The following is a 288358-nucleotide window of genomic DNA, read 5'->3' on the forward strand; positions in this document are numbered from 1 at the left end:
AAGATATACAGATGGCCACTGTGGAAAGGTGCTCAACATCACTTACCATCAGAGAAATGCAAATTAAAAACCACAGCAATGGTGGCGCCTGGGTGGCTCAGTGGGTTAAGCCGCTACCTTTGGCTCAGGTCATGAACTCAGAGTCCTGGGATCGAGCCCCACATTGGGCTCTCTGCTCAGCAGGGAGCCTGCTTTCTCCTCTCTCTCTCCCTGCCTCTCTGCCTGCTTGTGATCTCTCTCTGTCAAATAAATAAATAAAATCTTTAAAAAAAATAAAATAAATAAATAAAAATAAAAACCACAGCAAGATGTCACCCCACAGCAGCCAGAATGACCACTATGAGGAGGACAAGAAACAAGTGTTGGCAAGAATGTGGAGAAAAGAGAACATTGAGCACTCTTGGTAGGAATATAAATTGGTGTATCCACTATAGAAAACAGTATGAGGATCCTCAAAAAATTAAAAATAGAACTACCCTATGAGCCAGTAATTCATTTGCTGATTGTATGGCCCTTTAGGGTTTCAACTTTTTGAGGAGGAGTCTTGCATTTGACTTTGTCTACTGAGTGTACATTAGCTTTTGTCTTCGGTGCTTCCTGCATGCCCATGAAATCCCATTTTTTTCTTCCCTTTTTAGCAAAAGCCCTTAGGATGAGATTTGCCTTTAGATGTTAGTACCACTTCTCATAGCTCCTACTTTCAACTAGTTTTGCTTTCTGGACATGTCTTACCTTATCGCCAGTTCACAAAGATGTTTTAAAATATTTCATCCAGTCCTCTAATTAATTTATTTTATTGAACTTCTCTCAATCTCCAGCCCCCATCAGAAAAATTTTGACATTTCCCAGAGGGGAGAATGATGTGGATGGAAGAGACCTTCCCATTGTCTCATAAACTTCACTATGCAGGTAATGCTTTCTCTGCACACAAAACCCATCCTATCAACTTCTCATAAGTACCTCGTTTCTATACTCATTGGAGTCAGGATTATCCCTTTTCTTAAAAGTGGCTTCTCTATGATGCTAAACATTCACAAAGTTTTTTCCTGCATATCTTATATTCTTTGTTCTTTATAATACTCCAATACTCCTGGAGAAGTATGCAAGATATAACCCTAAGGAAGCTGAAGCGTGGAGAATAAAGTGTCCAGCATCACACAATGCTGGCCTTGCATATAAATTCTCAAGCTCTGGGCGCCTGGGTGGCTCAGTTGTTAATCATCTGCCTTAGGCTCAGGTCATGATCTGAGGGTCCTGGAATCAAGTTCCGCATCAGGCTCCTTGCTCAGCAGGGAGCCTGCCGCTCCCCCTGCTTGTGTTCTCTCTCTGAGAAATAAATAAATGAAATATTTACAAAAAATAAAATTAAAAAAATAAATTCTCAAGCCCTGGCAACGTGAGATGTGAGTTTTTTCCTTACAGGAAGAAACTTCTTCATGTCCACCTCCAGTTTATTTATTTATTTTTAGTTTAAACACATTCAATGGTTGATAAGATTAAAGGGTTTATGATTGAAACTGTAGCCCAGAATGATCACACTCATTGCTTCTCGATCTTTATTGTGCATACACACCAGTGGTACATCCTGTTAAAATGCAGATTATGATTTGAGAGGTCCCATCTGCCTAGGGTTGGGCCTGAGGCGTCCCCAGGTGAGATGCAGCTGTGGGTCTACAAAGGACAGACCACGCAGAGTAGCAGGGGCTCGGCAATGTTTGCAAGAGAACAAGACATTATACAGTGCAAGAGGCAGGAGAGTGTGGTTTAAAGTGTCCTGGACTAGCGACCAGGTAACATCGCTTCTGATCTTAAAAGAAACATTTGTCTGGTGCGCCTGCATGGCTCAGTCAGTTAAGCATCAGCTTTTGGCTCAGGTCATGATCCCAGGTCCTGGGATCAAGTCCTGCCTTGGCTTCCTGCTCAGTGGGGAGTCTGCTTCTCTTTCTGCCCCTCCCCCTGCTTGTGTGCTCGCGCTCTCTCTCTCTCTCTCTCTCGCTCTCTCTCTGTTTCTCTCTTCAAATAAATAAATAACATCTTTAAAATAAAATAAAATACTAAAAAAATAAAATAAAATACTAAACCAATAAAACTAATCAACCCACAAAGGAGTACCTGCAGCATGCTAGAGTTTGAAGTGACCAGAGACTTTATAACCCAGCCTTTTCATTTTCTGTATGTATTGAAATCTAGCTCTGAGAGGTAACTCAAGCTGCCCAAGGCCTTATCGCTGAACGGACCTTAGGTCAGCCTGATCTAATACAAGCTTTTTCCTGCCACAGCCCCCTGCCTCTCCAGACCACAGTGATGGTTAGAACAGGGGCAGGCCTCTGAATCTTTCAGCCTCAGTATCCTTATCTGTGAAGCATGCGAGCTAGACATGATCTCCAGATTCCACTGTCTCTGATACTCTCAAAGCTGTATCTCCTTTACTTCCTATATTGCAAGAGAAGGAGAAGAAGCAGGTCCCCTCCTCCTGCAGAACTTTAGACCGAAGGTAGTTAAGCCAAGCACAAAGTGGTGCTAAAAATAAAACTTCAAGTGGAAATGTACTCTTCCTGCTCTTGGAAGCGAGTTTCTGATTCTAAGACTCCGTCGAGTGAGGAAATTGCATTGCCTTTAGCCTCATAATGTTGTCTTATTGTCAGCTGAGTAGCCTTAAGGAGTACATTACAGGGGGGACTCAGAACTTGGCTTACTTTCAGTGACGGAAAAAACAACAGAAACTCATCCTCCTATCCCTTATTATACCCTAGTCTCCTGGGATGAACCTTTAATAGCTCCTCAGTTGTGGTCTTCCTACATCTCCTCTGCTGTTGACTTTTAATTTTGTTCAGACTCTCAGGCGCCATTATGAGGGATCAAGAAAGAGGCACAGTGTAATGGGTTTTTAAAAAGATGCACTGAAGATTTCTTTTTGCTAAAGGAAGTAAAAATTCCTAGGGATATTATGATTTTTCCAGAAAGCAAGCATATTTGTATGAATGCTCCAAAAGAAGAAACCACGTTGCTCAGCACCATATACACAATACAGAAAAAGACAAAAGAAGAGGAAAATTTCAGGCTTTCTGCCAGAGAGACAACAAGTCTTTTGGTATGTTCAGTAGACTCATATATCCTGATGAAATTCAAACTAACAGTAACTATTCTGAATCTCTGCTAATGAAAGTTGGTCCTACCAATAGGCTTTGTCCTGATCATGGAACCTCACCTAGGCCAACACGCTCGAGCAGGACATTATCCATAAGCTACCCGTGCCAAAGTGATGCTTCTCAAATCTTCTTTCCTTGGATCTCTCTCCTGTGCTCCAGATCACAGGTTGGCTCTGACTTTTGGACATGAGAAAATGACCTCACCATGTTCTCCCCTCCTTCACCAGACCCACTACTGCTCTTCCTCTGTGGTCTCGTGAGCTAGTGCACGCACCACTGACCAAGTCAGGGACCAAGAGGAAGCCTACATTCCTCTCTTCCTCTGCCTCTGTAGAATCCATGAAAATATCTTCTGCTTTCCAAATGTCTTCAAGAGCCATCCCGATTGTCACTGTCTTAGCCACCATATCCTTTGTTGCTGGAATGATCTTTCTAACATGGTGATCCAATGACAAGCCCCTGAGTAAGTTCTCTGGTAGCTTCTCCTGACTGAGAGAACAAATCTTCATTGTGCAGCATGGTATAGAAGGCTCCTCTTCAGTTTTGCACCAGCTCATGGGCCCACATAACCCATCCTGCCACCTGACATTAGACGCTCATGCTCAGGGCTCTCTGGCAGGCCTCTCTGCCTTTGCAAGTGTTCCTTCTTCCTAAACACCAACCTCAGCTTCTGTGCCTGGGAAACTCCTGCTTACCTTTCACATCTCAGGTCAACCCCTACCTCCGAAAAGTCAGCCTTGTCTCACCTGAGCAGACTAGAGTCCTGTCTTCCTCTACACCAACACATTTGTACATATTTCCATTACAGCTTTTGAATTATTTGCTGTAGCCCTTCACTTGGATGATACTCTCCCCTTTAGTCTGTGAGCTCCTTGGAAGACAGACATTTGCTTTCTTCTTGATGTCACCAGCACCTACTATGGTCCATGGTCCTTGGTACTTAGGACATGCTCAAAAAAAATTTGCTCAGTAAAGATGTGAATTTTTTTTTTTTACCTACATTGTCCAAATTGTTTGGCTAAGGTAGAGCCAACTCAGAGATAATTATAGAAATTCTTCTCTTGTTATACTGGAGAATTCCTAAATTGCAGTGGCCCACGGAGCTGAGACATTCAGGAACAGGAGTTGAACCTACTTTCCCAACCGCATGTTTGGTAAATTCTTTGGTCTTGCATTTCCTTATGCTCTCTTGGGGAGAATCACTAGACTAAATTCAATAATTGTATCAGAGGATATTTGATTAACCTGGATCAGAATTAACCAGCTAAAATGGGATAGACTGAGAGAAGACTCTGATAGAAGCAGTAAAACACAGTGGCTAAGAAGTTTGACATCAGAGAACCTGGTTCAGTCAGTTAAGCATTGGCCTTCTGTTCAGGTCATGACCCCTGAGTCCTGGGATTGAGTCCCACATTGGGCCCTCTGCTCAGCAGGGAGTCTGTTTCTCCCTCTGCCCTTCACCCCATTTATGGTCTTTCTTGTTCTCTCTCTTTCTCACAAATAAATAAAATCTTCAAAAAAAAATGTTTGAAATCAGATGGATATAGGTTGAATCCTAACTTCAGTATTTACTACTTGTGGGCTGATTTACTCATTGATTTGACAATAGATCTTTTTAATGGTCTACTATGTGCCAGAGACTGTTCTACATTCCAGGAATAATGAGCTCTGGTATTAGCGATACACTTTGCACATGCCTAGTACATGCCTACATCTACATTCTGCATGCCCTCGACATGCGGTAGAAGTTATTGTTAGAATCCATCTCAGTTCTGGCATCTAAAATTCAAACATTGACACCCTAAGGGGCCAAAAATATGTCAATATGGTATTTAATGTAGCATGAAAGAGTTTTTGAGGAATTATTCCAGCCACCACCCAAGTTCCCTCAATATTACAAAATATGGAAAAGTCTTGGCCTACCTCTCTTGCTTCCTCCTCATTCCCTGCTAAGACTGTGCTCTGCCCTTTATCTAACATCCTACATCCCACCCACCTGAGTGTTTTCATTATACAAATTCAAATTACATCAAACTCCCTAGAACCAAAACTCAAATTCACCAAGTCCATCTTGAACATTGCCTGAATAAAATAATTGGCACAAATGGATGTTTGTGAATGGTCAATCAACCCTCCCAACCCCCATGAGTGTTCGAGAATGCTCTCCTGGGGCTAACCTGGATTGAATGGATCCTGAAGGGCAAGTCTGGCAGGGAGAAGGTCTTTCTCCTAGAGATCTGAATTTGTCAAAATGGACAATAGGGAGAGTGGAGTCAGATGGAAGATAGGGAGTTCAAAGCATCGCCCAAATAAGGGCAAGGGACTGAGGCAGATTGCTAAGAGATAGAGTAACAGTCTAGGTTGGGGGGTAGGTAGCCATGAACTTGAGACGAGAACCTGGTGTACTGAGAGAACAGGAGGAGACCTCCAGGAGCACTTGAGACAGGGTTGCCGCTGCCCAGGTGCATTCTGGGCTGTGATGTGAAGGTAATCTCTAGAAAAAAATCTACATCCTACATGAAGAGTCTATCCATCTAAATGGCCTCCCAGTTAGGGGAGTATTTGGGACATACATTTTTGAGCAGATGGACTTCCAGTATTCCTTGCCCTCTGAAATTCCAGGAGGGCATATATCCTTCTCCTCTCTACCCTTTCCACATACACACAAAGACTAATGAGGTTAAATAAACATCGAGACAGTACTGCCTTTAGGAAGAATGATCTACATGAAAAACATAGGAAGATATGCAAGATCCGGTGTTAATGGTCTTAACAAAAAAGAAGTTGCATATCAGTTTATGTAGCTTAAAAAAGAATACTCATGTGAATATCATACAGAACTCTGAAAGGATCCACAACAATCTGTCGACACCAATTTTCTGTAGGGTTAGGGAAAAGCATTACATTTATAAATGTACATTTATAAAAAACAAACAAATTGAAGTACCCTGAGGCCTTATGAATATCTGTATCCGCACACCACCCACGAGTCCTTGTTCAGTTCCCTGAGGGACTCTGAACCTTGGGCAACTCAAGAACACTGTAAACACCATCCATAGAAAAAGAGGATGTGGGTTGGTGCACGAACCAATGTTGAACATGGCAAGGTTTCCTGTTGTCTTAATTCTGTTCTTAACAATAAATAACAATAAATGGAATGGATTTTTATCTCTTGCAATTTTACCCACACCGCTTTCGGGTTCTGTGAAAAAGACCTAGGTGTCTTAACTGACGGCAAGTTCAATAGAAACCCACTGTAGGCGGACAAAACATCAAACGCAAAGTTAAGCAGGACTAATGGATGTGCTGTTCCCTTCTTGGTGATGTATTATCCTCTGAGCTGGTGAGAGTACAGTTGGAGTAATAAAAGCTATCATTTATTATAAATGTAACATCTACTCATTGTAAAAAAAAAACAGTACAAAACTATGAGAAATTAATAGTTGAAGTACCAGCAACTTTCCACCTCCCCTTACCTGTTCCCTGTGGTTCACTAATGGGAACAGTTTGGAGTGTTTTCTTCTAAACGCAAAACATTTTATAGACGTGTAATTTTCTTCCACAAAGAAATCACTTTTGAAAATCGCTTTTCAGTTCTAAATCACAGACATCAAAATTTAGAGTTCCTTTATCTGCTGCCTACACGGGGACATTTGTCCATGTCTTTAGGGTCAGTCCACAAAAACACAATTTCTGGGTCAAAGGGTACATTTACAATTTTTGATAAGTAGTAACAAATCCTTTCCAAAAAGGTGGCACGGAAGCCCATAGGCTTTCGAAGCCTATACCTGCATACAGGCACATACAGGCAGGGGTGTGTTCAGAAAAAAATGAAGAACCTAATATGAAATAGCTGTTGAATACATGGGTTTTGTAATAATCTGCTTCATGTTTGTTGTGTGACCTTGGACGTGTTATTCATCCTCTTCAAATCTCACTCTCTTCATTCGTAAAATGGGAATCGTAGCTCTTCCCTCCTGGGAAGATGTACAGATTTAAATGAGATAGTTTACGTAACAAGATTGCTGCAGAGTTTATCTTATAAAGAGCCCTTAATAGATACTACTAATCAGGAAAAATCTGGAAAACAATCTATAATCATGAGATAATAGAAACAAATTTTCTGTGTATTGCTGATTGTCTTAAAATATTTGGAAGCTGATTGTGTGGGATCAGATTAAATGTCTTCTCTGGAGCTCCAGAAGACAGATTGAGTTACTGATGGGTAGAGGCTACCTCACTTTTTCAAAAAATAAGGTGAGTTCAGGGGCTAACAGATTATTTGGTTTGGTGAGACTTACTTAAGAAAAAAAGAACACAAAACTGAACTTAAAATTCTGTACAACATTTTCGAAAGGGTCATATAAGCGAAGATCTCTGAAATGTAGGATTCAGTGAATCTACCTCCAAGCAAGTCACTTTTGAGGTAATATTTCATTTAGGAGTCGAAAATTATCTTCTGGGTCATCCCAGCCATCCCACAGCTCTAGAAATAATGCAAGTAAGCAAGTTAATAAACAGTTTTTATGATGTTCTTCAGTTGATTCCTATACTAGGAATACTAGGAATTCCTATACTAGGAAGGTAGACTAGCTGATACCTAATAGATCTGAAATTCCTCAGTTTCCATGAATCTAAAAGTTGTTAAGACATTTCAAAATGGGGGCGCCTGGGTGGCTCAGTGGATTAAAGCCTCTGCCTTCAGCTCAGGTCATGATCCCAGGGTCCTGGGATCGAGCCCCACATCGGGCTCTCTGCTCTGCAGGGAGCCTGCTTCCTCCTCTCTCCTCTCTCTCTCTGCCTGCCTCTCTGCCTACTTGTGATCTCTGTCTGTCAAATTAAAAAATAAAAATCTTTAAAAAAAAAAAGAAAGACATATCAAAATGTCCTCAATATACATATTCAGAGAAAGAACAAGTAATTCACAGTGTTAGTTATTATCTTACACAATCAATATAAAATCAATTTAAGGATGTCTGGGTGGTTCAGTCAGTTGAGGATCCACCTCTTGGTTTTGGCTCAGGTCATGATCTCAAGGTCATGGGATTGAGCTCCATGTTGGGCTCCATGCTCAGTGGGGAGTCTTGCGATTTTCTCTCTCCCTCTGCCCCTCTGGCTCCTACTCTCTCTCTCTCTCTATGTCTCTCTGTCTCAAATAAATAAATAAATAAATAAATAAATAAATAAATAAATCTTTTAAAATAATTTAAGTTTCTTTGGGGAGCATGGATTGTGTGATTATAGTGCAGCAGGAAAATGGAAAGGCGGCTAGAAGAGCCCAAGAAAAGATGATAGGATGGCTATAATATTAATACAGTGGAAGGAGGAAGCCAGCAGGGAAGCAAACAGTCAAGGTCTGAATATCTTTGGCAAGGTTATATGGATTCTTTCGCATGTCAAGGACATTTGGAGATGGGAGAGAAACTGACACTTGAGCCATGGGATTTTTCTTTAGCTTGAGGTGAGAGAAAGGCTGGGTGTGGGTTCGGGCAGTTGACCTCAAAGAAGGCCTGAGCAGGGGCCAGTGAGAATGGAACCAGGCCCTCTAAATGGGGCTCTGTCACTGTTTAGTTGATATCAAAAGGTCCCCTAATCGCCTAGTAATGCTTAGCAACAGTCCTGGGTTCAACTTCTGGTTTTACCAACTATTCATCATACCATCCTGGGCAAATCACTTAATTTCTCTAAGCCACGGTTTTCTCTTGTGTGAATGAGGATGATTACACTTACTTCAGACATACGGTCTTTGTGAAATTTAATTAGTTAGCACTCAAAACATTCTCTGTAGTTTCTGGTACAAAGCAATTAAATGTGTTGACTCTATTTTTAGGTTTCTTAAACATTATGGATACCTACCAGTTACTTTTTTTTATCGTATCAGGTGGAATTGGTATTCCAAACTATATAAGATAAGACTTCTGAGAGTATATAATCCAGTAAAATTATATATTATTATTTATGATTCAAGGCGGTATTTGTTAGTTATATATCTAACAGTTACCTAGAATGCAGAAGTGAGTCATTTTGGGCTGTAGTTAGCAGGAGTTGTTTTAGAGGAAAGGCATTTTATTTTATTTTTTTTTTAAGATTGTATTAATTTGAGAGAAAAGAAGAAGAGTATGAGCAGGGGGAGAGGCAAAAGGAGAAGCAGACTCCCTGTTGAGTGGGGAGCCTGACCCAGGGCTCAATCCCAGGACCCTGACTTCACGACCTGAGCCAAAGTCAGATGTTTAACTGACTCAGCCACCCAGGGGACCCTGGAGGAAAAGGCACATTAGATGGGCCTCCAAACACAGGCCAGTATTAAATTCAAAACTTGTAAGGTATTGAAAGAACTACCATCAACAGATACCAAACCATTACAGACTGTTGAGGCAACAGAGAAACACACAGTTAGGTTTTAAAGCAAGTTTATTGAAATATAATTGGCATTAGATGAACTATGCATATTTAAAATACACAATTTGTTACATTTTGATATATGTGTACACCCATGACACAATCATTGCAGTCTAGGTGATGAACACGTTGAGCACTCAGAAAGTGTTCTTATACCCCTTGGTAATCTTCCTTCCCACCCTAGTTTGTGTTTTCTAGAAGTTTATATAAATAGGCAAAGACTCTTTTATAGGCTCTTTTGTGTCCGCTTTTTACATTCAGCATAATCATTTTAAGAGAGTTCTTTTCTTTTTATGGCTGAATAGTATTCTATGTACAAATTTACCACAATGTTTATCCATTTTCCCATGGATGCACATTGGGGCTAGTTCCAGTTTGGGGTTACTGCAAATAAAGCTGCTATGAACATTTGTGTCCAAGCATTGGAATGGACACATGCTTTCCCTTCTCTTGGAAAAAGAAAAACACCTTCAGTGGAATGGCTGAGTCATATGTAGGCATATGGTTAACTTTTTAAGAAACTGCCAAACTGTTTTCCAAAGTGGTTGTAACATTTGATATTCCCACCAACAGTGTATGAGAATTCAAATTTCTTCATGTCCCTGCCAGCACTTGACATGTTCAGACTTCTTAATTTTGGATAATTTTATAGGTGGGTAGTGGTATCTCATCATGGTTTTAATTTTCATCTTTCTAATGACCACTGAAGCTGGGCATCTGTCCATGCCCTTAGTTGCCATTAATCTATCCTAGTCGACGAATTATCTGCTCAAGGCTTTTGTCTGTCTTTCCACTGATTTGCTCATTTTCTTACTTTTGCACAGAATTTTTAATATACTTTTGGATATAAGCTTGTGGTTGGATATGTGATTTGTAAATGCTTTTGCTATTTTTCCACAATCCTGAGTTCAATTTGCTAATATTTTGTTGAGGAGTTTTGCATCTGTGTTAACTAGGAAAATTGGTCTGTAATTTTCTTTCTATCTTTTTTCTTTTCTTGTTTTGTTTTGCCTGGATTTGGTACTGAGGTAATGCTGGCTTCATAAGATGAACTGGGTAATGTTCCTTCCTCTTCCATTTTCTGGAAGAGATTGTGAAGGATTGGAGCTATTTCTTTTTTAAATCTTGTTAGAATTTTCTAAAAAAGTCAGTTGGGCCTGGAGATTTCTGAATACAATATATTGTATTGCATCTTATATCCCATGATACAAGATCTTGTATCCCATGACACTGATTAATTCAGTTCTTAGTCTAATAGCTTTTTTGAAAAACCCACTGAATTTTCTACATAAATGATCATTGGGAATAAACAGTCTATTTTACCTCTTCTTTTCCAATCTGGATGAGTATGTTGTTTCCTGACTGATTGCCCTGGTTGGATTACCAGTGCAATGTTGAATAGAAGTTGTGATAGCAGGCATAATTGTTTTGTTCTTGATTTGTTTCTGATTTTAGGGTGGAAAACATTCAATTTTTTTAACAGTAAGTATGATGTTAGCTATGGTTGTTTTGATTTTTTGTTTTTGGCTTTCGATGCCCTTTATTGGGTTCAGGAGGCTCCTTTATAATTCATTTTACTAAGAGTTTTATTGGTAATGGATGTTGGACTTTGTCAAATGTTTTTTCATATCTATTGAGGTTTCTCTCTTTGAGTCTGCTAAGATGGTGAATTAAACTGATCCATTTTTGAATTAAATATAGGAAATACCAGTGGTGCAGTCAGTTCAGCATCTGCCTTTGGCTCAGGTCATGATCTTAGGGTCCTAAGATAGAGGCCCTCTTCCGGGCCCCTGCTCAGTGGGGAATCTGCTTCTCCCTATTTCTCTGCCCCTTTCCTCCACTTGTGTGCTCTCTCTCTCAAATAAACAAATAAAATCCTTAAAAAAAATACCCCATATAATCCAGCAATTCCATTTCTGGGTATTTATTTTAAGAAAATGAAAATGCTGATTTGAAAAGATATATGCACCCTTGTGTTCACTGCAATAGTCAACCTTTGTTGTGTCCATTGATAGATAAATGGATAAAGATGTGAAATGTATATTGTATATATATATATATAGAGAGAGAGAGAGAGAATATATATTTGTTGTATATATATAATGGAATATTATGCAACCATAAAAAAGATGCAGTCTTGCCATTCATGACAACATGGATGGACCTAGTGGGTATCTGGCTATGTGAAATAAGTCAGACAGAGAAAGACAAATACCATATAATTTTACTTACACATGGAATCTAAAATCAAAACAGAATAGAGACAGAGTCATAAATATAAAAAGCAAACTGATGGTTTCCTGAACATAAGGGGATGGGTTTAGGTAAAATAGGTGAAGGGGATTAAGAGGTATAAACTTCGGTTTTCTTTTTTTAATGTATTTTATTTTACTTATTTATTTATTTGAAAGACTTATTTTATTATTTTTTTGAAAGAGAGAACAATTGGAAGGAGGGGCAGAAGGAGAGAGGGAGAATTCCAAGAAGACTATGTGCTGAGCATGGAACTGGAGGTGAGGCTCTCACCACCCTGAGCTCGTGATCTGAGCTGAAACCGAGAGGTGGAGTCAACTGCCTGAGCCACCCAGGCATCTCAGGTTTTTTTAAAAAATAGACTCCATGCCAACGTGGGACCTGAACTCATGACCCCACGATCAAGGATTGCATGCTCCATTGACTGAGCTATCCAGGTGTCCCCAAACTTCAGTTTTAAAATAAATAAGTCAAAGGATGTAAAGGATAGCACAGGGAATATAGTCAGTAATATTGCAATTACTTTGTATGTTTGACACATGGTCAACTACACTTACAGTGGTGAACAGTTCATCATGTATGTGTTGTACACCTGAAACTAATATACTATAGCATGTTGACTGTCCTTTGGTTAAAAAATAAATAAATAAAAATGGAGAAATTTGAATATTTAAGCTGATCCTGGATTTTCTGGAATAAATTCTACTTCATCATCATGGATCCAATTTGCTAAAATTTTTTGAGCATTTTTGCATTTATTTTCATGAGAGATATTGATCTGTAGCTTTCTTGTGATGTTTTTATCTATCTTTGGTATCAGACTAATACTGGTCTTATAGCACAAATAGGAAAGCAGGCCCTTCTCGTCAATTTCCTAGTTGTGCCTAATTGGTATTATTTCTTTCTTAAATGTTTGATAAAATTTACCACAGAAGGCAAGATGGCCCTAAGAGATTTTATGTGTGTTGGAGGTAGGGTGGGTGGCAGAAGTTTTAAACTACCAATTGAGTTTTTTTTTAATAGATATAAGGCTATTCAGAATTTTTATGCCTTCTTGACTGAGCTTTAATAGTGTATGTCATTAAAGGAATTTGTTGATTTCCTCTAAGCTTTTGAATTTATTGGCATATAGTTGTTTGTAATATTCACCTATTATTCTTTTTTTTAAAGATTTTATTTATTTATTTGACAGACAGAGATCACAAGTAGGCAGAGAGGCAGGCAGAGAGAGAGTGGAGGAAGCAGGCTCCCTGCTGAGCAGAGAGCCCGAAGCGGGACTTGATCCCAGGACCCTGAGATCATGACCTGAGCTGAAGGCAGAGGCTTTAACCCACTGAGCCACCCAGACACCCTCACCTATTATTCTTTTAATAGCTCTAAAATCTGTAATGAGATCACCTCTTTTATTCCTGATGTTGATAACTTCTGTGTGTGTGTGTGTGTGTTTTAAGAATGAGTGTGGCTTTAAATGTATCAATTTAATTGATCTCTTTAGAGAGAGTTTTGGTGTAGGCTTCCTGATTTTATTAATTTTTCTCTATTGGGTTTCTGTTTTACATATTTTCTTGATTTCTACTTTGATCTTTATTATTTCCTTCTTTGGCTTACTTCGGGGTTTACTCTGCTTTTTTTTTTTTTTTTCAAGGTAGAAGCTTGAGGTCTTTAATGTAAGATTGTTCTTTTTTGATACAGACACTTAATGCTATAAATTTTCCCTTAAGTATTGTTTCAGTGATACCCCACAACTTCTGATCTATTGTGTTGTCATTTTTATTCAGTTAAAATGCTAGTTTCCCCTTTTAATTTCTCCTTTGATTTTGGGGTTACCTAGATGTTACTGAATTTCTAAATATGTGGGGATTTTCTAGAGATCCTTTGGTTACTGATTTCTAATTTAATTCTATTGTGGTCTGAAACCATACTTTGTAAGACTTGTATCCTTTTAACTTTATCGAGAGTTGGTTTATGGCCCTAGAATCTATCTTGTTGCTCCAGGTGGTTTTCTATAATCCCCCAGTTTCACAAGAGTGATGCCCATAATCGAAGCCTTCTCATATAGAGGGTTTCATGAGAGAGGAACACTGAACTTGGGAATTCATGACTTTAATAGCAAGCAGCAGCAACACTGCTCTTTGTTTAAGGGTAGACATTACTTCATCCATCAAGGTTGCTCATTACAAATAGAATCTTGAGCAATGGCCCAGGTAAATTGCTGCCAGAGTCCTACAATTTTGGGGTACTGGCAAGAATATATAGGCATCCTCAGGACCCATGGTGAATCACCCCTCCAATGATATCACTGACGCTCTTTTCATTCTTTTGGGATTATTTTTTTCTGTCTGTATTTTAGACAGTTTCTATTTCTATGCTTTCAAATTCACTAATCTTTTCTTCTGCAATATCTAATCTGCACTTAATCCCATGCAGTGTATTCTTCATCTCAGGTACGATAGTTTTAATCTCTAAAAGTTTCATTCAAGTCTTAAAAAAAAAAATCTACCGTTTGTTTCTGTTTAACTTTCGTGACTTTATGATTTGCTAACTTGGGTTAGAGCAATGCTCATTCTAGGAGTAACCTAGGAGTAATTAATTCCACACTGCTGAAGCAAGACCTTCCCAAGTAGTCTACTCACTGCTCTGCAGACTATGAGGTGTTTTTTTTTCTTTTTCTTTTTTTTTTTTTTTTTTTTTTTTTGCAGTCCTGCAGTTGGCTCAGACACCCATGTGGCCCTGTGTGACGGCTGTGTGCTGTTCCCCTACTCCCCTACTCCTTTCAGATGCTGTCTCCCTCGTCTTGGGTAATTTCCTAACAATCATGCTCTGCTCTGAGCTCTGCCAAATATTCAGTGGGACACTGAAGGTATCCAGAGCTCGCTCTCTGTGGGTGTTCCCCCCTCTGATACCCTGTCCTGTGAACACTAGCTGTACTTCTGCCCATGCTCAGCCTCATCTTCTCAACTCTGGGAGTTCCCTAGATCCTACCTCAGTGTTCTGGCCTACAGAAGCCTCTCAAGGCTATAAACTGAAGCCATTTGAGGACTCTCCCCATTTATTTCCCATCTCTTCGGATTCCTATACTTCACTGTCTCATGTCCAGTGTCTTGAAAACAACTGTTTCATATACTTTGTCTTTTTAAAATTTTTTCAGAAGAGGTGATCCCAGGCCTCAAATACTCCATCTGAACCAAAAGTAGAAGTCTCCTTATTAATATCTTGACTTAAGCTATTATTTCTTCAAATATTTTTTTCTGTCCTCCCACTTCAGGAACTCCAATTACACAGATAGTAGGTGGCTTAAAGTTTTCCCACACTTCACTGATTATCTGCTTATTTCTTAAAAGTCTTTTCCTCTCTGGGTTTCATATTGGATTGTTTCTATTGCTATGTTTTCAAGCTCATTCATCTTTTATGTGATGTTTACCCCATAATTAAAGCTGTTCAGCATATTTTAAGTTTTTAATTTTAATTTTTTTCCCCATTTGGTGTATTTTTAAGCTCAGATAGTATACTTTTCATCTCTAGATATTCAATTTAGGTCTTTTAAAAAATCTTCCATAACTCTACTTAATGTGTTAAATTTTTCCTCTAACTATTTGATTATATGGAATATAGTTATAATTATTTTAAATGTTCTTTCCTACTTATGTGTCAATTCTGGGTCAGTTTTGCATGATATCTTGACTATGGATCTTTCCACATCTGGTAATCTTTGATAAGTGCCAGAAATTGCAAATTTTACTTTAGTTTAAGTGTTGAATGTTTTTGTATTCCTATAGACATTTTTTTAAAAATGGTTTATTTATTTATTTGAGAGATAGTGGGTGGGACAGAGGGAAGGAGAGAGAGAATCCCAAGCAGATACCTCGCTGAGCATGGAGTCAGATGTGGGGCTCGATCTCGCCCTGCAACAATGACCTGAGCCAAAATCAAGAGTAAGACACGTAACCCACTGAGCCAATGATATAACCACTGAGCCAATGATATAATTGAGTGATATAATTTAGTTTAGGCATAATGTCCCCCTACCTCTGAATACTCCATCTGATGCTCTGTGAATGATGAAGTTTTTCACTCTGGCTAATCGAAACAGGAACTATTCCAGGCCCCATAGGGGTTCCAAAGAACATTCCTTCTAGTTCTTTTGGGTGGTTGTTCCCTTGGCTTCAGGTACTTTTTTCCCCATGTATTCATCGATCAGGCTAGAGGGGCAGTCTCTGAAAATCCAGCGTTCTCTCTCTTTGCAGCTCTCTCCTCTTCTGTAATTGGCCTTGCAAACTCTAGCTGCCTTGTCTCTCTGAACTTCCTTTAGGGAGACCACTGAGCTATGCCTGGGTTCTCCCTTTATGGATTGCATCTTAGAAACTTTCTCCAGGCAATAAACTAGGACAATCATAGTACTCATGTTGTTTATTTCTTTTCATCATCATCCTTCTTTGCCTGATGACCAACATCTTGAAAATTTTTGTTTCCTATATATTTGTTCCCCAGGTTCCGGTTTTTTCAGGAAGGAAGGTAAATCTGTTTCCTTTTATTTCACCTCATCTGCTACCTGAAGTCCCCACAATTAATTCTGAAGACTAAGATTCACAGTTTTTTAAAATTGTTGATACAGTTCCTAATAGTTAAAGTTTAGTGATAAACTTTTTCAGAGAGTATGATTTTAATACAAAATATAAATTTAAAATCTTAAATTTAATTCACGTAAATGAGCTCAATCACTATTTCCAAGAGTGCTTATTCTTTCAACAAATATTTGAACACCTCATTTGTAGTAGACATCCTTCTAGTTGCTGGGAGTTACAGCTATGAACAGACAAAATCCCTGCTCTCATGGAGCTCACGTTCTAGTGGGTATGTTTTTAAAAATGTGAATGCAGAGCGTATGCTAATTTGTCAACGTCTTTTTGCAAAAAGCTCAAAAGAATAAAACTAAGTGATGTCAGAATTCTAAGGAACAATGATAAATCTAGGCATAGTGTCGCTTGAAACATGTCAACAAATTGAAAGCTCTTGAACCACAAACAGTTGTATAGCATCTGTGGGCAACTTTTACTCAATTTGGACTTAAACTTCAGGAGGCAAGTGCCCTGCCTAGCAGTTTGCCTCTGAATTCCCCCGTGCCTAGCAGTGTCTGGATTACAGTAGGCACTTAATCCATAAAGTGATGAAAAGATTTCAACCTACCGGTCGCTGAGGACCACGCTTTGGTTCCTTCCAGGCATAACTGATAGGGAACAGCTAAGCAGAACCAGAGGGATGGAAATGCTTATGCGCAACGTATCGCGGCGAGATGGAAGTGTAACATGAGGTTGGCTGCTTGTCCACCATTGTCAGTTCTTTTAAATTTATGACTGGCAGGTGAGAGCTGACACTTGCCGCCTTTGATTTGGTTCCTGACGTTTTAATACGGTTGATCCAAGTCTCTTGCCTTGATTTCCCTAGGTGGGGGAGGGGAGGACAAGAAGGGATTCTGTATCTTTCAAACTTTACTTTTCAGGGGTTTAAGTGCATGTTATCTATAGAAATATGTGGAAAATTGAATATGCAAATGATATATGGAAAACTTGGATGCGTCGCAGGTGGAGGCCGCCCCTGGACCGCATACATCCATTCCTCCCACCCCCTCCCGCCGCCACCCCAACCCCGCAATCGACTCAGGTGCCCGCAAGCCAAGCCCACCGCGAGCCAGAAGGGTAAGTGGGAGGCGTGGGCTGGCGCCAGCGGGCTCAGCTCACCGCCAAAGAGGTTTGCTGCAGCGGCGCGAGCGTGGACCCCCAGCCACCCCGCGCCCCAGCCCTGGCCCCAGCCCTGGCCCCAGCCCACTCGCACGTGCTCCGAGCGTCGGGACGGAGGCGGGCGGAGGGCGGGGCGGGGGCGCGGCCGGGCGGCCACGTGACCGGCGGCGCGGGTATTAAGCCGCTCGGCAGCTGCTCGCCGCCTGAGCTGGTGCTTCGCCCGCGACCCAGCGTCTAGGCGTGCCGCCCCGAGAGGAGCCGCGCGAAGGTCACCCCGCACCCGCCAGTCTGCCGCCTGCGCCTCCGCCGAGCTCCGCGCGCCCCGCCGGCCCCGCCGCTTCTCCGCCCGCCATCCCGTCAGTCCATCAGTCCGTCCGAGCCCCGCGCGCCCCGCCGCAGCCCCGGCTCCCCGAGCGCCATGAACCAGATAGAACCCGGCGTGCAGTACAACTACGTCTATGACGATGACGAGTACATGATCCAGGAGGAGGAGTGGGACCGCGACCTGCTCCTCGACCCCGCCTGGGAGAAGCAGCAGAGGAAGGTCAGCAAGGGGCCCGTGTCCGCCGCCTGCGGGCTCGGCCCCGGTGTCTGTGTGTCCCAGCCCCCGCGGGCTCGCGGACTGCGGGCACTAGCGAGAGGGCGCGTGGTGGAGGTGTCGTGTTGTCCTGTGTCATCGTAGTCAGGGTGCCCCGTTAGGAAGGAGAACACTTCCAGGGACAGGCACGAAATTGGGCGTCCAGTCTGTACGCGCGCGCGCGCGTGCGTGTGCGTGTGTGCGCGCGTGTGTAAGTAACGTAAGAGTCACAGAACGAAAAATGTTAAAAGAGGAACAGTGCTGTGTACGTGTGAATCTGCTTTAATCAGCGTTAGATCAGAATCTGAAAGACTCTCTCGGGTAGCTCCTCACGCCATGAGTCTGTGACCTTGGCCACGGGAGTTATACTTTACCTGCACCACTGTTTCCGTTTGCCTCTCGCCCCTCCCCAAATAAAAGATGTCAGGGGAACATCAGTGTCATTGGGATTTCCACAGGGCTCCCCAAAGAGGAATTGCAAATCATTTTTTAGGTGTTTTGGGCTCCTAAGAGAGAGATGCTGTAGGAACACCAGACACACACCAATAAAGTAATAATTATTTCACACTCTATTTATGGTTCATGGAGGTAAGCACCCAGAGATGAGGGAGTCAGCCAGCTCTGAAAGCTCCTTGCCCTTCTTGGTAGGCGCTCTGGGGGCCCAATGGAATATTCCATTATTTCAAGGTTTCTTCTTGATCCCCTTGGCTAGAACAAGTAGGGGATGCTCACCAGGAGGCTAAATCCCACCTCCTGTTTGACTGGGCACAGAGCCTGGCGGACGTGCCAGCCCAGACCTGCTAACCCAGCTTTATGATGACAGTGTCAGGACAAAAGTGAGGTGCCCTATACTTCCCCCACTTTTTTTCTGGGATGTGGGGCAAAGTGGAATTCCCTGCTAAAGACCTGCTTTTAAGTGAATAAGGTCTGCCCACCCTATGTGTGCATGGGAAATGCTCTCCTAGCTGCCCCTATGACACCGTAAATTAGCATATGACTGTGGGGCGACACATACATCCCATCCTTCTGTCCCCATGAACGGCCTTGGCTGCGAGGATCTCTCCCTATTTGGATAATTACCAAATACTGAAGCATTATTTTTACATCAAGATCTCTCTTTTGTCATCCACTCTCTCTGGTCAAATACCATTTACTACTATTATTCTAAAGCTCTCATTTGGGTACATTTCCCTCTCTACCTTAGTTTCCTAAGAGTTCCACCATCCCCACCTTCTTGGAAACAAGAGGACAAAAGTGATAAATAGAAGTTGAGTCTACAAGGGAAAATAACATTTCAGACCTCCTGCTGTTTTTAAAATGACATCGTGAGAGAAACACATGGCGTGAGGATTGTTAATATGTCGTCTGGGTCAGTGATGCATTATCAGTCAGCAAGAAGTTAAAGTGAGTTTAACTTTCAGCATTAGTGTTTTTCTCTAAAAGATTTTCCCACAGTTTTGATTACTACATTTTTCACTTTTTTTTTTTTTAAACTCCTAAGCCTTCCTTTCAAAGGTTGCCTTTTTTTCTTATGAGACACAGTAAAGTAGCTAACACATTGGACAGGTATTCTGACCATCATTTTTAGGACTAACGGTCTAATCACAGTGTTTCTGTTATTTTTGTTTTTGTTTTTTCTTACAGTACAATATCAGGATAGAGCTAATGTTAGTTTCTAAAAGTTACATTGACATCTATCTCCTCTTAATTTTTTTATCATGTTCACAATATTTTTAAATAGAATTCCTGTATGAATATATCATTATAATTGTATAGCACTTGACATATTTTATTAAAAAGTATATATACTTCCCAATCCCAGTTCAAAAGAATGCTAGAAAGTTTAAAGTGAGAATTCACTTTTTTTTCACCTCAGGATAGATTGAGTGTTGTAGATGCTGGGGGGGAAAACCCCCACTGCCATAGGACACAGATCTGAATAGATCTAAAACATACTGTGTTTCTACTTTTGGTAGAAACTCAAGTCAATAAAATAATATTGAACTGTGAGTTCAGAGTAAGAGCAGTGAGTGGCCTCTATTTATGTCCTATGAGACACACTGTTGGAACAGGGCAAGGATAAAATACCATTGTTTCTATTGTGGGCTACCTTCTCCACACTCCGTTTCAGTGATATGCTGGGTATGAGATCTGTCAACAGATGTTGGTAACACATGATGACGTCCGTAGCGTTTTAATGGATGTGGTGCCTAATTATATCCACAGTTCAGAGAGTCTCATAGGCTGTGGTAATCCTTGCTTTCTGGTGTGGAATTCCTTGCTACAGAAGGACTTAGTGAAAGTATAGTGCTTTTTTTTTTTCCTTTTTCTTAGATGATTTTTAAAAAATTTGGCAAAATCCATGTAAGAAAAAATGTACCATCTTAATCACTTTTAAGTGTGCCGTTCTTTAAGGTTAAGGAATGCATGTTGCTGTGTTATGCGGCCAATCTCCAGAACTTTTTCCATGATGGAAAACTGAACTCTGTATACCCATTAGAGAGTAACTTTACATTCTCCCCTCTCCCCAGCCCCTGGCAACCGCCCTGCTACTTTCCATCTCTATGAATGTGACTCCTCTAGAGATCTCACGTACGTGAAATCCTCCTGTATTTGTCCTTTTGTGGCTGGCTTATTTCACTTAGCATAATATTTTCAGGGTCCATCCATGTTATGGCATGGGTCAGTATTTTCCTTCTGTTTTAAGGCTGAATGATATTCCACTCCATGTACATACCACTTACTTATCTGTTTATCTGAAGATGGACACTTGGGTTGCTTTTGTCAATGGTGAATAATGCTGGTGTAAATATGTGCGTACCAGTATCTTCTCGTGACCTTGCTTTCAATTTTCTTGGTTTTATACTCAGAAATGAAATTTCTGGTTCCTGTGATAATTCCATTTTCAATTTCTTGAGGAAACTTCATGCTTTTTTCCAAAAGGAGGCAATTCAGAAGACATTGATTTTAGCATTAAGTATGCGTACAGGGATTTCAGAGTGCTCCCCTTCTCTTTCAGGGATGTTTAGTAAACAGGGATGGGGATATTTATATTCATGTAAATGAGGCTGTCTTCAGTGGACTTTTGAAACTTCTCGAGCTTTGGTATTTAGAAGAAAGCTCCTCTTGGAACCAAGGAACATATTCAACCTTCAGTTCGACTGAAGCCTAATCAGGAGGTGACTTGTCAGAACAGCAATGCTGACTATGTGTGCTATCTCTGTAAGCACGGGGTGCTGTCCTTCACCGCTCTGGGAGGCTAGTACAGGCCTTTTAAGGAAGTAAATGACTGTGTGTTTTGTGACATGAGGGGTCCTTACACCCTTAACTTGTATATGGCTGGATGATCAATACACTTTTTTACCAGCTTTGGGGAGAATAAGTGAGTGGTTCATATATTTCCCCATTTGGAGTTCTCCCCAGTTTTAGTCAGTCCTAGAGAAGGTCAAGTTCTTCTGCATAGTCAGAACCTACATGGATTGATTCACCACTCATCTCAGAGTACCTCCTGTTCACCCGGTCACCCAGGCTAAAATGTCGCCGGGTTGGGTCAGGCAGCATCCAAAGACATGTGTGGGAGCAGCTGCCCACAGGGTCCAGGTTAATTAGAGAGCCAGGGAACCTGAGGTTGCCCCGCCCAGTGTTCCACGGCGAGTACCTGCCGAGGAAGGGAGCAAAGTGAAGTGTCTTCTCCCCTGCACCAGGAAATCTGCCTTTGCGTGAACTTTTCTCGGGAGAGAAAGCGGTACGTGTTTCAACAAGGTGAACAGTTACTAAAAAGCGGGTGACCATTTCCAGGTTCGTGAAACCTAGAGGGCTCTTAGCCCTCACTGGTACTCTCTGACTGTTGTCAAGTCCCTAAGCCTTCACGTGTCCATGTATCTAGAAAATAAAGGTAAGCGATACCTTTCTTACCTCATTGTGTTTCTCAGGATCGAACGGTTAAACTAGTTTATGTGGAAGGGGGTCCATAAACTCTAAATGTTCAGATGTTATTATCCTCACGCAGCAAGTATTTTTATTAACAGTAGTGAGCTCTACACCTGGACTGGGGAGGGATGATGAGGCATAGACTTGTGGCTTAGTGACTTTGCTGTACTGTTTCGTGTGTGTGGTCAAATAGACTTTCCATAGAATTTACTATTGTCACCATTCTTAGGTGTATGATTCAGTGACATGAACACATTCACAGTATCATGCTATCACGCATCCGTCTCCTGAATTTTCCCATTGCCTCAAACTGAAACTCCATGTGCATTAAATCACCAGCTTCCCTTCATCCTGATGTATTGTAAAGAGAGGATTTACACTGCTGGACTCTTGGAGGGAAATAATACATGGCTTAATATTAATTGTTGTGTACAGAACAGAAATTATAGGTCAAATCAGGAAAGCTATTGTGGGTGGGGACAATGAGAAGTAGCTTTGGGAGCGAGTAGGACTCGGGCCAGACCTTAATTTCAGTAGTAACTAAACATTAGCTGAGTAGAGAGGAGACGAAAATCGTATTCCTGGCTGGAGAAATGGAGTGAAGTGACTGTTGTGTTTCTTGGGGGTAGGGAGGTGCGTGAATAAGTGGGATGTCATCAGAATAAGTGTTCACATCACTCTTTCATGAAAGCACCCGCCCTCCCCTCTTCCCTAGCCCCTCTTCGCTACCCTCTGAAAAAGGGGTGAGAGGACAAGCTCAGAGAGGGAGAGTCTAAAGGGTGGGCAGGCTGGGACACCAGGCTCCATGTTCTTGCAGGTGTCTGCTGCTTGCGATGTGCTTGAGGGAGAAAGAGAAGGAGACGGGCTTGGCTGAAGCTCATGATGGAGACTGGGATGCAGAGAGAGGGCCCAGGTTACAGTGGACTGGGACGCAGGATGAGGGCGGAGCCCTGCAGGTGTTGGAGCTCCAGAAGTCTGTGCTTAAAGAAGCAGACTGTTTGCATGAAGAATCAGATGCGTGAGGACTTGAGTCCGGGAGACCCAGGCAGGAGCCCAAGATAGGACCCACTGGGCAGAGTGGTGAGGATTAGAACCAGGGGCTGGTAGGAACAATGGCGAGGAAGGCATCAATTTGAGACAGGAGGGATTATAAAAGTATTAAATGGCCCCGTGCTATTCCACGGCAGGCTGCTCATAAATCCAGTTAAGCAGACATGATCCCACCATGAGAGCTCCTGGACTGGAGACTCAAGACAGCAATATTGACGAGAAATGAGCAAACTGATGAGGAGAGTCTATTCACCGGCCAGGAGAGAGAAAGCTGCACATTTACAGGATGTCTGTCATCCAGCGCAGGGGAACAGGGAGGGGGGTGTGTCCCTGTGGCCACGGCTGGAAGGGAGGGCGGGAGTTCCAAGGGGACTTTGATGTCCGGGGAAGGATGTTGGCAGGTAGGCATGGACAGACAGAATCTAGTATGAGCCCCAAGTAGCCTCTGCCCCCAGAGGGACTGTTGTTCTAAGTGCACTTGGGTTGCTGTAGATGATCACACATGCATGGGCCGTGAGGCAGAAGAGTCACTCTTTGTCTTTGGACCCTCCCCAAGGTACTGGGTACCCTCCAGCCAAGGGCACCGTGGTAGAAAGTTGAACTCCAAAGATTCTCCAAGAGTGGGAGGACGCATATAATTCTTAGCTGGGAAACTTAATGAACTCGGCTTCAGAAAGCTGTCAGCACACGCCGCCGTCAGTTGCTGCAGCTGGGAGACACCTACAGAAAAGGCGCAGGACCCGAGTGGGTGGGGGAGCCGCCATGATGAGCAGAGGAGTTGGTACGGAATACGTTGGAGGACAGTCAGAATTGTACCGCTGTTTCCCTGGGAACGGTACTGATTCTTCCAGAAAGAACAGAAAGCAGAGATTAGGGGGAACGTTTGCTAACTGCTGTGCTAGACAAATTCCAAAGGCAGGAAAATCTTGAGTGCAAGGAATTGGTCTTTCTAAAGCAGTCTGGAACATTTTTTATGCGAACAACGTATTTGAGCGCAGGCAGGCATGCGGGGTGGGTGGGTGGGTGGTGGTGCCACACGCACCCCTCCTCCTCCCCACAGTTTTCCATGCCAGAAACCGGAAGATGCTTTGACCTGCAACCCTACTGAAGAGCAAAATGTAGTGGGGCATAGGCATGGCCATTCATTCTTTTATTTGACATTTATAATGGGCCTGCTAGGGACCAGGAATAGAGAATTGAGTTGAGCTTAGGCCTTAAGGAGCTTATAGTCAGGTTCAAGAGACAGAAAGGTCATTGCAAAGTACAGAGAGGGCCACCCAGTTCAACTAGGCTGGTGAAGAAAAGGAGAGAATGTTTCCAAAATGCTCCTCTCATGTGCTTTGCCATCATGATACTGGAGACATCTTCCTCCTTGGCACTCAAATGGGATCCTGGGACTTACTCTTGGTGCCTTCCTCTCTCCCAGCTCTGGTGGAGCTCACCTGCCAAAGTTCTCTGGACCCTGCCCCTTCATTCCATCATGTGCTTTAAGGTCCTCAGAGTTTCTGTGTTTCCTGCCTGGGTTAGGGTGGTGGCCACCTACTTTGTCACCCTTCCATGGCTTATGCTTCTCTTCGGGCTTTCCTCCGTGATACTGGCAGGAGTGGTCTTTATGGAGCACAAGCCTACTCATGGTATTTCCTGCTTGAAGTCCCTCTGGTTCTTTATTGCCTTCAACAGGGAGTTCAGACCTCCCACAGTGCTCTGGGAGGCCAGGTCTGAGCTAAGCTTTGTCTGCTATTCCATTTCCCACCCCAGCAGGATCAAGGTCCAATCCCACAGAGTGGCCCTCACCATGTTTGATTCACCCCTTTGACTTATACCCAGCCCAACCTCCTCCACCCATTCTGAAGTCCCTCCTGCAAGAGGCCAGCCTTCTAGGACATGGTCCCCTGGTGCCGTCATGATCTCTCTAAGGAGAGGACTACGAGCAGACGCTCTTCTCTGGTTCCCCAGGCCCAGCCCCACGCCTGCTCAGACTCTGTATTCATTTTTGGAATGAGAAAATTATGAGCCCTATTTCTGAAAAGTGTTTAGCACAATTAAAAATTTTAAATGTAACAATAAAGAAACTTTTTTTACATTCTTTAGAACTCCTTGAGCTATATATGTATTAACTCCAATTCATGCCTGTTCCGTAGTGGTTTTAAAAAAAGTATTTTTCTCAAGTCCTCAAAATGAATGGAGTTATCTGACTTAATTCTTAATTCTAAGACTGAGCCTTCAAAGGCAAATTGCTTAATTTTAAAAAATTGGAATTTACAGATTTCTGAAATAAAAATTCATTCATGCAAATTTATTTAAATTATAACATGTCAACTATATTAATGAGCAGAATTTCTGGCCAGCTAAATTTGATTTGAAATGACCATTTTTTCTCAGATTGAGAATCTTAACCCACTTAATAAAGAGAAATTACATTAATGATGCATATAAGTAAATTTAAATGTGTGATTCTTATATACAAAATATGGTAAAACAAATTTTTTTGGAAAACATGTTGCACTTCATAGTAGCGGAATTAGAAAATAAAGAATAGATATTCATGGTGATTCGGGAGAGTGTGTGTGTTCCTGGAAAGGAGTTGACCTGAGTGCCAAGTCCAAAACTGAGAAGTTAGTGTGACTTTGAGTTATTTTCATTTGTTTTTGCTAGGAGGTAGAAGTGTTAGTTATAATCCCTAGGAATAATTACAGATTGAAAATAGACTCTTAGTAGTGGTATCTGTGACAGCCTTTTCACTAAAAGGCATGCAATCTTGGGGGAGGGGAACCCTCCTTCTTTAGTAATTTTGAGGACCAGACGGACAAGTATGTGAATATGAGCTCATTTGGAGGAAATGAGAACCACATTTAGTATGAACCTGTGATTGAGTCTTTATGTAGACAATTTTAATTGAGATTGGCAAATCAAGAAATCCTACCTTTTAGAGCCATAAAGAGTTTTTATTTCATGATCATCAAATAGGATGTGAAAATAATTATTTAGAAGTTAGGTAATGTCATTGGTCTTTATTAGAATTTTGAAAAATTTTATTTTATGTTGACCCACATGAAACTCTTTGACACTGACCATTTTCACCTCCAAAAATGGTACTTTCTTACATTCAACCCCATAAAACTATGGTACTACTATGTCCCACTATGTCTGAGATCCTTGACCAGTACCAATACAGTATCCAGACCAAAAAACTAAATTCTAACCATTTCTAGCCTTATCTCTAACACCTTTGGTGTTCATTGAGGAAAGTAAGTGGGGGGATTGTTGGGTTTTAAAATGTGAGGTTTGGATTGAGGGCTTGCTATCCAGTGGAACTATCAAGGAGAAAGGTCACGCTGGAGGTTCAGGCATAAAAGCTATCTGCTCATAGGCAGTGGTTGAAACTTTGGGGAGGGGAACATGGAGGAAGATCTCAGAGAAGAGGACTTCTGCAGGAAGTAGTGATATGACCTGCCCATGGACGCATTGCTTCTCTACGTGAAGATGTGCTTGCCTCAGACGACTTGGAACCACTCGAACTGTCGAGATGGCTTTGATTTTCTTCCTGGAGAAATCTCACCGTAGTATTCCCCTGGAACTTTGCCAGTCTGAGTCTGGCATTTGAATCAGGTAACTGCTGAAAGAGAAACCCAGGGATTTGGCGACATAGGATGGGATATCTTTGAGCCGTTGAGATAAGTTACACTTTCAAAGGAAGTGAAAAGCTGTGAGAAATTATTAATGGTGATTTGCTCAGGTCTAGGGCATAAAACCCTTCTGCGGTTGAAAGGGCCAATGATGGGCTTTCTTGAGGAAGACTATATTGGAAATTTTTGAGAATTACTAAAAACAGTAGAATTTGTTTCATCTTAAACTAAATGTAGAATTTAACTCCAAAATAGGTTTCCCTTTTTTCCCCCTATATTATCATTTAAAAAATTAAGGAAATGAAACAAATTATTGCTGTCATTTAGATGTCTTGTTTTAAGGTTTTTAGAAAACATTACTGGTATTTTGGGTGTGGGAGAGCATCGGTCATGCAGATGATGGAAGACATATACAGAATTGTAATCATTTTAAAGATGACCCACAGAGGATAGTATTTTTCTATTTTGAGACAAACAAATTTTTCAGTGGCAGCAGGGGTGAGAGTGGGATTGGGCTGGGGTATGGGGAGAGAGACATTAGTTGGAAAAATGCAAGTCATGCATTTTATATCTTACACACCGTGTAATTTCTATTCGATTACTGGAATTTTACGAAATGGGAGGTGGCTGATTATTTCATTGCATATTTTGATCTCTTTTGTTAAATTCTGAGACAGAAGGATACTTAAAAAAAATTTTTTTTTGGTGTAACACCAAAACAAAAAGAATTCCAACAAGACAGTAAAAGTGATATTTTCATATGTGAATTTTTGCTAATGGATTACGAAAAGAGAGGGGGTGGGGATTTGGCGCGTTATTCTTAGTATTCCAAACTATTCACTGTAACGGGGCAGAGCAACTAATTTATTGAGAATTACCAGGCACTGTTTTAACCAAAGGTACTATTTTATTCACTCTTCACAACAGTCTTGAGAGCTGAATGTTATTACCCACCTTTTTCAGCCAGGGAATTTAAGTCTTTTGTCCAAGAGCTGTTGCGGGTGGGGAAAGGTGGCTGGAGCAGAATTCCAAAGTATGAAGATACGGCTCTGTCTCTCAACGGGAACTTTGTAAAATGTGCCAGTGGTAATATTCTATTGCATCCTCTGGTCCACAAGTGGCAGAGCTGAAATTTGAGCCAAGTTGCTTATCTTTGAAGGTTGCACTTTTAACTCAGGAACACTTTGTGGGTTTTTGTTGTTGTTGCTGCTTTCTGCCCAAACTTAACATATTACCTACAACTTGGATCTGAAGCGTGGGATTTAGTATTCCTATTTTCTCACTTACCCCTCACTGACTGCTGTCGTAGAAGGGTGTGTGCCTGTGAATTTCTCATTCCTAAATGGGTACAATTGGGGCATCTGATAAAATGAGAGAACTAAATTTTGAGACACGGGGAACACTGTCACTCAGAGGTTTTCTCTAGGTCAAGCTATATGGCATTTGGGGTGTTCAACAGAAATGCCACAGGAGGAGGAAAGAGACCACAGGAAAAGCCAACTAAACCTCTAAACAGAGTTTAGTAGGACATTCCATTAGGGGTGTAGCTTTGGAATTTTAACTGCTGGTCTGGTTGACTCAGTTCCAAAAGAATCCAGAGTTCATTCAGGATGCCTAAATTCTTGAGTCAGCTCCCTGTTGGAACCAGCAAATGGGACTCCAAGAGGCATGAACACAGATGAGATTCGGATAGGCATGATGTCTTAGTGGACAGCAGCTCTCTCTAAGATTTGGCGTCCACAGAGATTCAGCCACTGATGTGGCCGTACCAAGGATTCCCTTTACTTTACATTAAAAAAAAAAAAAAAAAACCCACTTTTCTGTTCTATAACTTCCTAGTATGGAAAGTTTCAAACATACACAGGAACCGAGAGACAATAGAACACAGTGAATCCTTCTGAACCCAGCTGGCCAAGGAAAACCTGTTTCATGGACAGGGAATGTCTGATTCTACCCCCTCCCAGCTTTATTGAGGTATAATTGACAAATAATAAATTGTATATATTTCAACTGTACAGAATGTTTTGATATGTGAGTATACCGTGAAATGGCCACCAAAGTTGTCCACTTCTAAGAGGAAAAACAAAGTTTTTATGTTCAACAAGTGATTTATTCCATAAACACAACTTTGAAAGAAAGCAGCATGGAGTACAACTTCGAAGGAGGCTGGTTGTCTCCTTCCCCTCTCGGAGCTCCTCTCTTTTCACCTAAAATCCTATACTTCTGCTACCCCTCTGGCCATCTGGGCCTCCTCCCTCCTCTGCCCTACCTGTATACCTCCCCTCACCCCCAAAATCTCCTAAGGATTTCTCATATTCTTAACATTATAATCATCTGTTCCTAAAAACGGAAGGTTCCCAACACCTGCCTTTCCGGATATCACCTGTGTTTTAGTGGTGACCTTTCTAGGACCATCACCCCCGTCATCGGGGTGGATTTCAGGCTGTCCACGAGAAGAGGATGGAAGTGTGCGAAGCACTTTGGGTGGAGGCAAAGCCTCTTCTCATCCTGTGAAAATGGGAATGGTTCAATGCTAGGAGTTTGTGGCCACGTATGAAGTCACTACTGATAGGTTTTGTGCCATGTGTAGGCAGTATTCTCTCCTGCTGCAGACTGATCTGACCAAGTGACCCTGTAACCTCTTTTAGGGTTATCCGTCTAGTTCTCTCTCCATTCCTACGACCACCGCTGTTGCCACTTGGGACAGAGAGCTTGGATTTGAGACAGGAGGTGGGAAAAATGTCTGAGGATGCTGAATTTGATACTCGTACATCTTCATTCCTCCACCACCCCCAGAGTACAGCCGGAGGAAGGAGAGAACAGACATTTAAAGGGTTCTTGGGGAAAGGTTATTTTTAGGGGCGGTCTTGCCAAGACTGGTTCCGGGGATTTTATTTAGACACAGATTGGGCCCCTGCCTGCTTACATGTGTCCATTTCTAGGGTGGTCCTTGGGGTGATGGGGGGAAGCCGGATGCACACTGCAGCTCCAGGCCACCTCATTCCTTGCAAAAATTCCATTTTATTTTATTTATCTTGTATTTCCCCCACCAGCTTTGTTGAGATATAATTGTCATACAACATTGTGTAAATTTAAGGCGTGCCCTGTGTTCCTTTCTCAGCACCTCTGTTCTTCGTGAAAGGATATGAGGACATGGAGTTAGAGGTAGGGACCTTGCATCCAGGTTGGCCCAGGATGGTCCCACTTGTGTCTGGAAATTAGAAACCACCTCTCTTTCGACTCTCAGAAGTCATGCAGTTGAGACAGTAACTCAGTGGTCACTCTGTTCCAAGGACATACCCATGGTGACCTCAGAGAATGGTAAAATAATGTTGAGACCCAAATAATTTATATATAAGATAGTAATGCCTTTTCTCAGAGTACTTGCCTATTTCTGATCTTTAACAAATGCAGATATTGGTGAAGTGAGATTTCTTATAGTTTGGCAGCTTTAAATGCCAGAGTCTAGTAATGTCTGAGTGTTTTAATTCCCTAATCCTTTAGGAGACCAAGCCCTGCAGAGAGCTGTGGGAGTGAGCCCTGTGTGTGGAGGGACATCGGGCCACTGACCCTACCGGTGGGCCAGGTTCCCCTCTGAAATGCATGCCGTCCTATGCTTTTGTTACTTGATATGCTATCTGTATGCTTTTATAAATACTGTATAGACGTCTCCTTAAGACAGTTTAGTATTACTATGTGCTGTGCTTCAAGGATGTTTGTTTTGCACATCTGAAAAACGAAAGGTAAACATTATTTAAATATGCAGACCAGTCACCAAAGTCAAATCTCTGGCTTTGTTCTTCAGGCAGGTTGTCTTTTCTAAAATACACACACACACACACACACACACACACACATATATAATGTTCAGGCCCTTGGGAATCTGGTGATAAGTATATTTACTGTGTGATAAATTCATGTTTACTGTCAAGACTGCCCTTGTTTTAGACACTGGTGGGGCTATCCCTGTCAGAGTCCTTTAAGGGCTCGGTAAGGAAGCAGGAAAAAGGCTGTCAGAAATACCTGGCGTGTGACTGTGGGTTCTATTGCTGTAACTGGTAACTGGATATTACAGACTCCAAAGGATTTCTATTCTGCCATCCTAGAACTTGGACGGTGTGTACCTTCTCCATTAGGGTTTTGAAATGCGATGTCGAAATAGGGATTTTAATGGGAAACTTTAAAAAATCCTGAAGCAGCACCTAATTGATTAACTTCAGAAGTCTAGGGTGGCTTAATTATATCCAATGTAAGTAGTTTTTCTTTTTTCAGGGAGAAAGGTGGAGGATTAAATGAAATAAAACTTGCTAACATAGTTACAGATAACCCCCAAGACCAAAGAGTGGGCTAACAAATTGTATATACTTGCCTGAGTCACTTTTTAGATTTTATTTATTTATTTGTTAGACAGAGAGAGAGATTACAAGGAGGCAGAGAGGGAGGCGGTGGGGGGTGGTTGGTTGCTCGGGAAGCAGGCTTCCTGCTGAGCAGAGAGCCCGATGTGAGGCTCGATCCCAGGACCCTAGGATCATGACCTGAGCCAAAGGCAGAGGCTTTGACATACTGAGCCACCCAGGCGCCCCTGAGTCACTTTTTTAAGATACATCTCGCATCAGGCATACACATTTCCTGTAGAAAATACAGATAAGAAATTTTTAAAAGTCACAGTCTAGAGAAAACTCGCATTCACATTTGGCCATATTGCCTCCTAGAGCACTTTATGCTATAGTATGGAAGCATATGTTGATGAATTTTATGCTATAATATGTAATTATCTGAAATGTCTCAGGATATGAGGACTTCATTCTGTACTTTTGTGACTGCGCTCCAACCAACACGAGCCCTAGGGGCGAACTTTCTGAAGGAGGAAATCCCAGCCTGGTTCCCTCCAGTGTGGCGTGAGCAAGAACTTTGGGAATGCCCAGTTTCCCTGTTTTTGCCCCTTCTGTTAACCAAAGCTTTTCCCATATGAAGAGGAAACCTGTAGATGTACCTGACAGGGTCTGTTCCCGATTTAGAACTGTGCTCTGGTCCAAAATACCAACGCAGAGAATGTGGTGAATTACAGGGAGCTGCTGCATTCTAAATGAATGCTTAAATCCCTCTGTGTAGGCAGCCATTTATTTGGGTCCCTGAAAATAGTAACAGTATGGTGAACTTGAATTAAAGAATATTTATTTTGCCGTTCGTGTCGTACAAGCTGCTTCCCCAGTTGCCGGGACGGGCCCAGGAGGGAAACGTCAGTTTGCTTTTCTAAAGAAAAGCTTGAATCCCTCCTCAAGCAGAGAATCCTGAATGTATAATCAGTGTTGCTATTGCTTAAAACCAAGCCACAGTCGGGTCTGCCGTGTCACAGAGCCACCTCTCGTTCATAATTATCCGGGCTCCAAGGGAACAAGTTATTTTGGGAAGCATAGCTCAGGATCAATCATATGTAAGGCTGTTTGTTGGGGAGCCAAATGCTTGCTTACCAGAAAGTCCTCAAAGGAATTCTCCACGTAGCTCCTGCCAGCGTGGGGGAGGCAGGTGTGATCCCAAAGAACTCCCCATTGGTGCCTAATTCAGGCTCAGGGCCTGCAGACTGCTCTCAGCTTGGATGACCGAGCACCCAGAGCTTCCCCGTGGTTCTTTGAGCTTACCGCCTTTTTCTTTCTTTCTTTCTTTCTTTTTTTTTTTTAAACATTTTAGAGCAAAATGACTGAGACTTTGAAGATATTTGATTTGGTTAATTTAACATATGCTGCCAAGCCCAAAAATAGTTTGGGAAGAATCTGCATATTTCTAACCTCTTCCCGCCCCCCTCCCCCACCCTGCATTTAACAGTTAAAATGGAGAGTTCCATCAAGATCCTTTGCTAACTGTCCTTTAGAAGAGGGAATACTAGAGTTTTTTTTTTTTTTAACAAAAAGTTTTTAAAATAAGTTCTACAAATTTTTATGTAAAAATTTTGTTTCAAGAATTTTTTTAAAAAAGATGTCTCCATTTATTTGAGAGGGGGAGAGAAAGAGAGAGCTGCATGAGTCGGGGGAGGGGCAGAGGGAGAGGTTCTTTAAGCAGACTTCCCGCTGAGCACAGAGCCCCTTGGCTAGATCCCACCACCCATGAAATCACGACCTGAACGGAGACCAAGAGTCAGATGTCCAACCGACAGAGCCACCCACGCGCCCCTGTTTTAAGAATTTTAAAACACCCCTTGGAATGAAAGTAGAGGGGGCTTGAGTTGCAACTAACACTGAGAATCTCAGCCGATCAGAGAAGGGTTTGATGTCCTTGCTGTGTTGCTCCACACGCCTTGCTGATAATAGAGACAAAGAAATGAGTAATTGCGGCTAAGAAGTAAGAATCAGGAGCGTGAGTAATACGAACTCCTGTAAGTGGTAATAAAATGTTTGTGGGAAATTTTCTTGAGCAGGGAGGAAATTAACAGATGGAAATACTTTCTCTTCTCGATAAATGTAAGATCTTTATGAAACAGAGAAGAGTGCTAAATAATTCAGCCCAAATCCAATATTATATTTATGGTGATGCATATAAGAGGGAACATGGGGACACGTATTAGACTTTAAATGGAGGCTTTGACATAGAAAAGGAATCCAGTAAGCCGAGACTTACAACAGTTGTCATCTTCACAGGATGGGGGAAGCATACTGTAACTTAAGATCAGCAAATGATAAACTTCAGTTAGTTCCTGTATCATTCTTGTGTGTCAGTTACTATCTGTCTTCTCTGAAATCAGTAACATTCAGGTCGGAGTAATGGATACTTTAGCATATTCAAATGTTGACCTCTCTTTAGAAAAAAGATCCTAATAAAGTATTAAAAGGCAATTCTGGACATGAAGGTAAAAATCATGACTCTCACACAAATAGTCACATGCTTAAAGATGTTGTTTAACTGACTAGCGAAGAACAAACTGGAGAGGGGTTTCAAGCAGTTAAAAAAAAAAAAAAAATCCAGGGTGCCTGGGTGGCTCAGTGGGTTAAGCCTCTGCCTTCGGCTCAGGTCATGATCTCAGAGTCCTGGGATGGAGTCCCGCATCGGGCTCTCTGCTCAGCAGGGAGCCTGCTTCCTTCTCTCTCTCTCTCTCTCTCTGCCTGCCTCTATGCCTACTTGTGATCTCTCTCTGTCAAATAAATAAATAAAATCTTTAAAAAAAAAAAATCCAAAGAATCGGCACATTTATAGATTAGCAATAATGAAACGAATGTCCTTCTGGGAGGAGGAATTGTCCCTGTCCCCGACAGAATGCATTTCTTGTCTGTAGGCAAGAATTACTTGCACTGTTCTTTATCTATGACTTACGAGTCTTGGAACAGCACAGAAGGCATGCTGTAGACAATGAACAGGTTTCCCATCGAAGCCCGGGATTTTGCTTATATTTATATAACTGTTGTGACACCTTTCCCGATTCCCTAGCTTTAATCTCTGTCCTTTCTGAAAGGTGTGGAGGACATTGATTCCACATTACCAAAGAGGCCATTCCTCAAGCCAGACTCAGTCGGGGCAAGATTTGGCTTTGTTAAAAAACCTGAAAAGCATTTGTTTTTTTTTCTCCTGTGAGAGAGTCTGAAGAGCTTTTAGCGCCTTTCTTCATGTGTTCTTTACAGCCCAGGACCTAAATGGTAGTTGGTCTTAGCCTGGTGACTGATGCCTAAAATTCAGGGTTCAGAATTCCCGATGAAAACCAGATATGGATAGAACTATTGTTTCAAGTGCTGGAGAGCCATCTTTAACCTATCCACTTAAAGAATCATCCATTAGCCTGGTTCTATTTTTAGATGCCCTCAGTCGTGAGGTTGTCTTTTATTTTTCACAAGGATTTTTTTTTTTTTTTTGCAAGATTACAGAGTGTATTTTAACATTTAAGGATTCTATAGTTAAGTCTGACATGATAATAATTTTTAAAAACCTGGAACTTGAGCAGATACAGATTTTTTTTAAGCAGATACAGATTTTTTAACTCCTCAGTCTTTTTTATATTTTCAGTCAAAAAAAAAAAATCTGTTATCTTCTTTACTCTGTCCCAGAAAGTCTGACAAATCGGTTCCTAGTCAACAAAGAGTTATTGAGCGCCACTGTGTGCCAGGCACTGTCCGGAGCAAAGCAAAGACCCCTGGTTCCTTCTGTGTCACTTACACCAGCATGTTTGAAGTGTGCAGGTGGCATCACCCACCAGGTCTTTCTGAAGGCACTCTTTTTTCCCACTTTCCTACCAAGTCCTTCAAGGATTCCATGGGTGACAGCTCCCCTTCAGTTGTTCCTGGGATGGCCTGCCCTGCAATTTGAGACTGTGAGGTGTCCTAACTTTGGGTAGGAAGAAACACTGAGCCCTGCTTGCTGAGGGAACTTGTTGGGCGTGAATCAACAGAAGAGGGACGCGTCTTTTTTTCACCTCTTCCTTGGTCTCGGAATAATTAAGTTGGTATTTGTGAGTATCCCTAGAAGTTAAGTGAAAAGCAGCATTTTAGGGGTGCCTCAGAGGCTCAGTTGGTTAAGCGTCTGACTCTTGATTTCAGCTCAGATCACAGTCTCAGGGTCTTGGGATCAAGCCCAGCGTCTGGCTCTGTGTTCTGAATGGAGTTGGCTTGTCCCTCACTCTCTACTCCTCCCCTAACTCTCTCAGTCTCTCTCTCTGGCTCTCAAATAAATAAATAAATAAATAAAATTTTCTAAAATTGAATTTTGGTACTGTTGAGGTTCCAACTTATTCATGACCATTTGAAGTATTGAAAATTTGAAATGGGTACTAGTTCTCTCTCTGTGAATTACAGGTATGCTGGCTGGATGCTGGGTTCTTTGGGTGACGGAAAGGTGACCAAGACAGGATCAGAGGCTACTGCGGTCATTTCAGCTTTTTTATTTCGTTTGCTTGCAGGCAAACGAAAGCCCAAGAAACCAGTCATGGGCTTGCCATTTGCAGTGGAATGTACTGGGATTTGCTTTTTTACAAGTTAATTTTGAAGCTCTTTATACTTAGTGTATTTTGAACCGAGTTAGCCCTTTATACTAATGGTCTCATGCAAATAAATTCTTTTTAAAAAATGCAGGGACAAAATACATTTCTATGGGCGAAAACTAATGCTCTGAACACTTTGTTCCTTGAGGAAGTCACAGTTCACTACTGATGCTCTTTGTTCTGTGAACAGTGGTGTGAAGTGCTTGGGGAGAATCAGTATTCCTGGATTTCAGACCTTCTTGTCTCCTCTTTCTGTCTGTGCCCTGCCACGGTTTATGAAATGTGCATGTTTATGCTTGATTATTGGAGGTGGAATATTCTTTTGCTCAAGGAGCCTTAAGTCGTGACTGTAGACTATGTGTTTTTTTTCTATGCAATGGTTTAATTCCCTTTTAATTTAAACCCCAAAGCACTTCCAGTTTCTTTGAATTGCCACCACCAACTGCTGTTCTTTTGTGATTCTGTCGCATCTGTATTGTGAAGTAGTTGGCTTTCTCTTTCATTTATCAGACATCACGGTCAGCCAGTTGGGATAGGTACACAGTGCATTCCTTGGGGCAAGCGACAAGTCACAGGAAAGAGGGGCTGACTTGGCCACACTGGGCCCTCAGCGGGTCACAGAGCCAGGACTCAGATTTTAGGGCGGCTGTGTTTCAGGGTCACAGAGCCAGGATTCAGATTTTAGGGCAGCTGTGTTTCAGGGGGTGCTACACTGAGCCGTCACCTGCCGTGGGATCTAGCAGGATCCTGGAGACTTGGCAGAGATTTGTGGGCAGAGAACAAAAGGGCTGCCCACTGTGTACTTAGATGCCTGCTTACGCAACTCATGAGAGCATGAGGCCTCCAGAAGGGCTTCCAAGACATCTTACCATTGGTTGTAACACATGTAGGATCCTTAGAGTGGACATTTACGTGCTTCCATACTTCTCTCTCTCTGGTTGATTTTTTAAAATGTCGTGTGAGGAGTTGAAAGGTATACTAGGGCACTTGGCAGCCTTGAAGATGTGGAATATTTTTCCAGATCAGAAGATTAGGTTGAGCAGTCCTCACTGGAGAGTGGCTTCTGGGTCCAGAGACCTTGCTGAAAGATTTTATAAGATAGCTGTGTGCCTGAATATTTAAATTTAAGGCCATGCTTGCTATGGCCTCGTTGTATGAATCACCCAGTGCGTGTCCTCACCTGGTGCGTGGACCAGGGTCTCTTGGTTGAGGGGACTGGGATTGTGAAGCTTTGTAGTGAAACAGAAAGTTCTGCTTCTGCCAGCTGTGTGGGACAGAACTTTCTGTCCTCCCTGTGCAGAGAACTCCCTGCTCTATGTGACGGCCATGTCTCCTTTTTATTTTTATTTTTATTTTAAGATTTTATTTATTCATTTGACAGAGATCACAAGTAGGCAGTGAGGCAGCAGAGAGAGAGGAAGGGAAGCAGGCTCCCTGCTGAGCAGTGAAGCCCCCTTCGGGACTCCATCCCAGGACCCTGGGATCATGACCTGAGCTAAAGGCAGAGGCTTTTAACCTACTGAGCCACCCAGGCATTCCTGTTTGGTTTTTTTTTTAAGATTTTATTTATTCATTTGACAGAGAGTGACACAGTGAGAGAGGGAACACAAGCAGGGGGGGTGAGAGAGGGAGAAACAGGCTCCCTACCACGCAGGGAGCCTAATTCGGGGCTTGATCCCAGGACCCTGAGATCATGAACTGAGCTGAAGGCAGACGCTTAACACCTGAGCCACCCAGGTGCCCCGAGTGTCTCCTTTTTATACACTAAAGCCGAAATCACATTTACTTCCCAGGAACAGCTCTGACCTCCTCTTCTGCCTTAACCAGAGAGTTTATAAATGGGTGCAGCTTTCTAGATGCTCCCTACCTCCTTACTTTCCAAATGTTTAATTAAAAAAAAACAAACAAAAACCAGGAAAGTGATTAGAAGGAATCTTGTTGAATTGGGAGTCTATGAGGTGGAAAATAACATATCCTTAAAAGTGATTATTGTAAATAGAAAAACAAATGGAGCCTTTTTAGACAATCAACTTTAAACCATAGACTGGCTTCCGTTAGTTGTACGTGAGAGAGCGTTCTGAAACAACGTGATAGGTGGTGTTGGCCGGTCAGCTTCTATAGTTCTTCTCCTCCTGATAACCTTTTGAACTGTTTATCATAGAGTTGATGATAACAATTATTATCCCCCGCCCTTTTTTTTCTGTAGCTGGGAAAGTGTCAGGACACGAAGGACAAATAATTTCATGGTATCAGAGTCAGAAATAGAATCTGAGTTCTGAGCCACGACTGCAGGCTGGACCAGGCTCGGCCTCCCCCTTTCCTGGGGCCCACTCATCCCTCCCCAAAGGATTCAGGCCAGGATCGACGTGGTGAGCCTCCCAATGCCTTTACTGACCAACGAAAGCAAGCTCAAAATCATGGAACACTTTGACAGTGCCCCGAACTGTTTTGGACCTGACAGATAATGCTGTGTTATCATTGGTGGGCTTGAAAGCTGAGAGCTGCTTCAGACCTTCCTACCCCGCAAGCTTCATGCTGTGGGCTGTGCCCGAATGTCCTAGCCCTCAGCATGCCCCGTTCTGTTCCGTTCAGGGAAACCCCACAAACTTTTCCGAGTATCCATTTCAGGAAATGGAATCTGAAATTCGTATTTCATGTTATTATTATCAGAGCAAAAGCTAGTTTAAAAAGTATAAAGGGAGTTTATAGATGTTGTCTTGCCATATTTTTGGTTTGAAGAAAATAGAATACTAAGTTGAACAATTAGTCTTAGAGGAGACCAGGCCTAGAAATCTTATCGCTGAAAGAATTAATAATTATCTGATAGCATGAAACCAACTTGTGTCCAGACAACTGTGTCAGACTCAAGATTGATGTTTTTATTTTTTTCTTTTTCTGGGTAATAATCCTCTCCAGGTAGAGATATGAACTTGTGTTATGTAAATAGCCTCAGTTACTAATCATTTTGATTAAAAGACCTTTTCTCCCTTTTGTCTGTGGAAAAGTCTGCAGTGTAGGCTGTTAGGTCTATAGGGTTAATTAACTTAAAAAGAAACCATATGCAAATGTATATCATTCAGTAGCACAGGCTTATCTCAACATGTTAGTAAAGACACAGTACTTCTTCTTCCTTTTTTTTTTTTTTTTTTGCCCTTAAGCACGCACAGAGAATTTAACTTTGAGAAAGACAATAGGCTTACCGTTCTTGTGGACTAGGGACTTTGCTAGTAAGTTCTTCAGGAAAGAAGATGGCCTCACCTTCCAGTGAACAGGACTAACACTTAGTTAAGTGTTAGTCCATAACAGGACTAACTAATTAAGTTAACTTAATTAGATAATCCTGGGAAACTCCTTCTACTGCTATTGTTCTCAACCACCATGTTTTGGGTGTTGAGGAATGTTTTCTGGGCCACTAGATTAGAGAATATAATAGAGAAGGGACTGAGCATAGTTGAGTGTCCTTTAGACTTCCTGCATGAAAACATAATACTATAAGCCTAAAAACCATGAAAACACGGCCTTAAAGGTTAAGGGTTAAACTCTTAATCTCTGGGCCCTTCTCCTTTGTACCCTGTTGCTTACAGAGATTTTGGTGCCATGGCCACGTTGGGTCTATATGAGCTTGGAGACCAGTCTGCTCCTGCAGGACCAGCCATCGGGGCCAGTGTCTCCCGGGTTGTGATTCCTTATGTTTCAGGAAGAGATGCTGATATTTGCTCCTGTTGTTTGGGGAATATACGCGTGGAGACAGTGCCTTCCACTGCCTTTCCATCTTTTCTACATGTGTCTTGAACATCCTTTCCCTTCGTTTTCTTGTGAGCTTCTTTGGAAGGTGGTAAGAGCTACAAGTATCAGCCTTTCTCTTCTGGAGATACAGATCTTCTTTAACTGACATTGGAGTTATATCTGGATAACCCCATGGTAAGTTAAAAATATCTTAAGTCAGAAACACATTGGCTCCATGTAACCTACCAAACGTCATAGTCCAGCCCAGCCGCCCTTAACCGTACTCAGAACACTGATGTTAGGCTACAGTTGGGCAAGAGCATCTAACACAAAGCCTGTTTCATAATAAAGTGTTGATGGTCCCGTGATTGAATACTGTACCCAAAGTGAAAAACAGAAGGGCTTTGTATGGGTGCAGAATGTTGGTAAGTTTGTAAGTTGTTGACCCTCATGATCCCATAGCTGCTTGGGAGCTGCTGCCCTGCCCAGCATCACAAGAGAGGATCGTACCACACAGCTTAGCTTGGGAAAATACCCAGATTCAGAATTCCAAGTATGGTTCCTCCTGACTAGGAATGGCTTTCACACCACTGTGAGGTCAAAAACTTGTAAGTCCAACTGTCATAAGTCAGGAACATCGGTAGATGGGTCTGTGGTGTCCCATCTTGGTTCTCTTTGTATGGCTCTCAAAGGATTTTTTTTTTTTTTTTTAATGTGCCTGTTTTTGAGCTTCAGAAGCATTGGGTCTTATCACTAGGTGCAGAAGAGCAGGAAATGAGCTGTTCTCCAGAAGAGAGGTAGAGGAAGCAGGAGAGGAGGTTGGAGGACCTCACGTGACTGAGCAGCTTCTGGGTTGAGCCACGGCCTGTGGACACCGTGGCCTCTCTCCTTGGTGGGCATGGCTAGTTCATAGAGCACCATTTCTCTTAGAAGTCCTAAGTAGTTTGGTTTGATCCAAGGAGCCTGGCTCTAAAACCATGTGGACCTACCTCCTGGCCACACTAGTCCTCCAAGATTGAGTTCCCACGTTGCTGTCAAGTATCAAGGCTAGCCACAGAGAAGCCTTCAGGTAAATGTGTGGGGTCTTGCCTTTGCTGTTGTGGCTTTGTCTCCTGCATAATTAGCAGGCTTTTCACAGAAACCCAGGATGACTGGAAATGCCTAAGAACAGTCTCTATAGGCTATGGTAATTAAAACTGTAGATAGACTGAAAATTAAACATTCTAATAAAGCTTAAAATTCCTTTTCAGAGCTCACTGGCTTCTTTGCAAAGCCATTATACCAGCGCTGTCGGGGTCCTTTTCACATGGAATTTGGTAGTTACCTTAACCTTTATTGGCTCTTAGAAGGGCTCATTAAAGATAGGGACACTTCATTAAACTTACCTAAATAAATTGACCTTTTAGATTAAATTCATTTTCCGGATTTGCACAAAGGGATAATTACCTATGGTAAATTACCTTCATTGTGAGTATACCTATAAAAAGGTAGTATCAAACAGACTTCACCAGTGTTTCATCATGGGGGCAGGAAGCTTGCAGCTTTGGGATTATATTCAGAAGTGTTTCTGACACTTTTATTATGAAGGGATTTAAGTGACACGGTGACAAGATAAGGAAATTGGCACCAGCAGTAGTTGCTCATTTTTAAATTCAAATCTAAATAAAGGCAACTCTCTAAATATTTTACATCATTCTATTTTTCTGTCAATTCCATTTTAAAAAATCACAACCTGTTTTCTTGTGCCTTTCCCAAAAGTTTAGGTCTGTGATTAGTCTCAGCATTGTCAGTTTAAAAAAAAAAATGCAAAACACAAACACATTTAAAGTCGTTTTGGTTGCTGGAAACGGGCCTAGGATGTGTTTTACTGATAGATAACTGTCTAGAAACAACCAAAATGTCCATCCACAGGGAGCTAGTTACACACAGCACAGTATATGTACTATGGTGGAATACTATGCAGCCATCAGAAGGAATGATCTATGTGGAATGGAAAGAGCTCTAGGTTATATTTTTTATGTGGGTTAAAAAAAAGAATCCAGGTGCAGGACAATGTCTATATTCTGATATGGGTTAAAGGACAAAAAAAAAAAAAAAGGAGTGTGTATCTGTGTACTTACATAGGTATCAAAGATCCTTGAAGAGGGGCGCCTGGGTGGCTCAGTGGGTTAAGCCGCTGCCTTCGGCTCAGGTCATGATCTCAGGGTGCTGTGATGGAGTCCCGCATCGGGCTCTCTGCTTGGCAGGGAGCCTGCTTCCCTCTCTCTCTCTCTCTCTGCCTGCCTCTCCATCTACTTGTGATTTCTCTCTGTCAAATAAATAAATAAAATCTTTAAAAAAAAAAAAAAAGATCCTTGAAGAGACACACGCAAAACCGTCCTCTGGAGAATGGAACTGGGTACCTGGGAATGGGAAGAGAGGGACGCTTTTCACTTTATCCCCTTTTTGTGGCACTTGAATCTTGAGCCAGGGAAATGTATCGCCTATTCAAAATAAATTGATAAAATTGATATTGAGATTAAAAAAAAAAAAGTTAGACTCTTCCTAACAATCTTGGCTTCAAACACCAAAGTTTGGTTCTCTAGAACAGTGCTATCCCATTGAACTTTCTGTATTGCTGGAATGCTCGGTCTGCTCACCATCCAGCTCACTAACCCCCAGCTACAGGTGGCTTTTGAGTACTTGAAAAGTAGCTTATGCAACTGAGGAACTAAGATTTTTAATTTCCTTTCATTTTAGTTAGTTTATACCTAAATAGCCACCCATGGCTAGGGGCTACCATGTCGACTAGAGGTAGATCTAGAGCATATGGTTTCAAGTATCTCTTCTGTTTTAAGTTGACTGAAGTTTAGTGGTGTTTTAGGAGAAATAATTATTCCTTTAGGCTCTCAGGGTGAAATGAATTATTGTAAGTCCAAGAAAATGCCTACATTCTCTTTCTGCCCTTATACTTAATGCTGTCGCATCTTTGTTGAAATAAGTGACTATTGGATTTGAAAATTTTCTGTTACCCAGGAAAATCATTTTTATAGAAAGAGTATCTTTTTGTGGTCTTGCACGGAACCCACCTATTTTTTAGGGATTCATTTTCTCCTCTGTCACACAGACCCTGTTTGCATGTCTCCGCACAGAGTAACATGCTGGGCACTTTGTTCTGGAGCCCCACAGCTGTTGCAACCCAAGGGGACATTTGCATTCTTAGCCAGCAGCTGCTGCGCAAGCCCTTCTAAAATGGTTTTGGCAGGAAATAGTGCACAAGTGGAAACCAAGTTAAGAGCAGCTTGAAAAATAAACAGAAGGACTTTGGATGCCTCTTGATATACAGCCCACCTTTCCACTGAAGACTGTCTTCATGATTTGTTAACATGACCAGACTGGGAGCCCTTCCATGGCTGGGCTCTATCTAACTGCTTTGAAGTCCGGGGTCTAGACCAGGGCCTGGCATATGCCAGGAGGAGGTCCTTATTACTGTTATTATTATCCTTATTTTTAATGATTGACTATACTGCAAATTTGTTTAATTGATTTAGTTACTAGCTTAACACTGTTGCGCATTCAGGATAAACTAAGATGTAGCTAATGAGTGGTTTGGGGGCCCTCCTCTCCTCTCCTCTCTGTGACACAATACCGCCCACCCTCCGCTCCGAAGTAAGCCATTATGAACATTATTTAAACATTCTTTATTCATCCATTCTACAAGCAAGGTTATTTTTGTTGTGTGCAGGGAGTAAGCATGCTCTCATTTAGTCCGTATCTCCTACGAAATAGGTTTTCAGAAGGTCAGGACATAGGTGTGAACATGGTACCTTTTTAAGCTGAAGGCATAAATCCCTCAGGCTGGTATATCAAATAAATGATTTTTTTTTTTTTTTTTTTGTCCCTAAAGGGGAAATTACCATAGGCCTCAAGTCATCTTTCCATAAAATTCTGTGTGCTTGCCCTAGAAGGCCCCGGGAGCTCCAGTCTCGAGTGTGCAAGAAGTTGAGTGTTGGCCACATGGGGTGGAGGGTTACCCCGATGGGGCTGGGGCCGTGTCAAGCAGTGCTTGGTTCTCGTTGCAGACTTTCACTGCCTGGTGTAATTCCCACCTAAGGAAGGCCGGCACCCAGATTGAGAACATTGAGGAAGACTTCAGGAATGGCCTTAAGCTCATGCTGCTTTTGGAAGTCATCTCAGGTTGGTCTTGGACGTATAGGTGTCCTGCTACACCCCACACGTCCGTGTGTGGGCTCTGGATACGCATCTATTTAGAAACAACTGCCTCAGATGTGCCCTTTGACCTGGCTGGGCCAGAACACAGTATTATTGGCAGAGAACACCTTTCCGAAGAGCAATCTGCCTGGAGTTATTTTTCTGCTCTGAAAAAGGAGTAAATTCTGTTTAAAATTGACCTATTAAAATAATGTTTGCACCACGCACCTTGAAACAGAAAAAGAAAAGGAAAAAAATGACATTTATGCGACTCCCCATGGTGCTGCCCTCTCTCTGCTCTAAGCCCAGCAGGTGCCTCTCCCAGACATGGTCTTCCATGCAGAAAGCCAGGATACATGTTGCCATAAGTCTGAAAACATGAGCTCAAATCCCAGAGGGGTTATGTTTTGCTCTGAATTTGAGTTGGCTGGTTTAGACTTTGGATGAGAGATGGGATCACCCTTGAAGAAGTGGGACTAGAAGGGCGGTGGCGAGTGTGCCCCAATCCATATATCTTCATAATCGGGTATCTGCCTTGAGCCCTGGCAGCCAGTGCTGTGATTTGGACCAGGCTCTCCCGATTTCCTCTAATAGTCAGCAACTCCAGAGGCTCCTGGGCTACCAACCAGCTTTTCTCTAGACTCCTTTGTAAGTTTGGCTGGTAGACCAAACCGGACTCTCCCAGGCAGATCTGAAAAGCATATGGCTCTGCTCTGGTCCATTGGTCTTAAAAGTTTTTTTGGTTTGTGGTTTACAAAAACCAGAGACCCATCAGAAACAGTCACATACCTATTTCCATTTAAGGAAGCATGGACTCTGAATTTTGGTGTCTCGATTCCGTGTCAAGGGGTTACTTTCTCTGTGTCTACGCTATTCTTTCTTCATCCGACAGGGGAAAGGCTGCCCAAACCTGACCGAGGAAAAATGCGGTTCCACAAAATTGCTAATGTCAACAAAGCCTTGGATTACATAGCCAGCAAAGGCGTGAAACTGGTGTCCATCGGGGCTGAAGGTAAATGAGGGGTGATAGGAATGACCCGGCTTGCCACATTGACTTCCCAGTGGAAGGTGGGTCGGCCTGCCGCTGGGCCAATTCCTCCTGGCACTTATGGTGCTTGCCTCCTTACGGTGTCAGGCTGTGTGCTAAGGTCTGGGGTACAGAGATGAGAGGAAAAGGTAGCATGAATGGCAGACCAGGCTCTAGGATTATTTGTAAAGAATAGAGTCAAATATAATGCTGTCTTCTTCAGCCTGATTATTGGGATGGGAAAGAGCTTAACCTTCCACGTGACTCTTATGAAGAACTAATTAGTAGGAGGGAAGTGATCTCTTCTTTCTTGGGGATATTGGGAGCCCCAGTAAGTTCGGCAGGAACTGAGACGACTTGGCTTCTTATGTTTATTTTACAGCTGAGTACCATGACCTTGCCCCACCTGGGGCGCCCTGAAGGATCAGGGTGAAGATGAGCCCAGGTTCTCTGAAACTGACTACTCAGAACCTTGGCCCCTCTAGTCTTTGGGCTTTGGAAACTCTCGGGTTGTTTTCAGTGATTATGCATTTACAAGATATATGCTTATTATTAACTCAGAATTCATTTAAACCAGAGACATTTGGTTATGAATACTGTATAACTGCAACACATAAAAACATGAACTGGTCCTTCTATATATATATATATATATATATATATATATATATATATATATATATTTTTTTTTTTTTTTTTTTTTTTTTCCAATAGCTCTAAAGTCAAAACTTATGGGAAACATACAAGCTGTAGGAAAAATGTATGCACTGATGATGTCATCTTTATGCGAATTTGTTGTTGTTGTTTCTTTCCTAAAGAAATTGTGGATGGCAACGTGAAGATGACGCTGGGTATGATCTGGACCATCATCCTTCGCTTTGCTATTCAGGATATTTCAGTTGAAGGTAAAAGACGCGGCTGAAAATCTGATTGTATTAGGATACTCGGAGTCATTCGTAGATTGAATTTCTAAAGTAGAATTTAAATAAGACCTTGTAAAATTGAACAGTCATTTCCATGATTTCATGGAAGATACGGGAGTTGGGTTTTCACAGGTTTTATATTTGTATGGGAAGGACCCCAGCAATACTGTTTCATTCATGGGGGTGGAATCATTTTGGAAAAGATGAGCACATGTTCAGAACAGAAGTCGCTTTTTAAAATGAGCATTTTGGGGGCTTTTAATTGCTTATTATATTCATAGGTTCCCAACTCTAACAGTTCTGTGGACTTGCAGTTGCAAAAAATCAATCAGTTGAAATCTGAGTTCATTCATTCACCCTCCGTCCCTGCTTTCGTTCTCTGTCTCTGTGTCGGTCTCTACAGCTTTCTGTCTTTCTGTTAACAAAATCTCCATTGTTATTGTATCTTTGGGCCTAACAACTGTTCCATCACTATAATAGAACCATCGTCCTTGGCACTGCCACAGAAGATGAAAATCTTTAGTCTTTTTCGCCCACTGTACTCCTAAATATTTTGATGAATTCAGCACTGTTGAAAAGTGTCAAGTTGACATTCTTAAAATTAGAACTTTGCCTATTTAGCCCTCAAATCACAAAATGTGTAGCTGCAGAACCTACCTAAAGGTGGTCTGGATCGTCCAACCATTGTCAACCTCTTGTACCTTTGTCACCCAACAGGTACCCAGGAACCTGAATGGTGAGGGTGGGGACATTGTAGTTCTGCCCAGGACAGAGGACCCTCTGATGCGGGTCTTTTTAGGTGATCTTAGTTACTATTCAACCATCAAATGTCAAAAACCAGTGATTTACTGACTGTTGCGCCAGATGGCATGAAGTCTACAGCACTTACCCTTAAGGAATTTCTAACCACTTAGATTACTCCCTTCTGGCATGGAAGCCCCATTTGTGTCATCTAAAAATCCAACTGTGGGGCACCTGGGTGGCTCAGTCAGTGGGCGTCTGCCTTCAGCTGGGTCATGATCCCAGGGATTCAGCCCCACTTTGGGCTCCCTGCTCAGCTGGAAGCCTGCTTCTCATGCTCCTACTCCCCCTGTTGTGTTCCTTCTCTTGCTGTCTCTTTCTCTCTCTCTGGCATATAAATAAATAAAACATATTAAAAAAAATAAAAATCCAAGTGAGATATAATGATATTAAAATCTCAATAATTCAGGCTCAGAATTTATAAAGTCTGAATTTGAAAACTTTCCTACAATGTGCTTTTTTAAAGATACATTCATTTCTTTCCAGTGAAAATAATAAGATGCTTCTTCTAAGTTCTTGCTTTATTAAAAAAACAGTAATTTATAATAATTTTACCAATTTCATGTACTTCCAAATTTAAATATTTAAACAGCTGAGCTCACCTTAAAAAAATACTACTTTTAAAAAGCTTATTCACATAGTTGCTTTTGCTAGTCTAGCGAATCCTTTTCCCACAAATATTACAGAGGTTATTACAGGGTTTTTTCTGATGGGTTACACATATCAAATTAGTGATAGTTTAATTTAGATTTCTATTTCAAATGTAGCTATGAGTGGTATCCATTATTCATTTTCCCTAGAGTGATTGTTGATGTGTCCAAAATAAGATGTCACAGTATTTTGTGAAGTTATCACAATAAAAAGATATATTAACCTGCTTTTCAAAAGACTAAGAAGTTAAACATTCAAAAGTAGGAATATGGTTAGCAAAGTCCCTAGATCTCTTCCAAGTAGATGTTTTTCAGGAGGTAGTTGGCTGACTTACATTTTTGTTTTCTTTATTGTTTCACTTTTTTGGAGTCATTTATCAACAATCTCACTTAATTTCTGGAGGTCTCTGGAAAGATGATCTTAGTTTGTTTTCATGATGTGTAGCATGTGCAAAAAGTCATTGTTATTATGATTGAATTCTTTGAGGAGACAGTGTCCTTTGGAAGAATGATGGATTTCTTCCAGGAAATAAAATGAGAGATGAACACACCTGCTAATGAGGGCGGTCCCGTTGTACGTGGATGGGGTTTGCTTGGTGCATCTCTCATGTTTTGTGATGGAATGATAAATGGCAGTACCTGCTTATAATGTGCTTTTCATATCAACGATTCTGCATGTGCCAAAAGGCCATGTTTCAGATTTAAGCTCTCCTTGCTGGGAGTGGGGTATACCGCTGCCAGGGACATAATAGACCTGGCTAGGAAAACCTGACAATGGTGTTGGGGTGGGAGAGAGTCCTTTTTGATTAGGCTAGCCAATGAAATAAGGAGAAAATGTTGACATTCATTGCATAAGAGTGTTCAGACATATTCAGACATAAATTAGGTAAAACTCCATGAAATTAGGCAGATTTAAACTTTATGAGATTCTGTTGATCTGCTTTACCTCTCTTTGCCTTTCTAGCCTAAATTTCACTTAAACTTTCTAAAATACAGTGCATTATTTCCTCCTGATGTACTTTTTCCTTTTTTAAAAAATATTTTATTTATTTGACAGAAAGAGACCTAGTGCGAGGGGGAACACAGCAGGAGGAGTGGGAGGAGGAGAATCAGGCTTCCTGCTGAGCAGGGAGCCATATACAGGGCTTGAACCCAGGGCCCTGGGATCATAACCTGAGCCGAAGGCATATGCTTAATGAATGAGCCACTCCGATGCCCCAGTGTACTTTTTCTTTTTCTTTTTTTCTTTTTTTTTATATATTTTTAAAAGATTTTATTTATTTATTTGACAGAGAGAGATCACAAGTAGATGGAGAGGCAGGCAGAGAGAGAGAGAGAGAGAGAAGCAGGCTCCCCGTTGAGCAGAGAGCCCGATGCGGGACTTGATCCCAGGACCCTGAGATCATGACCCGAGCCGAAGGCAGCAGCTTAACCCACTGAGCCACCCAGGTGCCCCCCCAGTGTACTTTTTCTTATTAGTAACCTCGGTTGGGACCCAAAGGCAGGCAGTGTGGACTTCCATTTTTCAACATTTTTACCAGTTAATATTTGAATAAAGTCTTAGAACGTTCAGTTGCTTTTCTTAATAAAATTTTCTGGAGAAGAGACATGAATAGGAGTGATTCAAGTGATTCCTTTAGCAAGTGAAATTTTGGGAGTGTGTTTATTTCAGCTGGTTTATGGGTCATGGGAAAGTCTGAACGAGAATGGGCAATTAGGATAAATAATTATAGAACACTTTTTACAGAAAAAAAAAGTCAACTTGAAGTCCTTAATAAAATGGAAGGCCAGGGCCCAATGTTAGTTAAGAGTCCACATGTTTATAGGGATTTTCTAAATTGTTAGCACTTAAATACAGGCAGAATCCTAGATTTGGGGAAACAGTTTTGAGGAGATGTTTGGATGCAGGTAATTTTGGGCCCTCCAAGAAGAAGCTGGTGCCAGAAGGGTATTAGACACAGTCTTAGCCGTCTTGAGCTGCGATAACAGAAGACCATAGACCAGGTGGCCTGACCAAAAGACATTTATTTTCTCATGGTTCTAGAGGGTGGAAATCCAAGATCAGGCTGCCAGCATGGTCTGTTTTTGCTAAAGACCTTCATTTTGGCTTGTAAATGGCCACTTTCTTGCTACATCCTTCATGGCAGAGGGAGAGGAAGAGCTCTCTTCTCAGAAGGGCTCTACTCCCATCCTGGGAGCACCACCCTCGTGATCTCATCTAACCTTAATTGCCTCCCAAAGGCTCCATCTTTAAATAAGGTCAGGGCTTTAACATAGGAATTTGGGGAGGGGGGTGTGCCTAGGTGGCTCAGTTGGTTAAGGAACTTCCTGTGGGTCAGTTCATGATCCTGGAGTCCTGGGATCAAGTCCTGCATTGGACTCCCTGCTCAGCAGGGAGTCTGCTTCTCCCTCTGAGCCTCCCCGACTCATACTCTTTCTCTCTCATTCCCTCTCTCTCTCTTTCTCTCAAATAAATAAATAAGTAAAATATTTTTCAAAAAAATACATAGGAATTTGAGGGTGGGGGAACACAAACATTCAGTCCAGAACAGACATGCCAGAGATTTTTGGTGGGGGGCGGTTGGGAAATGCCTATGAAGAACCAGAAATGGCCAAGAGAGAGGCGTCCAGGGCACCTGGTCAACACCCGTGCTGGCGAAGGGAAGGGAGGTCTGCCGGGAGAAGGGTCTGATGGGGAGCCCTTCAGCCTTGGCTCTCAGAGGAGCTGCACCCACACAGGAATGGCTGGCTCCAGCGCCTCTCCCTCCATCAGTCCTGGGCAGAGCGGCCTGAGGAGGAAAGGCCGCTGGGGAATGTGAGGTTCAGAACTGGGACCTCAGTGGCCTGCCTTGTGCTACCATGGGGGGCCTGCCATTGTTTTTACTTCATCAGAACTCAAGTGGCCAAACCTGAAACGTACTAATAAAAGACTTTTGGTATTATACAAATCAGCGGGTAAGGGAATAAATCTGAGACACGGTGGTCTCTGTGCATCCCATTGACCCAAGATGATAAAAGAATCAAATGACAGGTTAGTGAAGTCATAGTCTAGTGCATTGTAGTAATTTTTAAGTGAAACTTGAAAATTTTTATTATCAATTTATTTATTTTTTAAAAAGATTTTATTTATTTATTTGACAGACAGAGATCACAAGTAGGCAGACAGGCAGGCAGAGAGAGAGGAGGAAGCAGGCCCCCCACTGAGCAGAAAGCCTGATGCAGGGCTTGATCCCAGGACCCTGAGATCATGATCCGAGCCGAAGGCAGAGGCTTAACCCACTGAGCCACCCAGGTGTGCCCCAGAAACTTGAAAGTTTTTAAACGAAACCTTAAAAACAATTCTTTGCCGGTATCCCCGCTGTCTGATTTTGTGTTTATGATGTCGTAGCTTGTGGTTGCCCCCGTGCTGGCCTTTTCAAGTCCCTTTGGTGTCCTCAGCAGTCTGTCCCCAGGAGCAGGGTCCCAGCAGAGATCACAAGAAGAGATGATGCATTTGGTAGTCTCCAACCCCCGCCCCGGGAGGTCTCTTATCAAGCCTGGGAGTTGGGTGCCTTAAGTACTGAGTATTTACAGGTGGACACTGTTTCTTGGCTGTCATTACAGAAACCTCTGCCAAAGAAGGTCTGCTGCTTTGGTGTCAAAGGAAAACCGCTCCTTATAGAAACGTGAACATTCAGAACTTCCACACCAGGTGAGCAAGGAAGGCACTGGGCTTCTTAGATTCTCCTGGAGTCCTGGGAGGGCCGTGGTTATGTCTGCTAGTATCTCCCAGCTCCTGTCTGAGGCACGTTTTACGTCTGCCGTGGACCCAAGGCTGTAGCATCTCTGATACTTAAGATCCCTCTGGGGAACCCATCCAGTGGCTTTGAGGGGCTGGTAAAACAGCATGGTACTGCTCAGCCCCCGAATGGGCCTTCGCTATTTGGGGGCTGTGGGCATGCATCTCACCGTGACCTTCACCTGCTGCTGTCAGGAGGCGGCAGGGGAGGCGGCAGGCGTGGCTTCTCAGCAGGGACACCGAGGCAGAGTCTGCGTGTCATCCTGCCGTACTGTCCATACCCCAGCGCCTCTCTCTGTGCTGCAGAGAAAGTCACTTCCTCGGCCAAGTTTGTACGCTGGGGATCGAGAGGAGGAGGAAACTTGTATTTGTAAAATGACAGGAACGTGCATGAATGGCGTCTAAATTTAATCTCAGAGCATGGGTTTATCACTTGCCCCAGTGTTCCTCCTCACGCACGTCTTCTGAGAGTAGAAGGGCTGTATTTTCACCCTCGGTTTCGTGGGTTACTCAGGAATAGGAATAGGTCCTCAGCCACCGTGGATTATCAGGGAAACGAAGGGCAAGCAGGAGCCGCAAGGGAAAATGGGGGAGGTTCTCCTGGTGGACAAATACCATAGAGTATCTACCAAGTGTCAGGCACTGAGCCAGGCCTTCAGTGTGCAAAGGTGGGAAAGAGGACTTCTCTGTCCCTACAGCACGCTGTCTTGAGGACAAGAGGAGCCCCAAAGGAGAAGGCAGGTGTGGAAGTCCGCTTGCCACTCATTGACCTTCTCGCCTTTCCTCCTTTGCCCAAGACTGGGTCAAGCACTTCAGCTCTGTAGCCCCCTGAAGTTTCTTTCTTCCCCTGACCTTTTGGGAAGCAGAACTCCCACTCCCAGCCCTCAGTGAACTTCTAGTCGCCTCTGGCAAGCTCAAAATCGGGGGTTGTCTAGAGAACAGTTTGCGTGAGCGTCTCTGGGGAGACAGACCAGGAGTGCGGGTTCCTCCTTGCTGAGTCCCTCGGGTGCTACCGTGTCTTTGCCTTTTTGAAAACATGTGAAGGACTTTATGAAGACAGAGGAGTCCCTGGGAGCTCATAGTGACTTTCAGGTGTACTAAGGATCTTGAGGGGGATGTATGTCCTGGACATTTAAGGGTAGATGTCCTTGTGTGTGGTTTCTGGGCAGACCCTTCAGGAGGGTCCTTGTGGGAGATGGGGAGGAGGGATGGGGACAGGAGGGTGCTGACCAGGGAGGAGGGCAGGGTGAGAAGAGGGTGTCGCTGGTTCTCCCATGCCAGAGCCGGGACTGGGCCAGCAGATAGGGAGGAGTCTCAGGGCAAGGGTTGGTGTGACAGAAGGACAGGAGGGACCACTTGGAGGATTACGTCTGTCCAAGACGTAAGCTGCTGCTTTCTCTGCATTAACATGTGTTCCTGTTCTTCCTGACCATGGTGCAGCTGGAAGGATGGCCTTGGACTCTGTGCGCTCATCCACAGACATCGGCCTGACCTCATTGACTACTCAAAGCTTAACAAGGTCATTCTGGGGGCCTGGCATGCCACATCCTTTCTGTCCCTCAGCATGTCACCCTGAAAGTGAGCACGTCAGCACTGAACTCACACAAACACGCAGCTTACCGCCAGCTGAGTCTCCCAGCTCGCCTGGCACGTGGTGCAGACGGGAAAGGCAGCCAGGAAAATACTTTAATTACTAATACTAAATAGGTTGGGACAAGACCCAAAGCCAAGTCACCCTTTTGGCCCAAATTAAGATACATTTGTCGATTTGGCTTGAATTACCCTGAAGGTTTTTATTTATGCTTCTTAGCGATTTTACATTCCCAGATTGTAAATATGAAAAGGGAAGATATATGGGCTTTTTCTGGCGGAGGGGAAAGAAAAGTTCAAGTACTCGAAGCCTTCTTTTTAAATTCTCTTTACCCTTTTCTGAAGGATTTAAATGCAGACATCTTTACTGCTTCCTCCTCTCTCTCTCTCTCTCTCTCTGCCTGCCTCTCTGCCTACTTGTGATCTCTCTGTCAAATAAATAAATAAAATCTTAAAAAAAAAAAAAAGAAAAAAGTTTTAACGATATAGGGCTTCTTTTGTTGGAATGATTATGTGCTTTGTTAAAACATTTTGTGAGTTGAAGTGTGCATGCACTGTGTGGGGTTCATATCATTTTTGGTATTTCTCTAAATATTTGACATGATTGGAAAAAGATAAGAAGGGAAATTACTTACACTGTAATGGTTATGTGCATGGAAAGGTCTCCTCCTAGAAATGAGGTGTGTCAAACACATTATTCATAACTCCTATTCGAAAGATACTTTCAAACACTGGTTGTGCGTTTTTCATGCAGGATGACCCAATAGGAAATATCAACCTGGCCATGGAAATTGCAGAGAAGCACCTGGATATTCCTAAAATGCTGGATGCTGAAGGTGAGAGGAAAGTTGTGTTTTATTGACTTGCAGAAAGTCTGTGGCCTAGTCGTGCCATGGCTGTGAGTAGGGATTTATAAGACTTCATAGCCAGATTACATCTGACGTACTTAGGAATCTGAAGACATTTCTGTCATTGGCCACAGGAGTGTGAAGAGCATTTCATTTGTAGCATGTTCATGAATTCTTTTTAAAAATCCTGCTCAAGGGGCACCTGGGTGGCTCAGTAGATTAAAACCTCTGCCTTTGGCTCAGGTCATGATCCCAGGGTCCTGGGATCGAGTCCCACATCGGGCTCTCTGCTCAGCAGGAAGCCTGCTTCCCCCCCCCCTCTCTCTACCTGCCTCTCTGCCTACTTGTGATCTCTGTCTGTCAAATAAATAAATAAAATCTTTAAAAAAAAAAAAATCCTGCTCAAAACCCTGCCAGCAAAACTATAGTAGGAGAATTCGGTAAAAAAGTTCAGTTTTGGCAAAGAAACGGAATACTTGGGTTTGTGATCTGCAAACAAAAACTATTTTTATTTTTGTAACAACACACTGTTATTTTTCTTACCACATGGAGACGAGCTTAGCAAATAAATCTTCTTGGGAAGTGCTCAGGACTCCACAAGGGAAAACATCCTTCCTTCCAACCAGAAGGTAGAGAATCGAAACAGAGAATACGGAGCGTTCAGCCGTCCGCATACCTCTCAAACTTCCATGTTTCATTTTGGGTCTGAATTAAATTTAGTTTAGTTAGATCTGCGGGAACATCTAAGCATTTTGCTGCGGGGCAACCCTCATGCTGGGGACTGGTTTCAAATAACTTGTGTGCCCTCTCTATGAGACAGACTCGTGTGGGTCGCTCTGTGGCACACCGCTGTAGAAAGCACAGATAGTGGAGACCATCCGTTCATTTCGCTTGTTCGTGAGTCACTTACCACTCAGCAGACATAGACTGAGTGCCTGCCGCGGGCGAGACCCTTGGCTAGGTACCTTGGGAGGGAATGAGATGTACCAGGCAGGGTCCTGCCGTCAAGGAACTTAGGTTACTGCATTTGTGGTTAATACTATGATTCCCTCACGGTCCATTTCTTCCCCTAATTGGGATTACTGGGGAAAAGCAAAGAACTTGATTATCGCCCATTGTCAGTCTTCTGTTCCTCCTTATTGCTGGTGATTGTATTATAAATTATCATAAACTCATTGGCTTGAAGACACAGGAATTTATTCTCGAATGATTCTGGAGGCTGTAAGTCTGAAACCAAGCTGTTGGCAGGGCCATGCTTCATTCAGAGCCCGTAGAGGAGGTTCCTTCCTTGTCTCTTCCAGCTTCAGAAAGCCCCATGTGTTCCTTGGCTTTGGGTGGCCTTGCTCTCCCCCTCTCTGTCTCTACATCTCTTTCTTTTTTTCTTGTAAGGACATCAGTGATGTTAGATGAAGGATCCTTCCTCTCTCAGCAGGACCTTTTAACTTGATTCTGTCTACAAAGGCCTTCTTGCGAATGAGGTCATGGTCACCGGTACCAGGGTGGCGGTTAGGACCCCAACATATCCTTTTGAGGGATACAGTGAAGCTCATAACAGGGACCTTCAAAGTAGGATTCTGATTTTACCCATTCATTAATTTAACCATTTTAACAAACACCATTATTGTGCATTAACACTTAAATACACTCCTCCGAATTGATTGATGGTTTTCAAAAACTCTATAAAGGGAGAGAGTCAATAAAATAATGGAGGAATTGGGGCGCCTGGGTGGCTCAGTGGGTTAAGCCTCTGCCATCAGCTCAGGTCATGATCCCAGGGTCCTGGGATCGAGCCCCACATCGGGCTCTATGCTCAGCAAGGAGTCTGCTTCCTCCTCTCTCTGTCTGCCTCTCTGCCTGCTTGTGATCTCTCTCTGTCAAATAAATGAATAAAATCTTTAAAGAAAAAATGGAAGAGCAGCATAGAATAAATAGTTCCTTTTCCTTTATGTCTGTCTGTCCTCTCTAAACTAAGTTTACATTTGTGTGGCATCTTCTTTTAACTTTCCATAGAGTAAATAACTACCTAGAGTTTATCCACTCGAATTAATAGCTAGGATACTAAAGAGAGGAGAAGACAGACATTTAGTAAATTAATACCTCCCTAATACACTGCGGTTGAGGGTGAGTTCAGGGTCACCATCATTATTCCTCTGGCCTGCTGACATGCGTCTTAGTTGATTTTTTTCCTTAGCCTCTGAGTCCTGCTCTGGGCATGTGTCCATCCTGTGACTCCTTCCAGGCTGTTGAGATGTGCTGGTACTCCTTCATTTTCTCCTCCCTTGTGCCTTTTTTGTCTAATTCCTTTTAAATGGTTCAGAAAAATGCTTACATACTATATTAATTTCTGTGTAATTTCTCACAGGAATTTTCTGGCAGTCATGAACTTGACGGACTTGGGTGTGGGGCTTACTGTGACAGGACTACCCAGCAGGTCCCCCCACGTGTGACCCTCTTTATCCTCGCTTCCCCTGCCCTTGGGACTTAATCACCACCGCAGCGTTGTGTTAGCATGACCTTACTTCGGCCACATCGCGAGCTGGCTGCCTCCTGTCAGAACGCTTGTCCTTCTGGCGCAACCTTGCCTTCCCGCCTGCTGTCATTGTGTTGGGGCCTGAACCCTCAGTGGGGATTTTTGACTGGCTCCTTGGACCACTCTCCTGTGAACTGTTATCTGTAGTAAACACTGAAGAAAGTTGTCCCCCTCTTAACCGTCTGCTGTGCTTTTAAAAGATTCTGAACGTTGTTTCTCTGTTTTCCTCCACAAACCTTTCCTTGAGGTGAGCACCAGGCTTAAGTTCCTGGGTGTGTAGGTTCGGTGTGGACTCACAGAAGGTTATCTCTGTTGACCCCCTCTGTGTGTGCAGCGGGAGAAAGTCCCAGGGAATGTCCTGTCGTGTGCATCCCGTGGGCTTCCGGAGCTCTGATTCTGGACGTGGATATGACCTCCTTGCCCGTTTAGGGACCTTCTCCGCTACCATCTCCTTCTCTTTGGCAGTTCTCAGAAGGACACAGAGAGTAGTGACTTTGTAGGTCTGACTTCTTTGACTGGAGCCAAAGTTTTAATCGCCTGAGTGTGGGAGGGGTGCGGGGTGGGGAGATTCATTGCTTTGACTTCTCCAAGGCAGCACTTGGCCGAAGCCTGCGAGTGCTAGAACATCCGGGCAGTTAACCTTCTTTTCTCCACACAGATTTAGTATATACTGCCAGACCTGATGAGAGAGCCATAATGACTTATGTTTCCTGTTACTATCATGCTTTTGCTGGTGCACAGAAGGTGAGGATGTAAAACATGAATCACCACTCACCCTTCACCTTCTGTGTCTTAATTTTTTTTTCCAATTGTTTTTCTCTTTCCCCCTCTCCTCTGAGTAAGGAGACCTGTCTGGTTCTGAGGAGGCAGTCATTTGTCTTTTTTAGTCTAGTTTTCTTTGAATCTTACTTTCTGTCCATGCAGTAGTATGCCGTTCATGTTTGTTTTCCAGAAGATTCCATGACGTGACACAACCCCCACATCCTTTCTGGGCATGCCCTCTGAAAACCCGATGGCTAGGTTTTGCCCTTAGGGAAGTACAAGGTCTCTTTTTAACTGTGTTTTATCCAGTGACCGAACTGAGTTTAAAGTTAAAAAGCAATTCAGCAAACAGTGTTGTCGCCAAGGTGGAAGGAGAAAGGTTGCGTGTTCACACGGTCCTGTTTTCTCTTCCTGTTGGTGGTTTCGGCAGCTACTACAGACCGTAGCAAGAGTCACAATAAGTACAAGCCGTGTCTGTCCTTCTCTTTAGAGGTTTTGTTACCTTGGTGATTTCTGTAAATGGCAAGGTAAGTAGGCACAGAATGGGTTAAAAAGCACGTCCTCTCCAGTGACTCTTGTCCCCCCCGCCCCCCAGGAGCCAAGCCACGGAGCTGACAGTTAGGAAGGTGGGGTGGGGAAGGGGCAGGAGAGAGGGGGCCCTGGGGCTCTGCCAGCGTTCCCAGCATCTTGCAAGGTGACATGGGTGGCCCAGAGCACCGGTGGCAGGTGGCCTGATGTAGTCAACAGACGAGTGGACGTGGGCCTCACGAGTCATTAGGACGTGATAACGAGCCCGGATACATAGCATGCAGTCCCTGTATTTGTGCGTTGACCGCACTTTTAGAAGCTCATCATGGGGTGGGGGATGCAGAAAGCCCTCAGACCAATTATTAAAAAAAAAAAAAAAAACAGAAACCAAACGAGAGAACCTGTTGGCTCAAGTCATTCAAGCCCTTGTGTTCACAAACCACGCCTGGGCCCAAGAGCCCTCCCGAGCTTTAGGACCGGGGGCCCCAGACACACCCAGAAAACGGATCGGTGGAGAGCGGTCTGTTCTTCCCTCTGTTCCCCCTGGTTTCTGCTCTTCATCTGTATGTGTGTTTGTTTTCTGTGTTATTTCTTCCCTCCCTTCAGACATTGTGAACACTCCCAAACCCGATGAAAGAGCTATCATGACTTACGTTTCCTGCTTCTACCACGCGTTTGCGGGCGCGGAGCAGGTACTCAGCCCGTGCCGCCCGGGGCACCGGTTTTAGCTGTGTGTGCGTGTGTGTGCGTGTGCGTTTCTGGGTGTGTGTCCGTGCGCTTCACATCTTACCTCGGAATCTTCCTGAGTGTGTTGTGATGACCTAATACGCCCAGTTCCAAACTGTGACTCCTTCGTGTTTCTTAACAACTTTAACTTTAGACAGTTCCTGAAGTGTTGTTGTTGTTGCTGTTTAAATCCTTCCTTCCTTCTAAGATACTGCTTTGATTTCATTAGTTAATTGTGGGAAGCACTGGTGCTTTAGGAAAAAAATGCCCGGAAAATGGCACCACGGTCATTGAACAGTGACAGGGAGGTTGGGCAAGGACAGATGAGCGCCTTCTCAGGGCCCCTTGTTCTACTCTGCCTAGAAACTGCCTTCACCATTCAGTGATTTGTTCTAACATCTTTCAAAACTAATCTTAATTTAATGGAAACAGTGAAAGGATAATGATGTTAAAACCTCAGAAAAATTCACATTTCTTAAGACACACGTTGTGGGCAAATGGCCCTCAGCTTTCTCCTTACTCAACTGTCTCTTGCCCCTTCACATAATCTACTTGGAGAAAACAGATGGACTGGCAGGGGTGGGGAGAAGACACAGGATGTGTCATTTCTGTGATTCCTCTATGCCTGTCACCAGCAAATGACACTAACTGCAATTGGGGCTTTAGAGGCCAGGCTTTGAGACGGGCTGGGGGCCAGGAGGAGCTGTTTGCTCTTCTTAATTCATCATGGGGTCGTGGTTCAGGGCACTTTGCCACTTCTGGCCCAAGTTCCCCTCCACGAAATGACGGCTGAGAATTCTATATACCTCTGTGACTTCTCATGGAGGTCACACAAATCTTAAAGCAAGTTTAGCTCTGTGGAAGGATCCCTTCCAGCAAGTTCTGTGTATTCATTTCAAGACAAGAGGGCTTCAGCGAACTCGGTGCAGTGACAAGATATATTCAGGACCCAGTTTTTTGGTTCGTTTGTTTTTGTTTGTTGTTTTGTTTTTGTTTTTGTTTTTGTTTTTTGCTTTGATTTCCAAAGTTCTCTAGAGAGTTCGGACCCCGTAGTCACAAGGTCAGTAGAATGCTCAGGTGGACATTCAGGGACGGGGGATTTTGGCTTCCTTGACCTGTTTATTTCTGTCACTAACTTGCTTGATGTTTTACGAAGCTTGTGTTTTAGACTAATGGTATCTCCCCATTATTCCCCACAGTACATTCAGCCTGCCGTGTAAGTCTGTGTAAAAAAGGTGTGAAATGACTCCTAGTGTTCAACAGCCATACCCTCAGTCTTCCTCCACCCTAACCTTGAATCAGCACGCCATCTCCTCGTTTCCTCTCCTGCCCCACCACGTTCCATTTTGTGCATGCGCGTCCCTGTCCACAGAGCTGTCCTGTTCACCTATTGTGTTTTACAGGCTGAGACAGCGGCTAACAGGATATGTAAGGTTCTTGCTGTGAATCAAGAGAATGAGAGGCTGATGGAAGAATATGAGAGGCTAGCGAGTGAGGTAAAGGAAGTGGGTGCCCGGCAGTCCTGTCCATTCCCACCCAGAGGGAGAGGCACGGAGGGGGACACACTGGCTGTCAGTGTTTTCTTTCTTTGCATTTTTCATCTCGGACAGAATCAAAGTGGGAAAACACAGTTGATCTCAGAGCTTGCCTGTCTCGTAGCGACATACTGATTGGCACAAAAGTCATCGTGATGGGCTCCCCAACCGCCCCAAAGCGTAGAGGTAGTTTGCATGTTGGCAGACGTGGGATGTGATTCCGCACTCAGCTCTGCACCTCCAGGGTCAGGCGCCCCCAGGGGACACTGCATTACTTTTTTTTTTTTCTCCTGCTTCATTGGTTACTGACCTCACCTAGCGTGTGCCCTCCATTCCTCAGAAGCCCTGCTCCATGCTGCAGCTAAGCGTCCTGGGAACTGGTCCAGCCCATTGGGAGACACGACTCAGTCTTGAGTGCGTGTCTTATGAATGTCTAGAGGGAAATGTGGGGAAGACAGAGCTCCCTGTCCAACGCGTTTGAGCACAAATGTCCATGATGCCTTCCTCAGCTCTTCAGCCAGATTCTTGGTTAAAAGAGCGCTTTTCACGTTGCTCTTCTTTTTGTTCTGATTAGAGCCTAAAAAGCAACCAAGCAGTCTCGTCACTGCTGCTGTGTTGCTTCCCCAGTACAAGGGCTGGGCTGAGTGAAGGGCACAGCCACACCCTCTCTGGGCTGAATTCAATTTCAGTGACACATGTCAGTGACCAAATGGTCTTTGCTCTGACTCGGTTCAGCTGATATTTGGTCTGTCCTGGGAAAAGCGTCAGGATACTTGGAATAAATCTTCCAAAGGACTGGTTATTAGTAATCCAATCTGATGATATTTGAGTTTATGTTTTCATACCCCTGCTGTGGGAAAATTCAATTTGGCAGCATAGTTTAACCCAGGGACCAACATCAGGATAGAAGCACAACCAGGACCAAAGGACAGACGCCTAGTACTTCTGTCCTTCCTTTTCTTCCCTGGTCCTTCATTTATCCTCCTCAAACCCTTCAACTCTGGGCATATCACCATTGTAGTGAATTTTTATTCTTAAGTGCTCTAATTTTCCAAGTAATCATGAGTGTCCATTTTTAGTGGCTTTTCAACGTGACCATGATTTGAGACAAGGGAGCATATATACTACATTCTTAGGAATTCACTACTGTTTTCAATTCTGTCACGTGGATTTCCTCAAAAGCTAGATGATAAATTCAAATATACTTTGGCATTGAGTCAGTCCCAGATTTGCAATACAGCTTCCCGGTCAGTAGACTCATGAGATTTGAGCTTATTTGAAATATAATTACATTTTCAGTTAAACCCGATTCTTTGCTGAGTTTCCATCTCATGTCAGGTTTTTGTTTTTCATCTGAAAGCTCCATCCGGCATTTGTTTGCTAATGTCTGGTCCCCGAGTTTCCTGTAACTGTCACATTCTTGTGGAACATGACTCGTGCTGCCTTTCAGTTTTCGACCTGTGTGTGGGACCGTGGGGGTGCTCACCAGTGGCCGTGGGGTGGGGTCCAGGGGACACGGAAATTTTCATTCATGCCCCAGCACATGTGCATAGAGATGCCTTTTTATCCTCTTCCCTCAGTCCAGAGTATTCTATTCATACTCTGTCATCTTAGGAATATTAGGTGGCATCCATTCCAACTGTCGGGTGCTTCTGTTTTTCACCTGGGGGTGGGGGGACGGGTTGCTGGCCTCTTCAGCGGCATTTATGTCTTTTGGGGGCAGCTGTTGGAGTGGATCCGCCGCACGATCCCCTGGCTGGAGAACCGGACCCCGGAGAAGACCATGCAGGCCATGCAGAAGAAGCTGGAGGACTTCCGGGACTATCGGCGCAAGCACAAGCCACCCAAGGTGCAGGAGAAGTGCCAGCTGGAGATCAACTTCAACACGCTGCAGACCAAGCTGCGGATCAGCAACCGGCCCGCCTTCATGCCCTCCGAGGGCAAGATGGTGTCGGTGAGTGCCCGCCCCCAGGCCCGACGGTTTCCAAAGCCTCTTCCCTGACGGGCCGCCCAGAAGGCCACACTGACTTCTCCAGCTCCTTCCAGCGCATGGATAGGATGAGGGCCCCGTTAGCACATCAGTTGGGATGTTTTCTCCCCACCAGCTGCTCCTGGTGTGGTGCCCTGCCACGAGTGGCCCTTACCGCCTCCTCTGCCCTCCCGCAACTGTCATCATGTGCCCTCTCTTACCAGTCACCTGTGCAGGGCCTGGTGTGACAGGGGTCTCCCTCCCCGCAAGGCAGGCTCCCCTTCTCTCCAGGCTCACTTGTGCAAACCTTGCCACCTTGTCTGCCTGCTTGCAGTGTGTGGTCCTGGCCCTCGGCTGCCCTTCGCAGCGGAACATCCAAAAGGAGTCCCAGTGGCAGCCCTTGCCAGCTGCTCACTGCTCCTTTATTCCTTGTACTCTTCACCCTGCGGCCTGGCTTGTCCCCTCTGGAGACCGTTCCTGTTTGGCTCTGGGGGAGGGGTGTGTGTGTGGTGGCATTTTGGCTGTCACTTTCATTTCCATATTCTCTGCTGCTTGAACCCCGTTAACGATGCTGTTTGCTAGAAACTCTTTCTACTCTCGACCATGCCGTTTTCTTGCGACCCCACGGACTCCTTCCCTCTGCTGCCCACCCCCACCCCAGTGTGTTGGAGGACCTCTCCCAAGTGTGGTGCCGACCCTCTTCTGCACCCCGTACTCCCAGGGGATCTCCCCCAGGCCAGTGCCTCCCCAGCCCTGCGTCTCCAGCTCCGACTTCTGCCCGAGTCCCAGGTTCGCGTAGCCTCAGGGACGTCTCGGAGCCTTTCAGACCCTACCTGTCCCTGAGCCCCGCTGTGGCATGCTTGTCTTAGCAAATGGCATTGCCACGCCCAAGTTATGGACGCCCCAAGCCCAGGTAGTATCCACATTCTTCCTTTCCATCACCTTCTTGCCTGCGGTGCCTCAGCGGTCCTGGTGGCTCTGCATCCAGCTTCTGTCTTCACTCTGAGCCCTGCTGTCTACCTGCACGCGTCGCTCTCTGCTGAGCCACCCCCTCTCTCTCCCTCCTTTCCTCCCTCCTTCTCTCCCTCTTCCCTTGGGCCCCACCATGTCCCCCTCCCTGGCCCCTAAAGTTCCCTCTCTCCACAGCAGTAGCTGGGCTCTTTTTTTTTTTTTTTAAAGATTTTATTTATTTACTTGACAGACAGAGAGCACAAGTAGACAGAGAGGCAAGCAGAGAGAGAGAGTAGGAAGCAGGCTCCCTGCTGAGCAGAGAGCCCGACGTGGGGCTTGATCCCAGGACCCTGAGATCATGACCTGAGCCGAAGGCAGAGGCTTTAACCCACTGAGCCACCCAGGCGCCCCAAGCTGGGCTCTTTTTAAAACAAAAACCAGTGTGTCTCCCCTTCTCAAAACCCTCTCATGACTTTCCAGAGTATTTAGACTAAGATCCAGATTCATGAACCCGGCCTAGAGGATCCCGTGTGATCTGACCCCCTCCGTCCCCTGCAGATGGTCTCTGCTGCTGCGTCCTCACCCCCACGTGGCCTCACCTGCCTGGGGTCCTGCTCCCCACCCACGGGGCCAGCCCCCCTCAGTCCTTAGCGCTCACTCCCGCCTCCTCATGTAACTGGGTTTTTGTGTCACTGAGGTAACTTGGCTCAGATGTGTCTTCTCCAAGTGACCTACCTGAAGGAACCCCCCCGCGGGGCTCCTAGCCTCACCTGACCCCGTTTTGTCTTTACCTCACAGCCAACCACTGTCTGTGGTGACCTTGTTTCATTACAGTTGACCCTCAAACAACACGAATTTGACCTGCACAGGTCCACTTACATGTGGACTTTCTTCAGTAAATACAGGACAGTGCTATAAGCGTATTTTCCTTTTGATTTTTTTGATCGCATTTTGTTTAGAATAAGAATACGGTATATAACACATAGGACATACAGCATATGTGTTAGTTAACTGTCTACATTACCGGTGAGGCCTCTGGTTAACAGTGGGCTGTTAGTAGTTAAGTTTTGGGGGAGTCAAAGTTTGTACACTGACTTTGATCTGTGTGGGAGGTTGGCGCTCCTAACCCCTGTGTTCTTCAAGGTCAACTGACCTTGTTTCTTTTCTCCCCCGCCATTCGTGCAAGCTCTCAGGGGCAGGGAATCTTAAAGGTATCATCTATTCTTCTATCTATAAAAGTCTCTTGCTGTCATCCAGGAATTGGTTGTTGATGGCAGGCTGGTTGGATGGTTGATTTGAATTGAGTCACTTAGAGGTGTCATCTTTAAAAAATTAAAGCCTCTAAGCCTTTGTGCACATCTGGAGAAGTATCAGGCATTTATTGACTGATGAGAAAAACCATATTAGTTTTAAAAAGGCCCTGGCAATAAGTAAGACCTTTCTTTTCTTTTTTAAAGAAATGTATTAGGGTATATGGAGAGCAGATTTAATATTATTTTTTCCTGTTTTTTTTTTTTTTAATTATGTTATGTTAGTCACCATACAGTACATTGTTAGCTTTCGATGGAATGCTCCATGATTCATTGTTTGCATAGAACACCCAGTGCTCCATGCAAAATGTGCCTCCTTAATACCCATCGCTGGGCTACCCTGTCCCCCCATCCCCCTCCCCTCTGAAACCCTCAGATTGTTTCCCACATTTCCATAGTCTCTCATGGTTTGTCTCCCCCTCTGATTTCTTCCCATTCAGTTTTCCCTTCCTTCCCCTAATGTCCTCCCTGCTAAGACCTTCCAGAGCCAAAACAGTGGAGTGGTTATTTGGGGGCAGGGTGAGGGGAAAGCAAGGAGATGAAAACACAAAAGAAAACCTGTCAGACTCCTGGCAAAGGGGATTTTTAGAAAAGCGGGAGGCCGGAGGTAACAAACCTGCTTTTGCGTGTGCTTGAACGCCCCCAGGACATTGCCGGCGCCTGGCAGAGGCTGGAGCAGGCAGAGAAGGGCTACGAGGAGTGGCTGCTGAATGAGATTCGGAGGCTGGAGCGTGTGGAGCACCTGGCGGAGAAGTTCAGGCAGAAGGCGTCCACGCACGAAACGTGGGCTTACGGCAAGTGTGCTGGCCTGGGGTTGGGTTCCGAGAACATCAAGGCTGAGCCGTGGACAGAGCCACAGTGTGCAGCCTCCACACGCCCCCATCAGTGAACCTGTGGGCACAGGTGTCCCCGCCCCTCTCCACGTCCTGCAGTCCCAGTCCTAAATGTCTTCAGGAGGTGGGTGGGGAGACTTCTTTTCTAGTGGAGCAGATAATGTGCTTTTTCACAAAACGGCACCCGAAACGCATTCTTCCCACACTTACTTACATAAGTCCTGGCCTCCCCCTGTCTTTCCCCACTCTTGTTCCCTTCGATCCGCAAGTATCTGTTTATTCCCTGTCGGTCAGACAGCCCAGGCCCAGAGGCTAGGTTCTGCCACTAGAATGTTTAATGTTAAACGCCACGAAGCAACAGAATTTCCCATGTAGAAAATCTGCTTAGAAGGAGGAATGCAAGGGATCGTTTTCTACAGTCTTAGCCGCCTTATTTCACTCAGGTTTATCTATTTCTCTCAGATATGCAAACATATCTCTTTCCAAAGCTATGATACTATGATCCTGTATCTATATTTTTATTTTTTATTTTTTGCCTGCCTGCTCTTTGCTGAGGTAGAGGAACATAACATTCTCCCCACCACATCATCTGTTTTGAGGAAGGTCAGGGAGGTTCCCCTCATCCTTTGGTTCCTTTTTGCTTTGGTGGTGTTTGATCGTCGATGTTGTCCAGTGAGAGGGCAAGAGGCACGGGTCTGCAGCCACGCAGGTTGGAGGCCCAACTCTGACACTTCCCAGCTAAGAATTTTGTATGAGCTCCTCATGTGTCAGTGCCCCAGTGTCCTCTTCAAAGGGGAACACCAGGAACACCTCTCACATAGGCTTTGCATGAGGATGTAATGAGTTCACAGTATAAAGCACTTAAATCCATATCTGGCACAAAGGAAGTGCTCTGTGTTGTTGTTAAATGTACGAACACTTGCTTTCCATTTCCAGCTTCATAAAATTAAATTCTGAAAGGTCATCAACCAGGAAGAAATGTGAGTCCATTTATAATCACAGCAGTTGCTTGATTCAGAAATATTTGTGGGGAAATAGGTGGAGGTTCAGAGAGAGAAACTTCTAGTATGGTCAGGAAAGAAACCACAGGCTATATTTAACCACAGAAAATACTTTCCAGAAAAAAGATATTTGGAGTCAAGGTTGAACTGAGGGCAGCCTAGGAGAGTCCAAGTGTCTTGTCTAACTATCCCAGGTAATTCTTGTGAACTAATAATTACTAACTTAACTAAGCATCACACTGGAAAATCAGGTACTTATTACTTGGGATTATGAGGAGTGCAAATCTGTTATTTAGCCTGGACTCAATGTACTTCTCCCCTCCCCCCGGCCATGTGTAGACACGAGCTTTTAGAACACAGAGGGACTTGGGCAATGTTAGCATAGTTAGAGCCTGGAAACCCTTGACACCTGTGCCACTGTGTCTTTTCCCCTTCTCTTGGTTCTTGGGAATCAGAAGCATCAGCAAGAACTTTGCAGGTGCCAGGAAGCTGATGTGGGACATCAGAATATTCATACTCCCTTCTGCAACCCTTGCAGGCAAAGAGCAGATCTTGCTGCAGAAGGACTATGAGTCAGCGTCTCTCACCGAGGTCCGGGCCCTGCTGCGGAAACATGAGGCCTTCGAGAGCGACCTGGCCGCCCACCAGGACCGGGTGGAGCAGATAGCAGCCATCGCACAGGAGCTCAAGTAGGTGCTGTCTGCTGTCCACAGGCGCTGTTGCTCCCATGTGGCTGCCTGGCTTTACCTGACAAGCCCCCGGACCATGGATACAGTGCAAGGATTCCCCTGGAGAGCTTCCCCAGAGCATTTCTAGGCAGGGCAAGGCTGGCCTGTACTCAGTTTAGGAAGAACCAAGCTGGAGGCCTCTGTATTTCCAAGCAGCTCAACAGACAGACGTCAGCTTTGCTTCTCTGGATGGGCTAGAATTCCCCGGGCCCTCCCATCCACCAGCACACCCCAGCCCCACCCCAGGCAGCTTGCTTCCAAGAGGGTTAGAAATGAGCATGGAGGGCTGGGGTCCAGCTTGGAAAGGCTGCCTCTCCCAGGTCGGGGTACAGAACATCCACACACCAAACAGAAATGCCTGCCTTACCTCCCAGGAGGGCATACCACAGCCCTGCTTTTTCTGTGTCATCTGATATGTGCAGTTTCTTTTGCATGCTCTCTGTTTTATGGGAGGGAACAGCATGGATAGAGTCCAGGCTGGTGTAAGCCCCAGGGGGCGTTCTCAGGGCCCACTTGTCGCGGGTACACCCTCTGGCTCTGACCCACATCCGGGGAGACACCTCCCTGCAGTTTCTCGAAGCCTTTTTTCGAGACCCTTGCCCCCTTTGGATAAGTACCGATTTCATTCCCAACTCCCTTCCCTGTCATTGTAATCACAGATATACCTGCAGAAGTTTCGGAGCCTGAAATCACATAAGGATAACTGTCCCAGAATAATTTTTAGAAACACAAACATTTACTTTCCTATGTTAGATTTTCAGACTTCCACGTTGCTCACTTTTGGGTAGAGCAAACTCATGGACTAACAGATACGGCCTCTTTTAAGACTATCCTATTCGTTTTTTAGTCTTGGTAAATATTAGCCTTGGTAAATAAACCCTTAATCATTTGTGATCTTCATAATCCAATTTGTACCCCAGATTTGTGGTCTTTACAAGAGCATGCTTCTTGAATGTTGGGGGTGTGACTGCTTGTTAGCAGCTGCAATTAAAGTAAGGGATAAACTAAACTCAAGCTATTTAATGCTCTATAACCAGTGAATAGTTCGGAATGGCTTTAAGTGTTGTCCGTAAAATTTAAGGAGTAGTTTTGTGGTATCTTCCTGGAATATCCGGTGTCCGTTCTTCACACCATCCAAAGAGCCACCACATACAAAACTTAAATCTGTGTTCATCTCAATGTATTCCTTCCTTGTTTTTTTACAAAATAATAAAATAATAAAAAAATAAATCAGTGCTCGTGCGGCTTGCCAAGTGCGGAAAACCCAGTATGCCCAGTTCCACAAACCTTCACTCCTTGAGAGCAGCTATTTTTAGAACTCTCTGTGTAAACTTTGTATGAATTAGAGAAATGAGAAATGGATGTACCCCCTAAAGGCAATGATGGGGAAGGGAGGGTTGTGGTCTCCATCATGGGTCCATAGAAGGACCCCAGGTGGTGGCTTTTATTCTTTTTTTTTTTTTTTAAAGATTTTATGTATTTATTTGACAGAGAGAGATCACAAGTAGGCAGAGAGGCAGGCAGAGAGAAAGGGGGAAGCAGGCTCCCTGCTGAGCAGAGAGCCTGATGGGCTCGATCCCAGGACCCTGGGATCATGACCTGAGCCGAAGGCAGAGGCTTAACCCACTGAGCCACCCAGGCACCCATTTTTTTTTTTTTTAAGATTTTATTGGTGGTTTTTAATCCTTGAAGTCTTTATTCTCCATGATATTTGCATTTTGAAGAGCCATAGCCTTTTCACTTTGTATTCAAGGCTGCTTGAGTTGTTGGTATGTTTTGTTTCAGGGGGTGGGGGGTGTTATACCAAGGAGCTTAAGAAACTAACAGCGGCTCAGTCACATGAAGGGTTCTGTGCACATGGAAAGCTGCTTGTAAGCTGGACAGGCTTTACCCTCTGCACAAACCCTCAGCTCAGGACCACAGAGTGCGTCCTTTGTTCAGTAGCAGAAGCAATAACATTTAGGACCTGAGAAGTTAGTATTATTTAAGAGGAAAAGAAAAGCACCTGGTAAATAACCATTGCCTTAATTTAAAGTCAATGGAAGAAGTAAATGAGCACCAGCCTCAGGGGAATGGATTTGGTAGGATGGGTGGGAGGGAGTTTCCTTAAATTTGCCTTGTCTCTCTGGACTGTGTGTGAAGTCTCTCCTGAAGGTGTCTTTAAAGGTCTGTGAGCCTCTCGCTTTCGTCTTAACTTTTTGTCCCCAGAGATGAGAAGTGAACCTTCTAGCTGGGAATTTGTTTGAATGCCAAGTTCACCTTACAAAGATCCCATTAGGATGCATAGACCGGACTTGAGGGGAAAGACGATTTGCTTCGTAAGACATCATGTTGTTCTTGGCGTCATACCAGTGGCATTAGACAAGTCAGAAGTTCTGTCCAGAAGAGGAAGGGCTCTGGTCTGCTAGTTTTTCAAGATTCCTGCAGAGCTAGATGCCGCCACAGTGTCCCTTCTGGACCTGGCTCTCCACCCCAGCCCTGAAGCCCAGTGCCCTTCGAGGGGAGCCAAGGACACGATGGGGTGCAAGCTGATACCTCTCTCCCCCTTGACTCACTTTGCTGTTCCAGTAGCTGTGGCTTTGGGCGGCCCACAGGCCTGTCCTCCAGGTCAGATGGTTGGCTTTGTTTACAGGTACACTGACACTTAAAAATAATACTCTTGGGGGGCGCCTGGGTGGCTCAGTGGATTAAGCCGCTGCCTTCGGCTTGGGTCATGATCTCAGTGTCCTGGGATCGAGCCTCGCATTGGGCCCTCTGCTCAGCAGGGAGCCTGCTTCCCCTCTGTCTCTGCCTGCCTCTCTGCCTACTTGTGATCTCTCTCTCTGTCAAATAAAATAAACTAAAAAAAATAATAAAATTAAAAAATAATAATAATAATAATACTCTTGGGCCGGGCCATAATGAAATCAGCTTGGGGCACAGAGAAGACAGGATTTTTGACTGTATAGAAAACCGTTGGACCAGCAAGAGTTTTATTCATTCTTCCTGGAATCTGTCAAAGATCAATGATCATGTTTGCAATGGTGACAGTTAACAAATCCCTGAAATATTCTGCCACTTTTTCCTCAGATCTTAAAAACGAAAGTCTGTTTGAGCCCATGTCCATTTTCCTCATAACATCAGGGAAAGTTCATCTTTGTTTTCACTCCCCGCAGCGAACTAGACTATCATGACGCCGTGAACGTCAACGATCGGTGCCAGAAAATCTGTGACCAGTGGGACAGACTGGGAACGCTTACTCAGAAGAGGAGGGAGGCCCTGGAGGTGAAGCCTGGTGACCTGACTTCCCGTCAGCCACCTGTTGACATAAGATCTTTTCACAGAGGCTCTTGAATTAGAGTCCCTGTTATTAATTTTCCCTGCTTTTTTGTGGCATGTTGTGTCTAAAGCAAAACAGGTTGTCTCATGAGAGGAGCCACCACAGAGAATATGAAAAATAAGAGAAAGTGGGAGATGTGAAGTGGGTAGCTTTGTCCCATAATTTATCCACAGAGCAGGGAAGCATATTTTTTTTTCAGTGAAGCGTACTTTTGAATTTAAAAAAAAAAAAAAGAGGAATCCAGAGGTAGTAAGATGATGGTACAAACCCATTTTGTATCAGGTGGTGATTACAGGACTCAAAACCATGCCCAGAGAGAGTGGGAGGATCTCTGTGTTAGATCCTGAAGTAGGATTTGAGAACGTTAAGCTGTAGTTCCTCTGTCTTCACTTAGGTCAGTGACATCTGGGAAAGGTGTGAGGTGTGTTGCCCAGAAGAGGAGGACAGTGTGTTGAGTGTTGTTACCTAGCATGTTTGGGGAATCAGAGCTGACCTTAAGGGTCCTATGTCAGTCGGAAGCCAGTGACTACATCCCCCCGATGGAGTCTCAGTTTTCAGAAAAGTAGCACAGAGCAGAGTACTCTCCTTTGAAAACAAGCCTATTCTGGATGTTATTAATTTTTTTTTTTTTTTTAATTCAGAATCCACTTCAGGGACCTGTAGGGCTCAGCCTAATCACGGAACACTGGCTAATCTTTTGTATACACATGCTGATGATGAGTGCATTGTGATTAACAAAATGTTAGATAACAGTTGTTTGTTCTGGAACCTGTGTTGCCATCTTTGGAGAGAACTTTTTGTATTTATCCGTGATAATGCTTCTCTGTTTAACTTCTCTCCAGAGAACTGAGAAATTGCTAGAAACCATTGATCAGCTTCACCTGGAGTTTGCCAAGCGAGCGGCTCCTTTCAACAATTGGATGGAGGGCGCCATGGAGGACCTGCAGGACATGTTCATTGTCCACAGCATTGAGGAAATCCAGGTACCTGAAGCCCCAGCCCCATGCCCGTACTGCGCTCGAGAGGAAGTGTCATTTTAAAAACGTGGAATTCTTTTGTTTTGCTTCTTACTAAGAAAAATGTAGCTAGGCAGCCCAAATAACCCTTGGACCCTTAGCTTAAAAATGTGTGCACGAGGCTTGGCGGCGATGGAAAAATTAACATCATCTGACAATGGTGAAGACATCTAAAAGGGCCTGTTCTTTAAAAAATTCTGTGGAGTCCTTGAGCAACATTGACATTTATGCCCTTGGATGGTATTTGTAGAAAGGTGTGAGTTTATTGGCTGTTGAGATAAGGACCTTGCAAATACTTGCATATTACTGTTTGTTGAGATCTATATAGTTTTGCTGGGCCAAAAACATAAGAAACCACAAAGCAGCACCTCCTATTTCCCGTAACACCAGAATGCTCTGCTTCTGATTTCTTCCAGAACTTCAAAGTTGTGAGTAAGACTTCTGTAAGGAGTCACGTTAGGGAGGAGAGTTCCTCTCAAAGAGCCAGCACCTAGTCTACTGAGAGGCCAGTGTACAATGAATTTGATGTACAGTGGAATATTCAGGGAAAATACTTCTAAATTCTTCTTTCTGTAAAATAGGTAAATCATCAGAAAGAATCCAAATATGAAGGAAGGCTGAAGGTTGGAATTTGAACCCACACCTCCCTGCCAAGGAACATTCTGGAAGGGTTTACACCTGGGTGTAGGAAGAAAGAAATTACTTTGTTGAACATTGCATGTTTTTGTGTGTGCGTTCTTAAGCAGAGGTTAGCAACCTAAAATCATTTATTTTTGGAATGAGTGAGACTTCTAAGTTTGCTGTGGAAGCCATACCTAATGCATGATATAGTTTCTTCCTTGGGTGTAAGGTCAGTCTCTCTATAGCAGCCAATCTCTTGCAGTGACTATAGTGACTGTTAGCTAGGCACTGGAAAGTAGTTTGCCAGGCATCTACCTAGACCAGAACCAAGGGGCTCCTGCCTTACACATTAGGGCCAAAGGATAGGTTTGATAAATGGAGGTTTTTAAAGCCGTAGGGGGAAAGAGTTGGTTTTCATGGCCTTCTCCTTTTGAGAAGTAGGGATGTATTTCCTGGTGGTCTTTAAGTATAAAGGCAGGAAACGGTAGTTTCTTTTGTTGGACTACAAAGGTAAGAGGTTAGAAAGGGCAGCTGAGTTCTGTTTGTCAGTGGAGAGTAAAACACAGACAGTAGTTGGGGATCAAAAATTATGAAAGCAAACTTTTTTTTTTTTTAAAGGAAACAGTTACTTTTTTTTTTTTTGAAGACTTTGGATTCATAGCCATTAATTAGTCATCGTGGTTATCTTTTTTTCCATTTCCAAGGAACCTGACTTTTGTGCACCAAACCACTTTCTGAAAACATCCAGAATTTGTTTTCCCCGCACAGATTCCTGCCCTTATAGAAGGCATACACACATGTGCAGAAGGGAACACCAAAACCTGTAGCATCCACACGACAGTAAAGTTCCCTCCACTTCTGTCTCTGGGTTAGAGTCTGATCACTGCTCACGAGCAGTTCAAGGCCACGCTGCCGGAGGCGGACGGCGAGCGGCAGTCCATCATGGCCATCCAGAACGAGGTGGAAAAGGTGATCCAGAGCTACAACATCAGAATCAGCTCCAGCAACCCCTACAGCACTGTCACCATGGACGAGCTCCGGGCCAAGTGGGACAAGGTGGGTGACCGAGGCGGGCGTTCCCGGAGCCAAGGCGGAGGGCGGGCATAAATACTTGGGGGAACGAGAGTGACTGAGCTGAACGACAATCAGGGTTTCCCCGGCTTTCACAGTGTTGGAACCAGGCACACCTCTCATGGAGCAGATAGAAGGGAGCTCTGAGGTGTGGTACAACACGAGAGACTTTCATGGGCCGAGGGGAGTGGGAGCAAGGAAGTCAGACTAGGCAAACAAATCTGGTTGGTTATTGCGAGGTTGCTTTCCTTCAGGGGGTAGCAGGCATCTGTCTGGCAGATTATCTCAATGTGCTCATTGGGCCACTGACTGTTGATTCTGCTCCTGGGCAAACAGGAGCTGGAACTGAGTCTCGGATAGGTGACATGGGACTTAACCTGAGCGACTCAATTGCGAGAGTGTTGTCTTGTTTTTAACAGATGAAATATGTTAGACTCTTAAGTGCCACTAGGCAGCCTCTGATCTGTAAGGAGAGAAAGTAGATGGACATTTGGGTGGCTCGGATGGCTTGGACGGTTAAGCAGCTGCCTTTGGCTCAGGTCATGATCTCAGGGTCCAGGGATCGAGTCCGACATCGGGCTTCTTGCTAAGCAGAGAGCCTGCTTCTCCCTCTTTTTGCCCCTCTCCTCTTTCCCTCTCTCTCTGACAAGTAAATAAAATCTTAAAAAAAAAAAAAAAAAGGTAGAAATATTTTTCCTTAAGGAAGATCTTATAAAATGTTGGCAAAATCAGTATAGGTTATGAGACTAATACCATAAGGGAAACTATTTTTAAAACCCCTACTGAAAATTTGGTGCACTCAAGCCTGTCTATAGTACGTACTCCATTAAACAATTTTTAGAATATGGGATAAGACACTTTCCAAATGTGTGTTAATTTTAAATGCAGAAAAATTGCCTGGAAAACGGGGGAACTCAAGGACTCCTGCTGACGTGCTGCGTTTTAGATTTTGGGAAACTGTCCACAGATTTAATTATAGTCCACATGGGATCATTTAAGAGTTTTTGTCTCGTCCTTAAGAAAAAATTTATCCTCATGGTTTGAATTCGAGTACAGTTATCTCCAAATGCTACTACAGAGTCCCTCAAAGTCAGTCCACCAAGTGGATCTGAGGTGGCTTGCTGTGAAAACACACGAGCAACAATTGTTCAGTTATCAACAGTGCAGAAGGGGAGAAGACCAGGTCTGGGGAGGAGAGAGGATTTCTGAGAGATGGGACCGACGGACTGCATTTGAGCTTCAGACGTAGCTCAGGCCTTCTGACAACCATCGTGGAAACGAACATGTTGAGCTAAGTCTTCCTCCTGAAGAATAGGAAATTAGGTCCTTTCTTAAAATGGGACAAACATTTCTCCCAGCATGAAGTTGAAGAGCAAAGTGGGCATGTGGATTTTTGTGAAAGGGACATTATGAACAATGACGTCTGTAGGAGCAGTTTTGCAGAAAATGCAAAAAAGAGGTCTGAAATAGTTCCTTTGTCTGTGGATTCAAAGGGAACTCAGGCAGGGCATGAAACTGTAAATCACAGGGTACAAATGGAATGAGAGAGGTGTAGGCTGGTGCAACGCTGTCCTGTGATCGCACATTAGATAAGAGTTGAACTCACGAACCTAAGCAGGGATCCTTAACTTTTTTGTGTCTTGGATCCTTCCGGCAGTCTGTGGCAGCCTGTGGGTCCCTTCAGATAAATGTATTAGTAAATTCCTAAAGACGTTTAAGGTGGCAACAGAAACAAATGATGTCAAAATATAGCCATTAAAATGTTTTTTAAAAGCTGCTGTATGGTAATGGCTGTGCTCCTGCACGGACACATTTTAAACCAGGGCCTAGCAGCAGATCTGGTCATTTCGAAGCAGGGATGAGTGTGCGTGCTATTTTGAGAGGCAGGCAATAACTCCTGTTACATGAGACTGTCTGTGATTTTTTACTGTGATCAAGACGCAGCACGGCTAAATATGACTATGGATTTGCTGCCCACATTCATAATCGAAGGAAATGCTAACTTTCAGTTAGAGAGCATGAAAATAAAGATGTCAGCTCTCCCTCACTCAGGTTCACAAATCCTCTGCGCTTTGGACTGGGCCCCTGAAACACCTCCCCAACCCCTCCACCCCACCCCACTCTTGGCTGCAGGGACCTCCTTGTCTTTAATGCAGGTACACTCTGCCTTTCCACTGCATGGCTGCCAGGACTAGACCCAGCTCTCCCTCAGTTCCTATAGTAGGGGCGCTCGGTCTCCCTACTTCCCCTTTCCCCCCCCCTCCCTATGTCCGCCCCCCCCCCTCCCGCCCTGCACTTTGGACCATAGGCACAAATCTTGGTCACACCCCTACAGGATGCAGGCTGGCCCCTAATCCCTGTGCCCTTGGTCCCTGACAGGTGAAGCAGCTTGTGCCCATCAGGGATCAGTCCCTGCAGGAGGAGCTGGCCCGCCAACATGCCAATGAGCGTCTGCGGCGCCAGTTTGCCGCACAGGCCAACGCCATTGGGCCGTGGATCCAGAACAAGATGGAGGTAGGATGGTGCCTTTCCAAAGAGCTTCTTGCAGCCCTTGAAATGAGCCCCTGTGTTGACCTAACAGTGACCCCTCTTCTGCTTCTCTGCTTGTTGCCCCGCTCAGTGCTATGGGGGCCCTTGATGTAGCACCGGGCTTTACTCCTTTGGGTCCCTGAGCTCGTGTAGCCTGCAGACCTCGGTGCAGTGTGAGGGGGCCCCACTGAAAAGGGCGATGAGGCCGCTCTTGCTGCTATCTGTTCATTTGGACATTAAAAAGGATGTTGGAGCTCTTTCTTGGTGTTTAGTCTCTGTGGGACCTAGATTCTAAACCCTCCGTCCCTAAGGAGGACGTGGGAAGAGTCACAAATCTTTTGCATTTTCAGAACATTTAAGGAAAAGTGATCTTGGAATGGTACTGATTTGGGGGTTCATTTTATCACTAAGAACAGCCAAGAGATACCTGTTGCCCTTCATGTGTTTCTCCCAACCTCCCTTTTGGTGATACAATATTAGCTTCCTCCTTAAAGGGAAAAGCTGTAGGAATATGAAATTCTTTTGACCTTCCAGTGGTCTTCAATCTGTCTGGCAGCTTCTCTCCTGCAGAACATCCCCCAGCCTCCTCCAGAACAGGGCAGCTGGGACCCAGGGAGCTTCCCTCTGCAGCCGAAGAAGAAACGACTCTTCTCTTATCCCTCTTCTTGCTTTGCTGTTTTGGATCTCCATTGATTCCCACCTCCCCCCAACCACCTAGATGAACTAGAGCTAGAACTGCTGTCCCGCCATGGGACTGCTGTTTCCCACCACCCTGGAGAAAATCGGGGGACTCTAGGGGCTGTCGCATGCGGTCGTGGCTTCGGCAGCTCACCCATGGATCCTGACTCGCACACGGCGGGCCCCAGAGGCCGGCTCACTGGTTTGCCTCCCTCTGCTTGCCCCGTCAGGAGATTGCCCGCAGCTCCGTCCAGATCACGGGGGCCCTGGAAGACCAGATGAACCAGCTGAAGCAGTACGAGCACAACATCATCAACTATAAGAACAACATCGACAAGCTGGAGGGAGACCATCAGCTCATCCAGGAGGCACTGGTCTTTGACAACAAGCACACTAACTACACCATGGAGGTACACGGGCTTGGGGCTTTGCTTCCCGCTGTGACCGTGTCACCACCTCTTGGGGTGCTTCCCCATGGAAGTGGGGGATCTTCAAGCCTTCCCTGTGCCTCTATGTGGAAAAGCTCCATGAACTGTTTCAGGAGCTATGGAAGGGTTGGTTTTCACCATCCTCGTCCTCGTTAGCATGACGGTGAAGTCATTGCACTACTTGGAGAGTAACTGAAGGTTCCTGGTTCTACCAGTCTGGCCCCGTTTGCTCCCCTGGGAGCCGGCAGGTGTAACCCTGGGCCCATCCTGCTAGTTGGTAAATGGAAATCTATTTTGAGTGACAGATAGACTCTCCATTGTGCATTTTATTTAGAAAGTGCCACTTGCCGCTGTTAGAATCCCGCTCTCACTTCTGAGCGCTTCCCACTACAAAATCTTAGGAAGAGTAAAAAATTAGAATGAGAAAAGTACAGATAATAATAGAGTTGGGTAAGCCCTACTTACCTCCCTCTGGGTCTAAGCCCTCCGGTTAGGAAAACCAGGAGGGCAAGATGGACAGGACAGAAGAACCCAGAGCTGACCATTTCCTTTTTCTTCTGGTAGCACATTCGTGTCGGGTGGGAGGTGCTGCTGACGACCATCGCCAGAACCATCAATGAGGTGGAGACCCAGATCCTGACGAGAGACGCAAAGGGCATCACTCAGGAGCAGATGAATGAGTTCAGGGCCTCCTTCAACCACTTCGACCGGGTACGTCTCCCCCGACTTGCTCGGAAGGCAGCACTGGGGATGTGAAAATGCACTGGAAATCCTATTCATGATCTTAGTGCAAGTCTTACTGCCCTGTAAACGTTACAGGGAAACAGGATGATGAACGCCAAGGGAAACCACCAGCAAAAACACAGTGCTAGGCTCTGATGTTGCGCCTGGGGACTTGAGCTGGAGGTTCGCAGGTGGCTTTCTGCAGGTGGCTGGTGGGTGGTGGCTTTGTAGTCGATGGCAAAGCCAGAAGGAAAAGTCTGTCCCAGATGCAGTGTGGTCGTTGGACTTAGATCTTTTCTAAAGATTTAAATATGAAACCCTGAGGTACATTTCCCAAGTATTTAGGTGAAACCTCCAATGAAAACTTAACGTACTCTTTTGACATACAAAACCCATTTTTTTAAATTAATAAAATGGACTCATGACAGGTTTTAAGGAAAATGCACCAACAGAACGATGATGACCATTTTCGTGATAATGGCATATAAAAAGGTGCTGCTTTTAAAATACTTCCTGGGATTTTGATTTGAATCATATTGAGTAAAACCAATCCTTTATACAAAAATTCCCAGTTTGCATATCATATGGCTAAAAGTGACGTCTAAGGCCACATATCATTTGCTAAAGATCCTTAGAAAAGGGTTTTTCATTACTCTGTATGGGACAGGTGTATATGGTTTATAGTCCTCAGTAAACGGTTCTCAAAATGCCTCTGGGCAGGGAGCCCAGGTGGTTCTGTGGGTTGAGTGCCTACTCTCAGTTTCAGCTCACGTCATGATCTCAGGTCGTGAGATCGAGCCCCGTGTCAGGCTTGCGCTGGGCATGGAGCCTGCTTGAGATTCTCTGCCCCTCCTCACTGGCCCCCACAATCTAAAAAACAAGTCTCTGGGCTGTGCAGCCAGGTTCAGACCTGATAGAGTTCAGACTATAGACCTCTGATGGGGGCACAGCTATTTGAATCCAAGACAGTGAGATCGTAGAGGAGGACAACGCAGAACCTGCCAAGTTAAAAAAAAAAAATGCATTTAAATATTAAGCAGTATATGTTTGGGGGGGGTAATGAAGTGTGCTTGAGGTCGTGGAGACAGGTGTCAGGGATGCGGATACATTTCGGGTCATCTTCTATTGAATAGTGAGGGTATGAATGGCGGAGGGCACAGCAGACATGCCCTGAGGGGCTCTTACTGGAGCTTCTAGAGTGGAGACCTCCCACGACGGTGGCCATTGGCTGCCTTAGCGAGGTGGACCCGAGGGTCAGAGGCGGGGAGAGGAAGTGACCAGAGGGTCTTAGCACAGCATGCACGTCCCTAACGTCTAGGGTTTTGTGTGATGCCTCAGTTTCTGGAGAGTTGGGGTTGTCATTTGTTCTGACGTGGCCTTTTCTCAGCTGTGGTAGCTGTCATCTGTATGGGCTTCCTACTTGCTCCTCTGGGCAGACCCTTGTGGCGTTTATGGGGAGAGGCTGTGATGCCTAGAGGGGTCACACGATCCTGGCCCACGGGCCTGGGAGTGCTTATAGGGTCCCTGGGCCTGAGTTCTAGGAGCTGTTGTTAAGGGGGACCTCCACAAGTGAGGACCCCTTGGGGCCACGAGAGCATGATGATTTCTCGGAGCACTTGGGGCTATGTCGTACGTGGCAGTAGTTGGTTCCCGACTGGGTCATTCTCACGGCTCTGGGTGGTTTTTTCCTGTGGTTGTCGTGAATGTGTAGTCTCCTATCACTTTTGCCTGGTGGTTATCCCCTGACTCCTCCTTCCTTTCTAAGAAGCTATTTTGTAATATCCTTGTGTTGGTTCCATCCCCTTAGAAGTCGGGGGTGGCCTTTCCCATCTCCTCGGCAAGGCTCCACGGGGCCTTTCTCTTACCGGATTCTGTCCTGTTCGCTTCACTTGTTTGCTTTGTCCCTAATTTTCTGAGTCTCCGTTCTTTGTATTTGTCGGCAGAGGAAGAACGGCCTGATGGATCATGAGGATTTCAGAGCCTGCTTGATTTCCATGGGTTATGATTTGGTAAGACAGAAGTTAACATTTTACAAGGATTGTAAAATGTTTTTTGAGTTTGGACTTACGTTACAGGAAATGACTAGCTTAGCGTGTGATCGCACATTTGGGATCGGTTCACTTTCATTGTATAGGGTGATCTTTCTGAAGGTTTGCTTGCTGCTGTATAAAAATCATTTCACAGAACCAGAACATATATTGTTATTCGTAATCAGTCAGATTTTTATTTTTCCTAGTGAAGGAAGGAAACATGAACTTTTTAAGACAACTTTATTGCAAACTGTAGTTCCCTCATAAAAGTGTGAACACCTCAATGACTTTTGGTAGCCTGATGAATTTCAAAGTTCTTTTCCCTCTTACTCTAATGTGTATTTGAACATGAGCTGCTTTGATTCTTTTCAGACCCTTAAAATAAAAATTACGAGGGCCGTATTCTGAACTGCCTTCTACTTAGCAGTTGGTTGTGGTCGGAGGAAAGGCCCAGCTCCCTTGCTCTCTTAGTTCTCCTCCAGAAGTCCGTTCAGGCCTGAGGGCTACAAGGACAGAGAGAGGAAGGAATTCGGACATTTGAGAGCTTCTGGCTTGACATTACAGCAACTTGTAACATCATTTGATGGCAGTAAACTTAAGTTACTCCGCTGGGGAATCTGTTCCAAAGACTGAAGGGAAATGCAGGGAGTGTTTGAGTGTTCAAACCATGAGGAATTTGCATGTCAGGAGTGAAAGGACGGGGAATGGCACTGTTGAGGATTGTGTCCCGTTAAAGTACCTGTTTCTTTGCAACCTCGCCTCAGGGTGAAGCTGAATTTGCACGCATCATGACCCTGGTGGATCCCAACGGACAAGGCACCGTCACCTTCCAGTCCTTCATCGACTTCATGACAAGAGAGACGGCCGACACTGACACGGCGGAGCAGGTCATTGCCTCCTTCCGGATCCTGGCTTCTGATAAGGTGTGCAGTGACAGATCTCCTTCTCCCATCCAAGTACTAACCAGGCCCAACCCTGCTTAGCTTCCGAGATCAGACGAGATTGGGCGCATTCAGGGTGGTATGGCCGTAGACGACAGATCTCCTTCTGCTTTTGTGGGAGCTCATGGCATTGTTCTAGTAAAGCAGGAAACAGCGTTGCCAAGTAAAAACCACTTCGATATTAGTGTGTTTTGAACCATGTCAGCATCGAATTCAGAAAATGCAAGTCAACCTAACAGTGGCCCCCACAGAACAGAGAAAACACAGACATTCTGTTCCCAGCATTTGTGTGGGCCTCTCAGGGAGTTTGACAGAAGGAACCCAGTGCATATTTTATAGAGTTTTTTTGTGTATGTTTCACTGGGTAAACTCCATTTTACATTCTGGGCCAGGAGATAAGACTCAGAAAGAAGAAACTGCACAATTCAGATACTATGAAACTGGGAACCTTTTCTTAAGGATCGGTGACCCTGACTTTGAGCCCAACCCTGGAGGCTAAGTTAAATATAGCCATTCAGTCCTTTAAACTATTGGCAAGCTTTGCATTACCTGTAGCCTAGAAATTAAGTAGGAGTTTAACAGCAAGTTCAGAATTTTTGACTCTCATTCCCCGAACAATAACAATATCTTAGTAGGTATAAATTAAGTGTGGAATAGGTTTCTTTTACTCTGTGTTCTGGCTGAGAGGAAGGAAGAATTTAGCATGTGAAAACATCAGCAGAGCCATGTTTATTACCTTATCACATCAGACAAGATAAACTATCCTGACAACAGTAACGTTTGTTTTAAAATTAATCCCGTGTCCTGAGGATGGGGGTAGAGGGAGAGAGCCCACCGGATCAGGAGGTAATAAATCAAAGCTCACCTAACTCACCCATACCCCCAAAAACCGTACTGTAAGTTAAGCATATTTGCTATTTATTTATTTTGCCTCTTACTTAGCCAGTCTGTTTTATTAAAATTAGCCTGTTTCCTTTTGGACATTTGACCTTTAAGAAAATACATACATCCCATTATTAAATGTTGATTTTATTTTGCTTTAGAGAGAGGTTTTCTCCAGTGGCAAAATTAGCTTTTTAATAAACTGAGTAGAAAAACGACTCCATTTTCTAAACACATGTATTGTATACATTAAAAAAAAAAAAGTTGATCATGTGAACTATCCCCACATTATCATCAGCATATGGTATAAACCAACCATCCCTTTATCTTTCCAGTACGATTCTTAGGTCATAGTGTTTTTTACTTGCATGGTGGCTCAGTTTGAGAAGTACAGATGCTGGTCCTCCCTCTGCCTTTATGAAGCCCATTAAATGTCCTGCCGGCTCCAAGAGCAATCACCTTGCAGCTTGGCTCTTAGCAGGGAAATGCAGCCTTGTGTGGGTCCTCGGCTCCCGGGCCCATTGGACTCCCGGCGTTTCCCCCTTTATTTAGACTAAACAAACGCAAGCCGTGTGTAAGTATGAAAACCACGTCTATTCCCACGTGTCCTGCAGTTGAGCTTACAAATCCTTGTGTGTGTCTTTCTCAGCCGTACATCCTGGCGGAGGAGCTGCGCCGAGAGCTGCCCCCGGATCAGGCCCAGTACTGCATCAAGAGGATGCCCGCCTACTCAGGCCCGGGCAGCGTGCCGGGCGCCCTGGATTACACCGCCTTCTCCTCCGCCCTGTACGGGGAGAGCGATCTGTGATGCCGGGGCTCTGTATCCACTGATCCCCTCAGAACGCAATAAAAGCTGAAGTCACAGTTGGTTTCCTGGAACCTTTGACAAGCGTTATTAAGTTAAGAGAGAGAGAAAAAATAGTTGGCACCTGCATGGTTTACCAGCAGTGTGACGCGGCCGCAACGAAGTTTCTCCGGTTGTTGCACGGGGTCGTGTGTTTCATAAGTAGGTTTCTCTGGTTTGGGATTTGTAGGTGAGTACACTAAGATAAGCAGGTTTTCGTTTGTTTCTTTGATGAAACAGCGGATTACTCAGGTAGTGTGAAATTAGGAGGCTCTAGGGATGGAAGAAAAGTATTAAAAAAAGGGAAATTGCAAAATACCCAAGATTCAAGAATAGGGGGAAAAAAATTGCTAATTTGCTAAACATTTGATACTTTAAAAATATTCTTCATGTTTGATATGTTGATGTGATTATCCCTAGCATGCTATGTTGGGATATTAGGGTTTTACTTTCTTGCTTATCCAAAAATTAGGTATATTTAAATTTAGTATTGTCCAGGGAATAAAAACCAAGTGCCCAAAAGGTCTTTAGTCCTGGAAACTCTTTAAGTGGAGATGAGTGAATGAATGAATGAATGAATGAATGAGTCAGCTGTCTATCATTTAGGATTATGTAGTCATTAGTGGGTTTCAATGCCTTATTTATCCTCCAGAGTAGGGACCTCCTCAGGAAATAGGAAAGCCAGCTTCATTGCCAGTGAGGAACATAAAAGCACTAGATAAAATCAGTTTTTTAGGATTGTTTATTGATTTCAGGTCTTTGTGTTTTCTCTAGAGCTTGTTAGCTCAGGTTCTCCGTTATCAAGTGCTCTGTTTTCATATAAACAAGTGTCTGTAGTGGCAGTTCTGAGAAGGGTCAGGTCAGAAACTGGGACCCTTATAGTTCTCCAGGAAGACCTTCTTCCTGCCTGTGGTTTGTGACCTGGTAAGGAGAAGGAGTTCGTAGGAAACAGTAGGAAAGGCTTAATTCTCAGCAGAGGCAGAGGTAAGTTCTTTCCTAATTCATTTCCTAACTCATTTCATGCAGTAGGACTTACTAGACGGTTTTGTTAGCATGTGGGGTGTGTTCGTGGCTGTGACTGGCTGTGAACCCCGACACATCTGAGTCTGGCTCTGTCCGCATCTGAATCCTCATCGCGGAGGACATCCCGTGTGCTCCCAGCATCCTCTCAGTCTTGTCAATGCTCATCCATTTTTCTTCTCCCACCGTTCTTCCATCTTGTTGACAGCTTGTAGAGAATAAAGCAGGAATTGTTTTTCTATCTTCGCCCTCAGGGATCAGGACAGGAATTCGAAACAAAAAAAAAAAAAACAGTTAGTGTTACTAGAAAAGGCAGTAATGTGCTTCTTACCTACGGTCTGTTTCCTCAGATTGTTATAGACTTCCAGCAACAGAAATGTGGTATTTTCCATTCATAATGGCTTTGACTACATTGGCCCCTTTAGAACTCTCAACCTTTGTAATAGTTTAATTTAATGTGCTTCATTTTATGAAGGAGATGGTAGTTGGCGAATTCCTGAAATAACCGAGTCCATGAGTTTAATGCCAGACACTTTTGGGGTCATGGTTAGGGTGAACTCTGACTCCCTATTTTATTTCAAGCAGGTGCTGTATTCCAGCCATAAACATTACGGGAAAAGTAGAAAGTCCTTCTGCCTTTGAGGCAACTAGGGAGATATGTGGTGTTTTAGGATGGGAGTAATTAGCTCATCTACCTAAGCTCTAAATTTCTTTACAACATTCAGGCAAGAGAATGGATCAGCTCTCTATGCAAATAAATGAAGAAAAGAAGTAAACTCTGAAAAACACTTAATAAACATGTTTATACTCTCATTTTAGAAAGTTATTTTTATTCCTGAAGCTGAATTATCAATTAAACTTCATTTGTAAAAGAAAAAGAAAAGAATTCCTGTTTTTTATTATTCCAAACAATTACCAGTTTCTTTGGTTAACCACAGTCTTCATTACTTAAAATTTCCATCATATTTTAAAGCTCTCAAAGGGGTTAGTATTTGTCCGCTTTGAAGATTCAGAGATGGGCTTGTGGTGTGGAGGGTGATTTGACCCAGTTCGAGGTGAGTGATGAATGCACGGGGAAACTAAGCGGAGTAGGAAGGAATTTTTACTGAGGAGCTCGTCTCAGAAAGCACAGTTCTTGTTGTTCTTGACAGTGTTAAGAAGGTCTGGGTTAAGACCTGGACATCTGAATTTTTTAAAAAGTTCCACAGAGGAGTCTGATAGCACTTAATTGAAAACTGCTGGATTAGGGGCTCCTGGCTGGCTTAGTCAGCAACTCTGGAAGTTCGTTGCAGTCATGAGTTCGAGCCCCATGTTGGGTGTAGAGGTTACTTAAAAATGAAAGCTTCTTGGGGCGCCTGGGTGGCTCAGTGGGTTAAGCCGCTGCCTTCGGCTCAGGTCATGATCTCAGGGTCCTGGGATCGAGTCCCGCATCGGGCTCTCTGCTCAGCAGGGAGCCTGCTTCCCTCTCTCTCTCTCTGCCTGTCTCTCCATCTACTTGTGATTTCTCTCTGTCAAATAAATAAATAAAATCTTTAAAAAAAAAAAATGAAAGCTTCTTTAAAAAGAGAAAGAATGATGAAAGCCACTGGATTAGAGGAAAAGGAAAGGATCAGCAGAATAAAAAAGCTAAAAGAATTAGAGAGGCTCTTACTGGGAAGGTAAGCAGGACAAATATGAATGACCAAACTCTGGCACCGCCCGGTCAGTGACCTAGAAGTGTCAGGCAAGGACTTAGTTTGAGATAGGTACATTTGGCTTAGTAGTCTCTCTTGCCGTGTACGTGACTCAGTGTATGTTGTTGAATGAAGAAGCTGGAAATGAGCTTCCTCTGGCTCTTGAGCAAGAGGACACAAATCTACATGATACAGAGTTAAAAACTTGGACTTGGAGGTGAAGCTGGTAATGGTTACCAGAAGCTGACAAAAATTCACCCCCTTTTTCAATGGATTATTAGACAAGAAGGTATTGAGCATGTCCAACTGTGTCCTTGAGCTTTCGTAAATACCCTGCAGCCTGGGCAGTGGTTAACCTGTCCTGTCTGGGACATTTTCATGTCTCCGATGGAACTAGCAGAGAAGGAGACAGGTTTTGTTTCCCTTACGCATTCATTAATAACTCCATACTTGAGAAACTGACAGACCGTCATTGTTCTGAAACTGGGAGCTTGGAGAGGGTTGTAAGTTGTCAGTGGAAACCTCTACTCAAGGCACGATGCTTCTCTACGGGACAAGCTACCAGAGATGGAGAAAGATGAGCTGTATAAACTACCTGTAAAGAGAAAAAGGAGTTTTTGAATACTCAGTGTGAACAATGGGATGGTGTTATGGTCAGCATTTAAGTGTATAGTTTCAAAATTACCTAGGTGACCAATACGCAAAGCCAAGATTGGTAGCCCTCATCAAAAGCACCTCCCTCGTCAAAATTGCCTTCTGGAGGCCTGGATCCCACCGGAGATCAGTTAGATCAGGATGGAGGTGGGAGAAGCTAGTCGTTCCCGTCGATCAATCTAGTGTACAGTTGAGGCTGAGTGTCCTGGCTTTTCTTGAGCCTCGGACTCCGCGGTCTGCTCTGGGACTGTTGCCAATGGGATCTGCAGACATATACGAGGAAATCCATCATGAATAACAGTGAGTGCCCTTAGGGAACCAGCCTTCTCTGTGGCAACGGTTCCCACATACACCTCAGACGCACCCAGATATCCCCAAGCATTGTTATTTCCCAAATGTCTTCCTTTCTAACAACTGACTCAGTTGAGTGTTTCAGATGTTGGACAAGGTTCTTTGCTCTTCTCCGGTGGGGGCAAATCCGTCATCCCTCCAGGCCTGTCTCCTCCTTTGGGAGGCCTTCCCTAGACTAGTCCAATCTTCACAGCATCCATCTCCTCTACTTCCAGACCTTGTTCTTGCTCCTGCTTCGAGGGTCTCATGCACTATCCTGGGGTAGTGCTGTGCTGAGACGGCCAGGGCAAGGACGTGTCTTACCCGGGCACCCGTGAGCACAGGACCCAGCCTGGGGCGGGTAGTGAGCATTGAATGAACAGGTTTGCGTGTTTGTGGGAATTTGAGGGTGATTGACTGGCATGCACAGGAAGGAGAACAGGTGGAAATCATTAGGCCCATGGCTGGGCTGGAGATGGTCAGAAAGAATTCGAACTGCTAAGTGAGAGCAGTGGACTTCCAGCAAGCGGACCCATGCACGTGGAGATGTCCAAGCGCTTCATGGAAATGGGCGCTTTTAACACATTTCTCAATCTTCAGCTTCCCAGATGCACTCCCTCCTAACACCACAGGATCTCCATTATCACTTTTGCTTGTAGGACCACCTTTTCCCCACTTCTCACAAGAAGAGCACACCCTTCACCCATTCTAAATCTAAGGTGCACTGACCTAGGCTATAAAAATGTCCAGGGCTGGGGCGCCTGGGTGGCTCAGTGGGTTGCGCCGCTGCCTTCGGCTCAGGTCATGATCTCAGGGTCCTGGGATCGAGTCCCGCATCGGGCTCTCTGCTCCGCGGGGAGCCCGCTTCCCTCTGTCTCTCTCTGCCTGCCTCTCCATCTACTTGTGATTTCTCTCTGTCAAATAAATAAATAAATAAAATCTTTAAAAAAAAAAAAAATGTCCAGGGCTCTGGGGCACCTGGGTGGCTCATTGGGTTAATCCTCTGCCTTCAGCTCAGGTCATGATCTCGGCGTCCTGGGACTGAGACCAGCATCTGGTCTGCTCAGCAGGGAGCCTGCTTCCCCCTCTCTCTCTGCCTGCCTCTCTGCCTACTTGTGATCTCTCTCTCTCTCTCTCTGTCAAATAAATAAATAAAATCTTAAAAGGAAAAAATCTCCACGGCTCCAAACAAAGGGATTATTAGAACTATTACTTGAATCCCTTAGTGGGGTCCTTGATCAAGTCACCACACTTCCAATCCTGAAACTTTCTACCTTTTCTGGTCTTATTCATTATTCTGCTGAAGGTGAACTGTGGCATTAGGAATGGAACACAAGGGCCCTTGTGGGGACATTCTGAAATCAGATGCTTGTATTATAAACTGTTGGAGGCGGCAGTAATGCCTGTTTTCACTTACTAACTTCACCTTTTCCACTCCTCAATTATTGTCAAAAGAATGAATGACTCAGGGCGCCTGGGTGGCTCAGTGGGTTGAGCTGCTGCCTTCGGCTCGGGTCATGATCTCAGGGTCCTGGGATCGAGTCCCACATCGGGCTATCTGCTCAGCAGGGAGCCTGCTTCCTCTTCTCTCTCTGCCTGCCTCTCTGCCTACTTGTGATCTCTGTCTGTCAAATAAATAAATAAAATCTTAAAAAAAAAAAAAAAGAAGAAGAATGAATGACTCATGGGGGAGACTGGTGATGGAAAATCAGAGCATCTGAATGTTTGCCCCCAGTCTGAGGCTTTTTGGAGTAGTGTCTTTAGTGAACAAAATTGTAATTTTGATGACATCCAGTTTATTGTTTTATCTTATAATTTGGGATTTTTTCCATGTGTCCTGTTAAGTCTTGGCTAAATATAGGGTTACTAAGAATTTTTCTGTATTCTTCTAGAAATTTTGTAGTTTCTTAAAACATTTTATTTATTAGAGAGAGAGAGAGAGAGCATGAGCAAGGAGAGGGGGAGAGGCAGGGTGAAATGGATAAGCAGACCCCCTGCTGAGCAGGGAGTCCTGATACAGGGCTCCATCCCAGGACCCTGGGATCATGACCTGAGCTGAAGGCAGACACTTAACCAACAGAGCCACCCAGGCACCCCTAGAATTTTTGTAATTTTAACCATTTAACCATTAAACATTCAGAACTAAATTTTGTACTACAAAAAGTTACTGGCAAAAATGTAAAAAGACATAAATAGATACACTCATGGGGAGCAAAGCAAATACAGGACCCATTTGCTTTTTTGGTCCTGTATTTAAGTACAAGCAATCTTTTCCAGCTACGCTCAAGAATAATTCTTAGAAGGAATCAGCTGGTTGGAAAAAACACCACTGCACTGCAGCAGCATAGACCAGCCAAGGGAGGTTTTCTGAGGCAACCACAGTTTGCAAATGTCACCAGACAAAGCCTGTGGTCATTGTTCACACGACTTCTCTTATTGGTGGTATGTATTACACAAAAAGGCATTTAAAAACATAATTATCCAGGTATTTAAAATATTCCAGTGGCAGTCTTGAACTTACTTCATCTTAGAAAATATTTAGTATGTACTATTTCTTGTTAGCAAAAAAATAAAATGTATCCTAGCTACCAGACCAATTAACGTTCAGTCTATCCTTACTCTTTTGCTAAATACTTGGAAACAGTTTGATCAGTATGTTTAAGAAAATTAATGGAATTACTTCTTCATTTTATACATGATTTGTATTTGTTTCCAAACACCAAAGTTCAGGATACGGATGCATAGACATGTACCAAAGGAGTATCATTCCTTTTAGCTTCCCCTTTGCTTCAGGAATAACTTAAAATTGTAGCTACATATTATATTGCATGAGTAAATGAGAAAAATTTACATAATGAACAATTTCTATTAGCACCACAGTCTTTTAATCTTGACTTAACTGCTTTTATAGGATTTGTTGCCTCTTTTATCTCTCAGTGTTTTTTATTCTATTGCTCAAAATGTGTTAACAGTTTATTTGAATTGAAGAATAAAGTCTGATTATTACTTTTTGTAATGACAGGAAGTGAGACCAATGGAATTAATCGTTTAGCCTAAATTTTGTAATTAGGTTCTATGGAGACATTTCCCATTTTTTCAATTATCTAAAGCTGCAGCTCCAATGTTTTGGTGAAAATATGATTAAAGCACATGATAATATAAAAACATTTTATTTTCAGAGATATTGGCAAAAGAGTGTTGAAATGAGTGATTGCCCCAACCCTTCCTGGGTCAAATGGACTAAACAAGAAGTCTGTAAGAGAAAGACAGCAGGTGTCACCAACAGTCGGCTGTTAAGTCTGAGGGATAGAACACTATCACCAAGAAAATATCTGGGTTCCTGAGTGACAGGTTTGCCCCAGTGACATGGGCTGCTCACCTCAATTCAGCCATAAGGAAAGAAACTCATTTGTATATTTGACCCTTAAACATATCAGCTTGAACTGCATGTATCCATTTATACGCAGGGTTTAAATATATATATATATACATATGTATACACATATGTATATATATGTATATACATATGTATATACATATGTATATATATATATATATACAGTACAGTACTATAAATGTGTTTTCCTTATGATTTTCTTAATAACATTTTCTTTTCTCTGGCTTACTTTGTTCTAAAATACAGTACATAATGCATACAACATACAAATACATGTTAATTGACTTTTATCAGTAAGGCTTCCACTAGACAATAGTAGACTATCAGTTGTGAGATTTGGGGGGAGTCAAAAGTTGTGAGCATGTTTTCAACTGCATGGGGTGGAGGGTTGGCGCCTTTAACCGCCACATTGTTCAGGGGTCAACTGTATAAGCTTTAAACCATTGCATTTAGGGTCTCTGTTTTAGCAGCTTAGCTTTACCCCAAAGAATATAATAGAAATGTTGACAGTTTCCTGACCTGGTTGCACAGCTATATTTATAGTATTTTATTTTATTTATCTGAGAGAGAGTGCACATCCATGAGCATGGGGGGAGCGGTGCAGAGGGAGAGGGACAGACTCCCCACTGGGCTGGAAGCCTGAATTGGGGCTCCATCCCAGGACCCTGAAATCATGACCTGAGCCAAAGGCAGACAGACACTTAAGCAACTGAGCCACCCAGGTGCCCTAGTTATGGTATTTCAGATTGTGCTAAATGTTTTCACATTTTTTTCTGTCAACTCGTCTTTATATATATTTAATAATGGAAGATAGTAACTTTTTGTACCAAATTCAACACATCCAATCCATCCATGTATTTGTTCATTTTACAACCACCACATATCATTTTAAGTGCAATTTTCAGATCTTCTTTGTTTTCACATGCTTTTTTCCTCTTTTTCTATGTGGTTTTCCATCAATGCTGTTCTGACTCTTTTGCATCAGAGTGAATGCAAGCAGTTTTGCTGACACGGAATACTTCTATCTCTGGGGCTAAGGGTCTTTGTCTTCCTCCTGTCCCTACCCATCCATTTGTTCTCTTTCAAATAATGATCTCTGTTCTCTTTTGAGAACATTGTTTGTTTTATCAAAAGAGACTATGTGATATGGATCTTGAATGATAAGCTTGCCAAATGTCTTATCATTAGCTAGGATCTTCCGTTATGATGTCACTTTCTTATGAGAAGATTGACAGGTGGCATCCATGGGGAAAGGGGGCTGGTCAACCTTGCCTCAATCCTCGCCATTTTGTTTTTTTGGTCCCTGATCACCCAGTGTGTTTGGGATGCTGGTTATATTGGTACATCATACCACATACACCTCGGCCTGATACTCCTGTCGTACTCTTGCTACTGCAGTGTTTCTGAGCCCAAGACCTCACCCACAAGTGTTAAGGCTACTGCCTGTTCCCTCCTTACACTGCAGTGGGCCTCAGGGGTGTGGGGTCTACACGGCAGTACGAGCCCCAGCTCTCTCCCCTCTCCAGCTGAGGGGTCTACTTTAGGATTCCTCCAGAAGCTCATGTGCTGAAGGAATCTACACATCCAAATCCCAGTGGGGAGCTCTGCAGGCACCAACTTGTTGCTATGAAATTCAACTTTTATTGTCTCTTCTTCCTGTATCTGATGGACCCCCAATGGTTATCATAAAACTAACCATTCATTGCCCCACTTACTTTTGATAATCATGGAAGGCTGTGGGTAGAGTCCTGACTGGAAGCTGAGGTTTGGTGAGGCCCAGCAAATCTGACAGCAGGCCTCAGGCATTTGCCCTGAACAGAGCTGGCCTTCTGGTCAACTCTTCCTTGTCTGCCGCCATAACTATTAAAATAAGGAATGTTCTGTCATGTCACCCTCGTGTGAGACGTGCTTTGGGAAATACTGATTTAGAGATATAAACAAAATTTCAGGAAATTATGGCCCAGAGATAATCTCATCCGAACCCCTTCATTTGCTAGAAGTGAGTCTCAGAGAAGAAAGGCGACACCCATTATCACAGCTGCTCCTTCCGGCGCTCTGCTGGAATCAACTATTATCCTCATTCTAGAGAAAATTGAGACCATGATAGTTAAGTGACTCTGATTGCCCAGCTAGCAGAGTTGGGACTTCCAGAACTGTTCTTATTCATTACCCCAGGATGAATTTTGAAGTTAGGAAATTCTGAGTCTGATTCTAATGCCACACATAGGACCACATTCCATTTCCTGCCGGGGTGTAGACTGTAAGAGCCATTCTTCAATATATCAAAAATCCACACATTCTTCCCACTGGGCTGGATGTCTGAATTACCCAATTTCGCACGATGCATGAGATGTTCTATACTGAACAGTTCAGGGAAAAATAAATAGATAAAATATTAAATGGGAATATGTATAAAATTCGCAATGTGAAATGAATACCCAAGCTGCTGGAGTATTCATTTAAGCAATAAACATAGAAGAAGCAAACTCTTTGTTTGCTTCAGATGTATGAAAGCCCCTAACACTCTAGATTTAAACACTAAACTTAATTTAATATTTATATTTATGTCCTAACATATGTACACATTCAATATTATTATGAGGTTAAAAATGAAACAGGTTACTTAGAGCCTGGAGATCAGGGACAACCAGGCCTCTCAGACGATGCAGTCTGGTAGTTATTCATTAAAAGTCCAGTATCCAATAAGATCACTGAATTGGAAGTTCTTAATCCCCAGCAGACCCACCACAAGTTCTCTAAAGACAGGGACCATGCCTTGTTTCTTTTAATCCCTTCTGCTTATCACAACGCTTTCATAAAATAAGCCTTCAATATATCTTTGAATGAATCATGTCTAAGCTTCTTCTAAGTATGTTTTCTTTGGCACAGGACACATGGCCTCAGTCAGGGCTTGCATCTGCTTTATGCCAATGCCCACCATTATTCAAGGCTCAGCTACCTCCCTCTGTTCCAGGGCATGAACCACCAGGTACTTCCCAGAGACCACGGCTCCCGGCTGATGGCTATCTCCAGGGCAGCTCCTTGGTGAAACAGTTAGGAGGCATACTCTGGAGCTCACTGCTCACAGCCAACTTCCTCAAGGCTGCTTGTGGCCAGAAGTGAGGAGGGCTGACTGGTAAATGAAGGAGGGGCTTGAAGGAGGGGGTGTCAGGAGGGTCGGTCAGGCAGTGAGCAGTGTGCAGATGGAGCGACCGGGAGAGAGAAAGGCCAGCAGTGCCCACCTTCCACCCCCATAGAGTGCTAGGCAGTTTTAAGACAGAAAATTCTTTCATTATGCTAATAACAATAATTCCAAGATCCACTGACATTAAAATGGAGACATATTTTTGAGAAGGCTGTTGTTAAGAGTCCAAGTGTGAGATAACGGCCTGGCCGAAGGCAGAGGCAGAAGAGCAGACACATCAGCGGGGTGATCCAATCCTAACTTGAAACCACTCCGTTTAGGATCCCTACCTACTTTTATCTTTTTTGTCTAATGTGACATAATGAAGCACAAAGAAGGGGGGGGGAATACCCATGATCCTCTGAATCGATACAGAAAAAGAATATAATATTTACACCCTTACATGATAAAAACACTCATTAAGATAGAAGCATCTTGGGGCGCCTCAGTGGCTCAGTGGGTTAAGCCGCTGCCTTCGGCTCAGGTCATGATCTCAGGGTCCTGGGATCGAGTCCCGCATCGGGCTCTCTGCTCAGCGGGGAGCCTGCTTCCTTCTCTCTCTCTGCCTGCCTCTCTGCCTACTTGTGATCTCTGTCAAATAAATAAATAAAATCTTAAAAAAAAAAAAAAAGATAGAAGCATCTTGGTGCTTCCCCAAGATGATAAAGACCACACACACACACACACACACACAAAAAAAACTCACAGCTAGCATCATATGTGGTGGTGGAAGGCTGGAAGCTTTTCCTCCAAGATCAGGAACAAGGCAAGGATGTCTGCTTTCATCACTGCTATTCAACATAGTACTGAAAATTCTATCCAGAGTAATTAGGCAAGGAAAACAAATAAAATACATCAAATCTGGAAAGAAAGTAAGATGATCTCTGGTCACAGATGACACAATCTTCTATGTGGAAAGCCCTAAAGAACTCACACACACAAAAATTGTTAGAGCCAATAAATGAATTCAGTAAAGATTCAAATACAAAATCAACACCCCCAAATTAGTTGTATTTCTAGACATTTGCGGTGAACAATCTAAAAAAGGAACTTAATGAAATGATTCCATTTGCCATAGCATTTAGCAGAATAAAATACTTAGGAATCTATTAAATCAAGGAGGCAAAAGGCTTACACTCTGAAAATACAAGACACTGCTGTAAGAAATTGAGGAAGACCAGGGTGCCTGGGTGGCTCAGTGGGTTAAGCCTTTGTCTTCAGCTCAGGTCATGGTCTCAGGATCCTGGGATCGAGCCCCACATCAGACTTCCTGCTTCCCACTCTCTCTCTCTGCCTGTCTCTCTGCCTACTTGTGATCTCTCTCTGTGTCAAATAAATAAATAAAATATTTTTAAAAAAGAAATTGAAGAAGGGGCGCCTGGGTGGCTCAGTGGGTTGAGCTGCTGCCTTCGGCTTGGGTCATGATCTCAGGGTCCTGGGATCGAGCCCTGCATCGGGCTCTCTGCTCTGCAGGGAGCCTGCTTCTCTCTCTCTCTCTCTCTGCCTGCCTCTCTGCCTACTTGTGATCTCTGTCTGTCAAATAAATAAATAAAATCTTTAAAAAAAAATTGAAGAAGACCTAAATAAATGGAAAGCTATCACAGATACATGAAATGAAATATTGTTAAATGTCAATACTGCCAAAAAACAATGTACAGATTCAATGCAATCTGTATTAAAATCCCAATGGCATTTTTATAGAAATAGAAAAACTCACCCTGAAATTCATTTGAAGTCTCAAGGAACCTTAAATAGCCAAACTAGCTTGAGAAAAAAGAACAAAGTTGAAGGACTCGCACTTACTGATTTCAAAATGTACTACAAAGCCAAATGGTGTGGTACTGGCATAAGGATAAACATACAGGCCAACAGAATAAACTACAGAGCCCAAGAACAAACCCTGACATGTATGGTTAATTGATTTTTGACAAGGATGCCAAGACCATGCAATGGTGGAAGAAAATGTCAAAAAATTGTGGTGGGAAGATTTGGATTTCACATGCAAAAAATAAATTTGGACCCTTATGTTGTACCATATGCAAAAATCAACTCAAAATGAATGAGAGGCCTAATCTGAACAGCTAAAACTACAAAAATCTTAGAAGAAAACATAGGGAACATAGGGGGAAATGTTCATGCCATTGGATTTAGCAATGATTTTATGGCTATGGCACCAAGAGCACAGGTCTTAAATGAAAAAAATATATAGATTGGACTTAAACAACGCTAAAAACTTTTGTGCCTCAAGGGGCACTATCAAGAGAGTGAGAAGAAGACCCACAGAATGTGAGAGAATATTCATAAGTCATGAATCTGATAAGGGATTAATATCCAGAATCTATAAATTTAAATAATAGGACAACAAAAAAGGGGCAATCCAAAATGGGCAAAGGAGTTAAGCAGACATTTCTCCAAAGAAGATAGAAAAATGGCCAATAAGTACGTGAAGGTTGTTCAGCATTACTAATCATTAGAGAAATGCAAACCCAAACCACAGTGAGATATCATGTTATTCTTATTAAGATGGCTATTATCAATGAGATAAAAAATGACAAGTGTTGGAAAGGATGCAGGGAAATTAGGACCTTTCGACATTGCTGGTTGGTAAACAGTTGGGAAGTTCCTCAAAAAACTAAACATAGAATGATGACAAAATCCAGCAAGTCCGGGTCCCAGGTCTATACCCAAAATGTTGAAAGCAGGGCCTGGAGCATATACTCATCTACCGATGTTCATTGTAACATTACTCACCACAGCTACACAGTGGAAACTATCCATATGTTCATGAACAAATGACCGGATAAACAATAGGTGATGTGTTCGTACAATGGAATACTGTGCTGCCTTAAAAGGGAACAAAGCTAGGATATATGCTTCAGTGTGAGGGAACCTTAAAAACATTATGCTACATGAAATAACTCAGGTACATAAAGGACAAATATAATTCCATTTACATGAGGAACCTAGAGTTGTCAAATTCATAGAGACAGAAATCTGATTATGGGTTACCAGGAACTGGGGTGAGGAGGAATGGGGAGTTATTGCTTAATTGTTACAAGCCTTCTGTTCAGGATGGCAAAAAAGTTTTGGAAGTGTAAAATGGTGACGGTTGCCCAATACTGTGACTGTTGTTAATGCCATGAAATTGTATACTTAAAAAAGATTGAAATGGCACATTTTATGTTATATGTTATAATGTGATTTTAAAAATTAATAATATAATACACCCCAAACCATTGAATTGTATGCTTTAAATAACGGGATTGCATGGTATGTGAGTAATATATCTCAGTAGAGCTGTTTAAAAAAGAAAGAAAGAAAGAAAGAAAGAAAGAAAGAAAGAAGAGATATCACAGCAATCAGTTTTGAGGGGAAAAGGCTGTGATTCAAGAATTTCATAGGTAATCAGCCAGCCGTTCAAGCACGTCAGCAGTAGAAGGACACGTTACATATGGCAGAGCTTAGAACATCTCTGTGCCCTTTTTCAATTACGGAATACCCTTTTCCAAAGAAGCTGTCTTGGGCTTCTTTTCTCAGAAATCTATCCCATTCAGGAAGGCTCTACTCTCATAACCGTCCAAACGCCTCGCCTTCCAATTCCATCACACCGGCATTAGTTCTTTGTATTTCGAATGAACGTCTTCCTTTCCTCTAGTCAGTAGCTTTTTATTTGTATTACCCTTATCCCATTTCCACTTTGTCTTACTCATTTGTACTCTGTCTTCATCTATACTACAGGATCTTTGAATAGAAATCCTATTTTGAAGCTTTTATTTATTTATTTGAGAGAAAGAGAGAGAGAGAGAAAGTGCTGGCAGAGGGAAAGGAAGAAGCAGATTCCCCACTGAGCAGTGAGACCGACACAGGGCTCGATCCCAAGACCTGGAATCATGACCTGAGCTGAAGACAGGCACCCAATCAGCTGAGCCATCCAGGCACCCCTAGAAATCCCATTTTGAACATCTCTGTATTCCCCCCCAAAACGCCTGATGTAGTACTTATCTACTTCCAGCACTTAATTAGTACCTGTTTTATTGAATTTTCTAAGGCTCTGCTGTCAATATTAATTACACATTTTGATAGTCTGAATAATGCCATAGGTTTCAATTTCTTTCAAACTAAATTAGCTCCCAGGTAAAAACATGCCATGATTTAACACACTCCAGAATTAGCCCTTCAATATAAACTAATAGTGTTTGACACATAGAATGAATAAGTGACTGTTGATTAAATATTTACTTGAAGAAAAACATAGATTACATAATGTTTAAAGGCCATATTTCATTTTTGAGAGGTACCCAAATAAATGGTTCTTATAAGGACTTTTATATCAAGGTCCTTACTACCAACTGGTCATCCCAGTGGAAAGCTACCCCAAATATTATTAGAAGTACATGGTATTTACACATGTGGTAGTCTCAATCATGTACCAGGTACACTGTTGTTCTGCTTTCAATGGAGAGACCTATCCCAGCATGGTTGTCTGCTTGCGGAGAAGGACTAGTTGTTCACCCAGGGAATCCTTGGATGACTGAAGTTTAGCGTGGTCGAACCATGACAGCCCGAGGTGTGTTCTCTAGGATGCACTCACGGCACCAGAAACAAGGGCAAAGAGCCTACTAGCGAGGCGGACATTCCTGAGTCCCTTCTCCGTGCCTCCATTCCTCACCCTTACTCGCCACCCTCCCGCCCCCCGTTTTCTGAGGAACACGGTGTTTCTTTCCCGGGATTAATACCTTTCCTTAAGTTAGACTCAGCTTCATCCAGGGATTCTTTTGCTTTATTTAATGTTAAGCCTGTGAGATTTATCTTACCGTTGGAAAATAAAAGAATACTATCTCCAACTTCAGAGAATGATTAAAGCTTTTAAGCGATATCCTGGTAAAGACAAAAATAAGCACACAACATCCTCTCTGTGCCTTTCACAGAGTCTGCTGTGAAATTTGAGCTAGCAGTGTTCATTTGATTAAGCTCTGAAAAATGACCACTGCCATGTTTCTCCAGTAATTTCTTCTTCTTCTTCTTCTTTTTTTAAGATTTTATTTTATTTTTTAAAAACATATTTCTTTTTTTTTTAATTTTATTTATTTATTTGACAGAGATCACAAGTAGGCAGAGAGGCAGGCAGAGAGAGGAGGAAGCAGGCTCCCTGCTGAGCAGAAGGCCAGTTGCAGGGCTCCATCCCAGGGTGCTGGGATCATGACCTGAGCGAAGTCAGAGGCTTTAACCCACTGAGCCACCCAGATGCCCCTAAGATTTTATTTTTAAGTAATTGCTATACTCAGCATGGGGCTCAAACTTACAACTCCGAGGTCGAGAGTTTCACACTCTACCAACTGAACCAGCCAGGTGCTCCCCAGTAATTTATTCTTTTTTTTTTTCTTGAAGATTTTATTTATTTATTTGACAGACAAAGATCACAAGTAGGCAGAGAGGCAGGCAGAGAGAGAGGGGGGGGGAAGCAGGCTCCCTGCTGATCTGGGAGCCCTACGGGGGGCTCAATCCTGGGACCCTGGGATCATGACCTGAGCCGAAGGCAGAGACTTAACCCACTGAGCCACCCAGGCGCACCCCCAGTAATTTATTCTTGCGAACATTTATTCACTTGCCACTGTGTGTCCAGGTACTAGATGTTGCTGTAGATGTAGTTACGACTGAGCCAGAAAAAGTCTGTACTTAAATAAGACTTTCTTGGGGCGCCTGGGTGGCTCAGCTGGTTAAGCATCTGCCTTCAGCTCAGGTCATGATCCCAGGGTCCCAGGATTGAGTTCCCCACTAAGGGTCCCAGCTCAGCAGGAAGCCTGCTTCCCTCTCTCCTTTGAACTCTCTCCCCCACTTGTGCTCTCTGTCTCTCAAATAGATAAAATCTTAAAAAAACAAAACAAAACAAAACAAAAAACTTCTTTAAACTGAATTAAAGGCTTAAAGTACGCAAGGCAAAAGGGCAGACAGGGTAGAGGGCAAGGTGCCTGACCTACCAGAGCTCTGGAAGGTCATATACTAACACACTGGGGATGGTGTTTGTGATCTTCCTTTGAACTTTAAATTCTTATCTGGCCCCCCAAGGCCACATGAGTATCTCTCATTGAAAATTGAAAATATAGCATACTTAAAATTTCAGCATTTGGGGAATAAGGATGACATTTATTTAACTACTAAAAAAAGAGTAACATTTTTTTTAAGATTTCATTTATTTATCAGAGAGAGAGAGAGGGAGAGCGAGCGAGCACAGGCAGACAGAATGGCAGGCAGAGGCAGAGGGAGAAACAGGCTCCCCGCTGAGCAAGGAGCCTGACGTGGGACTCGACCCCAGGACGTTGGGATCATGACCTGAACTGAAGGTAGCTGCTTAACCAACTGAGCCACCCAGGTGTCCCAGCAGTAACGTTTTTATAAACCTATGTTACAATGAGAGCAGGGGCATCTGAGTTACAGCTGACATTACAAGCAGTTTGGGACTTCCAGTTTTCTGGGGAGAGGGCTGCCCACAGGGAAGCATTGGTTTAGAGACAAAGAGCACAAACAGGGCACCTGGGTGCCTCAGTGGGTTAGGCCTGTGCCTTTGGCTCAGATCATGATCTCCAGGTCCTGGGATTGAGCCCCACATCAGGCTCTCTGCTCGGCGGGGAGCCTGCCTCCCCACCCCCTGCCTGCCTCTCTGCCTGCCTGTGATCTTTCTCTCTCTCTCTCTGTGTCAAATAAATAAAACCTTTTTTTTTTTTTTTTTTTTTTAAAAAAAGGAACACAAACACTGAAACCAGTTTTTCCAGGTATGAGGACCAGTTTTGCTACCCTGGGCAAGTTATTTAAGTTCTCTCTCTTCTTTTTCTCTTTTAGATTAATCAGTAAAGCCAGGCAGGTGGAGAAGGAACAAAGACATCTGTAACTGACTGTGTTCAGTTATGACCAACCACATTCTCCTTTTTTTTTTTTTCATTGTGAGACAAGGGTAATAAGAGCACCTAGCTTACGGATATCCTCCTCCATGGGCCTAACCTTGCTTTGTAATGATATATGTGATTATCATTTTTCCTACGCTCTAGGCTACAGGACCTGGGTCTGTCTCATTATTTTAGCTCCAGTGCCTGGCCAGTGGTTACAAATATTTGTTAAACAAATGAATAATAATGCCAACATGTTATAGGATTTCAACAATTGGATCTTTTAAAAAAATTCATATATATATATATATTTTTTAATATTTATTTATTTGAGAGAAAGAGAGAGAGCATGAGCAAGGGGAGGGGCTTAGGGAGAGGGAGAAACTGACTCCCTGCTAAGCAGGAAGCCTGATGCAGGGCTTGATCCCAGGACCCTGAGATCATGACCTGAACCAAAGGCAGATGCTCAACTCACTGAGCCACCAAGAAACCCCAGGTTTTTGGTTTTTAAAATTTCCTTTGGATTAGATTTTGGTTTTGGGTTTTGGGTGGATGATTGGTTTGGTTTGGTTTGGCTTGGTTTTGTCTAGGAGTACAAACATTTTTGTTTAATAGACAGGAATGTGGGATTTAATCAGTTTAAGATGATGAACTGAGCGCTAAACTTTTAGCTAACTGCTAAACTTTTATTTTTATAAATGCAATATAAGGAGGCAAAGTGACCTGACAAACCCTTTTTAAAGTCTTTTCTTTGAAGTCTGGAAATTTATAGAATAGACCTGGAGGGAAATCAGAAATAATTTTTAAATTGGAAAGAGTTCATTGAGAACAAATTCTTTTCTCATAACTACAAAAAGAAATTGGTTAGGGTTTAATGCTTAAAAAGTTCAGCAATTATAGCCAAGTTAATATTTTGTTTTTGTTTTCCTTTAAAGGGCAAATTTTAAAATAGAGGTGACTTAAAACATTATTTTCTGGTCCTGCATGGGAAGCAGGGAGGCAAGTTTCAATTAAGATAGTCAAGTTGAAACCTAGAATTTCTGTGGTATTTGGGACATGATTCAGTTATTAAAAGATAAGAGTCACGGTGTACTGGCATTTAAAGACCCAGCTGGGGGTGCCTAGATGGCTCAGTCATCTCAGGTCATGATCCCAGGGTCCTTGGATCCAGTCCCATGTTGGGCTCCCTGCTCAAAGGGCAGCCTACTTCTCCCTCTCTCTCTGGCCTTCCTACCTGCTCATGCTTGCTCATTCTCTCTCTCTCAAATAAATAAATAAAATCTTTTTTTTTTTTTTTTTTAAAGAATGCTTTTAGAATCAGTGGAGCAGACGGCATAGATTGAACCTGACTTGCCCAGGAGACAACGTCCTAGAGAGAGAGATGGTAATTCTCTCCATGCAGGAGAAAAGAGGGAGCAAGGCCTCTCCAGGGCTATTGGTGACAATAAAATAACCTCCAATTTTCTGTGTATTCTTTTACTACCTTGTACTTGGCAACAAGATTGTGTATCACAGACTCAATAAATTCAGCTCAATTACTACAATCCATGTGGGTTATCAAAGTGCTTGTTGACCTATGTGACTCTAGGGATGGGTCATAACCTTGAGATTATGAAGGGAGTTGAGGGAAGAAGGAAAAGTCAGGGATCTTTTGGGGAAAGCTAATGGTTACCTCATACCCCCCAGGGGTAGCAATCCCTTGTATGAGAACTGGTTCTCAGTTGACATTCTTAGGACTCTGACTAGCAGGACACCAAAACAACCCAATGGGCTTAGCACACACAATCAAGCCATAGAATAATGTGTTTTTTTAATATTTTATTTATTTATTTGAGACATAGAGGAAGAGAGAATGAGGGTGCACAAGCAGGGAGCAGGGTCAGAAGGAGATGGAGAAGCAGGCTCCCCACTGATCACGGAGCCCGATGATGCAGGGCTCTATCCCAGGATCCTGATATCATGATCCAAACAAAACGCAGATGCTTAACTGACTGAGCCAGCCAAGACCCATAGAATACTGGATAAAGCTGAAATACAATTTATTTACTGGCATACAGTAAGAGTTGGGTATTTATGTCCACTGTATTAGTTTCCTAGGCCTAATGTAATAAAGTATCAAAAGACGGGTGGTCTAAAACATCAGAAAGGTACTGTGTCACAGTCCTGGAAACTGCTAGTCCAAAACCAACCTGTCAGCAGGTCCATGTGGGCCTCTGCTTCTTTTGTCAATGTGGCTGTTTTATCCTTGTGTATCTCTGTCCTCTTCCAGCAAAGACACCGCTCATGTTGGACTAAGAGTCCATTTTCCTTGGACCTTATCTTAACTAGTTACCTGTGCACCAACTCTATTTCCGAGGACATTCCGTTCTGAAGTGCTAGGATTTAGGACTGTTGTGGGCCACATTTCAACCCATAATGGTATTCTTGGAACTCTTCTTTAAGTTGTGTGAGTTTTTGTACTAGGAATTCACTGACCTTTTAGTCATATTTGTTACTCTTTTAAGACTAAGGAAACACTGGGTCCGGTCATTTTTAGATGACAAAGCAAATATCTGATGATTCATTAAACACAGAGGCTGATCTACAATTCCTGCAATTTCTGCTAAGATAGAGGATACTAAGTAACTAGGCACCCAGAAGATTTTTTTTTTTTTCAAGGACCACCTCAACAAAATGTGAGATTGGTGATAATTTAAAACTTTACAATCTAGGGGTGCCTGGGTGGCTCAGTTGGCTAAGGATCTGCCTTCAGGCTCAGGTCATAATCCCAGGGTTCTGGGATCGAGCCCCATGTCCCGCTCCCTGCTCAACCGGGAGTCTGCTTCTCTATCTCCCTCTGCCTGCTTCTCTGCCTACTTGTGCTCTTGCTCTCTCTCTCTCTCTCTGTCAAATATAAATCTAACAAAACAGAAACCTTGCAATCCAAACAAGATCTTCAACTCTTCAGGGCCATCCTCTCCCTCCCACATTCTTATTTGTTCTGTTCTCCCCCCCCCCCCCTTGAGGTTTTTCATCTCCAAGTATGACCATTTTTGGTAAAGATGCAATACACCTGATTATCATAATTTTTTAGATATAAAAAATTGAGGTATAATTACATAATAAAATGAGAATGGCATACAAATGTGTACTTTAAAATAAAAAAATTAGTAAACTTCATAATTTGGTCTCAACTTTATTTTCCTAGATTCATTTGCTTTCCTCCTGTCTACCATGCTCACCCTTACAGAGCTTTTCTTTAATTTCTAAGTCTCTCGAGTGCTGTGTTCTGCTCAGGAAGTCTCTCCGCACTGGAGAGCTCCTACGTCAAGTCTCAGTTACTTCCTGGAAGCTTTGCTCCAACACCCTTGGAGCAATGCAGCTCTTTTGGCACAGTGTATGTGGTTCTCATTTTCCCCTGTTCAATTATTAGTTTTAGCTAGTTGTGAGTTCTTTCTCCAAGACAGAGGCGGGGGTGTGATGTAGCTTGTCTTTCCTTGCATTTGCCCCGTGTTTAGCCCAACGCATGATACATAGTTAAGTGTTCAATAAATTACACTGTCAATTAGTTGACAGTTAACACGCAGGTATGTACCTCAGAGTTTTCACAGCGCGTTGGCACGATCTCATTTTCCCCCTACAACAGGCTTATAAAACAGCAATTACGACCACCCTATCATTTCCTGCTTGTGGAGCCAAGAGACTCAGAGGTTATTTATCTTGCCCAGAGCCAGCCAGTAGCAAAACGTGGCTAGAACTTGGTCCCCCGACTCCAAATTCCCCGCTCTTGACACCACCACAGGTTGAAGCTAGCGCCAACTCCGCGCTACGACTTAAACTTGAGAGGCCTCGCCGGCCGCATTTCCGGATATCGGGCTTGGAGACGCGCCCAGTTTCCGCAGGGCATAACAGTTTGGGGCTCATTGACTGCGTGGGACCTTGGACTACATCTCCCAGAGAGCCCCGGGGCAAACCCTCAGGTGACTGGTTGAAATGGATCCGCCAATACGGCGCGACGTGCTCGTACAGACCAATCATAGGCCGGAAGGGGCAGGGCCTCCCACGCAGAGGCTAGATTGAGCGGAGACGCTCGCAACGTTGTTAGATGTCCCAAAGCCCAAGGGGCCTGAGATCCTCGGTCCCGCGCCTCGGGCGCCACGGCGTCCTCCTTTTCGGGTCCAGTCCGCGCCTTTCCCGCGACCCGCTTAGGGTCGCGCGTGTGTGGCCGCCAGCCCCGCGCCGAGGACAGGCCGGGTGACCGGGAAGAAAGCACGTGCTGGAGCGTTGTAGCGGCCGAGGGCTCGTCTGTTATCGCCACGCCGCGCCCAGGTCGTGCGGGAGGTCCCCCGCGCGGCGTGTGGTGCGCGGAAGGCCCCGGGTGTCGCGGGCCCCGGGCCGCGGGCTCCGGGCTCCTCGGCGCCTCCGGCGACCTCGGCCCCTGAGGGCGGCTCTCGGGCGCTGGCTGGCGTCGCTCTTGGCCGTGTTCTCCTGTGCAGCGTGCGACTCCCCGGCTTCGCCCCTGGCCTGCGGAGGAGGAGACTCGGCGGCATGTCGCCCGCGCTGCCAGAGCTGACGCCTTCCGGTAACGCTGCCTCTAGCTCTCCGCGGTTGGGTTGTGTACTGAGCCCTGTTACGGGCTCCTAATCCCTGGGATAATTCTCCTCGCCTCCTGGAGGCGCGCCGCCAGGTTTCCCCGCGGGCGGGAGGGCGGCGGCTTTGAGCTGGCGGAGGTTCCACGTGCTTCTGCTGGGTTCCTTCCGCGCCTGCACCTCTTCCTCCCCAGGCAAGCGGACTCTCAGCAGCTACGAGGCACCCTCCCTCTGCGCGCGCCCGAGACCCCTCTTAATGTCCAAGTAACTTCGCTGTTGGGTACAACATACTTCAGCGGGGCGCAGTGGAAATTTGGCCAGAGTTAACGTTCTCAGTTCAATAATTATTTATTGAGCACTTGCTGTGTTCACCCAAAGAAAGTTTCTGTGTTGCAAGGCGGATAAGGAAACCCAGAGAACGATTAAAACTTAAGGAAACGTTTCTTTTACCACATCAGGGTTAGAGCAGTCGTTCTGCACACTCCAGATTGCATAGAACCACTTTGTAAAATGAGCAGATCGAACGTCGTGATGGGGAGTAGTAATCTCAAGCCATTCTAATGATGGCTCTGACATTAATGTTGAGAAAAAACTAGGTTAGCTCAAGAGCTGACAGTAGTTTCAGTTTTATAATGAGATCGGTCTCTAAGGTCATCCTTGATTAAAATTTTTGGTCGAACATACCCATAAAAACACAGGAGGTATGAGGTAGGAAATGTAGAAAGAAGAGAACCAGTCCTAAGGACGGAGCAGTACCTGGGTGTGGGGGAATGAGGGTGTTCAGCATGGCAGGAGCTGAATACTGAATTCCTAACTCAGAAGGAAATTTATCAGAGGTGAGCTGGTGACCCTATTGATTCTAGGGTTCTGATATGGGACTGGTAAAATTGTTCTTGAAACCAGTGGAAATGTGACTGAGAAACATTTTATCACTCTTGGTATAAAAGAAGAGGTAGAGAGGCAGATCATACCATTCTTTGAATAATATCTCTGCCTCATGACTGCTTGCTTTCCTATTTAATTAAGAAGGGAAGCAACGTTGTTTGCCTTCATCTAAATATATCAACAGCAGAATGCATCAGCTAAATGGGGGCAATGTAGAGCTATATATTTTTGTTTCCTCTGTGAGAGTTGTTGGGTAGAATCTGCCCTGTTAAGAACGTGGTTAGTCAGGAGTAAACTGTACAGAATGTTCTGTATGCAATGAACTGAATATAGATAAATAGGAGGTTGTTTTGGTTATCATTGTTCTTCACGGAAGATCTCAGTGACTGCTCATCTTACCAAGTGAAAGAATTGTTAAGGTGACTTGCTCTTAGGAGAAGCTTCTGGAGGGGCAACGGTGATTAGAAGCCAGTGAAAGATAACCCCCTGTTGGAAAAGCTTGGGGAATACATCAGGATTAGAACAGTGAACACTTAAACGAACAAAGGAGGACCTCTAAAAGGGAAATCTTATCCCCTACAGGGTCAATAAGCATGTGGATGATGTAGAAGCAGGGAATTTTTAAGGGCCTCAGTTGGGGGGAGTTTTGTCTTCAATGCATGCAATTCCCATTTTATTATGTCCCCTTTTATCTCATTTTCTGTTCACAGTTCTCATGGTCTCACAGGTGGCCTGGTTTCCATATTGCCATGTATTTGTATGTTTCCTTGTACTCTAGTGTGTGTACTTACTTTTAATTTATGTAAGTAGTATCTTGGTAGTTGATGATTGCTGAACTTTTCACTCAGTATCCCACCATTATCATATAGCAGTGTGGTGTTCCCCACAAATGCCTACCACATTTTTTTTTAATTTTTAATTTTTAATTTTTTATAAACATGTATTTTTATCCCCAGGGGTACAGGTCTGTGAATAGCCAGGTTTACACACTTCACAGCACTCACCAAAGCACATACCCTCCCCAATGTCCATAATCCCACCCCCTTCTCCCAACCCCCCTCCCCCCAGCAACCCTCAGTTTGTTTTGTGAGATTAAGAGTCACTTATGGTTTGTCTCCCTCCGGATCCCATCTTGTTTCATTTATTCTTCTCCTACCCACTTAAGCCCCCATCACTGCTTCCTCATATCAGGGAGATCATGTCTACCACATTTTACTTGGACATTTCCCAACATTGTCTCCAACGTGCCACTCCTACTAACATCCCCTTCTGTGTTCCCGGTGGATCAACCTGAGATTTTGTTTGGGAAATATACCCAGGATTGAGGTTGCTGGGTTTTCTGCATGCTTACTTTTTACCAAGTTCTGCTAGGCTGCTCTCCAGAATGGCTCTGTCCAGCAGGCATACTGGAGGGTGCAGATTTCTTTGGCATTATCCCGTTTTCTAATTATTGGCCATCTATTGGGTGCAAATGGGTATCATCTTGTTTTAATTCACATCCAGTCGCTAATGAGCTTGAGCATCTCTTTATATAGGTGCTGAGTATTATTTTCTTCTTCCTTGACTTGACTATTTGTATCTTTTTAGGAGTTCCTTGTACATTATAGGTGTTAGTCCCTTTCAGTTTGAGACATTGCAGAATCCGCCTCCAATCCATAATCTGTTTGTTAATTTTGTCTATGGTAACTTTGATTTCATAGGAATTCTTAGTTTTTATGGAATCACGTTCGTTCTTTTTTTTTTTTTTTTTAAATATTACGTTGTAGTTGGGCTTTTTGAGTCTTAAGTCTTTCCCTATTCCAAGCAATGGAGATACTCTATATTTTACTCTTCCTTTTTTATGGAATATAGTTTTATGGTATATTTTGATATTTAGTGGGCCAAAGTTAATTTAGCATTTTCTGGGACTTCAGTCTTCCATGCAGAGTATAGAATATGTTTGTCAGATTTCTAATAAAAAGTCAGATGTTTTATTTAGGGTCTCTAAAAACAGCTTTGATCTCTTGCATATATGATGACTCCTTTCACAAGATCTCAAAATTTGTATATGTGGGAGCTAGGTTGTTTCACAGTAACAGCTGTATTAAAGACTGAAAATAGTTTCTGTTTCTGGACTGAAAAGTGAATACAGTAGAGACCCTCTGGAAAAAATGCTTAGACTTTTTATGAAAATGGGAGGAGGAATGGAGGCATGTGCCACTGTCAGAGCTGCTGAGGGTACAGAAGTGCTCTTCCCTAAGGACAGAGAGAGAAAGAGCTTGAGCCAAGCTGTAAGAGGATTATGAGGTGGAGGGCGGGATGAGTTTTGGAGCTTTGGGTAGAAGACTTATACTGACTGGGTTAGGTCGAATTTCCTACAGAAGGAGAAGGATTTGGAGCTAAAAGAGAGCAGGTTTGGGACGGCATACGTGGGATGTGGTGAGGATAGCCAAGAAAAGCTGAACCAGTCAGTGTCCTTGAGGCTTTTAGTAGTTCTTATAAACCCGCATGCAACTTTTCCCTGGGGTTTTGAAAGTCGGATTTTTCACTTTCTTTAAAGCAGGTGTGAAGAAAAGCCTGCAGGATGAGATTGAAGCCATTCTGCGGGAGAGGATCATGGTGCTGGATGGAGGGATGGGGACCATGATCCAGCGGCATAAGCTAAGTGAAGAAGACTTCCGAGGTCACGAATTTCAAGATCATGCCAGGTCCCTAAAAGGCAACAATGACATTTTAAGTATAACTCAACCCAATGTCATTTACCAGATCCATAAGGTACAGTACTGCCATGCCTCCTGTTCTCATGCCATTATTCTGTAAGCCTCTTCGTATATCGAGGGCTCTGGAGGGTACAGAAGAAAGAGGTGATTCATTCACCAAGACGACTTTGGGCACTGAAGAAAGGAAAGGCCTCGCACTGCGATGAGCATTCAGGATAAGGAGGTGAGAAAGGTAGTTTTCCTGCCTTTGCGGCAGTTAAATGAAAGGCCATAGAAATCCTGGACAAATTGGGCTTTTCACATACACTGCTTCACCTGAGTCACCACAGCAGCCCCGATAAAGTAAAACCAAAAAGGTGGTCGTTATTCTTATTTTGTGGATTTAGAAGTTGTGGCTCACAGAGGGTAAAGAACTTGTCTGACGTTTGGGAGCTTCCTGACATGAAATCCCATGCTCTTTCATTCCATTTTTCTGCCTCCAATAAAAATGGTTAGCCAGCATGAATCAGGAACAAGTAACTGGGGGCAGTAGATTTTTAAAATTTAGAAAGAAACATAGAGTGAAATTGTTTGGTAGGTCATCGCCAGAATTTCATAAAATTACAACCAGAAGAGATACTGAGGTGATTGAATCTATTTTCCTGGTCTGGATTCAACTGGAAGGATAAGACATATTTGCCAGTGAAGTGAGAAAGTTTTATTTTCTGGAGAAGGGCATTGTTACAGATGTTTCAGTCTCTTAAGGGGAAAAAAGTCATCTAAACAAATCATTTTGTGATTAAGGGTCCCAACGAGAATGGAAGGGATCATTCTGTTGTGTGGTCAAGACTTGTTCTAGGTTAATTGCAGAATGGCGTTCATGTGAGGAAAGCTAAGAATGCCTTTCCTTTGCTCATAGTGGGAATTCCAGGTACCAGAAGATTTAAAATTGATCCTTAAAAAAGTATGGTTCTGCAAGAAGAATGTAACTAAATTTTTCTGCGAGGCCTTGAGAGTAGTTAAATCCTATTATAAAATCTAGTCTGTTGTAGATTGGGAATATCATCATGGATATGAATGGCCTCGTATGGTTACAAATACACTTTTCAAAAATTTTATTTATTTATTTATTTATTTATTTATTAGAGAGAGCATAAACGGGAAGCAGCAGGCGGAGGGAGAGGGAGAAGTAGGCTCCTCGCTGATCAAGGAGTCTGTTATTGGGCTCGATCCTAGGACACAGCAATCATGACCGGAGTGGAAGGCAGTTGCTTACTCGACTGAGCCACCGAGGTGTCCCATAAATAGACTTCTTAAAATGCAGCTGTTGAAATCACATGCACTGTCATGCCTGTAGCTTCATCATTATTGTTCCTATGGATTACCGCTAGATTATAAGATGCTGCAGGGCAAGCAGCTTATAATTATGCCTCTTTTTTCACTACTGAAGCCCTACTGCCTAGAACGTTATCTCCCACATAGGAAGTGCTCAATAAATATTTGTTAGAGGAAAGATTCCTTGCCCTGTGTATTAGGTAGGCATCTAGATGGGAGAACGAGGTTCCCATGAGAGGTCTGTGGAGTGGAAATGGCTATAAGTACAACAAAGTGTGCCAGGGTGTCCCATTTATGGGGGTGCATTTACTAGCCAGACATGTGGAGAGCATGTTGTGTTCATGGATGAAGAGGGGAAACAGACCAGGTTTTTTTTCACATGTGGCTATTTCTAGTGGAGCCAGTGACCATAGATCAGATCCTCTGGTGTATAATTTTAACGGAATGTCCAAGTTGTATTTGTAACGTAGGTGCCTGGCGGTGAGCTGCTTTGGTTGTAGCGTGAATGCCTGACATTGAGCTTTTGGTTGCCAAGATCCCCATTTCAGGGGACACCCGTCTCAATTAAACATGGTGCTGCTACTCGCTGAACTGGATACCTGATGGCCCTCACCCATGAGTTATGCTCTTGGGGAGCTCTGGACGAGCCCAACAACTGCCTGGCCCCATTTTTCCCTTTCCATACCCTGGTTCCCATTCTTATGTTTTAAATTTGGCAATAAAGAGTGAAACTGTGAAACCCTAGGTGCCCCATCCCTATACCCCCAGAAAGGCAGAACCCTATGTCTGTGCTTACTCCCCTGCCCATATGCCCCCCGCCCCTTGAAGTGTGGCCCTGGGCATGTCTGTACCCTCCAGGACTTGTGAGTAACACACTGTTTTCTCCCTGATGTTCCCTATGGTTTTAGCTGAGATGCCATGAGGGCTGGTGCCCCCACACCTTGGGCTTCACCCAGGAAAATGTTTGTGGGAGCTTGCCACCAGGATACCGGTGAACGCCACAGGCAGTCCTTGCCCACAGCATCGCCCCACGAAACACAATTCAGAACCTCTGTTAGCCTCTAAAAATGCTGTCCTTCCTGGCCTACTTTCCTCCTGACAGCTTGCTCTGTGAGGAGTGGAGAAATTCAGTAGCTTGACTCAGGTCATAACGTTTTTGGGTTTTTTTGCTTTTTGTTTTTTTTAAAGATTTTATTTATTTATTTGACAGAGATCACAAGTAGGCAGAGAGGGGGAAACAGGCTCCCCATGAGCGGAGAGCCTGATGTGGGGCTCGATCCCAGGACCCTGTGTTCGACCTGAGCCTAGGGCAGAGGCCTAACCCACTGAGACACCCAGGTGCCCCAGATCACATGTTTTTTAAATTGGCAGGAATAGGATTGGAATTGAGGGATGTCCTGCCTGGAGTCCAGGAGTGGGATATTGAGCTAGGAGAAGAGGCATAGGGAGAGGGTGAAGAGCTAGAAGAAACACCTTCTAAACTGTATATTATGGAAATTTTCAAATCTACACCAAATTGGAAAAAACTATGAACTGAGAAATTTTTTTGCTAACTGTAAAGACAGTACATGTTTATTGTTTAAATAAAAAAGATAATATAGAAAACCATAAAGGAGAAAATCAAAATCAGGAGATATGAATCCAAGACTAACTATTAATCACATATTTTAATTTATATTTTAAACTAGTTTTTATACTGGGATTTTAAAAATTAAATTTTAATTGTATTCATACTGTTGTATGATTTGCATTTTTATCTGTATATAGGAGCATTAAATATTCTCAAACATGGTTTAATAACTACATGATATAACCTACATATATTACTTAACTAATTTACTTATTCCTAGGCATTAATGTTGTTTCCAATTTTTCTTGCTCTTTTTTGAAAAATTTAATTTGCTCTCATAAGATAAGACCCATAGATTGAGAATAAATTCACTTTTTTTTTTTTTAAAGACTTTATTTATTTGACAGAGAGAGAAATCACAAGTAGGCAGAGCAGCAGGCAGAGAGAGGAGAAGCAGGCTCCCTGCTCAGCAGGAAGCCCAGTGCAGGGCTCCATCCCAGGACCCTGAGATCATGACCTGAGCCGAAGGCAGAAGCTTAACCCACTGAGCCATCCAGGCGCCCCGAGAATAAATTCATTTTTGACCACTATTCCAAATTTCTGTTTTTTTTCTCCTAAGATAACAACTTACTTATATATGTCTTTCCACATCAATTTGCTACGCATTTATGTATATATGAATTATGTATATGCGAAAACGTGTACTGTTGTGTACATGTATGCTTTAAACCTAATGTGTCGTGTTTTACATATCAGTCAGTTTTGCTTTCTACTCAAGCCTATTTTTGGAGATCTTTCCATGTCAATATCAGTCGCTATACACAGTGTTTTTAGCCTTCACAAAGCATGTTATCAAATGGATACATTCTAGCTTATTTGTTTTTTTTTTCCAACTGGTGGATATTTAGGATGTTTGTGACTTACTACAACTGAGAAATTCACTTCCCAGCTCTTTGTCAAGAGTGTGTATCAGTTAGGGAGGGGGTGGGTTTGTTCACTGTTGGGAAAAATCAAGGGAGTTGAGAGATTCCAGAGTGTTCCTCAGATTGAAGCTGAGGAAGTGTTGTCCCTGAAGAGTGAAATGGGGAAGGTGAGTTTCAAACCAGGAGGACAGGAAGGCACCGAGAGCCTCCAGGTTCTAGAAGGAATGCCCATCTGGCTCAGAGGGACCTGCAGAGAGGGACTGAAACAATCATGGGCAGAACTGGGCTCTCAGAGATACAGCCATCGCCGGTGGGAATCAAACTGTGCTGAGGCTGGAGATCGCCCTCCTGGGCCAGAACTTGTGTCATCACACAGCCACCCTGTGGGGTTGCGTTCTGGTACTTTCCGTGAGGAAACTAAAACTTGGGGTTTAAGGAACTTCATTCCATTCACCCAGCTTAGCATGTGAACTGTGTCCAAATCGAGCTCTGTGTTTGTTTACACCTCTGTCAAATCCTTGTATCTTTTTGCGTCTCTGGGCTCCAGGGCAGTGCCTGTGCTTAGTGGGTGGTCACATGGTGTTTGGGGTGGTGGTGACGAGCAGAAGTGTTTATTGCGGGGGGACAGGGCCTCTGAAACCCCGAGCACTGATGTTGCTATCTCTTATTGCAGGATTACTTGCTGGCTGGGGCAGATATCATTGAAACAAACACTTTCAGCAGCACTAGCATTGCCCAAGCTGACTATGGCCTCGAACACTTGGTAAGAATGCCATTGTTCCTCGTAACTAAGATCTTCCTGAATGCTTTCTGCCTTGACAGTTGCTAGTGAGAAAACCAGCCGAAGCTGCAGAGTACAGCTGATGCCTCGCTGTCTGTCGCTTGTGGTCAGACTGGGAAGACGCTTTGAATCTTTTCTGCTTCTGAACACAGCAGACTATTCATTTCCTAACTGGTGTCTTTTATGGGCCAGTAATCAAGTAAAAATGATACTTATTATGCAGTGGTTGCTGATAAAGGCACAGTGATTGGCTGTGTGGGCACCCTTTTTCTGCCCTGCATGGCAGATTTGGTTCTTTTTTTTAAATCATGGCAAAACACATGTAATGTAAAATTGACCATCTTAGCCATTTTTATGTACGGTTCAGTGGGATTAGATACATTCATCTTACTGGGCAACCATTGCCACCGTCCATCTCCAGAACTCTTGTCATCTTGTAGAAGTGAAGGTCTGTACCCATTACATTCAGTAGTAACTCCCTGTTCTTCCCTAACCTCTCTGGACCCCGAAAACCACCATTGTACTTTCTCTATGAATTTGTCTCCTCTAGGTATTCCATGTAAGTGGAATCATACAGTTTTTGTCCTTTTATGACTCTTAGCTTAATGTTTTCAAGGTTCACTCATGTCGTAGCAAGTGTCAGAATTTTCTTTTTAAAGTTGAATAATGTTCCCCTGTACGTACGTATATGTGTGTATATATATGTGTATGTATATATATATGTATATGTACACATATATACATATATATATATTACATTTTGTTTATCCATTCATTCATTCATTAGGGACACTTGGGTTGATTCCACCTTTTTGTTATTGCGAACAGTGCTGCTGTGAACATGCATGTACAGCTAATCTGTTTGTATCCCTGCTCTCATTTCCTTTGATTACATGCTCAGAAGTGGAATTGCTGATTATATACTCAGAAGTGGTGATTTTGTTTCATTTTCTGAGAAACCGCCATACTGTTTTCCACAGTGGCCGCACCATTTTATATTCCCACCAACAGTGTGCAAGCATCCCAAGTTTTCTACGGCTTTCTCGACACTTGGTGTCTTCTGTTTATGGGGGGTTTTGTTTTGTTTTGTTGATAGTAGCCACCCTAATGGGTGTGTGGTGAAGGATCTGGTTTCTTTTTAATCAAGATGATGCTCCTTTTTCAGATTTTGTAAAATGTGGAATGATGGGGGTACATAGTAGATGCTGCCGTACCCACGTCTGTGTGGGATTTTTCCAGACCCATGCCTCTGTTTTCATGTAGCACTGATTGCTCTCCTGCTGTTGGGACTTTGTGAGATCTTGTGTCTTTTGGGTTATCAAGAGCAAATCATTAGTTTTGTGTGACTTAGGGCAGGAGTTGACAAACTTTTTCTATAAAGGGCCGGGTAAGTAAATATTTTAGGCTCTGTGGGCCGTAAACAGCAACTACTTGATTCTGTTATTATAGTACAAGAGCAGCAGTAAACAGTATGTAAATGAATGATGTTGATTATATCCCAGTAAAACTTGATTTATAAAACTGGCCCAGGCTAGATTTGCCCTAGGACGTATAGAGTTTGCCAACCCCTATTTTAGAATACTCTGGTTTCTTAATTACTAAATAATGAAGATCCACAGCACGTAAGATCTGAGAAGGGCTCATGAAGGCCACAAATCTGGGACCTTCTAACCTGGTCTGGGAAAGATTTTGGAAGGCCCATGAACCTCTTTATATTGTAGCATTACTTTGTGTGTTCGTGCATACTTTTTATTTCCTACTGGGGGGGTTCATGGCCCTTTACCAAGTTCTAAAGAGGTTAGTAATCTGCAAAAAGCTCAGAGGCCCTGAGTACAACACCCCTACAGCAAAGGGAGTCAGAGCTCGGAGAAGCTGCTAAGGGAATGGCCCAGGCAGGCACTGAGAGAGCTGGGCCTCGAATCCTGGCTCCTATCTCTGAAACCTGCGCTTCTTCTGTTCTTATGCTTTCTCAAATTTGCAGAGCATTTAACTGCATCAGCTTATTCTTTGATGTTCCAGATGGCCAAGAGATCACCCTTTGTTATTGGTTAGCTCATGGCTATGAGAGGAAGCTCAGAGCAGTTCTCAAGGACTCTTAGCTCTCCTGCTGCCTTCATGGCTGGGCCAGCTGAGAGGCCTTCTCAGACCTCCTGTTAATTCTGTCTACATTTCCTTACTGAGTAAAACTGGCTTTTATAAGGTCACGAGTCCCTGGTTTATGGGACGGAGGGGAATAAGCCCCCGCTAATGTTTGCATTCATGTGTAGGCCTACCAGATGAACAGATGCTCCGCGGGGGTGGCCAGAAAGGCAGCCGAGGAGGTGTCCCTCCAGACAGGTAAGGAATGTCTGCAAGGATGACTCCTTTGAGATTCGCAGGTGTCACGTGCTGTCTTTATTGTGCTTTTCCCTTCTGTGACAAGTGGCCCCCAGCAGCCTGCAGATACTGTTTTGTACTTGTGGGTAGGTGACTTCTTTGCAGTTTCATAATCAAGCCCTCCAGAGCCTCTATGATTTGATTCTATCCCTGTGGGCCTTGGGCTCAGGGTTTACTCTGTGTTTAGTGCGGGCTCTAGCTTCACTTTGTAGCTCTAGCTACTTTGTATATTTATGGTTTTAGCTTCTTTGGGTATTTACAGCCAAGCTGATCATTCTCCTTTTGGAAGCACATTACTAGGTAGTTCACGTGTTCTGGTTATTTTGATAAACATTAAGATATTTGATCTTACCCAATAAAGCTAGCCTCATCCTTGTGATTGGCTCATGCAGGTGAACAGTATAATCCACATCCTATCCCTAATGTCCTTGAAGGCTCTGTGCAGCCTGCCCAGGACTGTGGCATGCGATTCAGGCTTGCTGGGATGTGAAAAGCGGCCTCTTGAAATAACTAACCCCCTGGCTGGCTGCCATAGCGTGACTTCGGTGCCAGCGGGTGGGGAGGCTCTGAGGGAGGGAATGGAATAGAAGAAATATGTGGAGCCCCTTAAGATTTGGAAATGTAAAATTATTGCCAGCGGGAGAAAATATAAAGGGGAATTGCTAGGAAATGAGATACAGCATATTAATGAAGACTGAAGCGGTTTGTGGGAACTCTGCTTCTGGGAGGTAGTCTTTAAATCCATGGACATGCAGAGACCATTACCCCAACAGAGTCACAGGTCAGAGAATATGAAACCAGCGAAAGCAGGGAAAGAGAAGGACATTTTTCTTACACGCATATTATTGTTCAGCTCTGGGAAAGGTAACCTGTTCGAAGGCTGGGTTATCAACTCATTGGTAGTCTTCTGTTAAACTGTAAATCGTGACCCAGGTTACTGAGTAGTTACCGTCATCAGTGTACCCCCAGCTTTGGTTATGCTGTGTGGATGAACCCAACCTTGGAGGCTCTTTTGGAAGCACCTGGACTCCAGCCCAGAGGAAAGGTTATCAAAGAATTATTCAAAGAGTGCTTACAGTAAGATTTGATCTGTTTCATACTTGAATTTTAGGCTTTATAATTGCTAATCCTGATTTAATAGTCCCTCCCGCCCCCCCCAGGGAAGGGCCTGCAGCATGATACTGGGGAACATTTCAAGTTGAATGCTACCGTGAGGAGCTTTTCTAGAATCTGTGTTGAGTTCAGGTTCTTGGAGATACCTTAAGAGGAAGGGGAGGTAATTGATCCAAACATGACTGTGGAGATAGAAAAGGGTTAGTTACTGAAACGCTTTGAAGCCAGATAGGTGAGAATTTGGAGTCTTTCGGATCAGCTTGGCAATCACCTGTACACATCCCTCTATTTCAGAATTTTCCCAGTGAGGTTGGGGATAGCTCCCATCCTCAGATACTCATTTATAGTCAAATCTGTGCATTGTCTCACCGAGTGTGATCAAGATTATGAAGAGCTTCTTGTTGGTCCAGGAGAGGTCAAGTTTGTTGTCAAATGAATTAAGAAAATAACTTGAACTTTTGTATTTAAGAGTTGTGGATAAAGAATTAGAGACTTGTGATCTAGGGGAAAATCTTTTAGCCTGTAGAGTCACAACAAAAAGGTCAAGCTGTTCAGAGATTTTTACACTTCTTTTTCTTTTCCCAAAGGAATTAAGAGATTTGTGGCAGGAGCTCTGGGTCCAACTAATAAGACACTGTCGGTGTCCCCGTCTGTGGAGAGACCAGATTACAGAAACATTAGTAAGTATTGTAAATAGTCTTTGAGCCCCTCTAAGTATGTCTGTGTTTCAATGATCTTAAAATCTGTACAATGGGATAACAGGCACTTCCTCAGGGTTATTGTGGCTTAATGGACATAAAGGGCTTGTAACAGTGCCTGAAATGTAGTAAACATCTAAATAAAAAGTCAGATCTTGTTATTATTACTACTATTCTTATTTCAAATGTACATGGTACTGTGATCATGCTTCTTTATCAGCTGAGAAAATAAAACTAATCAAGAGAAAGCTTTAAACTGAGAAGTTGAGCAAATATGGACACCAGGCCTTGGTCTATTATAGAGCAGCCCACTAGGTCCCCGTTTTATGTCAGAAAGTGCTCCAAACTATATAAATGTACTGGCATTGTTGACGTTATAAACTAGCGTACATAAACATACTCACATTGAGATTTTATGAAAAACCTAAGCATCTAAGTCAATTTCTTAAGCATGGAGACAATGAAATACAAAAAGAATTAAACTTAGCTGAGTAGTACTGATACTTTGTATAGTGAAGAATATTGTGTAGGTGGCAAGTTCAGGCAAGTATGGTTTGTAGGTTTTTGGTTATAGAACTTTCCATGTGGTGATGTCATAGTTCTTCACCAGAGGTTGCTCATACTGTGCTTATGCTTGGTCGAGGCTTGACTGGGAGGGGATAAGTTTTCCTTTTTCTTGTGCTTTATACAGCAAGCGTGAAGGTAGTATTGGGTTTTTCTGTTGAATATCCAAGCTTTTTTCTTTTTTCATTGGGAGGTAAATGGCGAGAGGGCTGACCTCTCAAATGGAAATGGACAACTCAAGATGTTTCTAGTAAAAATTGTACCCTGGAATGATTGAACACTTTAGATTCAGACTGAAATTGCCCTATAAGGCAGGTTTTCTCTCTAGCAGGAGTGAAGTCCACAGGACTGAAGCCCTTTATCACTGCAAGTGTGAGAGGATGTGACTAGACCCACCGTGTTTCTAAGTCCGGGTGACATGGTTCTCTCCTTGTTTCTCACACTCATCCCTTAACTGACTGATTAAGACCATCCCTGGGAAGAATGATCTACTTTAAAGGTGTTGACAGTAAGGTATGGGGCTCATGAAACCACGCACCTTCCTGCCTCCTCACTTACTTCTTGACTCGTACAGGGCAAATGGAGGTTGTGTGGCAAGTGTTCAGGAGTGTTCAGTCTACAGGTTTAATTAACATCGCTGCCCCATTTCTTTATTTGGTTTCTCACAAAAGGTGATATCCTTAAATCAAGCATTAGAAACCAGCAGTAGTTGACAGGTGCTAGGCCTGAAGACAGCATGTCCTGGCCATTGAGAGGATTTTGGTGACTGACGCCTTGGATGTGCTTTATTTTTTACAGCATTTGATGAGCTCGTTGAAGCATACAGAGAGCAGGCCAAAGGGCTTCTGGATGGTGGAGTTGATGTCTTACTCATTGAGACTATTTTTGATACTGCCAATGCCAAGGTGAGTTGAGGGAGATGAGAGGGACAGCCAGGGTGGGGGCTGTGAGGATCCCCAGTGGGGCAAGAAGACAGACCATCGCAGCCATTGTCAAAGTTACATGAAAGTCTTCTGTTCCATTCTGTTTTTGAGCATTTCTAGTTAAGGCCAGTGGGATGAGAAAAAAACTCAAAAGATTATCTTTTTAGCTTTCAAAAACACTTTTTTTTAAAATTATGAAAGTAAATACACATATAGCTGTTAGGTGCACGTATGCAGATATAGTAAATACATATAGATGGTTCTAAATTTAGAAGGTACATAAATGTAGGGAGTGAAAAGTAAATATCGTTTCTTCTCCTATTCCCTGGGCGTCCGGGTCTTTCCTGGGACACCTGTTACAGTGTGGGGGGTTCCTGAGAGAGATGCTACACAGGTATAAAAAAGTGCAACATAGCATTGTTTTGATTATTGAGGGACAGGTTGTCCCCATGATGCGTCTGTAATTTATTTTGGAGTAAGGAATGTGGTAGAGTTCTAACTAGGTACTCTTTTGCTCTAAGGTTTACCTAGTTGTCTTAACATCATCTATTAAATATCCTGCCATTTTCCAGTGACAGGAATTGTATACCACCCTAAATTCGGAAGTGCGTCTGGGTAGAATTTATTCCAGTCATCTGTCTGATGTCACACTCCCATCCTGCTATTTTCTGTAGCGTTATGATTAAAATACATCCTGAATAACTGGTAGGCTTTCATGAGCCTCTCCCCGCCACACTGTTTTTCCCCCAGAATTTACCTGGCTATTCTTCCTCATTTATTTTTCCGTCAGATCTTTGGGATCAACTGGGCTAGTTCTAAAAATAAAATAAAATAAAATTCTCATATTGTTGAGTTAGTAACTTTCAATGCAAAAGAACCCCCCCCATCCCCAAGAAGGTATACATTAAGGGCAAGTTGCATTCCAACTACAGCAAATTATGAAAATGTGCACATCTTGGAATCAGGAAATACAGTGATCAAAAGAAGGAGATGTTCCCTAGAACCTAATGCAGCTTGGGCGTGCGCTGAGTTACTTGGCATTAGTGCCTGCACAGTTCACTCTGAGCTCACTGCGTGCCCTTCATTTCTGTACCCCGCTGTATCTACGAGGATGGGGACGGCGCAGGCATTCGTATTTATCTCTTTTTAGTTTTGACTGGGAGAAGGAAGAAAGAGCAGAGCTCTTGAGCTCTTCTTTGGAGGAAATACTAGTTCATAGGTAAACTCTGAGGCAGCATGTTTCGTTTCCATAGGTACCATGTGCGACTTGAGATGGGGTGTTGGGATCGGGGATTGTACCTTATAGGGAGGATGTGCTTCCTCCCCAGGGAATGCGACGTTGCTCTCATCTAGAGAGGCTTTGGAAAAGGGAACATTCTGGGGACACAGTCTCTCAGGAACAAAGATGTTCTTTTAATCCCTGACAGGCAGCCTTGTTCGCACTCCAGACACTTTTTGAAGAGGAGTATCCCCCTCGACCTATCTTTGTAAGTTCTCAAATTTGCATGATGATTTTTGTCTTTTATTAATACTGTCATTTTGAGGGTAGGGTTTTTATTTTCCTGGCATAGGAGAACTATCTTTAGTATCTTTAAGGAACCACCCACTTCGGCTTCCTCTGTTCACCTTCCTCCTACCAGTGCAGTCTCAGCTCAGGAGATGGGAAGAAGGTGAACCCAGAAGGCAGGCCACTGGAATTGAAGCCTGGCTGAGTTGGTCCCCCAAAGTCAAAGGCTTTGGGACTCCCTCTGAGAGGGGCCCTGGGAGAGGTGGGCTTGCATGCTGACCCAAGTTTCCAGATCGGATGGCACCAGCCTACAAGTAGGCAGACCCCTGGGGGAGTCCCAAGATTGCTTGGTGAGAAAAGACTAGAATCAAATCAGGGGGTCTTAGATGAACCAGGGATCATAACTAGGACAGCCTGAGGTCTCTGGGAAAGCCTTCTGGGTGGGACTGGATGTGTCAATTCCAAAGCTGTGTTGGTCATTCTTTTGCCTCAGTGACTTCCCCTGTTTTTTATGTGATGGCTTCATGACTCATCCCCGCAATCCCCTTGCCCCTGTCCTTTCTGACCATGATGAAAAGTGCTTCCTGTGTGAGAGCTCCACACTCCCCTTCCTCATAAAGGAACAGTGCACTCATTTTATTTCACTCTCATGAACCGTGTTCTTAATTTGAGCCTCCTTTGACCGAGTTCACTTTGTTAATTCAGATTTCAGGGACAATTATTGATAAAAGTGGGCGAACTCTTTCTGGACAGACGGGAGAAGCATTTGTCATCAGCGTGTCTCATGCAGACCCACTCTGGTAAGTGATCATTCTTTCCTTGACCCCATTCCTTCTAGAGCGACCTTTTCTCATGGCTTCAAAAATCACTCCTGCATATTTCTGCTTAGCCATCCGCATGGGATGTTGGATTTCTAGAAAGTACATTCTGAATTCCCTTCAGGGCATCAGAAGGTCAGTTTGAGGGGCTGGGCAAGTGCTCCTACCCCTTGGATCAGGCATGTGGTTGGCTCTTTCTCTGTAAATGTGCCTCTCATAGTTTAAGGAAGTGCTTGGCTCAGCAGCAGCTCTGCACAGACAGTGTTTCTCTTCCTAGGGCAGGGCTCTGCAAAGTGTTTTCAGTCACTGCTTATGAAACAAACAGTAGCAGTCCAGCTTGGAATAATGTAGGCATTCTAAAGCTCAGATTCTCATCTTTTAAAATTAACCTGGCTTTGGGACGCCTGGATGACTCAGTTAAGCGTCTTACTCCTAGTTTTGGCTCAAGTCATGGTCTCAAGGTACTGGGATTGAGCCCTGAGTCGGGCTCCATGCTCAGCACAGAGTCTGCTTGAGATTCTTTCCCTCCCTTTCCTTCTGCCTCTCCTGCTCATGCTTACATGCTCTCTCTTTCTCTCTCACAATAAAAAAAAAAAAAGGTAAATCTTTAAAAATAAATTAACCTGGCTTTTATTTTCTACTTTAAAATATCTCCCCATTTTTCTTATCAGAAATGTTTTGTGTTCCCCGCCCCCCCCAGCTAAGATTTTATTTGTTTATTTATTTGCTAGAGAGAGCAAGAGTACACGCAGGCTTCCCGCTGAGCAAGGAGCCCGATGTGGGACTTGATCCCACAACTGTGGGACCATGATCTGAGCTGAAGTCAGACACTTAACTGACTGAGCCACCCAGGTGGCCCTCTTAACAAAAATGTTTTAAATTACATACCGTGAGTGAAATGGAACCTCCAAGAGTATATACTGCTTTTACAGTATGTACTGTGCCTTTTCCACACATGTAGTGAGCTTTTCCAGAGCCATCTCTTCATCATCTCTATGTCTCTAGTGCTTTATCGAGTCCTTGGCTTGTCAGGTGGCTGCAGTAAATGTTTAACAGGAAAACTGAAGATAGGAAAATGTAGGGGTCTCTAGTTTACTTTCAGATTTTTTTGTCTTTCCTCAGATATTTAGACCATTCCTCCTTTCATTCTACTACTCTCCTCCCACCCCCTTTACTGAGTCTTAATTTGTGATCTGATTGGGGCCCCTAGATGTGCAGATGAAACCCCTGCATCTCCCCAAATGTCTTGTGGCTCTTCAGTTCACTGACTGTTCCCAGAGGACGTCCTTAGAGGATGTTCTCCCAGCCCCTGCCTCACCTTTGGGATCCAAGGATGATTTTTGTGGAGTTTTAAAAATTGAAACTTCTGTTCTTTAAGCAAACTTGCAGTGAATTCTAACTTTTGACCCACACAGTGGTTCATTTTTTCTTTTTATTGTTATCCTATATTTTATTCTGTTCTTCAACATTCATCTGTGCCCATTCACAGAGAGATATATCTGGTCTCCTATTTGTTAGGAATCTTACAGACCAAAGGGGCAAATAGGCAGATGCAAGGCAGCCCAAGAACTCGAGAATTGTATCAGGTCCTAATTATAGTTTTCCAGGTTCAGAACTCTGAGGAGTGCCTACTGTTTTCTTTCTAGTTTAGTACTAAGAGTCGAACTCAGTATAGAGGAGTCGTGTTAACAAATATATGATAATTAAAATATGTGTCTATGCACATATATGTGTGTATATAAACAGGTAGTGTGTAGCAAAGTGAGTGTGTAAGAAACTGTTGTTTACTGATTGTGATTCTTGCAAACTGTACATATGTTCACAAAATATAGAACCTTTGTAGTAGTAGTAGTAGTATTAATTCATTGAGCTTTAATTGAAATCCTACTCTGTGCCCTGGAATATGGGCAAATGGGAAACAGTCCACACTAGGAGAAATACGTAATTAAATTAAAATATAAAATATCAACTGCTCTGCAGAGGTGTGAACACAAATCTGGCCAGACAGACGGAGTAATGGTGTCCTTGTGATATTCAAGGCTGGCTTTGTCGAGAAGGTGACACTTGAACTGGTTTGTGAAGCATGAGTCAGAGTCCATTAGGCAGAGGCAGATGGATGTCTCAGAATGAGCAGCAGCAGGGGCAGGGCTGCATTTTTCTGAAACATTTTCATATATCTGATGTCACTCCCACTTGACCCTCACTGCTGACTGGGCATTGTTTTCTCATGCCGCAGGTGAGGACCCGAAGCCCACCTCACTATTGGACCAGATGAGTTAGGATTGGAACGAAGTTTAGAAAAAGTCTAGGATCCTTTCTAATGAGAATGTCATGATTTAAAAAAATTTTTAGCTTATTACCTGGTGTTGCGTGTGGATGACAGTGCAAGATTAAAAAAAAAAAAAAAAAAAAAAGTTAAAGCATTCTGAATGGAGACTGGTGCAACCGAACAGGTCTATTCAAGGTCTGTAACTTAGTTCTGCACAGGACCTGGGAATCTTTTTTTTGTTTTTTTTTTTTTAATGGAGGTATAACTGACTTAAACTACTATATGAGTTTCAAGTGTATAGCATAGTGGTTTGACACTTGTGTACATTGCAAAATGATTGCCACGGTAAATCTAGTTACCGCCTATCACCATACGAAGTTAACACAGTATTACTCACTGTGTTCCCCAAGCTGTATGTGACGTCCCAGGGATGTCCCAGTGTTTTGTAACTGGAAGTTCCTGCTTCTTGATTTGCACACATGTCATTTCCACCGTACACCCCTCCCCGTGGCAACTGTTGTCTGTTCTTTATGCCTGTGAGTGTGGGTTTCCTTTTTTGTTTTTTTTTAAATTCTTTGTGTAAGTCGAATCATGTGATCTTTGTCTTTCTCTTTCTTATTTCACTTAGCATCATACCCTCATTGGCTGTTGTAAGTAATGCTGCAGGGAACATAGGGATACATGTATTTTTTTTTTTTCCCTTTGGGTAGATGCTGAGTAGTGGGACTGCTGGAACATATGGTATTTCTGTCTTGAATTTTTTTGGAACCTTCCTACTATTTCCTGTAGCAACTGCATCAGTTTGCATTCCTACCAACAGTGCACAAGGGCTGCCTTTTCTCCACATCCTCACCAACACTTGTTGTTTCTTGTCTTTTTGCTGCTGGCAGATCTGACAAGGTGTCAGGTGATCTCTCATCGTGGGTCTGATTTCGATTTCCCTGATGAGGAGCAGTGTTGAGCTTCTTTTCATGGGCTTGTTGGTTATCTGCGTATCTTCTTTGGAAAAATATGCATTCTGATGTTCTGTCCATTTCTTAATTGGATTTTCTTGTTTTTACTGGGTTGCATGAGTTCTTAATATATTTGGGATATCTGCCTCTTACCAGATAGATGATTTGCATGTCATCTGTGCGCCAGGGCCCTGCTGATCTTCTCTGTACCACTCTCGCTGAAGCAAGCCCCTGGTGCATGATTTCCAGATACCTTCTCCCATTCCGCAGGCTGTGTTTTAGTTTTGCTGATTGTTTCCTTTAGTGTGCAGAAGCTTTTCAGCTTGATGTGGTCTCAGTTGTTTTTCATTTTTGTTTCCTTTGTCTTTGGAATCAGATCCCCCAAAAAACATTACTAAGATGGATATCAGGGAGCTTGCCGCTTATGTTTTCTCTCGGGAGTTCTGTGGTTTCTGTTTTTACATTTAAGTCTTTAATCCATTTTGAGTTTGTTTTTGGTCTGGTGTAAGAGAGGGATCCAGTTTCACTCTTTTTGCATGTAGCTCTCCAGTTTTCCCAACACCATTTATTGAAGAGACTCTCCTTTCCCCAGTGTATATTCTTGCCTCTCTTGTTGTAAATTAATTGATTGCATATGTGTGGGTTGATTTCTGGGCTCTCTTTTCTTCTCTTGATCTGTGTGTCTGTTTTTAGGCCAATAACATACTATTTTGATGACTTAGAGTATGTAGTATGATCGGAAATCCAGGCATGTTATATCTCCAGGTTTCTTTTTTTCCCCTCAAGATTGTTTTGACTTTAAGTATCTTTTGTGGTTCCATATAAATTTTAGAATTATTTTTTCTAGTTCTATGAAAAGTGGATATTGGAATTTTGATACAGATTGCCCTGTAGATTGCTGTGGAATCTATACATTGCTTTGGGTACCGTGGACATTTTCACAGTATTCTTTTATTCCATGAGCATGGATATCTTCTGTTTCTTTGTGTCATCTTCAGTTTTCTTAGTGTCTTCCAGTTTCAGTGTACAGGGTTTTCACCTCTTGGTTAAATTTATTCCTAGGTATTTTATTCTTTTTGATGCAATAGTATGGGATTGTTTTCTTAATTTTTCTTTCTGATGGTTTGCTATTAGTGTATAGAAATGCAATGGATTTTTTTTTTTTGTATGTGATTTTTGTGTCCTACAACTTTACTGAATTCATTTATTAGTTCTAGCAATTTTTTTTTAGTGGAAGCCTTCAGGGTTTTCTGTATATTGTATGATACCATCTACAAATAGTGTGTTTTACTTCTTTCCAATTAGAATGCCTTTTATTTCTTTTTGCCTAGTTTCCTCAGCTAGAACTTCAGATACCATGTTGAATTAAAGTGGGGGAGTGGGCATCCTTGTCTTTCCTGGTCTTAGAAGGAAAGCTTTAGTCTTTCACCATTGACTGTGATATTAGCTGTAGGTTTGCCACATAATGGTTTTTATAATCTTGAGGTATGTTCCCTCTATACCCTCTCTGTTGAGAGTTAACATAAGTAGATGTTGAATTCTGGCAGATGCTTTTTCTACATCTTTTTGAGATGATCGTATGAGTTCCACGTTTCATTCTGCTCACACAGTGTATTACACTGGCTGACTTGCAGATGTTGGACCATCCTTGCATCCCTGGAATAAATCCCGCTTGATCATAGTGTATGATTCTTTTAGTGTTGTCGAGTTTGGTTTGCTAATATTTTGTTGAGGATTTTTGCATCTGTGTTCAGGGATATTGGCCTGTAATTTTCTTTTTTGGGGCTATCCTTGTCTGGTTTTGGTATCAGGCTAGTATTGACCTCTTAAGGAGGTTTGGAAGCGTTTCTTCCTCATCAGTATTTTGAAAGGGTTTGAGAAGGGTAGATATTAACATTTTCTTTGAATGTTTTGGTAGAATTCATGAGTGAAGGCTTCTGTCCTGGACTTTTGTTTTTGGTGAGGTTTTTGATTACTGTTTCGGTCTCCTTATTAGTAATTGATCTATTGAGATTTTCTGTTTCTTGGTGATTTAGTCTTGGAAGGTTGTAAGTTTCTGGGAATTTCTCCATTTCTTGTAGATTCAGTTTGTTGGCATACAATTATTCGTAATAGTCTCTTACGATTTTTGTATTTCTGTGGTATCAGTTGTAACTTCTCTGCTTTCATTTCTCATTTTATTTATTTGAGCCTTCTCCTTTTTTCTTAATGAGTTTAGCTGAAGGTTTGTCAGTTTCATTTATCTTTTCAAAGAACCAGCTCTTAGTTTCATTGACCTTTTCTATTTGTCTTTTTAGTCTCTATTTTCATTATTTTATTTTATTTTTTAAAAGATTTATTTGTTTTAGAGAGAGAGAGAGTGCACACAAGCAGGGGGAGGGGCAGAGGGAGAGGAAGAGAATCTCAAGCCGACTTGGACTCCCTGCTGAATGCAGAGCCTGGTGATGTGGGGCTTGATCTCAGCACTCTGAGATCCTGACTTGAGCAGAAAGCAAGAAGAGTTGGCTTCTTAACCCACTGAGCCACCCAGGTACCCTGTCTATTTCATTTATTATTACTCCGAACTTTATTATTCCCTTCCTTCTGCTATCTTTGGGCTTCATTTATTCTTACTCTAGTTCCTCTGGTGTAAAGTTAAATGTTCATTTATTTCTCTTGTTTCTTGAGGTTGACCTCTGTTACTCTGAACTTTCAGAGTGTCACTTGGGCGGTCTCCCACAGATTTTGGTGTGTCGTATTAAAAGTTTTCACATGTCTCTAGGTATTTTTTTAAATTTCTCTTTTGATTTCTTCTGTGACTCAGCAGTTGTTCAGTAATCGGTTTCATCTCTACATATTTGTAATTTTACTAGTTTTTTTCCCCTATAATTAATTTCTAGTTTTACTAGTTTTTTTTTCTATAATTAATTTCTAGTTTTATACTATTATGGTTGGAAAAGATGCTTGGTTTGATTTCAGTCATCTTTAATTTTTGAGACTTCTTTTGTGGCCTAATGTGTTAAAGGGAATGTTTGTGTACACTTGAGAAGAACATGTGTTCTGCTGCTTTTGGTTGGAAAGTTCTGTATCTATCAGTTAAGTCCATTGGTCTAATGTGTCATATTAAGGCCAGTGTTTCCTTATTGATTTTCTGTCTGGATGATCACCATTGACGAAAGTGGTGTGCTAAAGTCCCCTGTTGTCCTGTTGCTGTCAATTTCTCCCTTTAGGTCTGTTAATAATTGTTTTATATGTTATTTTGCTCCACATTAGGTGCATATAGATTTATTGTTGAATTTTAAGAAATTTTTATGGTTTGGTTATCATTTCTTTATCAAATATGTGTTTTGCAAATAGTTTCTCCCAATCTGTGGCTTGTCTTCCCAAGCTTTTAACAGTATGTGTCTTTCATTGAGCCGAAGTAGTTGATTTTAGTGAAGTCCAGCTCATCAGTTTTTTCTTTCATTGATCCTGCTTTCAATGTTTTATCTATAAATTCATTGCAAAACTCTTGGGCCTCCTAAGTCTTCTCCTGTGTTATCTTTTTTTCTTCCAAGTTTTTCTTTAAATTCCAGTTAGTATAGTAAGTATAATATTAAATGTTTCAGGCTATGTTATCATTTTATTTATCTTGTATCTTTAATAGTTTTGCAGCTTATATTTAGGTCTGGGATCCATTTTGAGTTAATTTTTGTGAAAGGTGTAAGGTCTGTGTCTTATTGAATTTTTTAAAATGTGAATGTCCATTTCTTGCAGCACTGTTTGCAGAGAAGAAGGTCCTGTGTTGGCTTCCCTTTGCTCCTTTGTCAAAGATCAGTTGACTGTATTTGTGTGTTTCTTTTTCTAGACTCTCTGCTTCATTCCATTGATCTGTTTGTCTCTTCTTACACTGATACCATTGATTACTTTAGCTTTTAGTGTCAGTCCTTCAACTTTGTTCTTTTCCTTCAATATTGGATTAGGTACTCTGGGTTGTTTGCCTGTTCATATACACACTAGAATCTGTTTGTTGATAGCTACAAAATAACTGGCTAGAAATTTCATTGGGTATGTGTGAATGAATATATATATATATGTGTGTGTATGTATATTCATACATACCCCCCACACACACATATTTTCATGGAATATATATTGATGAATTCATGGAATATATATATTCCATGAATAGGAAGACTCAGTATTATTAAGCTGGCATCTTAATAATACTGAGTCTTGGGGTGCCTGGGTGGCTCAGTGGGTTAAGCCTCTGCCTTGGGCTCAGGTCATGATCCCTGGGTCCTGGGATTGAGCCCTGCACTGGGCTCTCTGCTCATTGGGGAGCCTGCTTCCTCCCCTCTCTCTCTCTCTCTGCCTACTTGTGATCTCTGTCAAATAAAATGTTAAAAAAAAATTTTTTTCCTTTAAAAAAAAAAACTGAGTCTTCCTATTCATGGCTATGGATTATCTATTTACCTATTTAAATTTGCTTTGATTTCTTTCTTCAGAGTTTTGTTGTTTTATAGTATTCTTCAGGTAGATCATGTACATATTTTGTTAGAATTATACCCCACTATTTCATTTGTTTTGATGCCAGTGTAAATGGTATCATGTTTTTAATTTCTAATTTCAGTAGCTAATGTTTGGGATAGAGGTAAACAATTGACTTTTGTATATTAACTTTGTCTTTTGCAACCTTGCTTTCAGTGCTTTATTAGTTCCAAGAATTTTTTGGTTGATTCTTTGGGATTTTCTATATCTTACCTATGAACAAAGATGGTTTTATATCTTCCTTTTCAGTCTGTGTACCTTGTATTTTCCTTCTCTTCTTGAATTAGCCAGGACTTTCAGTATTATGTCCATTAGAGTTGAAAAGAGACATCCTGTGTTTTGTTCCCTGTCTTATGGGGAGAGCATCTAGTTTTACATCATTAAGTTATCATGTCAGCTCTTGGTTTTCTGGATATTCTTTTTGGATATTCTTGGATATTATTATTTTTTTTTTAAAGATTTTATTTATTTATTTGACAGACGGAGATCACACAGAAGCAGACAAAGAGAGAGGAGGAAGCAGGCTCCCTGTAGATATTCTTTATCAAGTTGAGGAAGTTCTCCTCTATTCCTATTTTGCTGAGAGTTTTTAATCATAAATGGGTGTTGTGTGTATTTGTTAAATAAACTTTATTTTGGGATAATTTCAGATTTATAGAAAAGTTGCAAAAATAGTAGAGAGAATTTCCATATACTCTTCATCTAGTTTTCCCTAATGTTAGCACTTATGTAACTATGGTTCTTTTGTCAAAAATAAGAATAGTAATATTATTAACTAAATGCCAGACTTTATTCAGATTTCAAATATTTCCACAATTGCTGTTTTTTCTGCCTCAGGATCTAATATAGCATACCACATTGCACTTAGGAATCATAGTAAAAGAGAAAGATTAAAATATAAAAAACTAAAAAATCACATAGTCTAGTAGCTTCCTAGTTAATTTTCTGAATTCTTACAGGGCCCCCACTGAGAGTGGTATTGGAGGGGTTTCAGGCCCTCCGCTCTACAAACTTCTATTAGAGCAGCTCTGCTTGGATCTGTTTCATTTGAGCCCATAATAAGTTTCATTTGCAAAGCGAAACTTGGTTTTGTAGATATACCAGCTTAATTTATAAGAGGATAAATTTTAAGTCCAACGTCACCTTGCAAGTCAGCTACAGAGCAAGGACTACTCAGTCTTGGGTCTTCTGGGCTCCCAGAGTGGCTTCCAGGTATCCTCACTGTGTCTTCTCCTCTACATCCCTGATTTTCCTTTTTCCTTCTCTTTAAGTATTACTTTCAGATCAGATGTCTGTTAGCATTGGTAGTTGGCTGACATTTCTGTTTACCAGTATACCGGTAATCGACTGTGATCTTCTTCAAGGAGAAAGGCATGGTCCTTAGCTGTAAGATCATCTGACATTGCAGACATGGACGGAAACATTCAGAGCTTCAGGGAACTTCAGTGAAATGGCTTTGACTGTATCCGAATAAAGGTGCTAAAGCTAAAGTAGATGTATTGTCTGCTTTGTTTTAAATATAGCCATTTCTTTATTGTAATGTTTGATATACATAAATACCTTGTATACAAGATGGTATTCCTGATACCTTCTTATTGTTTTTACAGCATTGGATTAAACTGTGCTCTGGGTGCAGCTGAAATGAGACCTTTTATTGAAACAATTGGGAAATGTACAACAGCCTATGTCCTCTGTTATCCCAATGCAGGTGTGTATTTCTAGGGGGTTGCACGTGGGGATATCCAAATACACCGGACAGGGGTGGGGAGGGTTAAAAGAGTTTGGCTGAAAGAGTTGACTTTGCAGGTCTTGGTACATAGTTGAAATTCAGTGGCCATTTTTTAAATGAAGAGTGCTTGCCTCTAGACTTGAAGGAACAATGTGACTCACCCTGAAAGCTGCAGGATTGGATAGAACTTTGGGGGATGAAGCCCAGTTACAGAGCCTTGCTTTGGGTGACAGTGTTGGCCCTGTGAACAGAGCCAAAGGGTTGAGTGCCAAGAAGGGGAGGGGGGACCCTCCTCTCTGTTCTGCCATGTTGTTAACAACTAGTGTGTCAGCTTTTTCCTTCCTGGAAGTTAGCACTTCTAGCTTACTATATACTGATATAGATGCAGGTATTTATGGACAGTTCTCAAACTACCCAGTTAGAAACTAGTAACCCATTCTGGATTAACCAGATTTCCTGGTAAATGTTTTTGAGCATTTGCTTAAGCTACTTAGGGCGGATAGTCCTTTTCCAGCTTTCTTTCTCCAAATCAGTGTCTCTTAATGCTCACCAAATTTTATTTCCCAGAAGGCGTAAGATAACTGGAAGGAGTTAATAAATAAAATAGGAAATTGGTTAATTCAACATTAACATTTTACTTGGGAATATTTATTTGAAAATTGGAACTTGGGAAAATTTGAGAACTTGTGTTCTGTGTTTTTTATTCATATCACCAGGTGCTCATTAGTTCAAAGGATATGTAGTAGTCCCCCAACCTCTACCCGCAAGCAGATAGCTGACAAGGTTGAGTTTCCTACATGGGAAGGGGATGGAGTTGAAGAAATCCTGTCCCATATAGTAGTAACTCTTTTCTTTCAAATGGAAGAGAAACAGTCTATGTTTATTTGCTCCTTTGTGATTTTTTCTGGGGGGGAGGGGGTGTGCTATCTCTGCATTTACTATGTTCAGTATTAAGACTTGTTTTTGCAAATAATTACCATTTAATTATAAATAAAAAGTTTCCTAACTTTTACACCTACAGCCTCAATGATCACTAGCTTGTTTGTTAAGATGGTTTTCAGTAATGCTTGAAATCATGCTTTCTTAGGTCTTCCCAACACGTTTGGTGACTACGACGAAACTCCGGATATGATGGCCACACAACTAAAGGTTAAGGATGGTCTTTCATTTGGTTTTTTAAGAGATAGAGAAATGGAATCTTAGATTTAGAATATTTAGAAGTAGAATTTTCTCCTAAAGAAATCCCTGTGTATATATAACAAAAGCTTAACCACTCCTAATTACTGTGGTAGAGGCAGAGGGAGGGGCTCGCTATCCACATCTTTCTCCCCATCTGGCCCTGGTGGCTGTTGGAAAATCCCAGTGAGGCCGGACCCACACTAACAGAAATTTGGATATCTTCTGCAGTCCTCTCAAGTGAGGCTGTTATGCCCAAGTTTTTGTGTCTGAGAGACCACCAAGGAGCCAAGCACCGATGCAATCACACGAGGGTTTATTTGACAAGCTTAAGCTTGGGCCCAAGTATACCCAGCACAGTGGAGTAGGGTCTTGGACCCCGAGCTTAGTTAAGGCAGGGGTATTTATGGCTTCCTGTTACTGAAGCAGGGTGGGGGTCTCTGGAACTAAAGCAGGGTGGGCTTACTAAAGCAGGGTGGGGGGGTCTCTGAACTAAAGCAGGGTGGGGCTTACTAAAGCAAAGTAGGGGAAAGTTCAGCCCTTGGGCACAGGGGTCTGAGATGGCTGCGGAGCTAAGATGGCTGTACTTCTGCTAAAGCTAAACCTGAGGTGGGATGGCCTTAATTTTCTAGGCCTCCACATTTCCCCCTGAACAATTTTGACCCTTAAATTTTTAAGGTGGTTGAAGTTGGAAGGTCTCATCTTCTGTAACTTCTTCCTGCTGAGTAGGGGTATAGAGTTGTCCCTACCAACTGGGGCCAACATTGATCAGTTGGGGAATGTATAGGGGAGTTATGAAAGACAGGCAGCTGAGTCTAGGGGTTTAAATCAATCATTAAAGGAGAGAGGGACTGTTTAAAGTGATAACCTGAGTAGATCAGAACCCAGGAAATATTTTGTGATAATCTGGAACATCAAGATGGCTGCACTTAGGGCTAGACTCGAGATGGGTACAGCCTTGTTTTTCTTGGCCTCCACAGGGGCCCCCTCCCCCACTCTACCACAACCAAACTGCTGGGTGGATGAGATGTCCTCCTTACTCCCTGTGGTCACCCACACACCTCCCACCTTTGAATCCCAGGTTGCGGGACCATAGTACCCACTAATCCCTGCATCTTTTGCCCCAGGTTGCGGTACCATAGTGCCCACAACCCCTGGGTCTTTTCCTCATTCCTTGGACTTTGAGCTTCTAACTCAGTAACATTCTCTCCTAAATGATTTCTGACTCCTCTCTTGTGGTTTCACTTCCTTATCTAGTAGATGATATTTCCAGTACTCCTAATTCCCAGTTTCTTAACTTCCTGCCTCAGTTACTATCTTTTGCTAGCTAGCATAAGGTTAAACTCTAGATCCCCAGTGGCCCGTATTTAGCCACTACCATGCGGTTATTGGAGAACTTGGAATGTGACTGAGGAAACGAATTTTTAGTTCTTTATTTTTTAAAAAGATTTCATATCTTTATTTGAGAGAGAGAGATCAGAGCACAGGTGGGGATGGGGAAGGGTCAGAAGCAGAGGAGGAAGGAGAGGGAGCCGCAGACTCCCTGCCAGGGTGCTTGATGATGATGTGAGACTTGATCCCAGGACCCTGGGATCATAACCTGAGCCAAAGGCAGACACTTTTAACTGACGACCCACCCAGGCGACCCTGAATATTTTTTTCTTTAGTTCTTTAAAATTTAATTTAAATGTAAAAAATGATGTTCACTTTGTTACTTGATACGTTTTCCAGCTCACATTCATTCAGCTCAGCATACGGGTAAAAGAAAAACTTTATTATGAGCAAATAGGCAAATGATTATGTAATTGTACTTCTAAATGGTGTGAAGGATTTCATAGCATTTGAACTATTTTCTGCTTTTAAACTGATATCTGGGGCACGTGAAAGCTTTATATTTTGTATTAAGTATGTTTAACTCTCTCTTTATAACAAAAAATTTGTTATTGAGGAATTGTCATCTCCAGTTTAGAATTCAGACGGATTCCGTGAAACTTACTCTTTTCTGAAATGCAGGACTTTGCTGCGGACGGCTTGGTCAATATAGTGGGTGGTTGCTGTGGTACGACCCCAGATCATATCAGGTAAGGATGGCTTCTAAACACTGGGTCTTTTGTTATGGGATGAATTGTGTCCTCCACCCACTCACCATTCCTGTGTTGAATTTCCTGCTGCCCAGTTCCTTTGAAATGTGACTTTATTTGGAGATAGGATCTCTAAAGAGATAATCAAGGTTAGGTAGATCATATTGGGTGGATCCAAATCCCATACAAGTGGTGTCTTTGTGAGGTGAGATGAGGACACAGACACACAGAGGAAGGGACCCAGTGGGGACAGACTGAAGGTGCAGGGTGGAGAGGGCTGTCTCCAGCAGGAAATGCTTGAGGGGAGACCAGCCTTGGCCTCACTGTGTCTCAGACTTCTGGCTTTCAGAAACTTGAGAAATGGCTGCTGTTTAAGCTGCTCAGCCAGGGGTATTTTATTTTGACAGCCCTGGCAAACTGAGATCGTTATATTGTGAAAAATTCCAAAAAACAAAATTAGATAATAAAATGACTCTCCATATGCTTATCACAGAGTTTCCATAATTTTAAAGATTTTAGTATTCTTGTCTATTATCCAACTTTTTCCTCTTAGAATACTGTAAAGCAAATTCCAGGTGTCATGATATTATCTCCTGAAATACCTAACTAATATTCAGAAAATTAGGAAGGGATGGTTCGTGTTTCTTGTGGACAGATACATGCCTCCATTAGTTGTCTCATGGAAGGAGAAGACGGTAAGACAACAGGACCTTGAGGTCGAGATGTCACACCGTCATTGCTTATCCCATGATGTGAGTGTTGAAGCACGGGGGTGTGGAAGAAGAGCCTGGCCAAGTGTGTCCTTGCCATTTTGTGGCTTATAAGAGGGTTGCAGTCCAGTGGCATAGAATATAGTTTTTGCTATTTATAATTTGTTTTGTCTCTACTGTGACTGATGATCCTATTTTGAGCCAGTCATCTCACTGTTCTGAGTCTGCTTCCGTTTGCACCGTGTGTCCACCATCCTGAATTTCCTAACATTCCACTGCTGTTGTTAGCTTCTGTGATAGACTCTGTGAAGAACCTGTGGAATTTTTTTTTAAGATTTTATTTATTTATTTGACAGAGAGAGATCACAAGTAGGCAGAGAGGCAGGCAGAGAGAGAGGAGGAATCAGGTTCCCTGCTGAGCAGAGAGCCCAATGGGAGGCTCCATCCCAGGACCCTGAGACCATGACCTGAGCCGAAGGCAGAGGCTTTAACCCACTGAGCCACCCAGGCGCCCCAGAGCCTGTGGAATTTTATTTATTTTTTTTTTTTTTATTTTTTTTTTTTTTAAAGATTTTATTTATTTATTTGACAGAGAGAGATCACAAGTAGACAGAGAGGCAGGCAGAGAGAGAGAGGAGGAAGCAGGCTCCCAGCTGAGCAGAGAGCCCGATGTGGGACTCGATCCCAGGACCCTGAGATCATGACCTGAGCTGAAGGCAGCGGCTTAACCCACTGAGCCACCCAGGTGCCCCGAGCCTGTGGAATTTTAAAAATCTCTTTTAAGTAATCAGTAGTTGAAGGTGGATCTCTTTTTGTTTTTAAATCTTTGGATCTTTTTTTGTTTTTAAGGTTATCTCCTCCTTTTTAAAATGTTGTGTTAAAAATAACTGTGTGTGTGTTTCTGTGTATCGACATCAGATATATGTATATGTCTGTGTGTGTCTCTGGCTGTCTGTCTTGTCTGTGTGTGTGTGTGTCTGTGTTTCTCTGTGTGTGTCTCTGTGTGTGTGTGCGCGCGCGCACGTGTGTTATCTTACTTTGGTGTCTGCTTGCTAATCTAGGGGCAGCAAAGCAAGGAGAGGAGTTCATACTAGCCCTGATAAATTTAGTGGAATAGCCAGATTTTTCCAGGTTGATCAAAGACATAATTTACTAGAGCCAATAAAGTTGAAAAGTAGATGCATAATCAAAGCAAATTTTTAAGAGTCATTGTCTTGGCATTTTAGTGATTTATTCCTATGGACCCTCTCTCCTCTGTGCTTTCTGTGCTCAGTGGGGAAAACTGACCTAAAACACAGGCCTCCACTCCTGGCTTCTCCTCCTGTACGTCCCTCATTCTCAACGATGAAGCCTTTTTTTCTTTTAAACCACTAAGAAGCAGGCACATATTTCATGGAGTAGAGGGCTTCTGTGGGCTTGGGAAAGAAATGAGATTTGCCATTTGCATTTGCATAAACCATAGCACATCTCGGTTTCCATCCCTGAGGGCAGAAACTGGTGCAGTCAGTCCACAGCAGACTGGGAGAATACAGAAAAGTTAAAGTTGACACATTCATTTTCTGCATTGCTGAGAAAACTAAAAGGCGTAACTGTTGCTGCACATTTGGAATTAGGTATATAATTATGTGCATAATTATGTTAAATAGACTTAATTTCATAGCTGGGAATTAGTTTAATTAAATTTATTTTATTCTGAATTAATGGATTTAGTGTTTTCTCTTTTAACTCAGGGAGATTGCTAAAGCTGTGAAGAACTGTAAGCCTAGAGTTCCACCTGCCACTGTTTTTGAAGAGCATATGTTACTATCTGGTAAGTGGTAAAGACATGATTTTTATCATTTCAGAAACCATTTTTGGGTTAATTTCACATGTTTATTCTAAGTGGTAGTGATGCGTGTGCCAAGCAACTTGTTTCTTAGGTCGAAGAAGTGTACATATTTTTTCTTGCATTTAAATGAATTCTGGTGAAGAGCAGGGGTGGGAAATAGGCAGAAGGCACAGGTGGTTTGCCCAAGGTAGGGCCCTTGCATAGGTTTTGAACGCGGCCCTGGCTCTGTGAGGCACGGCTTTGAAAACAAACTCTTAGCCATGGGCTAAGTATTTTAATTGTCAGACTTGCTATTAGTTATTGAAAATTCTAAACTGTCAGGGCCTATGGTGTGTCATGATAGCAGCCTCTTCATAGAAAATTGTGGTAGTTTCAGCAGCTTTATTGTCACGATCCCAGAGTCACCAAAAAGGGTTGTGTATTGAAAATTCTGTTTGGTGCTGCTCAGCAGTCCCATAAGGTGGGCACCCTCCCTTTTTGAGGATGAGTTTTGATGTTCAAATAAGGAACATTAATAAAAGAGTTTATCATGCCAACTTTTTTATTTTTAGGGAACAGATTTATTTTGATATTTCTGACAGTATCAGGAACTATGAAAAATAAGCTAAATATTTGGCCATACCAAAAGTAAAATACAAGTAAAAACAGCATTTAGAAATCATGTCTGACCTTACCCAAACATGGTTCAAGATACTAAGTTTACTCCACAATACTGGAGTTTTTTTTAATCGACATAACTTAAGAAAAGCAAAAATTAAAAGGAAAAAAATGAAACCACTCAATTCCCACCCTGGAATCTTGTCCTTTATAAAACAACATGCTCAGATGCCAGTGACAGTAAAATTGGAAAACCTTTCACATATCAATGAAGGAATTCAGATTCCAACAGAAGACCATGCTTTACACGTTTGTCGCATTCAGGTCTTAACCAAGTACAAACAAATAGAATAAGATTAACTTTAAATGTTATGTTTTCACCATAATACTTCAATGGTGTATTCTTAGGTAGAATCCCTAAGAAAAACAGTAAAATATATGTTTGTATATAAACAGATTCTTAACTGTACATGGGAAATTATGCACCCTAATAATTTTGAATTTAGCATCTCTCTGAATTGAAATATTTGTTCCTTAACGTTCCTCAAAGAAAATTGAAATAAAATACAAGGAACAGCAAAAGGAACACACCTACTTTCTCAGAACATAGTTTCATTGAATTCATCCCAGTGGGTGTGAAGTTGGGTTAAAAACCCTCTTCAGTCTTCCATGTTTTCTTTTTATTCTCCAGAAAACAGAGAGAGGTATGTTATGATAGTTTACTATATCCTTAGATCTTAAAATTATTGTTTGCTTCAGCCAAGTGCTAGCCATTTAAATAGTAAGTTGAAACAAGAGAACCACTTAGATGTGATTATTATTTAATTTATTTTTTTATTAAGATTTTATTTATTTGAGAGAGCACAAGAAGGGGGAGGGGCAGAGGGAGAAGCAGGCTCTCCACTGATCCCAGGTGCCCCTAGATATGATTTTTTAAACAAATTTAGATGTAAGAGTAAAAGAATCCTCTTCTTCTGATTTGAATTTCATGTGCTATTTCTAAATTGCTTAAAAATCACCTTCACGGAGTACCTGGGTGGTTCAGTCAGTTAAGTGTCTGCCTTTGGCTCAGGTCCTGATCCCAGGGTTCTGGGATCGAGCCCCACATCGGGCTCTCTGCTCATCAGGGAGCCTGCTTCCTGTTCTCTCTCTGCCTGCCTCTCTGTCTACTTGTGATCTCTCTCTCTGTCAAATAAATAAATAAAATTCTTTAAAAAATCATGTTGATTCAGATTTTAAAAGAATGACATCAAACATACTCTTTCATGGATTGCAAACTTAAGAAAAAGGTATTTTTTATGTCAGATACTTCACATGCATAACTGATGAGAAGCACTCCGTGTGTGGTGCTCATAGGGCGGTGACGCAGGACCACAGCAGCATTTGGGCTACAGTACAAATAGTACCCTGTTTGCCTGCTCTGAGAGCCTGGGATCTGACTAAGGACTGGGAGACATCCTGAGGCTCATGTGGAGGGTCACTACCAGTGGGAAGAAACCACAGGACAAAACTGGGACAGCATAGCTGCCCCCATCCCTTAAACAGTCTGGAATACTTCTGTGATTACTCATCTCATATTCGTTATTTTCCTCTCCCTGATACTTTGTTCTTTCTCAACCAGTGCTTTGACAAAGGACACAAAAGCCATTTTCTTTTGGCTGGTGCTAATTTTATGCTTATCCAGCGATCTCTAGTCTCCTTTTTATAATAGTGCTATGAAATGTATGAAACAAGTGCGAAAAACCGTCCTTTTTAAGTCTCTCTTTTTTTATGAGCAGAGGCTATGAAAGAAGTGTCCCTGGGCTGGGAACTGGGAACTGAGACAGCTGGATGGGGCTTTGAACCTGCGGCTCTGTCCCTCCACCCGACCTGTAACCACCCAGGAAGACCCCTTGCTCCACTGTTTGTATAGAGCGAGTAGACAAAGACAGTTAAGGGCTGTAGTGATGCTTGACGCTGCATCTTGCTTTTTATGTCCCCAAATGTGTTCATAATTATAAAGTTAGTACTTGCCCCTCTGTTGGCCTGTAACAGGGGAAAGAGGTACAGAGAGCCCCGCTTTTCCCAGCGTCAGCTCATGAATGGGGGGTGAGCGCGGCAACTCTCTCCCTGGTCCAACCTGGGTCTTTCCTTGTGATCCCATTCATCCTTGCTGGTTGTCGGTTCTTGGCCTCTGGATCAAAGACATAAGGTAAACCCCTCCGCTCACTGCTGGGGGGATTAGGAAAGCTTGCTCCATCCGGCTTCAGACTGATGTCGGAGTGGATAGCTGTGGAGCAATCCTGCCGATTCTAACTTCATGGCTTCGGCCCCCACTCTTGGTGAAATAGCGATATGACGATAATGTTTCCTTATTTCTCAGAGCTGGTATGAAGCAGTTCTTTGGAAAAATTTACATCTAAACTCCTAAAATACTTCTTTTGGGAGTTCTGGCTATCCATGTAGCCTTTGTTGTGTTTAAATATTCCTGGGGGAAAGGCCACAGACCTAATTGCACATCAGAGATCCTGTCTAGCCCCATGCATGGGCTGCGCCGCGGAAACTTCTTTCTCAATGAAAACATTTGTTTTCTGTCTGTCTCATGTCATCATATGAATTTTCAGAAAATTTTCAAAATACTTCTCCTTTTAAGGTCTAGAGCCCTTCAGGATCGGACCGTACACCAACTTTGTTAACATTGGAGAGCGCTGTAACGTGGCAGGATCCAGGAAGTTTGCTAAACTCATCATGGCAGGAAACTATGAAGTGAGCATCTCATTAAGACCCTTGAGGCATCTGCCATGTTTTTGGCTAGACAGCGTGTAAATGAGACAGCTCTGCCTTTGAGAGTTTTATTAGCAGAGCTTCTGCGGACCGTGAGGAGAGCGGTCATGTGTGTCTGCAGCAGGCTGGGCGGGTGGGAGGCTGTGACTAAGGAAGACCGAAGCTAATGTTAATATTTGTCAAAAAGAACTGCCTCTGGGATCTGAAGTGGGGTGAGGTGGGAGGGATCCAGGTTCTGGCTATTTTTATTAACTGTGAAATAAGGTTAAGAATTTGAGTATACTCTTCATGTTGGCTTCTCACAAATCTTTTCAGGGAAAGAGGAAGCCAAGAGCATTCCTGGTCACTTCCTCATGACCATATCCAACAGCTGACTAGGGTGGTGGTCTTGATGGTCCTAGCCCTAGACTAAAGTAAACAAGCCCACGGAAAAGAACGAATAGGCTCCCGCCTTGGAGAGTCTGCAGGATGGGTTAGTCATTTCTCAGCTTGGTCACTCTGTGGGTCAGCAAACTGATCCCCAAAGAGCCCAACCTATACAGCCGGGTAGATTTTCTTTTTCCCTTATTAAAACAGGATGTTAAACATTGGAGGGATTTAGTCTGGGCTTTCATGATGATTTATTTTCTCATCAACTGTCACTTGGAGTTTTCGCAGGCTTTAGGAAATAGATTTTCCAGAAACCAGTATCAAAGCAGACTGAATTTTAATCACAAAGAAAGGACCCATTTATCATCCTTCACGGGCTTATTAGTTACCCCTTCACGGTAGCCCTTGGTGGCGCCCCTCTGTGGCACTCTGGCAAGGCTTGCTTAGCTACTTTGCTGGTTCCTGACGGGTCCTGCCCATCCTCTGCCCTACATTGCTGCTGCTGCTTGCTGCCCCCACGTGCTCCTGTCGCAGCCTTCCCCCAGATGAGAAGCTTCCCCAGGATCACATTTTGTGCAGATTGGAGAAAATCCAAACTCTTCAGACCACTATTCATTTCACTCCACTTAGACACCAGACTGCCCTCCCATGCTGATCTGTCACCGAACATTCCAGAAAGCTTGCTTCTGCAGCCATGCCTTCTTTTTTTCTTCATATTTGCTCTCCTCCGAAATCCCCATGACCATATGTAGTTCCGTAACATTCTTCAGTTGGCCATGTTTCTATTTGTGTTTTCTTATGATTCTGTGGTTTCCTTTTGGGCTGTCAGATTTGATAGATTTGATACTGTGGACAGAGGGCATTTTAGGAAGATGAGCACAGATGGGAGTAATAATATGTAGCCTTTAGTAAGGTCTTACTATGTGACAGTCATGGTGCAAGGCACATCATGTCATTACTCACCGAATCCTCACAGACCTGTTCCGACCCTGTTTTACCCATGTGCCTCTGGGGAAAGGTGAACTACTCACTTGTTGTTTCACAGCAAGTGAATGATAGACCCAGCATCTACACTGTCTCTGCCTAGAAGACACAGGAGGAGGCGACAGTGGGATCTGGCAGGGGACTGCTAGGGCGACTCACTGGATTCTAGTTTTCCTTGAGAGAGTGATCCCTCAGGGCTTTGTGGTTTAACCAAAGGAGCACTGGCTTTCAAAGAAGCTCCAGGGCTGATTTTTGCTCATCTTGTACAAATGATGAGCATTTTAGCCTGCCCATTTGGGAAGGTTGGACCTCCAAGCTTTTACTTGGTGACTTTTCTGGAACAGAAAGGTGGGGTATTGGCATCTCTGCTTTCCAGCTCTTTCTGTCTCTGGTCTCATCAGGTTGTTGGCTGTCTCTGCTCTGCTTTTTCCAGTCTGTCCTCTAGAGGGTGGTTTCCTCCATCTCAGGCCACAGACACCGGCCCTCCCCTGCTGTGTAGGCCATCTCGCAGTTTACTCCCACCACAGTGCTGCGGACTGTTTGTGACTACGTCATAGGCCCCCAACCAGACACAAGCCCTTCAGGAACAGGGACTGGGCCACATGCTCTCGATTCTTTAGCGTACTTAACACATTGCTGCTACTGAAAAACATTTTTTGATGTGCTGAATTTTATTGTGCTCCCTTTTCTCATGTAACTTTTGGTCATTACAAATGGTCATCCTTATGGCATATGCCAAAGGGATAGGCCTGCTCTGTCACAACAGTTGCTTAAAATTTTGATGTGATCTTCTTAAGCTAAAGAAAAAAAGACAACCTTAGAAGTTATTTTTATCCTTATTTATTTGTTTGTTTATTTATTACGATTTATTTATTTATTTATTTATAAATAGGCATATGTATTTTTATCCCCAGGGGTACAGGTCTGTGAATCGCCAGGGTTACACATTTCACAGCAGTCATCATAGCACCTGCCCTCCCCAATGTCCATAACCCCACCACCCTCTCCCATCCCCCACTCCCCCCAGCAACCCTCAGTCTGTTTTTTGAGATTGATTCTTTCATGGTTTGTCTCCTTCCCGATCCCATCTTCTTTCATTTTTTCTTTTCCTACCCCACATTTTTTCTTTTCCTACCCCTCAAACCCCCCACATTGCATCTCCACGTCCTCATATCAGGGAGATCATATGATAGCTGTCTTTCTCCGATTGACTTAGTTCGCTAAGCATGATACCCTCTAGTTCCATCCACATCATTGCAAATGGCAAGATTTCATTTCTTTTGATGGTTGCATAGTATTACATTGTATATATATATATATATATATATATATATATATATATATATATATACCACCTCTTTATCCATTCATCTGTTGATGGACATCTAGGTTCTTTCCATAGTTTGGCTATTATGGACATTGCTGCCATAAACATTTGGGTGCACTTGCCCCTTCGAAGCACCACATTTGTATCTTTAGGATATGTACCCAGTAGTGCAGTCGCTGGGTCATAGGGTAGCTCTGTTTTCAGTTTTTTGAGGAACCTCCACACATTTTCCAAAGTGCTTGCACCAGCTTGCATTCCCACTAACAGTGTAGGAGGGTTCCCCTCTCTCCGCATCCTTGTCAGCATCTGTCATTTCCTGACTTGTTAATTTTAGCCATTCTGAATGGTGTGAGGTGGTGTCTCATTGTGGTTTTGATTTGTATTTCCCTGATGCCGAGTGATGTGGAGCATTTTTTTCATGTGTCTGTTGGCCATCTAGATGTCTTCTTTGCAGAAATGTCTGTTCATGTCCTCTGCCCATTTCTTGATTGGATTATTTTGTTCTTTGGGTGTTGAGTTTGCTAAGCTCTTTATAGATTTTCAATACTAGCCCTTTATCTGATATGTCGTTTGCAAATATCTTCTCCCATTCTGTCAGTTGTCTTTTGGTTTTGTTAACTGTTTCCTTTGCTGTGCAAAAGCTTTGATCTTGATGAAATCCCAATAGTTCATTTTTGCCCGTGCTTGTCTTGTCTTTGGCGATGTTCCTAGGAAGAAGTTGTGAGGTCAAAGAGGTTGCTGCCTGTGTTCTCCTCGAGGATTTTGATGGATTCCTTTCTCACATTGAGGTCCTTTATCCATTTTGAGTCTATTTTCGTGTATGGTGTAAGGAAATAGTCCAATTTCATTTTTTTTCATGTGGCTGTCCAATTTTTCCAGCACCATTTGTTGAAGAGGCTGTCTTTTTTCCATTCGACATTCCTTCTTGCTTTGTCAAAGATTAGTTGACCATAGAGTTGAGGGTCTATTTCTGGGCTCTCTATTCTGTTCCAGTTTTTGTGCCAGTACCATACTGTCTTGATGATGACAGCTTTGTAATAGAGCTTGAAGTCCGGAATTGTGATGCCACCAACTTTGGCTTTCTTTTTCAATATTCCATTGGCTGTTCGAGGTCTTTTCTGGTTCCAAATAAATTTTAGGATTATTTGTTCTATTTCTTTGATAAAAAAAAAATGGATGGGATTTTGATAGGGATTGCATTAAATGTGTAGATTGCTTTAGATAGAATAGACATTTTCACAATATTTGTTCTTCCAGTCCATGAGCATGGAACATTTTTCCATTTCTTTGTATCTTCCTCAATTTCTTTCATGAGTACTTTACCGTTTTCTGAGTATAGATTCTTTGCCTCTTTGGTTCGGTTTATTCCTCGGTATCTTATGGTGTTGGGTGCAATTGTAAATGGGATTGACTCCTTAATCTCTTTCTTCTGTCTTGTTGTTAGTGTAAAGAAATGCAACTGATTTCTCTGCATTGACTTTATATCCTGACACTTTACTGAATTCCTGTACAAGTTCTAGCAGTTTTGGACTGGAGCCTTTTGGGTTTTCCACATACAGTAGCATATCATCTGCAAAGAGTAATAGTTTGACCTCTTCTTTGCCGATTTGGATGCCTTTAATTTCCTTTTGTTGTCTGATTGCTGAGGCTAGGACTTCTAGTACTATGTTGAATAGCAGTGGTGATAACAGACACCTGTGCCGTGTTCCTGACCTTAGCGGAAAAGCTTTCATTTTTCTCCATTGAGAATGATATTTACAGTGGGTTTTTCATAGATGGCTTTGATAATATTGAGGTATGTGCCCTCTATCCCTACACTTTGAAGAGTTTTGATCAGGAAGGGATGCTGCACTTTTTCAAATGCTTTTTCAGCAACTATTGAGAGTATCATATGGTTCTTGTTCTTTCTTTTATTAATGTATTATATCACATTGACTGATTTGCAGATGTTGAACCAACCTTGCAGCCCTGGGATAAATCCCACTTGGTCGTGGTGAATAATCCTTTTAATGTACTGTTGGATCCTATTGGCCAGTATTTTGGTGAGAATTTTCGCATCTGTGTTCATCAAGGATATTGGTCTGTAGTTCTCTTTTTTGATGGGATCCTCATCTGGTTTTGGGATCAAGGTGATGCTGGCCTCATAAAATGAGTTTGGAAGTTTTCCTTCCATTTTTATTTTTTGGAACAGTTTCAGGAGAATAGGAATTAGTTCTTCTTTAAATGTTTGGTAGAATTCCCCCGGGACGCCGTCTAGCCCTGGACTTTTGTTGGTTTGGAGATTTTTGATGACTGTTTCAATCTCCTTACTGGTTATGGGTCTGTTCAGGTTTTCTGGTTCTTCCTGGTTTAGTTGTGGTAGTTTATATGTCTCTAGAAATGTATCCATTTCTTCCAGATTGTCGAATTTGTTGGCATAGAGTTGCTCATAGTATGTTCTTATAATTGTTTGTATTTCTTTGGTGTTAGTTGTGATCTCTCCTCTTTCATTCATGATTTTATTTATTTGGGTCCTTTCTTTTTTCTTTTTGATAAGTCTGGCCAGGGGTTTGTCAATCTTATTAATTCTTTCAAAGAACCAGCTCCTAGTTTTGTTGATTTGTTCTATTGTTTTTTTTTTGGTTTCTATTTCATTGATTTCTGCTCTGACCTTTATGATTTCTCATCTCCTGCTGGGCTTAGGGTTTCTTTCTTGTTCTTTCTCCAGCTCCTTTAGGTGTAGGGTTAGGTTGTGTACCCGAGACCTTTCTTGTTTCTTGAGAAAGGCTTGTACCGCTATGTATTTTCCTCTCAGGACTGCCTTTGTTGTGTCCCACAGATTTTGAACCGTTGTGTTTTCATTATCATTTGTTTCCATGAATTTTTTCAATTCTTCTTCAATTTCCTGGTTGACCCATTCATTTTTTAGAAGGATGCTGTTTAGTCTCCATGTATTTGGTTTCTTTCCAAATTTCCTCTTGTGATTGAGTTCTGGCTTCAGCGCACTGTGGTCTGAAAATACGCAGGGAATGATCCCAATCTTTTAATACCGGTTGAGACCTGATTTATGACCCAGGATGTGGTCTATTTTGGAGAATGTTTCATGTGCACTAGAGAAGAATGTGTATTCTGTCATTTTGGGATGGAATGTTCTGAATATATCTGTGATTTCCATCTGGTCTAGTGTGCCATTTAAGGCCTTTATTTCCTTGGTGATCTTTTGTTTAGATGATCTGTCCATTTCAGTGAGGGGAGTGTTAAAGTCCCCTACTATTATTTTATTATTGTCTATGTATTTCTTTGATTTTGTTATTAATTGGTTTATATAGTAGGCTGTTTCCATGTTAGGAGCATAGATTTTTAAAATTGTTAGGTCTTCTTGTTGGACAGACCCTTTGAGTATGATACAGTGTCCTTCCTCATCTCTTAATTATAGTCTTTGGCTTAAAATCTAATTGATCTGATATAAGGATTGCCACCCCAGCTTTCCTCTGATGTCCATTAGCATGGTACATTGTTTTCCACCCCCTCACTTTAAATCTGGGGAGGTATCTTCGGGTCTAAAATGAGTTTCTTTTGGCAGCATATTGATAGGTTTTGTTTTTTTTATCCATTCTGATACCCTCTGTCTTTTGATTGGGGCATTTAGCCCATTAACATTCAGGATAACTATTGAGAGGTATGAATTTAGTGCCATTGTATTGCCTGTAAGGTGACTGTTACTGTATATTGTGTCTGTTTCTTTCTGATATACTACTTTTAGGGTCTCTCTTTGCTTAGAGGACCCCTTTCAATATTTTCTGTAAAGCTGGTTTGGTGTTTGCAAATTCTTTCAGTTTTTGTTTGTCCTGGAAGCTTTTTATCTCTTCTTCTATTTTCAATGATAGCCTAGCTGGATATAGTATTCTTGGCTGCATGTTTTTCTCGTTTATGAATATATCAAGAATGTATCATGAATATATCATGCCAGTTCTTTCTGGCCTGCCAGGTCTCTGTGGATAAGTCCGCTGCCAACCTAATGTTTTTACCCTTGTATGTTATAGACTTTTTTCCCGGACTGCTTTCAGGATTTTCTCTTTGTCACTAAGACTTGTAAATCTTACTATCAGGTGACGGGGTGTGGACCTATTTTTATTGATTTTGAGGGGCATTCTTTGCAAATCCTGGATTTTGATGTTTGTTCCCTTTGCCATATTAGGGAAATTCTCTACAGTAATTCTGTCCAATTTACCTTCTGCTCCCCTCTCTCTTTCTTCTTCTTCTGGAATCCCAATTATTCTAATGTTGTGTCTTCTTATGGTGTCACTTATCTCTCGAATTCTCCCCTCATGGTCCAGTAGCTGTTTTCCCTTTTTTGCTCAGCTACTTTATTCTCTGTCATTTGGTCTTCTATGTCTCTAATTCTTTCTTCTGCCTCATTTATCCTAGTAGTGAGAGCCTCCATTTTTTTATTGCACCTCATTAATAGCTTTTTTGATTTCAACTTGGTTAGATTTTAGTTCTTTTATTTTTTCAGAAAGGGCTTTTATATCTCCCGAGAGGGTTTCTCTATCTTCCATGCCTTTTTCGAGCCTGGCTAGAACCTTGAGAATCATCATTCTGAACTCTAGATCTGTCATTTTACCAATGTCAGTATTGATTAGGTGTCCAGCCTTTGGTACTGCCTCTTACTCTTTTTTTTGTGGTGAGTTTTTCCACCTTGTCATTTTGTCCAGATAGGATTTGCTTTCTCCTCCTCTGGAATTCAGCTGTTCTCCTTGGTGAGTGAAGTTGGTCTTGGCTGGGTTTCTTGTTGATGTTCTGGGGGAGGCGCCTGTTGTAGTGATTCTCAAGTGTCTTTACCGGAGGTGGAATTGCCCCACCCTTACCAGGGCCAGGCTAAGTAATCCGCTCTGGTTCGCTTTCAGGAGCTTTTGTTCCCTGAGCACTTTAGTAGCGCTCCGGAGGACGGGAATAATAATAGCGGCCTCCCAATCTCTGGCCCAGAGGAGCCGAGTTCGGGGTCCCGCGCCTCAGTGCGCCCTCACAGAAAAGTGCCCAATCGCTCCCGTCTCCCTGGCCTCTGGAGAAAAGCGCTTGGAGAAAAGCGCTCAATCACTTGGGCTTGTAGAAAAGCGCTTGGTCGCTTCTGCCTCCTTGGCCTCTGGTCACGCTTGGAGAAAAGTGCTCTGTTACTTCGGTCTCCCTGGCCTTCAGCCACGCGCTTGGAGAATAGTGTTCAGTCACTCACTCAGTCTTCCTGGCCTCTGGCCACGCTCTGAGCTCACCTAGCCTGTGCCTGGTTCAAGGTAACCCCGAGCTGAGAGCTCACTCCTCAGCTTTGTTGATGTAGCCGGCTTCCCCGCTCTAATACCTACGAGCTCTGCAACACTCAGACACCCCCCAGTTCTTCTGTGACCCCGCGGGACCTGGGGTTACACTGACCCCGCCTGGGCTTCCCCCTGGTTTAGCCTCTGAAGTGATGTCCCTCAGTGGAGCAGACTTTTAAAAGTTCTGATTTTGTGCTCTGTTGTTCTGTTGCTCTGCTGCTTGTCCGGAGCCGACCCCTCCCGCTGTGGTCTATCTTCCTGTTGCTTTGGATTCACTTCTCCACAGGTCCTACCTTTCAGAAAGTGAGTGATCGATTTTCTGTTTCTAGAATTGTTGCTCTTCTTCTCTTCGAGTTCCCGTTGGATTTGTAGGTGTTTGCAATGGTTAGATAAGCTATCTAGCTGATCTCCCGCTACCTGATGTCGTCTCAGCCTGCTACTTCTCTGCCAACTTGACTCCTCCCTCCCTTATTTATTTTATTACATGACAAAACATACAGTGCAGACCTAAAATGAACCCTGTTTTATCAGTTAGAAAGCATTATGGAACATGTATATTTTGCCCAGTCTTGTTCAGAGGAGATCAGGAGAAACCTAAGACCTTTCAGAGTTCCAAACACTTACACTCTATTTTGAGGAATAAGCTGATATGAAATCCTGAGGAAATGATATTCTCATAAACCAAGTTGATGTAATGATCACAGTTGTTACAGAAGTTATAGAAGCAGCAGGGCGTTGTGGAAGAAACAGTGTTTCCCTCCCAAAGTATGCTCTCTGGAACCCTGAGCCAACAAGATTATTCCTTCAGTGATCACCAGTGAGAAATGCTACATATTCTCTTCTTGGATATTCACAGTGTGAAACAGTGTATTAATGGATTTGAAAAGCCTTCCAGTATAAAAACCTGCTGGATTTTATTTACCTCGTAGTTCACATAACTCTTACTAATGGCCTACAACACACTTTGCATGTCTTGGCAAACACAAGAGTCACAGAAATTTTGGATAGTTTCTCTGGCTTTTTTGGGAGGAGCTAGGGCTTGAGCTGGGTCCTGAACAGTATAGAAGGGAAGGGGATTGTATCCCAAGCAGCGGGGATGACGTGATCTGTGGCCCTGAAGTGGAAACACACATGGCTTGGTGAGGGGAACCGGGAGGGGAGGATTGGGGCATTCAGTTAGGTGAGGCGACAGGGTCCGGTCACAGAAGGCCTTGAACGCCAGGCTGGGGAGTTGAGCTTCTTTATTTACGGCAGGAAGACAGAGCCTTGGTGGATTCTGAGTCCTGACTGACATGAGGGAGGAGATGTGCAAGGAAGGCCAGTCGTCAGACTATGATGATGGATGGGAGGAGAGCTGGCGCAGACTCGAGGAGGCTGGTTCGCCCAGTCTTATTTGAACGGACTGCAGGAGGGGGGCGGGTGGGAATAAATTGGGTAGCTTTCTCTTGAGTCACCTTCTCCTAATGGTGCCTCATCTGGTGTTCCCTCAGGAAGCACTGACCATTGCCAAAGTGCAGGTGGAAATGGGAGCGCAGGTGTTGGATATCAACATGGATGATGGCATGCTGGATGGTTCGAGTGCCATGACCAGATTTTGCAACTTCATTGCTTCCGAGCCCGACATTGCCAAGGTTGTACAAAATGAGATTTATGTGCCCTCATCTGTCACTCTAACTTTGTCACTTGCCCCAGGGATCTGTCATCTCACACCCTGGTGTTCTGTTTTCCCACAGTGAAAGCCCAGTGGTTTCTGTTTGTCACTTTGTTCCCTGATGGCAGCCTTTCAGTGTAAACCAGAGCTGTGACCTCAGCTCAGCTGTTTCCAAGGTTTCTGGATTGAGTTTCCTCTGATGTCTGGATGGACTAAGAACCTGCTTCCCACGTCTGAAGGATACACTTGCCCATTGCTACCAGGATGTTAGCTCCATTCCAGGCACAGGGACCCTCAGGCAGTTCTTCCTTATTGTGGGAGGAAGAAACCTTCTGGGGTTTATCAGAGTTAACAGAACTATAAAATTAGATTAAATGTAAATAGTATGTGTCAGCTTTTACATTTATTCTTTAAAAGATGAAAGTTAACTTGTATGTCCAATTTTTAAAAAAAATTTTTGGGTGGATTCTAAAATCCTTAAAATTTTTACTTCATTTCTTTACTATTGAATTTGTGATGAGAAGTGATTTGTGAAGTTTTTTTTTTTTTTTTTTTAAGATTTTATTTATTTATTTGACACAGAGAGATCACAAGTAGGCAGAAAGGGAGGCAGAGAGAGGGGGAAGCAGGCTCTTTGCTGGGCAGAGAGCCTGATGCAGGGCTCGATCCCAGGACCCCAGGATCATGACCTGAGTGCAAGGCAGAGGCTTAACCCACTGAGCCACCCAAGCACACCTGTGAAGTTCTTTTTTAAAGAAACTTCCTAGTGCTTTGAGAGATGGGGCTGTCAGTGTTTCATTAGGCCTTCAGCAAATGCTTAAGTTAGATGTCCCGTGATAAGCAGTGCATTAACCCGTCTTTCATTTGTGTCTTGAAAACTTCTCAGTAAAAAGCCTCATCACTCCCCTGGGAGTAAATACTTTGAGAATTTAAGATGCGGAGAAGCCAAATGACTTGTTCCGAGTCTGTCAGAATCAGAGGGGTAGAAGCTGTTCATCAGCCGAGTGGTGGGAAAGGGGCTCTGCCGGGAGTCGGACGTATCCTATGGTCAACTAACTGTTGACCATAGTTTCCTTTCTCCAGCCCGAAGTGGGAGCAGTCATTCTTGCTCTGCCTAACTCCGGAACCCTGCAGATGAAAGTGCCTCCACTATGAACAACTGTGTGTAACTTAAGACATTATTAATTACTCTTCTGATTGCTCCAGTAATTTTTTTTCCTTATCTTTCCTGGATTGGACCTCCTACCAAAATTTCTTAGAGACCAAATTATGAAGAGCTGGAGTCGAGCATAAAAAGGTGTGACTAGCACCGTTTCACCAGCAGAGCTGGGACACAAGACTCACCCAGAGCTTTAAAACATTGGCCTGGGATTGGCACTGGTACTTGATCCCTTTCCTTGCAAACCTGTTGTGACCAGTGCAGTACGAAAGGGTAGAATTGATGGACCCCTGGTCCCATTGTGCTCTCACCTTTGGAGATGGGGCCTGAGGAAGAGCAGAGCCTTTCAGAGAATTCTCCTGGCCCGCCCTCCCTGTGCCACAGGTGGGGTCTGGTGCCCCTGAAGCAGGCTTCTTTCATGGCACCTGTGCTCCTCTCCTGCCCTCCTGTCTCCCACACTTTAGGCCATTATTTGTTCAATTGTTTATCTTTATAAAGCTCAGGGAAGCCAGGGAGCCCCCTGCTCTGTCATTGCCCCCAAGTCTAGCGTGGGGCTTGAGGTAGTTGTCACTAAATATGTATTTATTGAGTGACTTAAGCAGCGGAGCTTAGATCGGCTGCCGTGTTTCATTTCTGTGCTTGACTCTAGTCCTGCTTCGAAACCCTTATTTCTACCCTCCCTGGAGCAGAGGCGTGAATGCATGGAGACCATTTAAAATGAACCTGTTCTCATCTGTGCATTTCAACTTTGTCCTTTGTTGTAGTTATATTCTTTTATTAAATATTATGTCTTTTCCTAAGAGTAAAATTTTATTTTATCTGGTCAGGAACTTGATTCTTTAAGGGGCAGATTGGATTTGAATAGGCCGGAGGGCTATTCCCGAGACTGTGAGGCCAAACGTTAATCCCGGAGTCAGATCTGGGATACCAGAATCCTGTTTGAGGTGTAGGCAGTGGAAGATGTAAACTGACGAAGAAGCCAGTGGACAGAGCTCAGTGATTTCATCCCGGTGTTCATCTGTGATCTTTGATTTTCGAATCCCGGGCTCCTGCGTGGGGTCCCTTGTAGGACTGGAATCACTCCAAGTGTTCTGGGCTTTAAAAGAACAAGTACATGCAGATCCTTTTTTCTGTCATGCTACTGTTATTCCCTGCATATGAAATAGGGACTGTTTGGGTGCCAGCTCGTGGAAGGGAATCCATGGTGACTTGCAATTTTCCTATGCTTCTTCCTGCCCCTCTGATGTAGGTGCCCTTGTGCATTGATTCTTCCAATTTCGCCGTGATTGAAGCTGGCTTGAAATGCTGCCAGGGAAAATGCATTGTCAACAGCATTAGCCTGAAGGAGGGAGAGGATGACTTCTTGGCGAAGGCTAGGAAAATTAAGAAGTTTGGAGCCGCTGTGGTAGTCATGGCTTTTGATGAAGAAGGGCAGGTGAGTGATTTCTTTGGACCTGGCTCTGTGGCATTCCCCGGGTGAGACAGAGCACTGGAGGAGAACAGAGTCTGAAAACTGTGTAAACATAAACGTCATATGTGTATACATACACGTACAGACACTTGTGCCCATGTATGTATGTGAAAACTGTATGTGTAGTAAAATCATTAGATCGATGGAGAAAGGAGTAGTCGGTAAATGCTATTAGAATGACTGGCTGTGCATTTGAGAGAAAATAAAGCAAAGCCCTATTCCCTCACCATCTACTAAAGTTGAGTCTACGTCAATGAACAATCTAAACTTGTGAAACAAAATTCTGAAGAGTATATCGACAAATATCTAAACTGGGGAAGCCAGAGGGAAAATTAACAGAGCTCTCCACATGGCAATGTAATACTTTCTCTGGTGAAGGGCACGGTATTATCTGCAACATGAGAGTTGCAGCGAGTTAATATCCCTCATGTGCAGCAGTTCTGTAAATCAGAAAACAAAGCAGCCAGATCAACCCAAAAGAAGGTAAAGGAAATGAAGAAGCACCTTTTGGAAAAAGAAATACAAATAGCCAATAAACCCATGAGAAGAAGGGGGAAAAAACCCTATGAGAAGATACTATATGTTGTAATGACTAAAGATAGGAAAAAGGAAGCATTAATGACATGTTTGCTTCTTTCAGCAAAGAGAAGAAAAAGTAAAAGATTAACCCAGGGGTGCCTGGGTGGCTCAGTGGGTTAAAGCCTCCTTTGGCTCAGGTCATGGTCTCAGGGTCCTGGGATCAGCCTCTCTGCTCAGCGGGGAGCCTGCTTCCTCTCTCTCTCTGTGTCTGCCTCTCTGATTAATTGTGATCTCTGTCAAATAAATAAATAAAATCTTTAAAAAAAAAAAAAAGATTGACGCGGGGCACCTCTCACAAGATCTCTGCCCTCGGAGTCAGGGAGGGGCGATGGGAAACTTCAGACATAATGATAGTTCACGAAAGGGATGGGCGTGCAGTAATTATAGTGTTTTTTTAAAAAGATTTATTAATTTTAGAGAGAGAAAATGTGAATAGGGGAGGGGCAGAGGGGCAGAATCCTCATGGCAGACTCCCCATTGAGTAGAGCCTGACCCTGGGTGATCTTATGACCCTGAGACCATGATCTGAGCTGAAACCAAGAATCAAATGCTCAACTGACTGAGCCCCCCAGGCACCGCTGTTAGTACTATCTACCTTATATGACTTTTATAACTATTTTTGTATCTGTTCAATATTTTTTAAAAAACAATGAAGAAACTCCATTCCTTGTGAATCAGCCCCCTCTGGGAATCTCATAATAAGTTGTTACGTAAGGGTATGTGTTCACACTTACTGTAGTCCTGCAGTAGCAAAAAATGGAAAGTAGTCTGGAAGTTCTTTAATAGGGGAAGGCTTAAATTTTTACTACATGCCACACAGAATACTGTATACCCTGTAAAAAGAGTGAGGTTATGGAACCATTAATACAATGTATTAAAAAATGGGAAAAAAGGTGACATGATTCTGGTTTTATTTAATAAGGAAAGAATTTTATGTGTGTATGTGTGTCTGCATAAGCAGAAAAAAAATTGCTAGTTAACTGGAGTGTAGGGATGGTTTCAGATGGGGACGTATATACTTCTTTTATATAATTGACAAGCGGTGGGATTATATGTCCTTTTTCTTTCTCTGCTTTTTGTATTTTTACAATAAAACTGTTTTTAACTAAAGGGTTATTGTATTTGTACAAAAGATGTATTTTCATCAGAAGAGAAATTCAGATAATCCAGAAATGTGCAGAAAAGAGACTTTTGATAATGAACAGGTATTGCACCTTTTTACTCATACCAAGCAGGCACAGTTCACATATTAAATCAGCTTTTCCTCCCAACGTATAAACGTTGGGTGTGTATGATTATTATTTTTGTATTGCATGCACTTGAGTCCCTGTTGTCACACGGGTAGCAAGCAGTAGTTGCTAGGGTTTGAGCCGAGATCTGCTCTTCTTCAGCACAGTGAAGTGACAGTTGTTTCTGGTTTTTTAGTAGAATAAATGCGATCAGCAAATATGCTGATTCATTCAGCCCTTTACCCCTGTGCCGTGGCTGTCCTCATCTGTTCTTGGAAGCGGGGCTGCTAGGTCAAAGGGTGTGCACGTGGAACACTGGGGGCCCACGCTGTTAAATCGTGCTTCTGCAAAGTTGGTACCCAGCCCTCCTCCTCTGGTAGTTCAGTGTGGTGGGACCTCTTGATACAATTTTTATTTTTCTCTCGGATGTCCCTGTGGGGAGTTACAGAGACAAATAGTTCTGTGTGGCTCTTAATGGAAAACAGAAGCCCGCAGCCCTCTAGACTCCCAGATGCACCTGCCATCAACTTTGTGATCCTCTCCGTGTAGCATTTACCTCCTTATCTCCAAATCCCAGTGTCGGCTGTTACTCATTGCCTCTGTAGTGGCGACGGATTTGGCGTTTTTACTCTCGGCTCCCCCCACTTCACACATCTTTCCTTTACTCCCCCACCCTCCCAATATAGTTCATTTTCGTTGTAACTATTTTCAGTGCCCGTATCACTGAGCAGCGTACGGGCTGAGACAGAGTGTGCCAGCTCCTTGTCCTTTCCTGCACCCTGAGAGCAGGACTGTCTGTCTGCCTTGTTTCTTAACAGATTGTTAGTTCAGAATACCCCATGCTTGTGTACCTTTCCAGTATCCAGCCTATCCTGGCGCGCTCAGTAGACGGCCATTTTGATTTCTTGAAGAATTTCCCTCCTTCTCTTCTGACACAGTCTGGAAGGTTGTAGGCCAGCTGCCCAGCTGGCCCCTCAGCCATCATCCCAGGGATTCTTCTCGCCCCTGTCTTGGGTTTTTAGATCTCATAAGGAGATCTAGGCTTAATCTCTTATTTGGTCAAGTGTGTCCTCTGTCAGCTGTCCAGGAAAGAAAACATGACAGTAAATATTTTTGAAATCTTACATGTCTGAAAGTGGCTGTATTCTACTTGGACACTTACTAGATAATTGTATGGGTCTTAGAGGTACAAGCTTGAAATCATTTTGAATTGTTTTCTAGTTTCCATGGTGCTCTTCGAACCTGTGGTTCTTTTTTGCAAGACCTATTTAGTTTCCCATTTTCTGGATGCTTTTTGGACCTTCTGTGTCCACGGTGTTCTGAAATCATTTGATGATGAGCCCTTTCATTGGGGAAACTTGTGACCACAGTGTGGCAAGTCTTCTGGAGTGGTTTTTTTCTTCTCTTTTGACATGTGCGGCATTCAGATACTAGATGTTTTGGAAAGCTTGCCTAATTTGCTTTTCCTTCCTGTTTTTTCGGCTCTAGCATTTTGCTTTGCTCAGTGTGAGATTTCTGCACCTACATTTATTCTCCAAATCCTCTGCTGAGTCTTTCTTCTTTTGCCAGGAGCTCTTTTTTGTTGTTGTTGTTGTTGCTGTTATCCAAGTGTTCTTTTAAAAATTGATATGGAAATCTGTTATTGTTTGATGGAAGCAGATGCCAGCCTTAATTCTTTAAAATATATCTTGAGCACCTGGTGCATGCCAGGTCCTGGGGAGATAGCAGGGAAAAACATAGTCTCTGTCCTTGTTTAGTTGATAAACAAGGGCAAAGGGAGTAAGAAACAGAAAACACAGATCACACACATCATCTGACCCATATAGATATATGTGGATAAACTTGGGAATAACTTGGGAATAACTTTGTACCTGGATGGGATTTAAAGCAGGGAGGTGACTGTAGAGCAGAGGTCCTGGGACCATGGCATCTTGGAGCTGCAGTGCTTGGGGCTGGGGAGAAAAGGAGACACCATCATCAGAAGAAGAATTTGAGGAAGAGCAGCCTCTTTGGCAGGAGAGGAACCAGAAGACAGGGTTCACTTGGAAGCCAAGAGAAGAACAAGCTTCGAGAAAGGCATGAGGAGCTATTTTAAAGAGCTGTGGTAGATCAAGTTGGATGAGACAAAGAATTTATCAGTATTTAGAAATGGGGTAGTTTATGATCTTGCTGTACAGTCTCCAAGGAGATGAAAGCCCGATTGGAGTGGGTTCAAGAGGGACTAGGAGAACTGGAGGCAGCAGGTGTAAACAGCCTTTTCTGAGGCGTTTTGATGTAGAAGGGAACAGAGAAATAGTGTGGAAACTAGAGATGGCTAAGAAGTTAAGGAAGGGAATGTGTGTGTGTGTGTATGTGTGTGTGTGTGTGTGTGTGTGTGTGTGTAAGAGAGAGAGAAAGAGAGAGAGAGGGAGGATGAGTGATGTGATAGTCTGTGTCCAGAAGCTGATGATGAGAATGATCTGGTAGAGAGAGAGGGGGAACTGATGCACCAGAGAAAGGGGGCGTTTGCTAGGTCCGTGACCTTGTAGTTGGAGGGGGCCAGCAGTGAGCATGGTAGCGGAGCGGGATGCAGTTCGCTCCCACGTCGGGAGAGAAGGCGGAGTGAAAGAGGCACCCCGGGCGGTGTGCTGGTGGGAGTCCATAATTGCTTCTGTTTTCTCAGTGAAGTTAGCAAGCAAGGTCAGCTCTGAGAAAGAGAATGCAGTGTTGTGAGCTTTGCCTGTCTGTGCTGCTTCACTAGGAGTGTGAGGCAGGAACACTCCTGCGGGGTGTTGGTGGTGAGACCTGACTTCATTAATTTTTTTTTCAAATTTTAAATTCCACTATAGTTAGCACACAGTGGGACATTAATTTCAGGTGTGCAGTGTGGCGATCCACCAGTCCTCTCCTTCACCTGCTGCTCGTCCCAACCCATCACTGTGTCACTCATCTCCCCAGCCCCGCCCCTCTGGTGACCATCAGTTAATTCTCTGTAATTAAGGGTCTGTTTCTTGGTTTGCCTCTCTCTTTTTTCCTTTGCTCATTTGTTTCGTTTCTTAAATCTAGCTTCAGGAATTTTAAAGCCATGGAGGGGATGTATACTCTAATTGAAAACCACCTGCAGGGGGTATCTCAGTCCTCTTAGCGGCCAGCTGGGGTAGCTGTCATCCCATTTTACAGTGAGCCAAGGTCAAATGGCTAGGACATGCCAGAGCCAAGTTTGGATTCCTGCTCTGCCAGTGTGCAGACTTTTGCATGTTTCCAAGTTCTGTATAATCCCCATGCTTTATCTGTTAGCACCGCATAGTGTTTGATCCTGTCTGAGAACAGGCCTTCCCAATTTAGATTGGAATGTGATTATGAAGAAAAAGCAAGTGTAGGGAAAAAAATTTTAACTTGCTAGTTATGAAAGAGTGCACATTAGAGCAATATTAAGGTAGTGTTTTATCCATACTAAGTTAGTAGAAGCAAACTTAAAAATGATCAAGATCTGTGCTGGTCCAGCAGTAGTAAATAGAAAGCTTATTCATTCTAGAGCATAGACGGTCCTTTTGAAAGACACTATAATACCTGCCAAGAGACATAAAAATGTTCCTACCCTTTGTGCTAATGATCTCATTTCTGGGAAATTATCCCAATAAAAGAATTCAACAGCGTAAGAATGCTATATATGCAAAGATTTTTCATCAGCTTTACTGAAATGAAAACCAACCTAAATGCCCAACTGGAGAGAAATGCTGACTTAGATTACATCATTCTGTTAGAATATTATTCAGAGTATTCAGATTTAATTTTGAAGATTATGGAGCAGGATGACAGTGGTTATAAAATGTAAATAAAAATATAAAACCAAAATTATATATACACTGTGTATATGACTACGTAAAAACTACACTTGATAAAGACAGGCAGAAAATGCTGTAAAGGGAAGGAATTGCTAGAGTAAGGTGGTAAAACTGAAGATCCCTTTTATTTTATTTTAATTTTTAAAAATATTTTATTTATTTGACAGATCACAAGTAAGGGAGGCCCGCGGGGGGTTGGGGGGAAGCAGGCTCCCTGCTGAGCAGAGAGCCTGATGCGGGGTTCCATCCCAGGACCCTGAGATCATGACCTGAGCCAAAGGCAGAGGCTTTAACCCACTGAGCCAACCCGGCGCCCCTGAAGATCCCTTTTAAATGCTGCTTTTTCTATTATAAAATAATTTTTCTGTATGACTGTAGACCTAAACGTTCACTGAAGGATTGTGGTGAGCAGTTATAAAGAGCCAAATTACAAAGAGCAAAACAAAAAAATTCACGTATTTGCAAAAAAGCTCAGAAACCAACAACCCAGATATTTTGGTTTATAAAGGCATGTTTTCTGTCGATGAGCTCTTGTCACGCTTTTGGGTGTAACAGTCAGTTAAGAACCAGAATTCGCTTTGCGTGCATGACACGGTTGCTTCTTAGGAGAATGCAGCTCTCTCAGATGGAAACCACTGCTGCACCTGAGCAGAGCCGAGGAACTCATGCCTGCTTTTGTTGCACTACCTGGTTGCTGATTTCAGTTTACGTTTTTGATTTGTGTTGCAATGAAAACTGCCAGCTCAGCCATCGGTGGCAGAAGGGACTGGCCCTGGAACTTCTGCAATAAAGGGCGAACAAGGAAGCATTTCTCTGTCTTCTCTTGATGTTAGTGGTTTTGATCACCTATTATTTTCTTTTTTAAGATTTTATTTATTTATTTCGAGAGAGAGAGAACACAAGCGGGAGGAAGGGCAGAGGGAGAGGGAGAATTCTAAACAGATTCTCTGCTGAGTGTGGAGTCCGGTGCAGGGCTCTCTCTCCCAACCCTGAGATCATGACCTGAGCGGAAGTCAAGAACTGGATGCTTAACTGACTGAGCCGCCCAGGGGCCTCCCCCAGCCTCCGCCTGTTGTTTTAACTCTAACAAAATACTCAACACCTTTATCATTGAGATTTCTATGGGAAAGTAACTTTATTCCTACTCATTTAATTTTCCTTTTCTAATTGAAATTATTATTTTGTATGATAATTTTTGTTAATGTAAGATTTCTTGGTATAATTATCACATGATAGAATGGGATGTATCATTTTTGTTTGTGCCTGTGCAGACTGTATAAAAGAACAATCAGTATTCTGTAAATGCATCCATAATATTCAACACATTTTCTTATGTTAAAATGATTTGAGAAGTAATTTTCCAATTTATGGAGAAATAAAGCCCCATTGAGATACTGATTAAAATTTCATTAACCCTAGCCTAAAAATAATGCTATCTTGGCAATATTCAGGGTCGTCATACAGGAGCATGGTATGTCTTTCCATTTACTATTCATCAGGTTTTATAGTTGTTCTTAAATAGGAAATCTCAAGAACGTTCCCAGGTATTTTGTGTTGCTTTGTTGTTGTGATGGTGGTTGGATGATTTTTCCTTTCGTAAATATTTTTCCTTTGGTAGTGATTTTTTTAGATTTTTATTTGCTAATGGCCTCTTTTTTGAATTTAGATAAATTGATAGTGTTTTTCAGTTGAATTCCAGGGAATTCCAGGAAAATATGCACCATGGTATCATAAATAGTTCTAGGAAATGGAAGTAATAGTTTTTAACATTCCCTTTATTTTTACCCTGTTAAAGGCAGTTGGCCCACACCCAGGAGCTGATTCTCATATGTTCTTCTCTGACCTTCTGAAAATCCGACCTATATTTCTACATTTCAGGTGCCTCTTTTTTAGTGGCTCTAGAGAGGTCCCCATTCCCTGGCTAAGCTTACATGATTATTTCTGTTCTTGGGCCTTGCCTTATGAGATGGACTACAGATCATATATTATTTTTTAAAGTTTATTTATTTACTTAAGTAATCTCTAAACCCAGCATGGGCCTCCAGCTCAGAACCCTGAGATCAAGAGCTGCATGGTCCTCTGACTGAGCCAGCTGGGCACCCCGATCTTATATTCTTTGTAAGAAAGAGACTTCTCTAGATTACCTTTGGAGGAGGTCTGTGAGATATGTGAGGGATAGGGGACCTGCAGGCACTCAGTCCCAAGACCCCCACGGAGCCTGGGATGGTCACTGACCTCATAAGAATAACAGCTCAGCCTACAGTTGGCGTCTCTCCTCAGCTCAGGCTCCTGACTTCCCAGAACATGCCTGGCATTCCTCTTCATGAAAGAGAAGATTTTAATGGAGTCATGTACCTCCGTTAGGGTATGGTGCTTCTTCACCTGGGCACTTCTGAGTAGGGTTTTGCAGCAAGCAGCCTCTGCCTGAGGTTTCTAGGGGAAACAAAACATGGGTAGGATCACGATGGTGACCATGCAAATAAGCCTGGTTTCTGATTTCCTCATTTGCTGTGTCACCAGTGGTTACAACTGAGACCCTTTTCTCCTCCCTGCTGTGAGCACAGTGTGGAGAGCACATCTCAGGCTCTTTTCCCTGTCCAGCATCATGTCTGTTCCTGCCTGCTTCCCAGAGTCCCTGCTGGAATGTGAACTGTGCCAGGGGCACTACTTCCCTCTTTCAGGTGGAGAGCGAACCAACGGGCATTCCAGGTTGGCCTTGCTTTCCGGTGACCCCAGCTCACTCTCCTACTCTGCTCTAAATCTATTTATCTAATTATATTAGATAAATATTCAGCGTTTTTCCTTCTGACTTGTCGGTGCCCTCCTGATGGTGGCACAGACGTCCCTTTCCGTCACTGCTGTTGGGGACCTGGTGGCAGCAGAATGGGCCTCCTACGGCGTTCCCTGGCCCATGTGAAGCACATTCCCATGTGAAGCTCATTGGAACCTTTAATCTACCTCGTAATTGGTCTGGTGCTTTCCCTGTTCCTTGTCAGGCTGTGTTCCTGCAGGATCTCAGTATCTTCCCCCTTTTCTTTCTTTTCCTCCCAGTATCCACCTTGATGAGTCAATCAGAAATTGTCTTAAGTCTATCTTCTTTTTCCCGGAGTGTGGTATTCTGGCAAAGCCTGGCGGTTGGATTTCTTAACTAAAGCTTCTACTTGCTGGTGGCTGTCTAACTTTCTGAAGCTCAAGAGTAAACTGGGTAAATCGTAGAATCATAAAAGGTATTTATTCCGTCGTGATCCCCAGATTTGTGGTGTCATCTCTCAGGTTTTGTTACAGCTTCACCTGAGAAGGTGGCGCCTCACTGACCTGGCCTCCATCCCGTCTGTATGTTAGAAGCACTAGGGACTCCTAAAAATGCTGTTGCTTACATCTCTTCTCAAGATCCTGGTCTGTCTGGGTCTAGGGTGCGGTCCAGGTGTTAGTACACAAGCAAGAAGCCCTCCAGTGATAACGTGCACCCATGTTGAGAGCCCTTGCGAGTAGAGGAAGGCTCCCATTCTGTGCTTTCGTGGACCTCTCTTCGGGTCTGTGGGATCCTCAGGCATGACTAAGCCTCACCGATGGGTGTATCTCCTAACCCTAGCCGAGGAGCCCAACAAAGAAAAAGTTGGCAAATCTAATGTGATATGACCTGCTCCTGGCAGAGGCCTGTCCCCTGAAACTCTGTTCATTCTGAGATTCTTTTGTTCATCTGGCAGCAGGAGTTGTGTGTCTGTTAACGTGATAGGCACTCTGTTAGGTGCTACAGGAACAATCTGACAAGGCCCCATCATTCTGGGCCTGATAGTTGGTGATTCTGTTCTGGCCCTATGAAAGGATTCCTGTCCTGGGAGGACCCTCCTCCTTGTGGCTTGTGTGGTGGCTGGACTCTCCTGCTCGCCTATACAGAGCATACGTGGCCTGCCAAACGAGACCAGGTGTCCTTTATGACTTGGAGAAATGAGCAGGACCTTGATTTCTTGACCTACCAACCAAACTAGGCTCTAGGAAGCTCTAGTAGCTGCTGTAGGCCCAAACCCCTGTACCTTCTCTCTTAGGGATCTCAGCCAGGCCACTGAACCTGGAACCTTGAATCCTCACATGGCTCACTGGTGAAGGGTGAACCGAAGTTGAAGACTAAAGGCATCCCTGGGTGACTGCTTTCTTGTGGGCCCACATCTTGCTCTTACTTAACCTTGTTACTCTCACTAAAGGAGTAAGTAGGTTGTTAAAGAAATTTAGTTAAGGAAGATGAGAGAGCTTTCCACCTTGCCTAAAGCCTGGAGCATTAGGGCCCCAGAGCCCACTCCTGTCACCCTCTCCCTTGGCCCTTTGGTTTGCTATGCCCCAGGGGCACTGACCCTGCCAGGCAGAATCTAACCCCACCAGCTGCAGGAAGCAGGGAGACATTGGAGAATGAAAGGAACAGTTGAACGGATACCAGAGTAGGTGAGCTTGTTGGAAGCCTAGGTGTAAGAGTGAGCTTTTCGTGTAATTTGACTACTGTGTCTTTTTCTGGAAGGTGGGGCCTCCCTATAAACCCGGAGCTACAGCAGTGTCTCCCTATCTGTACACTTGCCTGGAGAACTGTCTCTGGGAGGTCAGTGTGTGCAAACAGGACCTGAGTCTTCCCCATGCACTCTATCCACTTCCAGCCACGGGCTCCCTCCTTCAGAGTAGTCAGTTTGGAAACTGAACACGCAATTCAGTGGTCTTGGCCACTTTTCCGGAACATTTTGCACGTCTGTTCAGAATTGTATGTGACTTAGTTTTTTGGAGCCACTCTAGTGCTAGCAAGTGTTCAGTTTTTCTTCAGATTTGTTTTTTTTAAAGAGTATTTATTTATTTACTTATTTGAGAGAGAACAGAGAAGGGAGAACATGAGGTGGGGGAGGGGCAGAGGGAGAGGGAGAAGCAGATTCCCGGCTGAGCAGGGAGCCAGATGCGGGACTCGATCCCAGCACCCAGGGATCATGACCTGTGTTGAAGGCAGATGCTTAATTGACTGAGCTACCCAGGTGCCCCAGATTTGATATTTATACAAGAAATCACTCAGAATGTAATTTGTTATGGAAGCCCTGGGTTGAGATTGTAAATTTGATCTGAAAGTCTCCTTGACAAAGTTCAGAAAGTGAGTAAAAGCAGCATGCGTTCTTTCATTCAGTGAATGGAATTGGGTGCCACCCTAGGCAGGCATGAGACTGTAGGCTTAGGGGATGGAGCAAGATGGGCATTCTGGCTCAACAAGGTAATAATAAATAATAAAACAGATAAAAAATAAGTTGCCAAATAAATGCAAGTTCTAGAAAGAGAGGTACCCTAAAGAAGACAGAGGAAGCAAGCAAAATGGCAGAGGGGCTGGTTGGAGCCGGTGAGTGAGGAAGGCCTTACTGGGAAGAGCCATCTGGGCAGAAACATGAGTGATGTGTGCCATGCAGCCACGTCCTGGCGTGTCCCGAGCAGTGGCAGCAGTAAATGGAAAGGCTCTAAGGTAGGAGGGGCTTGGCAGGTTTCAGGAAAGTCAGAGGAGCATGGGGGAGAGTAGAGTAGAGGAGGGGCAAATAGGAGGAAATCAAACTGCAGATGTGGGCCCTGATTCCAAGGATGAGGGGGAGGGACTGGGAGTTTCAGTCTTTGCTGGAGTCAGTTCCTTGCCTTGCAGTGTCATTATTTTGAAGAGCAGTACTAATTTCCATTGATGGCTTGAGGTCCACGTTAATTAGTTTGTTTTGGGGAGGGCTGGGAAGAAGCTGGGGGCATATCCTGGAATCCTTGTGGGATATCAGAGCAGGAAGCTCAAGAAGCCTGTGGTAGTGTTGCCTGAGTGAGGTGTGACATACTGCGGGCAGATCAGGACAGGAAGGGTGCTCATTTATTAATTGTTCCTTAACATGTGTGTATTTTTTATGAAGCCTGTGTATTCATCTACCCATCTGTGTGTGTAAGGTGTGATTTTCGCACAAGCAGTGTAGCTGTTGTGCGGATGAAAACACGAAGTGACTTTAAACCGTCTCCTCTGAGATAATTTGATAAATGCTGAGAGGCTGCTTGGCGTTTGGATTTCTATGAAATCCAAGCATTGATAGTTAAGTGCCTTCGAAAAGTGAAATGTGCTTCTGTTTTCATAAATAACACTTCATTTTTCTATTTCAAATTACATCCTTTGCTCCTTCCCCAGGCGACAGAAACAGACACCAAAATCAGAGTGTGCATGCGGGCATACCACCTACTCGTGAAAAAACTGGGCTTTAATCCAAATGACATCATCTTTGACCCTAACATCCTCACCATTGGTACTGGGATGGAAGAGCACAACTTGTATGCTGTTAATTTTATCCACGCAACAAAAATCATTAAAGTAAGTGTGGATATTTTCTCTTTTCTACTCAGGACACCACTCAAATTTATCTCATGGCTCCAGTGAATAGTTTGAACTGACATACCTGTTTATTGCCTGGGAATGTTGACAGTTTACTCTTAGGTAGAAAATTGGTTTTCTGAAATTTAGGGCCCATTATTATTTTTCTTTGATGTGATGTTTTATGCTATGAAGTAGGACGTAGATACTGGAGAAAAAATATTAAAAATATAGGTATAATAAATAATTAGGAAACACATAATAGCTTTCTTGGGTCATGAAACAGAACATGCCTAGCGCCCCTGTGACTCTCCCTGTCAGATTACACCCTCAACTCTGAATTTTGTGTTGGAATCATCAGCCTGTTTTATGATAATGCTTTGTTTCTTTTCTTTATCATTTTATCGCTTACATACACTCTGGATTATCCATGGATTTTGTATTTGTAAATTCACCTATTTGCTAAAGTTTGTGACCCCCGAAATCAATACTCTTGGTGCTTTTGCAATCATTTGTGTACATACCCACAAGCAGACAGATGAAAATTCGAATGACCTAACCACCGTGTTCCCAGGAGAGGTCAACAGACTCCGCAGCTTGTTTTAGTTCTCAGTCTTTGAACGAGTGTCCAGTGAATGGCCTGTGTAGTGCCATGTTTTTCAGTTTTGACCTTTCCTTGGTAGTTTATTTTCTGTCTTAATGGCCCCCAAGTATAGTGCTCAAGTGCCTTCTGAGGTTCCTGATTGCAGGAAGGCCTGGACGAGCCTTACAGATAAAATGTTTGCGGTTATAAAAGCTTTGTTTAGACCTTAGTGGTTGAGAGCCAGTTGGCCATGAGCTTAGTACTAGTGAGTTAGTAGTATTTGTTAAACAAGATGTCTTTACACAGAAGAACACATAAAACAAGTTTCTGTATTGATGAGTAGATGAAAATTGTGTGACCAGGGGTTCACAGAAGCATAACTGTTTTTCCCCTGAGGAATGGTGGTTCTCAGTATTCGCAAGTTCATTGTTCACGGTGACTTTATACGATATAACTACCAAATACTGAGATGCGGCTGTATAAACAGTACGGCTTAGTTTGGCCAGTTTTGAGCTTCATATAAATTAGAGTCTCAAGATTCTCAGGCCTTTTTGGCTTACCCAAACTTACCTAAAAAATTTAGCTCTGTTGTAGCCTGAATTTTGTTAATTTTTATGAACATACAACATTTCATCATGTAACTCTTCCACAATTAACTGTTCTACTGTTGATAGACATTTGGTTTGTTTCCCATTCGGGACAGTATGAGCAATGCTGCCGAGATCATTCTGGTATGTGTAACTTGGGTGCACATGCCCAGGTTTCTTGATAGCATATACCCGGGACGTGGGATGGTCAGGTCACAGCAGTAGGTGTGGCAAGCTGTATCCCTAAAGCTTGAGCTGCTTTGTATCTTAGCTGACAGGAAGTTCCTTTTGTTCCCACGTGCGTGCTAATGCTGGACATTGTCGTGAGGTGTTCTGGGAACCTCAGTTTCATTCTTTCCTCTCAGAATTAGTCAAGTTTATGGTGAATTAGCGAGTTGGTTAATTTAGGCTACAGAGAAGCCTTTGACTGAATGACGGACTACTCTCTGTCTCTGCGTTGTTCTTTCTCTGTTATATATTCAGCAGATACTTTCTGGCACACTCCCTAGGTACCATGGCCTCATCAGGCCCATTGTAGAGATCAACAGAGATAAGACAGAATTTTTTATTTTCCCTCAGGGATATCAGAGTCTAGTAGGAAAAACTATCTGCAAGGCAGTGTTTTTGTGATGCGATAATATGGCAAGTTTTTGGTCTCTCTCTGGCTACAAGAAGCTCAGAATTATGTCAGACTGCATGTTTTTTACTTACCCCCTGATATATAAAGCTTGAGGGATGGGATTGTTGCTTTGGCAAAACAGGGAAGTCTTTTCACATTTTAAAATTTTTGCTAGGAAACCCTGCCTGGAGCCCGAGTAAGTGGAGGTCTTTCCAACTTGTCCTTCTCCTTCCGCGGCATGGAAGCCATCCGAGAGGCAATGCATGGGGTTTTCCTTTACCATGCAATCAAGGTACAGTAGAACACCTGTGTGCCCTTTGAAAGCAACTTTCACTTAAGGCAGGGAGGGGTTTGCTCACTTTGTCCTGCAAACTAAGTCTGGCCTGCTGCCAGTCTCTGTGGGTAACATCTTATTCATGCTTTGTATGTTGTTCTTCGTGGCTTTTCTGGGACAGCTGGAGAGCCGAGTAGCTGGGACAGAGACCATGGCCCAAAATATTTTCTACAGAAAATGTTTGCTGACCTCTGATGTAGCATATACCTGGAAATTCTCATTTTTTCCCTCTTTCTTGCCCTTAGTTTGGTATGGACATGGGGATAGTGAATGCTGGAAACCTGCCTGTGTATGATGATATCCACAAGGAGCTTCTCCAACTCTGTGAAGACCTCATCTGGAATAAAGACCCTGAGGCCACGGAGAAGCTCCTGCGCTATGCTCAGGTAGAGAGGAAAGTGTTCTGAAGAGTGCTTGACCTGCCTTTGAACTTCACCCCCGTAGTTACCCGAGCTCTGTTGTAGAGCAGGAGCAGGCATCCAGTTCTGTTGTCGGGTCCCTGAAGATTTCTGAAGAGAGCCCAGAGAAGGCATTTTAGTTAAGGGTGAGGGAGCAGAAGCAGAGGCATACGAGCCTGCCTCAGGATCCTAATGTCAATTTTTTTTAATGTATCTGAAATTGTAAAATTAATTTTGTCCCATACTGAAGTAACACATAGTAATTCTAGAAAATTTACAAAATATAGGTAAGTTAAAAAAGGAAATAAAAGTCACTCAGAATCCTGCCACCAAAAGTTAACCACTGTTGAGATTTTGTTATGACCTTCTAGTCATGGTTTTGGTTTATTTTCAGAATGATTGTGTCCTCACAGCTGTTTGTACCCATGCTTACATACACACTCATGCTCAGATACACATTTACAAAAACAGACCTCTATTCTAGATGCTTTTTGGTAACTCTGTACTGGAACATCTTTTCATTTCATGAGATATTTTTCTACCTCATAATTTAAAAGAATTGTTTTGCATTTCCTTGTGTGGCTGTGTTACTTCCTGGTACCCATTGCAGTGTGCTTGCATTTGTTTATGTCGGGATCTGGTCCATCCATGGCAGGGTTCTGTAGGTCAAGGCTTGGGGTCTATGCACATTTGATCTATAGAAACCAGAATATGATAGTTAATTCAAAAAATCGGTTTCTTGTCTCCCTCTTTACTGTGTGTCCGTAGTTACAGGTGCATCAAGCACCTGTCATGGGACTGCTTCCTGGAATTCTCTTTCAGGAGAGATGAAATTTATACCTGAAAAGAACTTCTAAATTTATTTCAGAAAGCGATGGCAAATGAAGACATTTGTCTTGCGAAGCACATGGGAAAAATGGTAGAGCACTTTCATGGATGTTGTCCCCTTTGTTAATGTTTTCCATGCTAAAATCTGAATATAACTGGCAGAGATGTTCACTTGTCCTCTTCCATCGCAGAGTGAGTGCTAGAGTGTTCTGGAAGAAGGCTAGGACAGTTTACGATTAACCACATCAATGATTTATCAGCTTTATGGGTGACCAGATCTAAATTTCTGAAATTGCCATAGGCTCAGCAAGGCTGATGGGGATCAGACCATGCGTGTGAGCACAGGACCCTCCTCCCAGTTCCTTAAAAACTTTCCTGACTTCTCTCATGGACCCAGGACAGAATGTCTCAGGCCTTGATTATTGCAGATATAATCACATTCTGCTTCTTGGCTCATTGCATAAGAGCTGTCTCTAGAATTTTTCCCCCTCTTTCCAGGGCTGTTTCTGCTCATGACAAAGTACTTAGCCCCTGAGTGTGGAACACTACCCCATTTTCTTCTTCGCCTGTCTTCCACCCAGTGGAATAATAACTCAGGCGGGGTTCTCTTGAAGGCCTGAAGGGCATCACAGCTTTTATAAACATGAAGTCTTACTAGAGAGTTCTTAACCCGCACAGCAGAGCATGGTTTCAGTTTTCTCTCCACTCCCTCACGTAGGAAAAAATTGGACTCCTTCATTGGAAGACTGTTCTCATTTAAGGTGTTGCTGACTTTGTATTTTATGTTAGTCATTCTCTTGGGTCTTTTCGCTGTTAGCATTTTTTTTTACAAGTTTTTGTTTTTGTCTTGCTGAGCTGTCAAAAGATTTTGCCCCCAGGATGGACACAGCCAAACTGAGGGAAATCTTAATAGTGATATCGAGAGCTTAATAATCCATCATATGGGAGGTTCCTCCCTCTTAATGTAACCACAAGGACTTACTACAAACCATTGACCCCTCCATCAGTAGGCTGTCCACATTCATAGTGACTTCTGTCACCATTTAGGGAATTAGTAACCCAAACAGGCATACTTCCGTAAGCCCCAGGAGGGGTCACCTCAGTAGCAGTTTCTCAGGATATTCCAAGGGCAAATGGAACATAAAAAGAAGTGAAATTAAGAGACAAATACGGGGTGAGGATTTTTTTTTTTCTTTGTAAGAGAATGATTATCTCTTTTTGTTAGTAAATGCTGAAGTCTGCACCCAAGTTTCCTGTGTGATCCATATTGAAAAAGTGGAGGCGCACCTGGCTCCGTCAGTCAAGTATCTGCCTTTAGCTCAGGTCATGATCCCACTGTGGTGGGATTGAGTCCTGCATCGGGCTCCCTGCTCCACGGGGAATCTGCTTCTCCCTCTCCCTCTGTTGCTTCCCTTGCTCTCTCTCAAATAAATAAAATCTTGAAAGGTAGAAAGAATCTTGTCTCTGATCTTACTAAACTCTCTAATCCCACTTTGGGGGAGTTAATGGCTTTATTAAAAAATAATTATTTTAAATTTGGCGCAGGCTGACCTGTGATAAGTAGATTATTTTTGGTAATAAAAAGTTCCAGGTGTTATGGTACTGTATAATTTCCATGGAGTTCCATGGAAATGGAACTTTTTTTCTTTTTCTCCTCATGGAGTTCCTTTATTAAGCATTACCCTAATAGAGGTCATGACCCTTTTGGCCTGGAAGGAAGGATCTCTGCTCCGAATACAGTGACTCCTGAATGACCTTGAGTTGTGAGACTATTCTTGATACTTCTGTGGGAGAAAAGTTATTGGATCCTTTTTGGCCTTCATCTTCCTCATGTTCTTCTTTGTCTTTCTCTCGAGTAGTTTACTCCCCTTGGTGCCTGTCCAGCTTTTCTGTGTGTCAGAAACAAAGCACAGAGCCCCACGGGGACTCTCTGACAAGGAATCTGGTCTCAAGCAGTCGTGACAGAGACAAGTACAGCCAGATGGACATGACTGTTGGTGGGTTTGCTCCGTAGCCTTGGGTCTGATGAGCACCCAGGGTCCCCACCCCCCACCCTGGGCAGAGTTTGCAGTTCAATCGTGGAGAGCCTTCTCGCAGATAACTAGTTGGAAAGCAGGGTACTCCTGAAATAGCAGCTTTCAAATGTGCCTTTTAAGTCTTGATTTTCTGAAGCACGCTCATCAGGTGGGGAAGTTTGCATTGGTAGCAGCCACCAACATTTGGGCGAAACCTTTGGTGGCCTTCCCCAGATCCCCAGTGACCACTGTTCGTCCTCACGTAGGTCCTGACCACTCCCCACCCCAGGGTGGGCTGGGGAGCTTCCCATGAACTCGCCAGATCCTTCCTCCAAGAGTGTTTGGAAGCCTGTCCAATGTTTTCATCCTCAGACCCCATCGGGCCCGCAGGAGCTACTGGGCGCGTGGGCTAATAGGGCACACGGCTCGTCGCACTTGTGGAGTCAGAGCATCATGAGCTTCGGAAGGGCTAGAAGGGCTTTTTTTCCTCCTCTCTTCTTGGTTTTCTTTTCGCAATGCCATGTGGCTCTGATTGGACTTTGTCCTTCTTTATGGCCAGATAGCATTACCTTGTATGTGTCGCTACTGCATTTCCTGAATCTGCTCGTCGCCCATGCATGTTCAGGTTGCTTCCTTTGCCCGGCTGTGGGCAGTAATGCCGCCACTCATTCTTCTAAGGTCACCAGCTTTAGTTTTGCTGGTAGGGGAGGAACCCTTGTGCCATCAGTCTTGCTGGTAGCACCCCAGCCCTGCGGTTCTGGAGGCTCTCCCCGGGTCCATCCTCCTTTCTGTTCTAACACATTGTCCATTACTTAATGTCCTTATGCTTGTCGTCTTCTTTCCTTCCTGTCACCACCGCTGTGGCCCAGGCCTTGATCACCAATTACTAAAATCTCCTCCCTTTTTGGGGTGCTCTTAAAAATACTGCTTTGTCATTCTGCAGCTTCAGAATTTTGCATTTGGTCCTGCACTCCATGCTCTGCCCCCCCAAATGCCTGGAAGGTTAAATCCAAATTCGATAGCATGGATTTCTGGTGCTCTGTGACTTGGCCTCCACTATCCTGCATCAACATGGCTCTAGAAAATCGTTTTGTTCAGCATTAAACCACTCAGCTAGTATTTCCTGAAGTCTTGTTCTGTGTTGTTTACTTCACCAAGCATAGAGGATTGAACCAGTAAGAGAGATGGGCCCCTCCAGGGTCTACAGTTGAGTGAGGTGTATGAAAATGCTAGAGGCAGTTGTAATCCAGTGTGGTTGGTACTGGGGTAGGGCGAGTGCACGATGCTGTGAGAAGACATAGGAGGGCCACTGAACACAAAGGTAGAGTTGGTTGGGGGCAGCCTTCCCAGGAGGGGTGCGGGTCAGGGGAGATGTGAAAGCTAGGTGGGACTTAGCCAGGCTGGGCTCTGATGTCGGAGTGCAGAGCTGGTGGTCCTGCCGGGCCAGGGGCATTTGCATCTAGCCAGGGACAGCATGGAAGGAGGTGCTGTATTAAACATGTGTCACGTGAATGAAGGTGGAAGCCCAGAGGTGAAAGGGGTGACAGTGTGGGGAATGGAAGTGTTCGTGGTGGCTGAGTTTGCTGGGTATAGCAGAAGATGAAGCAATCAGAGAAAGCCAGGTTGGGGCATCGCATGGCAGAGAGCAGCCTTGGAAAGGAGTCTATGGCCTGGAAAAGTTACCTATCCTAGGAGAAACAGGACCCTTCCAGTGACTCTTGTCACATGGGGGTCGAGTGATGAGATTTGCCCCTCTGGTTTCTAGTTTAGTTTATAGTACAGAAGATACACTGCCGTTGAGGAGTGGATGGGACTGAGAGCAGCTAGTGGCTTGGACCATGTAAACGTGGAAACAGGGCAGGGAGGAGTTTAGAGGAGATGTAGTCGGTTAGGACTCGGTGAGTGGCTGTACGAGAGGAATGACGGGGTATTAAAGAATGCTCTGTAGATTTTCAGTTGGGGCGAGTGATGCCACCAGTTGACGTGGAGAGAACAGATGAGGTCATGTGGTTCACTTGGTAGGCCGTGGTCATGGCACTTTCTGTCCCTTTGCTGAGTCCATCAACTTCTTCCACGTCTCTCCACCCTGGTTTGTGATGATGACTCGTGCTCAAGGTTCCGGGTCCAGTTTGGATCACGCAGTATAGTCTGTGGTGTCTGCTCATTCAGCCCCTGGCATGTGCCTTCTCTGGTGTATAGCCCCTCCACCTCCCCCAGGAAGTGCCAAGTACTTGAGGGCGTAGGCATGTCCTGCAACTCTTGGATGCCCACCCTCCCATGCCGTCTGACTCCGGCCACCAGCTCTCTGTGTGTATTTCTGGGTGATGATGCCGTGTGTGGTGGGCCCTCGAGGTCCTTCTCATGGAGGGAAGAGCTTCTCTTACTGCCCTTGAAATCCTTTGTTTGATGTTGTTAACTTATGGGAAAGAAGAACAGGGTCTTGCTGTGTCCTTCTACTACAAGGTCAAATCCTGAAATACCTCTCCTTGTCTCTGCTTCCCGCAAACATTTATTGAGACCTTAATTCATGCTGGATGCTCAGCTATGCGCTGGCCGTATAGGAGAAGAATGAGGCATAGGATTTTGCTGCTACATAGTTCAATGAGGGCCTGTTAATACCCATCTGTCTGTCCTAATTTCAACTCAGACACATGGCAAAGGAGGGAAGAAAGTTGTCCAGACTGATGAGTGGAGGAATGGCCCCATCGAAGAACGCCTGGAGTATGCCCTTGTGAAGGTGAGTTGTGGGAGCGCTGAGGGAGTGTGAAGTGACGGCTGGAGGTACCTCGTGCTTGCCTCGTGTGGTGGCTGGAGGGGGCAGTCCCTCGAGCAGCCCCAAGGCACCGTGGGCCAAGTCTGGAGATATTTTTGGTTGTCACAGTAAGGGGTGGGAGGTGTTCCTGGCATCCAGTGGCTGGGGATGCTGTGGCATCCCATAGCGTATGGGAGAGGCCCCACATGACAGTTGTTCAGCTCACAATGTCCTTAGTGCCGAAGTTGAGAAACGCTCTCCTGGACCAAGTTGCTGTCTTTTGATCAACAGGCAAGTCCTGGCTCTTCTGCTGATAATTGGGATTTTTTTTTTTAAGATTTTATTTATTTGTCAGAGTGAGAGAGCAAGCACAAGTGGGGGAGGGGAAGAAGGAGAGGGAGAAGCACACTTCCCACTGAGCAGGGAGCCGGACACGGAGCTCGATCCCAGGAACCTGAGATCATGACCTGAGCCACAGGTGCTTCACTGACTTAGCCACCCAGGCACCCTGATAATTGGGATTTTAGACAACATAATCTCTTAGCTTCAGTGTCCTTATTTGTGGTCTGGAAAATTTCAGACTTCTCTTTTTTTGGCTCTCAAATTTAACTTTTAACTTCTTGAAACTTTTGAGATTCACATATTTGAAGTTGTGCAATGTCAGCCACATCCAGGGGTCCTTGAACTGGGGACACGGGGGATTAGGGCTTGATCACTAAAGGCTGGAGAAGTCCGCAGAGGCTTCATGGGTTTGAACTTCATGTCAGAGTCCTGGCCATTGTCATCCTCCCACCCGCCCCCACCCCCACTGCCGCCTTGGAGCTTCATAGTGACAAAACGTGCTGATGTCACCGGAGATCTTTAATAACGTATACTCTGCTAAACCACTAAGATGCAAAAAGTGTATTTTATGATGAATTTGAACTTTACTTACTGGTATTCCTTCTCTCTCAGATAACTCATTTTTACTGAGTACTTAACGTTGTATCGTTCCCCTGGCTAAGCATTTTACATAGGGCATTTCATTTAATCCTCAAAATAACCACCTGAGGCAGGAAATATGTGACATTTTAATTTAGGAAACTGAGGCTTGATTAATTGCTTAGATTACTGATAGGAACCAGGATTTGAACCCATGCAGTCTGATTCCAAAACCTGTACTCTTAAACATTTCCATGATTCATTCTTGATTGGCTATTTGGATGTAAGCCGATTTTTAATGTGATTTTTTTTCTAACTTTTTTTTTTTAATAGGGTATCGAAAAACACATTATTGAAGACACTGAGGAAGCCAGATTAAACCAGGAAAAATATCCCCGGCCTCTGAATATAATCGAAGGGCCTCTGATGAATGGCATGAAAGTTGTTGGTGACCTTTTTGGAGCTGGAAAAATGTTTCTACCTCAGGTTGGCAAAAGATGGGGAAGGGGAGGGGTAGTTTTTACAACCTAAAAAAGAAGACTTTGTCTTTTAATAGTAAGTTCGGGTGTATTTCTCAAGTTTTGATTTTGATAAGAGCTCGTGGACATTTGAGATCAGGTCATTCTTTCTCTAAATGTGTCAGGAGGAGTGTCTGGAAGGTCCGTCTTGAGGGTGAGTGCTGGCTCTAGGTCATCTAGAAACTGTTAGCATTCTGATCTGCATGATAGATCTGTGTCCCATCTCCTAAGTCCCAACACCCAGCTGCTCTTCCCTCAAGTTACAGTAAAACCCAAGATGTGTGTGAAGTTCATAGCATTCACTTTTGATTCACCAGCTAGTATCATCTTTAAGGATACGTATTTTGAACAAATCATCACCATTTGAAATAGTGATATACATTACGTCTTATCTTTCGAGAAAGCCAGAACTCTCATTTTGATTTATAGGAGCAACTGGCCATATCGGTGAACAAGCTTCTCTTGAGTCGTCAGGGTTAGGACTGTGAGGCAAACACAAAACGTGAAGGCCCTAGTTTGGTTTCTGTTTGTTTTAATTACTCATTCTATACTTAGTTAATTGCCTGTTTCCTTCATAACATTCACCCCCTTTTTAAAACAGCTTTATTGTTTTATAATAAGCATATGACAAAGTTCACATATGTAGAGGATACAGCTTGATGAGTTTTAACATGCATGCACCAGTGAAATCCTCCCCACACTCGAGATAGGAACGTTTCGTTGTCACGCCCTCGTAATTTCCTCCAGCCCATGGCAATTCCTCAGTCTTAGTTCTTGATGGTGTTGACTTATTTTTCACTTGGTGTTTTTGAGTTAACATCAGGCATAGAGACAGTTTGCAAATGTGGTTTGAAAAATGTCTTGAATCCCTCCCCCAACCTCTACCCCTCACCTGAGCATTTTTACTGGAGCCTCGTGTAGTTAGCAGCCCTTGGAAGTTGACATGGATGTAATGCTGTTAGAGAAGGACTTCATTTGGACTTCACCGGTTTTCCCACTACTGTTTTCTTTGTATTCCAAGATCCCATGATGCTTTTTTATCCTGCCTTCCTCAGTACAGTACAGTTATTATGGACACTGTCCCTGAGATTGAGTTTGTCTGATGTTTGCTCATTTTTTGGCAAGAATAAAAGTGATCCTGTGCCCTTCTCCATGGATCATATCAGGAGTTCCAGAATGTTGCTGTGTCTCATTACTGGTTATATGAACTCTGCTCATTTGGTTAACAGTGTCTGCTAGGTTTCCTGTGCTCTGAATTTACTTGTAGAGAGAAACTTGGAGACTGTGCAAATATCCTGTTTCCCATCATACTTCCACCTGTGAATTTTAGCATACATTGATGAATTTTGTAAAAGGCCCTATTCTTGCTTAAGCAGGAACCTTAATTATAAGTGGATTATAATACTAGGGATCGAGAAGAGAAGGCTGAAAAAGGACTCATGGTAGACAAGAATACCTAGAACTTGGAGAAGTGATAGACAGCCTTCAAGGCTGAGAAAAAATAAGTAAGAAAGACAGAAAGACAAAATTAAGAAGACAGAAATCACAGTGTGCAGTTCCTAGTCTTATTTTCCTTCTGCTATACCCTGTTCATTGTCTTTCTCCACAAGGAACTTGTTCCTTATCTCATCTGCTGTCAAAAGTGGACTTCAGTGGTCAAAACTTGCATTCTTGATTGATGCTGAAATTCACAAGCGGGCATTAACAACCATTCAGGGTCAGGTAAAGATGCCTGACTCCATGTGTTTTTCCTAGGTTATAAAGTCAGCTCGAGTCATGAAGAAGGCTGTTGGCCACCTTATTCCCTTCATGGAAAAAGAAAGAGAAGAAAATAAAATGCATGCTGGCACAGAAGAAGAAGAGGCAAGTCATTTTGTCCAGGCTGCTGGGCCCTGTGAGAAATTGATCTCAGAGACTTAGGGGGTGAGATAGGGACCACGGTCTTGGCTATGCTTGTCATTGAAGGTGAAATCGAGCAATGATCTGTTTGACCAAGAATCAGAATATCCTGGGATTTTCCTTTGAGTGTGGCTTTATGAGTTTTTAATATGAACATAGTTTTTCAGACAGAGCCCATGATTTCAAATCAAGTTCGTTCATTCCTCTCCTCACCATTTACAGAACTCCTGCTATGTGCTGGGCACTGTGCTCCATACTATAGCTACAGAGCCAGGCCCCTACCCTTGAGGTAATTGAGTGATATTTGGCTTTGGAAAACCTCTTCCCTGATTTGTCTCTGCATACTGGTAATGTCCTTGGCACTGCCTCTGGATCCAACTTAATTCCTGTTGGCTGTACCACCAAAGTAAATCATTAAGCTTTGACCTTGTTTAGCTGCCTGTGAGGCTCAGCCAGCTTTGGCCTGTAGGATTCTGAATTCTCATATTGATGTGAGCTTGTGAATGGCTCCAACATGGAATCCCACTTGCCTTGTGTGCTTTTTCTTTTCTTTTTTTTTCTTTTGAAAAAAATGATTATTCTTTCATTCATTTATTTATTTAAGGGAAGGGATGCCCACAGTGCATAGCACAATGGTATTGAAAAAATAAACTATTATAAAATGCCCCTGCCCTGGGCTGTTGAGATGGTGGTTTGGGTTCTGATGGGACCTGTGTACTCACCAGCTTCTCCCTCTGTTCCCTCCGTCTCCCCTTACTGCTCACCTAAATACTTGTCAGACAGCGTTTTTGCAGTTAAGGATTATGTTCTTCAGCTATAGGACTGTTTTGTAGTTGACATAACCTGTTCCTTGAGGTGATGGAAGCCCCGGTTGACGCTCCCTGGGCTAACCAGCGAGGCAGGCCTCCTTCAAACAGCTAGGGCCAGTAGCTTTCTACTGACAGAGCACATGACCTAGGTTCTAGGTCTGTTTTTGAGGTTGTCTCGCTTGTACGACAGGGCTTTTCGTGCCAACACCTGTCTGGCTGCAGGAAATTAGGGGATCTGCTATAAGGTGAGCGTGGCAATGCTCAGCTGTGTGGCTTTCTCCCTAGGACCCTTATCAGGGCACCATCGTGTTGGCTACCGTGAAAGGCGATGTGCATGACATAGGCAAGAACATAGTCGGTGTGGTCCTTGGCTGCAATAACTTCAGGTGAGTTAACACTGACCTCTTTCAAACCCCTTTCATATTTAAAAATAAAAGCATTAACAGGCTGATTCTTTGTTGGTCAGAAAGGGTAGGGTATGGCCGTGGATATTGTAGGTGATTTTTAATTTCTGTTTCCTGTTTTTTACATTTTCTGTGTTGAACCACCTTTTCAGATGAAAGAAGGTAGTAATTAATCTGTGATCTGTGTGGTAAGTACAAAAAGGACAGTAAAAGCTATTCCAGCAGGGTCAGAACAACCAAGAGCTTCTTGAGGATTGACCTTGGGCTAAGACTCTAATGAACATCGGGCTCCTGCCCATAGCCAGTGGCATGGAGCATATTCTGTTTTTCTTCTCAATAAACTGCCATGTTTTAGAGCCGAGATCCTACAAGACTTCGGCTCGGTGGGGTTTATAAGAAGGCTTTGACTGTACAATTCTCTCTTCCCTCTGCTTAGAGCAGGACCATGCATCCCTCTTGGAAATGATGAAGCTAGATTTTGAAATGTTGTATAGAAGAAAAGCCTCTGGGTGATATATCTCATTGTAGTGAATAGTCAGCCCTCAGTTACTTCTGTGTGAGAGCTGATGACCTATTATAAGTGTATGTTTTGCCCAGATTTTAGCATATTCTTTGTGAACAGAAACCTAATAGAACTAACACCTTCTCTGGTCCATGTCCGGCCACCAGTTCCTTTGAATCCAATGGACTTCTTTCCGATGTGCTATTTTATCTCTGAAGCAGGGAGCCGTGACTGCAGGGCATCTGTGCCCTTCATAGGCGTCCCCTGCTGTCTTGTAACAAGTCCCCATTGGGCCCTTCCCTCCTCTCAACTTGGTTAACCACCTCTGCTTTCCAGGCCAATTGAATGCATCCAGGCACTCTGGAAGGCTGGGGTTGGAGGAGCTGGGTCAGGATCACACCTTTTGGCCTCTGTCTTCACAGGTGTTTCCCTTAGCTGCCTGCCCGCTGTCAGAACACTTAGCACTATCTTCTCTATTCCTATTCTAGGAATATTGTTCTTGGAATGTATTATTTTTTCAATGATAAATGTATTGGAGATACCAGGGAGGTGGTTGTAATGAGATTTCACCCATAAAACAGGCATTTGGATAAGGTGTTTGCTTCCTGAAATCTACAAGACACCTCCACTCTTGTCTCACGGTTTCAAATCCCATGTCGTTGGCTTTGGTTTGCATTCACTGCAGTTAGTTAAAATTGAATTCAGCTCGCGAACGTCTGTAGATCGTCTCCTACACACCACACATTGTACTAGTGACACCAAAATGGTTTAGTTGACTTTTCTCAAGAATTCAAGGAATTTGCTGTTTATAAGGCTAAATAGCCAAGTACATAGTCAGCTGTGATCATGGGACAGCAGCTGTTCAAAAAAGTAGTTTGTAGGTAAACCTTCTAAAGCAATTTATAAATTTTTTTTTGTATTTGTAATTTTTTATTTTGAAAAATGGGTAAGTAGCTAGGAGAGTCACACTAGGAATGTGTTTTCCTCCAGTAGAGACATCATAAGAGGCCAGGGAAAACTGTGGCGTTTCTCCAGGGTGCTCTGAGTATAGAATGTCAGCATTCGTGAAAGCCTGCTTATTAAACCCGAGGCTTTCCTCCAGCACATCCAGTCCTCTGTCTTGTGCATTGGAAGTCTGCTTATCTTCGCTCATAAGTCCAACTGGAGAAGTATCTTCTGGTGAAACTGTAGTTATTCCTCATATAAAAACACAAGTGAATGTGCAGTTGTTTTCTATCCTGTCAGACACCTTTGGGGTCTTGTGTCTCCTAACATGTGGCCTCCTGGTCAGTTTAATTTTATGGCGTCAGCTAGCAGAAAAGTGCCCGGATAATCTCCCTTATGTAGTTAATTGTATGCTTTTGCTGAGCATCAGGGTTCTAGATGGATCTGGGGTGGAGTGTGTGGTTCTGGATCTGGGATGAACTACCCAGCTAGTGAGTGAGTCTAGCAAACGATCCAGTATCAAATCCTCGTGCAACTTTCTAGTTCCTGGCTCTTTGCCATTGATGCACTAAATCTCATAAAATGTAAGAACTTTCTTCTTTGTGAAGGAAAAAAGAGTAAAGAGAACTCAAGATGATCGTTCTGTCTAGACAGAGGACGTTTTTGTGGAGATGACACATTAGATTCTGTGTTACAGTAGCGTGTATAAATTTGAGAATTTGAATAGACCTCAGGGACGGATCCACTGAGAGTCTAGCAACACCTAACATTTGTTTACCACTGCACAAATTAGACAGTGCTTTCATAGCATTGTTTTGGTTTTTTTTTTTTCTGTCTTCTTTTCCTGGTGTTTTTCTTTTCCTTTCTTTTCTTTCATCCTTCCTTCCATTTTATGGTCTTAATCCTGCTCTGCTTGCTTCAGTTACTGTCTTTCTCACTTTACAGACGAGGAAACTGAGGTGTCGAGAAGTTAAGTGTTTGCTTCATGGTCACACAGCCAACAAGGGGCAGACCATAATGTGCTCAGGGCTTCTGACTCCAAAAGTCAGGACTCTGCTCTGTCCGTTTATCTTAAGGTATTGATTCTAGTTCAAAAGTTCAACAACTTTAACTGTACTGTTTAATGTTGATATTCCAGTTAACATTCCTCTTACATAATTTAAAATATTCAAAAATGCTTTCTGATCAAATCGTACACGAGAATGGATTTTAAATATACTCCTCACTAATTATTACATAGAAAATGTGGATTTTTTTTCCCCACGAAAAACTGGGATATGTCGAAAGTAATTTTAAAATTGGATATCCTGTATCTAGTACTTTAAAAATATGGATCTGGTGAAACAATAACAGAGGCCTGTTTATATTTTAATAAGTGGTTGTTAATGTACACGTAGAGTATGAGTGAAAATTAAGCAGTGTATAGCTGTGAGTGAATGGAATCACGTTAGCACATTTAGCTGTACTAAGTCAGGGGCACACTAATCCAGTCTCCTGTCCACCACACATGCTCACTTGATGATTATTCATAGGCTTTCATCCTGGGGTCTGTGTGGGGGTGGGAGGTGTGTATGGGCCTGTGTGTTTTCTGGTTTTTCAGCTTTACTGAGATGTAACTGACCTGTAACACTGTGTAAGTGTAAGATACTGACTTGCTATACCATGTTGCAATTTGATGACCACCATATGATGACCACCAGCTTCACATAATTAATTCTTTCTTGTGGTGAGAACGTTTTCTCCACCTCTTGGCTAACCCATGTTACCACTTACCTTTTTTTTTTTTTTAAGATTTTATTTATTTGTCAGAGAGAGAGTGAACACAGGCAGACAGAGTGGTAGGCAGAGGCAGAGGGAGAAGCAGGCTTCCTGCTGTGCCAGGAACCCGATGTGGGACTTGATCCCAGGATGCCGGGATCATGACCTGAGCCGAAGGCAGCCGCTTAACCAACTGAGCCACCCAGGCATCCCTACTGCTTATCTTTTTGATAAGAGCCCTTCAAACAGATTTAAGGTGATACCCCATTATGAGTTTGATTGGCATTTTCCTGCTCCTTAGTGATGCTGAGCATCTTCTCATATACAGGTTGGTCTCTTATGTCTCCTTTGGAAAAAATAGCTATCCAGTTTCTCTGCCCAACTTACTACTTTTCAAAGGGAGACTTTCCAGAATTAATTAATTAATTAAAAGATTTTATTTACTTATATGACAGAGAGATCACAAGTAGGCAGAAAGAGAGGGAGAAGCAGGCTCCCTGCTGAAGAGAGTGCCCGATGTGGGGCTCGATCCCAGGACCCTGAGATCATGACCTGAGCTGGAGGCAGAGGCTTAACCCACTGAGCCACCCAGGTGCCCTTTAAGGAGAAATGGAAACAGACTGTTAGTTCCGCTTAAGCTGATTGGAAAAGGTCCATGGGGACTGCAGAGTGGTAGGGTACTGCCATCTGGGGGTAGCACCTGTGAATTGCAGGGTCAGAAACGAAATTCTTTGTTCAGTTCATTTCCAGGGACCGCAGACAGGAGGCACCCGGAATGGGTGTGGATACATGGCTCTGATTTTCCCTTTTAATTCTTCCAGAGAGGAAAAGGGACTTTATTTATTACAGTATTTTTTAAATTGTATATATTCTTAGATCGTATTGGATGCCTTTGCTAAAACAGCGAGGGCAGCTTACATTTTTTTCTGAATTAAAAGCCCAAATTAGGGGCTTCTTGGTGGCTCAGTGAGTTAAACCGCTGCCTTCGGCTAGGTCATGATCTCAGGGTCCTGGGATCGAGTCCCACATCGGGCTCTCTGCTCTGCGGGGAGCCTGCTTCCCTCTCACTCTCTCTGCCTGCCTCTCTGCCTACTTGTGAACTCTCTCTGTCAAATAAATAAATAAAATCTTTAAAAATAAAAAATAAAAGCCCAAATTAAATGCTTGTGTTCAGAGCTGTTATAAGCATTCTAGAAAGATGATTTTAAAACCAGCATTTTCTCATAACATTTATTTTTATTCTCTTTAATTTCTCATGTGGCATAATATAAGGATGTATGTAAGACGTGGCCTGTGGACATGGGGCATCAGGCTCTAGGTGAAGAAGGGAGACAAGGGAAAGCCCAGGGGAACAGAAAATGGAGCTGTGGTGGAATCAGGACGTGGCAGGGAAGGTGAGGGACAATGGCAAGGGACAATGGGAAGCAGGGCCACAGCCACGGAAGGCAGGGATGGCCAGAGTTCCTCAGGGCCAGCTGGGTCCTCATTCTGGACCCTTAGTGCTAGTCTCTTCCTGGCCTGCCTTCTTTCTTCCTTCATCTAGCTGATACCTACTTATTCTTTCAAAATTCAGCTCAAGTATCACCGTCCTGGGGTGCTTCAAGCTCCATTTGGATAGCTTAAGAATAGGGGGCCCATGGGTGTCTCAGTTGGCTAAGTGGCTGACTCCTGACTTCAGCTCAGGTCATGATCTCAGCGTCATGAGATCAAGCCCCATGTTGGGCTCCACACTGGGCGCAGAGCTTGGTTAACATTCTCTCTCTCCCTTTCCCGTTCCCCATCCCCAATTACTCTCTCTCTCTTAGAATGAAAGAAAGAAAGAAATCTTAAACTTAATATTCTGAAAATTGAACTAGTAGTGGCCATTAAGATGCTGACTCCTCCCCCTCTGACCTCTCTGCCTACCGTTTCCTTCTTTCCCCCATTCTGTCCAGCAACAAGCTCTCCTCACTGTCCTCAAACCAAGCAAGCATGCATGAGATGTTCCTGAAAGAGACATTGCTTAAAACAAGAAAATGAGAGCAAGTTGATTCTTACTATCATACTGATGATTTTTAATGGAATTTTTAAAAGTATATATACAATGTTGAATACAGTGGGCTTTGAAAGGTATGCCTTTTCGTCTTGATTTAAAGGCAATACACTAATTGAATTTAAATTTAAAAATGTAATATACTGTTTTGCTTAGTTTTATATGCAACAGTCTATATTTAGTCATAGCTTCACAAAAGATCCAATTACCAGAGTTTTTCAGTGTGCAAAAAAAAAGAAAATGGTGTGTTCTGATTCTTCTTATAACCTCTGGTGCCACAGCATTAAAACCTGCAGCATTTCCTCTAACAGGTCACTAGTCACATACTGAAGGTAGTTACCGTTTGATCTAAAATTGTCTTGGTTTTTACTGAGGAGTCTGCATGTGCTGATTTATTTGTCAAAAAAAAAAAATTTTAAGTGATACGGGAGCAAACAAGTCAGTATAAGACGTATATAGCAAGAAGCAAAGCTCCTTCCTGCCCAGCAGCTACTGTTACCAGATGATACCATGTCAAATAGTAATTGTTAAGCATTAATTTTTTTTTATTAAAAATTATTTGGTGCACCTGGGTGGCTTAGTGGGTTAAAGCATCTGCCTTTGCTTAGGTCACGATCTTGGGGTCCTGGGATCGAGCCCCACATCGGGCTCTCTCTTCAGCAGGGAGCCTGCTTCTCCCTCTCTCTGTCTGCCTCTCTGCCTGCCTCTCTGCCTACTTGTGATCTATCTCTGTCAAATAAATAAATAAAACCTTAAAAAAAGTTGTTTTGCCTATTTTAATGACATTGTGAAAGAAGTGAAAGTGCATGCTATGAAGTGCATACTCATGATAAACTTAAATTTTAAAAATGACTGGCATGGTGGGGGCTTTCTCGGTCTTGATGACAGGGGAACAGTCTTAACTTACCAGTTAACGGGCAGATGAAGTTTTATATGTTTTACCAGAGCTTAAAAAAAAAATGTCATATGCCAAAAATGACTGAATTGTATACTTAGAATGAGTGAATTTTTTGCCATGTGAATTCTGTATCAATAAAGCTGCTTTAAAAGTCTTAGCATAGCACCTGGCATGTGGTAAGGACTTCATATGTGGTCATTATGGTTGTGATGGTTGTCACTGCTTCGTGAGCATGTCCTGGGGATTCCGGTTGCCATTAGATGAGTGTTTGGCAGCTAAGTAAACGTTCCTTTCTGCTCTGTCTCTGATGGGTTCTCATTAATTTCTTCACGTCTCTTTTCTGTCTCTCAGAGTTATTGATTTAGGAGTCATGACTCCCTGTGACAAGATCCTGAAAGCTGCTCTTGATCACAAAGCAGGTACTGTCCACCTGTGCTTCTGGGCTTTCCACTGGATGTCCTCAACCCCGGGGTGTGTCTGTCAGCGTATGAGGATGCCCCAGTCCACGTGGGACCGCTGGAGCATTCGGACTGTCAGGGGCCAGCTCCTGGGTGGGGGGCTTCCACTGTCGTTTGTAGTGGGGTTTGAATTGGTGAATAGGTACCCATGAAACTCCTCCTAGCTCTGAAGATGGGAAAAGGGAACAGGATTCTTATTACAGGGTCACATTAGATTTTTCTCTGGGTATCGTCATTTCTGTGTTTCTTCAGACACTGTGACATGTTCAAGTCTGGGAAATCATAAACAATATATTTTATTTGTGTGACTTCTGCAAACCGTGGCAAGCCCATTATTACAACTTGAAACTACAAATCGTATTTCCTACCGAAAGCCAAACAAATAAATCGAAACTCCCCAGAAAAGAGGTCATACAATTAGAAATTGGGAATTCAGATGAGGTCTTATGGTCTTTATTACAAAGGCTTTAAAGTGAATCTTGCATACTTTTCTACATTTTTTTCTCATTCTCCTTCTTGCTGTCCTTTTTTCTTTTTTGAAATAATAGATATAATTGGCCTATCAGGACTCATTACTCCTTCCCTGGATGAAATGATTTTTGTTGCCAAGGAAATGGAGAGGTTGGCTATAAAGATTCCACTGTTGATTGGAGGAGCAACCACATCAAGGTAAGTCATGCTAATGAACTTTTTGCTTTCCTTTAAATTCATTTAAATGCCAGTGTTTAAAAACAGTGATAAAAACAGTGATAAACCCTGTGTTTTGTTGTTGTTTTGTTTTTTATATTATGCTTAGCACATTGGCTCCTTCTGTATAAGCCCATGAGCGTTTAGTCTCCCCCTGGACAAGAGTGACTGTACTTTTGGAGCATGGTCTAGGAAACGCCTTTGTGATCTCCCCAACCCTTGCCTTTTTTTTTTATTTCTTTGGCTTGTCATTGTCCTTTCCTTAATCCTCTCATCTCCCATTCTGTTCCTGAGATTTCTGATAAATACTCCTCTTGAAATCAAACCAACTGGAGAAAAGTGTGTCTTTTGGCACAAAGACATTGCTTGAACTGCAGCCTACTCTCTGTCTGGAGGCAGGTGTCTGATTGAATAATTACAGGTTCCCTTGAAAAAACTCCAGCTTTATAATAGTTGAGGCAGGAGGCCAAGCTATCAAGAGTGAACCAGAAGATCACCTTGGGAAGTTGTTTTTGAAAGGGGGAACATTTGGAGAAACTTTCCGTTAAGCAAGAGAGAGTTTTAAGTTGGTCGCGTGACTGTTAATCAGTTTGTCACATTTTTCCTGGGGTCGTGATATTTGGTGAGAAATATGTTAATTATGGGTACCGTTGGGCTTCTTCTGACATGTTCCTTATGCTCTATGTCATTTACTTTGGCAGGGAATAATGCCCAGGTGGGACATTGAGCTTGGTCACCTGCTAGAATGCAGCTTATTGTTTTTCTTTTCTTTTTTTTTTTTTTTTTTGTTTATTTGACAGACAGAGATCACAAGTAGAGAGGCAGGCAGAGAGAGAGAGAGGGAAGCAGGCTCCCTGCCAAGCAGAGAGCCCCATGCGGGACTCGATCCCAGGACCCTGAGATCCTGACCTGAGCCGAAGGCAGCAGCTTAACCCACTGAGCCACCCAGGCGCCTGCTTATTGTTTTTCTGATGCAAAAATGCAATGGAGTCCAGTCGAAGATATTCCAAAGTTCCTTTCACACTATAAGCCATTCATCTTAATTGGGTTTTCCAGAGAAACAGAATCAGTGGGGTGGATATATATACATTTACTTTATGTACATTGTATATGTTTACTCTGTATTGTATTATTAATGTATACTGTATATTATATATACAGAGAGGTTTATTTTAAGGAGTTGGCCATGTCATTTTGGGGTCTGGTAAGACTGAAATCTGTAGGGAAAGTCCACAGGCTGGAGACCAGGCAGGAGTTGATGTTGCAGTCTTCCTTCCAAAGGCCATCTGGAGGCAGGATTCCTTCCTCATTGGCGCACCTCTTCTTTTATCTTAATCTTCAACTGATTGGATAAGGCCCAGCCAAGGAGGAGTAGTCTGCTTCACCCAGAGTCTACTGATTCAAATGCTCCTCATCACATCTAAGGAATAACCTTCACAGAAACATCTAGAATGATATTGACCTAGCTCCCATGGTGTGGCCAAATTGACGCATAAAATGAACCATCATCCCATGTATAACCTGAGTGGATCATTTTCACAAGTAGTAACAGTGTTGTGGGTCATTTATTCACTAACTGCTTTTCATCCTTGAAGGACTCTATAATATGTCCATTGTTGCTCACCTTACAAAACTGGGTTTGTTTTTCCGCCCAGGACTTACCCACTAGAATATGGGGCAGATTATTCTTCAGGGGTTTGACTACCCATTGAGAACTGGGGTTTCAGTGAGCAGGGTCTTGGGTGTTTGATAGTTGATGATTTTAATGTGAATATTCATCAGCCTAGCAGAGAGTGACCAGAGAATTTACAGACTGTTGTGAGGATGAAGTACGTTTTAAGATCATGATTGTGAAACCGAATACCTGTGACACTGGTTTCCAAATAAACTGTTTTAGAAGGCAGGACACCATACTGAGGAATTCGACTTCAGGAAACCATGCATAGCTCTTACGCAAGTTGGAATATTACAAATGGTCCGTTCTGTCATATTTCTTACCAAGTAAGAGATTAAAGAGGATTTTAAAAAACATTGGGAAGCAACATAACGAGCTCCTCTAAGATATACCATACGTAAAATTAGCCACAAATGCCTCCCAATAATGAGAAACTGGCATATCAAGTTAGAATTAAGTGGGTCAGAAGTCACCTACTGTCTCTCCATGCTCCTGCAAAACTTCGGTCCTCTTCGTCTGGGAATGGCGACATGATCCTCCCTGAAGGTGGAAATCTGGGTCCCATGACCTCGGGAAGTTCCTTCAGCTCGCCAGTGCTCTGTTAATGTATGAGCTCCGCCTTTTCTCGTGCTGTTCTCTTCATGCCTCTTGCAGTTTCTGGGAAAATAATTGGAAAATAAGCCAGTCACCAGATATGTGTTCCCTTCTCCAACGTGATGCTAGAACAGCCCTGGCAGGATAGATTCCTGTGCCATCTCTAAGAACCTCAGCTCGAAACTCCCCCATGCTGACTCCATTCTAAAGCAGCGACGGTGGGCGAGGCCTTATTTCATCTTCCTCAAGCCCTCTTCTTTAAGGAAACTCTTTTCCTGAAACCTAAGTCAAAAAGAAAAGTACACAAGTCAGAAATCTACAACTCGATTAATTTTTACAAAACTGTACCTCCGACGTAAGTACATCTATATAAAGACATGACGGTTATGGTGCTCGGGGCGCTGGGCTGGGTCCTCCACGGAGTCATCCATGACAAGATGGCCACTCTGCCGTCTCCCATCACTGCAGCTTGTTGTTGCCTTCGTTTCAGCTTCATAGACATGGAGTCCTGCTGTGTGTGTTCTTTTGTGTCCAGCTTGTCTTGTGCACCGCTATGCCTGGGAGGCCCAAACTGGTTGTTATCGTGGTGGTTTTTCCACTGTGGTATGTGTACTATCTGTTGTATAATACACTGTGGCTTATTATCCAGGCTGCTGTTAGTGGACACTGGCTTTTTCCCAGTTTGGGGCTGTTTGGCAGAATGCTGCTGTGCTTGTATTTCTGCCCTGAAAGCAAACTTGCTGGGTCCTGTGTATACGATCATCAGCATTCAGCATTGCTGGGTGGTTTTCCAAAGCAATTGTATTAATTTACACTCCCGCCAGCAATTAAGGGAGTTCCAGTTACTCCACACCTTTTTCAATTTTATCTATTTTCGTATGGATATAATAGTATCTTGGAATGGTTTTCATTTGTGTTTCTCTGCTGACTAATGACATTGAGGCTCTTTATTAGATGGCAAATAGATTCTTCCATTATGGCTTGCCTTCTGTTTTAGTTGTATTTTTGGATCACAGTTTTTAATTTTCAGGAAGTCTGATTTATCTGTCTCTTCCTTTACGATTAGTGCTTTTTGCATCTCTCTAAGAATGCCCTCTACTTCTGGGAGAGTCCGTTTTGCTGGAAGGCAAGGAATAGTTGGGGTGTCTCAGAAGCCCTCTGAGAGCTCTTGCTCTAACCTCCCACAGAGCTGTGGAGAAAACAGCGTGTTCCATTTTTTTGCCTTTGTGAACTGTTATTTGAGCAGAGGACGGCTCAAGACTCCCAGGTTGTCATGAAGGAAGATGAGGGGCTGTAACATGTCCATGGCTTTTCCAGATCTCAGTGGCCTGTGGTGGCGTGATGGAATTAGAACGGTACTCCCAGGACACTTGCGATGAGCCTGACGGCTGACTGATGGATCCTGGGACGAGTTGAAAGGGCTCTACAGCCGTGGGGTCGTGTGCGCGTGGAAGCATGCCTGGAGTTCTGTTTTTAACCTGTAGCTCTGAGAGGATAGAGAACTGAATGTTCTCCTGTCTGTAACGCATATTGTTTTGTATCACAAGTGAGAAAGGACTTGCATGGAAATCTGGTCCTGTTATCTATACAGCTTCTCACAGGCACAAGTCTGGCAGTTAGCACTCAATTTTTAAATGGTTCAAAGCCAGTAACAACAGAGTGTCTTTTTCAGTTATTTTTTGTGAATAGTAGAGAATTCAAAAGGAAATCCCATTCCTTGAAGAGAGAGGTCATTTCCCAAGTTTTTGTTTCTGTTTTTTAATGAATCGTTAGGAGGCAAGATGCTGAACCACGTAACTGGCGTTGTTTTCCTCATTGCATTGGCTCCCGGGAACCTTGGAACTTGGGCCGGGGTTGGGGGGGGTGGGGAGGATTTCACAGACCCGACTTCTGCGTCTGACCCCACTGCTGACTGCCTCCCGTCTTTGTTTCCCCAGACTCTCATTTTTCTCATCAAATTCTGAGGGGTTTTTTTGGTCATGCTGCATTTATATAAACCATTTTAATTCTGGAAGGATAAGGCATGAAAAAAATGCTTGGATTACTTGTTCTTTTTCAGAGTTTTTAAAAAGACCTTCTAAAGTTAACACTGTCCTGCCCGTTGGGCAACCGTGGGGGGGCCGGCACTGGTGAGGGAAACAGCAGACAAAGAGCTGAGATTCAGCCTCAGGGCCCAGCCCTGTGCTGTTGGTCTGTCAGAGGGAAGGAGAGAGTCCAGTGTTTTTTATCGTTTCAGGCTTCAGAGAGAAGTCTGCTTCCCACTGGAGATGGTTGCATAATGGAAGCTTAGAAGAAAGTAGAGTCAATGTCATTGTTTTATAAGGAAACCAGAAGTGTCCTTGATGGCCGACCCAGCTCAGATTTGTGGCTGCGCTCATTTAGCTTTGTCAGTGTGTGTGTGTGTGTGTGTGTGTTTGCATGTGTTTGCATGCGCGCACGTTTGCGCGCTCGAAAGCAGCACTTTGCTTTTATTTGTTGTTTTTGTTTTTAAATAGTGGAATTCATCCATTTCTTCTTGGTGCCCTTGTCCAGAAGATCATCAATGAGAGAATGACCAGAATTGCACTGGGAATCTTTAGATGCTTAATAAATATTGATTGTGTTGACTTAAGATTTAAAACTGCACTTGTTTCCTTTAAGAGAAACGTCAGCCAAGTCATGTCAGGCTTAATGTTCCCCGGAGAGACTTCAGGCAGAATGTACATTGAGGGATATTTGTGTGTTGGAAGAGCTGACCACCCGAGGAAGAGAACGAAAGCATGGTCTCACTTTTGTTCTGCTGAGAAGCCAGAAGCAGTTTCTTCTTTAAAACTATTCCCACTGTTTGAAAATCTTCCGCCTTGTAGAATACCGAAGATACTGTCAAATCTTTGTGCCCACAGTGGGCACCAAACAGCACATCCTTGGAAGGCAGTGGAGTTGGTTGGCTGCTTCGGGGCCATGGTCTGACTCCCCCACCCTGCTGCTCCTCACCCCACCCCCACCCCCCCCCAGGCCCGGAGAGTGTCTGGCGCCAAGTACTTAGGCCTGTGTATCTCTTGTATCTCTCGGTTCTGTGACTCTGGGCTGTAGGCTTCTGCTTTCTGTCAGTGTGTGGAGGCACCTGTAGAGCAGGGACAGGTGAAATGTCAGGGTCTTGTCTGTCTTGGGGAATGAACTTTTAGTCATCCCTGAGGAGCCTGTTAAAAACACACTGACACATATATTGTGCCTTTAGTGTTCCCTTGGTTTTTAAAAATTACCTCAGTAATCTGTGCTTGTTATTAGAACATGTCAATCACTTCAGAGGAATGGAAAGTAAAATTTAATCTCTCCCTTCCTGCCTTCGATTCTGCCTCCACCCTTCGTCTAACCAGTATTCACATCTGATGTGGATCTCTCGGGTTTTGTTCTGAATATACAGAAACTTACATACCAGGTTGGCAGGGTAGGGCAGGTGAAGAGTGGTAGTACTTGTTTATTTAAAAATCAGAATTGTAAAACAGACTTCTGTTACTTTGGTTTCTCCCCTCTACTTAGTAGCATATTCTGGACATCTTCCCAAAGGAAAGTGGGTGTTAGTGGAGGGGGAAGACTAGGAAAGCATCTGACCCTGGGAAGAGTGCTGGGGCCTTCAGGGAGAGGATGGGCTGGGAAAAGACTGGGAAGGACGGGCTGTCCTGAGGAAGCCCCAGTGGCTGCCCTTTAAATGCACCCGTGGCAAAGTGCACATTCATGTCCCACCTTCAAGGCCCTGGTGTAACCACTGTCGGGGAGGGTGTGCAAGTGGATCTTCACCTCTTACACTAGGGTGCCGTGTTCTATAAGGAAGGAGCAGCTAGGGAGCCTGTGCTAGGAGATCCAGTAATCAGAGGGCAGCTGGCGGCGCACTTTGGTCAGTTAAGTCACCTCAGGGTTAAAGAGTATTTCATCCTGGCTGCCCACATTTCCCAGTCTGGCAGTAGGCGTTCGGGGCTGAACGTTGTTGCCACTATGGCCTCTCTGTGTTACTTCGTGTTAGATTTATTTAGGGTCTGAGGTTCCTTCCTGCAGTCCAAGGTGGGCTTGGGGTATCCCTCGGGAATGGGGAGCAGCCCCTAGCGCACGCATGCCCTGCCTGGTGTCTGTTTCTCCGGGGGCCCGGAGGCTGTCCCAGCCCATTTGAAGGGGGAAATGCAGCCTGAGCTTTATGGCAGCCAAGTGCAATTGCCGGAGCTGGTTAGCAACTTGGTTCAGACAGGCTGCTAATGAGTACGAGGTCACAGTCACGGCCATGTTCACAGAGAGCTGAAGACAGTCTTCCACATTTTGTGACAGACTGTTTTTGTATTACAAGCTGACAAAGTAATGTCTTTTCCCTCGGTCTCCCCATCTTGGCGGGGTGGGGAAGGAAGTCCTCTTGTCTTGCAAGGGAAATGGGAAGTTCAATATTTGAAGTACCTTATAGCCTTTCCTGGGAAAGCGTTATCTCTAATGGTTCCAAACAAGTGTCGTGGAGGAACTTTCAGCCCTAATGGATGTGTTTTTTTTCCCAATCCCTCTTTCTAGAACCCACACGGCAGTTAAAATAGCTCCAAGATACAGTGCGCCTGTAATCCATGTCCTGGATGCGTCCAAGAGCGTAGTGGTGGTAAGTGTAGGGCCTTGCGTCCACTTCAGATATTTCATAAGGAGAGGAGAAGATACAGAGTTCAGGGCATTTCCCAAGATGATGATGATCTTCTTCTTCTTCTTCTTCTTCTTCTTCTTTTTTAAAGATTTTATTTATTTATTTGACAGAGATCTCAAGTAGGCAGAGAGGCAAAGAGAGAGGAGGAAGCAGGCTCCCTGCTGGGTAGAGAGCCCGATGTGGGGCTCAATCCCAGGAACCTGGGATCATGACCTGAGCTGAAGGCAGAGGCTTAACCCACTGAGCCACCCAGGTGCCCCCCAAGATCTTCTTTTATTTTTGTGCAATTCTACTAAAAAAAATGTGGAAGAAAGCCTACGGCTTGTCATAGTGTCATTGTGGGGGTCTGTATTGCTAGAAGGGGGCAGCCAGGCGAGGAGTCCTGAGCTGACTACAGAATGCTGGTCTGGGTAATGTGGAACCAAGACTCTTGTGGCCTTGACACCAGCCTGGAGGGAGAGGGATTTCAGCCATTTACATGCTCTTACAAACATGAATATATACCGTCTTAACTTTAAGCCAGAGCTAAAAACAATGTGCATTAAAAAAAAAAAAAAAAAAAAAAAAGTCCTATGTCCAGCTATAAAGACTGCTAATGCAGCAAGGGCCGAACCAGAAGCCAGATGAGGTGTGGGCACCGGTACTCCCTTTGGTCAGGCCAGCTGGATGGCTAACAGTGGGAAGCTCTTCTCAAATACAGAGAGATGGCCACCTTCTGAAATTATTCAGACTCAGTCTTTTGATCCAGCCGCAGTGGGCATGGCCCAGGCCTGTGGTCTGGAATCGAACACTTGGAGGATTGTGAAATATGGCAACTATGTAGAGCTTTAAGACTTCAGGATGCCCTTGCTTTCTTTCTTTCTAAATAAAAGCCAAGGTGCCAATTCTTAGTTATTTCTAAATTATAAACTATATCTTCAACTTTTCCCCTCTCATTGTGTTGTTATTGTTACGAAAAATAAAGAATAAAAGCATAAAACATGTCTGAATGGTTAGCCTGGAAACCCACGACAAGCTCTGATTTTGTGGTGGAAAGTTCACAAAGATCAGCCCATATAATGGGCATGAGCTTGTTTCCACCAAGCAAGTCAGACTGGGCAGGGAGGGTCTTGTCCCAATGGCTCTGGGTGCTGGGGCCCCCGGGGGTGTGGACGGTGCCTGCAGACTGGTGTACTCTGTCTACCCAGTGGGAGCCATGTCAGAGTCCTGTTAAAAGTCCTTCAAGTGTTTAGAAAATCAGGATTTGCTTTCTCAGAGTCTAAAATCTAGTGGAATGCAGTATTTTAAATAATATTTAAAAACACCAGTTCCGTGTACTTTGGGGAGCTCAAGAGTAGGCATCCCCTTCCTGTCTTCATTAAGCCCTGCTGGCTTTCCTAAGTGAAGACTCCATTTAGCAAAGGTGGATGGAAGCCCGGGAAGTACTTTGTGGGGTGAATAGTGAATACCGTGCAGGAGCCTTTTGTTAGGCTTGTCGCAGTGCTTCTCTCTGATTAGGTTCCTTGAAGTGTTTTGGCTTTACACTAACTCTTCGGGGATTGGATTGCTATGAGAGATACTTGGAAGATTCACGTAGAATTGTAGACATTTCAAGCCAATGGGCTCCTCAGCCATCGTCCAGTCTAATTTGGTCAGTTTCACATAATGTTACTGACCTTCCAGGCCCTTGAGTTGGAGAATCCAGCTAGAGGCTGAGAGATGATGAGGCCGTGCAGGGTTTTGAGCTGATGGTCGCCAGTAGCTTTTTCTTCTTTCTTGACAATGGTATTTTGAGCTTTGCTGGGGGCTATTCTCTCATCACCTTGATAATCCCAGTCATAGGATTTAGCTCATCCTAATTTTATAACTGACTGAGTTGCCTCCCATTTCTCAGATGATGGGTTTCCTTTCTTTTCCTAGCAGAAGCTCATGGTTGACCATGGACATGAATCTCATTCCTTCAGCAGACCTTTAATGAGGAGATACCTCATCTATGCCAGGCACAGAGCTAGAAACTGGGGACACGAAGGCAGTTAAGGTGCAGTCCTGCCCTCTAAGAGCTTGTCCACTTGCCTCCAAGTGGATATGCAGACAGACACTAACAGCCTGTGGGAAGTGCAGTGAGGGAGAGATGCACCAAGTACCTTTGAAACACAGAAGAGCCGAACCTAACTAGGGTGTTGTGTGGGTCCCCAGGAGACCCTCAGTTTCAGTGATGTGCTTGAAGGACTCCCCGAACTCAGAAACACCGTTCTACTCACAGTCACACTGTATTGCTGCCAAGGGATACAGATTAAAATCAGCAGAGGCAAAAGATACAAAGGGTAGCATCCAGGAAAGGCCAGGCACCAGCTTCTAGGTGTTCCCCCCCATCCCCCGCTCTTGTGGAATCCTACGGACAGTGCTTAATCCTTCCACAAGTGACGTGGGATTCCACAGGCAGCACATTGCTGACTAGGAAAGCTCAGCCAAGCCCTGGTGTCTGCAGCTTCTTCTGGGAGTCAATCCCATAGGAATGGAATGCTAAGCACCTGACTGTTAATTACTCCAGATTCAGACAGATATAACATGAGCCAAGTCTCCCCCAAAATCATGTGGTCCAGGCTCCAGGTGGATGAACAGTCTTAGGCAGGATATAGCCAGGGCTTCGAGCTGATCTCTCGGGAGCCACCAAGAGCCACCTGTTTCTCTGGAATGTGTGACCGACCGTTGGACATCCTCGGTCCACTGAGCTAGTCTTCAACTGCGCACCCCCTGGCAGGAATTAACAAAGCTGGCAAAGGGAGAGGGAACGACAAGAATGAGGAAAGGCTTCCTGGAGGAGGCATCATCAGAACTGACCAGTGTTGCTCCTGTTTTCTTTGTCTCCTTTTGCTCCGACGTTCTTGAACGTCGATCTTGCGTGTTCAGTGCTCACAACTATTAGATGAGAATCTGAAGGATGAATATTTTGAGGAGATCATGGAGGAATATGAAGATATTAGACAGGACCATTACGAGTCTCTCAAGGTAAGTGACAAAAACACTGCTAGTTTGGCCATTAAAATGATCCTGCATTTTTTAATGTGACTTTATTGTTTTAAGGAGGGCAAAGATTTAGGATCATTTTAGAGATGCCCCGTTTCCTAGTTCAAATTGGAATTCTCTAGTGTCTAAGGTCCCAGTAATTTGGGGGCTATCCTAAAAGTAATTTCATTCATTCCATCAAACATTTATTGGGTACACAGTAGCTGTTAGGTGCTGGGCCAGATAGCAGAGTTATGAGAATGAATAAAACATACCCAGCAGGAAAACAGGAACTGAAACATTATATAGAAACGACCCTCCTGGATCCCTGTTCTTGAAATAGCAAAAGAAAATGAAGACATCAGATAGGACCATTGTCACCTCTCTCCCTCCTGCCTAGTGCAGACTGTGCAGAGCAGTGTTACGAGAACTGTCCCTCTCTAGATAAGCTTCAGGGAATCATTGGAAAGCAGACATAATCACTTGTTAGAAGTGGCTAGGATATTTCTTCCCAGTTTATCTGCCTGTTGGACCTTGTCTGTGGTGGGGCGCCCTTTGGGGGTGGCTAGGCGAATGGAAGGAGACAACAAACCGTGTGAAAACAGGTGTTTCTGAGGTGTTGACTAGCCCAAGATACTGTGCTTGGTTTTCTGTCTCTCCTTAGGTCTGCCTGCAGTTGACTGTTTCTTGGCTCTGCCTTCTGGTCCGAGGGCTGGCCAATGGCAGGCTGGTTAGCCCTGGCCTCAGGTGTTCGTTCTAGCCTTGGCCTCGGGTGTTATAAAAGGACAGGCAGGACACCACTCTGTTGTTGTATGGTTACTGCATGGTTAAGGGATCTAATATCAATATTTAACGGATATTTACTGACTCTTTACTCTCTTGTTCTGGTGCTAATGGGAAGCCATATTGGGTGTAAAAGGAAGAGCTTTTTAGGATATGAATTTTCAGTAATAAAAAGAAGTTGTGGGTTTTGTTTCTTTCTTTCTTTTTTTTTTTAACAGAAGTCCCAGACTAGCTTTTGGGACGCACTTTAGTAGTATCAGTTGAAAAGCTAAGAGTCTCTGACTAAAATAACTTTTCTCTTTTTCATAGGAAAGAAGATACTTAACCTTAAGTCAAGCTAGAAAAAACGGTTTCCATATTGACTGGCTGTCAGAGCCCCCTCCAGGTCTGTCTGGCTGTCAGTTAGAGAAAGGCTGTGTGATAATGAGAGCTGGAGAGGTGTTTCTATTTACTTGGCTACAGAATCCAATGGGCAGCTAGAGACTCTTAATTGTGTCTAATAATAGTGACAAAGACAATGATGATTGAAAAAATAAGTAAATAGGTACCATTTATGGTGGATCAAACCGTGTCCTGAGACTGGGCAGCTCTGGGTGCTTGACAAAACTCTGTGGTGAACGTGCTGTTGTCCCCACTCGCATGTGAAGACCCTGAGTTTCGGGTCAAGAGCCCAAAAGGTTTCTGGAGTTCTCTCTCTGGTCTGTCTTCTGACCCACACTCTTTCTTCTGTGTGGGACTCAGCGGGCCCCTCCACAGCTTGATGTAAGTTCTAGAGACCTGCCTGGGTGGTGCTGTCGCTGAGTGGCCTGGGTTGCAGGGCAGGCCCAAGTGTAGACATGGGGTGTCTGAGATTGAAGATTCCCTCACTCTGAGGAGACTTTTAGAACATCTCAGCAAAGCAAGAGCTCCTATTTCTTGTTCACCCTCTCCTGTTCTCGCTCTGAATGCTTCCTTCTATGTCTTTTGTGGGGTTTTTTTCCCCCTTTCTTATTTCCAGCCACGTCTCTTGCCTTATGGGGGTGTTTATGAGGGAATAAAAGATGGAAGATGTTTTGACACGCTCAGAGAGGCATGAGGTACAAATGCAGAACTGAGACCGGTAAATAGGGGTTGTATTACTTGAATCCGTATTTCCAAGGTAATACCTCAAACCTGGTCTACTTGTTCACAACATCTGTGTTGCGCATATGCTCAGCAGAGTGGAGATCGTTAAATTGGAAATGTACGTGAGACTGGATCTGATTTCAGTCCTGCTGAGCTTAGTGTGGTTGAGTAGGAGGAATGCTGCATCGGGAGTCAGGAGGTCTGGGTTCCACTCCCAGTTTGGCTCCTGGCTCCGAATCACTGAATGACCTTGAGCGTCTCACGTCTGTGGTTCACAGTTTCTAACATGTAGAAAGGAGTTTCCCTGTGGAAGGTTGTGAGGATAAAAAAAGTTCAACTTTTGAAAAATGTAAATCACTGTATAGTCCAGCTGTTATTTTCCCTTTACCTTTCACTTTGAAGTTAGAAAAACATAACAAGGGAAAGTCCCACTTTGACCCAAACATCCAGCACGATTCAACGGAGACAGTCCTGTGAAGGCAGTGGTGGTGATACTTTTTGAATGTCCATCTGTCCCAGGGTCGGGCTGCTATGGGGGCCTGTACTTACGGCTTCAGAAGGGCCGAGGCCCTGAGGTACAGCCCGCAGAAATGTTTCTGAGGACAACCGAGTCTTCTAGTAGTTGCAGGAAGTCACTTTATAAAGGGAGAAAGAAGGGCTCTTCTCTCAAGGTCCTTGGTGGTAAAATTCCAGAAGAGCATCCTGCAGTGACTACAAGGCAAGAGTGAGCATTCATCCAGAGGAAACCTGTAGTTTCTTCTTAATGGTCCCACACATCAACACAGTAGAATATTACGAAGAAGAGATTATTCTGAATGGGAAAAAGATGACCAGCAACAAATGAGAAAGAGCTCCCGTGAGCATGTATGGGAAGATAGAGATTTCCAGGCAGAAGTAAGAAGCAGCTCTACTTTCCCTGTACTTTTCTCCCTCTCACGTCTACCTCTGACTATGTGATGACACAAAAATACTCTTTTGAGGCTCTGGTGTTAGCCCGGAGCACCTGAGATGAGTAGGAGACTGGGAGTTCTCCGATCCCTGTTGACAGAGCAGGGAACTGAGGACACAGGGGCCAGGAAGCTGGTGGTGTGGTGGTGACATCTGACTGTGGCCCGAGCCCCTGCAGGGTTGGGGGGTGGGGTGCAGGAATGCCGCCGTCTGTCTCTGAATTCTTTGTCATCAATTCACTTACAGTCTATTTTAGACTCGCAGGGAGCCGTAAAGAACAATATGTTGAAGATTCATGTATACCCACTAGCCACCTAAGAAATAACCTGGTGTAGGGGCGCCTGGGTGACTTAGTCGGTTAAGCATCTGCCTTTGGCTCAGGTCATGATCCCAGGGTTCTGGGATCAAGTCCCACATAGGGCTTTCTGCTCAGCGGGGAGTCTGTTTCTCCCTCTGCGGGCCACTCCCCCTGCTTGTGCTTTCTCTCTCAGACAAAATCTTCAAGAAAAAAAAATAGGGGCACCTTGGTGGCTCAGTGGGTTGAGCCTCTGCCTTCAGCTTGGGTCATAATCTCAGGGTCCTGGAATCGAGCCCCACATCGGGCTCTCTGCTCAGCAGGGAGCCTGCTCCCCCCCCCCCCCCCCATCAACCTCTCTGCCTGCTTGTGATCTCTCTCTCTGTCAAATAAATAAAGTCTTAGAAAAATAATAACCTGGTACCCATTGAAAAGAAGAAAAAAAAAACAAAAACAAAGCAGCACATACGTAGTGGGAGTCACCCTTGTGCTCCTCCCTCCCCTGCAGGATCCTGAATTTGATGCCTTGTTTCCATGCGTTTCCTTATATTTTGCCTGCATACGTATGTAGCAGTGGGCAGTAGAGAGGATTGATTCACATTTCTAACATTTTTCTAAGTGGGTTACTGCGTGTGACTTTCTACAGTGGCATTCATTGTAGTATTGTCTTCATTTGTGCAAGCGAAGTAGAAACTCAGGTTTCTTCTCTTGGACTGAGGGACTGAGGGAAGAATTTCCAAGGGCAGTGTAGACAGCTCCCCGGGAAGAGTGGTCTGATTTAAGATTCACTGTGCAGTTACTCCTTCTCCGTGATCTCTGAAAGTTCCGCTGTGTGTAAAACAAGTCCTATAGGTGGCAGGTGACAGGAGGGAGGGGGATGGGGAAGTCCCAGAGCAGGGAAGAGCCAGCTGGGGAGGTGTGCGTGCAGGCGGCGGCCATGTGTGCTGGGCGCTCAGCAGGTTCCAGCATCGTCCTTGATATCAGGACCTCTCTTTACAGTGAAGCCCACGTTTCTTGGGACGCGGGTCTTCGAAGACTATGACCTGCGGAAGCTGGTGGCCTACATTGACTGGAAACCCTTCTTTGATGTCTGGCAGCTCCGGGGCAAGTACCCGAATCGAAGCTTCCCCAAGATATTTAAGGACAAAACTGTAGGTTAGTTCAGGAAGCCCTCCCTTTCTGCTCTGCTGTTCAGATGTAGTGTTGGGACTTTGAGGATGAGAAGGGGAGGCAAGCAGAGGGTTTGGATTCTGTCGGATATAGTTTATGGTTATAATCTAACGTGTAACGTAGGCTGTTGTTTCCCTGTTCAGCTCTTCCGTGGTTTTAAACTGCTAGTTTGGTCCACGCTTATGGGATAATTGGGCATTTTGTTGATCTGTTCTTTGATAAATGCTTATTGATACCAGTTTCGAAGCAGGCTCTGTGTCGGGCCCTGGCAATTAATAGAAGGTAATGGGAGTACCCTTGCTCTCCAGTGCATGGCTTAGAGCTGGTATGACCACCAGCAATGGGCAGTTCCTGCACGGCCTGCCACGCTCCTGCCAAGGGGCCGAGTCCAGGGCATTTGTGAACACAAGGCAACGAGGCCTCAGACTGGGAGGTCAGGGGAGGCTTCCTGGGGGAAGTGGTATGTGAAGTGCTTTTTGAAAATGAAGTGGGAGGGACTGTGACTAGGGATGCGAGATGTCCCTGGAGAAAAGGGTGTCCTGGGCAGAGGAGACAGAGGATGGGAAAGCACAGTCACATGTGTCCATTGGGGGAAGTGCCAGGAGTCCATTGTGCCTGGAGCACAGGTGGAGGGAGGGGGTGAGAGGCTAGAGACGTGGGTGAGCTGGTAAACCACTGGCCCCATTTCTCCGGCCCAGCCCCACCCCCAGAATCTAGCCCCAGAGGCATGGGGTCACCATGCCAAGCTGCTCAGAGGATTAGGAGAGAGCCAGAGGAGAGCAAGGTGGAGGGGTGTCCTGCTAGGAGGTTGAGGTTAGGGCCAAGAGGGGCCTGGCATGGGACAGGCACCCAAGTGCAGCCCTGGAAGCACTGCTGAGGGGCTGGGCCCACAGTTCCCTCCTCCACCTGTTCCACGGCCCCAGAGGCCACTTCGAAGTCTCTGGAGTGATGGGTGCGCAAGGAAGGTCGGTGATGGAAGGATCTGGCTGGCTTCACTTGCTGGGGGGCTCCAGGTTGGGCTCTCTGCCCTTTGTTGAACTGAGGCAATTGGGGGTGCTGCAGTCAGCCTGAACCACTAACCCCAGCCACGGACAAGCAGCAGTGAAATATTTGGGGGGAATAGGGAGAGTGGGAGAAGATGTCTGAGGAGGAGGAGTGGCTTTAAAAAGAAGTGCTTTTCTGCTGGCTCTCCTTGGCATTTTTAAGTGAGTTCTTACCATGTTCTCCTAATAGGCGAAGAGGCCAAAAAAGTCTATGATGACGCCCAGAACATGCTGGAAGTGCTGATCGATCAGAAGAAGCTCCAAGCCAGGGGCGTGGTGGGGTTCTGGCCGGCGCAGAGCGTGGAAGATGACATCCACCTGTATGCAGAGGACGCCACGCCGCAGGCTGCAGAGCCCATAGCCATCTTCCACGGGCTAAGGCAGCAGGTACGGGGAGCCATGCGCTCCTGAAAAAACCATCAGTAGCAATTACATAAGCCTGCGCTGTGTCTGCATGATAGGTCTGTACTGCCTCACCCCGGAGGACCACTCAAAGGCATTTGTGAGGATGGTGGTGAGAAGGAGCCGGTGTAGGTTGAGAGGCCAGCCCCTTGCACCAGGAGGAGGGGGTGTTCGAGGTGGTGTTGGACAGGCCGATTGGACACGCTGTTGCTGCTTTGGTGCTCACACACAGATGGACATTGCCTTAATCAAAAACATCGGTTTGCGTGCATGCATATCATTAAAATAGGCCAGTGGCTCCCTATCTCAAGGGGAAGACAGGCGGGGACACACGTTTGCTGAATGTCTGTGAGGGGCCAGGTGCTTAGCTGGGTGCTGGCCAGACTGTCATCCTTCACTTCCATGCCGCCTTGCCATAGACACTTTACGTCTCCATTCCACAGGGGTGGGGGAGGAAGGCTCGCGGAGATGGTGCTACGTCCACGGCCTCAAAGAGGGGAGCATGGCTCGTTGCACCCAGCAGCTGTTCCTTCATCGCACTGGCCTCCCTCAGTGCGAACCAGCATTTCTGAACGCGGCTGGCTCTGCTGTCTCCCCACCCGGGAGAGTGCAAATACTGTGCGCGTGTCCCTGTGGCCGCCAGGAGAAATAGTTGTCCTCCAGAGTTGGAGCTGGAACTCACCAGAGCCATTAACAAAGGGTTGCAGTAAATCATCCTGCAGAGTTCCACTGCTGTTTTCGGTCATTCAGAAGTGATAGTATTGCTTTTAATCATAAGCACCATGTAATTCATAGTGACGGGTGGCTTCACTATAACAGCATCTGACGGGATTCTGTAGTTTGGGATGTTGCTACCATAATAAGGTCGGGGAGGGCAGCTCCATCCCTCCTGCCTATGCCCAGGCTCCAACACCACAGAACACAGGCCGCTGGCTCTAGTGTTCTGTTCCCGCCCCTCCTCACTAGTCAGCTGGTGACTTTGCTCCTGCAGGTGTAACTCAGGTCACAAACCTCTGCCCTGGCCAGGTTTTTTACGTCCAGCACCAGTCATGACCAGGCAAGCTGTGGCAGGCCGTGTGACGGCAGTTAATGGAATGACTTCTCCATGTGCATATGTTATACATTCGGATAAGTCACTGACCTTTCTCCCAGCATTCTGGAAGATTCTGGCTGCAGCTTCTTACTGCCTTGAGAGGCTTCTGTCTCTGTGACTGTAGTGACTGTCTCTTCAGTGCTGTGGTGCTTTGTGACCTGTCTCTCCTTTTGGTGCCGGGAAGCTCTGTCTCCCTTGGGCTTCTGTTAGCGAAGAATGGTTGATGGACAGAGTGCAGCTGGAAAGCCGCTCCTCCCTGCATAGCGGTCTCTGTGCTCTGTGACATTTCTGGGGGCTGTGATCAAACACCTTCTGGCCGCGTAACCATTTCTGCCCAGTGTTGGTTTGTCTGTGCTTGCTTCCAGAGTTGGCAAGCAAATGATAGCTCTAGAGCCTCTGGTGTGCCGCTCATTGATTAATTGATCAGTCTTACATGCCATACAGTAGTCAGGAGCGTGGGTTTTGCTATCAAACCCCTGACCTACCACCGGCAAGCTCTATCTCTGGTTTCCTGTCTGAAATGGGCCTGATGGTATCACTTCCTTACTTCACATGGTAGTTGGCAGCATGAAATTAGCGAATTCACTGCAGTACTGACGTACAGTAAGCACTCAGTATGCACTAGTTACTGGCTGTTCATCTTCCCATAAGCACTCAGTCCATACTAGTTACTGACTATTCATCTTCCCAGCAGGTATTTCTTGGTTGTGAAATATGTATATGACTTTATCTGCCCTCTTGGTGGCAGGGGGGCAGTCTGTCACCATTTGGGCATGAGAAACAGGCAAAGATGGGCACCCAGCCTGGAGGAGAGGCTCCCAAAGCGAGGCTGCTGAATTCTGGGTCTCCCGAGCCACCACCATGGCTGGCGGCACAGGGTCCTGGGCTGCTGACCGGACGTCTGCTGAACTGTGTCTGCTGATGCGAACTAGAGGCCTCTGCATTTAGCAGATCCCCTTTGGATGTAACTTTCAGATTTAATGTTGATTTTGAATTGAAAACACCTTTGGGGAAAATTTATTTGAGATGAATGCTTAGGGTTCCGGTTGCTAGCACAGTGCCTGGAGATAATACGGTAAACGTGGGAAGGAGCAAACTCGGGGGTTTATTGACTGACATGTCATGTCACATCATGTCATGTATTTTTTTAGAATCTTATCTCTCTTGTTGATTCAACAAATATTTGTTGAATACTTGCTACATATCAGGCTCTCTTCTAAGTGCTGGGGATATAACGGTGAACAAAACAGACCTCCCTGTGTGAAGCTTAGATCTGTCTGCTGAGACTAGATTGCCGTCTGTTGCACATTGTTCCCACGTCTGCGCTGACGCTCAGTCCGTCTGTCTGTTGGGTTTGAAGGCCGAGAAGGACTCTGCCAGCACGGACGCGTACCACTGCCTCTCAGACTTCATCGCTCCACTGCATTCCGGTGTCCGCGACTACCTGGGCCTGTTTGCCGTCGCCTGCTTCGGTGTGGAGGAGCTGAGCAGGGCCTATGAGCAGGAGTGTGATGACTACAGCAGCATCATGGTCAAGGCTCTGGGAGACCGACTGGCAGAGGTAGAGCGGTGGCACTGGGCATGGGATGGGGAGCGCCATGGGGCCAGGTGCTGGGCAGCCCTTGGCATCCTTATCCTGCTGTTTCATTTTTACTGAGTCAGGTGAGGCTGGCGTTAGCATCCCATGCAATTTTATTTTATTTTAATTATTATTATTATTATTTTTTTAAGATTTTATTTATTTATTTGACAGACAGAGATCACAAGTAGGCAGAGGCAGGCAGAGAGAGAGGAGGAAGCAGGCTCCCCGCTGAGCAGACAGCCCGATGCGGGACTTGATCCCAGGACTCTGAAATCATGACCTGAGCTAAAGGCAGAGGCTTTAACCCACTGAGCCACTCAGGTGCCCCTTATTATTGTTTTTTAAATTTATTTTATTTTTTCAGTGTTCCAAGATTCATTGTTTATGCACCACACCCAGTCACATGCAACTTTAAATCCGCTTTTCTTGAATTGTTCTCACACATAATGTTTTGGGCAAAGGGACACCTCCAGCAGTACCATAGTTCCTAGCTGTCCTTAAAACAACGGTGTCTTCCCTGCAGTTGTGATGTCTCCCTTTGCTTGTTGTGACATCCTTGTGAGGTGCCTGAGAAATGCAGGACAGATTTCTGTGCCAGGCCTCCTCGTTCTCCTGTTGTGATGCACTGTAGATTCCTCATCTTTCTGTGCGTGCCCAGGGTCCCCTCTCTTTTTTCCCAAGGCTGGCAGGGGAGGTACTGGCAGCTGGAATTGTCCTTGTGTCTCCTCCTGGCCATGTCAGGGAAATGTTTTAGTTCAGGGACCTCGAATCCCCCAGGTCCTTGAAGAGGGGACGTCAGAGCCCAGGCAGAGAGCCGCTAAGGCAGCGACAGGCGAGCTGGGAATCCTGTCCCGCCCCTCTCGCCCGCTTCCTCCCGCTTGCAGTGCAGGCGAGGGGGGTGCCCTGGTGGGCTTTGAGGACAGGTGGGCCGGGGGGACGGGAGCTCCTGCCTCACCCGCGCATGCCTTGTTCCCTGCTGCAGGCCTTCGCGGAGGAGCTGCACGAGCGGGTCCGCAGGGAGCTGTGGGCCTACTGCCGCTGCGAGCAGCTGGACGTGGCCGACCTGCGGCGGCTGCGCTACGAGGGCATCCGGCCAGCCCCCGGCTACCCCAGCCAGCCTGACCACAGTGAGAAGCTCACCATGTGGAAGCTGGCCGACGTGGAGCGGTGCACGGGTGCGCGCGGGGACCGGGGAGGGGGGCGCCCTCCCGCTCTGTGCGGGTCACGGGTGTGCTCCTGTCACAGCAGCACACATGGGGCCACACGTGTCAACACGTGGAAGGGCTTACAATGAAATCCCACCCTTTCCACGTCTGGGTGCTCATCACACTATTTTATGTCTACATTATTGAATAGTCATCCCACTTTCAGATTGATCGACTTCCGTTACTTTCTCTTAACGTGTAACAGATGAGAATTGAGCTTATCATACTGCCCACCCATCTCCCGTCGTGATTCCCCGCTACAGGGCTTGTCACTGCTTCTCACCTCTCCATTAGTGACCTTCATAGCCGTCAGTAGTTCACATCTCTCACAGACTGTGTGTCTGGACACAGCTCCTATCCTCACCTCTTCCCTCTCCTGGCTTTTACCCTTTATTGACACAGTTAACAGTGTCAGTGAATGAATCAGAAGCCATCAGTGTCGATCAGGTGAGGGGGACTTGGGTTCTGGTGAGGGACTGAGGCATTTGGGTATACACTGGCAGGAATAGCGTGGACTCCTGGAGCCATAAGATACCGATTCGAGTCCTTCCCTGCTGTAAGCTACCCGGTGCTCTCCGGCAGTGTTTAGGTTTCATGCTGCTCTGTTCCTCGTCCGTAAGATGAGTGGCTTAGATGGGACAGCCTGGGACTCCCTCTGAGTACTGCTGTGGGCTCGTTCTCGGGGCCCGACTCTTGGTCATCCCAAGGGGTCCACATGGTGCCTTCTTCCCAGGGTTGGCGCTCCTTCTTTGAGAGGCCCAGGCTTAGGGGCAAGAGGCCTCTGTCTCTGATAGTGGAGGACTGGCGGTGGGAGGGTACAGACAGTCTTTTCCAGGCCTGTCCCCTTGAGTTAGAGGAGACTGGCCTGAATTTCGTGCTGTGTCATGTGTCCGCCTCGACGGCATGAGCTCACTTTCCTTCACCTCTTCTTCCTCAACAAGGGTTAATTGGGTGCTGCCAACCACCAGGCCCTGTGCTAGGCACTGGAGAAATCAGCATTTCCCCTCTGTGTTGCTTTCTCCAGGCATTAAGTTAACGGAATCCCTAGCGATGGCACCTGCTTCAGCAGTATCCGGCCTTTACTTCTCTAATTTGAAGTCCAAATACTTCTCAGTGGGGAAAATTTCCAAGGATCAGGTAAGTTAGCTGTTTCATTGTGTGTGGCTTCCCTAGATACCTGTCTTGTCTTACATGGAACCGAAGAACCTATTTTATTTTACATGTGAATGAGAATAAAAAGGAAGGGAAAGTGTGACAAAATTCACCCCCAGCTAATGTCTTCATTTGGTATCAGCTCATGACCCCGATCCTTCCCCTCCCATCTACGCACCTGCGCCCCCAACGCCCCCAACGCCCCCAACGCTCACGCACTCCAGCCTCATCTCAGCACCAAAGACTTACTGTGTGTTGTCTCGTGCCCAGAGAACAAGGAGACTTGGTGACTAGACAAATATGCGTCTCCATCTAGCTTAGTAGATTGCTATAAGACAAGACATGGAAGGCTTCCACGTTTTCTAGCAAGTCCTGTGTCAGCTTCACTTCAGAAAGCCTTAACCATTTGGGTTCAATGTGCTGCTTTTAATCTTTTGCAGATTGAGGATTATGCTCTGCGGAAGAACATGTCTGTGGCTGAGGTTGAGAAATGGCTGGGACCCATTTTGGGATACGACACAGAGTAACTTTTTTTTTTTTTAATTCTTTTCTCTGCTTGAGGATCCTCAAGGAAGCGTAGTGTAGAGTGCCTTTAAAATGAACGGCAACAGCAGACCCAGCAGCCCAGCTGCCCCTGGGCGACATTCGTTCTGCTTCAGGCTTTGGAAGACTGTTTGGTGGATGGAACCTCCCTGTGTCCTTGGAAAGCAAGTGGTTCCTTTCTAGGGGACCTTGAACCAAGAGCAGCACGCACAGCTCTTGGGGTTTTCCTGGTCCCTCTGGACGGGACAGGCTGGAGATAGAGGTCTTTTGCATTTCAAAGCAAGTCAGCTTGCTTTTTTCATTTTTACTTTGCATCTAGGAGGCCACTTGTTATCTTTTTTTTTTCCCCTTTCTCTTGCTCTTAAGAAGAAAAAGGCCCGAGACTTAGCTGAATAGAGAAATATAGGGAAAAAATGTGACCCCTGGCAAAATCACTGTGTGTGCAGTGGGGCATTTTAATCTGAATGATTGCAATAGTAGACTCTGACAGGGAAGAAGGTGTAAGTTTGCTCTCCCTCTGGAAGACCTCATTTTCATTTTCTGAAGTCCCGATTACATGGGACAGAAGGCCCGCTCTCACCGTTGACTGCTCAGAAATGCTCAGGCTGTTTACCCCAGTGTGGCCAAACACTGGTGTTCTCATAGGATTTCATGCTCCCTGCCCTGACGGGGGAGAAGGAGGTGGGGCGAGGTGGCTGCTCGGCGTGGTTAGCGTCTTTTGGCTGTTTTCGGGAATTGAGAGGCTCTCCGCTGAGCTGGGGTGTCCCGTGCGGAGTTGGACGGATGAGCAGCGTGACTCCACTCAATCCCCCCGTTTCTGCACCAACCCAGCTGCGGGTTCCCGCAGTGTAGGAACAGCACAGTGAAGTGTTATCAGTTGTTTCGGGGGAAACGGCGAAGAACATGAACTTTGAAGGGAGACCTACCTGGATTCACATTCCATCCTCGCCACTGCCTATGCGACGCAGGCAAATTGCCTCCACTCTCCAGCACTGTCTTCTCATCTGTTAAAGCAGGAGCAGCGATTCCAGTTCCTCCGTCAGGGGCCTGAGGGGCGGGTAGATGAGGTGATGCGCAGAGGGCACGTGGCAGGGGCTCTGACTCATGGTGGCTCCTGTGGGGCTGAGTGGGTAGCGCCTCCAAGCACATGGTTAGTCTTCCTGGCAAGGGAATAGACTAACAGGCAAGACGTTACCAGGGGATGCAGTTGATAATGACCAGTCTGACTGCCCTTGGTGCCCTTTCCTGAGATTAGATCCCTGTTTACACTGTGACTGGGTCAGGGCAGCTGCCTCTGTGTCCTGTGAACCGGGAGTACTCAAGTTTGGTGTGACAGCACTCTCCCTTGGCTCTCGTAGCTGGCCTTGCTTCCCAGAGCAGTTCTAGCAAGTGTACGTTCAAGTGCATTGGAGGCAAAGGGAGAATGTCTTAGGAGAAGGAGAAGCTTCCGCATCTGCGTTGTATCCATGTGGACTTAGCGTGTGACGGGCCTTCAGCCGTCACTGGCTCTTGAAGCAAACACAGCTGTGTGCTTCTGTGGGTACCGTTAGTCTGTGCCTGACTGAGAACGGGACTCAGCTTCCCGGGACACTTAGTTGGAAGACTTACCTTCTGGTCCATAACAGGTGTGTTATTCTTGGTACCTTCCTCCATGAGAAAGAGTGATCTCCTCCGAATATTTTGAGTGTATTTCGTCAGAATTAGAGTTGCTTAGAGTCTCCTGATGGCACTGAGTATTTACCATCTCTTCCCTCAGCTGGTGATGTGACAGAAAGGCTTGCTTGAATGTATCATTCATCTGATCCCACGAGGGATGCCTTTTTTTTTTCTCCAAAGACAAAAACAGCCAAAAAGTTTGAGCGCCAGCATATTCATGAAAGAATGTAAAATGCAAATTGAAAACCCCTCCCTTGTACATGTCACACCCTAGGAAGGCAGGTAGGTGGCTGTGCTGAATGCAGGGTCCCTTCTGTTTCGGAGCCTATCCACTCAGAACCTCTTCAGGTCATCACCGTCAATGGCTGTCCCGTGAACCCACTTGCTGTCACCATTTCACCAAAGATGCCACATTATTTTTCCCTCTAAAGAGGTGCTTGTTCAGGATCTTCCTCTGTCTGCTGCTTGCTGTGCTGTCCGCACTGAGGAGCCTGGTTTGTGGGGTAGTGGAGAGATTGGGTGTAGGACAACCCATTTCTCTTTGGAGATGTTCTCCTCTGTCCTCCCTGCACTCACAGCCAAACTCACGCAGAAAACAGTCCACCCTCTTTTTGTTTCTTTTTGGCACACCCTCAACAGATACTAAGTATCTACTGCTCCCTCTTTCTCTCCTGAACCCAGTGAAGTTGGGTTTTTACCTGCCTCTTCTGGCATCAGTGACCCCTCAGAGGTTAGACCCAGTGGCCTTCCCAGTGATTGTCATCTGCTTGGGCTTGGACAATACTGACCCACTTTTTCAAAACTCACCTTTCCCTACTTTCCCCTTGGCATCACTCTCTGGTTATCCTTCTGTGTTTTGGTCATTTCTCAGCCATTTTTATACTTTTTTTTCTTCCTCTGCCCATTTAAATCCTGGTGTGCTCTAGGGCCTGTCATTGGTGACCTCCTTAGCACGTGTAGTTTCACTGGGCGATCTCATGGACTCAGTATTCCCATCTGAGCTCCATCCTGAAGAGCACAGCATATATCCAACAGCCCCGAACAGATGGACACCTCAAACCCCATGTGTCTTGTCTCATTCCTCTGCAATTATAAAATTCAGTCGTGAAGAATGGTGCTACCACTCCAGGACCAAACCTCACAGCCTGTATCACCTTTGGCTTGGACTGTTCCAGGGATTTGGAAAGTGAGCATGGGAAACACACACTTAGCCTACTTTAGTCGGGACAGCAGTTGAGGCACTTTGGGAAGGCAATGCTTAGATGAAGGCCGACTTGGGACTTGAAGAATAAAGATAAAGCAAGGTAGGAACAAAAGAAGAGCTGTCTCTGTTCACGAGCAGGGATATGAAGGATTGTAAAGGTATCCGGTCTCCCCAAATTGATCAGTAGGTTCAGTGCCATTTCCAACAGAAATTATAATAGAGGCTATGTTCAGGGTGACAAGCAGATACTTAAATTTTACGGAAAAGGAAAGGATTAAGAATAGCTGAGTGCTTCCAGATATGAAGACAGGGTTATGAGTCAGTAGTTTTGTGTGTGGTGCAGAGGTGGGCATTCCAAGCAGGGCTGTGAAATGGGGAGCCACAGGATAACCATGTGCGTCTTGACCTTTATGACATGGCGGAGGTGGCTTGGCACATCCGGGAGGACAGGCAGGGTGACCACACAGGGTGCTGTGACGATGCTTATCTGAAGGAAAAAGATGAGATCTGGTTTCTGCCACACAAGTTATCCAGCCATCAATTCCAAATATATTAAGGTCTTAAATAAAAAAATATGTATGTTTCATTGTTTGCATGAACAAGCCTTAGGGCAGGAAAGAATCCCTCGAGACATAAAGCACTAACCACAAAAGGAAAAGATGGTTACATCAACCTTTTTTTTTTTTTTTTTTTAAAGACTGATGTTAAGGTAATAAACAATGGAAAGGAGCAAAAAGACAAGCCATGACTTGAGATGTTTGTATTACACTTAAACTGACAAAGGATTAGTAAGCAGAATAGATAGAGGGTTCCTATTTAAGAAAAAAAGAAACTGGGCAGAATTAGACCAGAAAAGGCATTTCCCAGAAGAGGAAATACACGTGGCTTACAAAAACATGTTGCACAGCATCGGAGATCAGAAATACGAATGAACACAACAATGAGATCTCATTTTACACCCATGAGGTTTGAGGAAGTTCAGGAGCCTGATGATCTGGGATGCCGAAACAGTTGCGGCCAGTGACCAGGCACCTGTGCCTTAGAAAACTACGCTCCCCCGCCAGAGTGGAACTCGTGCAGTGCCTTAGGATCTGGCTTCCAACTCAGACTCCCTCTTGGGGATCTAACAGATTTGCACACCTGCACCCGGAGGTGTGGGCGAGAACGTTCATGGTAACATCTTCATAAGAATCAACTGAAAAACCCAAAATGTCCATCTGTCTCTAGGGAGGTGGATACATAAGCGAGGTATATTCACGCTGAGGGGTATTAAATTCAGTGGTGGGAATGAATGAACCGCAGCTGTATGGGACAATAAGAGTGAATCTCAGAAAATAAGCAACCAAAGCAGATTCCAGAAGACCACATGTTATGATGCTATTTTTATGGAGCCCCCAAACAAGCAAAACCAAAGAATATACTGTCTAACCATATGTAAACAGTAAAACTGTGTTGTGTTTAAAAAAAAAAAGTAAAAACAATAAACCAAAATTTAGCAGCATAATTAACCCTGAGGGGGGAAGCGGAGCGGATTGTAGAGGGATACGTGGGTGGATGCAGTTATTAGTAATACTCAGTTCTTGGGTTGAGTGATAGGTTTATGTATGCCTTGTAACAGAGTTTTATGTGTTAAATGTATTTGATGCATGTATTAAGTGTATTTTAAATAAAGACAGAATAATAAGTGGGAAATCTGAGTTGATGACTTTGTATATAATGTTGTATATGCATTAAGTAGATGTTTTTTGGAAAGGAAGGCCATGTCTACCAGAGTGAACAGTGCAGAGGTGGGGGCAGAAGGGTGCTATGGGCGGGGGCCATGGTGCCCCGGGCTGAGGGCCAGCGTGGTTCCTGCCTGTCAGGCTTTGGTGAATGAGTGCACGCAGTACTGCTTGCTATGGCACAGGATGTAGGAGGGAAGAATAGATGACTTTGGGACAGGTTTGATGAGACTGAATATGGACAGTCAGAAAAGTGACTTTGGAATTTTAGAAGACTGGCCTTAGGATCAGGGAGGTCAGATGGAGGTCAGGTTACAAGGGTGGACAGGACAGCTTGTAGAGAGTGTGAGGAGGAGGGAGCCCAGGACAGAGCTGGATTCCAGGAATGGGGTGGGGAGGGCAGCTCTCTGGGAGAGTCCACATCCGGAGGTCCAGGAGAGGGGGCGTTGCTGCAGCATCGTTGGGGGATGTGGGGACCATTGGCGGACAGTGGTGGGTTGAAGGTTGAATGGGTGGTGAAGAAATTGTCTGTTACTTAAAGAACATTGGGTGTTGAGTTTGATTAGTCTGTTACAGATTTTGGATACTAAACCTTTATCAGATATGTTATTTGCAAGTATCTTCTCCCATTCCGAAGATTGCCTTTTAGTTTTGTTGATTGTTTACTTGGCTCTGTGGAAGCTTTTTATTTTGCTGTAGTCCCAAAAGTTTGTTTTTGCTTTTGTTTTCCTTACCTCAGGAGAGAGAATCCTTAGTAAGAAGTTGCAATGACAGATGTCAAAGAGGTTACTGCGTGTGTTCTCTAGGATTTTGATGGCTTCCTGTCTCACATTTAGGTCTTTCACCCATTTTTAATTTATCTTTGCATGTGGTGTGATAAAGTCATCCAGTTTCATTCTTTTGCATGTTGCTCTCCAGTTTTCCAACACCATTTGTTGAAACTCAACACCCAAAAAACAAATAATCCAATCAAGAAATGGGAAGAAGATATGAGTAGATGTTTTTCCAAAGAAGACATCCAGATGGCCAACAGACACGTGAAAAGATGTTCAACATCACTCATCCTCAGGGAAATGTAAATCAAAACCACAGTGAGATACCACCTCACACCTGTCACAATGGCTAAAATTAACACAGGAAACAGCAGATGTTGGTGAGGATGCACAGAAAGGGAACCCTTTTACACAGTTGGTGGGAATGTAAGCTGGTGCAGCCACTCTGGAAAACAGTATGGAGGTTCCTCAGAAAGTTAAAAGTAGAACTACCCTACAACCCAGCAATTACACTACTGGGTATTTACCCAAAGGTTACAAAAATACTTATTTAAAGGGGCACTTGTACACCAATGTTTGTAGCAGCATTGTTAACAAGAGCCAAACTACGGAAAGAATCCAGATGTCTATTGACAGGTGAGTGAAGAAAATGTATGTGTGTGTACACACACACACACACACACAGACACCGGAATATTACTCAGCCATCAAAAAGAATGAAATCTTAACCATTTGCAATGATGTGGATAGAGCTAGAGTGTTGTACACTAAGCAAAATAAGCCAAAGAAAGATGAATAACATGATTTCACTCGTGTGGAATTTAAGAAGAAACAGGTAAACATGTATGGGGGAGGAGAGGCAAACCAAGAAACAGACTTCATTATAGAGAACAAACTGAAGGTTGCTGGAGGAGAGATGGGTGGGGGGATGGGTTAAACGGGTGATGGATATTCAGGAGGGCACTTGCAATGATCACTGGGTATTGAATTTAAGTGGTGAATTACTATGTTTTGCTCCTGAAATTAATACTGCACTATATGTTAACTAGAATCTAAATAAAAAATTGAAACAAAACGTTGGAGTGGTAGGTAGAATGGAGAGAGTATTTTAAGATAGAAAAGGATTTTTATGCCAGGAAGAAATATAATTAAGAGGGTTACAGATAGTGCAAAAGTAAACAAAACAAAACAAAACAAAAAACATATGTTTTCACCTAAGTCCAGAGAGACTGGACTTCCATCTACCAGTCCCCCACATTTTAAACCTGAGAGTTGTCCCTACCCTCCCTCTTTCTGGAATGTCATGTCCAGTTGGTGGCCATACTGTGACTGTTTTATGCACTAAATACCTCTTCAGTTCCTGTCTTCTACCCTGCCCAGGCTTAGAGTCTCATTTCTTCTCTGGTCTCGGTCCCCGGGGTGGGTTTCCTGGCTGCTGTAGCTGTAACCAGAGAGCTCTCTGAACCTTCGCACTCGCCCCTACCCTGCTCTCCAGACCAGTAATACCCAGCTTGCCTAGGATTTGTCCAAAGTGCTTACACACTTGCAAAGCTATCCTTCCACCTTCTCTCTCTGCAGGCCCTGAAGGAGGTTTCTGCTCACCTTGTCTCCGCCGCCTGATGTAACCTGGCCCCCAGCTCCACCCAGGCCTCAGGAAACCTTTCCAACCCTCCAGTCCCTGAAAAGCTATGTGATCCCTCTTCCTGCTAGGCGTTAGAACCATGCAGATCTCCCACTGCTGTCATGGTGGAAGAAGAAGCTATTTCCCCATCAGACTGTGATTCTTCAGGACAGGTTTGAAACCTTGTTCATCTTTGTATTGACATGTTTAAAATAAGAACTCGGTTCCTGATACCTGCTCAGTAAATGTTGGCTTGAGTTGATGAGCAGATTCTCTCATGGGGCAGTGGTTTGTAGGGAGAACATTCTGTGAAGCTCTACGAGGGCAGGGCACAGTCTCGCTGATGGGGCTCAGAACCCCCAGAGCCTAGGTCGGTACCTGCCATGTAGTTCACTGCATAAAGTATTTTCTAAGTGAGCGGGGACAGAGCCATGATTATTTTTTCTTGCTCAGAAGACTGGGACTTGAATAAGCCCTAGCACCCTGAACATCCATCTTCAGGATTTCATATTGGAAGGAACAACCCCGTCCCTACTTTCTATACTGCCCCGTGAAGACAGCATATTGACAGCCCTGCAGAAAAGCCTCACTTCATAGCTTCCTTGATATAGATCAGCTGGATGGATGGTGAGATTACAGGACACAGAATATTTTTTTTTAAGATTTTATTTATTTATGAGAGAGAGAGCATGAGCTGGAGTGGGGGCAGGGGGAGAAGCAGGCTCCCCACTGAGCAGGGAGCCCAGTGAGGGACTTGATCCCAGGACCCTGGGATCATGACCTGAGCTGAAGGCAGGCGCTTAACCGACTGAACCACCCAGATGTCCCGAGGACACAGAGTATATGTTAATTCCATATGTGTATGTGAAAAACACTAGTATATGCAGTAAAAATGTCTGGAAGGGTACACAGGAAATTCTTAAGCGGTTACTGCTGGGCAATGGGACTGGGTCCCAGGGGCGAGGGACTTGTGGTGGGGACATGGCTCATTCTGCACTGCTTCAGAGTTCTACAACAATCTATTGCTGTACTTTAAAAAAAAAAAAAAAAATAGATTAGCTTGGCAACAAACTCAGCTTGAAATAGATGCTATTTTGAATAATCTGAGTGAAAAGTTAGGATTTAAATCAATTAAGCCCCAAACTTGGTCCCATTTCTCAACACATGGAATATCTAATTTCACTTACATTCTCTCTTCTTCGAATGTGATTTTCAAGGCTATTTTTTGCCTTGTCCTTTGCTTTTAAGTATTATTACAGCCTTTTGGCGAGACAAAACAAGTGATTTCGGTAATTGTTGCCTAGAAAAGGATTGAGTTAAATGATTTTTGAGAACCTTAAGATTAGATATCGTGTGGAATGGAAGAAACAAAAACCAGACAGACTGAGGAATGTTTATCACAGTCTCTGCCTTCTATAATGGGACACGTACGGCAGCCTGAGTGTGTGAAGCTCATGGCCTCTGAGAAAGGAGCTTTGAACTTTCTACAATCCTGTTTGTTCTTTTACCCAGACAGAAACTCAGAGAGAAAAGTGACATTTCCTCCCAAATTATCTGACGGATTTCAGTGCTTACCTGTGTTCAGTCATGCAGCATTGTTTATCCTATTATAGGAAAGAGGATCCATTTATTTCATGCATGTCATCAGTAAAAACAGGTGAAATCTAGCCGTCCTGGTGGATAGTGCTTAATGTCACTAATTAAAAATATTCTTACCTGATATGATAGATTGCTTTTTAATTCTGTTAAAATGAGCACATCAAGAAAATGTGAAGAATTTCAGTGAAAAGCATCTGAGTGTCACAAGTGGCTTGGTTATTTTTTAAATACAGCAACTCTTTTGAGAAAAGGCAGCAGTCAACTCCGAGCCCTTTTTCAGTGGCTTGTTGTATAGAAAGCCTTCTGTTCAGCTGTCTGCTTGCTCCTTGAATTGCTCTGGGCAGGTTATAATGTACCTGCTTTAACACTGTTCAGGAAGTTGAAATACAGAAAAGCCTAGTGAGAGCTTCATCATTAGCAGAACCAGTATTGAATCCTGGATTGCAGAATCCTGTTTCCCTCCAGTGTGCCTTCAAATTAATTAAATTTTGAATAAAGCTAGGCATCAAATACCAGTGAGTGAATATATTCCTCACCACTCCCCACCCAAAACTGGTGAGTTATAATAAAAGGAAGGAGATTGATAAAGTTAATAAGTGTTTGAGCACATCTCATCTTGACATAGGGATGAGTTTGGGTACAGTTCTCTTTTATGATTAGAAAAATGGGGACACGTGGGTGGCTCCATTGGTTAAGCATCTGCCTTCAGCTCAGGTCAAGATCCCAGCGTCCTGGGATCGAGTCCACATCGGGCTCCCCACCCAGCGGGGAGCCTGCTTCTCCCTCCCTCTCTGCCCCTCGCCCTGCTCATGCTCTCTCTCTCTCTCTCATTCTCAAATAAATAAATAAATAATCTTTCTTAAAAAAAAGAAAAGAAAAGAAAAATGGTCAATAAACTGAAAATAATTTAAAAACCTGTTCATGTTTCATGCTCTGCGCCTGTTTACTAGTCAGACCGGAGGAGCCAAGAGAAGAGCCTTACAAAACTTCTCTGTCTCCCATAATTGACCATCATGAAGAAAATGGGCAAAAGCAAACCTGCCTTCACCAGAAAGCTGGAGATACCTCTCCTACTTGATGAAGTACTCAAGGAAGGAGAACATTTGCAGTAGTTAACACCAGAACCAAAAGTTTAGAAATCATGTCCGGTGCATAGGGGGAACTTTATTTGTTCGATGGATGAGCTCCTACCAGAGGCTTGAGCACCAAGAAACCAGCTAGGAAGGGAGATAAGTCAGAGAAAGACAAATACTGTATGATCTCACTTGTATGTAGAATCTAAAAAAGCCTGAACTTGTAAAAACAGTAGAATGAACTGGGGCTCGGGGTTGGGGTGTACTGGGGAGATGCTGTTTAGGATATAAGTTTACAGCTAGTAGACAAGTTTCAGAGATTGAAAACACGGCATAGTGATTATAGTCAATAACACTGTATTAGAAACTTCTAAGTTGGTAAGAGACTATCTTGTAACTGTTCTCAAAGTAAAAAAGAAATGATATGTGACTGGGTAAAGGTGCAAGCTCAGCTTAATAATCACATTGTAATATATAAATGTATCAAACAACACATTGTGGGTCTTAAGCTTATACAGTGTTACATGTCAGTTATATTTCCATAATAATAACAAAAACAGCTAGGACTCCCTAGAGCGTTTCCAGGCACATTCGGAGATTTGCTGCATCTGTTCAATGCAAAGAAATAATTGAGCCAAAACAAGTCTGATGCATCTGTCAGTGGCCTTTCCGAATCCTACTACTCCGTGATCACTGATATTCAGAAGGTTGAGTCACAAGTATTGTAGTATTCCCGCAGTGCCTTCTGAATCATCAAAGATGTTAAAATTTAGTATAACTCCAGCATGAAGTACATTTTCCTGTGCGAATTACTATATTTGAAGGTTGGCCACCCAAGTACGAGAAGCGTGATCCCTCTCCCTTAACCAGAACAGAGACTAAGAAGAATTCTTCCTTCCACCATGATGACAGATACCAGAGTATCTTCTGCCGTTATCACCTGTGGCCAAAGAGCCCAGCCTTACAGACGGTGTGTAAACCAGACAGAGGGGTGCCGAAGGGCAGGGGGTCCATCAGGGTAAAGATGCAGAAAAAATGCAGTTAGAGAATGAAGGAGTGTGTCCTGATAAGGATGTCAGCGCATACCCTTGGGGGAGGGGGTGAGTCATTGAGAGCCCTTAGCACTGAGGGGGAAGGAAGATGCTAATTTTGGATGGTCCTATCTGATTAGCAGCAGTATCTGACTTTAGAAAGCAGACTAATTATTGGATTTTGTTTCATAAGGAATTTATAGGGTTTGGATGCCGCCTTTAAATTTTTACACACAAACTGTGTGAGGTCCAAGGGGATGTGGAAAGTTGAGATTTCTAGAAGGTGGGGAGTGAGGGTAAATTTTTCAAAGGGTCTGGGAATAAAAGTAGCAAATACTTGTGGGCGTCATTGGGAGGGGGCAGAAGGGAATTTACCCAAATATTTTCCTTCCAGCATTCGAGGGATAAAGCCTGCCTTTCTTAGGGAAAAAATGTAGGTGGGTGTGTTGTTGCCAGTTGTTTTGGAATTATGAATATAGTAATTTCTCTTACTCCTTTCAGATAAAAATCTGAAAAACTTCTATTATTTTGTAGATTTGGTTGGTACCTGGTGGTCAGGGCCTTGCTAAGATTTGCAGCCATAGGGGACAAACACCTTTTTCTTTTGAATGAGCTCAAACAGTGCTCATGATCCTACAGAGCGGAAATGCTGACTTGGAAAGTTACCTCTCTTCCGCTCTGCCTGAGATCCCCAGGAGGGGGAATGCATGCTGTAAGATGACATGGGCGCATTGTCTCGTCCTCATTCGATTCATTCATGTCTGTCCTCGTTCATCACTTATTTATTGGGCCAGGCCGTGTCCAAGGGCTGGGAATAGCAAGTGAGGCAGATTGTCTGGGCTCAGGGAGAGTATCATTTCTGCAGTTTGTAGTGAGCACCTTGTGTCATTCAAGTCTTAAACCTGTCCTCCGCTGCAGCTTTAAAAACAGATGAGGCCTCTGTCCCATCTCTCGGGCCCGGGAGTATGGGTTTGGAGGAATAGTGCATGTAGATTTCAGACCTGTTCCCCAAGATTTTGCTGGTGCTTCTGAGCACAACCTCTGGTGGTTAGGAAATGTTGTTGATCTTTTTGCTTTGTCCCCTCATCCGCCCCAGCTGAAGACTTCATCAAGTAAGCTTGGTTGCCTTTCTTCTTCCTTACCCCAGATTGAAGCCCGTGTGCTGTGTAGTAGCATCAGAAACACTGGTGTCCAACAATAGACCTCTTTGAGATTGTTAATCTCCTTGTTCCTCTCCCAGAATCATATACAGTGGGTGTGTGTGCGTGTGTGTCTGTCTGCACACACATGTATGCACAAGCACCTCCAGCCTCTATCTTAGCAGGAGAGGTCTGTGATCAGCCATGAGCAGAAACACGGCTCGTGAATCCAGATCCAAGAGCAGCTGTCAAGCTTCCCTCTGCCTTATCTCCCCCTGGCCTCTGGGGAACAAAAGTGCCCAGACATTTCCCCCTTCAGATTAACAAACTGCGCGTCCAAGGAGTATTTACTGATAAACATCTGCCTTCCAGAGAGAAACCATTTATTTAACAAACTGCTCTTGAGAGATTTATTGATGCAACTTGCAACATTGCTCTAAATCACAGTCCCTTATTTTCTCCCTTCTTTACGTGTCTTTCCTAAAAATTTGCTTTTTGAGCCTTGATAAACGAGGAGATAGGAGTTTCACGGTATTGTAAATTTTTTAAAAAGCCCCCACCTGGCGCACCTGGGTGGCTCAGTGGGTTAAAGCCTCTGCCTTCGGCTCAGGTCATGATTCCATGGTCCTGGGATCGAGCCCCGCATCAGGCTCTCTGCTCAGCAGGGAGCCTGCTTCCCTCCCCCCACTCTCTCTGCCTGCCTCTGCCTACTTGTGATCTCTGTCTGTCAAATAAATAAATAAAATCTTAAAAAAAAAAAAAAAAGTCCCCACCTTACCCTATAACATCTTTTCTGTTCTGTCATTAAAGGGTATTTATGGTGAGTAAAATTTATAGAACCCTGGTTTATCATGGTAAACAAGTCTGCCCTCAAGTGCCTAGTAAAGATAAATGATCTTAACCAGCAAAATACCCTTCTCTGATGAATGCCAGCCTTATGGGTCCCTCAGTTCGTAAGTCTTAGCCCTTTGTCCGTCACTCACTTGTGGCTCTCTTGAGATTCTGTATTGCTTTGTAACTCTATTTACATCATAGGCTATAATGTCTTAGCTCCCAAATTAGATTAGAGGATATTTATTTATTTATTTATTTTAATACTTTTTTTTTTTAAAGAATTTATTTATTTATTTGACAGAGATCACAAGTAGACAGAGAGACAGGCAGAGAGAGAAGGAAGCAGGCTCCCTGCCGAGCAGAGAGCCTGATGCAGGGCTCGATCCCAGGACCCTGAGGTCATGACCTGAGCCGAAGGCAGAGGCTTTAACCCACTGAGCCACCCAGGCGCCCAGATTAGAGGATATTTAAAAGGGCAAAAACTGTCTTTTCTGCTTCCTTTTTATGTTTTGAACTTTGAAGAGAGCAGATACTTAGGCATTTGTTACTGAGGAATCCGACCTGAGATGACCAGTTTCTGGTCATCTGAGATGACCAGTATGACCAGTATGAGGGGACTCAGGTCAGACTGTTGATCTCAGTGGACAGGTGTGTGATCAGCCATGGTGTATGTTCTGTGTGACTTCATAGATGCCCCCCCCAACTCATGCCTCCAACAACTACTAGCTTGGGTGCCCTTGGTCAAGTTACACGGCCTCTGAAAGCTGCAGCTTCTCCATCTAAGAAAGGACCATGATGCTAGTGTAAGAACTCAAATGTGGTACTCTACAGAAAACACCCAGCAATGTGGTATGTGCTGGAAGGCTGGCTTCTGCAAGCTTACCATGAATGCCCATGAATCACTATCTTGGTAAAAGAGATCCTGTCCTTCCTCTATATTCCCATCAAGCAGAGTATATGGAAGAGCATGTGGTTCAGCATTCAAGGTCAGGGACTCCAGGGATGGTCACCTTGAAGCATCTCCTTTGTAATGAAGAGTGTCTGGATGGCAGGCCTTGATCCCCTTGGAATGCTGGCTGTTTAAAGAGTCTACAGATAGTTGCTGGGCTAGTTGTCACATCATAAGAGCTTGCTGCTTATAGATCCCAGAGCAGATGCATTGTCCAATAGGCTGCTCCTAGACGCCCCTTATGTTAAGTTTCCCCAATACACCTATGTCTTGATCTCTGTCTTGTGTCCGTTTTCTCTGGACCATTACCCACCTTTGGCTGAGAGTCCACTGGGATGTGGCTGCACGCTTGGCACAGTGCTTCACTTAAAAAAAGTCTTCACTAGCTGAAGAATGACAGTGAAGACCCTTGGGAGATATTTAATTTTATCAGTTTTTCATCATGCTACCAAAGTAATGAATGCAACACCACATCAAATATACTTCATTTACAGACAATGTATATAAATCTAATTATGAATGCTAGTGGCACAAGAGTTTAGGGACAAGAGACCTGACTGTGGCGAGACTGGAAAATTTCCAGAAGGAGCCATAAATATTACAGAGGAGCCAACTGGGTGAAAACCAAGGCCATGCTGGGAATTCAGAGCTGGGTTTTATGAAATGACTTTTAACTGTAGCATCACATTTTTTTTTAAATTAACCTTTCTCTGTATAGGAAATTCATTTTAATTTTGACTGGGTTCATTCCTGAACAAAGTCATAAGTGGGTAACTCATTTGGTTCTACATAATAGACAGCATCCCTGTTACAGGATTGACATCTACAGATGAATTACTGTGGTCATCAGGAGAGTTATACAAGATTTAATGAAATCCTTCATCCCACACCTGGAAAAGCACCCCAAATACACTGAGCTATATTTGCATTTTAAGTAGTATTTTTTTAATATAGAACTCGTTCTTTGCAAAAAGTTTATAAACTATATAAAAGTTTACAGAGGAAAACAGTTTATGATTCTAGAATCCACATTTAGCTATTATTAATGCTTTGTGACATTTCCTTCTGTTGTCTTTCCTTCTTTCCATCCATGTGTTAGTAGGCTGAATAATGGCCCCCAAATATAGCCATATCTTAATCCCCAGAACCTGTGAATATTACTTTCTATGGCTAAAGGATGACTTTTACCTTCTGCGATGAAAGGTGGCCTTAAATTAAGATTATTGAAATGGGGAGATTATTCTGTATAATCCAGTGGGGCCTAATGCAGTCACAAGTCTCCTTAGAAGAGGGAAACGGGGAGATTTGACACAGAATAAGACAAAGTCACCATTAAAGCAAGGTGTCGCTGGCTTTGAAGATGGAGGAAAGGGCCATGAGCCAAGGAATGCAGGCAGCTTCTAGAAGCTGCAAAAGCAAGAAAATGGATTCTCCCTTAGAGCCTCTGGAAAGAGCCCAGCATTGCTGACACCTTGATTTTGGCCTAGTGATATGGATTTCCGATTTCCAACCCCAGAACTGTAAAAGACTGTAACCGTAAACACCAAATTTATGGTAATTTGCTATAGCAGTGATAGGAAGTGAATATGCAATGAATCTTACCAGTTTTTCTACCTACTAACCCATTTACTACATACTGTCTTTTTTATATAACTTATATGTTACTATATACATATATACATAATTATATATGTAATATGTATATTGTACATTAGATGTTAGTATATATTTTATACATATTATATGTATTCATGTACATGAATACATGATATTCATATATGAAGTTACATGTGATAGAGGTTATCATTTACGGGTATATTTCTGTGGCATCAAGTCCACTCATGTCGTGCAGCCGTCAGCACCATCCATCTCCAGAACTTTTCATTTCCCCCAACCAAAACCCTGTCCTCATTAAACACTAACTCCCTTTTTCCTCTCCTCCCATTCCCAGCCCTTGACAACCACTATTCCACTTTCTGTGCTTATAGATTTGACTCCTCTAGGGACCTCATGTATTTGGAATTGTATGGCATTTATGGGCTTATTTCACTCAGCATAATGTCTTCAAGATTCATTCATTTGGTAGCATGTGTCAGAATTCCCTTCCTTTTTTTTTTTTTATAAATTAATTTATTTATTTTCAGAAAAACAGTATTCATTATTTTTTCACCACACCCAGTGCTCCATGCAATCTGTGCCCTCCATAATACCCACCACCCGGTACCCCAACCTCCCAACCCCCCGCCACTTCAAACCCCTCAGATTGTTTTTCAGAGTCCATAGTCTCTCATGGTTCACCTCCCCTTACAATTTCTTCCAACTCCATTCTCCTCTATAACACCCCCTGTCCTCCATGCGATAATTGACTCTCTCTGCTTGACTTATTTCACTCAGCATAATCTCTTCCAGTCCCATCCATGTTGCTACAAAAGTTGGGTATTCATCCTTTCTGATGGAGGCATAAAACTCCATAGTGTATATGGACCACATCTTCCTTATCCATTCATCCGTTGAGGGGCATCTTGGTTCTTTCCACAGTTTGGCGACCGTGGCCATTACTGCCATAAACATTGGGGTACAGATGGCCCTTCTTTTCACAACATCTGTATCTTTGGGGTAAATACCCAGGAGTGCAATGGCAGGGTCATAGGGAAGCTCTATTTTTAATTTCTTGAGGAATCTCCACACTGTTCTCCAAAGAGGCTGCACCAACTTGCATTCCCACCAACAGTGTAAGAGGGTTCCCCTTTCTCCACATCCTCTCCAACACATGTTGTTTCCTGTTTTGTTAATTTTGGCCATTCTAACTGGTATAAGGTGATATCTCAATGTGGTTTTAATTTGAATCTCCCTGAGGGCTAGTGATGATGAACATTTTTTCATGTGTCTGATAGCCATTTGTATGTCTTGATTGGAGAAGTGTCTGTTCATATCTTCTGCCCATTTTTTTTATATGTTTGCCTGTTTCGTGTGTGTTGAGTTTGAGGAGTTCATTATACATCCTGGATATCAACCTTTTGTCTGTACTGTCATTTGCAAATATCTTCTCCCATTCCGTGGGTTGCCTCTTTGTTTTCTTGACTGTTTCCTTTGCTGTGCAGAAGCTTTTGATTTTGATGAAGTCCCAACAGTTTATTTTCGCATTTGTTTCCTTTGCCTTTGGAGACATATCTTGAAAGAAGTTGCTGCGGCTGATATTGAAGAGATTACTGCCTATGTTCTCCTCTAGGATTTTGATGCATTCCTGTCTCACGTTGAGGTCTTTTATCCATTTTGAGTTTATCTTTCTGTACGGTGTAAGAGAATGGTCGAGTTTCATTCTTCTACTTATAGCTGCCCAGTTTTCCCAGCACCATTTATTGAAGACACTGTCTTTTTTCCACTGTATATTTTTTCCTGTTTTGTTGAAGATTAATTGACCATAGAGTTGAGGGTCCATATCTGGGCTCTCTACTCTGTTCCACTGGTCTATGTGTCTGTTTTTATGCCAGTACCATGCTGTCTTGGTGATCACAGCTTTGTAATAAAGCTTGAAATCAGGTAACGTGATGCCCCCACCTTTATTTTTGTTTTTCAACATTTCCTTAGCAATTCGGGGTCTCTTCCAATTCCATACAAATTTTTGGATTATTTGCTCCAGCTCTTTGAAGAATACCGGTGGAATTTTGATCAGAATGGCATTAAAAGTATAGATTGCTCTAGGCAGTATAGACATTTTAACAATGTTTATTCTTCTGATCCAACAGCATGGAATGGTCTTCCATCTTTTTGTGTCTTCTTCAATTTCTTTCATGAGAGTTCTGTAGTTCCTCGAGTACAGATCCTTTACCTCTTTGGTTAGGTTTATTCCCAGGTATCTTGTGGTTCTTGGTGCTATAGTAAATGGAATCGATTCTCTAATTTCCCTTTCTGTATTTTCATTGTTAGTGTATAAGAAAGCCACTGATTTCTGCACATTGGCTTTTTATCCTGCCATGTTGCTGAATTGCTGTATGAGTTCTAGTAGTTCGGGGTGGAGTCTTTTAGGTTTTCCATATGAAGCATGATGTCATCTGCGAAGAGAGAGAGTTTGACTTCTTCATTGCCAATTTGGATACCTTTTATTTCTCTTTGTTGTCTGATTGCTGTTGCTAGGACTTCTAATACTATGTTGAACAAGAGTGGTGAAAGTGGGCATCCTTGTCTTGTTCCTGATCTCAACGGGAAGGCTGCAAGCTTTTTCCCATTGAGGATGATATTTGCTGTGGGTCTTTCATAGATAGATTTGATGAGGTTCAGGAATGTTCCCTTTATCCCTATACTTTGAAGCGTTTTAATCAGGAATCGATGCTGGATTTTGTCAAATGCTTTTTCTGCATCAATTGAGAGGACCATGTGGTTCTTCTTTCTTCTCATATTAATTTGTTGTATCACATTGATTTGCGAATGTTGAACCATCCTTGTAGCCCAGGGATGAATCCCACCTGATCATGGTGGATAATCTTTTTAATGTGCTGTTGGATCCTGTTGGCTAGGATCTTGTTGAGAATCTTAGTATCCATATTCATCAGTGATACTGGTCTGAAATTCTCCTTTTTGGTAAGGTCTTTGCCTGGTTTGGGGATCAGGGTAATGCTGGCTTCATAGAAAGAGTCTGGAAGTTTTCCTTCTGCTTCAATTTTTTGAAACAGCCTCAGGAGAATAGGTGTTATTTCTTCTTTGAAAGTTTGGTAGAATTCCCCAGGGAATCTGTCAGGTCCTGGGCTCTTGTTTTTTGGGAGGTTTTTGATCACTGCTTCAATCTCGTTATTAGATATCGGTATATTCAGGTTGTTGATTTCTTCCTGGTTCAATTTTGGTAGTTTATAGTTTTCCAGGAATGCATCCATTTCATCTAGGTTGCTAAGCTTATATTGGCATATAACTGTTGATAATAACTTCTGATAATTGTTTCTACTTCCTTGGTGTTAGTTGTGATCTCTCCCTTTTCATTCATAATTTTATGAATTTGGGCTTTCTCTCTTTTCTTTTGGATTAGTGTGGCCAATGGTTTATCAATCTTATTGATTCTTTCAAAAAAACCAGCTTCTAGTTTTATTGATACATTCTACTGTATCTCTGGTTTCTACCTCATTGATCTCAGCTCTAATCTTGATGATTTCCCTTCTTATGTGTGGAGTTGGTTTGATTTGTTGTTGATTCTCCAGTTCTTTAAGGTGTAGAGACAGCTGCTGTGTTCTGGATTTGTCAATTTTTTTGAGGGAGGCTTGGATGGCTATGTATCTCCCCCTTAGGACCGCCTTTGCTGTATCCCATAGGTTTTGGACAGAAGTGTCTTCATTCTCATTGGTTTCCATGAATTGTTTCAGTTCTTCTTTGATCTCCTGGTTGATCCAAGCATTCTTAAGCAAGGTGGTCTTTAGCTTCCAGGTTTTTGAGTTCCTTCTGAACTTTTCCTTGTGATTGAGCTCCAGTTTCAAAGCATTGTGATCTGAGAATATGCAGGGAATAATGTCAGTCTTTTGGTATTGGTTGAGTCCTGATTTGTGACCCAGTATGTGGTCTATTCTGGAGAAGGTTCCGTGTGCACTTGAGAAGAATGAGTATTCTGTTGTTTTAGGGTGGAATGTTCTGTATATATCGATGTGGTCCATCTGGTCCAATGTGTCATTCAATGCTCTTGTTTCTTTATTGATTTTCTGCTTCGATGATCTATTTCTGAGAGAGGCATGTTAAGATCTCCTACGATTAGTGTATTCATATCAATATGACTCTTTATCTTGATTAACAGTTTTCTTAAGTAGTTGGCTGCTCCCATATTGGGAGCATAGATATTTACAATTGTTAGATCATCTTGGTGGATAGTCCCTTTAAGGATTATGTAGTGTCCTTCTGTATCTCTGACTACAGTCTTTAAAGTCTAATTTATCTGATATGAGAATCGCTACCCCAGCCTTCTTTTGAGGCCCATTGGCATGAAAGATGCTTCTCCATCCCTTCACTTTCAGTCTGGGTGTATCTTTAGGTTCAAAATGGGTCTCTTGTAGACAACATATGGATGGGTCCTGTCATTTTATCCAATCTGCAACCCTGTGCCGTTTTATGGGCGCATTTAGGCCATTCACATTGAGATTGATAATTGATAGATACGTTTTTATTGACATCGAGTTACCTTTGAAGTCTTTCTTTCTGTAGACTGTCTCTATATTTCTGTTCAATGCTATTCTTGGGATTTTTCCTCTTTTATAGAACCCCCCCTAAATATTTCCTGCAGTGTCAGCTTGGTGGTTGCATAGTATTTTAAGCCTTGCCGGTCTTGGAAACTCTTTATCTCTCCATCCATTTTGAATGTCAGTCTTGCTGGATAAAGTATTCTTGGCTTTATTTTCTTCTCATTTAGTTCCCTGAATATATCTTGCCAGCCTTTTCTGGCTTGCCAGGTCTCTGTGGACAGGTCTGACGTTATTCTGATGGGCTTCCCTCTGTAAGTAAGGAGCCTCTTTGCCCTGGTGGCTTTCAAGAGATTATACCTACAATTATAATTCCTCAATTTGACTATCAGGTGTCGTGATGTTTTTTTGGAATGTATAATCTTGGGTGGAGACCGTTCAGCCTCTAGTACATGAACGCTGGTTCCATTCACGAGATTGGGAAAATTTTCATGAAGGACTTGTTCCACTATATCTTCTAGACCTTTTTCTTTCTCCTCCCCTCAGGGATTCCAATAATTCTGACGTTGGAACGCTTCATGGCATCATTTATTTCCCTGATTCTGTTTTCGTGGTTTCTAAGCCTTTTGTTCCAGGCTTCCTCCTGATCCTTTCTATCTGTTTGTTTTCCAGATCACTAATTCTATCTTCTGTCTCAGTTACCCTAGCTTTGAGAGAGTTTAGATTAGATTGGAACTCATTGAGAGCATTGTGAACCTCCTCCCTGGTAGCTTTAAGCTCCGCCCTAACATTGTGAACATCCTGTCTAGTCACTTTCAGTTCGGCCCTAATCAATTCCGTTTGGTCATCCATTGCTTTCTCCAACCTAGCTATTGCCTGGATAATTGTTAGCCTGAATTCCCTTTCCAACATTGTCGCTCTTGCCGGCAAGAACAACCCGCAAACGTGATGGGTGGCAAGCTTCTTTATTAGTTCTCTCTCTGTCCCGACAGTCTCTCCGCTTTATATCCTTTACCTCGGCCAATCACCGATCTAGTCCACGCCCCTCTCCCTGATCACGCTGCGAGCACGGGCTCACCCATGCTTGCAGCCAACCAATCAGTCTCGCTTCCTCAATCCCCGGGCACCTCCGCATACGTGACTCCTTGCATCTATTTCATGGCTCTCCACAGCTCCCCCTTTTTATTTATATATGATGGCGGGGATCGTGCCTGTCTTAGGTTGCCGCCCTCACTCCCTACGCTTACCCGTCATCGGGTGTCCCTCCTGGCCGAGGGGTCCCTGTCTTAGGTTGCTATAGGGTGGGGTCGGTCTTACCCGTCTTTGACTACCGATCCAGCATATAAGCCATATCTGGGGGGAGGTACCAGCCTCTAGAGCCATCATAGCTTGAACCAAAACTTGTTGCTGCCGTTGCTGCCGTCGCGCAACTCTACAGATGCATCTTAGTAGGAGCACTTGAGCCAGAATCATTAATATAACGAGGACTCCTATGCCTGCCCAGTTTTTGAGGAGCGAGAGTGATTGTTGTAGCATGATAACCCAATCATGGACAGTGCCAATGGGTACCTTAGTGGTGTTTATAACAATTTGGGCTCGCAACTGTTTGGTAAATTTGCGGCGTGAGACAAATTATTATAAGCTACCGGGGTGACACAGAGTCCAGGCAGGTTTTGTATACACCCAACAGTCCATTAATCTGATTTTGTGTTGCAAGGGCTTCAGCTACCCTCCCGGTGACATTGTTGAGTGTTGCTGCAGTCTGTATCGAGGTTGTCAACGCCACTGCAGCAGCAGTAGCAGCGGCGACGGATGCTGCAATAGCTGCAATAATGGCTGCTGTTATTCCAAAGTCTCGTTTATGTCGAAGCAGCACCGGCAGGTTGTCGGGGTTCACCTGTACTGGCATCGGGATATACGTTGGTATCTTGGCTATTACTGCCGAGTCTCCCACCGTGGCATTCCAACATTCTGATAGCAGACAATTCTGGGACTCACAAGAGAGACTAGATGACTTGTTAATAGTAGAAGCATTAAAAACTATGAAGAGAAAGGGAGCTCTAACACAGACGGGCATTGGTGAGTAACTTATGTGCTTAGCTGAGGTGCAATTGCAAGTAACATTTGTTTCAAATCGAGAGCCTACGTGATCTTAAAACCGCTCTGGCCAGGTTGGCCCAATCTGCGCCACAGCTGCAGCTTCCGCTTCTGCTTTCAGCTGCGTCATTACTTCTCCTTGCATTCTTAATTCCTCTAATGCCTTCTGCAACTCCACCTCCTTACTCTCGAATTGCTGTCTTATGGCTTCCAAATCCTGTAATGCCTGGAGACTGGGAGGTTTCTCCTTCTTATCTGCCTCTCTCTCCCCTATTTCCTGCAACTCGCTATCTGAGAGTCCTTCCGAACTTTCACTTTCAGAGTCGGAGTCTTGGGAAGACCCTTTATGAGACTCCTCCTTTACCTGCTCCAGAACCTCCCCTCCCTGTTGCACTGCTTGCTTCAAGGGCTCTCGAGTAGATTGTAAACACACTCTCACCAAGGACCACACGGCAAGGGTTCCCGAGGTTACAAATGGGCATCGTTTCAAGTCCTCCCCCAGGTGCTCCCACTGTGGCACATTCAGGAGCCCCTCCTCTATAAACCAGGGGGCAACTTCTCCTACTTCTCTCAAGAAAGAGCGGGCTGTTTTCGTCTTTAAGGGGGTGCCATTTGCCTTGAGGATATCCTTTAGAGGGCCCTCCATCCTGCACCTAGCAATCTCGTTTCCCATCCTGGGAAAACTTTCTCTCTATCGTCCCTGAAGAGCCTTATAAGCAACCTTACCTCCGATCGTCTTCAGGGAACCTCCCTGTCAATAGACAGTTATTGGTGCACTCCTTACCTTATCGTTGCTCTACCTCGATCACCTCTTTGCGACGCGGGCGAAGTCCCGGGTCTCGGCACCACTTGTCGCTCTCGCCGGCAAGAACGACCCGCAAACGTGATGGGTAGCAAGCTTCTTTATTAGTTCTCTCTCTGTCCCGACAGTCTCTCCGCTTTATATCCTTTACCTCGGCCAATCACCGATCTAGTCCACGCCCCTCTCCCTGATCACGCTGCGAGCACGGGCTCACCCATGCTTGCAGCCAACCAATCAGTCTCGCTTCCTCAATCCCCGGGCACCTCCGCATACATGACTCCTTGCATCTATTTCATGGCTCTCCACACAACATAGTGTCTATGTTGATAGCCGTTAGCTCTGTTGCAGAAGGTCCATCCTCTGTATTTTTCTTCTGTTGGGCATTCCTCCTCCTAGTCATTTTGGTGGGAGATGACTGAACAGATGTAGCTGGATGTATCAACTGTGGTGCAGTCAAGGTGCACCCTGGAACACTTCTGAGCAATCAGGATTCCCCACCCAAACGAGAGACAAAAGAAAAGAAAAGTAAAGTAAAAAAAAGAGAGAAAGACAGGAAAGAAAAGGAAGATGAAAGAGAAGTTTCAGCCCAGATGGGCCCCAAGGTAAGATTTATGAAGTAGACAAACAAAAAGAGACAAAAGATTGATACAAGTATATGACAAGAGAAAAAATATATATATATGCAAATAAAGGAAGAACCTCGTCAAAAAGAACCCCAAGTGTAAGATTTATATGCTATCAGGACAAACACAAAAACACAGAAACAGGGGCGCCTGGGTGGCTCAGTGGGTTAAGCCGCTGCCTTCAGCTCAGGTCATGATCTCAGGGTCCTGGGATCGAGCCCCGCATCGGGCTCTCTGCTCAGCAGGGAGCCTGCTTCTCTCTCTCTCTCTCTGCCTGCCTCTCTGCCTACTTGTGATCTCTGTCTGTCAAATAAATAAATAAAATCTTTAAAAAAAATAAAAATAAATTTAAAAAAACAACAATATAGAAACACTGGTGGAAGAAGAAGATGGGAGAGTTCTTATAAATTCTCAGTGTGTGCAAGGAAGGTTGTTTTGATTCTTCCTGGATCTATCTTGATATCTTTGTTAAAGGACTCAACTTTCCTGCCCACTGGCGTCTTCTGCCCCTGTAGAGATCCAGACGTGTATAATTCTGATCTCAGGCTGATTTCATGGGCGAATGGAATTCTTTGTAGGTAATCAGCTCACTTTGGGGTACCGGCTGAAAAGGTGCCTCTTCCTACTCCCCCGCCATCTTGAGAAACCCCTTCCCTTCCTTTTTAAGACTGAATAATATTCCATCATACAGGCATCCCGCATTTTGTTCATCCATTCATTTGTTGATAAGCGCTTGGATTGCTTCCACATTTTGGCCATTTTGCATAAAGCCTCTAACATGGATATACAAATACCTACTGACATCCCTGCTTTCATTTCTTTGGGGGGCATATACCCAGAAACGGAATTGCTGGACCGTATGGTAATTCAGTGTCTGATTCTTTTGAGGAATTGCCATAGTGCTTTCCACAGTGCCCATATCATTTTACATTATAATTGGCAGAGCACAGGAACTTAAGTTTCACCACATCTTTGCCCACATTTACTATTTTCTTATTTTTTTTAAATAACAGCCATCGTAGTGGTTGTTTATACATGTATATATTCATGTTACGGTTTTTTCCACTCAGTTTTGTATCAAAGTCTTTAAAGATATTGTTTTCAAGGCTATATAACAGTCTATTCTAAGAACACTTGGGTGACAGCTTGTCAGAGAGCCTGCTTCTCCCTCTCCCACTCCCACTGCTTGTGTTCCCTCTCTCGCTGTGTTTCTCCCTGTCAAATAAATGAATTTTAAAAAAACAACACCTGGGTGGTTTAATTGGTTAACCATCTAACTCTTGATTTCCGCTCAGGTAAGAATCTCAGGGTCACGAGATCAAACCCCACACTGGGCTCTGTAGTGGGCGTGGAGTCTGCTTGAGATTCTCTCTCTGCCCCTCCCCACCACTCACTCTCTCAAAAACAAAATGTCTGATCTAGTCTAAATATGTTTTATAATTTATATAACTAGTCCTCCTTGTGGAATATTAGGCTTTTTCCAATTTTTTGTCATTGTAGATTACAAAAGTGTGAGCATAAGTGAACAAACTAAACCTTTGTTCACATCTCCGAGATTGTCCTAAGAATGATTTACTCAAAGGAGCATTACATTGAAAACTGTTGGTGTGTTTAACCACATTACTTTCCCAAAGGGTGTTCTGATCAGCAGATGATGAGAGTGCTGAGTAACACATTTTAAAATGTATTTTTTCAGGTGCAGAGTATTTCTAGAATATAGATCAGAGTACCTATGAACTTGAAGAATCATACTGGCATGATCCACTTGTTTATCTAAGGGCAGAAGGTTCATTTTTCAATGTTGGAATGTTGAATTTAAAGACAATTAAACCTGGTTTTCCCCTTAGGTTCTCAAAAGGGAGAAGTTCCATATTTTAAAAAGGGCGTATTTCTGAAGAAAAAAAAATGTATAATTTGCAAGCAGTTCATAAGACCTGAGCTCTGGTCTGGCCTAGCCACTAAAAAACCATGTGACTGTGGCAAGTTATTAAAATATCTGGGTTTCATATGGTTCAGTTATGTATGAGCAGGTTCAATCTTCACATTTTCTTAAGTGAACCATATAATTATGGGTTGTGAACTCACATTTGGTGGAGTTTTATCTGCTGGAGTCCTATAGGCTTGAGTAAAGGTGTGTCCCTCTAGATATTTCTTTCTTTCAGGCATACCAGGGGTATTTTCAGCCTGAGATGACTTTTTTATGTGAATCTTTCAATGTAGAAATCCCTACACAAAGGTAGTACAAATGTGAACTGCAAACAGAGGAGATAAAATGTCCATGGGTAAAACTCCCGAGTGGTATTGATTTTAACGACAATTAAACTGAAAGCACAGGATGAAACCAGAAAGCTATCTTGTTATATCACTTTGCTGATGGGTGATATTCTTAATTCACAGTTTTACTGAGGGTGTCAGACTTGAGGGTCCTGACTCTTGTTGAGAACTTTATCTTTTTTTAAGATTTTAAAAATGTGGGGCGCCTGGGTGGCTCAGTGGGTTAAGCTGCTGCCTTCGGCTCAGGTGATGATCTCAGGGTCCTGGGATCGAGTCCCGCATCAGGCTCTCTGCTCAGAGAAACTTCCCACCTGGAAATCAAGCACAAAATATAGTAAACATCCCTCTCTCTCTCTCTCTCTGCCTGCCTCTCTGACTACTTGTGATTTCTCTCTGTCAAATAAATAAATAAATCTTTAAAAAAAATAAAAATAAAAATAAAAAGATTTTAAAAATGTATTTGAGAGAGAGAGGGAGAGAGGGCATGAGCAGGGTAAGGGTCAGAAGGAGAAGCCCACTGAGCAGGGAACCTGAGGTGGGCCTTGATCCCAGAGCTCTGGGATCACGACCTGACCTGAAGGCAGATGCCCATCCGACTGAGCCACCCAGGCACCCCTTCTTAAGAACTTTTGCTCCATTTTCCTACCATGGGTCCAAGGCTATAGTTTTGGTCCTTACATGGCTATTAAAATGATAAATTCTTGGCCATAGAGGAACTAAGGGTAGCCTTCTGAAGTGTGCCCTTTTGGCATATTGATGACTTTAAGAGTTACTTAAGAAACAGCTAGTACAAAAAGGATTCTGAACCCCCTTTTTCTTCAAAAGTAGGAAATCTCCATGTAAAAGGTACTTTTCCCTCACACCAGAAGGCAGAAAGATATCCTTATTACTAGGGGTAGGGAATCCAGAGTGGAGATGGCTGTATAAACCACTCTTGTTACTTTACTTACTACCCCAGCCCAAATTTTGTTTAGAATTTCTTACTAATTAAAGCTCCTGAATCTAAGTTTTGTCATATCAATTCTTCACAGATTTCTTGTCTGTCTAAAAGGTATAAAAACTGCCTGCCTCAGCCATGTATTTAGGTGTCAATTTCATCATTGGTTTGCCATGCACACTTAAACTGGGGTTTCATTTTCCCTGTTAATAGGTGTCATGCCAATTTAATCCTTAGACCAGCCGGAACAATCTTGAAGGGTAGATAAAAAGTTTTCCTCCGCAACAGCTGTCAAGTAAAGCAAAATTCCTAAAGGCTATCTGAACTATTGCTTTTTAATTTTGTTTCTGGATTTGTCCTTAGGGGTTTCCCTTACTTTTTTGCATGTTTAGTTATGTACTTAAAGGATGTTTACTATATTTTGTGCTTGATTTCCAGGTGGGAAGTTTCTCAGTTACCATAATCTACCATATTGCCAGAAACGGAAGTCAGCTGTCTAAACTCTATGTGGATATTAACCACTCTCTCCCATTTAGCTAATTTGGGTATTTAACTTATTTCATCTTTGTGAGTTGGGTCTTCTGAATCCATTATGTGTTGGTACTGTCCTGGCTCAGTTCTCTGGAAGCATCCTGGCAAGAGACAGCATAAATTATCTAAAAAAGCTGAGAACTAAGGACTTGAACTTTGGTACCTAAGTGCAGTGGCTGAACCTAGCATGAAGAAATGCAGTTTTCCTCCCTCAAACATTTCAGCCTGTGCCACAATATAGGTCAACAAAGTCACTTTTATTGCTGGGCTAAGCATATATGCTAGATGGTGAAAGAACAAATAGCAACATTATTCATCAGCAAAGTCCAGTCACTGGTGAGCTAAGGAGAGACTCTAGTTCTCTCTCTGCTCAGCAGGGAGCCTGCTTCTCCCTCTCTCTCTGCCTGCCTCTCTGCCTGCCTGTGATCTCTCTGTCAAATAAATAGATAAAATCTTTTAAAAAATGTACATATCATCAGTGAGAAACTTAGAGAATTTTTACAAATGTAAATATCAGTGTAACTATCATTAAAATCAAGACACAGTACATTCCTAGCATTGAGGAGCCTCCCTTTTGTTCCTTCCCAGTTACTGTCACTCCCAAATGTAAACATTCTAAGTTCTATCACCACAGATTGGTTTTTGTATATTATATAAATAGAATCCTATTATATGGACTCTTGGGTCTTGCATTTTTTTGCCTTGCATTATATTTCTGAGATTAAAGCATGTTGTGTATCATAGTAGTCTTTAATTTTTCATTGATGTATTTATTCTATTGTTTGAATATACTACAATTTATTCTTTCTATTATTGACAGACTAGGGTTTCCAGTTTTTACTCTTACAGTGAAGGATCTATGAACATGCTGGGGCCTGTCTTCTGGGGTACCTACATGATCATTTACATCAGGTATATTCCTAAGAGTAGTTAAGAGGTTGTTTTCAGCTTTAACAGATGATTCCAAAAACATTTTTCAAAGTGGTTGTACCAGTTTGCACTCCTATCAGTAGTTAGTAAGTTCCAGTTATTCCATCTAGTAGTCATTTTGGGTTATTGGGCATACCCCCTGCCAGGATCTGCATCTTTCTTTGCCCAAGGGCTTTCTCTGAAGGCTGGAGCCTGCACTGTCCATGCAGATGGCATCCTGGAACATGCTCTAAGGTTACTGCCTACAGGAGTCACTTTCAACCAATACATGACAGATGTTGGTATAAAAACCCATTAGTTCCCTCACTCCCCAAGTACGATAACTCTAAGATAAGCGTTCTACAGCGTCTCTCAGAGTTCCCGTGGGATTAAGCTTCAGTTTACCCTGGCTGCTAATTTGTTTGGTAAAGCATGTTTTATTTTCTGCCTTTCATTCCCTGTCTCTCTTCAGTGCTTGTCTACCTGGGGATCACATCCCAGATAAATTACCTGCACTTGAAAATTTGTCTCAGCATCAGCCTTTGGGAGAACTTAAATATGATGTCTCACACCCTTGACAATCTTGTGCTGCCAGGCCTTGAACATTTTAGTCATTTTGTGTATGATGATGTCACATTGTGACTTGTATTTTCTGGTCCCTTATGACCATTGCTGTTGAGAACCTTTTCCTATTTATTTAATGATTTTCTTTAAGATCATTTCCTCAACATGCATAAGTAAAATTGTTCTTTAGTTTTCTTCTTACAACAATCGTTATCAGAATTTTGTATGTATCACTGCTATTCTTGTTTCATAAAGCAAATTTGGTTTCCTGTTCCATAATTGTCTAAGTCTAATTGGATATATCTGACCTTTGAAGGCTTGGTGGAAGTACCCTGAGAATCCACCTAGGTTTGGTTTGTTTGTTTACTGTGTGTGTAGGCATGTGGCTAACCATTTTAATTTTTCCTGTGGCAGGTAGTCTATTAAGACTTTCTGTATCTACTGGGATCAGTTTTTCAGGCTGTACCTTAAAAAATTATTCTTTTCATCTAGGTTTTAAAATTATTTATAGAGGGTACTTGGGTGGCTCACTCAGTTAAGCATCTGTCTTTGACTCAGGCAGTGATCCTAGGGTCCTGGGATCGAGTCCCATGTCTGGCCCCCTGCGTGGTGTAGGGAGTCTGTTTCTCCTTCCTAACCCTTCCTCCTGCTCATGAGCTCTCTATGTCTCTCTCTCTCTCAGATAAATAAATAAAATCTTTAAAAAAATTATTTGGGTGGCTCAGTTGTTAAGCATCTGCCTTCGGCTCAGGTCACGGTCCCAGAGTCCTTGGGTTCAAGCCCCTCATCGGGCTCCTTGCTCAGCAGGAAGCCCGCTTCTCTCTCTGCCACTTCCCTGCTTGTATTCCCTCTCTCTCGCTGTCCCTCTATGTCAATTTAAGATCTTTTAATAAGATCTTAAAATTATTTGTAGAGAGTTGTGCAAAGCAGACTCATAGGTTTTTCCTTACCTTTTCTCTTTGTTGATTACCCCATTTGTTATAGATACTTTTGTATATTAATGCTCTATGACTTTTTGTCTTGATTAGGCTAGCTATTATTTCAATTCTTTTGTTGAATCAGCTTTTTGATTTGTTATTTCTCTTATTTTCTGTGTTCTAAATCATTAATTTTTTGTTTGTAGATTTCTTCTGTCCTCTGCTTCTTTGGTTTTTCTTCCATTTTTACTTGGGTGCTTAACTCATTTTATTTTAAAATATTTATTGATGTGACATTTAATGCTCTGGAAACTGCTTTAGTTTTGTCCCACAGTTTCTAATATATACTCTTCTCATTACTGTTATTTAAAAAATTACAATTTAATTTTGTTTCATCTTTTACCCAAAAATTAATAGCATTTTTTGCTTGTGACCTAAACTCTGATTAGTGTTCTTGACTATTCCATGAGGACTTGAAATGGATGTGTATCCTTTATTATTAGAGTTCAGAGTTGATATATTTCTATAAAATCTATCTTATTGATTGTGTTGCTTAGACCTTCTATAGTTTTACTGATTTTTTTGTCCATTTGATTGGTCTTGGACTGATGGAAGTAATTACATTCTCCTGTTATTATATTTTTGTCATTTTCTACTTGGATCTCTTTTGTGAAAATTGTTAAGTATTTTGTACATAAAACTAATAGTTATTATATCTTACTATTAATCAGTAGTTTTCAAGATAATGTGGCACTGCCACAACTATAAACACACAGATCAGAGGAATAGAATTGAGAGTTCAGAAATAAACCCTAATACTTACAACCAGCTGATTTTCAACAAGGTTGCAGAGACAATTGATTGGGGGAAAGAATAGTCTCTTTAGCATGTGGTACTGGGACGACTGGATATCTCCAAATAAAAGAATGAAGCTGAACCCTACCTCACACCATATACAAAAATAAAGTCAAGATGTATCAAAAGACTATTTAAAAAAAAAAGATTTTATTTATTTATTTGTGAGAGAGAGAGAGAGACAGGGTGAGAGAGCATGTGAGGGGAGGTCAGAGGGCAAAGCAGACTCCCCAGGGAGTTGGGAGCTTGATGTGGGACTTGATGCCAGGATCATGACCTGAGCCAAAGGCAGTTGTTTAACCAACTGAGCCACCCAGGCACCCAAAAGACTATTTTTAAAAGACCATGTGAAAGTGTTAGCAGAAAACAGCATAAATCCTATTGACGTTGGATTAGGCAATGGTTACTTAGACATGACATCAAAGAATAAGCACAAAAGGAAAAAAAAAGAAACAAGTAAATTTAAGAAAATAAGCATTTACAACTTTTCTGCCTTAAAAGAGATATCTTTCAAGTGAATGAAAAAACAATTCACAGAATGGGAAATACATTTTTTTTTTGCAAATCATAGATCTGATAAAGAACTTGTATGTATGATACAGAAAGACAATTATAACTCTAATTAAAAAAAACACCAATTTAAAAGTTGGCAAAAATATTTGAATAGACAGTTCTCCAAAGAAGATATACAAATGGACAACAAGTACATAAAAAGTTTGTCAACATCATTAGCCATCAGAGAAATGCAAGTTGAAAGCACAATGAAATATTACTTCATGCGGCATCTGTGTGGCTTAGGCAGGTAAGCATCTGACTCTTGATTTTGGCTCAGGTCATGATGATCATGAGATCAAGCCCTGTGTTGGGCTCTGAGCTTCATGGGATATCTGCTTTGGGATTCTCCCTTTCCCACTCCTCCATCCCACTCACTCTCATGCTCTCTCTTTCTCAAATCTTAAAAAGAAAGATATGTTGCTTCATATCTACTAGGATTGCTATGCTCAAAAAGACACATAAAGTGAGACTGAAACTATAAAATTCCTAGAAGAAAGCATGGAAGAAAATTGTGACATTGGTCTTGCTAATGATTTCTTGGGAAGGACACCAAATACAGAGGCAACAAAAGCAAAACTAGACAAGTGGGGCTACATCAAACTAAAAAGCTTGTGCACAGCAAAGGAAACAATCAACAAAATGACAATCTACAGAATGGGAGAAAATATTTGTAAACCATATATCTGATAAAGGGTTAATTTCCAAAATGTATAAGAAACACCTAAAACTTGGAGTGCCTGGATGGCTCAGTGGGTTAAGCTTTGGCCTTCAGCTCAGGTCATGATCTCAGGATCCTGGGATCGAGCCCCGAATCAGGCTCTCTGCTCAGCAGGGAGCCTGCTTTCCCTTCATCTCTCTCTGCCTGCCTCTCTACCTACTTGTGATCTCTCCCGCTCTGTCAAATAAATAAGATTAAAAAAAAAAAAGAAAAGAAAGAAAGAAAGAAAAAGAAACACCTAAAACTCAATAGCAAAAAAACCAACCCTTTTTTAAAAATGGGCAAAGGACTTGAGTAAACATTTCCCCAAGGAACTTAAAGCATGCTCTTGTAAGCTTTCTATGTTATTTGCAAAGTGATACAATATCACTTGAAGGTAGGCTGTGATAAAATAAGATGTGTGCTCTAAACCTAAAATAAAGACTAAAATAACACTACAAGGAGTTATAGCTAATAAGACAACAAAGGGGATAACATTGAATAATAAAAAAACCATCAATCAAAAAAAAAAGGCATAAAAAAAGTAAAAAGAACAAAGAACAGATGGAACGTACAGAATACAACAGCTATATGGAAGATTTAAGTCAAACTGTATCAGTAATCGCATTCAATGTAAATTGTCTAAATAGCCACTTCTAATGCAGAGATTATCAGCTTTGATAAAACAGCAATACCCAACTACAAGCTGCCCACAAGAAACCCACTATAAATGTAAAGGAGCAACTCAGTTAAAAATAGAAAAAAAAGAAACTCGGTTAAACAAAAGAAAACAAACCTAAGCAACCACCATTACCAGCTTTCAAGTGTCTCCTCCTAATCTTATTTTTAAATCTTGTACTATATGCCTCTTTATAAATCTTTTCTCAAATGAGGCAAGATATAAATGTTAAAATATTTGAGCGATACTTAGGATGAAATATATAGCCTTAAACACTTATTGTAAAAAGGAAGAAGGGGTTGAGCGTGTGGCTCACTTAGGCAGCTGACTTTTGGTGTCAACTCTGGTCGTGATCCTCAGGGTTGTGAGATCAAGCCCAGTGCTGGGCTTCATGCTTAGGGTAGAGTCTGCCTGGGACTCCCTCTCCATCTGCTTCCCCCTCCCTCTCCCACGGGCTCTCGCTCGCTCACTCGCATGCTCTCTCTCTCATAAATAAATCTTTAAATGCTGAAGTTCTCCCTGCCATTTAAAAAAAATTAAAAAATCAGAAGAAAGGTTGTCAATATAAAGAAATTGAGGAAAATAAAACAATAGAATACATCCAAAGAATGGGGAAACAGAGAGAACATTCAAAATAAGAGCAGATGGGGTGCCTGGGTGGCTCAGTGGGTTAAGCCTCTGCCTTCAGCTCAGGTCATGATCCCAGGGTCCTGGGATCAAGCTCTGTTTTGGGCTCTCTGCTCAGCAGGGAGCCTGTTTCCCCCTCTCTCTCTGCCTGCTTCTCTGCCTACTTATCATCTCTGTCTGTCAAATAAATAAATAAAATCTTTAAAAAAAATAAGAGCAGAAATCAATAGTAATTTTTAAAAATACCTAGAAATCATCAATAAAGCCAAAACTTTGTCCTCAAAAGACACTAGTAAAATAGTTACATTTCCAGTGAGATTGAGTAAAAATAGTAATATTGAGAGTAGCAAAAATGATATAAATACAGATCCAAGCAAAATTAAAAGCAATATGGGATATTAATGAACAGGTTTATGCTGATAAATGCAGATGCTTAGACAGACTAGACAAATTCATAGAAAAATACGACCTATTGAAATCATCTTAAAACAGAGACAGAAAGCCACATGGCCCAATATCTACAAGGAAAGGAAATCAAAATAATAGTTTAAAATTTTCACACAAAGCAAACTCCAGAATCAGAGAATTTTTACAGATGAATTCCAACAAATTTTCCAAGGACATGTAACTCTAATCTTAGAGGTACTCTTCTAGAAAATAGTAAGAGATTAAATACTCCCCAGTAGTTTCTATGACCCTAGCTTAATCTTGATGGCAAAAGTGGACATTCTGTTGAGCAGAAGAACCCAGGCATAGATGAGCACATAGTTTGATGATTCCATCTAGATGACATTCAGGAATAGGCTGAAGTAATCTTCGGTCATAGGCTTGAGAGCAGGTGTCTACGGGGGCTGGGATTGACGGGAAGAGGCCACAAGGGCAGTTTCTTGGTTAACCATGTGTTCTTTAGGTCTTGGTTGGAGCAATGACTCTTTATATCCTGGTTAGAGGACAGGTTTATCAAACCTTAGTGAATTGTATGTCTAAGAGTCTGCATTGCACTTCATGCAAATTTTACCTCAAGGGAAAATAAATTTAACAAATATTGAACTCTACTTAGTAGGTTTATTTTTTGCAGTGGTTGGGTCTAACAATTCCTTTACTTTTTAAAGATTTTGTTTATTTATCTGAGAGAGAGAAGGGGCAGGGGGAGAGGGAGAAGCAGACTCCACTGAGCAGGGAGCCCAACTTCAGGCTTGATCCCAGGACTCGGGGATCATAACCTCGGCCGAAGGCAAATGCTTTACCAACTGAGCTGCCCAGGTGCCCTGGGCTAACAAAACTATTTTTATTCTCAGCAAAGGAAGCCAACAAAGTGGAAAGACAACCAACAGAATAGGAAAAAATATTTGCAGGCCACCTATTTGATAGGGGTAAATATCTAGAATAGACAAGGAATTCATGTACCTCACTAGCAAAAAACTAAATAACCCAATTTTTAAAAATGGGCACCAGATCTAAATAGACAAATTTCCAAAGAAAACATACAGATAGTCAAGAGGTTCATGAAACCTAGTTAGTAACACTAACCATCAGGGAAACGCTGATTAAAAGCCACAATAAGGTATCTCTTCAGACCTGTGAGGATGTCTGTTAGCAAAAAGATAAGAGATTGTAAATATTGGTGAGATTGCTAGGTGAAATAAGACAAATTTTGAGAAAGACAAATTCTGCATGGTATCACTTATATGTGGAATCTTTTAAAAAATCTTAAAAAAAAAATGTCAAACTTCTAGAAACATGGAGTGGAATGGTGGGGAGTGGGGGAAATGGGGAGAGGTTGCCAAAAGGGTACAAACTCTTGGTTACAACACAAGTAGGGTCAGAGGATCTAATCTACAACATGGTGACTATATTTGATAATAGTGTATTATATAATTGAAATCTAGTAAGAGTAAAACTTAATAGTTCTCATCAAAAAAAAAAGGCAAATACGTGAGGTGACATATGTGTTAATGAACACGATTGTGGGAATTTTTTGACAGTGTATATGTCTATCAAATGATCATGTACTTTTAATGTATCGCAGCTCTGTCTCTTATACCCCCAAAAAGCCAAAAGAAAACTACTTCTTTTAATAGAAGGCATTTTTCTCCCTGCTGGAGAAAGCAGTCACAAATGTGGAAAGAAGGAAAGTCCATTGCCAGGGCCAGCACTCTGGTGTGTCTTTTCTAATCTGAATTTTAGAAAATATCCCAGGGGTCATTAAGTGGCTCAGTAGGTTAAGCATCTGCTTTTCAGCTCAGGTTGTGATCATGGGGTCCTGGGATTGAGCCCCAAGTTGGGCTCCCTGCTTAGCAGGGAGCCTGCTTCTCCCTCTCCCCCCTACTCATTCTCTCTTTCTCTCTCAAATAAATAAATAAATAAATAAAATCTTTAAAAAAATAAATATAAATAAAAAATATCCCAGTATTTGGAAACATTTTGGATAAATGGAAATAAATGTAACTTGATAGTTACAGGTTTTTGATATGTGTTACTTGGAATTGGGATTATTCTAAGACCACATCTGAGATATCTAATAGATTTTGCTTTGCTTTGGAGTTTCCAAAGGAAATTCCTTTTAAATATTATTTCCTGTTTAAAAACAAACAAACAAACAAACAAACAAACCTCTTCCTTGCAAAAGGATACAGTGGTTGTTAAAAATGCAATTGAGGGTGCCTGGGTGGCTCAGTGGGTTAAGCCGCTGCCTTCGGCTCAGGTCATGATTTCAGGGTCCTGGGATCGAGTCCCGCGTCGGGCTCTCTGCTCAGCGGGGAGCCTGCTTCCCTCTCTCTCTCTCTCTCTGCCTACTTGTGATCTCTCTCTGTCAAATAAATAAGTAAAATCTTTAAAAATAAATAAATAAAAATAAAAATGCAATTAACCCTTGAACGACAGGGGTTTGAACTGGATGGGTCCACTTTAATACCTGCATTTTTCAATAAACACAGTACAGTCCTATAAATGTATTTCCTCTTCCCTATGGTTTTCCTAACATTTGCTTTTCTCTAGCTCACTTTAATGTAAGAATACAGTGTGTAATACATATACAGAATATGTGCTCATTGATCGTGTGTTATCAGCAAGTCTTCTGGCCAACAGTAGGCTATTGGTAAAGTTTTTTGGGGAGTCAGAAGTTCTCGGCACAGGGGCAGGAGTCCTGCACCCCAAACTTCTGCATTGTCCAAGTGTTGACTAATATATGTGCGGAGCATGAGGAATTTCTCTCAAAAGTCGCCATCATCCTTGGTGAAGCCTGAATTGTCTGGTGTTTCTACTTTAGGCCTCTTAGCTACATTTCTGTTCCTGCAGAGCAAGAGCGGGGTCCAGAAAAGAAATTTTTCTTCTTTTGTAGAAACTTCTTTATCTGGCAGAAAATGGGCACTTATCAAACCTGCATCAGAAGGCTACTTTTCAACTTTCAGGCAATATGATCGACATGAAGCATCCATCAGATGAAGGATTGCAAGCAATAACCTTACAAAATCCAGCCTGGCAACTAGTTATTGATTCTGTGTTCAGCCTGATGGATGAATGCGTGAAGGCAACAAGTGATTGCAGAAAGCCCGGCTCTGGCTGCCTGCCGACTCCTGGCAGGCCCACTGGCCGGAAAGCACCATTTTTGGTTTTGCCCTCATCGTTTTCGATCAGGATTCAATCCTAGATGGAGATCTGTTTGTCCTCGCCTTTCATTGGGACTTGCAGAAAAACCCACAGAACAATTTACAATCAAACTTAACCTTTCAGCCTGGCTGCTTGCATGACTGAGACTATCTGGGGGATGAAATTTGTGATTTATACCCAGAAGAAAAAAATCGGCATGTTAATAGTATGAAGGCACTTGTAGGAAGGGCTTAATTTATTTTGGAGATTAAATTCATTTTAGGAGCTTTAGAAGCATTGATTCATATTAAGGTAATAAATGTGCTAATTACAGTTTAATCGTTTCACCTCATTAAGCCACGACCACAAGACCTCTCATTAGTCACACCACCTTAGCGGGTAAGAATGATTTTAGGTGTTGTCCAAGGACTCCTGGAGTCAGTCAGCTGGCATACGGCTGAGCTGCCCTTGAACAGAATCAGAAGGTAGGTGATCTTTCTGGCAGCGTCCTTCTTCCAAAGTCCACTCCTACATGCCTTCATTGCCCATAGGTTTTCTGCTTTAACACCTCTGAAAGCTTTCCCTGATCCACCTTAGGAAGGGTCAAGTAAGTGAACTGTGCTTTATTAAGCCACCTGTAACTTGTACGTGGCACTTGCAATGACATTTAGGATTCCCTCCCTACCAGACTGTAATTTCTAGTCAGTACATTTTTATTGAATAAATTAATGCCTATTTGATGAAACTTATAAAAATGATGAATTCTATTTGGCCAATTTGAAAGTCATTAAAACTTAACAAGACAGTCAGCTCCTGGTGGATAAAGAGTAGGTCTTATTTAAGCTGCATCCTGGAAGCCCACACAGTATCTGGCACAATATTGTTGCTTAATTAATAATAGAAAGTTATGGTGATGATCTCTTAAACTCAGAGGAGCAAGCGCTAGTAGGAGAATTCTGACCTTGGATGAGAGTTGGCTTGGATGGGTATCTTCCAGGTGCCCCTTGGAGTCACATGGTTCCTTCTGGGACCCCACCTGACCCCACAAAGGGGACAATACTTGTGTGAACAACTCCCTTTGACTCATACCCACCAGAACCACAGCAAATATCTGTCACTGGCCATGTTCAGGGATGTGTGGAAGCTGCAGAGCCCTTCATCTGTGGACCATGAACTAACTTACTCCAGCATTCATGGAGTGACAACAGTGAGCTGTCATTATCAGAGCTCAGCATTACCAAAGAAGCAACGAGAGTGTTTTCCAGCACCAAGTGTGAAACGCTTGTCGCAGCTAGCTGGAATGGTCAAGTGCAGAAGTCAATTGTATCTGCTAGGCACCTTGAAAATGGAAAGAGCCATATAACGGAAGTTGTATAACAAACCTCCAGCTGCAGCCCATCCCTTGAAAATCCTTGTGGAAACTTTGTTCTGATGCTCCGTCGTTCCTGTCTCAGAAATTGTGAACAAACGGATTAAGGTGAACAATTAACAAGAAAACATTTCAGAACCTCTCCTCCCTCTAGAGGATGTAATTTGGCTGAGTGTTGTATATTTACTTGAGCTGATTGAAAGAGGGAAAAAGGAAATCATCTGGCACCATGCAAATCAGCCACTGAAGTGTCGAGAGGGTGTGATATTTTTACAAAACAGTCCAGCTCATCTACACTGTTGGTTTAGAAGAAAATATCCTTTCATTTTCATTCCTAAGTTAAAGGTTTGTTTTGGAAATGGAAGGAAGCTTCATGGCTTGCTGTTGTTCCCTGTTAACACTGACATGAGTGATAACAGAGAATCAAGAGACTCGTGTCTTGTGGGTTGGGGGAGAAATTGATGATGAATGGTCCCGCTTCTTCCCCCCGGCCCCCAAATTCTGTGATAAATGAAGCATTCTGTGTATATGTTTAGAATATAAACTCACAAAATGACTTGGTACCGTGAGGGAAAAGATAACATCCATCCTGGTTTAGAAATTCAGTTGATCTAATCATTTGCTTGTGGCCAGCTTCTGTTGACTAAAAATGCTCAGTCTCTCAGGTGGTTTCTCGCACTTTTCCTCCCTGAGATGGTGTATGGAATGGAGTGAGGCTTACACATGCCTTGCGTGGTGGGAAGTTGTTGGGATGCTTAGCAGTGCTTTGATCTTGGAGGTGATGACTTGTGTCCATTGGAAGCTACTCACTCTGCTAGGGCTTCAGCTGATGTCTCTGTCTGCCCAGGACCCAGACTGGACCTTATCTGAAGATGGATGGACCTTACCTGAAGATGGATTGTGACTTCCACTGGGCTGGACCCCCATGGAAGCCCTTCAGAGGCTACATCCCTGTTACTGCAACCTCCTCTGGTCAGCTCCCGCCCTGCAGACTTGGTCTTATATATAGAAGAGGAGCAAAACATAAACCCCCAAATATGCCTCTTTGGCATAAGGACTATCTTGAGTTGGTTATTATTTTTAAGAAACAGCAGACATGGGAAAATCTCTGAAAATTGAGTAGAAGTTAACGTTTTGTGAGAGATATTAGCATTTATAAAGGAAATCTTCCTTTATAAAGTTGTCTTTCTCTCTGTGTCAGGAAGAGGAGAATAACTAAATCTTTGGGAACTCTTATCAGTGGAGAAGGTACTTAAATCTGTGTAACAACCATACCCTTGTTCACCGTGCTTTGCCTGGTCACCTCCCATACTGGCCTGCCTTCTTCCCTAACAACTTCTTTTGTCTTCAGCTGGAGATGGTATATAAGGTGGTGGCTTGGGCCATTATGGAGAGTTACTCAGGTATACATGCTATTAAACTTCTCTTTGTTTTTCTCCTGCTAATCTGCCTTTTTATTTGGGGAGCAGAGGCATTGATGGTGTCACAGCCTAGAACCTAGAAAGGTAGAGGGAAAATTCTTTTTCCTCCCCAACAGTATTCCCCACTTGAACTGAGGAAAGCCCAGTCAAGATGTGCCCAAAGCCTGCTCATCTGACTATCCTCTGTGGCCAAGTTTACCTTGACATGGCAGCATCCTGGTTTGGTACAGGGAAGCTTATTCCTGGGGTTTTCTTCCAGACCCGCATGTGAGAGAGGAGGACACACCTTTCCTCTTCTTCCGATAGCCCCTCAGAGTGGACAGCAGGTTCTTGTCTTCCCTTGGTCACTGTGTTAATTGCCTGGGCTGCCGTAACAAAGTACTGTAAACTGGCGGCCTAAAGAACAGAAATGTTTTGTCTCTCAGTTTTGGGGCCTGGACTCTGAGATCACATGTATCGGCAGGCTTGGTTCCTTGTGAGGGCAGTGAGGGAAGACTCTGTCCCAGACCTCTCTTCTTGGCTTGTCAATGGCCATCTTTATGTTCGTTTGGCATTCTGCCCATATCGCTGTGTCCAAGTTTCCCCTTTTCATAAGGAAGCCAGTCATGTTGAATTAGGGCCTACCTAATGGATTCATTTTAACTTAATTACCATGGCAAAGCCCTTATCTTCAAATAAGGTCATATTCACAATAAATTGATGGATGAAGCCAGTAACGTTTGGAAGGAAGACACCTTGCTCTCTCATTTGCCAAGCTGATTTTTTTTCTCTTTTTAAAAAAATTTTTTATTTTTTATAAACATATATTTTTATCCCTAGGGGTACAGGTCTGTGAATCGCCAGGTTTACACACTTCACAGCACTCACCGTAGCACATACTCTCCCCAATGTCCATAACCCCACCCCCTTCACACAACCCCCCTCCCCCCAGCAACCCCCAGTTTGTTTTGTGAGATTGAGTCACTTGTGGTTTGTCTCCCTCCCAATCCCGTCTTGTTTCATTTATTCTTCTCCTACCCCCTTAACCCCCCATGTTGGATCTCAACTTCCTCATATCAGGGAGATCATATGATAGTTGTCTTTTTCTGCTTGACTTATTTTTCTAAGCATGATACCCTCTAGTTCCATCCATGTCGTCACAAATGGCAAGATTTCATTTCTTTTGATGGCTGCATAGTATTCCATTGTGTATATATGCCACATCTTCTTGATCCATTCATCTGTTGATGGACATCTAGGTTCTTTCCATAGTTTGGCTATTGTGGACATTGCTGCTATAAACATTTGGGTGCACGTGCCCCTTCGGATCACTACGTTTGTATATTTAGGGTAAATACCCAGTGGTGCAATTGCTGGGGCATAGGGTAGTTCTATTTTCAACATTTTTCCAGAGTGGTTGCACCAGCTTGCATTCCCACCAACAGTGTAGGAGGGTTCTCCTTTCTCCACATCCTCGCCAGCATCTGTCATTTCCTGACTTGTTAATTTTAGCCATTCTGACTGGTGTGAGGTGATATCTCATTGTGGTTTTTATTTGTATCTCCCTGATGCCGAGTGATATGGAGCACTTTTTCATGTGTCTGTTGGCCATCTGGATATCTTCTTTGCATAAATGTCTCTTTAGGTCTTCTGCCCATTTCTTGATTGGATTATTTGTTCTTTGGGTGTTGAGTTTGCTAAGTTCTTTATAGATTTTGGACACTAGCCCTTTATCTGATATGTCATTTGCAAATATCTTTTCCCATTCTGTCAGCTGTCTTTTGGTTTTGTTAACTGTTATCTTTGCTGTGCAAAAGCTTTTGATCTTGATAAAATCCCAATAGTTCATTTTTGCCCTTGCTTCCCTTGCCTTTGGCAATGTTCCTAGGAAGATGTTGCTGCGGCTGAGTTCGAAGAGGTTTCTGCCCATGTTCTCCTCAAGGATTTCGATAGATTCCTTTCTCACATTGAGGTCCTTCATCCATTTTGAGTCTATTTTCATGTGTGGTGTAAGGAAATGGTCCAATTTCATTTTTATGCATGTGGCTGTCCAATTTTCCCAACACCATTTATTGAAGAGGCTGTCTTTTTTCCATTGGACATTATTTCCTGCTTTGTCAAAGATTAGTTGACCACAGAGTCAAGGGTCTATTTCTGGGCTCTCTATTATGTTCCATTGATCTGTGTATCTGTTTTTGTTCCAGTACCATGCTGTCTTGATGATGCCAGCTTTGTAATAGAGCTTGAAGTTCGGAATTGTGATGCCACCAACTTTGGCTTTCGTTTTCAATATTCCGTTGGCTATTCGAGGTCTTTTCTGGTTCCATATAAATTTTAGGATTGTTTGTTCCATTTTTTTGAAAAAAATGGATGGGATTTTGATAGGATTGCATTGAATGTGTAGATTACTTTAGGTAGCATAGACATTTTCACAATATTTATTCTTCCAATCCAGGAGCATGGAACATTTTCCCATTTCTTTGTGTGTTCCTCAATTTCTTTAATGAGTACTTTATAGTTTTCTGAGTATAGATTCTTAGCCTCTTTGGTTAGGTTTATTCCTAGGTATTTTATGGTTTTGGGTGCAATTGTAAATGAGATTGACTCCTTAACTTCTCTTTCTTCTATCTTGTTGTTGGTGTAGAGAAATGCAACTGATTTCTGTGCATTGATTTTATATCCTGACACTTTACTGAATTCCTGTACAAGTTCTAGCAGTTTTGGAGTGGAGTCTTTTGGGTTTTCCACATATAGTATCATATCATCTGCGAAGAGTGATAGTTTGACTTCTTCTTTGCCGATTTGGATGCCTTTAATTTCCTTTTGTTGTCTGATTGCTGAGGCTAGGACTTCTAGTACTATGTTGAATAGCAGTGGTGATAATTGGCATCCCTGCCGTGTTCCTGACATTAGCAGAAAAGCTTTCAGTTTTTCTCCATTGAGAATGATATTTACGGTGGGTTTTTCATAGATGGCTTTGATAATATTGAGGTATGTGCTCTCTATCCCTACACTTTGAAGAGTTTTGATCAGGAAGGGATGCTGTACTTTGTCAAATGCTTTTTCAGCATCTATTGAGAGTATCATATGGTTCTTGTTTCTTTTTTTATTGATGTGTTGTATCACATTGACTGATTTGCGGATGTTGAACCAACCTTGCAGCCCTGGAATAAATCCCATGGCGGTTGTGGTGAATGATCCTTTTAAGGTACTGTTGAATCCTATTGGCTAGTATTTTGATGAGAATTTTCGCATCTGTGTTCATCAAGGATATTGGTCTCTAGTTCTCTTTTTTGATAGGATCCTTGTCTGGTTTTGGGATCAAGGTGATGCCGGCCTCATAAAATGAGTTTGGAAGTTTTCCTTCCATTTCTATTTTTTGGAACAGTTTCAGGAGAATAGGAATTAGTTCTTCTTTAAATGTTTGGTAGAATTCCCCCAGGAAGCCGTCTGGCCCTGGGCTTTTGTTTGTTTGGAGATTTTTGATGGCTGTTTTAATCTCCTTACTGGTTATGGGTCTGTTCAGGCTTTCTATTTCTTCCTGGTTCAGTTGTGCATCCATTTCTTCCGGATTGTCAAATTTGTTGGCGTAGAGTTGCTCATAGTATGTTCTTATAATTGTCTGTATTTCTTTGGTGTTAGTTGTGATCCCTCCTCTTTCATTCATGATTTTATTTATTTGGGTCATTTCTCTCTCTCTCTCTTTTTTTTTTTTTTTTGATAAGTCTGGCCAGGGGTTTATCAATCTTATTAATTCTTTCAAAGAACCAACTCCTAGTTTCATTGATTTGTTCTATTGTTTATTTTGGTTTCTATTTCATTGATTTCTGCTCTGATCTTTATGATTTCTCTTCTCCTGCTGGGTTTAGGGTTTCTTTCTTGTTCTTTCTCCTCCATTGTGTTTTCATATTTGTTTCCATAAGTTTTTTCAATTCTTCATTAATTCCCTGGTTGACCCATTCATTCTTTAGAAGGATGCTGTTTAGTCTCCATGTATTTGGGTTCTTTCCAAATTCCTCTGGTGATTGAGTTCTACCTTCAGAGCATTGTGGTCTGAAAATATGCAGGGAATGATCCCAATCTTTTGATACTGGTTGTGACCTGATTTAGGACCGAAGATGTTATCTTTTCTGGAGAATGTTCCATGTGCACTAGAGAAGAATATGTATTCCATTGCTTTGGGATGAAATGTTCTGAATATATCTGTGATGTCCATCTGGTCCAGTGTGACATTTAAGGTCTTTATTTCCTTGTTGATCTTTTGCTTCAATGATCTGTCCATTTCAGTGAGGGGAGTGTTAAAGTCCCCTACTATTATTGTATTATTGTTGATGTATTTCTTTGATTTTGTTATTAATTGGTTTATATAGTTGGCTGCTCCCACATTGGCGGCATAGATATTTAAAATTGTTAGATCTTCTTGTAGGACAGATCCTTTGGGTATAATATAGTGTCCTTCCTCATCTCTTATTATAGTCTTTGGCTTAAAATCTAATTGATCTGATATAAGGATTGCCACTCCTGCTTTCTTCTGATGTCCATTAGCATGGTAAATTCTTTTCCACCCCCTCACTTTAAATCTGGAGGTGACTTCGGGTTTAAAATGAGTTTCTTGTAGGAAACATATAGATGGGTTTTGTTTTTTTATTCATTCTGATACCCTGTGTCTTTTGATTGGGGCATTTGGACCATTAACATTCAGGGTAACTATTGAGAGATATGAATTTAGTGCCATTGTATTGCCTATAAGGTGACTGTTACTGTATATTGTCTCTGTTCCTTTCTGATCTACTGCTTTTAGGCTCTCTCTTTCCTTATAGGACCCCTTTCAATATTTCCTATAGAGCTGGTTTGGTGTTTGCAAATCCTTTCAGTTTTTGTTTGTCCTGGAAGATTTTATTCTTTCCTTCTATTTTCAATGATAGTCTAGCTGGATATAGTATTCTTGGCTGCATGCTTTTCTCGTTTAGTGCTCTGAATATATCATGCCAGCTCTTTCTGGCCTGCCAGGTCTCTGTGGATAAGTCTGCTGCCAATCTAATATTTTTACCATTGTATGTTATAGATTTCTTTTCCCGGGCTGCTTTCAGGATTTTCTCTTTGTCACTAAGGCTTGTAAATTTTACTATTAGGTGACGGGGTGTGGACTTATTATTATTGATTTTGAGGGGGTTTCTCTGCACCTCCTGGATTTTGATGCTTGTTCCCTTTGCCATGTTAGGGAAATTCTCTCCAAAAATTCTCTCCAGTATACCTTCTGCTCCCCTCTCTCTTTCTTCTTCTTCTGGAATCCCAATTATTCTATGTTGTTTCATCTTATGGTGTCACTTATCTCTCAAATTCTCCCCTCATGGTCCAGTAGCTCTTTGTCCCTCTTTTGCTCAGCTTCTTTATTCTCTGTCATTTGGTCTTCTTTCTTTCTTTTTTTTTTTTTAAAGATTTTATTTATTTATTTGACAAAGAGAAATCACAAGTAGATGGAGAGGCAGGCAGAGAGAGAGAGAGAGGGAAGCAGGCTCCCCGCTGAGCATAGAGCCCAACGTGGGACTCGATCCCAGGACCCTGAGATCATGACCTGAGCCGAAGGCAGCTGCTTAACCCACTGAGCCACCCAGGCGCCCCTGTCATTTGGTCTTCTATATCGCTAATTCTTTCTTCTGCCTCATTTATCCTAGCAGTGAGAGCCTCCATTTTTTATTGCACCTCATTAATGGCTTTTTAAATTTCAACTTGGTTAGATTTTAGTTCTTTTATTTCTCCAGAAAGGGCTTTTATATCTCCCAAGAGGGTTTCTCTAATATCTTCCATGCCTTTTTCGAGCCTGGCTAGAACCTTGAGAATCGTCATTCTGCACTCTAGATCTGACATATTACCAGTGTCTGTACTGATTAGGTTCCTAGCCTTCGGTACTGCCTCTTGTTCTTTTTTTTTGTGGTGAATTTTTCCGCCTTGTCATTTTGTCCAGATAAGAGTATGTGAAGGAGCAAGTAAAATACTAAAAGGGTGTCAACAACCCCATGAAAATATGCTTTAACCAAATCAGAAGAGATCCCAAATCGTGAGGGGGGAGAAAGGGGATAAAAAGAGGTTCAGAAAGAAAGAAAAAAAAGAAAAGAAAGAAAAGAAATAATTAAAAAAAGAAAACAAAGAAAAAGTATAAAAAAGAAATATATATATATATTAGATAAACTAGTTCAAAAACGTTAAAAAAGAAAAGGGTAAAAGTTAAAAAAAATTTAGCAGAAGAAGAGAAAAAAACTTGAAAAAGAAAAAAAATTAAATTAACTGCAAGACTAAAGAATCATGGGGAGAAAGCCATGAGTTCCATGCTTTGCTTTCTCCTTCTCTGGAATTCCGCTGCTCTCCTTGGTATTGAAACTACACTCCTTGGTAGGTGAACTTGGTCTTGGCTGGATTTCTTGTTGATCTTCTGGGGGAGGGGCCTGGTGTAGTGATTCTCAAGTGTCTTTGCCCCAGGCGGAATTGCACGGCCCTTACCAAGGGCCAGGCTGAGTAATCCGCTCAGGTTTGCTTTCGGGAGCTTTTGTTCCCTGAGCTCCTTCTGTAGAGTTCTGGAGGACGGGAATAAAAATGGCGGCCTCCCAGTCTCTGGCCCGGAGGAGCCAAGAGCTCAGGGCCCCACTCCTCATTGCACCCTCAGAGAATAGCGCCCAATTATTCCTGCGCTCCGAGCTCACCGAGACTGCAAGGAGACTGCGACCGGTTCAAGGTAACCTCAAGCTGTGAGCGTACTCCTCGGCTCTGTCTCTGTAGCCGGCTTCCCCGTTCTAATACCTGTAAGCTCTGCGACACTCAGACACTCCCGATTCTTCTGTGACCCTGCGGGACCTGAGGCCACGCTGACCCTGCATGGGCTTCACCCCAGTTTAGTCTCTGGAGCGATGTCCCTCAGCAGAACAGACTTTTAAAATTCCTGATTTTGTGCTCCGTTGCTCCACCGCTTGCCAGGAGCCGGCCCCTCCCCCCCGCGGTCTATCTTCCCATCGCTTTGGATTCACTTCTCCGCCAGTCCTACCTTTCGGAAAGTGGTTGATTTTCTGTTTCTAGAATTGCTGTTCTTCTTCTCTTTGAGCTGCCATTAGATTTGTAGGTGTTTGCAATCTTTAGATAAGCTATCTAGCTGATCTCCTGCTACCTGAAGTAGTCTCAGCCTGCTATGTCTCTGCCATCTTGACTCCTCCCCTCTGCCAAGCTGATTTTTAATCAAGTATTTATTGAAACCCATAGATCTTGAATTACCATAATATTGACTGAAGAGAGAATCTGGTGTCAGTTTGGAAAGAAAAAGACATGAAATCAGAAAACAAAAAATGTAATTCAGGGGAGGAATTGATTCCAGAAGCTCAAGAAGTAATTTCAACTTAAGACAAAATGTTAAACACAGATTGAAGAGAGGTGGTTGTAAGGCCTGATCCATCTTCTCTTCTGCCTCCCCCTCCTTCCTTGACTCTCTTCTTCCCACCCCTTCTCTCTCTTTATTTTTCCTTCTGCAGCGCCTGTCTGCAGGCCCTACAACAGAGGATGGAACAATTAGTACTTGGATTAACAGCATGTGAACTGAAAGGGATCTGATGCATTGGAGCTAACTAAAATTTGTGTTGCTTTTGGTTTCCATTTTTGTTTAAAAGATGTTATTGCACCAATCGGGGATGCCAGTCTGGCTTAGTTGCTGAAGTGTGCGACTCTTGATCTCAGGGTTGTACGTCTGAGCCCCATGTTGAATGTGGAGATTACTTAAAAATAAAATCTTAAAAAAATATGATATTGCGCTATCAAAAGAAAAGTTTTGCTCCTATTAGTATCCCTTTTATTCTGACTTTACTACAACAAATTTCATTTTTCTGTAACATGCTCTTGGCAGACCCATATACATAAGTGTTTCCATGAAACTGTAAGCTCGGGCCACATACCAGATATATCTTCTGATTCATTATGTCACAAAGATATCCCATGACACAACATAATTGAAATCATAATCACTTCTGGTATTTGCATAATGTCACAACACACTGATTTCTCCTAATTTACTTAACCATTTTCTTTTTGGCACAATTTGATAGTACCTAGTTCTGCAGTTTAATGACAAGAACAGTCCTTGAACATCTAGGCTGCTTCCCCACATTGAACTGGTGGGCTAAGACACGTTCCTGGCAGTGGGATTCCGGGGTCAATCATTATAAACACTTCCGTGGCCCCCAATAATTAATTTAATTGGAAAATGAATACTGAGTTTTCCAAAGAAACTGTCACACAGATAAAATTGTACCATGTTGCTGGTTTTGAAATTGAAGATGAGCTATTCTGAATTACACTCATACTATATAAATCGAGGCTTCTGAGTACACGTATGCCAAATTTGTCAGTCTTCTGACAAATAGTGTGTTCTTAGCTTAGAGAGCTACAGGATTATCCTTGAGGGCAGGATTTCTGCAGCACCTCTGATCCCTTTCAGTCCCAGGGACATTCTTAGCCCACCAGGAGCGCTGACAAGTGCATGTAGCTGGATCCTGCCTGTGTGAGGTGGGGCATGGGAGGAGGGGTGGTGCTGCTAGTGTACTAATGTCTTTTTCCAGAATATTTCTGTGGGCGGAAGGAGTAGGTAGTGTTGTCAAGGCCTGAGAAACAGGACCCAGCTGCTTCTCAGAGCTCTCTGAGGAGACGGGAGGTTTCCTTGTGGGCTGCTGTCTTTCCTCTTTCAGACGAAGCCACAGTCCAAGTATCTCTCTAATGGAGTTCTCTGGAAGAACAGAGGTTTGGTTTTCTCACTGCAGCCTGCTGCCAACTCTCAGATACTTTCAACAGCTGGCAGGGCTGCCAACAAATGTGTCCAGAGATGGATTTGAAAGAGACGGAAGATAGAAATGGCTCTTCTTTGCCTGCCTCCGTCCCTCCTTCCCTCCCTCCATTCCTTCCTTTACTTTCTATTTTATCTTTTTCTTTTTTTAAGCATTAGAAAACTCAGAACAGTTTTCTTTATGGGAAGAGCCAACTCTGTGCTGCACACTTTAGAACAAGGTATGTCGCTCTATAAGGAGCCGTGAGAATGTTCCGGCTTCCAGGCCCCTCCCCAGAGCTGGGTGCCGGCAGCTCCTCACGCTCTCTCTCCCAGCCTTTACCAGTTAAGATTAACTTAACCTGGAAGCCAGCATGAGGCCAGCGAGTGATGAAGGCAGGAGCTTGGACTCACAGTATGATACGTGCTTTCTAATTAGCTGTGGAAGGAGGATGCTGTTGTTCATCTTGAAGTGATAGGTAATGAGGCTGGGCTTGGCTCTATTAAGGAAGCAACAATGTCTTATTCTGGAAGTGGTTCCAGGTTGGACGGGGATGGCCATATCCCCTGTGTACATTGTAAGCCATATTGAAATAGGCATAGAACAATGCACATAGGAAGCCCTTGATAACAATGAGGCACAATGGAATACAGTTCAACAATAGAAATAACAAACTACTAAGACATGCTGCCACATAGAGAAACCTTCAAAACACTATGCTAAGAGGAAAAAAAAAAAAGCTAGGAAAGACCACATGCTATATGAGATTTCTAAAAAAGAAAAGGAAAAAATAGAGATAAAAAGCCTATCAATGATGACCTCAGGCTGGGGTGGGAAGATTGAATACAAATGGTCACAACAGTACTTTTTCAGGTGATGGAAGTATTCTAGAACTGGATGGTGGTGATGTTGCATAACTCTATACATTTATTAAGAATAATTGTAGTACTATCTGAAAAGATATATGCATCCTGATGGTCACTGCAGCATTATCTACAATAGCCAAGATATGGAAGCAGCCCAAGTGTCTATTGACAAATGAATGGATAAAGAAGATATGGCGTAGATATACAATGGAATATTACTCAGCTGTGAAAAAGAATGAAATCTTGCCATTTGCAATGACATAGATGGATCTAGAGCATGTAATGCTAAGTGAGAAAAGCCAGACAGAGAAAGGCAAATACTGTATGATTTCACTTATATGTGGACTCTAAAAACAAAACAAAAAAATGAACAAGCAAACAAAACAAAACAGACTCTGGAATACAAAGAACAAGCTGGTGGTGGCCAGAGGGGTGGTGGTGGGGGAGTGGGAGAAAACAAAGTTCAGGGATAAAATAATTAAGTAACAGAGATTAAAAGTATAGCATACAGAATATAGTCAATAATTGTATAACATATAGTGACAGATGGTCACCACACTTACTGTGTTGAGCACCGCAAAATGTCTAGGCTTATTGAATCACCATATTATACACCTAAAACTAATATAACATTGTATGCCAGCCATACTTCAATAATAAATTTTTTAAAAATTATCATGTGCCATTATAATGAGTACATTTCTATGGAATCCAAAGTATACGTCAATAAAGCTGTCACAAAAAGTTAAAAAAAAAAAAAAGCAAACTTAAGCTTCTCAGATGAAGAAGGTGTTACATCCATAAAGCTATGGATCCTGAAGTGAGAACACAGAACTTTGAAGAAAGGCTACTTAGCGACCATGAAGACAAAGCACATGTTTGGAAAAGCTACATATATTTCTTTAGCCAGCACTGGAAGTCAGAACATGAGGGGGGAGTATCTACAAAGTGCCGAGGGGAAGAATGTGAACCATAATTCTATATCAAGCCAAATAATTACTAATAGTGGGAGTGAAATAAAAACACTTGAAGTCATCTAAGGTCTTTGAAAGGTTGTCCCCACAGGTTTTGCCTGAAAAATGACCAGAGGTTGTATTCCTGTTAGCAGCAATGAGACTCTGGCAGCAAGAAGTATTATTCAAGGTGTAATAGTGAGGGAAGGTAAGTAAAATGTACTTTTGCTTAGAAAACATTCTTCTATTAGAAATATCAGCCTTGATTTGCAGATAACATCCATGTGGTGTGTAGAGGTGAAGTACCTGCATGTCCGTGTGAGGGAGATCAAAAGAGTGTTAAAGATCCTGGGAGAGCTCAGTCCGGGAAGCTGGTTGAGCCACCCAGAATTACCACCTTCTGTCAATAAGAAGTGACCTAATATTGGCGATATTCACATAATATTCACATAGTTCAACCAAAGCAATACCTATTTACTCTATAAAAGTACCTGTGAAAAAAGTAGCAATGGAATAGAGTTCAGATCAATGGAGGGGGAAGGGGTATTTCACAGGTAAGGAAGCAGGGATGTTGAGGCTGCCTTGGGTTGGAGCCCTGGCCTGGCTGATGCCAGGACCCGCGACTTCACTGGCGCGACCCCTCTGGTGCCGGATGCCCACCCTAGGAGTCCAGGATGGATGCTGAACCTTCCCACCAGAAGCTGATACACCTTCTAGCCTCTAGGGGACCTTCTACTTCTCAACTCTCTGCTCTCCCAGGAACAAAAACTCAAACCCGTGTTAGGTATAAAATGGAATCTGCGACCACAGGACCCCTGGCCCACTTCTACCCCCGCCTCCCTACCCCACCCCTGTACAACAGGTGGGACTTCAGGTTGGAGGAGCTGAGGGATGGTCAGCCTCTGTCCTGGGCTCTCAGGCCAGTGCTCTGATCAGGGAGGGCCAGGCTCTGGTTTGGGAGGAGGGAGCCCTCCAGCCCCCACCCCCAGCCCAACCAGGAAAAGCCAAATGGAGGTCAGAGTGGGGTCCAGAACAAAGTGGCCTGGGTGCTGCTGAGGAGGCTTCTGCTCTGGACCAAAAGGGGCTCAAGGGGGCTCACCCCAAGTGCATTAGCTGGGGCTCTCCAGAGAACAAAGCAAGAGGACATGCAGAGGTGAGGTAGAGAGAGTCTGAGACTATAAGGAATTGGCCTACATGACTCTGGAGCGGGGATGTCCACCATCTGCAGTGTGGAGACCCAGGGAAGAGTTTGTGTGGCAGCTTGAGGCTGAAGGCTGGCTGGAGGCAAAACCTGTCTTTTTCTCTTGAGGCCTTCTTGGACTGATTGAATGGCCCACCTTCCGCGCATTTCACTGTTAACCTCACCTACAAGATACCTTCCTACTGACATCTAGACTCAGGTTTGACCCAGTATCTGCCTGCTATGGCCTAGCCAGGTCCATACATAAAATGAACCATCACTTGACAGGTGGGCCTGCTCGTGTGGGAAAAGGACAACCCAGGCCCTGACACGAATACACAGGGCACACAGCTCTGCCCCTTCTCTCCCTTCCTCCCTGCCTTTTCTGAAATAACACCATAAATGTCCTCTAACCCTGTCGTTCTGAGGAGGTAGTTTGGTGGTGTGCAAAGTCCATGGGATTTGAAGACTGTCAGACCTGGCTTTCGATCCATGCTCCATCATTTAGCAATTGTTAAAAAGTCTTAAGTAAGCAAACCTCTCCAAGAATCAGGTTCTTGAGCATAAATTGAGAGGCTCTAGTGAGATAACGTGGGTGGGCCCTGGCACATATTAGCAATCAGCCAATACTGGCTTCTCCACTTGTGTGAGGCAAGAATAGGGAGGGCTCTCGGGGGCCCAGGGCGGGGTCCATGAACATTATTTGGCCGTTTCAAAGCAAAAGATAACAAATGGACTTGTTGACTCAGGTGACACAAATGCTGGTCTTTGGGGATGAATACAATTTCTTTGGATGCTTTCTTTGCAATGGTCTGTGTTCCCATGGGATGTGTACCCCGGACAGCAGAGAGAACGAATGGAGACTGCCAGGTTAGTAGGCGAGCTTTGCCCGTAACTGGCAGTGTGGTCTCAGCTAAGCCACTTTTTTTTTGGGGGGGGGGTGCATACCTCTGTAAGGTGAGGGGTTTGGGACTCGGTCTTAATTTCCTTTTCAGCTGTAATGCCTCACGATTCTACACACCAGTGTTTGCCTGCTAAGATGTACAAAAAGGTGTGTCATTTTATACTTGGTGTCAAGCTGTGTTTAGGCAATTTACAATGTGGCATGACTCAGCCATGGGGCTGGATAGCTTACAGCTGGGATGTCAGTCATTCCTGAGAGCAAACGCCTGGTTTTTCATGAATTTTGCTTCTTAGTGCTCTTTTCTTGTGTATTGATGCCCCTTCCGCTCCCTAACTTCCTTTAGTCTGTACATAACCAGAGTCTAGATTCTACTAGAATTTTGGATTCTTCAGAAATTAATTTTCAGCTTATTGGGAGCTTCTGAAGGTTACACCTTTTTTTTTTTTTTTTTTTTGGATCTTGCAGAATCATTTCCCTCCCTCCCCAAAAATCTTGTCAGTTTTTAATTTGAAATCACAAATTCAGCATTATGAAGTAGAGAGTATTTTTCTCCGAGAGAGGAATACCAGGCATCTCATCTTATTCTATAAGAGTTTAAAATCCAAGGACGTTTGTTTGAGAGGTCTCTGTTTCTGAAGTAGCCAGGATTCAGCCTTGCTATCCCATGGTTGGGGCAGGGTCCGTCAGGCAGTCCCAGGTTGGGACAAGCTGTCTGAGAGGAGGACGTGCCCGTGGCTTGAAGGGGCCGCTTCTTCCCTACATTACTCCTGCTCACGTGTTATGCTTCAGAGAGACAATCCCCAGGCCACAGAGTGACAAGCATGGACACTTACAACCATGGTAAGTGAGGTGTAGACTCAGTTGGATCTCTTTCTTCTTCTTTTCTGTATTCCATTCTCTCTAAAAGAAAAAAAAAACAAACATGGAACTAGTATTAACACCTGCTTCTAACTGTGTGGCCCTAAGGATGTCACTCAACTTCCCTAGACATCAGTTTCCTTATGTGCGAACGAGAGCAAGGGACTAATCCGAGAACAGCAAATACGCCACCCACCTGTGACCAGCTGCCCAACTCATGCGAGGAGCAGGCATCGCTAATGAATGATAACACGACTGGCTACATAATGATTAATTGATGAGCACAGTAAAGGGCATCTGTTTGCCATTCTTGCCTGAAATGATGTGTAAGGTCTGGGAAGGCAGTCTGTTTGAAATGTCAGAAAGTGGAATCGGTTGTCAGTCGGCCAGACTCTCGTCTACCTAGATTTAGGGAAGTCCTACTGGAAGGAAAGGGAATGGCTAAAATGACCTTAAAATTCCCCAAGGTATCTATGATCCTGTAGCCATTGAACTCAACTAAGCCAACATCTATTCAACATCTACTGGGATCAAAACGCTCTGCTAGGTGACAGTGGAAGGCAAGAGAGACGAATGGCCGCGAGAGACGAAACATCGACTAGAGGAAGCAGATAGAATGGGAAGGCATGAATGGCCCTTTAGGCAAACGTGGGAAATGATATCGTCCCCTGTTCTGAAGGTCTTCAGTACAAAATCTGGCTTAGTCCTCTCCCCAGCTATTCCAGGACGTATTTTATCTCTCTTTCCAGGATGAGGAAACTGAGACCTGGGGACATTAAGAAAATTCTCTACGGTCACACAACTAGCCAGTAGCCAGCCAGGATTAAAATTCAGGTCCTCAGGCTCTGGGTTGGGATTCTAAGGAGGGTTTGGGTCACCGTTACAGAAGGTGGACCCCTGTCTTGGGAGGTAAGAATGATTTTAATAGGCAAGAGACTAAGGTCTTCCAGGGAACAGAGCCAGCTTTGAGGGAGCCTGGTAAGCTCCAGGTGCTCCCGACTGACCACGATCTCATATCCTGTTCACCACCAACATTCCTGAGCAGGGACAGAGTTCCTGGGCCAAGCAGAAGCTCAAGGATGTTGGTTCTATACTGGTTGGTGGGATAAATCATAAGGTACATGCCATGGGCAGTAAGGTTGGGGGCACCACTCCTGTAGGACTGGCTGACATCACTGAAGGGTGAGAATTCAGGTGTTAATGTGATGGGGGCAGATAGCACAGGAGGCTGGTAGAGTTTGTCTGTGTCAGAGGAAAGGAGGAGACCCCAAGGTGTCTATGGGACTAGGGGAATGATGCAAGCTTGTAGGGGAGCCGGGGTGTGGGTGGGCAAACTGAAGGCTGCTGTTGGGGGTCTGGGTGATGGAGAAGATGGGACACACACACACAGACACACACATGCACATTTCTCTGTCCCAGTCTGACACTGTTCTCCAAATCATTCAATGACTCACTGAAATATGCTTTAGGGCCATGAGATCTGACTCCACAATGTAGTAGTTCATCGGATTTACTAAACAGAATTGGATCCAACCATATACGACCTTGCAGTTATCGAGTAATGGAGACAGTATGTAAAGGTAGGTAGATACACACAGGAACAAAGCAAGAGGGTCATGCTAACCAGGTAGCCCTTCTAGAAGGTGCAGACCCTTGCCTCTGATCCCAGAGTTGTTGACCTCAAACAGCACATTACCAAAGCATTCAGGGAAAAGATCCTATCCAAACACACAGTTGAAGCCAGGAAGCAGTGAGCCAGTGTAGGGATAAAGGCACTGTGAAAAATGGTCAGAATCCACAACGGGAGCAGAGAAAACCTACGGGCTCAGCAGCCCCAGCCCAGTCACCACACTGAACTCAGTTCTTGCCGTGGGAAACCACAACCAGGGCCTAGGAACAGGTTCGGCCCTGGGACTGGTTTCCTGGCAACACCAACCTGTGGAGGCGGTCACATGGGTATGACGCGGACAGGGCTTTCTTGTGCCCTTACTTCCCTGCTGTGTGACTTGGGCACCATTCAAGGCCTGAGAACCTCGATCTCTTCATCTGGAACAGGGGGATATTAGGGGCCATTCCTCAGAGCAATAATCAGGGCTCCGTAAGCGTGAGCTACGGTCATCTTCGCGTCGGACTCATCGCAAGTCTGCGGCATCCGCAGAGATGGCCGCTTCAGAGCTCCGATGATTTCAGGTGGAATCTTCATCCCTTAGACTTTGGTTCCTTTGTGGTAGATTTGGACAGGAATCTTGCAAGTCATTTACCCTCACCTCCAGAAAGAATTCAGAGTATAATGTGTGTGTTTCCATTTGTATTTCCTACACAGAGCGGAGCCTCCCCACTAGGAGTCAGTGCGTGACACACACAGAAATCAGGCAACAGCGAGTCCCGCCCAGGCAGCAGGTGGGCAGCGTTCAGGGTGGGTGGTGGTGGAAGGCACGGGAGGCTCCGCGGGGCACAGGCCCTCTGAGTCATGGGGAGCCTTTTCAGTAACATTCAGGCGACTGTTTATTCCCGGGGAGATCTAGGGCAGGAGAGGGAGAGAGAGAGGGGGTGGGAGCGTTGGAGAGAAGAGAGATCTTATACTCCCCTAGCACAAACAAGTCTGCAGTACAAACATTGATGGTGAGCCATGCCTTCTTACATTCTAGGATTTAGACAAAAATGTGCTGCTCTGTAGCAGCAGAGCAGAGCTCGCCAGAACTATGGAGATTGTGGTGAGGAAAATTCTAGAGTTAGGGGCGCCTGGGTGACTTAGTCATTCAACGTCCGCCTTTGGCTCAGGTCATGATCTCAGGGTCCTGGGATCGAGCCCCACATTGGGCTCCCCCCCACTCACATTTCCTCTGCTTGTGCTCCCTTTCTCACTGTGTCTCTCTCTGTCATATAAATAAGTAAAATCTTAAGAAAGAAGGAAAGAAAAAGAAAGAGAAAGAAAAAGAAAGAAAGGAAATTCTAGATTTAGCTTGAAGACCTCTCCTGGTAGTAAGGCTCTAGTTGCTGGACTTTCGCTGCTGTCAGCCGTTCTAATGCATCTATCAGAGCAGGTTCAGCTCCTTTGCTCCTGGGAGCCAGAGGGGACACGAGGAGGGGAGGTCCTCAGTCAGCAGATCCCTCCAGGCCACAGGGAGGGAGAACAGCAGCTTCCCGCCTCCCTTCTTTCCTTCCTCTGTATCTGCTGGGATAGTTCTGGCTACTAGCTTCCAGCCCATTTCCCAGCTGGGCGGGGATCTGGCCCCTTACCCCAGTCTAGAGGGTTGGGTCACTGAACTCCTTGGCCATGTTTTGCCTGCTGCTTCTCTATGGGGTCTGAGCCCTGCTCCCAGTGGTCCTTACAGTAGTGTATGGACAGAACTTTCTGGCTTCTGACCTTTGTTCTTCTGTGGCACCAAGACCCCTTGGCCATGCCCTATACCTCTTCCCAAAGGCTTGGTAGGGCAGGTCTGGGTGTCAACAGCAGCCTAGGGTGTGATTTTAGGTTTGCTACTGCCCTTGGATTCAGTGATGGCAACTGGCCTCCCTGCTTGACAAAGCGGCCCTCTGTGTTCAGGTTAGTGCCTTCTACCCTGTTTTGATGGATCTTTGGAATAAGTCCTTGTGTGTGCCTTGGATTAATCCAGACTTAGCTTTTGCAAAAAAGAAAGAGGGTTCATACTGGTTCAGTCGGCAGATGTTCTGCTCCCAGATAAGTCTCTCCCTCAGGTGTGATGAGGGCTTCAAAGGGGACTAAGACACAGTTCCCAGTTGTGGGAGAGGTTGCAGTGTAAATTGGGGGGCTAAGAGGTGGTTTGGCCCTTTGTTCCTGGGGAATTCCAGCTCGTACCAGCTGGAGGAGGCTGCATGGTGATGGAGTGAGTGAGTGCACAGGGCTGACCGCAGCAAACTTGGGAAGCGAAAGACATTGTCTTCAGTTCGTCTCAAGGGGATCAGGTTTGAGCCTGGGTTCTGCTACTGACTTTGAGCAATTCACACATCTTTTCTGAGATTCTGGCTCTTCATCCATGACATGGAGAATGTATCTCCCTTACACAGTGGTCAGGATAAAATGCAGAACGTGAAAACACTTTGGAATCATATAATCCTATACAAGTAGCAGATAGAAGTGATATAATGACCTTCCTCCTTCCCGTTCCCAAGCTCTTCCTCCCAGTCCAACACACCATTCTTCCATGTGCTCAGCACCCATAATTCTTTGGGAATCTTCTCCAGATCTTTCCCTTTTGGGGAAGAACCTATTTCTCATTTCTACTCCAAACCTCCTCTAACTGACAAAGAACAGAGGATCAGATAAACTAATTTACATGAAGGTGTATATGAGTCTACTAGAGCTGCTATAACAAAATACTGCAGACCGGGCTGCTTAAACAACAGCGCCTTATTTTATCACAGTTCTGGAGGCTGGAAATCCAAGATCAAGGTGCTGGTGGGGCTGGTTTCCTCTGAGACCCCTCCCTCTCCCTGGCATGCAGATGGCATGTCCCACAGTCTTTTCTCTGTGTTCATGCTCCCCTGGTGTCTCTTGGGTGTCCAGGTATCCTCTATCTTCTCATGAAGATGCCAGTCAGATTGGATTAGGATCCAACATAAAATGTCACTGAAATTTAATTCCTTCTTTAAAAGTCCATCCTCTAAACATAGCCACATTTTGGGCCTCCGTGGATTAGAGCTTCAACATAAGACTTTTGGGAAACACAGTGGAGTCCGTAACAAGGAGTTAAGGATCAACGATCTCCCCCTTGCTTGCTTGCACCCTTGAGGAGGATGCTGAAGGAAGAATTGTAGAGGAAAGGAGGGCTGGATGCAGGATGGTAGATTCTAGCATCTCATGACCAGTTGGGTGGAGGGGGGTGGATTTTTGGCTGGGAATTTTCTTGGCATCCTTCACAGACCAACATATAGGCAGCCACCTGCTCTGCCCATGAAACACGGCTGGCGCTGGGTAGATGGACTGCATTTCATTTTCTTCCTGGATTCCAAAGAAATAACATACTCTCACCTCCCTGCCTCTAAGGAACACCAGTATTTTTTAAATAGTTCCTTGAACAGCAGCTGTTTCAGCCCTGTCTGGAGAATTGAGCCGCCAGCCTTGCCAACAGTTGAGTACTACAGGGAGAGGCATTATGTGAGTCTGAAAAGGAAGAACTCCAAAGTGTTCAGCAGAAGGGCACAGCTCTGAACCAGCCACCACTTCTCCCAGTCATTAAGCCAGACCCGCTCCAGCGGCAGTGAGTGGGGGAGATAGATTACATGCTGTGGTTTGGGGGGCGAAGCAAGAGAAAAGGCAAGAGACCGGCTCCTGCCTTAGGTCACTCAGAGACTCAGTGTTAGAATCTGGCTACATTGTTGGCAGAAAACAGCCAGCCGAGCCCAGCAGGGACCAGTGTCCTTCAGATGAGAATGTCAGAACTCTATCTGTCCCCTGAGGAGACAGGGATTCTTCAAATGGTATTTCCAACTCATCCTTCTGTGCCTGGGAGGGATAGAAACCTTTATCACTCCGCTTGGAGAAAATGTGCCTGTATGTGCGTGTGCGTGTGCGTGTGCGTGCACGCGTCCGCAAACACCTTCACCACAGCAGCCTTTGAATTCAGAAATCTGTTGGAGCTTTTAGAAACAAAATACTCCACAGATGAAAAATAATTTTATCTTGCAAATCAGGAGGGATTTCCTTATCCCTTGCTAATCTGAGAGGAGGGCTCTTTCGTATCTAAACACACACACATAAACACTCACAGCTCATTTTGTGCATTTAAAAAAATTATATATTCATTAAAAAATAAATAAAATTAAAAAATAAAATGGTATACTACAGTCAATCAATCAATCAACCAATCAAATAGATGAAGTCTTTTACTCCGAGCTGTCTGTCGTTGGCAGAAACGAGGCTCACCACATCCCACCATCGTAAGTATTGCTTTCTTTTTCGTTTTCATGCAGCTCTCAAGCTATAATCCAAAGTCTGTTGTTTGCTTGATTTGCAGCCCTCCGGCAGCCTGCTAGGGGATGGCCCAGAATCCGGAAAGAGCTACATACAGCCTTTGCCGGTAGGAGTCACCTACTGAATTCCTAGGTCAGACAAGACCTGGGGAAGCTTCTCCATCTGTCTGCAGTGGGAACCAGAGCTGCACTGGCAGAATGGCCAACTTCAGGTCAGGTTGGGGGCCTCAGGATGTTAGAGAGGTGAGGGAGGTAGCTCTTTCCCTAGGATGTGATGTGTAGTCGTTTGCTGAGAAACTTCCCTTGCTGTGTGGAGCTGTAGTGGTTGGGATAAAAGGTGCGTTCTCAGAGATAAAGAAGGTCACCACCTTCAGCCAAGATAAATGAGGAGTGAGAATAAATACAGAAAATTTCCCCAGAAAGGGGAAATTGAGATTCTGTTGCTCGGCCTCTTGTCAACATCCGGGAACTGGGCCCATGTGAGCAGTGAGAAGACAAGAACATATATTAAGTTTCAATTGAGCACCCGGTCTTCAAGCTCCCACTCAAAACAGATGCAACTGTCATGTGTCACTAGCAAGGCAACCAGCTAACTTCAGTTAGCTCCCACTTAACTTCCAGTCCTAATGATTACCACAGCAAGTGTCACTGAGTGAGAGAAGAATGGAGGAAGACACAGAGAGTGGTAACCAGGATCATGTACATCAGAGGAGCTGGGGGAGGGACTGGGTGGGGATTCCTGAATATATCCAGGAGGGTATAAATCTGGCAAGGAAGTAATGTCACCACCATGTTCCTTCATATAAAATCTTGAGTTCAGTACAGCCTTGCTCCCCAAGCTGCTGCATTATGATGAGGACATGGCGTGTGCACACATGAAGCCATCAATTCTCGTTAGTCAAGTAGTATCATTTTTGCCCCAATCTCGGACACAGGTTCAAGAACATCAGAACTCTTCATAATATCTTTTGTCTCTTGTTTTCTTTCTCCATCTTTGGGTCTCTCTTTTATCTCTCTATTTTTTTCTGGCCTAGCTTCCAGTTTATGTATTTTCTTTTCTGCTGTATCTAATCTGATATTGAACCTATCCATTGTAGTCTTCATTTCGCTCATGATTTTTTCCACACCAGAATTTCCATTTGGCTCATCTTTTATAAGTTTTATAGTTTTTAAAGAAATTTCCAGTCATCCATTGAAATCCTTCATCCTGTCTTTTATTTCTTAAACATGTTTGTCATGGTTATTTTGAAAGTTTGTGTCTGCTTTATTATCTGGACCTGCTGTGGATCTGTTTCTATCGTCTATTTTTGTATTCACTTTTGGTCATGTTTCATATTCTCCATGCCTCATTATGTCTTAATGAGTGACAGGTATTGTGTACAAACATCTGCAGAGATCATTTGAGGCTTTTAATGCTGTGATATTTTTCTAGATATTTTTCTAAGGCCACTTTGCTTCTGGCAGGCATCTAGGCTACAAACACTCCTAATTCCAGATTGCCTGAATTCAGTCAAGGATTTAGATTATTTGAAATTGAGCTTCAGACCCAGAGAGGGCTGGTCTGTTGGTCCACACTTATCTCCAAGGCAACTGTTAGCCTCGGATATTTTCCTGGTCTTCCCTCCTCCACTGTTTCTGAAACCCATGGTGTCTCTGTCTCTCTCTGTCTCTCTCTCTTTTGTATTGAAGTATAGTTGACACACAATATTGCACTAGTTTCAGGTGTACAACATAGTGATTTGACAACTCTATAGGTTATGCTGTGCTCATTAGAGTGAAGCTACCATCTGTCACTATACAACACTATTACAGTATCATTGACCATATTCCTTATGCTGTACCTTTTATTCCCATGATTTATTCATTCTATAACCAGAAGCCTGTATCTCCCACTCCCTTTCACCCTTTCTGCCTGACCACCTCCCATCCCCCATTCTCTACCTCTCCTCCCTCAGGCAACCATCAGCTTCTTCTCTGTATTTCTAAGTCAGATTCTGCTTTTTGTTTATTTTTCATTTGGTTCACTTTTTAGACTCCACATATAAATGGCATGATGAAACCCATGGTCTCTTGCTGTGTAGAGAACTCTGCTCAGTTCTTCAGGCTCTCAGCTTCCACATTCAGGATTTGCATATGCCTCTGAAGACAAGCAGTCCCAGGCATCAGTCTCACCTTTGGGCCTCCTTTTCTTTCTTAGAACTTCAATTCCTCACTGCTTTGGTAGCTCTCTGATGCCTCCAAACAGATGTCATTACAGCTACACCAGTCTTCCTAGCTGTTCTCAGCAGGGAGAACCACTTCCAGAAGTGGAAATTCGGGAAGTGACATTTGGACTGAGACCTGAGTGAGAAAGAGCTGGCATCATTGGGATCCGGGGAAGAGTGCCAAGGCTGGGAGATATATCAAGAATGGTTGTTTGCAGTGAGTTCAAAATATGGCTATGTTCAAGGAGTAGAGAAGCACTGTAGGTGGGGATTGGTGAGTGAGGAGGAGAATGGTATGGCAAAAGGCCAGCCAGGTAGCAGGGGCCAGATTTTATGGGTGCTGGAGGCCACGGAAGGCAACATAGTTCTTCCCTAAGGAAGATTCAGAGGGATGTGGACACAGTGCTTCATATGTTTGTAGCATCACCTGCAACCATCATGGCACAGTCATTACTGTAGAATGGTTCATGGAGGGTGGTCTGTTCACAGGAACTTGAAATAAATGATCCAGAGATCCTACTTGTAGGCCCGAAAACTAACCAAACATCCTAAGTTTTTGGTTTATCCATAAGCCAGGCAGTTTTCCTACATCAGAGCATATAGATATGGAAAGCAAATAGGAACAAACTTGGAAATGCCATTCATTGGCACACATAGTTGCTGGGGATCCCACAAAATGGCCAGTTGACTGGATGCTTTCCCTCCCCCCTTTTTTCTTTTCCTTCTTCCTCCTTCCTCTTCTCCATGACTGTTGCTTTCAGGCCATCCAGTGAGCCAGCCAAAGCCCCCACAACATCCAGGCCTTCCAGGAAGCTCAAGCCATGCTTCCCATTCCCTGAGCTTTAGGATTCCTTTTACTTATGGATCTCTGCCTTGGAAGGTAATAGATATGCATTGAATAAATGTGTGTGACTGAGTGTCTAGGCAAAGTAGTTCACAAAAAGGTCTACTATACCTGACTCCCTCTGGGGAGAATGTGTTTACCTAACTGAATGTATTATCCCTAGGTGACATCTTGGAGCTAATTTTGAGCAGAATTTCAAAGTAGTTTTCTTTTCTCAGGAAACCTATTCCAGGGAATAGAATGCCTCATCTCAGCACAAAACCCTGATCCATTGTCTCAGGTTGTCTCTCACTATTTGGAAGTGGCCCAGCACATCACAAAACTCAGGGAACAGAAGTTGCTGCTTAATGGGGACAGGCCTTGGCGTGGGAAGGTGGGTAACTAAGACATTCAGAACCAGAAACCATGTGTCCATGAATGCAAGGGACTCACACATAGCATTCCATTCATAGGAACTTGATATCAATGATTCAAAGTCCTACTTGGAGATTAAAGACCTTATCTGGTCTGATCATCTTCTCTGTGCTTGAGGATCTTAATTTTCTACAGTCATATGATTGGTGTGAATGTAGGAATAAAAATGCACCAAGAGATATCTCTGGAAGAGAGAAGAAAAAGGGAGAAGGAAAATACTTTTCTCTATATGAACATTTTCTCTAATGGCATCTTATACTGTGTGCTTCAGGCACCTCTCACCCGTAGTGAAGATTTTCTGGGCTTGCAAATGTGTCTTGGGCAGGAAATTCAATCCATTCCATTTAAGGGGTACAGCATGCCTGGTCAGGCTCAGCTCAGTGTTTCTTTCCTCCCCTCTCTGGCTGATGACCTGTGCTAGATACAGCTGTGTGTGCAATCTGCTGTCCTCTGTGGAAGTACCGGTTCACTTGCTGTCTGGAGCCTTCCTTCATAGAAGACATGTCCCCTTGTTCTGCAGTGTCCTGTGACATGTTAACAAGCTGAGCAGTGTTCTGATCGTGTCATACCAGGAACGTGGCTCAATCCAGGGTTCTTTGATGAGAGAATTCAGTGGCAGAAATCTTCAAGAACAACAGCTCTGCGCCCCAGAAATGGTGCTGTTTTCCTGCCCCATAGCTTCAACTCAGGCAGTTAGGATCACAGATGGCCCTGGAACAGAGGGCCCCCCCGGGAGCATTCTTAAATCTGATTCTAGAATAAATACAGTCATTGCACAGGAACATTGCATGTGAACAAATGTCTTGCATCCATGAGGATGAGGCTCTGTTTCCCACCTGACCTGCTTCATTGGCACAGGGCCCATCTGTCTGAGCAGAGTTAGGTAAGAAGTGTCTCATGGGGAAGAAGTGAGCAATGAGAGACATGAAATGATTTACTCAAGATCACTAATCAGTGCCAGATTTTCTTGAGAGAGCCTAACTTCCTGCTTCCCAAGCTCAAGATCTGGAAGCCTGCTGTCAGCCCATGTGAAGGGTCCAGGGGCCAAATATCGATTCATTGACACCCTTGATGATTTGGGGGGGAAGGGGGGGATAAGGGCATTTCTCACAGCTGCCGACAAGCTGGTGTGGCCCTACTGTCATCAAAGAACCTTCATTCTAGAGGGAAAGGCAGACAATTATGAACAAACAAACAACAAGACTACGAAGGAACCACACAGGTTGACACTCGGGAGTTTCCGAGGGTGGTCAGGGAGGCGCCTCAGAGACGGGGACATTCAGGACACCAAGATCAAAGGAAGAGCCAGAGCCAGCTGAGCACAGGTGGAAGAACGTGGGGGTGAAAAGTGGGGGAACAGTGTGACATGTTCTACAAGCTATCACATTATCAGCAAGTCTGGCAGTGCGGTGAGCAAAGGGCAGAGTGGCAAAAGATGGAAAGAGACAAGGGAGCTGTGAGGCTGGGCTGAACTCTCTTAGGTTAGGGACTTGAACTTTACTCTGAGCACCAAGGGCAGCTAGTGAAGCTTTCCAAGAAGGCGTGGCCACAGTTTGATTGTACTTTTATTTACTGATTTTTTATAAAGATTTTATTTATTTATTTGATAGAAAGAGACAGAATAAAGGCAGGGAGAGGGGCAGAGGAAGAAGCAGGCTCCCTGCTCAGCAGGGGACTTGATTCCAGGACCCTGAGCTGAAGGCAGATGCCTAACAGCTGAGCCACCCAGGCGTCCCTGATTGTATTTTTTAAAAGATCAGTCTGGATACATATAGAAACTTGGACTTTGAGGAGCCAGAGTGGCAAGAGGAACTTACTGCATCACCGGGAGATTATGGGGGCGAGGACCAGGTGGTGGCCATGGGGTGGCGGGAGTGGGTAGAGTCTCGTTATATTTTGGGTGTAGAATTGGCAGGACATACAAATGGTGGGATGCTGGGGTGGATAGAATGAGAGGACAGAGGAGACTAGAATGTTACCTAGATTCTTGGCTTCAGCAGCTAGCTGAGTTGAAAGAGAGAACCCACCCTGAGCAAGATGCCCCTCTCGCAGTGGAGAAGACAAGGAGAGGAACTGGTTTGCAGGACAGAGAAGCAGAGTTCTGCTTCGCACTTTCTCTCCAAATGGAGAGGTAAAGCAAGCTATTGAATGGATACATCTGGCATGAGAGGCGTTGTCGGGGCTGAAGATAAGAACTTGCGACTCATCAAGATATAAACTCTTTTAAGGAAATTGGAATAAACCAGACTACCAGGGAAGAAAATGTAACTAGAAAGCAGATGTGAACCTTTAACTCTTCCGAGTTTAAATGTCTTATGGGGGAAGAGAAACCCACGGGGTGACTATGAAGGTGTGTTTGTTTCCTGGAGATGCGGTGGGACGGCATCTATGCAACGGGAGAAAATATCTGCAAACCACAAATCCAGTCGGGGGTTAAAACTTAAAATATACAAAGTCCCCCTACTTGTGATCTCTCCCTGTCAAATAAATCAAATCTTTAAAAAGAAAAAAAATATATATATACAAAGTCCCATACAACCCAATTGCCAAAAAACCAAACAATCCAATTTAAAAATGAGCAGAGGAACTGAATAGATGTTTTTCAAAAGAAAACATACAACAAATGGCCAACAGGTATGTGCAAAGGTGCTCAATATCAGTAATCACCAGGGAAACATGGTTCAAAATCACAGTGAGGTGATCACCAGTATACCAGTGAGCACAATCACCCTGAAAAGACAGGAGGTAGGAACGCCTGGGTGGCTCAGTCGGTTAGGTGTCCGACTCTCAGTTTTGGCTCAGGTTGTGCTCTCGGGGTCATGAGATTGAGCCCTGTGTCAGGCTTCACACTGGGTGTGGAGTCTGCTTGAGATTCTCTCTCTACCTCTGCCCCTCCCCTCCCTGCTCACTCTCTCTCTCTCAAAAGAAAGAAAGAAAAAAAGAAAAGCAGAAGACAGAAGATGACCAGTGTTGGGAAGGGTGTGGGAAAAAGGGAATCCTGTGCACTGCGGGTGAGAAGGTGAATTGGTGCGGCCACTGTTGAAAACAGTAGGGAGGTCCTCAAAATAATTAAAAATAGAATGACCCTAGGATATAGCACTGGGACAAGACATGTGAAAATGTGACTATGCCAGGTGGAGGGAACCTGCAGGGTGGAGGCTCTGAGGTTTGAGAAACAGCAAGAAGGCCAGTCTAAACAGGAGGAGTTAGAAAGACAGAGAGAAGGAGGAGACAAGATCCCAAAGAGAGATTGGCCACATCCTGCGGGACCCGGGAGGCCATGATAAGTATTTCCTGGGTGTGAAGTGACTCCCGTGGGGATTTTGAGCAGTAAAATAATAACTTTTGATTTTTTTAATGAATTTTTGCAATAATTTCGGGTTCATAGAGTAGTTGTGAGGGCAGTAGGGAGTCCCGTATGCTCTCCGCTGGTGTTCAGGCCAGCTTTCCCCTCGTGGACCCCTCTAAGCCCAGGTCAGAATTTGTAGGTAGAGAACCAAACTACCTTCTCCCACTGATTTTTCCTTTACCCAAATTTCCAGCAGGAAGGGGCACATCCCTCAGCAGCATCTACCTCACCTGCCATACGCAGGGACTTTGTTGTCAGAACTCTCTTCCTACAGCCCCAAGAGGCCAAGGTTTCAGAAAAGGAAACGCTTCTTATCATGAATCATCGGGACTCTCTGGTTGGTGGCACCAACACGCCAACACCAAGTAGAGGTGTTCTTCTACTGTGCACTGTTCTCTTCTGTGCCCGATGCCTCCCTGGGATGCTGAATACCTTTCCCTCCCTTCCTCCTTCCTTTCTTCCTTCCTTCCTGGGATTCGCACTCAGTGGGATTCTCTCTGCCCTCTGCCATTGCGGGTGAGCACGAGCAAGTGCCCAGCCACTCAGTTGCCCGTCTAGCTGCGTCACCTTGATTGGGACTGGCAGACAGGGCCCACCGTGGCACACTGGTGAGGAGAGGCCACGGTGACGCTAGGAAGAATTTCATTTTCTAGTATCCTCCCCCATCTCACAGCTTACATCAGTGGCATACTTTGCTTTCCTGGGCTTTGTCAATCACAAACATTTAGGGCTCTCTTCTCCCTCTTTCTGGTAGAAGAGGGGGAGGCAGTGAAAAGCTGAGAAGAGGACACCCTGTGTTCCACAAATATAAAAACATAAAAATATCTCTCCTCAACATGAAGTGATGAGAAAATATGCAAAACCTGGGAGCAGAATTCCTTTCAGGGGGGAAATATTTTTCAGCACAGCAGCATGAAAAACCTTTTGGCCTGTGAAATGACAGCTGTCAGATGTGGCTTTAGTAAGCTAAGGGAGCAGCAAGATATTTGAATGTCCCTGAGCAAGGGTTTCAGGGAGCCCGTGGGAGGGAGATAGGGGGCGAACGGGGGGAGAGAAGGAGCAAGAACCATGCAGAATCCTGGCACCAGGAGAGAAGGGGACACTCGGGTAGGGACAGCTGAGGAGCTCCAAAAGACAAGGGTGTCTAATACACTCTAAATTATCTGCTGAACTGGCTTACGATGTAAACCGCTGCCCTAACTCCCAGAATCCTCAGCGAAGTCTACCATGTCATGTGTCAGTGGTGTTGGTTTCAAACCAAGTAAAGAGGCTGCTTTTGCTCTCTGCTTCCTCTGTAAATTTCTCCACCCACCATTTTCCTGGTCCTGAGAAAGACAAGGAAGGTGGGTGCATTGATATGGATCGTGCCCTCCATTCTCTCACTGCCATGGAACTTTGTCCCCTATTAATTTTTAAGAGCTTTGTGCTTATGGGAGGAAAGTATGGCAGTTCAGGTTGTCATTATTTTTTATATCACTTGGTAAGGGAAGAGTTAAAGCTTTGTCAATGAGTATAAAATCAGTAAGATTTCTGCTCTCAGAGTAGGGTCTACTCAAGAGCCCCAGGAAGGGAGAAGGATTTAGACATTAGTGATGATTTTAAGTCACGAAAAAGCCAGTCAGACGGGAGAAGTGGGGGTGGAGGCTGCCCCTTGGTTCAAAAGAATGAAAATGAGAAAGGGATTTTGAGCTGAGTTTAACAAGTCTGCTGCCTAAAGTTGGCTCTAGGTTTAGGCTAACTTGACGTTTTAAGGAAAAAATATCTGAGGTGAGAATCCGCAGCAGAGTAGATATAGGCGATACTAGATTCAGGAGAGCCTCATCACTAGGGACATCAAGGACTGCCTGCTGAAAATCGGGCTGTTTGGTGGTCAGTGGCCAGTGAATACCAAAAGAGGAGAAAACGACAAAAATAAATCTGATTGTAAATTCTGTATGGAATGCATTCATGCTTAAAAGGTCACTGGGGAGGGGTGTGGGCAGGGTGGTAATAAATTAGTAAGTTAGGAAGGTTTGCACACACTTGGCATTACATCTCAAGCATCTAAACTCCTAGAACTTTCTCTAGACCATATTGGGTTAGATAGGGAAGTGCTTGTGGGATTATTTTGAGACTTCGGAGCTCAGAGGAAATGAAGGTGCCCTCCTGATGGGTATGCCCACAGTAGCTCGGCAGGAAAGCCTTACATACCCTGGGGAGCTGGAATGGCACAGTCAAGCATCCATCTGACTCCTGATTTCTGATTTTCAGTGTGCTTTCATATTATTGAAACGCAACATTGCCCCAGAGCACATGTTTTTTTCCAAAGCTAGGGTGCAGAGCCCTCCCAGGAGGGCTCCTGACTGGGTGTTTGGTACCCTGTCATCTCTGGTCTCTTCCGGGCAAGAACACACTCTACTCTCTCCCGACACTCAGTCTCAAAGATCTTTCTGCGACCTTAGATATGTTCCGTGCAAGCCCAGTCTCCATCCTCCACCCAGTTTAATCCCCCCAAAAGAGCAGACCCCTAAACAGGTTAACTATTGTCTGGCCACAGAGGCACAACCTAGAGCCCTTTGGGGGTTACTGGGGTCAACCAAGAAAGACATGAACTAGGAAGTGACAGGAAAGGATGGGTTATGGAAAAACTAAAAGACATAGCAGTGGTGTATTGGCCTGTGGGTCCTTGAAGGTGTGGAAAACAAGCAAGCATGGATAGTAGTTGCTTAGGATGCTTGGATGGATGGATGGATGGATGGATGGGAATGAAGGCAGGAAGCTAATAATGATCACAGTAATTATATTTACAGCACCCACCAGGTGTGCACTTTCAATTATTACTATACATTATGCTGAGCACTTTATAGGCATGTTCTCAGTTCGTCATCAAAATTTTCCATTTTACAGAAGAGAAAACTAAGACTCAGCAAGACCAGGTAATTTAGTCGAGGTCCCCCAGTTAATAACGCAGAACTTAGGTCTGTGTAATTCCATAGCCTGTGTTTGGCTCAAGATAAATAAGACTGCTTTCCTGTGAAAGCCATTGCTTTGTTTAGAACATATAACTGACCAATCCAAGTACTTTCCTTATTGTCTTGGTAGACTGTAAGGACCTAGGAAGCCCTGTAATGATGTGATATGGACACAATTCATCTGCTATCTTCCCCGAAGCCCTGAACTTACTGCTTTTATGTCCTGAGAGTTCAAGCTCCTGTGGGCAAACTATCAAATCCCCAAATCACCAAGGAGAGGAGAAGCCCACTCCTACAGAGCTTCTAGAAAATGGTGTTGGCTCTGTGAGCATCCATTTCCCTATCAGTAAGAGAGTATGAAAATATTTTTATGGAAAAACTAAATAATACTGTTAAGCCTAATACTGATAGAGAAATACATTTATTGGGAAATTACTCATTAGTGTCCCATGGCTGAGGTTCTGGAATATACCAGAACATTTTGTGGTTTTGTCTCTAACTCTGCCTCTGACCTGCTCCTGTAAAAGATGGTGTGACAGAGCTGAGCTTTGAGCTCCTATTTTAGCTTTAGTTGTTAGAAAATGCTTCTATTAAAGAGTAACGGGAGGAGTGAGCCTTTAAAAATGGAAATCAGGGGGCTCCAGGTGGCTCAGTTGGTTGAGTGTCCGACTCTTGATTTCGGCTTGGATCATGATCTCAGAGTCATGAGATGGAGCTCCACTTCCAGTTCCGTGCTGGGAATGGAGCCTGCTTAAGATTTCTCTTCCTCTCCGTCTGCTCCTACCCCCCACTCTAAAAAAAAAAAAGAGAGAGAGAGAGATTAAAAATGGAAACCAAGGCATTTCACTCTCTTGCTCAAAGGCCTCCAGAGGTCCTCACCAAGACCTACAAGGCCCTGCATGGCCCTGTTGGCCCCAGCATCCACTCTGACTTGATTGTCTCCTCATTCTGGTCTCGCTGTTCCTCAGAGACCCCAGGGGTGCTCGTGGGTTTGCACTTGTCTTTTTCTACCTAGAAGGGTTTGCCTCCAGGTACATACATGGTGCCCCTTCTTTCATCTTGTAGGTCTGCATGCTCCAGGGTCACCTTGTAAGAGGAGCTCTCCGACCCCACAGGAAGCCAGACCTCCAAGCTCTGTCTTCCTTCTTTGCTCTCCATTTCTTCAGAGGACGCCTCTCTTCCGGACCTAGAACAGAGCCCAGCACGCCGTGCTCAATACAATCTTGTTGACTAAAATAAATGAATGAATAATTAACATATATTCACTCTCACCACTAAGCTGGATCCAGGCTGTGCTTATGTTTTCTTCAGAAAAATAACCAGTGTGTAATCATCTTACCGTCGAAAACAGAGAAATGAAGCAATTACTGATTTTTCCAGTCCCAGGGACAACTTTTACTTACATGACCTAGAAAATTGAGATCAAACTATATTTTGACCCAAATAGAACAAGAACTGCTTCAAATTACTTCCTCATTTTGCCAGTGACGGCCACGCCCTAGTTTGCTAGGATAAATTAGATTTGGCCCAAAGCAGTCATGGATCACTGGCCTAACTAATGATAAGTAAAGGAAGCTTCCACTTAATTTCTTTTTAAAATGAGTCCAACTTACCAATTTTTTAGATTTAAGACGACGGTTTACACTCAGAGCTCTTCAGGTACTGCAAACAGACAACTGTTAATGTGCTCTGGAGTGTTTCAACAGAGAGCTTGTTTTAGGGCTGAAATAATCCTATTTCTACACTCTACACTTTGTCTAAATATCAGCAGAGCTCCTGGTCATTGCTTATTTGTTGTGTATGTGACCCAAGGTCTACCTCTTCCCTAATTTGAAGGTATTTTTTCTCAATTGTATTTAAAAAGAAGAGGTTTTTCTTATGTTCCACCTGAGTCACCTCTTTAGTGGCTACGTTTTTTTTTTTTTTTTTTTTAAGATTTTATATATTTATTTGACAGAGAGCACATGAGCAGGGGAGCGGGAGAGGAGAGGGAATCCTGAGCAGACTCTCCACTGAGCTCGGATCCCGACATGGGGCTCAGTCTCGGGATTTTGAGATCAGGACTTGAACCAAAACCAAGAGTCAGACGCTTAAGTGATTGTCCCTCACCCTTATTGGCTAATTCTACTTCTTGCTCAATTTAAGACAAAAACAAAATATAAAATACTAAAAAAATGAACCAGAGGGATATTTTATGTTCACCGATAGGAAGACAGTATTGTTAAGATGTCACTTCTTCTCCCTTGGCTCCATGCAGTTTTAATCAAAATCCCAGCAAGTTCTTTTGCAGATATTGACAGATTGATTCTACTGTTTATGTGAAAAGGCAAAAGACCCTGAACTACCAATGCACTCCTGAAAATGAAATGGAGGCTGACTTCTGGACATCAAGGCATACTATAAAGCCCCAGTGATTCAGACAACGTGGTACTGGTGAAGGAATAGACCACTGGATTAGAGGAACAGAATAGAGCACCCAGAATAGACCCACACAAATGGAGTCAACTTATCTTTGATGTCGGAGCAAGGGCAAACAATGAAAAAAGATATTCTTTTCAATAACCAGTGCTGAAACAAATGTATGACCATATGCAGAAAGACACACACACACACACACACACACACATTCCAAAGGACAAAAGTCTAGACGCAGACTGTACAACTTCCATACAAATGAACTCAGAACACATCTTGGACCTAAATACAAAATGCAAAACTAAAGAAGTTCAAGAAGAAAACACAGGGGAAAAATCTAGTGACCCTGGGTTTGGTGATGAGTTTTTAGATACACCAAAAACATGATCCACAGAAGACAAAGTAAGTTTTATTAAAAAACACTTTTCTGTAAGAGCTACTGCTAAGGGAATGAAAAGAGAAAACTCAGGCTGGGAGAAAAGACTTGCAAAAATGACTTGTACATAATATATACAAAGAAATCTTAAAACCCAATAATAAGAACCCAACTGAAAAAAACTGGGCAAAATATCTGGATACCTCACCAAAGAAGATACACAGATGGCAAATAAGCATATGAAAAGCTGCTCAACATTATTTGTCATTAGGGAATTGCAGATTAAAAGAAGATACTATTGCGCACTTACTAAAATGGCCAAACTCCAAAGAGCTGACAATACCAAATACGGAAATCTTTCTTAATGTGAATTTAGAATATATTGTTTTGGAGAAGAACTGTCTGATCTATCCTTGCAAGAGATGAGAGAGAGGATATTTGCACCACAAAAATAACCAGTAGGATTACTCAAGAATAAGAGAGAATTCCTACATATCAATAGGAAAAAGAAAATAACCCCATATAGAAAAATGAGCAAAACCCATAAAAAATGTATTCAATCTAAGACAAACCACATGTGGCCGATAAATACATAAAAATATGGTAAACTTTGGGGGATTGTACAGCATGTGCACAAGTAGACCCTATTTTATACCCACGTGATTATAAAAGTTAAGAAATCTGACAACGCTAAGTATTAGTGAGAAAATTGTCATTGGATCTCCTCTGTATTGCCAGTGGGAAAATAACGTGGCGACCACTTTATGAAATAACTTGGCATTATCATGTCTATTTCAACATTTGCATGTTTGCAATTCCACTTCTAGGTAAATGCCCAAGAGAACCTTCAGCACATGTGCATTAAGACACATGTGCAAGACTTTTCATGAATTCTTATTCCATACAGTAAGACACTGAAAACAGTCTGATGCCCTTTGACAAGAGAATAGATACACTGTGGTATATCCACACAACGGACTACCACACCACAGTGAAAATAGATCCGCGCCAGCCACGTGAGACAACTTGGATGAATCTTAACTGCACTCGTTAAATAGCAAGCAGAATCAAACCATATATTGGCAGACATACACACACAGGGTAAAACACACAAAAAGAGGAAAAAGGATAAGAATGATAAACACAAGATCCAAGGTGTTAACTTGCTGCAGGAAGCAGGCGGGGAAGTGGGATAGTAGATGAGCACAGAGGTGGGTGTATGTCATTGGGAAATTTTTAAGTCTCGGGTGAGGATGGCTTAGCAGTGTTTGTTATGTAATAAAAGTAAATCATGAAAGAAAGAGGGGTTATGTAAGGCCCAGCGAGGATTATGCGTCATGAGCCAAGGATTGCACTTGGTAAAGTTCCATGCACTTAAGGTGCAAAACTAGGGGACGCCTGTGTAGCTCAGTTGGTTAAGTGCCGGGCTCTTGATCTCGGCTCAGGTCTTGATCTCAGGGTTATGAGTTCTAGCCCTGTGTTGGGCTCCGTGCTGGGCATGGAGCCTACTTAGGAACAAACAAAACCTAAACAAAAACTTTTATGATAATAAAGGCAAAACAGGAAGCCTAATCATGGGATTAAGAGCTGCGTCTGGGGAAAGCCAGACAGATGGTAGGGGGCAGTATTCCAAGGGAAATACTCCTCCTCAGAGTTTCTCCTCAAGCCCCAGAATCCCTGTATTTAGTCCGCACCCAGAGCCATACCCATACTGCCCAACGGCCCACCCCGTTCTCTCTCTCTTAGCCTCTCTGTGTCCTTGGGGGTAGACCTATCAGCCCATTGCCAGTCCCCAGTGCCCACCGTTCCCCTCATCCATAGTTCCCATATTTTCATTTTATTTCCACTCCTAAATTCATAGGTGATTTTGCTTTTGCCTCAGAGGTTTACTAATGACTGTAATTTTAAGAGTGAACCACAATAAAGCAGAGTGGGTGGAAGGAGGAATCAAGCAGCCCGCCACAATGTGCTCAGTCTGACCACTGCATCACCTCCACAGGTGTCCCCTTTGTGCCTTTCCAAGAATAACTGGTTTTCCTAGCAAATCGCACAAAACAAGGAATCCGGAGATTGGTGGTTCTGGAAGGGTCGATGTACTGGTTCAGCCAAGTCGGGACCCTGGATCAGTACCCGAGCTGCTCTTGGCTGTCCCTTGCTGGGTGCAGCTATCGTGCCCAGAGCCAGTGGCACCAAGCCTCAGGGCTCACGTGGTGACACCAAGGAGGAGGAGGAGGAGGAGGAAGGTGTCACCTTCTTGGTAACACCAAGAAGGAGGAGGGGTTCTTCTCACGTGGCTTTCTCCTTATGTCAGGGAGGGCTGTCTTTCCCGCTGGGCCAGCCCGGCCACACCTCACTGCTTTGCTTTCCTGCAGGTATCACGAGTCTGAATCAGATCACATGCTTACTTCAAAGCAGCAAAGAGGGCATGGGATAGTCACGACTCCTGTAGATCAATTGTGATCCATGCCTGCCCCACTAGCCGCAGAGCCACCAGCCACCTGAGCACAGCTGAGGTTCAGCGAGTAAGGACCTTGCAGGGAACGGCTATCAAGGTAAACAAGGGCGTCTCCCCCCTCCCGCTCCCCCCGCCGCCGCCCCCCCCCCCTCGCTGTACTTCCTAGTTAGTGCCGCAGGGGTAAAAACAATGCTCCGCCCATTCAATCACACTTCACAGTTTGCAAAGTGTTCACCTGCATTGTTTCACTGATTCTCCACACGAGCCAGAGAGACAGGAGGGCTGTTATCCTCTCTTTCACAGAGAGGGAGGACCTAAGATTGTAGGTGGTAAGTGATTCACCCATGATTTTGCAGCTTTTAGAAATAGAACAAGGGCTTCCGATACTAGCGTCCAGGGTCTTCTACTATCCTCTCAACCGACACGTGGCAGGGTAACCCCCAACGCCTGGCTGCGGCTGGACGGTAAGTTCCGTGTGAATTTCGTCTAGGAGCCGATGCCACACATGCTCCCAACAGACGTAGCCCCACGGGTGCTGTTTGGGTAGGGGCACCTGCAGAGAAGGAGTGGGCGGGGAAACAAAATTTTTACCCAGACACATATTGTGCAAAGTAAGCGATGCTGGAGCAGAGGATGAGGTCCCGCAGCCGAGGAGCAGATGTGTGAAGGCTGCCTTCAACCCACGTGGTGGCCAAGAGCTCCAAGAGGCGTCCCTGCGCTCCAGCTCGCTGTCAGCGTCTGCTCCTGGAGGGGCTCCAGCTCCGAGCCTACTCTTAGTGATTTAAACCAAGAAAGGTAGAGGCGATGGCTCTCAGGAAGCACTGAGGGACATGCACAGAGGAGGAGGAAAGCATCGGGTTACTCTCTAAAACCGAGGACCGAAAGCAGCGCGATCTCCCGGGGTCCGGGCTCCGCCCCTAGGAAGCTGCTGGAAGTTTCCGGGAGGAAGCGCGCTCAGCGGTGGGGAGGACCGTCTCCGCGGGAGGAACAATTTGGAGATCGGTATCAAGAAGTGTAAGAATGTTAAGTCCACTTAAACCACGGACTGCCTCTTGAGACCATTGTATTAAGCAAATAACTGAAGGGGAGGGAAAAAACTGTAGATACGCCAAGGGCACGTATTTGGTCATACATATACTTTTATACATGGGCGAGTGGAAATTTGGAAGCAAACACTCCACAATCGGAAATAACCATATGATCTACTCAGTGGATCCACGTAGCCTTTAAAAAGGATCATTGTAAAGATTAGATTTATTCAAAAAGTAGGTATCAGATGCCTCCAGTACACTAGACCCCAAAACGGTGAGCCCAGCCCACCGAGTCCTTGCCTGTGCTAGTGATATTCTGGTACACATGGCACAGACGGACACAGGCGGCAGGGAAAGAGTGAGGGTTCGGAATTCAGGGGAGAATCCGGAAAAGAAATCTCGTAAATACAATCCACTTCTGTGCAATGCCTGTACCAATTCTGCGAACAAGGACCGGAAGGAAACCAGGGAAAATACACAGCTGATGGTGTGATGTGATTACGGGCAAATTCTTTCCTCTATTGTTCCCATGCTCTTAATGCATCATTGCAAAAAAAACAAAATCTAAGCGGGGACAGAAATGATCTGATATTTTTAGCATTTATTCCTATTTCGAAAGAAGTGTGTTTGTCCAATTGTGTAGAAGCCAAAGGAAGGAGGGAAGGAAAGGAAAAGGAAGGGAGGAGGGGCGCGCCGAGGAGGGGGAGGGGGAGAGAACAGAGGCGTGGTTTGTGTTTACTTCTGGCTTTAGAAAGACCCCCTTTTGTTCATGCTCTTCTCTCGAGGTCCCAGGCCAATGACAAGCAGGTGAAAGATCTAGTACGTCCTTCTGACTTAAATTCTGATTTGTTTGGGCACATAAGAACCTTTATGCTGTCCCCTCCGCAGTGGACTAGTGCAATCCAGTAAAGACACATTCTCTGAAAAACAGTAAAGCCAGCAAGCATTTGGTGAGGACCTGTAGCCGAAGTTGGTTTGATTCTAAGTATGGAAACTGTGCTCTCAGGAGAATCTGTTGCCTAGGTTCCAGCCGCCCAGCCCTCTTGACACAGATGACTTCAGGTAGACTTTGCTGTTGCTATTGGTTGGCTGTGATGTGTATTTTTTTTTTCCAGATATCTTTTTTTGCCCCCTTGTTTTCTAGACCCAACAGTCATCTGTTCCAGGTTTCAGCATTTGAGGTCATGAAGGGATCTAGAGCACTTTGGATAAAGAAGCCCTTTCGGGCTCCTCACTGTTGACCATCTGCTCCTTATGTTGCGGCCACTTAGAATTCCACCTGCTGCTGCACTTGCTGTCATTTGTCTTCGGGCCCTGCCCTGAGCTCCCCCGTGCCATCGCCCTGCACCGCAGAGCAGATGCTGGCTCAGAGCAGGCTGCATTTCCGTGAGTGCAAGATGGTCCTCGCAGGTGCCCGGTGCATGACTTTTCAGCTTGCCAAATGCTTTGAGACAGGAAGCTAAAAATATATGTGTGCATGTGGATATAGGATGCTTCTTAGCGATTATAAGCAGAGAGGAAAAAGTGACAAGGGAATATGTGCCGAGGACAGTCGCTGCACCCTTACGGCCATCAAATAGTATTTAGTAAGCGGCTTCTGTGTGGCTGACGTTAAGGGTGACTGCTGTCCCTGTGGGAGAAATGCTGTCACCCACTGGCATCCCAGTTGACACCCTACAACAAGAATCATCGTAAGAAAGAAAAGAAGGGAATGTTCTACGAGATTTACCAAATCAACGAGCATCTGCTTTTGCAGCTAGAAGACCACTACAACACAGTCTGAGCAGATTTCCAACAGGAGAGGCTAAGAAGCAGATTTTTCTAGGCTCTGTGTATCTGCCCCTTCCTGAGGAGCACTGGAGGTGATTTCACAAAGGTGAGTGATGTTTTGGAGGGAGACAGATGGCAGTAGAGAAGACAGAGATCCTTAGTTATAGAACTGGCTCTTCCAACCAAAGGAATTTCCTAGGGAAAATTAATTTAGTCCAATGTGGAAAATTTGGATTCGCCTCATCTAAAAATTGAGAGGATGAGACCACATGGCACCTAGCCTGTTTAAACAAGGACACGCCATGCCAGTTTATGGAGTTCCAGAGAGCCTTTCCGTCTGACTCCGGCTTTCAGTCTGGAATATTCATGCCCAGCGCTCTGTTTTGTGGTGGAAAGTCATACTGTAAGACTGTGTTTAGCAATTAACTTACGACCCAGCAATTGCACTACTGGGTATTTACCCTAAAGATACAAACGTAGTGATCCGAAGGGGCACGTGTACTCGAATGTTTATAGCAGCAATGTCCACAATAGCCAAACTATGGAAAGAACCTAGATGTCCATGAACAGATGAATGGATAAAGATGATGTGGTATGTGTATATATACATACATACAATGGAATACCATGCAGCCATCAAAAGAAATGAAATCTTGCCATTTGTGACGACGTGGATGGAACTAGAGGGTGTTATGCTGAGTGAAATAAGTCAATCGGAGAAAGACAACTATCATATGATCTCCCTGATATGAGGAAGTGAAGATGCAACGTGGAGGGTTTGGAGGGTAAGAAAAGAATAAATGAAACAAGAGGGGATCAGGAGGGAGACAAACCATAAGAGACTCTTAATATCACAAAACAAACTAAGGGTGCGGGGTGGGGGGTGTATGGAGAGGCTGGTTGGGTTATGGACATTGGGGAGGGTATGTGCTAGGTGAGTGCTGTGAAGTGTGTACACCTGGTGATTCACATACCTGTACTCCTGGGGCTAATAATACATTATATGTTTATTTTAAAAAAATTTTAAAAATTTAAAAAAATAAAAGAAAGTTAAAAAAAAAAAAAAAAAAAAAAAGACTGTGTTGAGCATTATGTTCCCAGAAGGGACTCTCTGGCTTTGTTCTTATGGGAAGTCAAGAGCAGTGAATTGTCTTGTAGTCCCAGCACTAAGCTTTCTCAGACTTTGATCATGGAGAGGACTCTGGTTCCCATTTGTACTTGCACTCTTTTTAGAGAACTGTTCCCCTTCAGAGTTACTGCAGATTTCATAACATTCGATAGCTTTTTAGTAGTTATCATCTCTATGACAATCTGTTAGATCATCACACCCTTTTTTGTCCATGAAGCTCTCCCATCCTGTGGCTTTCTGATGCTTTTCCCCTCCTATTTTGCTACTTATTCTGTGCCACTCTCTTGCTGTCAAGAGACAGGGATCCTCTGTGTTCTCCTATCTGTGGAAGCAGACCTATCTCAGACTTCAGCCCTTGGCCGCCTTCTCTCCTTTCTCTGTTGTCTCTATAGGTGAGAATATCCACTCCTACAATTTCAGCTATTATCTTCTTGTATCTCTCTTCCACAACCCATCTGTACCTCTGACCACTTTGTGGAATTTTTAATTTCTAGCTGCTTGCTAAACATTTTATCCAGATGTCCTGCCAATGTGTTGAAGTCAACACATTCAGAATAGACTTCCTCCACGTCCCCAAATCAGTCCAAATTCAAGAGGCATCCATCGGTTCCCCTTGATGCCTCCTTTCCCCTCAGGCCCCCATTCAGTTTAGCCTCCACAGTGTCTTGGCGGGGCTCTCCACTTCAGGACCTTCTACATACCCACTTAGCTGTGTACCCACCGCTGTCCTCTTTTTCTCATGCCCACAGATGGAAAGCTTTGTTCTTTCTGTGGCTGGTTTCTGCGAAGCTGCTCTAGGTTCTGTTCTATCAGCTTCTTCAGGAACTCCTCTCCATCCCTTCCTCCATCTGTTTTCTTCCCTCTTCTGTCTTCAAACTTTACCTTTTATCAGTATGGTAACATCCTTCAAGTTTATGAAAAAAGACCTGTCTATACTCTCTTTCTCAACATCTTCCTGCTTAAAGTGTACAATTCAGCGGTTTTTGCTACATTCACAAGGTTGTAGAACCATCATCCCTGTCCAATTCCAAAGCATTTTCATCAACCCCAAAAGAAACCATGAACCCTTCAGTAGTCATTCCCTTCTTTCTTTTCCCCAGCTCCTGGCAAACACTCAGCTGCTTCCTGTCTCTATGCCCATCCATTTCATATAAATGCATTGATATGATCTGTGGCCCTTTTGAGTGGCTTCTTCTACTTTACATAATGTTGTCAAGGTTCATCCCTGTTGTAGCATCCCTCTATATAGCAATAGAATCAAGTTCAGGACCTCGTTTCTATTTTATGGATGAATAATATTCCGTTGTGTAGATATACCACATCTTGTTTATCCATGTGTTTGTTGATGGACATTTAGGTTGTTTCCATCTTTTGATTAATAAGAATGATGCTGCTAGAAATATTTGACTGAACACTTGTTTTCAATTCTCTTGGATAGATACCTAAAATAGGAACGGAATTGCTGAATCTATGTTCAACTTTCTGAGAAACTTCCAACTGTTTACCAAACTGGCTGTACTGTTTTACATTCCTATGATCAGTCCTGAGGTCTCTAATTTCTCTAAGTTGTGCCAACACTTGCTAGTGTCTGTTTAATTCTAGCTATCCTAGAGGGTGTGAAGTGATATCTTACTGGGGTTTTGATTTGCATTTGCATTTCCCTAATGACTAATGATATTGAGTATGTTTTCATATGATTATTGGCTTTTAAAAAATCTCTTCTTTGGGGTAATATCTATTCAAATTGTTTATCCGTTTTTCCCTTAACTGTTTTTTTTTTTTTAGAGTAAAATCTTTATTTTATTTTTCCTTGATTTTCTTTTTTACTGAAACATAATTGACATTTAACATTACATTAGCTTCAAGTACAGAATGAAATGATTTTGTTATTTGCATATATAATGAAGTGATTACCATGATAAGTCTAATTAACATCCATTACCACACATAGTTACAATTTTTTTTCTTGTGATGAGAACTTTTAATATCTGTCTTAGCAACTCTCAAATATACAACCCATATTAACTAGTCACCATGCATTACATCCCCAGTATTTATATCTGTATTATTCTGCATCATTTTTAAAAATATAAATTCAGGTGTACTGATTTTCCTCCTTCTACTGTGTCTAATAAACCCACCAAAAATTATTCTTACCTGATATCATGCTTTCATTTATGGCATTTCTGTTTGACTTTTTAAAAATGGGGTCCATCTCTCTGCCTAAATTAAGTTCAAGCTTTGGTCCATCTTTTTTACTAGATCCTATACCATAAAACACAGTTATTTTCCAGTCTTGTCTAAGAGTTATATATCTGAGTCATCTCTGAATCTGATTCTACTTATTGCTTTATCTTTTGATGATGGGTTTTTGTTTTGTTGTTTGTTGTTGTTGTTTGGCTTTTGGTTTTTTTGTTTTGTTTTGCTTTGCTTTTCTATGTGTGCTGTAATTTGTTACTGAATGATGGCATCATTCATAGAACAGAAGAGACTTAGGTAAGCAGTATTTACATCTGGAAATAGACACTCTACTTTGTTTGTTAGGGTGTGTGTGGTGGGAATGAGTCAGTCTAGTTGAGCAAAGTTGAGTTTTCTTGCTGTTTGTTATCCTCAGTACATATGGCTTCCTATTCCTTCAGGGTTGGGCTGCCAGTGGGTTTGTCTCAGTGTACTCACTCCACTTTCAGCCATCTTTGTACATCTAAGCAGACATGGGTTCTCTCTCTATACTCTTTCCTCTTCTGCATTGGTAAACTGTTATTGTTGATTGCTCAGTGATGAATTTATTAAGAAGGGATAGGCAGGTTCTCATGGACCTATTGGTCCAGACGCAGTTTTAGGCAGGACTTGTGTGCCTTAAGTGTGAGCTTTCTTGGAATTCCTATCTCTTTTTGCATCACAGGCAAACTTTGCTTGTATCTATAGAAAGTCTTGGGAAGGAAAGAGTCCTGCCCCTCTCCCACGATAGCAAGATTACTGCTGTGTATTTGTGCAGGATCCTGCAGTCAGTGAAAGTTTTCCTGCCCCTCCTCTAGGGACAGAAGTTTGAGGATTCTACCCTTCCTCCAGACACAGTAAATCTTTGGCTCATTCCTGGGGCAAGAAGGGGAGTTTCTACCTCTCCCCTAGAAGAAAACAGGTTTCATTTCTCTTCCTCAGCAGTCTTAAGGAAAGAAAGATTTGCTGATGCTTTCCATGGCTTCAGGTTTTTGGTTCATGTGCAAAGAACATGTGGGGTAGCAGATGATGTTCTGTGCCTGGCCCCAAGGGCGGCATTCACCCCCCACACATCTGTGTCAATAAGAGGAGCTCTCTCAGGTCCCCTGCCCTGCCACCTCCAATCTTTCTTGTGAGCACCAGGTAGAGGTACTTGGAAAAGTCTTGGGATGAGTCCAAACTTTCTGTGTGGCCAGGACTCCCAGTTCTAAATTAATGGGCTAGCCACATGTGGCATTTAGGAGTTGGTTCACTTTTTAGCTGATTTCATATTAACTAACTTCTACCACAGCTTCTTTTTCCTCCCATGTTCTTCCAATACTGAAAGAGTTACTATATCCCATTGTCCTTGGAGGGGCTTGTCACTCATTGGAATTCAGCTCCCTTGATGGTCCTGAAACCTCAGCTCTCTGGTGGGTTCAAGGTCAGTTAGGATTCTGTGAATTGTCCTGCTTTTTCGCATTGTTAGGATAGGAGCAACCTTCTCCTGGAGCTTCCCATGACATAGGTGAGAGGAGAACTACCCGACTCATCTCCCTTTGCTTTCTCATCTTTGCAACTCTGCCTCTTCTCCAAGCCTTATGTAAGCAGAACATTCTGGGATGTTGATGCAAGGCCTTACCATTTCCTCTGCCAAGAATGTCTTCTTCTATCTTTACCTTTTGTTTTTATTTTTGTTATTGTTTTATTCCTTTTTTTCCTAACAATACAGTTTAATAGCAAATATTTTAAAAGGCTTGCTAATGAAGGCAACACCCCCTGCTCCTTCTCTCTCTGTTGAGCCCCTTTCCCAGAAGGGAACATGTTAAACACACTAAACTTTTGGATGGTTATTTCTAGATTTTTTAGCTTTAGATAATAGCAATTTATAGTCTATTATGGAAAATGAGTATTTGTCTCTCTTTCCTCTTTTCCCCCACTGCATCCACCTGTTTGGTCTCCGTCTACCAATTTCCAAAAGTATTTGTTTATATCATAATTTTGGTAAGAACAATATTATGAGTTTACTTTAATTTGACCTTTCAAACACTATTCAAAGCTAAGCCATAAAGTAAACTATAATTATTTTAACTTCATTGAAAAATATTTTGCTTCCTCTAAAGCAGTGTATTATTTGCTTATTTGCTTAGTTTCTATCAGTAATCCAATAACAATCATTAATTCAACCCCAAACTCTGTGTTAATGTCTCAATTTCTTCTCAGTACCCTCAGATGCAACAGGTAGTCTATCAATTTCATCTTCTTTCTGACGTGGTTCAGTCTGGACTGACTGGCTGTGCTGTATGCCTGGTGCCTCAGTGGTCTTGCTTGAATCTTGCCTCTCCATCAGTTAACCTGTTGGGTTCCTCGTTTCCTGTGCCATACTTTTCTTTTTTGGCTTATTTCATTGTTTTGATGAGAATATACTCGAATAGCTTCTGCAGGTAACTATAGTTTCTAAGGTTTTTGTCATGTAAATTTAAAATGCTTTGCACATCTAAACCTACCTTTATTTTATCAGAGTGATCATTTGATTGGATATAGTGCTCTATATTGTCAATAATGCTCCTTCAAAACTTTAACACAGTTTGATGTTGTCCTTAGTTTCTGGTGCCATTTTGACTCTTGCTTTATTGTTTATCATTGGTATTCTGAAATTTTATGACATTATCCTGGGCACTTCCTGGTCCCTTTCAAACAGAATCTCATGTCATTTGGTTCTAAGAAATTATATTATTTTGTTGATAATTTCTTTCCTTGTCTATCTTCTCTCTGAGTTACTATCTGAGTGTTAGACTGCCTGCATTGGTACTTCAAATGTCTTATCATTTCTCTCCTATAATTCATCTCTCTTTCTGTTTCAATTTCTGAGAGAATGCCTCAATTTTATTTTTCATTGTTTCTGCTTAATTTGTCATTTTTCTCTCATGTTTTTTATTTTTTTAAATAAAAATCTTTTAACTTAAATCCAATTAATTAACATGTAATGTATTACTAGTTTCAGGGGTAAAGGCCAGTGATTCATCAGTCTTATATAATACCCAGTGCTCATTATATCCTGTGCACTTCTTGATGTCCATCACCCAGTTACTCCACTCCCCCACCCAACCTGCCTTCCAGAAACCCTTAGTTTCCTATGATTAAGAGTCTCTTATGGTTTGTCTCCCTCTCTGATTTCATCTTGGTTTATGTTTTCCTCTCTTCTCCTATGATTCTCATTTTGTTTCTTAAATTCCACGTACGAGTGAGATCATATGATACTTGTCTTTCTCTGATTGAAATAAGTTTCTCTTAGCATAATACCCTCTAGTTCCATCCACATGATTGCAAATGGCAAAATTTCATTTTGTTGATGGCTGAGTAGTATTCCAGTGTGTGTGTGTGTGTGTGTGTGTGTGTGTGTGTGTGTATACCACATTTTTTAAAAAAGATTTTATTTATTTGACACAGAGAGAGAGAACACAAGTAGGCAGAGAGGCAGGCAGAGAGAGAAGGAGAAGCAGGCTTCCCACTGAGCAGAGAGCCAGATGCTGGGCTTGATCCGAGGACCCTGAGATCATGACCTGAGCTGAAGGCAGAGGCTTAACCCACTGAGCCACCCAGGTGCTCCTATACCACATCTTTTTTATCCATTCATCTGTTGATGGACATCTGGGTTCTTTCCATAGTTTGGCTGTTGTGGACATTGCTGCCATAAACATTAGGGTGCACATACCCCTTCGGATCAGTACATTTGTATCTTTGGGGTAGATACCCAATAGTGCAATTACTGGGTCCTGGGATAGCTCTGTTTTCAATTTTTTTGAGAAAAAAATTGTCATCTGTCATTTCCTGACTTGTAATTTTAGCCATTTTGACTGGTGTGAGGTGCTATTTCATTGTGGTCTTGATTTGTATTTTTCTGATATCCAGTGATGTTGAACATTTTTTCATGTGTCTATTGATTATTTTCATGTCTTCTTTGGAGAAATGTCTATTTGTGTCTTCTGCCCATTACTTGATTGGATTATTTGTTCTTTGGGTGTTAAGTTTGATAAGGTCTTTGTAGATTTGGGGGTAGTCTTTATCTGATAAAACATTTGTAAATGTCTTTTCCCACTCTGTTGGTTGTCTTTTGGTATTGTCGATTGTTTCCTTTGCTGTGAAAAAGCTTTTTATCTTGATGAATATCCCAATAGGACATTTTTGCCTTTGTTTCCCTTGCCCTTGGAGATTTGTCTAGCAAGCAAATCCACCTTGCTGTGGCTGAGGTCACAGAGGTTGCTGCCTGTGTTCTCCTCTAAGATTTTGTTGGATTCCTCTTTCACACTTAGGTCTTTCATCCATTTTGAATCTATTTTTGTGTATTGTGTAAGAAAATGGTCCAGTTTCAATCTTCTGCATGTGGCTGTCCAGTTTTCCCAACACCATTTGTTTAAGAGATGGTCTTTTTTTCCATTAGATCTTCTTTCCTGCTTTGTCGAAGATTAGTTGACTGTAGAGTTGAGGGTCTATTTCTGGGCTCTGTATTCTGTTCCATTGATCTATGTGTCTGTTTTTGTGCCAGTACCATGCTGTCTTGGTGATTACAGCTTTGTAATAGAGCTTGAACTTCGGAATTATGATGCCACCAGTTTTGGTTTTGTTTTTCAACATTTCTTTGGCTATTTGGGACCTTTTATGGTTCCATATAAATTTTAGAATTCTTTGTTCTAGCCCTGTGAAAAAAGTTGATGATATTTTGATAGGGAGTGCATTGAATGTATAGATTGCTCTAGGTAGCATAGGTATCTTAACAATATTTGTTCTTCTAATCTATGAGCATGAAAAGTTTTTCCATTTCTTTGTGCCTTGCTGGTTATGTGTCTATTCAGGTTTTCTGTGTTTTCCTGGTAAAACACAGGAAGTTTGGTAGTTTATACAGCTTTAGGAATGTATCCATTTCTTCCAGGTTGCCTAATTTGTTGGCATATCATTGCTCATAATGTGTTCTAATAATTGTTTGTATTTTCTTTGGTGTTGGTCTCTCCTCTTTCATTCATGGTTTTATTTATTTGTGTCCTTTCTCTTTTCTTTTTGAAAGTTTGGCCAGGGCTTTGTTGATCTTATTAATTCTTTCCAAAAATTTCCTAGTTTCATTGATCTGTTCTACTGTTCTTTTGGTTTCTAGCTCATTGATTTATGCTCTAATTTTTATGAATTCTCTTGTCCTGCTGGATTTAGGCTTTATTTGCTGTTCTTTCTCCAGCTCCTTTAGGTGTAAGATTAGGTTGTGTATTTGAGAACTTTCTTGTTTCTTGAGAAAGCCTTGTATGCTCTATACTTCTCTCTCAGTTCTACCTTTGCTGCATCCCAAAGGTTTTGAACAGTTGTGTTTCCATTTTCATTCGTTCTCCTGATGTTTTAAAATTCTTTCATTTCCTGGTTGGCCCATTCATTCTTCTGTAGGATGCTCTTTAGCCTCAATGTATTTTAATTCTCTCCAAATTTCCTTTTGTGATTTGACTTCAAGTTTCAAAGCATTGTGGT

General features: G+C 43.4%; 2 protein-coding genes and 1 long non-coding RNA gene across 9 annotated transcripts; 2 read left to right on the forward strand and 1 right to left on the reverse strand.

The window, feature by feature from the left end:
- Positions 1-17731: 17731 nt before the first annotated feature.
- Positions 17732-81184, forward strand: ACTN2 (actinin alpha 2). Its single transcript, XM_004774788.3, has 21 exons — positions 17732-18080; positions 43463-43577; positions 44485-44604; positions 45438-45524; positions 50597-50684; positions 52212-52290; positions 53116-53197; positions 57636-57721; positions 59159-59251; positions 61014-61244; positions 64167-64314; positions 65893-66043; positions 69238-69346; positions 70244-70384; positions 71912-72094; positions 74489-74623; positions 75547-75726; positions 76309-76455; positions 78411-78476; positions 79262-79420; positions 80970-81184. The coding sequence occupies exons 1-21, from the start codon at positions 17955-17957 to the stop codon at positions 81126-81128; spliced, it is 2685 nt and encodes an 894-aa protein (XP_004774845.1). The 5' UTR covers positions 17732-17954; the 3' UTR covers positions 81129-81184.
- A 21144-nt stretch (positions 81185-102328) lies between these two features.
- Positions 102329-207372, forward strand: MTR (5-methyltetrahydrofolate-homocysteine methyltransferase). Of its 7 annotated transcripts, none has more exons than XM_004774785.3 (33): positions 102329-102864; positions 106296-106510; positions 110936-111025; positions 113311-113380; positions 115120-115212; positions 116593-116699; positions 118145-118204; positions 118930-119024; positions 128381-128481; positions 129590-129651; positions 131692-131759; positions 134200-134279; positions 137527-137639; positions 147116-147256; positions 149685-149870; positions 161705-161884; positions 163849-163965; positions 164253-164393; positions 169896-169985; positions 171255-171407; positions 173195-173302; positions 174433-174533; positions 181038-181105; positions 181693-181813; positions 188628-188709; positions 191638-191736; positions 192826-192901; positions 195863-196018; positions 197267-197463; positions 199932-200132; positions 201136-201328; positions 202383-202495; positions 202951-207372. In XM_004774785.3, exons 1-33 carry the CDS (start codon positions 102831-102833, stop codon positions 203035-203037), a joined length of 3798 nt encoding a protein of 1265 aa, XP_004774842.1. In that variant the 5' UTR covers positions 102329-102830; the 3' UTR covers positions 203038-207372. The 7 variants fall into 7 exon arrangements, with proteins under 7 accessions (XP_004774842.1, XP_044943287.1, XP_044943288.1 ...); XM_045087352.1 differs by having other exon boundaries at positions 106299-106510; XM_045087353.1 differs by lacking the exon at positions 195863-196018.
- On the reverse strand, positions 151681-157961 carry LOC123393984. Its single transcript, XR_006608792.1, has 5 exons — positions 157774-157961; positions 153586-153666; positions 152877-153427; positions 152566-152793; positions 151681-152146 (listed from the first exon to the last, which is right to left on the reverse strand). It is a non-coding gene; the product is annotated as an uncharacterized LOC123393984 (long non-coding RNA).
- Positions 207373-288358: the final 80986 nt, after the last annotated feature.

This window comes from Mustela putorius, unplaced genomic scaffold (assembly GCF_011764305.1).
Source record: "Mustela putorius furo isolate JIRA1106 unplaced genomic scaffold, ASM1176430v1.1 tig00001118_pilon_pilon_pilon, whole genome shotgun sequence".
In the NCBI taxonomy this organism is placed as follows: Eukaryota; Metazoa; Chordata; class Mammalia; order Carnivora; family Mustelidae; genus Mustela; species Mustela putorius.

Bases quoted from the DNA above. Each gene is read 5' to 3' on its own strand.
- ACTN2 (XM_004774788.3), top strand. From the start codon at position 17,955: ATGAACCAGATAGAACCCGGCGTGCAGTACAACTACGTCTATGACGAT. The intron at 44,605-45,437 runs GTAAATGAGGGG...TCTTTCCTAAAG, and splicing joins GGTGTCCATCGGGGCTGAAG to AAATTGTGGATGGCAACGTG. The intron at 75,727-76,308 runs GTACACGGGCTT...TTCTTCTGGTAG, and splicing joins ACACTAACTACACCATGGAG to CACATTCGTGTCGGGTGGGA.
- MTR (XM_004774785.3), top strand. From the start codon at position 102,831: ATGTCGCCCGCGCTGCCAGAGCTGACGCCTTCCG. The intron at 131,760-134,199 runs GTAAGGATGGCT...CTTTTAACTCAG, and splicing joins ACGACCCCAGATCATATCAG to GGAGATTGCTAAAGCTGTGA. The intron at 202,496-202,950 runs GTAAGTTAGCTG...AATCTTTTGCAG, and splicing joins GGAAAATTTCCAAGGATCAG to ATTGAGGATTATGCTCTGCG.